At 37.6% G+C, this 288,358-nt stretch overlaps 6 protein-coding genes across 34 annotated transcripts; 2 read left to right on the forward strand and 4 right to left on the reverse strand.

The window, feature by feature from the left end:
• Nucleotides 1–5,435: 5,435 nt before the first annotated feature.
• On the forward strand, nt 5,436–28,330 carry COCH (cochlin). The gene is given in 12 exon segments (XM_069017735.1): nt 5,436–5,518; nt 5,520–5,968; nt 6,048–6,092; nt 11,776–11,932; nt 18,308–18,441; nt 19,631–19,696; nt 20,525–20,569; nt 20,655–20,802; nt 21,744–21,847; nt 23,236–23,462; nt 25,124–25,640; nt 26,312–28,330. Coding segments are annotated over 12 exon segments (2,151 nt in total). The 3' UTR covers nt 26,488–28,330.
• An 8,389-nt stretch (nt 28,331–36,719) lies between these two features.
• On the reverse strand, nt 36,720–99,258 carry STRN3 (striatin 3). 4 transcript variants are annotated; one of them, XM_069017747.1, is made up of 18 exons: nt 98,851–99,258; nt 79,554–79,657; nt 73,465–73,538; nt 72,743–72,821; nt 72,280–72,459; nt 71,684–71,816; nt 69,962–70,103; nt 64,568–64,678; nt 58,193–58,333; nt 53,144–53,277; nt 47,273–47,448; nt 47,098–47,145; nt 45,247–45,368; nt 44,443–44,610; nt 44,051–44,191; nt 42,019–42,126; nt 39,670–39,756; nt 36,720–39,555 (listed from the first exon to the last, which is right to left on the reverse strand). In XM_069017747.1, exons 1-18 carry the CDS (start codon nt 99,169–99,171, stop codon nt 39,386–39,388), a joined length of 2,439 nt encoding a protein of 812 aa, XP_068873848.1. In that variant the 5' UTR covers nt 99,172–99,258; the 3' UTR covers nt 36,720–39,385. The 4 variants fall into 4 exon arrangements, with proteins under 4 accessions (XP_068873848.1, XP_068873847.1, XP_068873849.1 ...); XM_069017746.1 differs by having other exon boundaries at nt 72,743–72,824; XM_069017748.1 differs by lacking the exon at nt 64,568–64,678 and having other exon boundaries at nt 72,743–72,824.
• Nucleotides 98,595–120,616, forward strand: AP4S1 (adaptor related protein complex 4 subunit sigma 1). 7 transcript variants are annotated; one of them, XM_069017756.1, is made up of 9 exons: nt 98,595–98,704; nt 104,623–104,771; nt 104,937–104,996; nt 105,308–105,333; nt 106,447–106,647; nt 108,057–108,143; nt 109,207–109,275; nt 112,350–112,361; nt 119,868–120,616. In XM_069017756.1, the coding sequence occupies exons 5-9, from the start codon at nt 106,510–106,512 to the stop codon at nt 119,994–119,996; spliced, it is 435 nt and encodes a 144-aa protein (XP_068873857.1). In that variant the 5' UTR covers nt 98,595–98,704; nt 104,623–104,771; nt 104,937–104,996; nt 105,308–105,333; nt 106,447–106,509; the 3' UTR covers nt 119,997–120,616. The 7 variants fall into 7 exon arrangements, with proteins under 7 accessions (XP_068873857.1, XP_068873852.1, XP_068873856.1 ...); XM_069017751.1 differs by lacking the exon at nt 104,937–104,996; XM_069017755.1 differs by lacking the exon at nt 104,937–104,996 and having other exon boundaries at nt 105,311–105,333.
• A 1,228-nt stretch (nt 120,617–121,844) lies between these two features.
• Nucleotides 121,845–184,933, reverse strand: HECTD1 (HECT domain E3 ubiquitin protein ligase 1). Of its 9 annotated transcripts, none has more exons than XM_069017742.1 (42): nt 184,799–184,933; nt 182,462–182,737; nt 167,210–167,444; nt 166,081–166,308; nt 162,544–162,825; nt 161,985–162,255; nt 161,581–161,657; nt 161,394–161,492; nt 160,961–161,075; nt 160,228–160,402; nt 158,710–158,848; nt 158,335–158,505; nt 157,045–157,267; nt 154,194–154,457; nt 154,002–154,078; nt 151,878–152,012; nt 151,505–151,651; nt 151,058–151,152; nt 150,555–150,660; nt 149,503–149,637; nt 149,278–149,417; nt 148,449–148,772; nt 147,866–148,032; nt 147,514–147,690; nt 143,958–144,653; nt 140,118–140,339; nt 138,296–138,429; nt 135,913–136,069; nt 134,859–135,081; nt 132,367–132,421; nt 131,952–132,134; nt 131,398–131,608; nt 131,230–131,315; nt 129,554–129,681; nt 127,607–127,808; nt 127,325–127,462; nt 126,468–127,075; nt 124,856–124,934; nt 124,651–124,744; nt 124,188–124,338; nt 123,189–123,333; nt 121,845–122,795 (listed from the first exon to the last, which is right to left on the reverse strand). In XM_069017742.1, the coding sequence occupies exons 2-42, from the start codon at nt 182,599–182,601 to the stop codon at nt 122,658–122,660; spliced, it is 7,572 nt and encodes a 2,523-aa protein (XP_068873843.1). In that variant the 5' UTR covers nt 182,602–182,737; nt 184,799–184,933; the 3' UTR covers nt 121,845–122,657. The 9 variants fall into 9 exon arrangements, with proteins under 9 accessions (XP_068873843.1, XP_068873840.1, XP_068873838.1 ...); XM_069017739.1 differs by having other exon boundaries at nt 143,958–144,794; XM_069017737.1 differs by having other exon boundaries at nt 143,958–144,794; nt 154,182–154,457.
• Nucleotides 184,934–202,448: 17,515 nt separating this feature from the next.
• On the reverse strand, nt 202,449–267,552 carry HEATR5A (HEAT repeat containing 5A). Of its 9 annotated transcripts, none has more exons than XM_069017760.1 (38): nt 267,503–267,552; nt 257,926–258,009; nt 256,189–256,436; nt 254,970–255,181; nt 252,075–252,183; nt 251,405–251,554; nt 250,970–251,141; nt 248,793–248,953; nt 246,058–246,313; nt 244,789–244,944; nt 243,845–244,095; nt 241,356–241,467; nt 240,362–240,514; nt 238,971–239,070; nt 238,168–238,277; nt 233,782–233,945; nt 233,488–233,663; nt 232,011–232,116; nt 229,450–229,640; nt 228,856–229,015; nt 227,569–227,758; nt 226,790–226,959; nt 223,635–223,661; nt 221,658–221,796; nt 220,616–220,798; nt 219,550–219,789; nt 218,649–218,830; nt 217,461–217,529; nt 216,864–217,043; nt 214,682–214,916; nt 214,047–214,295; nt 212,288–212,415; nt 211,227–211,374; nt 210,276–210,548; nt 207,653–207,877; nt 206,011–206,165; nt 204,402–204,615; nt 202,449–204,124 (listed from the first exon to the last, which is right to left on the reverse strand). In XM_069017760.1, the coding sequence occupies exons 3-38, from the start codon at nt 256,312–256,314 to the stop codon at nt 203,823–203,825; spliced, it is 6,174 nt and encodes a 2,057-aa protein (XP_068873861.1). In that variant the 5' UTR covers nt 256,315–256,436; nt 257,926–258,009; nt 267,503–267,552; the 3' UTR covers nt 202,449–203,822. The 9 variants fall into 9 exon arrangements, with proteins under 9 accessions (XP_068873861.1, XP_068873864.1, XP_068873862.1 ...); XM_069017763.1 differs by lacking the exon at nt 267,503–267,552 and adding an exon at nt 267,047–267,161 and having other exon boundaries at nt 226,805–226,959; XM_069017761.1 differs by lacking the exon at nt 267,503–267,552 and adding an exon at nt 267,047–267,161 and having other exon boundaries at nt 220,616–220,795.
• Nucleotides 267,553–275,968: 8,416 nt separating this feature from the next.
• DTD2 (D-aminoacyl-tRNA deacylase 2) lies at nt 275,969–284,240 on the reverse strand. 4 transcript variants are annotated; one of them, XM_069017769.1, is made up of 5 exons: nt 284,136–284,232; nt 283,789–283,868; nt 283,552–283,633; nt 278,579–278,648; nt 275,969–276,319 (listed from the first exon to the last, which is right to left on the reverse strand). In XM_069017769.1, exons 1-5 carry the CDS (start codon nt 284,190–284,192, stop codon nt 275,994–275,996), a joined length of 615 nt encoding a protein of 204 aa, XP_068873870.1. In that variant the 5' UTR covers nt 284,193–284,232; the 3' UTR covers nt 275,969–275,993. The 4 variants fall into 4 exon arrangements, with proteins under 4 accessions (XP_068873870.1, XP_068873869.1, XP_068873872.1 ...); XM_069017768.1 differs by having other exon boundaries at nt 284,094–284,232; XM_069017771.1 differs by lacking the exons at nt 283,552–283,633; nt 283,789–283,868 and having other exon boundaries at nt 284,136–284,240.
• Between the last annotated feature and the right edge of the window lie 4,118 nt (nt 284,241–288,358).

The raw sequence follows: 288,358 nt of genomic DNA on the forward strand, positions 1-288,358 counted from the left end.
CTTGTCAAAATGGCCAAGTGCTGGCTAGTTTTGGCAATATGTACTTTTCTGGACTAGCAGTAAAAGCACGTTACAGAGGGTCTTTACGTGTTATGCACATTTACAAATATTTGTCAATTATCTCTTTTTCCTGGATGTTTCACAGCAATCAAGAGAGAAGGTACCAATTCAAATTCCAACCCACAGATACTGCTTGTCCCATTCTACTCCAATTATTAAGGGGTTAAAGTGGGTAAGCTGAATTCACCGTATCTTCACTTTATAAGGTTAGTCAGAGAATGTCTTTTTCGTTTATGATGATTTGCAAACACTGTGTGCAAATGTAAGTGTGCATGAAGGAAAGACAAAAAATTTGTGATTTTAAGAATGGCTACAGTGTGTGTGTGGTGCCCTGGATTACCCTCAAAATGTGCAGATGACTGTTACTGAAGGAAGTGGAAGGAACAGCATGTTCACCAACTACAGAGCCAGGAATAACAGAAGCCACACATTCAACAACAGCCATATGACTACAGGCAGGCTCTGATCGGGCACTTCCATTCAGGATTAACATAATGTTTATATGAAGCAGAAAAATGCACCTTCCTTACAGAAAGAGACCTATTTCTCCAAGAAATGTGTGCCCATGAAACAGGAAGCAGCCTGTTTGACTGAACAGGTGGATGAACCCTCAGACTACAGGTGCTGGCTACAGAAACAGGAACTGAAATTATGTTTCCAGAAAGCACACACCTTGGCTTTCACCACAGAGATCAGTGTCCCCAGTTCTCAGTGTACAAAAGAGATTTTCTGACTAGCAGTTTACTCCTGCACATGATGGCATTGCTGCACCAAGTAAAACAGAAGAGTGAATGGGCAGCAGATGAAAGCAGGGCCCCATCCTTGTATTTCTTAATTATTTAAGAGTCCTCAATGTTTTAACACAAAAAAATTTCAAAATGTTAATAAAAATACAGCTCCAGGCTAAAAAAGCTCTTCATAATATCCCAAGCTAAGTATCCAAGGATGAATCCAGTGCCATTAACTACTTTTGAAATAATCATTACAATTTTACTTGTGTTTTTAAAATTCATATGTGAAGTAAATTTAATCTGTTTACCCTTACCTATGTTATTTTGTCCCCAGGCTTCATTTTTATCTTCATGGCAGTGAAACGTATAAGATAATTATTTGAATTAATACAGTAATTGAACCTACAGAATCAAACATAGTTAAATTTTTATCTTGAAAAAGAAAATTTTTTCAGACATCATGGTAAGAACCAACCTTCATGTTACTCTGGAGAGTACACAACAGGACAGGACAGAGGTGAGATCACTACTGATCATGGGTGAGAGATGGGCCGTATTCTCCCTTTTCATGGGGAAAGCCCTGATAGGAGAGGAGGCAGATTCACACCTAGTCCCTCCTAACAGAGCTCTGCAGTTACTGTATAAAATAAATTGCTAATTTAAAAGGTATAAACTGCAGGTAGATGAGGGTTTGCTGCCCATCAGGAACTTTTTGCTAGCAGTGATGCTTGAACTCTTGAAAGGGGAGGCCTGCATGCAGCCACCTGTCCTCCTCAGTGCTCAGGCTGCCAGGCCGGTGCATTGGAGGGTGGTTCCACACTGCTCCTGGCCATGGTGAAGAGCCCACCCCAGAAGAGCCATCCTGGAGAGGACTCCAGGCTGTGCAATGCCAGGCATGGTGTAGCCCCTGCTGAGGTGCCCCCATGGGCCTTGGCCACCTGCCATGGCCTGGTGCCTGTCTGTGCATGTGAGCACTCTCTGCCTCCAAAAGAAGGAGGCAACGTTAGATTCCTGGAGGGAGTAACCCCTGTGCTGGGAGCCCAGAGGGTGCCGGGGGACAAAGGCTGCCAAGGAGCATTTCAGCAGTGGGACAGGAAGAGTGTCAGAGCTCCAAAGCTCCAGCCTCCGCCCTGGTGCTGCTTAATACTAAATATCTGCATGCATGCACTTATATTTACATAAACTAGAGCTTCCCCTGCCACCCAGCACAGAGGGTATCAAAAAATCCCGTGTTACAGTCTTTGCTTTAAGTGCTTCTTCCACAGTCATTTGCTTCCTTCTTCTGACTTGAATGTTTATATTTATTCAATGTGTTTTTCCTAAGTGGATATGATTCTGTTTGTTTTACTATCAAGACAGTTATTTGGGAACAAAACAAAACTAATGTTTCATAAAGGAGCCTAACTAAGGTGATGGTGTGAATTAACAAATTGAGCCCCATAATGTCAGGAAAAGGGCTGTGTCCACAGGCAGTGTAACATCTGCATGCACCCCTTTGAAGTCCCTTCAAATCACCAGTCTATAAGGCATCAAATAGCCTTGCTACAGATGGATGCCCAGCAGCAGGCACATGTGTGTGCTCCATCAGCCTGGCATCAGTTTGCCTGTCTCATGCCAGCATTCCTAGCAATTCCTTAATGCCCTTCCCAGGACAGCATGGTTTCAAACCAAAAAATTCAAGCACAGCTCAGAACCTCTTGAACATAAAATTGAATGTGACATGTACAAGTCAATGCCAAACAGTTTGGAGGATACTGTAAGCAGCTTTTGGGAAGAAGGTGTCAAGGAAAGCACTGTAGGTCTGAAAGGAATGCAGGGACAAGCCAGAAACACAATCCCCCAGAAAACGAAAGGAATTAGAGGAAAGAAAATGTAGAAAGGAGGTAACGGAGGGCTGCAATGAGGATGAGTGAATGTATTTTCCCAGCAAGTGAACTGCAAGGCACAGGAAGGGTCCTTCCTACCCAAGTGGAATATAGGGCTTAAAATTTAATTAGTGCTTTCTTCTGTACTTTTTGATCTTTGCACAAAGCCTTTCTTCACACAAAGGACAGAGAGGTTTCTGTGGGGCTGTGTGGCAGGGCAGCCAATCTCCCTCGGTTCAGGCATTTCCCGTATTTCCCGGCATAAATGGGATGTCTCTCCCTGTTCTTCCTGCCTGTCCCTCGACCTCCGGAGGAAGGTATTCCCGGGACATTTCACTGTGGCAAACACCCCAGCGAATCAGGGGGAGGAGGGGGAAGCAGAGGTTAAATGATTTGCTAAGAAGCTGTTTGTTAAAAACAATGCATGCAGCTTGCTCAACACTCATTGTGCCTACCAAAGCAGAGTGAGAAGATATAAGACTATTGATAAAGGGAAGGAATCTTGACCAAAGATCCTGGTTTTGAACTTAAAACTAACTTAAACCAGCCTTGAAGTTTGGACTTGGGCCAGGGACATAAAGAACATGTGCAGGGAAGCAAAGCGAAAAGTTCAGAATGAGGAAGACTCTTTACTTCATCTGAGGAGGACTCTTACTTCATCCCGGAGACCCCTGCCCATGACCACCAGACGACACTGCGCAAGCGCAACGTGGATGTAAATGATTTGGGGCTCATTATAATACGAGGCGGGGCTGGGCGGGGCTAGGTAATGAATATGTATAGCCGTACTGGGAAACTTAATGACTATGGAACTTGTAACCCGATATATACCGCTGAATGCAACTGTCGGCACCCATGACTTTGGAGGAATTACCCCCATGCATCCCAGCGCTGGAATAAACATACCTACTTCATTGCTTATTCCAGTAGTGGAGTCTTTTCCGCATATCATCAGCCCGTGTGACAAAACTTTTTGTGAAGCAATTTGCTCTCTCCACCGGAGAAGTTGAAACATTAGCCCAGGACCAGCCAACACAGTCTCTCCCACCCCGGCGGGGCTTGAGCTTCGCTTTTGTGCCGCCTCCGTGAGCCCGGCTGGAGCGGGGCTGGCGGCGGAGCCGGCGGCGGGAGCTGCGGGGTGGGCGCGGGCACCGGGAAGGGAGCGGGGATTGTCCCGTTGGCTTGCAGGGAGGCGGGACGCCAGCGCTGCCAGCCCCACGGCTGCCACAGCCCCCTGCGCGCCCTTCGCCTGCCCAGACTTTTTCTTTAAAAATAAAAATTGAGCAAATGTCCCTTCTCTCTTAAATACCTCAGCTCTAAGGAAATGGGACCGAGGGTTGTCACAAAAATTGTGCCGAGTAGACTGCACCTGCGGGAGACCCCGCACGGGAGGAAAGCTCAGCGACACACCTTTTGGCGGTCATTGTCACGAAGCGGAAGATGACCGACCCACTCGAGGGCACCTCTAGCTGAGGAGGCATCTTGCTGACGAGCAGGAATTTCTTTACAAGATCTCTGGATCCCGAAAAGCTGAATGAAATGTCAGCAGAAGTTCCTGACATCTGCATCATCCGGCTTGCATAATTTTGCATTTGAGATGCTCCCGTAGGAGAAGACCATATCATGAGGAGAGCACCGCCACATTTATCCTGCGTGGGAAGCATAAAAATGTGCTTCTGGGACGATCAAAGCTGTCGGGGAAAGGGGTATCGTGTTCTCACCAGTTCTGTGCTTTGCTTGAATTAAACTCCGGAAAAAGCAATCAATTACGAATAACTTACCCGGTCACGCTTCCTATTTTGCTTTTACGGGCAACATATTCCTGAACGGATCGCAGAGTTCTCAAATATATTTCTTTTCAATCATATGAAGAGATATTTCACAAAGGGCATTTTTATGCCACCTTAAAAAAAACAAAACAAAACAAAACAAAAACAACAACAACAACAAACCCACACAACTAAAGCGAGTTGCCCTGAGCAGCTGTCTCCTAAAGCCGGTCTCTCTCAGGGCTGGCTGCAACACCCGCCCGCACTTAATTTTCTGCCCCGGCAAATCCTAATTCCTATGAAGTCTGAAAGCTTATTTATATTTAAAAGTTCATTTCGGGAACAGCTGTCTCAGCAGAAGTCGAACAGCGTACGCTGATGGCCATCATAGAACGCGATTTTAAGGCATTCGTTAAAATACACGCACCTCTGCCCACGATTCCCAAATGACATGTCCAGCCGGTCAGCGCCAGCCGGTCCTTGTGCGTGCACTGAGTTGCGGAAACGGATTAGGCTGTGGAGGGTTTGATTTGGTTAGTTTGGTTTGGCTTTCGTTTGGTTGGTTGGTTTTTAGGGGGTGGTCGTTTTGGTTTTGCTGCATTTTTTTCTTTAATTTAATTTAAGCAAAGTTTTACTTAAATGAAAGGTAGGCACCTGTAATATTTGCGCTAACATTTTAGACCAGACAGAAACGATACCCGAAACGTCGGTTCGGGTATTTCCATCTCTTCGAATGATTCAGTTAGGCTTTAATCCCCCGCTTCTCCCCGCTGCAGCGCCCAGCGGGACCAGGTAAGGCTCCCGCCCGGCGGCGGCTGCGGCCGGCGGGCCCGGGCGGGCGGGGCGAGCTCGGCAGCCCCTCGCGGCGGCTCGCGGTGCTCATGACAGCTTTGTCCCTCCGCTCAGCTTAGAGGAAGGGGTAGATGTTGCGGGGAAGTAGCTAACACCTCGCTCGCATTTCCCTGCGAGAGACACCTGACATGAGCCGTGGGCGGGGGGGATATCGAGGGATGCGCGGGCAGGGCCGGGAAGGCAAACCGCAAAGGCGCTTCGCCGGGCAAGGGAACGTCCTCGCACCTCCACTGCCCGTCCGGCAGTGGAGTTAGCGGGCAGGGAGGAGAATTGCTGCACCCGAATGCTCAGGGAAGAGTTGGGCCGCCGGTCCCGGCGGAAGAAGCCGGCGGGGGGCGCGGCGGGGGAGGGACGGCAGCACCTGCCGGGCCAGCGGCGGGGCTGCCCAGCCCCGTGCCCGCGCCCTCCTTCGCTCCCGCCCGCCCCAGTGCTCATGCGCCCGCCGGAGGTTTAAAGCGGGAGCGGCGGCTGCCGGCGGCCGTAGCGCTCGGCGGAGGTGCGGGCAGCGCGCAGGGACGGTGCAGTGACCCGGCCGGCACGCCGCTCTCCGCCGCTCTCCGCCGCTCTCCGCCGCTCTCCGCCGCTCTCCGCCGCTCTCCGCCGCTCTCCGCCGCTCTCCCGGGCTCAGCTCTGCGCTGCCCCGCGGTGCGGCCGCGCCCCGCCGCCATGTGGCTCTCGGCCCTGCTCCTCGGTGGGTACCGCGGGGAGCGGCGGGGGCCGGCGGGGCGGGCGCGGAGCAGCGCCCCGACCCGCTCCCTCTTTGTTCGCAGGCGCCTTCCTGCTCTCCGGCCCGGTGCGCGGCAGCGACGGCTCGGGTGAGTTGGCCGCTGTCCCCCCTTCACACCCCGTGGGGGTTTCCCCCTCGGAGCGTCTCTGCCCGGCCTGTCCCGCCCCGCCGGGAGGTGGCGGCGCCCGGGGGGCGCTTGGCCGCGGATACCGGCTCGGCCCTTCCCGGTGCGCCCGGCTGCGGCCGCCTCTCGCCGGGATGCGCGGGGAGCCCCCGCCGAGCCCCGCCGGGGAGGGTTGCGCGAAGCCGGCCGGTGGGAAGCTGCACAGGGGCACGGAGGATGTCTGGGAACGCTTCCAGCCGGGGGTGAAAACTCCTTCCTGGCACAGGCTGAAGCAGCGCCGTGGTGACAAGTGTCCCCATCGAGGGGTGTGCCGGTAGCAGCAGTGAGTGGGGTTGTGTTTGTGTGTGTTATAAAGGCAGTCGTACAGTGCTTGGCAATTTGAGGATCTCTGGCATATTTTAGACCATGGAATGAAAACATTTCAAACTTGCCCTGCCATTGTTTTGACCTGGAAACTAAAAGAATATACTTAGGATACCTAGCAGGGTATGGCAGGGGCTGCCTGTTGTACCATCCTTTGTTGGACTGCATCCTTGCTGCTGGAGAGCAGGCTCTCCTGGAACCAGAATAAATCCATGGGAAGCAGTTGGAGAAGTACTGTGACAGGAGGACGCAAGCCGTTTGTCTGCCCCTTTCAGTGGAACCTTTCTCCAAGGGAAGATAGGAGCCTCTAGAAGAACATGCTTCCAGATGCAGGCCTGGCCTGCAGAAGGTGAGTGACCCCAAGCTTTTCTGAATGGTTGGTTGTTAACGATTTCACAGTTATTAGGAAGCAGAATTTGCTGCTCACTTTGTGTTGAATCAAAGATTTGGAAAATTCTTTTGTGCTAAACTGATAAAAGCTATCTGTGACAGGAGTGCTATGGTTAAAAAAGGAAAAAATGCGCAGAAATAGAAAAGCTACTCTAACCCCAGTTCTTTTCCCTTTTTTATTTTACAGGTGCATTGTAGATGAAATGACGGCAGTCTGGCAGGAAACAAATGAAAAGTTTTCTGGGATGCTTCCTTCAGGGCTGGAGAAGCCGCTGTAACCTGAAGGTATCTGGAACCAGCTCAAATAGCATTAATGTGAACAGTTTCTGTAAGATATTGCCTCTTACCTTTAGTCTGAGCCTAAATTCAGCAGCATTCGGTTATTGAACTAGAAACTTGCAGGAGCATTTATAAAAACACCTAAATTCTGTTGTTGAAAAGTAATCAAAGAACATTAATTTCCTCAAAAATCTACTGTATTTAGGCTCAGAATGTTTGGGAAGATCTCAGAGGATCTTAAAACTTTCTTTATACTCCCACTGGAATGGACACAAGTGCTGCCAAGCTCAACAGTTCTGGTTGCCAGACACGAGGGTGTGCAGGCGGGTGAACGCTGCCATGTGATGGCAAGTGGCCTTAAGTTGATGAGAAAAGGGCAAGTCTCAGACTGAAATGAACGACATAGCCCTGACCAGATTTCTTTAAATCCCGTTGCCCCTTTCCAGATTGGGATATGTACTAAAGATTTACATGAATTAGTATGCAATCTGTGAACATGTTTTCCAAAATATGAATAAGTGTAGGTTTACTAGTATGTCTTTTTTTTTTTTAACTGGATATTTTTTTTATGGATAAGGTACATGGGAGCATTCCTTGCATGAGATAGAAAAAGCAGGCTTGTTTGAAGCCTCAAGATAAAAAAGGACCTAAAATGTTTCTATTTTGAAAAAAAAAATAAATACTAATAGGAAGCATAATCGGGATATACTTCTCTATGTTACAACCCATAAAGTTATCTTTCTTTAAAAAAATAAATTTAAAAAAATTTAAAATTCTTTAAAACAAAATAGGAACCCTTTTTTTTTTTTTGCCATGATGTACATAGGATTTTTTTTCCTTTGTATAAACAAACTGTTTTCCCAAAGCAACATATGGAAACTTCAAGATTAGAAAATATCAGATTTTGCATACGGATTTTATTTCCCTAGAATAACTTAAAGCAGTGGCTCTTGCTAAAAATTGTGTGAACTTTTATAGATTGATATAAGAGGCAACTGTTCACAGCAAAATCAGAGTACATGGGAAGAGGTACCAAAAAGATGGAAATTGATGGAATGATTGAAAACATGGTTGTTTTAAGAGAGAAGTGAGTCTTTGCTTTTCTTTTTTTTTTAGGTCAACAATGATGGAAGACATTCATCCCTACCCTTTAAATGTGGCTTAAATCAGGAAGAATTACAGTTTATTTTCTTTGTACTTTGTTTTGTAGGATACTCTGATGTAGTGTGTTTCTGTGAAGCTTGAAGGGTGTGTGTCTTGACAGGACAGGATGATAGTCATTTTATTGTGGTTCTAAAGGTCTGATTTAATGTAACAAAACACAGCTCTCATGCCTTCGGAAGAGTCCAGAATGGGTAGGAGTCTAGAACTCAATCCTTCCCTGTAAATTGTAAGCTTATATTTATTTCTTCCAAAAATACTTGGATTTAGAATATTGCATCACATAAGTATTGAAAGAAATGCCTCCACTGCTACTGTTCTTGCATTCTTCAGTTACAGTGATTAAAACATATGGGTTTTATCCCAGTTACTTTATACATAGATATAGCTCTTCGGCACTTTTTGCCATGTTGAAGTATCATGGATAGACTAACAAAAACAAGCACTTCTTCAATTTCAATAGTAACATCATATGTAAAATTTGTCAGAATGATGAGTGTGTAAGCTGTCGAAGAACAATTTTATATATTCTAGTATTCAGACCTCATTAGTACATTTTCATGTTTGCAATGAAATGGTTGAAGTTTTATGGGTTGGATGGCCAATGATGCGTTAACAAATAGGGAAGAACAAAAAACACTGCAGAGCTGATATTGTAAGCCTTAATTTTGGTAGTCAGCAAAAAAACTGGCTTTCATTTTTATACTTCACCAAATATTTCTGATTTTAGTCTCTGTTTTAGAGTTATGGCTTAGAGAAAACTTTGTCTACCTACATAGAAAACGAAAACGAAATTGTTGCTTTTAATTAACAGCATCATTTACTTCAAAGTGTGTGTTTCTACCTCAGTGCTGATCCAGTTGAGGTATAAACTGCTAAATCCCCTAGCTACAGCATGTCAGCTCTTCAGTTCATGCAGCAGCAATGTGCACCCTTCACTTGGAAGCCTGCCTCTTGTGTAGAAAAGGATCATGACAGTCTTTAGGCTGCCAGTACAGAAAAATCTTGCAGCTGGGCTACAATGGATTTCTGTGTTTTCATTGCCAGGGAAAACACAGATTATTTTTCCCCCCATCTTCTGTGCTATGCAAAAGCCTGCCACATGACAGTAATTAGTAGGTACTTGGTGATGAGGGAAATGCAGATCTCCAAGCGATACAGGATTTGTTAACTAGACATGTCTAATTACTGTCTTTCTATGCACAGCCGGCCAAGGAATTCAGTCAAGTACATTACATTAGAGATGACAGGAATTAAAACTTCCTGTGGTGTCTTGCAGTTTTAGAGGCTTGAAAAATGTTGCAGGGTGAGAGGCACAAGCAGTGCTGTGAGAGCAGGGATTACCAGTGGTGCTTATTGCAGTGACTCCTCCAAGGATTTCCAGCCTTCCAGCTGCTGTTTGATTTTGATGGTCTTGCTAGGTGTCATTTGTTGGATACTACTTGATCAGGGTCCAGTAATTAGCAAACACACTTGTAGAACTTCCATGAAAAGATTAGGGGACTCAAACAGCAAAGCAAATTGACTTATTTTAGCGCACCAATAATAAAACACTTTTAACAATGAAAATATGGAGCTTCTAGGTATAAGCATTGGTAATTCTGCTTGATTTCTCTTTTGTTTTTAAGACAATTAAATAAGACTAAGCATGGAGAGGATGTGAGTAGGTAAGACTAAGTCCTAAAAGGAACTTCTTTATTTCTCAGAATACTTGAGAATTAGATTAAATCACTTTACAGTGTCTTGCAAGGTAGATAACTTCTATTATCTTGAGAAGGGAAAAATAAAGAAATGCTTACTGCTTTCTTTTGTTCTTACTCAGGACTATATAGATTTAGCATATACAAGTCCCATATTTGTGCTAACAAATAGCAACAAAGATTTTTCAGAAAGATGTGATTAGGTAGTTTAACATAGTATCAGCATAGCATTAATGACTGTTGTATATAATTGAAACTACATGCATAGTTGATGAATATGCATGTTCAATTTATGCAGTCAGAACAAACAGACATGCTTTCCTCTGCATCTCTGTCTGCAACTGTTCTGCTTTCCAGCTCTAAAGGCAGTGAGATTAGCTGGAGGTATCATCTTTTCCATCCCCTGATGAAGAACAGCATATACTCCCAGTGCTTTCATTTATAAGCAGCATATTTTGGGGTCAGGAAACACCCCAGGGTAAGAATTAAAAGAGCGGGCAGAAAAGCAGGAGAGAGACAGATCACTGCTCCCTGAAACATACAGTTCTTGGCATATAATGCTGTGATGTATGCACTGATACCTTGGCTAGCCTCTGCCAGCTTTCATCTTAATACTGTGCAAAGGTAGTGTTCTAAGTGCATTTAGAAAAAGTTCTTGCACCTTCTAGGTGTAAGGGTAATATGTGCCTTAAGAAATTCAGAATAAAGAGCCAGGCATGGGTTGGATTTAGGCTGCTGAATTGATAGTGATCTAAGCCAAATCTCTAATTTGCTGTGCAACAGACTAGCTGATTGTCCTATCTTGTGTAGCAGAAGGATGGTGGTTACCATGCAAGATAAAGACCTCTATGTTTTCAAAAGAAAAAACATCAGTTTGCCAAGCAAAATTGTGTATTGATGTTAATCTGAGTCTGCATACCTTCGTTGCACACAGACAAGCACAATGAAAGCTTAATGATGATAACTTGAGGAGCAACTTTTGAAAAAAGGCAGAATTCTATGAAAAAAATGCATGTGCCTCAGCTGAATAAATAACTTTTGTACCACTGTGTCAATCTGACAGTCCTCTGCACAATGATAGTGATGTAAACTTCACTGTAATGAATTGATACCAGTGTTTGAGATGTTACTGTATTACTGGAGCAAGGAGATGGGTATTCCCTTCTTTTTATTTTTTCTTTTTTTTTTTAATTACACTGGCCTCAGTAGGATTTAGTGCAGAGGCTAAGGGAAATGCTGCTGCCAACCTGCTTCATGAATGCCACTGGAGAGAAGTTTTAAAATTTCCCAAGTGACTCATAGCTATCTTATGGCTGGAGATTACTGTGGGGATGTCAGAGTGATTTAATTTCTTCCTTGGAAAGTGCCACCTGCATCTGTGGTCTGTCAGCCCTCAAAGGTCTTCCCCTTGCCCTTCTGCCTCTGCTGTAAACTTACAGATGTGAATTGCTTTTCCTTGTATAATGTTCCTTGGATATTATTTTAATATTGTGTGTTTATGTTTTTGGGGTTTTTTTTACCTTTTCACCTTTTTCTGCAACTTTTTCCCCATAAGTAATTTTGAAGTATGTGTTTCCTTGTCATAACTGTACATTTGTAAGCTCCAAAGACATCTTTGTAGTCATTGTACCTAATTTCAAATTCAGATATTGCTTTAAACTTGGAAACTGTATAGACTTAAAAAAAAAACAAACAACCAAACCATCAACAAACCCTTAAGATTTTCAGGTCAAAAGTTCTTCTTTTCTCTTTAGCTTCTACTGCTATCACATGCTTTACAAGAGGACTTGACCTTAGAAAGGGGACGGAAGATGTCCTTTGCCCAGCAAACTGTCCTCTGTGGCAATTTTATGTCTTTGGGGATGGAGTTTATGCCTCTCTTTCAAGTGTCTGTGGAGCTGCCATACACAGGTAAGTCAGATGATTGTTAATCCATGTGCTAAGCGAGTTTATATAGTCTTTGCCACACTTACAAATCTTAGCCTTTTGATGCCATTGTAGTAAAAATGTGTCTGGACTTTGTATCCTATTAACTCAATAGGAATGTCATTGGGAGAAGAGAAAACAAGGAAAAAAAGAATGCAGCTCTGTGCAGCTCACAAGTTATCTGAGTTGTGTTTAAGTGTTCCTGAAAACCACTTTAACTTTCTCTGAAATGGCCCAGCATTGTCCACAGATGCACTTTCGCTGTAAAATCACTTGTGTCACTAGTAGATATGGAAGGATACAGTATAAATAGCAACTAATTGAAGAATAAAAGCAGATTCTCTTTCTGACTTTCTTAAAAGCCTGAGTCAAGCAAACTGTTTAAAAGAAATGGAGGAGTGGTTTCCATTTTTTTTAACATCAAGCAACAGAAGAAAGCTCTTTCAGAATATATTGATGTGATGCTGCAGCTATCAGAGTATTTTTTATGTTAAAATACCCACAACTATAAAATTAAAATTTTACAGAAATATAAATGGCTGGAAGATAAATGAGGAAAATAAAACTTTCTTGAGTTAGTTTTCATTGCTTGACACTTTAAATGCCATAAATGACCATGCTAAGTAAGCATTTTAAATAATATTTAGGGGGCTGTCATTACTGGCTACAATCTTATTTAAAGTGTCAATTACAATTCTATACATTTTAACAAGACTTCCAAAATATGTGCTACTTGTATAGTATTTAAACTCCTCAGTAAACTAAAATGAACTTTTTTTAAAAAAAAAAATTACTTAAGGAGGAGTTTTGAGTAGAAACTGTGGAATTTCTCAAATGCTGTAAAAGAATCTAAGGGCTAAGGTACTATAGGAGGAATTAGAAGGAGCTTGGGAGGTATTATGGGGTCTGTTTCTATTTGTTTTTAAAGCTGAAGATTTCGTCTCATATTTACATGTGTCCATGTGTATTTTATTGTTCGACAGATTTCCTTCTGATGCTTCTGTAAAAAGAATTAAAGTCTCCACTTAGTCTCCATTTAGTGTGTTTTAAGTGTCTTCACAAGTGTTTAAAAAAAAAACTACACTCTGGTTCTTCACTCTTCCTAGTTAAGGTATATAAAAAAAGTTTGTCAAAGAATGCCTAGATCAAATGCAGGTATTTCATGCTTTGAATTTGCTTTTTTTATTGTTTTTTCTTTTTTGGTCTGAGGAATACTGAGATTTCTTTCCATTGTCATTTTTTTTTCCTGAGACAATGTTTGTATTTAGTGACATCTGTGATTAGTGATTTAGTGATCTGTGACATTAGTGATGTAGCCATGTATTTTAACATTGCATTTATTTTAACATTCCATTTCTTGCCAAGGATATCTTTAAAGAGGAAAAAGCTTTTGCTGTCAAGACCTCTTTCTAAAGAGATTAAAGACTTGAACATTTTGAAAAGACACAGAAGTTCCTAACCAGTTTAACTAGGCAGAGTTCTTGAACCTCCTGTGCCAGGGCTGTCTGTGACTGACTGTTAGGAAAGTCCCACCATGAAGGCTTAGTTCTGTCACAGCTGGGAAATACTTCTACAAAAGAAAGAGGTGCAAGAAGTGGCAGATGCGTATTTCTTTCCATTATTTGCGTAGTCTTCCCCTAGATAATAAAGCACAAGCTTTATTTTCTTATATATCACTTAGCTCTTCAGTGAAGTCTGTACCTTATAAACTACTTGTACTATTGTTCTCCAGCCCAGAAGCGTGAGAGTATAGAAAAATCCATACTTTTCCATGGTAAGAGTCAATATAAATTGTACTACTTGTGAAATATGCAGCCCTTTTTGTAAAACCTGCATCTAACAATCCCTCTCCACAGACGTTGTAAGAATAATGAGGGCTCTATTAGCAACAAAGGGATTAAAATGTACTCACCTTTCTAATCTGTGTCTTCCAGAATGGATGTAAGTTAATCTTGTTCAAGTCTTCTGAGTATGGTAGACTGTAGTAAGGTGTTTGAAAAAGCAGACTAAAGGTGAAAAATTATCTGTTTAGGAGAACTGCTGTTTTTGAAGACTGCCTTTAAGCTGGGGGCTATTAGATCTGTTGGCCTCTCAAATTCAAACTACATTTTGCTACATGAGATCATTTTGGTGGCTTTGCTGCAACTGTTAACAGCCATAACTAGTGTTGGCAAAAAAGGATTGATGTATGGAGGAGGGGCAATAGCTGTCTAGTTCTCAGCTAGTTGCAGGTCAGGCTGCAAAATCCAACAAAAACATAGCAAATACTTGCTCCTTCTTGCTCTGTGTTGCAATGTCTAAACTCCATATTGGCATGAAAGAAACTTCAAGAAGGTATTCCCAGCGGGTGATCGGAGTTTGCCATTATTGTGACACAAGTAGATTTCTGCTTTGAAAATTCTGTTCATTTCTTCCAAATAACCACACTAACCACTAGTTTCAAACTAGGTGTACCCTCCATTTCACTGCCTGGTGAGTGCAGATAGCTCTTTGTGTACCTTTGGCACTGTTGGGTACTGGCCCTGTGTCACCTGCTGTGGCTGCTGCTGTTATCTCACAGAAAGCAGTCAGACACCTACCCAGCATTTCAGGAAACATCAGTCATGGGAGCAGGGCTTGTTTAGTTTTTTAAACTGAAAATGGTTGTGTGAGCATGGGTCTTTCTCCCTTCCACATATGCTCAGTCTGCATGCTGGGTCTATATTGAGGCTGGATTCCTTAATTTTTTGTAAATCAAATAATGCTTAGTCCTATGAATAGTTCCATTACTGTGAGGCAGTAATGCAAGAAAATACTATGTAATACATGGAAATAATTTAGCAGAATTCAGCTACAACTAATTCTGTGTACTACAGATGAATAAGCTTTCTGCCTCTTTTAGCTTGTTATATTTGGCTTTTTCTCTTATTTTATGTGTAATTACTCTCAGGAAACAAAATATTTATTTAATATCATGCTTTTTCTGGGCAGAAGAATAAAAGATTTATTTGTTGAGGGAAGAATGGAGAACCTCCTACCAGGCTGACACTATGTAGGCATGAAGAACTGTGTTAAATCTACCACTAAGTGATTGATTGGATTAATAATCAGAAGGTCAAATGAAGGACTAGGTTCTCAGCTTGTGCAGTTCTGTTCTAGTGCCAATTGCACTAAATGGAGACCTAGCCCAATGTGGTAGTATTTAGATGTTAAATAGGCTTGCAAATTTTTTCATAACCTTCCTCACTAGTCACAGGGTGAAACCATTCCTTATTAAGCATTGGAGTCCCAGAACACAAGTCTAACAAAAGCATATCATGGTATTACCAAGCTGGCCACAAAGTGCCCATAAACACAAAAGGCACCTGAGCTGCCCTAATGTTTACTAGAAGAATATTGACAAAAAGGTTGTCTGGCCAAAGGGATTTCTGAGGAGCTGTAGATCCCTGGGAAATTTTGGTATCGTGCCTGCTTCTGCTGCTGAACTTCTTTCCTGCCAAAAGCAGTAGGGGTGCAGAGAAGACAGAAAGAAAGGAAGAACACAGCTTAGGGGTTCAGAGGATACTGGCATGAAATCCTGAGCAGCTCCATATCTGTGATTGATGACAATCAGGCAGCAGCAGAAGTCCAGTTTGGAGATGAGGAGGATACTTCTTGGAGTGATGGAGAAAGGCTGACTATTTGGGTGGGGTTTGCAGATGGTGATAGTAGGAAGGAAAGATGGGAATTCAGATAATTCAGCTGTCTTAAGTCCCTGAGTGTAAACTGACTGCAGTTACATCTGTAAGGCTCATCTCCCATGGCCAGAAGACTTACTTTGTGGTCTAGGCATCAGTTTTGATGTGTAGACTCCTTGAAAAATTAGTTCAAAATTCAGCAACACCCTGTATCTTTCTCCAAGAGTGCAAATAAATTGTTCTTGCACACTGAGGAAGTGCACGGGGATCTTAAGTTTCCATTTAATCTTGTGGTTTATCTCAATTCAGTTCAGATTTTTAAGTATGTTTTAACTGAAATTCCTGTATTTTATAAGACCTTTCTGCTACCCTTGGCTGGTATACTTTCTTTCATGAGCTGTTGTGCAGTGAGGTACTGGATTACTGCCTTGTGTATCTGATTTTCTGTTTGTGTCCATTTTTGAGTGAAAAATACAATTTAGATATAAATTTCAGGTTGTTATTAACAAGCTAGACAAGAGAATGGACTGACAGCTTTTGCATAAAGTCCTTGTCAAGGAGCACTGGCAGCAGCATGTAACATAATAAGTAGGGAAATGAAAGCTGTTCCTGGAAAATCTGCTGAGTTCCAGTTTAATCAAAACAGCCCTGGCATGCAAGTCAGTCACACAGGAGCAAAACACAGCAGCGAAAATCAGAGCAGATTGCAGTGACATAAGTCATTCTGAGGAATGCACAGGCACTTCTTCACTCTTTAAAAACCATTGCAGACCCACACAGGATGAATCTTGCTTTAAAAGTAAATCATAAATGATTGCAGAAAGGAATTTGCCAATCTGGTTCAGAAAACAAAGGTAGACTGGCAATGTATGGTTTGTTCCACATTAGCATCTATAAACATGCACTCTGACTAGACTTGCTTGAGGAAATATCCCAGGTAAAACTGATGAGATTGTAAAAGATGGCCTTGAACTGTTAACTCACCTACAGAACAAAAGGGCAAGAAAGAAGGAATAACTTCCATCAGGCTGCAGGTCATGTTACATTCACATCTAATATCAGCCCCCACTTGCACTAAAAATAGCAGAGCTGTTGTATGGATAGCGGTGTTCAAATACAGAATCAAATGTTTTCAACAAATAGATAAGGAGTAAATAAGTCTAATCCAGCTTCACTGTAAAGCTTCCAAATTCAGTGGAGACTGGGTAGATTATTATTTTTCCTCTAAAATTATTAATTAAATTAATTATTATTGTTGCAATTAAAATGTCAAGACTGATGGACAAAATGGAACTACATAGACAACACTGATCACAGTGTGCCTAAAATAAGATGAAATAATTTTTTCCAGGCATACTTCTTAGGCTGAGCTTTTAATCTGAATGTTTTCTTGAGCTCAATTCAACCAGCCCTCAAAGTTGTGAGTCCACAACCAAGAAAGTGGGAAAAGATACTGAGCTCTTCTTAGGAGCTAACTTGGGCATGGATCAGGTTTGCTGATGTAGCCCAAAGTAGCTTCACTAAAATTACAAGTACAAACTTAAAATAGAAACTGTTCCAATTAAACACATTCTATTTGACACATTTCCTTATCCATTAAGACTGAGACATTAGTGAAGGCTTGAATGCCTGAGACAACCAGGTACTGGAGAAGAAATTTATATTCAAAGTAAACTGAAATACTCTAAGTGCATTTATGTGGCATTTTTCTCAAAGATAATTTTGACTTACTGGATTTTTCCTGTCATTTAAAACTAACCAGTTAATGGCTCAGGCTGGATTTTTCTCTCACTGTTTTAAAGAACTATGAAGTGCTGTTAGTATTTGCCAACTTTATAATCTGATTTTAAAGTCATTCAGGGTAACCTTACTAAAACTCCTTTGTTTATATACACCATAAAGTATTCCTATATGAGAATATATCTGTATATTTTGAAACTGTTACCATGATTTTCCAAGCTACAAGTATTAAATGTATATAATCACAGTTCACTTTAGAAATACAAATTACATCCATGAAGAATGAATGTCTTTTAACAGCAATCCACATAGAATTTTATGTGGAAGTTGCCTTTGCCACAGATATCCAGCTCTCATATTATCAGAAACATATGCAAAGTTTTCTGTACTGTGGTCTTGATTATTCCACTTCCACAATGTTTTAAATCAGATTAGGCCAGGACATCTTTTCACACAGGAAGCTAAACAGAATCAAAAAGCAAACACAAAGGCACACATTGCTGTGTTTAAATAGTCTTGAAATGATTGCTTGTCTCCCACAGAACTGTACCCGCCTATGCACTACAAAGCATCAAGATTTTGCTCCCTCTTAGAGAAGTCCAACTTTGACTTTTGGTCTCTAAAAGTTCCTTCAGTAGCACACAAAGAGAGATCTGACAGTTCTGATGCTTCTTATTGTCACTTAGGAATTGCATACGGCCTGAAGCATCACTGTTCTGCATTAGCCTAAACACTGCCAGCATTTTAGGCTTTTCTGACTTTTTTTTTTTTTTTAATAAATCTCTGTGATGCTCTGTGGAATAATTTCTTCTAAGGTCTTTTCAGCAGCTTACAGTTTGTTCTAGGCTGAACACAACTGCCTGCCTATATTGCATCTTTTTGAGAAGGCTGATGACAGAATACCTGTATTGCATTTTCTTGTTGCTAAAACGTCTGATTTATACCAACTCTTTTTGAATCTTAGCGGCGTGATTACCAATGCAGGAGGAGCTGTAAGGGTACAGACTCTCCCAGGACAGGAAAACTACCCTGCTGTAAATGCCAATGGGATCCAGTCTCAGGTGCTCTCAAGATGGGCGTCATCTTTCTCAGTGGCTGGTAGGTCGATCACATTTAGTTTTGCAAACTGTATTTCAAGCACTGACAGAACTGTGGGACACTTCCTCAGTGCTTCTATATGCATAAAGTAATTGTTATCTGATGTGTAGCAACAGAAGTTTTCACTTCTAATTCATTATTTTAACTTCATTTTTCCTCAATTATCTAAACAAAAACTATTCTAGCTAGAGTAGCTAGTCCATAACAGAAGCTGATACATAAAAATGGATCAGTTATTTAGAATATAATGACATGATAGCAGGCCGTTGACAGTTCCATGACAGTTTAAGCTGATTGAAGTCAGTGCTTTGATCCTGCCATTTCAGTCCAGTCCTCCTGCCACTTCCAGCCACTTAGTTCTATCCCTTCTCTCCCTCTACCTGCATTTGTGCAGGCAACAGCACTTTGTCAGGCCCTTCAAATACCTTGTGCTGCATTCCATGCAGAGAGAACACTGACCCTCCAAAAATAGCAATAGCGTCAACTTGTGTGATGTGGTCATTAAGCTAAGGTGCAATGTGGTGGTTTTGTCTAGAAGTTTTTGTCCCCATCATTGAGGTAGTTGTTAATTTTTTGTTGCCTAATTGCAACCAGTTGGCATGCCTTGCCACTTGGGTGAGGTTAAACCACCCTCATGAAATCATATGCAGAAGCATATTGGTTGAATACGTTGTTGTGGCTTCAAAAATATTGAAGTGTGTGTGTTTGCTGGTAGAGAAAGTTTGTGAAATAGAACTCTCTGATGTGTTCTTACTGTTTACACAGCTAAAATTTAGCCTACTGTCTCTAAGATACTGGTGTTCCTTGTGTAGTGCCCATTGCAAGTTGCTAGCTAAGAACTTGGAATTACAGGTGCTTTTGGTGAGTGTGAAGGTGAAATCCAATTCTCCAGATCAAGCCCTCACTTCATCTGCTAGAAATAATGGCTACTACAGCTCAAAACCTCTTATCAGATAAATATGGTGTAATTACTCATCAGCTGCTGTTGTTTCAAATGTAGAAATCAATTACCTGTAAAACAAGGACTGCAATATTGGATTACACCAAAGGTTTGTCTAGGCTCGTATCCTACTCCCAGAGTAGCTAATGGCAGGTGACAAAGAAAGGTTATTGGAAATACAGTAATTCTTCTAGCACTTGTAACTTCATCTAAATACACTAAAATCCAGTGCAAGTGTTCTTATTTTAGCAGGTACCAAGAACACAGCACTTGAATCTGTTGGACGATCAGTGTCAACAGCACGTCCTTCTACAGGTACGCGATCTCCGCAGCAAGGGAAGCCTCGTGAGATGTGATGCACTGCAGTGTGCGAGTCCCTGGCTAAAAGAATATGTTTCATATGATTCATTTATTTTTGAAGAAGAAAACATATGCAGTAGCTGGTTTTGCAGTGTATCTTTCACCAGAAAAAAAGAGGAATCATATGTGATCTTGGAGATTGATTCTGATCTCACTAATGTTCATGCAAATTAAAATAAATTTGAATGATTTTGGAAAAGTAATATAGATAAGACAAAGGAAGGTACGGGTTCATGAGCTCATGAGATATTAATTCTTTTTAAGTGATCGAGAAGACAAGAGTTTATTCATTCCTTCTTACGGAACTACTGAATAGCTGGTTGCTGTCAGGACATGAATAGCAGAAATTTAGTTGTTATGTGAATTTCACCACAGGAAATGCTGCATTAAACCCTTTTTATGAAGGTTAGTGCTCTATAAATACTGGACTTGGATGTTGTTCCTGAACAGACCACTTGGTTTACAGTTTAAGTCATGGTTTGCTTCCAAACTATTAAAATTGCCTTGCACAGCAGTGTTGCTAACTGAGAAACAGTAGGGAAGGTGAGGTACAGAAATCCACCTGGCTTTGTACGACTCAGTAATCAGTCAGACAGGTGTAGAAAGGAAAAAGACCGTTCTCCAAGGAGCAAAGCAGTAGTAGCAAAAGTTTAATTATTAAACTGATTGACAGTTCCTACTGCAGATAGATTGCACTGTAATTTTTGGAGTCAGAGCTTTTTCTTGTCGTGAGCCATTCATTGTCTTGTTCTTAAGTGATCCATGCTGTTTTCTTCACTGAAGGTAAAAGACCTAAGAAGACTCTTGATAAAAAGGCTGGAAACAAAGGTAAGAACACTCAGATTTAACTTATGCAAAGCAGAATCCTAACATTTATTTGGTGTTAATAAGTAATTATTTTGGATGTTCACAGACTGTAAAGCTGATATTGCATTTCTCATTGATGGAAGCTACAACATTGGCCAACGCAGGTTTAACTTGCAGAAAAACTTTGTTGGAAAAGTAGCTGTAATGCTGGGAATTGGAACAGAAGGGCCTCATGTTGGAGTTGTACAGGCCAGGTAAGAACAGATCTACACAAAATATAATGGAGTAATTGATAAGAGAAATCAATTAATATATCACTTTTCATTTTGCAGAACGGTATCACTCAATTATGGCTGATGAATTGCAAGGGAAAGCAAACCCTTCAGCTGTAGCACTGTTTGCTCTGTGCTATACTGAGAGGTGCACGTGAGAGGACAAGGCAAATGTGAACATCTTTTGTCTCTGATATTTGATATTTAGATAGGGAGCAGCTGGACTTTTCACAGCCCCTCTGCTGCTGACAGCTTTGCATCTCATCTTAGTAGAACAGCAGGAAACACTCTGTGAGGGAGAGATGCCAGTTTCTAAAAATTGTAGCGAGAGAATAGTCCCTAATGGCTATGTACATGTACAAAACAAAAACCTCCTCTTACCAACTGATAAAATATTACAGCTGATATTTTTCAAATTGGAACTGGTCACTTCTTTTTGCTTTCTACTGTAAATTAAAAGTGAAATCTGGACACAGCATACTTGAAGTCTTTAATTTCTTAGTCAGTAGCTAACATACCTTGAACTTCTCAAATCAAAAGCTCAAACTGAATTTTGCAGAAGTTTTTAATAAGGAAGGTCTTTCTCATACAAATAGTAGAAAACCTGCCAATCTTTAACTACACAGATACATTTAGTTTAACATTTGGCATGTTCATTTTTTTTCCTTTATGTATTTTCAACCTAATGTTTTCAGCTGTTTGATAAACATGAGAGTCAGGCTGTCTTTAATTTACCCATTCAGATAGATAATTCCTCTTGCTAAGGATTGTGAGACTTACTAAATGAGGAGCAAACTTCTATTTTAATATTAAAATCCAGAGAAGAATATGTATTATCAAGAGCAAAATTATTCCAAGTGTGTTTTAGCTTGCTAATGCCGGTGTGAAATTGAACCTTATTACTTTGTTTCATTTTTCCACAGTGAACATCCAAAAATTGAATTCTATCTGAAAAACTTTACTGCTGCAAAAGAAGTTTTGTTTGCCATAAAGGAGTTAGGGTTCAGAGGAGGCAATTCTAATACAGGTGAGTTCATACTCCCCCTAAAATAGAAATTACTTCTTTGTATATTTTTTTATATATATGTATATGTGTAAATATAGGGGGGGGTGTAAATGTTGAAGTTCTTATAATTCACATAGGTAAGAAAGTGTTTCAGATGTCACACTTACCTTAACCAGGTTCAGTGTTTTTCCACGAGAACATTGCCACATCTTACATTTAATTTCTAGAAGGTAGGGGTGCTTATTACACATTTTGTTAGAGTACAAGTATTTATACTTGTATAAATGCTTCCTGCATTTCAACAGTAATTGACTTTTCACTAGTAATAGAATGATATCTTGAGACAAATTCATAAAAGGCTTAGTGTTTCTTTCTTGTTGTGTGGCTAATCAAAGCGTTAGACGAGGAGTAAGTAGTAAGTGCTTGTGAAAAGATATTTACCTGTCATGGTTTAGCCCCAGCCAGCAACCAAGCCCCATACAGCTGCTGGCTCACTTTCCCCTAGCGGGATGGGGGGAGAATTGGGAAGAGGAGAATGAGAAAATTTGTAGATTGAGATAAAGACAATTTATTAGGGAAAGCAAAAGCTTCTCAGACAAGCAAACAAAACAAGGAATTCATTCACCATGTCCCATGGATAGGTAGGTGTTCAGCCATCCCCAGGAAAGCAGGGCTCCAGCTCACATAACAGTTCATGCCATCACTCCAAATGTCCCCTCACCCTCATTCTTCTTCCCACAGCTTTATATGCTGACCATGACACCATATGGTGTGGAATATGCCTGTGGTCAGTTGGGGTCAGCTGTCCTGGCTGTGTCCCTCTGTGCACCCCCAGTCTTCTCACTGGTAGGGTGACACAAGAAGCAGAAAAGACCTTGGCACTATGCAAGAGCTGCTCAGCAGTAGCAAAAGCTTCCCTCTATTATCAATGCATTTTTCCACACAAATCCAAAACACAGTCCCATACTAGCTACTCTGAAGAAAATTAATTATCATAGACAAAACCAGCCAAACCAAGCATCTAGTGATGTTGCATTTCACAAGCTAAATTTAGGTAGCTCCTGAACTTTCTTCCTTTCAATCCATTTGGCAGGTACTAATGTATTTGCTTCCTAGTAGAAAACTAGACCCATGAGCAAAAATAAAATTATCAGGGAATTCTCCCTCAGCTTTATCTGTGGGGTTTTTTTTGGTGGGGAGGGGTGTTGTTTGGGGTGGTTGGTTTTTAACTTAGAGGTTGCCCAAGCTTCATTATTATCAAATTTCCTGGGGCACCAATTCAATGCTACACTGGCTTAGTCCTGTAGTCATAACAGAAATCCTGCACAATTTCAGATGGGAGACTGATCCCAGAATGTACCATCATTGTATGCATTATTTCTTCATATTCTTTTTCTGCTCAAAACAAGGGAAAGCTTTGAAGCACACAGCTCAGAAATTCTTCTCTTTGGAAAATGGAGCACGGAAAGGAATTCCCAAGATCATTGTAGTGTTTCTGGATGGCTGGCCCTCAGATGATCTAGAAGAAGCCGGCATAGTAGCCAGAGAATTTGGAGTCAACGTGTTCATTGTGTCTGTAGCAAAACCCACAACAGAGGAGCTGGGAATGGTACAAGACATTGGTTTTGTTGACAAAGTAAGGAAGAATGCCATTATTTGGTTTTCAGTCATGAATATCATTCTGGAGAATTTACTTTACAGTAAAATTCTAATGAACTAATATATGTATGTATAATAACTCATATAGATGTAGAGATATAAAAATACTCTCTCAAACCAGCTGATTAAATTATCCCGGCTCATAAGTGATTTAAAAAACTAGCAGAAGGAAGGTTAAAGAAACACTGGAGATTTTTCCCTGCTAAAGGGGCCACACAAAGGTACCATTGTCCTTCCAGTTCAGAAGCTTGGCCAAGTTGTAACTCCTGGAATTTGTAATTGCATGAAGACTCAGTGCAGGAAATTCCCCTATCTCCGGTATGGTTGAATGTGCCAAAGCAATGAAATGCTGATACAATGTATTTTCTCTCCCCAAAGGGCAGACAGGGAGGAGCTTCTTTCTTACCTGCTCTGTGGATAATTATTTACGTACTTTCACTACAGAGAGGACAGAAAATATGGAAAAACATATCCTAGCAAGTTTGGGTACAAGACTTTGATCTTGTATGCAGAGTTTTGGATCTTGTTCCTTTAGAGCAGAATTAGAGCAGGAATTCAAACACCAATCACCTACCCTCACATGAGCTTTACTGAGTCTTTACTTACTCTGCAGTGAGAAAACCACTCATTTTCCACAGGGAGGTTGTAGATGTCTAATTTCAGCAGAACTGGCAGGAACAGAATGAAGCTCTGCTTCTTCTAGGGATAAGATACCTAGCTGCCACTAGAGACCTAGCCGCCACTTCCAGAAGCGCCATAGAGTGGTTGGGGTTGGAAAGGATCTTAAAGGTCATCTGGGCAGGGATGCTGCCCAATAGACCAGGTAGCTCAGGCTTGGTCTTGAATGCTCTTGGGGATGGGGCATCCACAGCTACTCTGAGTAAACTGTTCCAGTGCCTCACAATCCTCACAGTAAAGGATTTCCTCCTAATATCTAATCTAGATCTCTCCTACTTTAAAACTCTTCCCCCTTGTACTATCACTGTCTGTCCCTGTAGAGGCACAGAAAAACATGACCTTAAGTGGTTGAGGCCTGTCCTCCCCTTCTGCATTTTGATCTTAGCCAGATTACTCATCACATCTTGGAGAGCTGATTTTAAATTTAACCTCTTTCTCAGTTGCCTTGTACTTTACGTGCATCTGATGGAAGCTAGGGGAAAAGAAATTTTACTTATATTTCTACCCAATACTGTCTGTTTTTATGACATATAGATTAAAAAAAAAAGGTCTTATCAAGTTCAAAGGGAAAACACAGGCTAATTTTCAGTGTATAAGCAAAAACACAGAACTTTCAATCCTTTGGCTATTTAGTTCATGACAGTTCACATACACAAAACACAATTGCAATTTTCAGTTGTTGCACTTCTTGTGAATAAAGCTAAATTATTTGAAAACTTTCAGAGCCTGGCGGGCAGGTTTGGCTTTATTACTGGATAAAATAAGCTATATTACAGCTTTCACTGACTTCAAGTGCAGATGTTTCAATTTCTTTAAAGACAAGTACACTGAACCCACCCTGAGCTCCCACCATGAGGCTTCATTTCTAACCTGCCTTTGAAAGAAAAATCATAGGGGTCTGAGTATTATCCATTCAACTGCTCTGACAGCATGCACCCATTTGTTTTTGTTTTCAAACAGGCTGTCTGTCGAAACAATGGTTTCTTCTCTTACCAAATGCCCACCTGGTTTGGTACTACCAAATATGTAAAACCTCTTGTCCAAAAACTGTGTTCACACGAGCAGATGTTGTGTAGCAAGACTTGCTACAACTCCGTCAACATTGGTTTCCTGATAGACGGTTCCAGCAGCGTTGGAGAGAGCAACTTCCGCCTCATACTTGAATTTGTGAGCAACGTGGCAAAGGCTTTTGAGATCTCTGACATCGGCTCCAAGGTGGCAGCCGTGCAGTTCACCTATGACCAGAGAACCGAGTTCAGCTTCACAGACCACGTCACTAAAGAAAAGGTCCTCTCGGCCATCCGCAACATCCGCTACATGAGCGGCGGCACTGCTACCGGCGATGCCATTTCCTTCACAACCAGGAATGTGTTTGGGCCAGTGAAAGATGGACCTAACAAGAATTTCCTCATTGTTCTGACTGATGGTCAATCTTATGATGATGTTAGAGGACCTGCTGCAGCTGCACAAAAAGCAGGTAAATTACATATTTTGAAAAGCAGTGGAAGTCGATCCATCCTATTTCTGCTGCACTGCAAACATTAAGATTTTAAAGTCTGCAAAGTATCATACTTGCTTTGAATTCAGCAAAATGTAAGCCCCTAGGAACTGTTTCCCATTAGGATGAAAAAACCCCAGCAACCAGTATTAAAGAGCCAGGTATGACTAGACTCACTTATGGCAGCTTAAGGATCAACCCACACAGAGTCTCATTTCCCTAAACAGTAGAGTAAAGTATGCTCCATCATCATCTAGGAAGGGAATAAGCAGTTCTGGCCAAAAAGCCCATTGGGCTGATAATGCTTGAAGTATATAAGGCACTACGTATACACAAAGGAACCAAACTTACTTTCAAAATCATTTTACACAGCGTTACTTGTGTTTTAAGACTGACATTGTAACTGCTACCATCCTCTGTGTCACTACAAGAACAACTCAGACATTAGCTCTTATGATACCTCATATTTCCTTCAGGATTTTTCCTGAGACAAATCTAATGCCTGGTATTTAGTGGCAAAATCTAATTATCTTTGACAGACTGTGGGTGTTGAAACATGCTTTTCAAATCACCATTAATTCATTAATGTCGAAATGGATGGTTTTCTTGTATCCAGGCAAAATGGTCTCTTTTTTATTTCCTTTTTGTAGGAATAACAGTCTTCTCCGTTGGTGTTGCCTGGGCACCTCTGGATGATCTGAAAGACATGGCTTCCGAACCAAGAGAATCTCATACTTTCTTCACCAGGGAGTTCACAGGATTGGAGCAGATGGTTCCTGATATAATTAGAGGCATCTGTAAAGATTTTTTGGACTCTAAACAATAAAGCAAAAAAATCTGCTGTTCACTATTACTATTTGAAACTAAAAATCATGGAATTGAAATGGTCCATCTAAAGTACAGATGTTTTATTCTTATATATGCTATCATAATACAGAGGAAGAAGAAGGGCTACTTTTTGTTTCTGTAATCAAAGATTCTTTTGAGCTTGTTAGAAGTTGTACTTGGTACTGAAGTGCAGAATTTGGCCAACAGTTAATATTTTCAACAAGCATAGAGCATCCCAAAGTTAAAAGCTTTGCACATTGTGCACTTAAGAATAGCAGATACTCAGAGGAAATAATACAGCGAAGACATTTTTTCTGCCATTTGCTAGATACCTTCTTATGAGTTAAAAAAATTATAACTTCAAATACAAGGTACTATGTTCTATAAGCTTTCTGTAGTTTACAATTCTGTATCTTTTCAAAGAGTTCTGCTGCTAACATGAAGTACTTTCAGCGCTCCTGTTGTGCAACATCCACTATTGCCAGGCAGCTTAAGAAAAGTTATGACAGATTATAGCTGAAAGAGTCTACTTTTACTAGTTGGTGTTTTGCTATTGTGAAGGATATTGCCATCTGGTTGGCAAATTTTACATCAAAAGTCATTTAACTTCTACCCACAGATTTCTGTGGATCTTTTTGGTTGGTTCTTTTGGCACAGACTTTGAAATGTATTTAAGGCACAGTAGTTCTTTGAGGATATGGATCCTAACATATTAGCTACTACTACTGCTTTCTGCACCACTAAGTCAACAGTGATATTCCAAATATAACTGACAACCGGATATTTCCTGTCTGCTGCCTTGTACTGTCTTGATTTGACAAAGTTGTTATTGGCCAGACAGTTGGAGACAGGAATCTTGGGCCAAGAGATTAAATTAGACCACACACGGGGAACTGAAACATTCAAATTCAAGTCCAGAGGTATCTCAAACCTTGAAACCTAACTGATCTATATCAGATTACATGGTTAGAAAAGAAGAGACTAGGCAGACACATTAAGTGGGATTTAGTAGTTCACAGAATAACAACTTCATAATGGTAGTAAAAACATCTTTATAGATGTGTGAGGTTTTCTGAAGATGAAACAATCGTTTTCTTGAAAAAGGCTTTTATTTGATTACATACCTAGTAATGTTGATATATTTATATGCACACACGTGGTTAAAATGACATGATATTCACCAAGTTATTCCAGAGTCCTGGTGTGAATAACATACTCCAAATATTGTTTAGAAAATAAAGGGGGTTTTCAAGTAAAATGTATAGTAGAAAACAAAATGGCATTTTCCCTATCAATCTGGGGTTTCCCTTTTTTCCTCTCCCACACTATTGATTGTAAAATTTCTAGTAGTTATGGAGTGGCACAGAAGGGATTGTATTCACTGGGCTTTTGCTGTGCACTTTTTAATAACTTATAACTGGCTATATATTACTCTAAACATAAATGGCAAAGATGCCTTGTATTTTTCTAGTAATTGTTATTCTTAATTTTGTGTTTTATCTACAGATAAGAGTATTAAGCTTTTGCTGTATAAATTCATATGCTGTATCAAATTTGTGCAAAAATTTAGTTTGTAAACTTTTTATAGAAATACATATTGCAAGAAAACTGGGATTGCTGCTGTCTGTTTTAATATCTCATAATATAGAGAGTCTTTTTATGATGAACCTCATGTAGTATAGCTTGAGTAAGTTGTATGTGATGCTTCCTAACTGTATTATCTTAAATCCCAAATCATCCGCAAATAAGAAGGGTATTATTTTTACAAATACTTTAATTTGAATGAGTGAATATCAAAGTTTTAGTCATTGTTCATATTGGGTATGATGCTAGTTAAATCTTCTGAGTATAAATTGTGTGCTGGCTGATAGAATCAGATTTTGGCTCCTACTTTGTTTTTAGTATTACAAAGAAATAGGCAGCTTTAACTCATGTCATTCATTCATCAGACAAAAAGCAGACTTGCATCCCCAGGACACTGAAAGTTGCAGAGCTAAGTGTCTACATATTTCCATTTCAGAGGAATGGTGATGCCATGTTACCAGCACCCTTCATACATTCCTATTACACTCAGGGAGTACAGAAAACACTTATTTAAAGATACAATGTTTATGTGCCAGCAAGCATTTGTGAGCACAGTTTAAATCTGGGAAAAGCATCAGTGGGATAAGGATAGAAGGACTGAGACCTGGTGAGACAGAGAGGCAGGGTGGAAAGGATGTGGACTGTGCTGTAAGTAGAAGGGATATTTGGAGGAGGAACAGCATGGTGAAGAGTAGCAGACATGGTTTGAAGCTCTGGTTTGTTTAACTCGGTAAGTAAAGCCACAGACAAGGATTCAGTTTTACGCTGCTGGACCAAGCAGTACCAAGAACGTGAAGAGAGCTGCAGCTACCATCAGTTGTGCAAACTACAGTGGGAAAAACTGCTGCAGATTTAGGGCTCTCAGTCAAAAATATGGTCTTCAGGGGATCAATTCTGTTCTCTTGTGAGAGTGATGAAAACCATTGTAAAGGGGCTGGACTACGTGATTTTTTAAAAGGTCCCTTCCAACTGAAACCACTTTGTGATTTTCAATGTCCCATTTCCCTGAACAGTACTCAGACTCAAGGGGCCTCAGATTTGCAATCCCAGTCCTGATGACATATCACATCAACACAAAAAAAAACCAAACCAAACAATTAAGATTTTTTCATTTAGAAAAGAGTAGAAAATTCTGAGGTTAGGGATTTAGGTACTTAACTCTAACTCCCATTCAGCTGTTTCGAATTTTACATGAAATAGTAGTTAACACAGTTTAAAACTCATCCTTCCCACTTAGAGCAACCTAAATTTACAAAGTTTTAATAATTTGCTGTCCTAAATAAATTGAAATCCCTTTTTGTACCATGATTAACTCCCAGGAAGACCTACAACCCACAGCCATGCCTTGGTTAGGACATATGCCTGACCACTGGAAGCATTCCCTGCCACAAGATCTTTCCTGGGTAAATTCTCCACTCACAGGCTATTTTATAACAGAAAGGGGCATGACTTCCTTTGTCAGTGGGAGTATGTCTTTCTCAGTCTTAGAAAGAAACTCAGTCCAGTGTCTCTTGATTCTGATTACAAATATTCTGCACCTCCAATTTGCACCTTGCACAAATCTTAGGCATTTAGGTCCTCTGTTTACCATGAATCACTTTGTATATACATCTCATGATAGCATGGCTATTTCTAGCTCAGACAAATGTAGTATATATGAAAAGCAGATATACAGCCTAGGCCTGAAGGTCAGAGAAATCTTGATACAGCCAGACCTGCAACCTGGTAGCAAAAGTCTTCTAGATTATATCCTCACGCAGAATGCAAAACGGGTCTCAGAAGTTGACCAACCTTTATTATCACTGTGAAACTATTAACACTGAATCAGCAAGGAACAAGACCAAAAAGAAAGACCATCCTGAAATTCTTAAGAGAAAACAGTCACTTTAAATTTACTTTGCTTTTAAAATCAATGCCAATACAGAGCTATGCAGAAACAAGCCAAAATCATTTTCATCAAAAGCCAACAATTATAATTCTCTACAACTTATAAAGCAATTTTGAAGTGGGAAGGAAAAAAGAAAGAAGAACAGGGTTGGGGTTTTGGCACATTAGTACAGTCTCATCAGAACAGTAGATCCTCCCATAAATATTTTAATTACTTCCATTTGCATTTCATATTAATGTTGTCACGTAAGCTTTCCCTCCTATGAGGCATGGCCCCATAAATTACAGATATTTTCACCTTCCCTGTTCTGAAGAAGAAAATTAGGGACAGCTTCTTATGTCTTGCTTAGTCTTTTTTCTTATGGGACAACTCTCAGCCTAGCTCCACCAATTTTGTCCGCACTTTCCCTCCTTTCATTAGGCTGAAGGATAAGTCAGCTCCAGAAAGCATCAAAGCCACAAAGATGACAGAAAATTTCTCTGTTCCATGCAAGTGTCACACAAGGCCTGAGCACACCATCAAGGACAATCAACTTTATTCTTAAACAAACTGCCTGGAAACTGAGGACTTAAATCCCCAGTCTAATAAAATTAATGCTTTTGGCTTGGTCCTGGGACAGTAAATGTAAGTGGTACTCTTGAGAAGTGGAAGCAGAACTTGGCCGAATATCTTGTGATCACCTATCATCCAAACAGAGACACCAAACACAAGGAAACTTCCAGTGAACAGTTTAGGACTGAAGTATGAGCAACTTTTCAGTTATATATGTCAACCAACTGGAGCACGCATTCTTTTCCCCTCATTGGCTTCAAGAATTTTGCTTCTAGCTCCAGCTGAAGAAAGAATACGTCCTGAAAATTTGCTGTCTATGACTAAATCCCAGGTCTTAATCTCTGCTTTGAAGCAAATGACCACTTTAAATTTAATCTCATTAGGATCAAAATTTCCTTTCCTTTCAAACAATCAAGTCTGGTTAGTGAAGTGTCCTTGATCATAAGCCGCTTTCATGAAATGAAGGGTATTTATTGTTTTATTACTCTGTAATTTGTTTACATTCATCTGCATGTATATATGATCAAATACTGTGTCCTATTTGTCTCTGCATTCCACACCCAGAGCAGTTGGCTGTAAACAGCAGCAGGGTCAGCTGATCCTTAGCCAGCCCAGGACGATGAAGGGAAGGAGCCTGCTCTGGCTCTTTGTTTGCCGCAGCCAGAAGGAGCAGGTAGCATCGCTCCCTGCTGCCAAGAAGCCAAGGCTCACGCTGAGGGCACTCTCCCGGGAGCCCGGCGCTGTCAGCTTGAATAGACCCTCAGCCTTGGGGTAGAACTGAACCTACAGCTGAACTTCATACTGGACCAGTTCCTAAGACACCAGCATGGGAATCCTGCACTGCTGTTTTTGTTAGCAAATGTTAACTAAACTTTTCCAACCTTTGCTGAAGTCAGATACGGCCTTTACTACTTAACGGCAATTGGAGTATGGCAGAACATAAGCAAAGGGATATAAAACTGTTTTTCTGCCCTGGTGGATGTGATCAGATTACAAGTATGATAAACAATTATCTGCCAAAGAATACAAGCTAGAGACAACAAGAAGTCAAAAGATTGAGAAAAAGACTGGCAAGATTTAGGAAAATACTTTAAATTAGATGGGAAAATCACAAAAATTACTAACTTAGCACTACTTTCAAATTTTGGTAAGTTCCAAGTCAAACAAACGATATAATTAAAATAGTCATTTTTTCAAATGAAAAGCAAACTCACAATTATGTAGTTTCTGACATTCTCTTGACACCCTTGGGTACTTTAAGAATATACTACTTGTTCAGAAAAGGCAGATGGGAAAACAGCTTTCTCTCATCTAAACATTCTAAATTAGGTGAGGTACACAAATTTTTTGAACTAATTCTGGTGAGGACTAGGAGCCAGTTTAGAAAAAAAACCCCAGACCTGTCTGGCACAGCATGTTGGTAGCAAATATATCAACAAGGAATTTACTCCCCAATAGTCAGATTTGCTCAAATCTAAACAGAGACTAGACTGACACAAACAATTAGGAGAAAGTGACCATGATCAGTTGCTTCTGTTAAGCCCAAGTATCTGCCAAAAAAAGGTGTCTGACAGAATACAATGCATGTGCACCATGGAAACTGCTGGGTGTTAAATCAGTCAAACTGGGGGAAATATTTCTAGCCTCTAAGAAATTGTGTACAGCATCTGTCAGCTAAATCTTAACAGAAAACCATGTTTACTAAGATTAGCAGAGTCACCTGGGTTATCTCAAGCAAGGGAGTCACATCAGTAATTAAGGAAACCAACACACAGCTCCTGTTTTTGCAAACATCTACCCTAGAAATGAGGATGCAAGACTTGCTGTCATTAAGGTGCAATAGTATTTCTAAGTAACACCATAAAACTCCAGCAGAGGGAATCCAGGGAAAACCTCTGGCTACGAGACAGTCCACCCAAAAGCACCAGGCATGTAAGAGCCATGATTCAGACTCCAACACTGCACCAGTGCATGCAGAGCAGCTGCAGGCCACTCCAAGAGCTTCTGCTTCTGAGCTCCTGCTCCCAGCTGCCCACTGCCCTTCACCCAGAGGCCTGATACTTCCTAACAGCTGAGCTGCAGTAGCCTGCTCTGCACACCCAGCACCCTCCTCCCTGCCTGCTGCACACAGATTATTTCCCCAACAGAGCTATAGGGTCTGATTGTTTTCCTCCCAGCCATTGCTGAGATTTCCCAGAAGGAAGATATTACTTCTGCATGAAGCAAGAGCTCTTTATTCCCACTGCATTGTAAGTCTCACAAGAGCTTAGATGCAAGATGCCCCATATCAAATAAGCAGCTCTTTCTCTAGAAAAAAAAAGCCCCATATATTAATTAGGATAAAATAAAAAAACCAGATATCCACCCATTTCAAGGTTCAAAAGAGCAACTGGAAAGATACTGAAACAATAGAAAAAAAGGTGCTTAAAAAAGCCAACAAGGCCAGTCACCACAAAGTCACCCAAGAATACCATCACCTTAGGCAGCCCTCCTTTCACTAAGGAAAACCACCTCCCCATGGCCAGCTGCTGTGCTCGAGCAAAACCCCAGCAGCCATCAGGCATGGTCTGAGAAGTGCCCAGATGAAACCAGTCACTCCAGGTTCACCAGGATCAATGACAGCTTCCCAACAGCCATATGGCAAGCCATGGTGAGGTGGAGACAAGTCTCAGGAAACACCTCAAGGATATGTGACCCAACAATGGACAACACGAACAGCTCTCCCTCTCCACCAACACCACGATGTCTGAAGGCACGGAGGACAAAACCTCTCCTGCGTCCTCACAGCTTGTGGGACTCCTGCAGCCCTGCTCCATTCCAGGCCAGAAGTGGCCATTACAGCCCAGCCAGCCCCAGCAGCTCCCTCCACTCACAGTGGGTGGGCCAAAAGACTGCACAGAGCTTATGAAGTCATCCTCTCAACTCGAGTTCAAATGGATGTTCTGTAGATCACACAGAGATTCCCAACCTAACATTTATACAAGCCACTCTTTCCTCCCCTTGGAGCCTCTGAAGCTTTCAAGAAAAGCTGAAAGACAAAAGCAGATGGAAGAAGGAAGCTGGCAAGTCAGCTGGCACTAACGAATGCTTAAGACTGAACAGAGTTATGAATCTTTCTAGTATTATAACAAATGTTCAACTCCAAAATGCTCCTCTTGTGAAAATTGCTTTTCAAAAATGATCACACAGCCTATTCCATTTGTCAGAAAGGAAGCTGAGGATAGAGCCGCAAATCATTGTCTTATGGTGGTGTTCTTCCTTCAGGTTAAAGGGTCTCCAATACATCCAAGTCAAAGATATCCCAAAAGCAAATACTCCGTGATCACCAAGTGAAATACTTAACTCTAAGGTAACTCTCTGATGCAGAACTGAGCATTTCATCTATAGAGGTTATAAAACTCAAACCTATCTTTTGTAATAGCAATAAACGATTCTACAAGCCACGTTAACAATTAAGCTACCATTATCTTCATTTTTATTTGAAAGACCATATCTTTTCATAGAATTAATGCCATTTGTAAAGAATGGGTCAATATGAATACTTTATAACTTTGCTAAGACAAATACAGCTCCCCATAACACTCTATTTTGAAGAGGCAGCCTTTAATCCACACAACTAGTACAAGATCACTTGTATTAAAATCCTACCTGTAGGCTTAGTTTTATAAATATATACATAAATTCACAGCACAATTCTTTAGGAAGACTTTAATTTGAATCAATTTTAAATGAGAGTATGAAAAGCTTTCCAGCACGGGTAAGATTTAAGTAACACAACACTACAGGTATTCTCCATGTAACTGAAGACAACTGTTACAATATTCACAAATTAAGCTATTAAATGGGTAAGCTGCTATTTGTTAGCAGTCAATAGCTAACAACCAGCAACAGCTTAGCCTAAGAGAATGTAAAGCAAATTTAAAAAAAGGCAAAACATAATGTGATGTAAAGCAAATCAAAGCAAAATTTTTGCTACTACCAAGTTAAACACCCCAGCACTGCTCCCAGACACACTCAGGGCACTAGGAGGGCTGAGGGATGGCCAATGCCTGGCTTCCCCAGTGACTTTGCTCCACGAAAACCAGACCGAGTCAGCTGGAACATGACATGACCTTTCAGGAGGAAGAGCTAAAAGGGAGAACTAAAAAGAAAGCATGTTTTACATTATCAACTTGAAGTTTGTTTCTATATTAAAAATTAGAAAACAAACCAATACATTTTAATGGCATTTCAAAGTTTGTGTCGCTTGAACTATTTCTTAAAAAAAAATCTGTTAATAATTCAATCTGCGTATAACTCAAGGGTGTACATTCTCAAAGTATCAACAGAGCAAGTATGAAAACGGAACTTAAAACATTCCTTGCTCATCTCAGAAGTAGCATTTCAAAACAATTCTGAAGCCTTCTGGTTTTTTTTTAAAAAAGTTCTTAAAGGCATAACATAAATATATGCATGTATATATAATACACACACACACACTGTAGTGATAAGCTGAGTGGTGTGGTTGACACAACTGAAGGATGGGATGCAATCCAGGGGGACCTGGACAAGCTCCAGGAGCAGGTCCATGGGAATCTCCTGAGGTTTAACAAGACAAAGTGCAAGGTGCTGCAGGATCCTACAGCCCCAGGTACCAACACAGGCTGGGGATGAACAGATGGAGAGCAGCCCTGCCCAGAAGGACTTGGGGGTGCTGCTGGGTGAGAGGCTGGACATGACCCAGCCATGGGCACTCCCAGCCCAGAGAGCCAAGCGTGTCCTGGGCTGCATCCAGAGCAGCATGGGCAGCAGGGAGAGGGAGGGGATTCTGCTCTGCTCTGGTGAGACCCCACCTGCAGTGCTGCATCCAGCTCTGGGGTCCCAGCACAGGAAGGACATGGACCTGCTGCAGTGAGTCCAGAAGAGAGACCACCAAGATGATCAGAGGGATGGAGCACCTCTCCTGTGGGGAAAGGCTCAGAGTGTTGGGGCTGGCCAACCTGAAGAAGAGAAGGCTTTGGGATGACCTAATTATGGCCTTCCAGTAGCTGAAGGGAGCCTGTAAGAAAGCTGAAGAGGGACTTTTTACACAATCATGTGGTGACAGAACAAGGGGAAATGGCTTCAAACTGAAAGAGAACAGGTTAAATTCAATACTAGGAAAAAATTCTGTACTGTGAGGATGGTGAGTGACTGGCATACAGGTTGCCCAGAGAAGCTGTGGATGCCCCACCCCTGGAAGTGCTGAAGGTCAGGTTGGATGGGGCAATAACCTATTTAGTGGAAGCTGCCCCTGTCCATGGTGAGGGTACAGGCTTGGAATTAGGTGATCTTTAATGTCCCTTCCATCCCAGGCCTTCATATGAGTCTACGAAACCAAACAAACAAAAATGCAAGCAGTCAGCACTGTGTGACCAAGGGGCTTTCCACTGATGTGAGATGGGAAGCACTAGAGCAGAGTGCTATCAGTTTTTAAAGTAACTTAAAGCACATAATAATAAGAGCATGCCTGGACAGAGTGTGCTATCAGTTTCAAAATAAATTAGCATACAATATGCAAAATGGCCTCTGATATCAATTTTCTCCTGGCAAATAAATTCTCTTTAGTATTTCTAAATTGGGGAAGGTTCTTAACCAAGGCTTGTTACACTCTTTTTGATGTGTATTTACTATTTATGTGGACTGCATACCACTATTTATGCTATAGTGGACTATAGTCACCACTGACCTGCTTAAAACAGCAGTTCCTACAACAAAAAGCAAGATGGAGACTAAGTCTGTTTAACATCAATCACACCCTAAATGCTAAATGTATTATTAAACACATTCAGATATCTTTCCATTCAGGTTCTGAGCACTGGTCCTTTGGGTCTCACAAAAGAGAAGTAAGTAAGTCCTTTCAAAAGTTGAGGTGTTTTTCTAAAAACCATTTCATTAGGCACTATCATTTTCCCCATCACCAGTACTATAGCTCTTCTGTTCTAAAAAAGTCAAAACCAACAAATAAAGGTTTTAGCATGTTATACCCCACAGAAAATAAACTAAGACTCTATTAGAAATTTTTGGTAATATTCAATAAATGATTCCTCACTACAGCATTTGATCCACTATGCATTAGTGAACTAAGATGACCATTAATATTTCAATTAAGGAAAATAAGCAAATATTTTTGGTTTTATCATTTCAATTTTAATACAATTAAAAAAAAAGGTAAATGTTATGCACGGTAATGTTTATTAAACAATCACATTTTATTTAAGCATTAAAATGCAGCAGTCTGGAAAAGCTGCCAGAAACAATGTTTGGCTTCAGAAAAGGCAATTATGAAATTACTTCCAATAAAATTCAAATACTCTCTTGTCTGTTGATTAGATGAATGCTTTAGACTGGAAAGAACAAAAAGTGCAAATCAGCTGAATGTCACTTTCAAAAGTAAAGTCTTAGTGTCCTACAAGCAATTACTGAAAGGCCTCACCTCAATCTTCATGATAAAGGACAAAATTCTCCAATTCCTACACAATTATAATTTACTGTAACATTTCAAGCAATGCAACATTATTACTAAAACAAAATTAATTCCAAAATATAACTGCAGTATTCTGCCTACCATGAGTACCTCTTTCCTTTTTTTTTTTTTTTTTTTAATTCTAATTTGCTTGACATGAGATGGCATGAAATACAATCTTACTGGAAAACTGGAAACTTACATGGAACAATGCAGTTAAACCACTTATAGGAACATGTTCTAGCTTTAGTTAACTTATACCTAAACATACTACTTTACATGAAAGTATTCATATTGCGGTATTCTGTTTCTGCTGATACACTTTGAGCAAAGTGACTCGTCACAGAATAGGTAAATGTTGACCTTCAGTTTAGGTTTTTGTGCATCTTTATGGGAGGTCTTGGGAAGAAATGGACAAAAGTAAGATAGATGGGCAAATTTAGGCATTTAGAAATTTTACTTTTTTTTAAATTCAACATAACAATTCAGTGGCAGTTTGAAATAAAAACAGAGTACCTTTCTGGCTCCTAAATCACTTCAGAATCGCGTCACATGCAAAGATAATGAAAAACCCTGTGATTATCATCTTATAAGGGCTGTAAGAATACACTAGCAATTTTCAATTTGTTCTCGTAAAAATCTTTTAAAACACTGTGGAAACATGTTCTTATATGTGGGTACTGCTGCTTGAAACTGAACAGTTGGTCAACATCCAGACAACTATTAACAATCTTGCAAAAGCAAAGCAGCTTATAAGCGTAATAAACAAATGGTCATTTTGCTAAAATTGAGACCTAATTTCGTAATTTGTAGAATGACTCTTTCAAACTGTGCAACACAAAATAATGTAGCCAACAGTAACATACAGGTACACCATTTAATATTTATTATATGCATTTTATATACATTATTTTTCAACAGCTGTACTTTTGCTATGTGGTACAATCTTAAAAATTTGCTGATTCATAGTTTGTAAAACAGAAACCTTACAAAACTCATCAAAACTCGCAAACTGATCAGAAAAGTTTTGTGGAAGACTAGAAAAAATACTTTTTTGTATTAATCATGCATTACACAAACAAAATTTTTTGTTACATCATAAACTGAAGCACATCTGAAAAATAAAATAAAAGCAGGGAATAACTAGTCAAAACACAGCAGATTTATGAATCTTGAATTAACTACTTTTGTATTCTATTTGAAATGCAAATAAAAATAATTTTCACTCCAAAGGTTTTGAAACAAGATTGTTTTTTTGGAATCAACTCCACTCCAGGTACTTAACCAGAGGAAAAAGAATTTCTTGGTTTGCAACTTTAGAATTATCAAATGTCCCATTTTCTCATCTATTTTAGACTGTTCAAAGAGTGCCATAACAGATATACAGGGCCCTTTAACACACTACATAAAAGGATATAAAGACCAACAAAAAGTGAAATAAATAACAATAGGCCATTAGCAAGATGGGTAATCCTTGATAAATAAACTCGTAAATACAGTAAGATGTACAAAATATCACATAGTGATAGGATGCCAAGATTAATTTTTTTTTAAGAGTTCATTCAGGGGTGTTAACCCCTCTGTGTTTCATTAGAACACATTTTACAGTCCTTTATTTATGAAGACAGTTATGCGATGATGATGAATTAGCATCCTTAAGCAAGGACTTAGCTGAGCTGTATTAGGCAAAAGAAGGGAAGATTGTGGTTACACGGCAGCGGGTCAGTGAGATCTCTGTGTTTTAGGGTTCTATAATGCAGAAAAACATTATCAATACAATCTTGAGCACTGTTGTGACAGGCTAAATATATAAAAAGACTTATAAAAACTAGAATTTTATCCAAACATTTTGTGCAACTAATGCTAAAATATTTTAAGTTAAATTTCCTTTTCTTTAAAGCAAAATAAAAGTTTAAAAGGGGAATCTGTGGCATTCAACTGATAAACAGAAGATTACTAAGAGATGAAAAGAAAGCTACTCTTGGAGCTCACTTCCCCCCACAAGAGCACCACATTCCTAACCCTAAGGCAGCACACAGAGTCCAAAATAAAAGTCTTTTGTAAGATCAGACTCCACGTTTGCTTAAAGACACCTAAAGAACAGACATACGCTCAGTTCATATCCAGTCAAGGCTACAAATACTGGTTTTCTTTTTTGTATTTGTCCCCACCCCCCCAAATACAGTAATTACAGTTAAATGAATGAGCCTGACATTGTTCAGGATGTGGTGACTTTTCACCAACTTATACTTGCCCCAATTAAGAGCCTTCACCCAGGCAGATCAGATGTAGTGTCTTATTGGTAACCTTACAATTGATGGCAGTGACGCATTCCCTCTTTTTTGTCCAAACAGACCTGCTGTTATGATGCAGGTTTGTTCTGCTGTGTCACACAAATACTTTGGCAAGGGCATCAGCTCCTGCACTGGCAATATATGCTTTTGAAGGATGAAATGCTACATCATAAATTGATTCATCCAGCTTTTTCCTATGAGCTGTTATTTCTTGCACACAGGTCTTGCTGTCCAAATTCCACAACCTAATGGAACAATCATGGCCTGTTTAGGAAAGAAAGGAAAAAGACAAAAGATAAGGTTATATTTGTCAGAAATTCGGTGCATCATAAATGCAAAATTTATACAGAACATACAGAATATGAAAAAACCCCTTACTTCCAGACATTAAATAGATTCCATTAGGATCTACAGCTAGACTTGTGACAGCATCCAAGTGAGCAACCATAGAATGGATCATTTTACCTAAAAGAAAAATAAACAGTAAATTTCCTGTGAAGTATTGCTTATTTGAAAAAAAACAACCCATTCCTATTAAATGCAATATAAGATAACATGCTTATTTAGATTCCAGTAATATTTGAATGGTCCTTTTCCATTAGAAATTACGAAGTTTCAACTGCAGACTCTTATAAAACATAAGGGTAAACGACATACAACTCTCAAAAAAGTGTTCTCATTGTAAGCAATCTTTTTATCCACTTGGCATCTTTATTGGCGAAAACAACAATGAAGATCTAAAATGACTGGGTGAGAACCTCAATTTTTAGTCCCTTAAATGTTCTAATAACTGCCCCAGTAGGAGAGAGCGTTGATGAAGCTTTATGAAACAAGACTTAGCCATATCAATGGTCCATCTCTCTCTGTCACTTCTAGGAGAGAAAAACAAGGCAACTATAGGCGATACTTGCCCAAAATACTCTCCAGCTTCTAACAATTAACTGGTTATGCCACAAACCAGAAGGGTTAACTCTGCATTCAACTACTCTTAATGCATTTCTTTTCGCGGACCTCTGTTTCTGGACACTTAATAACATCTTTTAGCACCTCATTATGCTTTTTGGAAGGCATTCTAGAATGTTTAACTGCACAGAAGAACCACCACCTCCTTTCTGAGTCTATCACCTCTTGGGCATTAGCAACTGAACCTCAGTTCATGTGTTGAAAAAGAGAGCAAATAAATCCCTGTAAGACCATGACCAACATGAAGAAAGTATATCAGCTTTGTTCAGTTGTTCGTCTTCCTGAAGAATCTCAGTCTATTTAGTTTCTAAGATTCTTCCTGAAGAAGCTCAAAGCTACTGAAGATCTTCAATCACCTTTTAAACCGTTGTCTGAAACATATTAATTTGGCTATATCCCTTTTGAGACAAGGAAGACTTCATACAAAGTATTCATACAAAGGTATTAAAAAGGTTCCCTTTTGCTTTTGATTCCTTTCCCTCCTTCTAATATGCATTTTGCTGTTGTGACTGCTAAGCAACAAACCGGTATTTTTATCCAACCTCTTATTATAACTCCAAAGTTCTACTTTGAATAAGAACAGTCAGCTCAGTGATTATTATTTTTTATTACAATGTTTATTTTTCCTTGCATGTATCATCTCACATTTATCCCATGGAATTTAATTTGCCTGCTTTTATGTCTATTAAGATCTCCAGTTCTTCCTTGTCAGCCTTCATGTTTAATAACCTAAATTAATGAATGTCAGTTAACTGCCAATATACTGTTCTCTGTTCAGATGACTCATTACGTTGAACTACTGCTGATCTCTCCAGACCCACTGATATTTTATTCCACAAAAAGACCATTTACTTCTACCCTCTGTTTCCTGTCTTTGACCCAATTATTTTTTCATGCAGATTTTTTCCTTATTGTTTCTTTGAAGTAATAAATATTAATTTCAGCAACATCAACACAATGCATTTAATGACCACAATTCAAATACATATGTTCATGGCAGGTGCAAAGAGGAAAAAACGTCCAGCTTTTTGCTTTCAAAAACAAAAACCCCAGGAACACCATCCCCTACTGGGCCCCAGTCAAACATACTTTAAATGGGGGTTTTGCACGTGCTTACTTTAAGTGAGCCTGCTTTTTTTTTTTCTTCCAACTTTGATAGGATAACATATAGGAAGTGACAGGTAATTTCACAAACAGGAAGTTTAATTTTGCTCTTACAATTATTCCAACATTTTTGTCATGACAGACAGTGCAGTTTTCCCCTACAGCCTTCTTTACCCTCATTTTTCCAGATCCTTTTCTGTTTTATAAACTTAACAACTTAAGTTAAGTATAACACAGGATTTCATTACCACAATGAATTCTGGGTTATTTCTTGCCCTAACAGGTACTAAGCCATCTTTTTTACTACTTTCAACTACCAGCTGAAAAACATAACTGACACATGCTTAAGAGTTAAAAGCTTAGAAATGATGAAAAAAGGAACAAAACAGACGTACTCTACAATTAAAGACCATTCTCTTGTCCCTCACAACTATCTCTGCCTGTTTTGAGAGTGTTGTCTGACTTCTGAAGTCACAATTGCAACAGATATCACTATTTCACAGAGAAGGTACTGAAAAGGTTTAATCTTAGAAATACCAGAAGTTCTGTTTTGTGTAAGACTACATGACTAGTAAGTTTTCTACAAATGGATTCCCCCCATCTCATCTAGATTTCTTTAAACATATTCATATGTACAAATTAGGTTCTCTTTATCCTTACCCGTTTTGTTGTCAAAAAATTTGATGTGTCTATCCTCATGTGCTGTGATAGTTACAGGAAGTGTGGGATGACTTACTACCTTGTTAATATGATTATTTGATTGTACACCTGAAAATAAAATTAAAGAATATTCATTTGCCTTAAAGAAAATGTTAAACTTAAAATGACGGTATTTTAGCATTACACTTTACCATGTTAACTAATATTAGGTAAACAACATTTTAGGACCAACGGATCTCCTAAGAAATAAAGCTTCTTGCTTTACAGGATGAGGCAAAGTGAGGCAGACTCTAGCCAAAGTACTGTAAGGTTAAAGCTTACAAGTAGTTTACACCCATGAAAGACTCTTGAGAGATAAAACCAAGCCAGTACGGCACGGCAGCACTAGCCAAGTAGAAACAAACTGTAGCATGTGTAATATATGTTCAGCACACAGCTCTTACACCTCCACATCAAAAAATATTTAGCTGGGGGGGAGAAAAAAAGACAGAGTCACAGAATGGTCTGGGTTGGAAAGGACACCTTCTACTAGACCAGAGAATCCAAATAACCGAAGTCAACCTAACCTCTTAGATTCTATCAGATATATGTGTGTCTTCAATTTCAACTTAAACAATGAATGGTTTAAAATCTCTTTAGTAGTCTACAGGATACCCTTTTAAAAAAAACTTTCTCATCTTGGTATCCCAATTGCTGCGCCTAATTTTACTTGATTCCATTTAAAAGTTTCTCTTCAGACTAGAAAAGGTATTTCTCCAAATTGTGATGCTCCTTCTCACTTCAATGTCAGGCTTTGCACGAGGTATCTGTAAGACAGCTTTTACACAGTTTTGCAACCTGTGGGGAAGTCTGTAAGTTCAATTATTAAGTAAACTAGACTAATTAGAGGGGAGAAGCAAATTCTCCCATTGCACTGTTCTTTTAGATCACATTTTATAGAAAGGAATGAGCAGGAACTGGAGGTTTTCCTTAAAAAACACTTTAGGAGGTTCACAAAAAGAAGTCTCATCTATCTAGAGTTTCATCAGACACATGCAATTAATTCTTAATGAGCTACCTCTCTGTAACACTTTATTCGCAGCAACAAGATTTCTAAAGAGCTCCACAAGAAAGTGTGCTTAATCCCAACATGCGCAGAATTCTACCCTGAACTAAATATTCTGTTTAATACACCTATTATTCACCTATTTGTCTTAATATCCTCCATGTCAAGGCTATATGATGAAAAATGTGGTTTAATGAACAAATCAGATAACTGAATCTTAAAAAATCTTAGAGAACAGTAACTGTCACTTTCACTATCTCTTAACTACTTTCAAATCCTGTTAATAGTCATAAAATGGCTTGGGTGGAAGGGATCTTAAATATCATCTAGTTCCAATCTCCTCTGCAACAGGGCACCATCCACTAAACCAGATTGTTTAAAGCCACATTCAACCTGGCCTAGAACACTTCCCAGGGACGGAGCATCCACAATTTCTCTGAGCAACCTCTGCCAGTGCCTCACCACTCTCACAGTAAAGAACTTGTTCCTAACAACTAATCTAAACCTACTCTCTTTCAGTTTGAAGCCATTCCCCCTTGTCTTGTCACCATATGCCCTTGTATCAACAAGTTCCTCTCCAAGTTTCTTGTAGGCTCCTTTAGGTACTGGAAGATCACAATAATGTCTCCCAAGAACCTTCTCCAGACTGAACAACCCCAACCCTTTCAGCCTGTCTTCACAGGAGAGGTGTTCCAGCTCCGGAATCACCCTCACGGCCTTGCTCTGGACTCAGTCCCTAACAGCTGGGACCCCAGAGATGGACACAGCACTCCAGGCAGGGTCTCACAAGACCAGAATAGAGAGGCTGAAACACCTTTCCACAGTGTTTGTTCCAAGCATCTTTAAGCATCTAACCATCTTTCAAACTGAATGATGCAGAAGAAGAGTAAAATTTTTTTTATTTACTACACAATACAATGAGGTACCATATAATATAACAGGTACCTCATCCAAGATGGCTACTTATTATGGAAGAGCTCTACTTACCAGATTCTCCTTGTGATGAAAACATTACCACTGACTGGGATGTTTCTAAATCATAGATAACTGTGCTGCCAGTGTTAAAAGATGCCACCATGTGAGCAGGGTCACAACCTATGAAGTCGACTGATGTGGGTATTCCATGCTCTAGAAAGAGCAAAAAATATCTTTAGAAAGATCAAAACACTTTAAAATTTCCTGACAGTTTAAACATTTAATCTCATACTTCAAAGAAGAAATTTGCTCCTTTCTTTAAAGTAATGCTACAGCACCATGATTATTTTATTACAAGTTCCTCCTTTAGCTCTGTTACCTAGTTTGGATAAATGGAGATAATGAGCCTGGATGCATCATCAGCTACCTCATAACAGATTTTCAAGACCATTGCAAAAAGTTACCTTTCTCTCCGTTGTAAGTGCAAATACAGGGAATTTTTTCCGGTGGGTTCCATAACCTAATAGTGCCATCTGCTGAACAAGAGAGTAAGTGATTCTTTACACCACTGTAAGCAAGACCCCAGACTGCATCTGTGTGAGCAATTAATGTGCCAGCTAGAACGTTTGGCTCTGGAAAAAAAAGTTCAGAAATGAAACCTTTTTAGTGAAGAAACATTAAGTATTTCTTGTACCTCAACAAAAATTAAATTCCACATAAAACAGCTGTATGTCGCCCCTGCCCCTCCTGTCTAAGCAACAGCTAGAATACTACACAAGTCATTTTGCACAACCACTGTCATCTTTCTCAAAAAAACCAACCAACCAGGAAAACAAACAAACAAAAACTCAAACAAAAAAAAAACCCTACCAAACCAAACCAGCCAACAAAAAAACCCCACAAACAACTGAAACACTTATCTTAGTTTTCTGGTAAACTTCTGTCAGAAGAAATAAATAACCATTAAGAAGTTGTAATGCTGGTTCAAAATTTTTTGCTTCTCAAAAATATAAGTTATGATTAATTTTTTCTTTACTGCATAAATCTCAGGAATTCCTAAGTCTCCCTATTACAGTTCTACACAAAGTATATCACCAGTGCAAGTGGGAATAAATAACTAATATTTGCCACACATAAGTAGTTGAAAACACACAGTGTAGCTGATAAATGGCAGTAATATTTCAAAAAAGCTCTAATAAACATATTAACGTCAAGTGGAAAAATAATGTTCAAGACAATAAGTTGTTTATCTTTTAAAAGGTACTTACCATAGGTATCATATGGATCCACATTAGGGCTAGGCATGTTCCACCACTGGATGGTTGCATCAATACCACCACTGAAACACTGTTCTCCATTGGAACTAATTGCCAATGACAATACAGGTCCACTATTCAGAGACAGAGAAAAAAGCTGATTGGTAATTGCCTATGGGAGAGAAGTGAAAATCTGGCTATCTGCTTTCAAAAAAACATCTGGATTGGCTTAAGCAGTTACAAACCTCTTCATAGAAACAATTCTATTAAAACATTTTTTAAGTCTCAACAAGTGATATCAACATCTATTAAAATAATTATATGTAATTAACTAAAACTATGCAAATTGAAGCAATTCAAAGAACACCACCTGATCTCTCAGTGTACCTACACTACAAATGGTGAGTTTCTACAGCGTGTCTATGCCAATCTAATAGCTAGCTGTGCAGAAAGAGGTGGCTGTAGCCCCCCTCCTCCCTGGCAACGATCTTCTTATCCTACTTTAAGGAACAGATAATAACCTATGCTCCAGGAAACTGGTTCAGAAAAACAAACCTAGAAATTGTACCTTTTGGCCAAATTTAGACTCCTAAATTTAGACTGGTTTGACTTCTTCAACCTGCTTGCTGTGATACCACACAAGCACAGGTTGTAGCCCAGGGAGAAACAGGTATACTACTTTGGACACACTACTACCACAAGTTTAACCATACTGTAAAACCACATCCCCAAACTAGGTGTCTGGGTCATTTGACAGCCTTGCTCATGATAAAAATGAGTGCAGATAAACAAACTAGAATTAGATATTTGAAGATGTTGAAAAGGAAGACTACTGGCTGAATCCACCTATATATTTGGTAAAGTGAAGAATGAACATGGGCAGAAAAGCAATGTTGCTCAATAATTGCCTGAGGGGAAAAATAGTAAAATTACTTTGCTATATCACACTAGAAGTCATAGGGTGGGGATTAGTTCTGTATCAGATCTTTCCCAAACCTTACTTTGGATATTCACTAACAAATACACAAGTAACAGCTTAAATTTAGACAGAGATCTGGAGAATTCAATTGGTCAGTGACCCCCTGTACTACTTACAAGAACTTATATTTCAACATGAGGACAAATTGGTAACCCAGTCCTGGGGAAGAGTGTTTTATGCTTTCGTTAGTAAGTGCAGAAGTAAGACATCATGTTCTATCATGTGGCGTAAGGGAAGGGGGAGCACGTGTAATTTCCTAATACAAACTATGAATTCATTTTCTTTTTTGTTGTTTTTGAGGCCAGCACAAGAAGTGCCATCCACTTCCATGCTTATCAAAGAACTCTCTTGAAGCTTACCTGCTAACTGGGTCGGAGAGTGGATCTTTACTTATATAAGCAAAGTACTACTCTGGCTATCAACTGTGTGTTTTTATCTTGCCCTCTTATTGAAAGAAAGCAGAATTCAAAATTAGCAAGTGAAACTCAGGCAGTAATAAAGTAGTTAACACAAGCTGAAAAATCACCAAGACTCAGACCTGTATCTGAAGATAGTAGCCAAGACTAGCCTCTACCTTACTCATCTTTTCCACATATTACATATAAAATCCACAGTCCGAGGCATGTCTTAGGTGATTACATTATCATCATCTATAATCTCTCCTTTCCACTGCAGCTAAACAAATTTGCCACTTTCTTCTTCTTGTGTTATCATTGACTCTGCAATTCATGACAGGAGCTTGGTATTAAGCTGCTTTACAAAGTATAATGGGCCTTGTCTAAACAATGTAAAAATAGTATCATTTGTGGCTTTTACACTGAAGTTTTTTATGAATACATGAGATAACAACAATATATTTATCAGCCATGAATAATGTCACTTACATGTGGGCCCTAAATGTGTAGATGGGTTCTACATCTAAAGAGGCACTCCTGAAAGAGAAAGAAGAGTTATTACACTACATGAAATCTTTACTGAAAAACTCTGAAAACATAAGTTTAATCAATTTCAAAGGCATGTAAAACACCAGTGATGTTTTATAAAAACCCATATACTTGCTTTTTGGCAGGAACTGTTTTCTGCAAATTCCAAAGTTTTAGAGTATGGTCCTCAGAGGCTGTAACCAGCACAGGCTCTACAGGATGAAAAGCTAATGCTCGCACTCCATCAAAATGACTGCGTAGCGTATACTTAGGGTTCCATGTCTTTCGGAAGGCATCTTTATTAGCTGGCAACTTAAAAGAAGAAAAGCAAAGGTGTAATTTTATCTTGGATTTTAAAATACATCTTTTATATATATATCCCCCCATTTTTTTGGAAAACAGCCTATGCTTGATTCAGCTAATATATATTCAATCTGAAGTTTGCATTTCTCTACTGATTTGTCTATATATATCTATAACCCCGTCTGGCCAGCTAGGCAGTCTGCAACAGTTTCCTTTGACCCAGGCTGGAACGGTATATAATGTTAAATACACAGAAGAGAAGACTTGAATTTCAAAACTCATTTTAATCCTTTTGTGCAATGACACTAATTCTTCTTCCTTGAAGAAAGAGAAATGTGTCATTGCATATCATGTTGTCTGCACCCCAGGAAGAGTTTATAGCTATCAAAAGCTCATTCATCACCTTAACACAATAAAAAATCAACTTGAGGTGCTTAGTGAGTGATCTTCCTCAGATGAGTAACTTGACTGAGATTGAAAAGAAACATACATAATTCCTGAATACTTCTACAGGTGAAGGTATGTACACAGAAATAGCTAATCGAAATTTCAATACACATTTGTCATGGTTTTAAACATAACATTACACAAATATTTTTTAAGTCTTTAATGAATTTTAAATATATTTGTGAGACAATAACCTAGCTGCTTTGTGAAGCAATATATGCGAACTATATATTTATATACTGGGAACATCCAATTCATACTCTTAACCTATAGACTGTTAGGCTAAAATACAATAACTACAGCTGTTTAGTATTAATTAGAACTTAGAAGAGTTACTGTTACCATAAAACTTCAAGCCCTTCTAGATTGCAAGAGACTAATTTACATCTTTTAATACAATTTATGTAGCAAGCAGACTCTTAGAAGACTACATCCCGTCCTAAGCCTCCATCATAAAGAGGCAACATGTCCAGGTACTTCTCTCTTTCTATAAAGGCAGTTTAGAAAACTGACTTAAATTAGATGAACAAAATAAGCAAACTAAGAATGAATGGCAACTAATTGTATCTTTCTCTTTACACATTATCTATTCAGCATGTAATTGTCAAAGTATGTTTCTCGACTGTAGGCCACAATATCTTGACATCTCAAGCTAATTTCAGCAACACTAATAAGAAATTAAATCTCCCGTAGCTAATAAAATCTTACTACCTTATTATCTGTCAGGACTGAAAATAATCAAATAGTGTAACAAGTACTGTAGTAAGTATTCTTGGACCAAATCTATAACCTGGATTGAATTATCACTACTCACTCAAACCAAATTCAATTCTATCCAACAAAACAAACAGGCTCAGTTAATAAAATTTAATGTTCTGAGTTACAGATGGGCAGACATTTGCTTTTCCATTATATTACTGTAAATTTCAGTCCTAAGTGCAAACTTTGCCTAATTCTGATCAAGTCACAGAAACTTGTTATACCAGACATGTAACCTGAATTTTAGGGTTTTTTTAATACCAACCAAGAAATACATATAAGAACAAAGCATTTTGTTTACAATCTTCCTACTTCAGAGTGCATTGAATACTGCAATACTTTTACCAAGATTTAAGTTATTTAGCACTACACTGCATATTATATACAAGCTTTTTAAAAAGAATAATCTTCTGTTTCAGGAAGCAGAGCAGAGTGGAATTCTGGAGTTCTGCATTAAACATAACAGATCTTGGACCAAACTGTTGATTTATTTGCCTCCCCAAATAGATAAGAGAAGGGGAGGGGAAAAAGAAAAAAAAAGAAAGAAAGAAAAAAAAAGGGGTATTTTCCTAGAAAACAGAGTTCCTTGATATTTTAAGTCCTCATTATGTAACGTATTCACCCATCTAGCTAACTTATGCTGCCTCATGTACTTGTGGTGATCCGGGGCTTAGAGAAATCAAAGCCAAATTTTGAAATACCAATCCTTAATTTTAGCACATGATACATCCCAGATTATGCAGAAAACTTTCAATTTTTTGGGTGCAATATGCATCCACATGACAATAATTTCTATTACAGTTGTGATGAAAAGTCATTCAAGAAAATCGAAACTGGATACAGTGATCCTTATTTTTCAAAATATGAAAAGGGTTAATTATATCTTTTTTGGTTTCTTTCTTAAAAGGGTTGCTGCAAGGGTAATTTTGTTTTCAGCAGTACAGAGAAATCTGCTAATATGCAAGGTACAGAATTTACACAAGTTATGAAAAGTAAGGTATATTTCTTATTTTAAGTATAGCTTTGAAGCCTTAATTTTTTTAAAACAGACTGGAGCATCTTGGTTTTTTTAAGAAGACACCACATAGACTTTATTAGAAATCTAGCTATATATAAACCAATTCTTAAAAATTCTTTTCCTTATCCATGTTTCTAATGGATCCTGATATCCTTACTGCAAAAGTAGGAGAACAACTGATACATCTTTAAAGAGGTCCTTGCAATCTCTAAGAAAAACAGCTAACCAGTAATGTAGTTCCAAAACACTAAATAAAAAACTCAACCCCACCTCAGAAAAACACAGTCAAAGACTTGGAAAAGGGATTTGATGATTACAAAGGATAAATGGGAGATTATTCCACAAAATGGGCCAGAGGAATAATGGAAAAGTAGTAAAATGCGACAGTGTATATCAATGTTCTAAAGTGTGACATCTCAAAAGCCTCTCAAAACATAAGGCACAGATGGACACACTGCCCCCCTGAGTCTTGATGTTCTACTGTGTGTATATATATATATACACACACATACATATACATACACACAGTCAACATAATCAAAGTCATGACAAGACAGACTATGGAACCATACAACTTCACTAGCTGGTCCTCCCTTTTTCCATGAGCTTTAGTGGATTTTACTATAGACCAAGAAGGATCAGCTGAATCCTTGATCCTCATTCTCTGTTGACAAACACAGAAAACAGTACATTCTACAAAAAAAAAAAAAAAGTAGTTGTCCCCCTGCCCAAATCCACCCAACACTCAAACAAAAACTCTGCCTAGGTCAGGAGACACAAAACACCTTACAATGTCCTAAAAACCTTTACTGCAAAATCCCCTTAAGCTTGGATCAAAATGAAAAAAAACTATACAAACCATACACCACAAGAAATTGCTAAACAGATCCAATCAGAATTGGAAATGCCTGCTTCATTATTCTTGCTCAATCTAACCTAATAAAAATCTCTTTTTGTCTTTGTATTTTTTGTCTGTATAGGATCACAAACAACCCATTCATTCTGCCTTGTAAAGCACAGGCAAACCAGACTGAAACTACACCTTAGCTAAACAAACACAAACAAAAAACAGCTCCTTCCCACCAAAAAAAAGGCACCAGGGAATGAAGATCTTCCCTGCCCCTGCTGTCAACAGAATCCTAACACGTAGTAAGGAGACATGCATTTCCCTGTCTCAAACAAGTACTCCCCAACAGCAAACAGAAATTTTAGAAAACAATAATTAATAACTGCAGTCAGTGTCTTTTTATGTTTTAATGTTACTTTTTCTTCATAATGTTGTAACTTATTGGAGTTTTCCAAGTTTACATGCTCTGATAAAGGAAAGCTTTCCATTTTTCAGTCAGTCCTACTGCAGAAAAACACCATTCTCTGCTGCTATGGAATCCAAAAATATACAAATGGAAGCATTTGATTTAGCAACATTATTCCCTCAACATAAAAACAAGTACATGCACTGAGGTCAATGTAAATAACCAGATAATGAGAAAGACATGACTTGAGATGACTGTACAGTTTAACAGATGACCAGTCTTGGAGACAACCTGTGCATTTAATCAAACATACAGAAATCTTTTGAGCTACAGTTGAAATTCCTAAGATTTATAATTAACCCCCATCCTGTACTCATATCCTCTCCTTTTCAAAATACAACACTCATCAAGGAGTGATACATAAAAGCTAGTGGAAGCCTGTTGTGACTTTATTTATTCATGCATTCTAATGGCTCACAAAAGCTATTTGAAGAACATGAACCTATTGGGAGCAAATGCATTAAGTGTTCTGGTTTGAGGGTTTTTTGTTGTTGCTGCTTTACTTACACATTAACTTAGTGTAACACCTCCTTGTCTGAAGATATACTGGAAAAGGAGGTGACTTCAGCTAAGCTTAAAAAGGCATTAGACTAAGATGCCCTACAACTACAGGATTACAGGTACAGGGTAAGACATGGTCTTATTGTGCTGCAAATCCATAGCTATGAGGAAACAACTTCAGAAATTAAGAACTATCAAGGAATTTTTAACCTGAACAAATACTGTGATGAAGAATTAATAGCACCTGAATTTCAGTCTCTTCAGATTCATGACAGGACAGTGTCTTCTTAAATATAAAAAAATTCTTGCCACCTGTGTTATTTTTGTTTTTTCTGACACATGAAGTCAGAAGCCACCGTGCATTTTTCAGCTATGCTTTAAAAGGAAGAAAATATCCTAAGAGTACTGGGAAAGGAGGACTGGACAAGAAGCAGGGAAACCAAGTGACAATTGTGGTCAATCACATCTCATATGCGGTGAATGGTCCAGTAAGAAAACAAAACCCTACTTCTATCTTTTGTCTTCTGTATATACCATATATAAGAGCAATGAAATAGCCTCTTCCCACTCACCTCCCAAACCAAGCTGAAATTAAAGAACTTCTAATTAAGTGAGAAAACTTTGAAAATTCAACTACATTGAAAATGTACAATCAACTTCACCCACAGGATAACTAACACCTTCCAGCCTTCAACAAATGTGCGAAGTACTGCCTTCTATTGCAAAATTCTTTTTAGCTCAGGCAGCACTTCATATTTGCGTATTTATCAGTTACTCTCTAAGTTTCCCAACAGCAAAGGTTAACTTCTACTCTGCATCACTCTTCACACCACAGAAACTGTTTTGTCAGGTTTGTCACAAGTAGCACAGAGTCTCATGTAACAGTTTGATCAGCTGGTATAAATAATATTCATTGCAATGCTTTCTGAGTTTAGTCCTGGCTCACCTGTAAATATCTCTCCATCTCGGAATAAGCAAAATGGCTACACACTGTTTTATAAAGAAGTTATACCTCACAAAAGACAGGAATACACTGCAAAGTTGCAATCCGCAGTCAAGCCAATACTACAAGACATTTTAAATACAATACTGCATGCAAAACTTACCTGAACACTTCCCTAACCAGCCATCCAATGTTAACAGCCAATGAAAAAGTCATTTAACACTACTGATAGAAGCTTAATGCATATGGTCAAAGGAATATCAGAACACTCTAGATTATAATAAAAAATACCCCCTAAAAGCTTACATCTGAAATACACTACTATATGTAGTCTATGCTGTTAACACTACTTACTCACCAAAAGGACAGCAAATAAATAAGTTAATATCAATATTTGTGTTCCATGCCATGTCTACTCAATACTCCATTTCCGTGTGTAACTGTCATTTTTGTCATGGTAAGACATTAATATGTATTTTATGTCACAACACATTCCCCCCCCAGTGACAAAATCTGAATTAAATTATTAACATAGAAAAACCCCAAGTCATCTCACTTAATTCTGGTTACCCAAATTACTTAGCTCATTCACAAGGTGCTCTCTCCTTTCAAGTAACAGCTTTTACTAATGAAGTGCATCAGTAATATTCAGGGTGGAGGAGAGGGGACCCAACTATTATTGGTTAAGCTGTGTAAAGAATTTTAAAATAAAATTGCACTTACATCATAACTATAGTCTGCATCATTTGTAACTGTCAAGTCTGCAAGGTCTCCAAGGCCCAGAACACTTAACAACACATCATCAGAACCCATAATAAATGACTTGCCTCCTCCAGGTGGAAACGTTATTGGCTCAGCTACAAAGAACAAAACAGTTTCTTTAAGTCTCAATATAATAATTCAAACTGATGAAAAGCTGCATTATTCATCACTTAACAGCAAAGCAGAGCTTAGAACTGAACTTATATGTACTACATACAGCCCCAACTAAAAAAAAAAGTATGAAGACACGCACACATGTGCAAACACACACACATTATACATACAATTCTTGCATCATGCTTTGTCATTTGATTTCAACTTACTTTACAGAGGTGTTAATACTGACAAGTGACTTGACTGACATTAATTTACACTGCAATATCAAATGTACATCCCAGGTCCCCAGATTCTCAGCTGAGTTTTTCATTCACTGCACCATGCTTCCTGCCTTCTATCCACTTGCAAATAAGTCTTTGTGTTTTATACTAGTCAAATATTTCTACTTGCATACTGAAGTATTTTTCCATCGCTCAAGCAAAAGACTCCTGCAAAACATCTCTTCTACTCTGAGATTTTTCAGACAACTGAAAAAACTATCTATTATTTATTTCCTCTGTTAGTTTCTCAGCATGATTTTGGATTCTAATTTTAAAGTATACTCAACTGATACTCACATTGTCTAGCTATGCCTTCCTCAAATTAAAACGTAACATTTCTGTTAATTATCATTTAGAATGAAAAGAAGTTATATATAGCTATTCACTATGAATTCCCATCTGAATAATAAAGTTTAAAATATTCAACCATATTCTTTACACTCTTCAACAATTCTGTAAATCTCCCTCAACCCACAAATCAATTTAGCAGTAAGGAACAGCAACGAAGGCTTAAACATTGTAATGCTTTAGCACATTTTAGAAGCTACTTTTACTTCTCAGTTTTCTACTTATAAATAGCAATGCTTGTTAAGTAGCGTATGTAAAATAAAGGTATGTGTGAACTTTAACTAAGTATAATCATCTGCAAAATATGTTAAATGATATTTGACATCTTGAAAAATTAAACTTGCTTGACTTTTGAATTTCACTGATTTGGCAGAGAGAGTTATGGCCTCAGTTTAATGCCACTCCTAATTTCTGATCCTCCTAGAAAACCCTTCAATCTCTGAGAATATAGTTCCCAGTTTCTTGGGATTTTGTCTCATAAAAGAAGTTCCAAACAGGAGCACTAATAATTAACTCATTCCTGTTTAGAACACACATCTCCATTATTCCATATTGCCACTATCTGAATGGTAACCTAGGTCTGTTCCACTCCTGCTGGAAGTGACTGAAACCAGGTGTAAATTTATAGATGTCTGGCAATGCTGCTAGGGCTATGCAAAGAGGAGCCAGTCCAGCTAAATCAAAATACATCACTTCTCAAGAATAAAACAGGTTCTAATGCTTCAGAACTATTGTACTATTAAGAAATGTAACCTCATTAGCACAGTCTACATAACCATTTGTGAGAATCTAAGAATATAATCTATATAAGAATACAGACTGCTGTTCCTATAATTGCATAAAAAGAGCAAACAATATTTTAACTATACACAACCACCTGTTTTAAAAATATTCACAATCCATACAGAGGTTTAACTTGTAAGAATGCAACATTACATTAACAGCCCAAAATGGCTTACCATGCCCTTATATGAATAAGCTTCTCATTTCCATTAGTAATTTACTAAAACTCTACATTTGACAGTCTACTACAAACCATTTATAATTCATAAAAAGCCATATTCCTACAAAACACCTATTTACTTTCCTGTTACTCCTATTTGATCTTTAGGACAGGCCCATAAGGTTTACATAAGCCCCGTAACTTGTGATACTAATTCTTTGTGAAATTAATGTCACCTGACCTTAACAGAGCAACTTTCCTGTGCTTTATACTAAAAATTAAGGACTATCACATTAGGAACTTATACTACAAATTCATCAAGCTTTGTTTGCATGGGTGACTATCTCTTTACTTAAAGCTTCAAAATTAATGCTACTCGAAATTCAGAAGACTATTTCTCAATACTAAAGTTGCCAGTATGTGCATACAGTGTGTTCTACAGTTCATTTGCATATTTTATATTTTAAAGTGAGGCATATTTGAGAAGTTTAAAAAATGGTTGCAAACTGCTTTTGTAAAAAGGAAAAGGCAGAATAGTAACACAATGAAAAATACATGATGTTACAGCTACTAAAAATAAAGACCCACATCTTCACATATCAAAAACAATGCATCAATTGATATATGCAAATGGTAGTTAAATATATGACTTTTTAATGCTTTTCATCTAGAAAAAAAAACCAAGTATGCTAACACACAGTACAATATTATTCTCATAGCATAATATAAATGTTTAACTGAGTTTGCAATCAATAAAGTAAAAATGTGGTAGTACAAGTTCCTTTGTAGGTGAAACTAGGTGAAATAAATACTGAAATACAAAATCGTATTATTGAATATTTGCTTAGCCAATCCTAACCAGCACTTCTTACCTTCAAGCTCTTAACATCATACATAATTAAGTCAAAATCAAGCTGTAATATTTGTACAAACTTTAATCTCTGATCAGATATGTATGTTCATATAGGCTGTTGTTGTCTACTGTACGACAGGACATCTTAACCTTGTTTTCCACAAAATTAATATGTGGTACACCAAAAGCAGCTATTCATACCCAAGCAATTATCTATTACTGCTTTTTTCTGTCAATCGGTAGATTGACACCTCTGCAATCTGTAGATATTAAAACTGAAAAACAACCAGTGAAGAAAGTAATTCTCTGTACACTGGATGGAAAATCATGTTGATACCATTTCTGAAAGTCATACAATATGTTGAAATGGAAACTCCAATTTCTCATGGCCAAAATTATCAAGTCAGATTATGGCATAACATCGTATTTACCCAGGCAGTTGAGAGTGAAAAGAAAACCCAACAAAAACCTAACTCTCACACCTTTAGAGGTATGGAAGATGTATTCCAAGCCAGTTAGAGCCAGTTCCTCCCTGAACTCCCCTTCAAGAAAAAATTATCAACCACTGCCTCAGAACTGTAACATTTCAAATTGTAACATAAAACTTCCATCCAGTCACAAGAAAATCATGGTTTGATAAAATCCATCAGCATAGGCTAGTGTGTCCCAGGAAGAAAGCCTAAAATTATCTGCAAAATCTTAGCTTTTAAAATACATCTGAATAAATAATTGAGTAAAACTTGTATTTGTACCACATGGTGCAAAATCTACATTTTATGATAATGAAGTATTTGGCCTTTTAACACACACATAAGGAATTCAAATACAACACTGCCTGTTTGTTTGCAGCTTTGCACCTTATGGTACAGACAAAAACTCAAAAAGCCATCTAGCATTCAGGATAGAAATAGCAGAATTTACACTCCAATAATCAAGTTTAAAAACAATGCAGAAACCACAATGAGCAGGTAAGATGATAGACATTAATATTACTACTCTTAATGAATAAAGCCCATACTACACCAACAAGTTAAAAACATATGGACACATTACACAGCATGAAAATATAAACATTAAAGCAGTTTATTTGAACAGCGTGAACAATCTTTACTTGAAGGGTAACACAGTGTTTCTGCTACAAGAATGAGGCACTGAAAGTCAGTCCCTATCAAATTCAAATTTAGCATCTATTTCTTCAAAAAGATTGTTTTGTCCAATATTATTTTAGATGTAAAGCCTCTACCTGAGACAACGGCCCTGTCCATAACAAGGTCTGTGTCTGTGTTCCCTTGCACAACATGTATGGCCTATGAAAAACAGCCAAAGACAGACCTAGAAAATTGTAACTGTAGGATCCCATGGCCTTAATACCTAAACATGGCTAAAAAGGCAACCTAAAGCCTGTAAACACTAAACCTAAATACAACCTAATTGTATATCTACAAGTTTTAGCAAGCGTATTTTCAGTTGCATTCCACAAGTAAATTTAATACTGGTTCATCTTGAAGTTGGAAATAAAAACAAAGATGAAAAGGAAGGCAGTAAAAAAGATGACTTTAGTAAAATGACAGTTTGGGAGAGCAGCAAAAAAACCTCCTTGAACCATGGTTTCGTTTTTTTTCTGCTTGCCTGGTGATGGGCATTTGTGAGGCCAAGGGTGAAGAAGAACAGGTGAACCAACAGATTACTGGAATTAGTAGTAATGCAAATTCCATTTCTCCTATAGCTGATACCATGCCAGCCAGGTCTTATGGGTCGAAGATCATCCTCAAAGAGCCAAATCTGAATACATCTGAGTATTTTGAATGAATATGTTCTATGTAGAGGACAATTTAGAAATTAGAATGGTATTCTAATTTCAAAGCTAATACAGGAAAATCATTCCTTTAAAACAAAAAACTTACAAGCCAAATACAAGGTTTTTGACTTTAGATATAATAGCTTGCCACTCATTTCCACTGTCAAAGATAAACCTGAAACTGAAACAAATACTTTATAAAGAAATAAATAGTGTCTTTGTAAATTTGTGTATGTAGATCAAGGCAATTTTATAAAAGAGAACATTAAATTTGAGGAAAAGAGACCTAATTAGTCCCATAACTTAAATCACCACTTTTCATTTTAAAATCCAAACTGTGCATCAAATGTTAATACTCACCTTTTTTCCCCTCAAAAAATAACAACCTATTTGTGAAAGGTTTTGCTAATGGGAGAGGGAGGGTCTGCAAACAGGGATTTAATAGTGAATAGTGTCAGAACACACTGCTGTACATTAAGTTATTTAAAAATACTTACGAAAGAATGGTGAGTTATGATAAGCCACAAAAACTCAAGCCATATTCTCACAAAACCATTTGAGAAGAATTGCAAATAAAATAACGTGGCAATCTGCAATTGCATTAAGCTCTATAGAGGGGAAAATAAAATGACAGCGTGTGCTCTCTAAAAGAAATCTCCTGAAATATAGTAAGTAGCTGAATTTTTTGTACCTTCCTCTGCTCTTGCACCTTCATGATCAGTCATTCTAGAAGAGGGTGACCTAGATTGATTAATGATTCCTGAAGGGATGTGGGGTATCTCATCATCGCCCAGATCAGCTATCATGTCGTGAAGTTTTGTCCTGTTGACTCCTGTAAATTAATGTCAGCAGCAAAAATTCATTTGATTGCTACCGCTTGACTTGACTGAAGTCTAAAAATCCATTAAATAAGAATAATTACTGATGGGACCTCCTTAAAATAAATAGTGCTTTGCTTTTGTTTAGTAATATTTTGGAAATCAAAAGCAGGAGTTAATACATCAAATCTGAAAACTACATGCAAACATTTTTAATTCACAAAGAATAACTCCTCTGTTTTCTGCAGAACTATTCTACAATTTCCTGTAGGAAAGAGAAAAAAAATCATCTTACAGCCCTACTGAAAAGTCAAGCCAAATATTAAAAGAACATTCACTATTAAACAAAAAACGTATTAAACATTTTCTAATAATATTACACAACTTTACTAAACAATTTAACATTAAAAAACAGAGTGCAAATTAAAAATAAGCTTAAAAATGAGAGCAAAACTACAGACAACTCATAATGGGGGTGCAACGAACAATTAACTTTCCCTGCTTTGAATGGTATTTAAATTGTATGAAGTGTTTGTTAAACACAAGAGCAAGAATGCTTCCACCACTGTATGAAACTGTAGATGTGTATTATATTACAATTATAAAAGCATGCCTCTAGAAGCAAAGCATTCTGAATTATATGTGCATTTAATTATGTAGACATTAGCAAACAAAAATAGTATAATTTGAAATATTTTTAAAATACTAAATCCATTCCTGCTTTCACCTTTATAGCTTCCATGTCAAAAAGTCAAGCTTCAATCGAAGTGTATTTCAGTGAGAGAACCTCTTTAAAGAAAACAATCCACAATGATGAAAGACATAACCAAATTTTAACCAATAAAACAGCCCTTCCTGGGACTGCAAGCAGAGATAATGTAGACCATTTAGTAAAGGAAGCATTGGTGAACAAGTTCTTATACTGAGGTGGCGTGTATCACATTTATTAAAAAGGAACATGAAACTAAACCAAAGCCTTTATTGTCAAAAAAGTAAAATGTAAACACTATGATTACAGGTGACTTGTCAAAATCAGAACTGTTCATTCAAACAGTTAAACACCAAAATACACTCTTTAAAAAGTATCTGATCATTTCAGATCTTATTGGTTTAAATTAATGTGTTCAAAAATAAGTATCCATGAATAACAGAATTCTCTAAAGATAATGGAGAATTCCCTGCAGAGAGGGATGACAACAAAAATATTTTCGAAGCAGAATTATAGCAAGTATACCTCACGTACCCCTAGAAGGATGCTATATAACTATTCTCATTAATATTTGCAAAACATTCTCATTTTGCCAAGTAGTAAGACTCCCTACATTTATATACTTTCTGCTTTTGGTATTTTTTTTCTTTCTTTCTTTTATGGAACACTTAGTATTCTAGTTAAATATACAAAGACTGCTACCCAGAAGCAACTGAGAATAAAACTGGCTTCCAAAAGTTTTCTTCACACAACAGGTCACTTGAGCAGTTAAGTTTCGTTTTACTCTCATGTAGAAGTATGTCTAGAAACCTGTGATCTCAGCTAAAGAAGTGAGTGTAAAATAATAATGAGAAATCTCTTTTGAATCAACATTCTTTCTTTCTAACAGGCACTATACTGAAAGGATTTAATTTCGAAAGTATAATACTTAATATTGCAGTTAGCAGGTGAGATCTCATATAAGAAAAGTCACTCTTAAAATGGCCAGATCACTACACCATACAGACTACAAAGCTTGTCTTTGTCTTTATTCCAGTTGGCCATCAGCCAGGCACCTACTGTGACCAGCAGCAGATATATTCTTGAAGATATTATAGAGAAATCAACAAAATGAGGATAAAAGTCATGACTGGGACCCTAAACTGTTTACTTTAACGAACCCTTTGCTTTTCAGAAGAAAACACCACTTGTCTTCTCCATGTTGATATGCATGAACTGTTCAACGCATTGATGGAAAATGCCAAAAATGGCTTATAAACTCTCACTCTATCCAAACTGAAAGCATCTTCTCAAGGTGCTCTCATGCCAAACATATGAGCATGAGAAGTTTGTCTCAAAGCATACTCAGAAGTAACTAGAAGTAGCCCCTCTGCTCTGCTACCTTTAAGCAGCCATTCATTACGTTTGTCACTAATTAGGGGACCTGACAGCCTTGCCTTTTAGTGTTTTTTAGTATGTTTGGGCACTTCTTTTCCTTCAGGCAGGCATAATCTCAGAACAGTCCTCAATCCATCATACAATATAGAGAGAAGTTTATAAAGGAGCAGCTGTTGTTCCAAACAACTTCTGACTATTTCATGCTGAAAAATATGCCAATATTCAAGACTGTGCCAACACTATAGAAGACTGCACAAGTTTCTGCTTTCAAGTAAGTGCAAGTGTAGCTTCATATAACTGTTCAAGTATTGTAAATGCTACAAAGAGATTTTTTAAAGAATGTGCTGTCCCTGCATAAGCAACTATGTTCAAGGCACGAATGGGACGACTGACCCTTTACCCTCAAAAAAAGCCAATGACAAACAAAACCTGATAGACCTGGTATGAACAGAAGCAAAAGTTACAGTACCATCTCAGTGTACTGTCCTTCAGAGATCAAAAGTGAAAAAGATTACTGAATATTCAGTGATGAAAAGTTTTAGTCTGAGAAGCCTTAAGCAGAGTTCCATTAGGTGCAAGATGTATTAGCCCAAGCCCAAATACAACAGAGATCCTTATATGTCAAGAACAGGTGACAGTAATGAAGATAGTAAAATTCAGATCTGTTTTCACTCCTATCAACTATTACACTATTTGCAGAAATCAAGGCTAGGAAAATGAACGGGATGGGTACTGTTTTGTAAGTACAGAACAATTACACTGAAGGAAAAGTGCAGGAAAGTAAAAAGTACAAAAAGCTTCAAGTAAATTAAGGAAAAACAGTAAAAGTATCTTCATTTCAACAGTGATATACAGATATATATACAAGATGTGAAAACCATTTTTCAAATTGCTGAGAACACATTACTCTAACCTGAGAGTATGAAATGAGATATACAAGACCTCCACTATTACATCCTCCAAAGGTGACAGACTATATCTGAAAAACAGCCATCCCCTGACTTACCTGCCAAAATTGATCTTATCAAAGTTGGGCAAGAAACAGGCCTTAAATCCAGCATATTACTGAAAAGGAAAGCCTGTTTTTGGAGAAATCAAACCTAATTCCTTATCTATGTATCCCGGTAAGTCCAGTATGGGTGTGGTTTGTTTCTCTGCTTCTGGGGTCTTTTAACACAAGAACTCTTCAATAAACAGATTTTGCATTATTTGACAGCTAACATTGTAAAGAAAATGAAAGCGTGGGTGGTGGATTTTTGTTGTTGTTTTGGTGGGGTATTTTTAAAGATCCTTTCATAAAGAGGTAGTATTTTCACATAACATGGTGACTACCTGGACAGACACCCTCTTTCTCCCTAGCAAACAAGAGTATTACCTAATGAAAACAAATGTGCTGACAGAAGATGACTTTAATTAAAGTGTTTTACCCAAAAGAAAATAGGAATACAGACTAGAGAAGTATCAACACAGAATCAGATCTACTTCTGTTCACTTATTTATGTCTACATGTGGAATGAAAGTTTCCATACCTGGGGCCAGGGCTGTGACTGCCTGATTATGTCACAGTGTAAATACAGATTGTGGCAGCTACCAGACACACATCCAACAAAAGAACCCATCAGAATGTCTGTCCTATTATGCTGCCTTCAAAGTATTGCAAGAGATGACAGTTAATGCACATTTGTTTAATATTTATGATGATATATACTACCATGCAGATAAGTTCTGATAGTGCTCGAAACAAATTTGGTAGAAGTCAAAACACTGAAGAGCAAAAGAAGCAAAAGATATGTGTTCAGAATGAAGCTCCCAAATGATCAGACATGAGCAGCAGGAATAAAGGTCTTCAACATTATTTTCAGTCTCAGAATGTTAAAAAGCTGAGGAAAAAAAGTCTACAAAATCAAATTTAAGTAAGTCTGCCCAACCTTGAATGCATACTTTTACTCTGTGTGTGGAGTTCTCTCATTCAATTAGCTCAGTAATTTAGAGTCCAATTTTTAATCAGAAACTATCATGATTGTGACCAGCAAAGAATCTCACAAACCACCTTGTGACACTATATGTTTTCAGGGTTTCCCAAAGGAGAATTTAAACTTAAAACTCAAAACGCTAAACAATGACTTATGTCACTTCTCAGCACCATGACATACAGTTAAATCCTAAATACTGTCTTCTGTGAACAAAATATTTCAAAATTACTTTAGATTAAGAAAACTTTCTGTTATTTTGCAGCCACTGTGGTTCAAAATATCTAAAATGTGAAGAATTTAGTAAGAAAATGTCAAATAAAAGAAGTCCACTTCGGTACTAAACATCAATTTCTAATCCTACCAAATACTTCATGCAAATTTGGTGTCAACTGCTGATTTACATGTTAAATGCTGATATGCATTAGCATGCAGATGACTACACTGTAGGCTCTCACTAAAGCAAAAACTAGGTGAAAATCTTTGCTTTGTCAAAGCTTTTACATGTGTGTACATGTCATGCAAAAATGCTGAAAAAACAACCAACATGCACTAACTGACCTCTAATTGTTGTTACAAATTAAATTCAAATCTTAATAATTACAGAATTCTTCACAAAGTGTTATATTTTAAATATCATGTAATTTAGTGTATACCAAATTTTTCAAATTGAGGAAAATATTTTTTCACTAGGCATCTCCAGAAAACTATTATAAAATACTTAAAATAAAAGCATGGCAATCATGGGAGCTGCTCTAAAGTGACATGGGATACCATCCAGAGGGACCTGGATAAGGAGTGGGTCCATAGCAATCTCATCAGTTGTAACACAGCCAAGTGCTGGTGCTGCACCTGGGTCAGGGCAACCCCAGGTACCAACACAGGCTGGGGATGAACAGATGGAGAGCAGCCCTGCCCAGAAGGACTTGGGGGTGCTGCTGGGTGAGAGGCTGGACATGACCCTGCCATGGGCACTCCCAGCCCAGAGAGCCAAGCGTGTCCTGGGCTGCATCCAGAGCAGCGTGGGCAGCAGGGAGAGGGAGGGGATTCTGCTCTGCTCTGGTGAGACCCCACCTGCAGTGCTGCATCCAGCTCTGGGGTCCCAGCACAGGAAGGACATGGACCTGCTGGAGCGAGTCCAGAAGTATGGAAAAGATTTAAACTAAAAGAGAGTAGGTTTAGGCTGGATATTAGGAAGAAATTCTTTACTGTAATTGTAGTGAGGCACTGGAACAGGAGTCCAGAGAAGCTGTGGGTGCTCCATCTCTGGAAGTGTTCAAGGACAGGTTGGATAGGGCTCTGAGCAACCTGGTCTGGTGGAAGGTGTCCCCACCCATGGCAGGGGAGTTGGAACTAGATGGTCTTTAATGTCCATTCCAACCCAAACCACTCGATGGTGACATAGATTTAATACCACTTTACGCACTAAGAACTTTGTATAGTTGAAAACATAATTTCCAAAAGCATTCTTACCAGGTAGTTCAACACTGAAGTTTGGTTTAAATTACATAGTTAAAATAGGTCAACTGGTCAGAAAACTCAGTAAAGGAATATCAAATAAAATGTTGGTAAATGCACAGAAAAGTGAAGGGCACCATGAGATAAAGATTATCTCCTGAACAAAGCTACCAAAAAGTTCATATTTACATTACAGGCATTTTCTAATTCTCTATGCCTGGGCCTGTAAAAATAATTACAAGCCCATAAATAGCAATTACAGCTTGATTCAAACTCACATTAAAAAAAAAACAACCCAAAAACCACAAAAAAAACCCCCTCACCACCCCTGAAAAAAGCTGCAACTGCCACTCCCAGAACAGTATCACAATATTATACTTAAGAAAGCAGATAAAGTTTAAACCTTTCAGAAAACTTCTCAGATTAATAATATCCTCAAAATGCAAGTTGTTCATTATTTTTACACTAACATTTCTAAGCATTTAGTTTGCTTAACCTCTTTAATCTTGAATTTTAGTCTTTTCAACATTTCTCATTTATGAAATGGCTGTCAAAGATTTTGACATATTCACATTCAACAGGTAGAAAGTTAAAGTTGGTTGCCCCCATTACAGAAAATGATGTTTAATGAAAAAAAAAAAAAACAAACCAACAAACAGAACTCGTGAAAAAAATGTCATCTATATAGATAGGCAAAAAAGTGTTGCATTACAAGATTCAGAATCTGCACTTACTCTTTACCCCTTTCTTCCCCTTTTGTTCCTTCTTGTACTGTTCCTTCAGTTTACTTATTAGTCCCTGGTCTACATCCCAAACCTCAGCAGTTGGGGACAGGTCATCTTTGTCTACATGCAGCATATTATTAAAAGAAAAAAAATCAGCAATTGGCAATGCAAGCTGTTGGTGATTCACTGTCATAGCTGTATAAGAGTATTAATAAAAGTTATTAATAAATCTTTATTTTAAAGGTGCAGTCTCAGTTTTAAGTTTATAAAAGACAAAGTCTCATTTCATACAGTTTTCCAAGGCACTGTATATTATCAGTTACATATTTGAAAATTGTATGTTAATTTGTTACTACGGAGCAAACAAATTAAGCTTCATAAGTAACTGTTTATGTTAGATACTTCAAAATACACAAAAGATCATTGGTGTTCAGAAACAATTACTGCATCTTTAGAAAGACAGCATTAAGAAATTATTCAGCCAGTGTTGAATAAGCAAATAAAAGAATTCATGCTATATCTCTCATGAAAATGCAAGCTAAGTCAGTGCCAGTTTATTCATGAAGACCACCATGCATCCTTTCGCATTCATTCTACATGCACAAGAAAGAAACCTTGGTCCTATATGTAATCAGAGACACAAGTCTATAAATACAGTGTTTCACATAGAGATGAAGAAAAGTAATTTGCACGGGTGGACATCCCACTGCATTCCAGAAATTAAATCATAACTAGCAGAAATACAACATTCCACAGTAGTTTCAGAAGACCTATCTTTTTCTGCTTGACAAATATTGCAGAGTTAATTATTCTTTATGAAAAGTTAGATCTCCACTTCTCTGAACTATCCATCTCAATCATTTCTGGAAACTTAGAATTAGTAAAAAGATAAACCTGTTTCTAAGACAAGGCAAACATCATTTTCAGAAGCACTTTTGCTAGTAGACAACCAGGCAGCAACCAAACTTGGTTTGTGTGCCAGTTCAGCTTTATGCTCACAAATTCTTTAGGCACAGAATCACAAGACTTAGTTCCTCAGTTCCCAACTTCCAATCATACTTACAATATGATTGTACCCATTTTTGAACTTATACTATATATTATAACCATAGAAGTGCATAAGAGGAGTCATACACAGCAGAAACAAAGCAACATGCATTTAGGATAAAAACAATAGGAGTTACTCCAAGTACATGTTTCATGACGAAACATGACAACGAATGAGCAGACAGATATCCTAGGATACTGATGCATCTACCCATCATTCAATGACAATCTTCATCTAAGAGATAGAATACAGAAATGGCAAGGGCAGTGAAACACGAAACGGGCAGCACAATAGCAGAGTACCCTGAGCTATGCACAAAGAACTCTGGCGACAAGAAGGGAACAATGACATCCTACACCAAACTACAGCTACATCTACCAAACTGCAAACACAAAGACCTCAATCTTCATGATCACTGGGCCTAAACTGACAGAGAGGAATAGTGATTACCCAGGAAACATAAGAGGCACAGAAAGATAAGTCAGAGGATATGCCCAATCAAAAGAAATATAAATAAAACCCCCTAAAACTCAATTAAAAGAAAATTCAGTTAAAAACTAATTAAAACTAATAAAAAGAATTCCAAAGCACCATTAATAAAATGAAAATAATCAGCTAGGTTACAGTATTACAAAGAAGGATTAGGGAATTAAACTGAACCAGAAGATGACCACATGTAACATCAATGTAATGCTGTTCTAAGAAAAGTCATTTTGGTACATTTTAGAAGGTGCAGTGCATTAAACCAGGACAGCGCAGGTGACGACAAAATTTAAGTAACATGTTCGGCCTGTGTTCTACATTGGAAGTTTAGAAAATGTCTGTAGAGTGCAAAACAAATAGGGCATTAAATATCGAGACAAAGAATTTGAAGGAACTGGGCTCATTCAGTCAACAGAAAACAGGAAAAGTGCAAGCCTGCAAACATAAATATTCAAAACCAACACTGTCGGCTGCAGAAATGTAGGTTAGAAATAGAAAACTAGATAAAATACAAACTTGCATTGTCTGGGTAGGCTGTGAAATGAATTTCAAACAAGATTTTTAGGAAAACCCAGCAGTGTTTCTCTCCAGCATGCCTAAATAAATTAGGCTATTTCAGAACAGAGTCATGTAGCTACAAGATCTCTGCAATTCCCCCAACAGTGATCTTCCCTGCACTAAACTATACCAGGACAGCACAGAGGACCCAGGATGTCCACTGACCAGTATAACTGGGTGGAGAAAGGCTGGCTTTAAATTTTTCTATTTTTTAAAAGCGTTTTGAAGATGACATAGAGACTGAATTTCAGTCACACTCTGCCACCCAGAATTCTGGGCACAGTCAGTCATTCTCTAAATCATGGTCCATCTATAAACAGAACTTTTGTGTTTCATGGACAAGAGAAACCCAGTGATGAACACACAGTTAGTCACTGAAACCATACGCAGAAAAAGAGACTATGTAATATGTTAAATCTGTGATATGCAGCACAATATATAACAATATGTATATATTCCTGTTTGCTTAAACAAACTAAAGTTACATATGCATTTTTTCTTGATACTAAATGACCACAAGGAATTTACTTTTTTTTAATCTAAACCTGTATATTTTTTTTTTAGTATGTCACATATTTTAACTCTTCATTTAACACTGCTTGAACTTGCTCATCTTTCACTATTTTGAAGATAAGCTGTTCCTAAGTAAAACATGTTGCATGACAGGACACTTTAAATCACAATGTTTGGAATTAATTTAACATTCAATGTTAACTGAGGCACTTATAAAAAAAGAATGTGTTCATACAAAGCCATAATATATAAGATAAGAAAAGGAATCCAAACTTCACAACACTCAGTGGCTGGTTCGAAGGAGCCTCCAACAGCAAAAATGTAACTATCAAATTTGGCGCTGAAATATTTTAGGATATTGGAAGCTGGACCTACAGATAATACTTTGCAGTTAAATATTGTAAATATTAATAAAGCAAGAGTAGGCAATATGTTTAGAGCCTAATCATCAGATGTTTGTTTTCCAGATACTAAATAAAAGCATTATAACTAATTAGAGATGTAAATATTTACATATTTTTCAGAATGCTTAAATGTTTGCAAGAGTAAGAAGTGATAGAAGGACGCTAATGACAGGAAAACTAAAACAGGAAGAAGGAAAAAACTACGAAAGCAGAACAGAGCAACTACCACATTATGAAGAAAAAAATTTGAGTTTTAACTGAAATATTTAAGTTCATGGTGATGCCATTGTTTAGGAAGTAATGGTATGTATTAATTTAAGTTTTCCCTCAAAATAAATAACTAAGTGGATGGACCTGGATATTTGAAGTAGCAACAGTTTCACGGAGTTCAAAATAACATGACAGGCTGAAATAAATTGGTTGAGGTAGTGTATTATTTTATTTTAGAAAGCATTTAAGTGGGACAGTATTTAAAATGTTACTTGTGATAGTTAACAAAGAAACCTTGTCATATTTACACTGATCTTTAAAAAAGTAACACAACCCCGAGATCTGATGGACTGTATCCTTAAATGCCCATTTAAGGAAAGAACATCTGTACTAAAATCAGTGACATACTGTGAAAAAAATACTGCTACTACAGTTATGAGCATCTTTGACTGATTTAAGTTACAAAACATACAAAATATACAAAAAACTTATGAAAGTTGTCTTCATATGGCAAAACTCAGAACATACTTTGAAAGATGAAACTAGGATTATGTTTTATTTCGTCCTTCCCACTTCCTCATCTGAGACATGAGTTTTCTGGTAGCAATGGGATTGCTGCAGTTAAACCAGCTGTCACAAGTGTGTACAAACTCCTAAAATGCTCTGCCTCACTTTGCTATGGGTTCATTTAAACTGCAATAAAAAACATTCAAACTGCTCTATGAAAAGTGTGGTGGGTCAATTTGATTTTTAAAATAGACCTTAAAATTGGGTAACTACTTGAGAAAGTGCTAGAGATAGAACACCCGGGAAAGTAATCTTTGGAAACAATGACTTGGAATTTCAATGGAAAAGCCAGTTCAATGCAGTAGGTTTCAGTAGTCTGCCATGGGTAAATCTTTGACTGCATGAATTACAGTATCAAACTATCTTGCCTTTTATATACAATAGTAAGACTGATACTAGAACCAGAACTTTCTATATCACTATGTATTTGAACGGATGTTGCAAACGAAGTCAAAAACTCTGCTTCAGGTTCTATGAGACATCTTACACCAAGAGATCTGCCTGTGTGCCTAAATGAAAAGATGATCAAGAAACTGATCAAATAACAACAACTTCAAAGGGGAACAACACCAAGCAACTAAAATGGTACTAAAAATAGACAGTTATTACAAAAAATAAAAGTAACAGCTTGTTCGGCTTCAACTTCCAACGAGAAATAAGACTGAGTTTTAAAAATAAAGGTGACTAATCCTTTGATATTAGTTTTTAGGAAATAATGCTTTCTAATCCTTGGTACCTTCAAAATCAAGACTGGAGGATTATTTTCCTGGAAGATGTACCATTACTTTAATTTCCGTAGATCTTTATATGCTCTTTGCTCACGAAGATGTTTACTGAAGTATGACTTCATTGTCACAATGACATAAAATGCTCAAAAAACATGATCTAATGGCAGTTTGGGGCTTACAATTTAAGACTTACAGTATGTAACTACAAAATTGCCCTTATCACAGTTCAGAAATTAAGACAGTCAATTTCCCATTTAAAGGCAGATATTGATTACTTGAGTCACTATTCTTTCTCCTCTAAAAATTTTATCCTTCTTTCAATCTCCTCTTTCGAAACATGTGGGTTGCAGAAGTTTCTGACTTAATATATTTTGTTTCACATCAAATTACTAACAAGAAGTTGGGCTATTAGAAAATATTTCAGGGGGTTTTTTTATTTTACTAATCCAAACCATATTAGCAACAACATCTAAAAATCTCAGTCAGAAAAATAAAAGTACTAATTGTCCATTTTTCAAGTACACTGAAGAAACTAATTTAACTTAGGTACAAAAAGTTTGAAGGTCTTAATAAGAAACAAATAGGAAAAAAAGAATCTGTATTTGAAAGCAGATTTAATCCAGGTATAGAAACACTCAGAATCCTAGCCTTTCTAATCTAAGAAAGAAAATATTCTCCTCTTAGTTTTGAAATCAAAAACAAAACCTGAAACAAATATAACTACAATTGTACTTGAAAGCTTCACCATACAATAGATCATTTTCTAAGCATCAATGTTTGATCATCACATTCATCCACACATCCACACCATTTTAGTAGGTATTACAAAACTCTTAGGTACTATAATGAGCAAGTATTCCCTTATTTCTAAATGCTTTTTTTAGTGTCTTACCCCACTCTGTTCCATCTCCTGAACTTCGAGCTTCTCCAGCTCCCTCACCATCTTCAGCTGTTACTAAAAAGTCAAATTCTTTCAAAGCTTCTTCAGTATCAGGGTCATCTGTAAGGTCAGCAGCTAAACCTTCATTACCAATCTGCAAGAAGATAAATATTTTCCTGCATTTGAATCATAAACAGATTTTATAGTTATTCAGGTTAGAAAATATATATGCTAGTCTCACTGAGTAATTTGTTGCAAGGGAAAAACATTTTTCAATTTAAAATGCAGAAAAAGAAACTTAGAGCTTATCAAAACAAAAAAGAGAGCAGGGCAGGCTAGTGAACACTAGGAAATAAGAAGAACATTGACACTAGCTTTAGCAACAAAAATCCCATCCACTCTAGACTTCACTATTTTAACATATAACAATTAGAAAACTTTGTTGATTTTCTTGCGCTATTGATAGCTCTGGAGAGAAGGCTTACAAATTATGCTTTCTACTGGTCCAGAAGCCTTTCTTTCTTTTTGCTTTCCAGTTCTACTTCAGTGTCAAGCATAAATTTGGAACATAGAGCATTTTAGGAAAACTGTCTTTTTCTAACCACACCTTCACTTTAAACAAAGCAAAAAAACCCACTAGCAAGACATCGGTGAAATTATTTCATTCTTCAGGTGAAGAAAATTTCCACATGAGGTTATTTGCACAATGTTCTTAGTTTTGCAGAAAGATACAATTTTTATAAAGATAACTATAAATGATGCTTTTGCTTCCTATAAAAAAAAAACCAAGCTTTGTCAAAAGACAAAAAATGAGTGTAAGATCTTCATATATGCTTACAGATTTACTTGATAATCGTTTTATCAGACTATCTGATGCCTTAGAAAAAAAGGATTCAACTCAGTGCTTGACTAATCTGTTTACCAGAAGTCCAAGGTATGGTGGAAACCCCTTCCTGACAAATTAGTTTGGGAGATTTAACACTTGCATCAAGCCAAGCTAATGCCGTCAGCTAGTCAAGAAAATCCAATGCAACCAGAGGGTCATCATGCAATAGAATATTGTTCTGAGCAGAAAGTAACAAAACTCTTAGTACAATATTCATAAATCAGTATCTCTAAATAAAGAAACCCCAAATATGAGGATTCAGTACCGGAGAAAGAACTAAAATGGGACAGGTAAACACTGTCTATCCTACCTAGGAAGCTGCCCACAGAATGGAACACTAAAAGACACAAACAGAACACAACTTAATAGAGCCTTAAACAAAAGGTTATTTGAGACAAGTCTCTGCTACGTTCTTAATATATTTAGTAATAAACTGCCCAAAAGGAAGAATTAAACATGTATTTGATACAGAAGCAATTTTTTTTTCACATTACGTAACTTCATTTCCCCTAAGGAATTGCTCCTACCTTATTCAAAATTCAGAAAGGATGCACGTTGTACTGTGCTAAATTTGCCTAGGACTCAAAGTATGCAGAGAAGATGAGATGGCCAATTTATCAATTAATCCAAATTTGTAAACAGCTTGGTTGGTTGTTTTCAAGTTTGCAATGTAATGTATTAAGTATACCACCAAATTTATAAGTAACGCATCTGTTTATTATCCATTCAGATAACAAAAGTGCAACAAACACTTTAACATTACAAATTTATATCGTCTCCAGAGAAAAAATTCCCTTTTTAAAGGGAATTTTAGATCTATTAAAAAAAAAATTTTAAAGATCTTTTACCTTGTGTTTCTTATTTATCCGATGCTTTTCTTTTCCTTCTGCAATATCTTCTATCATGTCATTCTCCTCTTCTTCATCACTATCATCTGCATTTTCTAAGAAATTGAATGTTTCAAGAACATCACCAGAATTCCTACATAGATAAAAACATTAAGAGAGAATCCATTTTACTTTCTGAAGGTTTAGAAGATTAACCAGATTAAACAAAAATTGCTAGCTGACAGCTTAAGAGCTTTAAAACTAGCAAAACAAGAAATCACTGAATGAGAAGTTTCTACATGTAAGTCCTTATTAGAAAAGCACCACACAACAGACTCTTTCCTAAAAATAACAACTCCAAAGTGATTATATTACATAATTCAACATTAACACACCATTTTCCTGTATATAATGTTAGTATAACATACATATATGTATGCAATAGGTGCATACATTCTTAATGCAAAATCAATTTCTGTTAAGTTCATAATCATTTGTTGTCAGCTACATTCACAGGTGTTCAGACACACTCCAGCTGGAAGTTTAATTTGAACTGAGCAGTACATACCAATGACTAAGCAAAAGAAACCTTATGCATTTCTTATCTCTTCACTTACCTTTTGATTTCCTGTCCCTTTTGTTTTGATGAAGGAGATTCACCCCCATTCAGGATCTGTTCTAAGTTCTTTGTCTCTACTGAACCGTTTGGTTCTGAATTGGAGAGCCCAAGCAAAGACCTTACCCGCTGGGAGCGTACATCCAATATTGTATCTGTATAACCTACTTCCTGAAGATACCTGGATGTGTTAAGAGAAGAAAGAAAGAGGAAAGGATACTTGATGAAAAAGGAAACTTAGTATTCACTGTTAAAAATTAATGCCACTGTTGTATCACTTATGGAAAAATAAGCTTTGCTATCCATCTCATATGGAAAACCTTATTCTACACTGCTTAAAGCTCAGGACTACAAAGTCCTGAAAAACAAATCGCTATTTGCCCACCTCAGTGACTCTGTTTCATAGAGCTCCTCAAACTGCAGGGAAAAGTATGAATACACCAATATCCAACAATGCCACTTACTGTCGCAGTAACTGTCTGCCTTGCTTCCAGGTCAATTGGCTATTCTGAGGTACTGCAGGAACCTCTGTATCTTTGGTATCTTCTGAAAGACATGGTGTCATAGTTAACATCTAACTTATACTGCTTTTAGACACAAACAGAAATTCCCATCAAGTCAGAAATATGCATCATGATCGCTAGTTTCAACTGGGTATAAATGTACCCAAAATGTGGTACTTGTAACACAGAAGGTGGGGAAAAAAAGGGAGGGGGTGGCATATGTATCTGTAGACCACAATTTTAAGGCACATTATACAAATACAGGCTCAAAGACTTCCCAAATACCAACATTTCAAAAGAAGCCAAATGCAATTCTTCTTATTAAAGAGCACAGCATTGTTAGGACAAATGCTTTCTTTTATCTGCAATACTTTGAAGAGCAAAACTGGTATTATCAACTTGATATTTACGACAGCAAAATCAGATGCACTCCAGAAAAGCAGTAAGGATAGCCTATTTTTTACTTCCTTGGAGTTTTTCCCATGATTTAAGACAAAAACATTCAGAGCTCCTTCAAAAAAAAAAAAACCAAGTCAATTAATTTTGATTTTCAGATTTAAAAATATTTACCCCATGCCAAAACTTTCCTACATATATTCCCTACAACACACCTAAGAGAGGGGTGGGGAGAAGATGGAAAGCTGCAATGAATTTAACAGACAAAAATCTATTGCAAAAGTTACCTGATTCAAAAGTTGGCATTTTCAAGTCACCTTGGTTCAGTTCTGTGCCATATTTTAATTTATGATATTTTGCCCTGAAAAAGTATGCAGATGTTTATCAAATTAGCATACCAGACTTCAATAAACTCAAAATATTTAACTATTCCCATTTAAAGCAACCATGCCAACGTAGTACAATTAATCCATCTAAAACTGTTGTGATAATTATTGCATCAAACAATTATTTCTAGTCTTTCAAGAACAGTTTTGAGACAGTATTTTGACAATTATCCACAATTAACAAGTAACTTACAGACAAGAGTTTAGTATGTTCTCCAAGAATGTGGGTTTTTTCCTGTGTATCAGCTAGTAAGAGAACCTTTCAAAAACTAGCAGGTTCAAGAATTTAGCAGAAATAATTTTTCCGGTTGTACCACTACCATAGGTAGCCAATCACACTACAACAAATGAACCTCTTATTTGGGGTTCCTGCCTATCTGCCACTTTCGATTTCCACTTTGATTTGTCTCCTGCTCTGTTTTTGCTTATGACACGTATCCCTCTGAAGAACCACGTGAGAGTGGTAGTTTCTCTCATCAGCTGTATTCTCTTACAGATTTTCTCCTCCTCATTGACTGGAGGCTTAGCTTCCAATTTCTACTTAGTCCACCTGTGCAAATGCGCCTCAGTCCTTCCCATCTTTTGACCTCTGATACCCTAACTCTAATCTCTCCTTCTCCCTCTGATATCCTAAGGCCTGAACAGCAGGCCTAAGCCTGAGCTGACTTACAAGATGAACCTTGAGCATGATGCAATTAATACCATCAAGGTTCTTTATTTAAAAATAGATGATCAAAATACTTATATCAGTTGTTCTTAATGCCAAACTGGCTGTTGTAGAGATGTTTGTATAATCTTGTGTAATGTATATTAAGAGATTCTCCCAACTAATATCCCTAAAGGCTTGTTAGTAAGAGAACTCCTCCCAACCCTTATCTCTAGAGACTTGTTAGTGGAATATTTTAGGCAAAAACCCTCCCAGCCATGGCCTGTGCTCTGGCCCTGGCCGGATGGGAAGTGCGCCATGAGAACCAGACGTTTTCTGCACAAAAAGTTAACAAGTCATTTGGACCTGTTGATTTGGCCCTTTAAAAGCTGGACCCCTTTCTGAGTGAAGCTGAGACCTCACCTATGAGTGGACGCACCGGGTAGGATTTTCCCAGTTACCAGGAAGGGTTCTCCAGGTCCTCGCTGCGAAACAAGAGCTCCCCAGCGCTTGTGGACTCTGGATGATGGTGAAGTATTTAAGCAATTCGTGATGTATCTTTCTCAATCACTATTCTTTCTCTCATTTAGTAATGATTAGATGTATTCCCTTGCTTGTTTTTGTTTGTTGCTAAAGTCGAATGAGTAATAATATCAAATGTATGCTCTTCCTTCTGTGTTGCCTCAGTATCAATAGTAAAACAAGATCATTCTTTCCTTTGGTGTCTGTGTCCATTCTATCATCCCCATTGATTGTCAAAACATCATCACTTTCTAAAATATCCATCTTGTTGTTACTATTTCCATGGAAGTATGCATGAGCCCTCAAAATCTTATTCTTTATCCAAGTTGGCTATCAAAATACCTTCAGCTTCCATAACAACCAGGAACCTCATCTGAAGTACCTATTAACTAGGTCCTGGAGTTCTAAAATTTTATCATTGATCTTTCAGAGTTTGACTATTGCCCCATAGATCCTTTACAAAAAAATACTCGAAACCTCAAGGTAAAGAACTCTAGGTGTTCTGCAGTAGAGCCAAGGTGAAAAAATCTGTAAAAACATTACCAGCCGTATTTTAAAGAAGCCTCTAAGAAATACAGTTGTCTATTTTTGTAAATGAAACATTTGACCGAAGGTTTAAGAATAACTGAACAACACCTAGCTCCCATCAATGGTAAAGACTGTTCCTGAATATGAAACTTCTCAAGTAAAGACACATAATGGAACATGTGCTGGTCAAAATCAAGGATTTAAAAAAAAACCTTCTCAAATGCCTGAGCCACTATTGCAAGTGTTTTCAAACTGAAAGTACAGGTACATCTCAAATAGTGCCTTATATATTTGATGGCAAGGATTTTCTTCTAGATTACACACATTTCTGCTAAAATTGCAATTAAGACGTCTCATTAACAAACTGTCAGTAGATGGCGCTATTGACCCTTTTTAGTAAGACAAAATCCCTCATTTCATGGCAATCATATTGCAACTGAAAAATTATAAAGCTCCTGTCGACTTTTGTGTGACCTGAATCTGACTGCCAACTAAACAGAATCATATTTTTTAACTATTTATGAATTATGTTCATAGCTCATCCATGCACTAGTAAGCCTGTCTACCTCAGGTGCTCTCTTTAAACTGAGAGACGAGGCTCCGTGCCACATTAATAGGGCAGTGCTCCACCAAGCTTTCCAGATATGAAAAGTACAGTGAGAGACTGGAGAAAATTATTATTGGCTCAAGACAACTGAAGTGTGTCTGGTTAACTTGAAGTTGGACATGTTTGAGTTTGCTAAGTCAATGCCTTGTGAAATGCTTTGATTGAATGTTTGGTTTAAAATTTGTCCTTACTTTCTAAATTTTGCCAGTAAAAGTTTGTTGTTTAATCTCCTGAGAACATCATCCCGTTTTCCCATGGACCTGCCTCAGGGTATAAATAAACCTAAACCCCTTTAAGAAACTTGTCAAGCTAGTGTGGGGCTGGAAGTACATACTACAATTTACATGCCCTATAAAGTACTGTCCATTTGGGGGGATAAAAAACCCCAACCAAACCTAAACAACCAAAATGAAAATAATTCAAGTTAAACAAAGTTGACAAAATATTTTTTGCTCAATTCGTAAGTGAAGCCAATAGAGCACTACAATTGAAAAGCCAACCTAAATTTGTTCAATTTAGAGCTGTGACACTATTTAGGAGCAGTTGTTCCACTTTGGAGTTACAATTTCAAAACATTTAATTAAAATTCTGCTTTAATTGTTCATTAGAGCAGATAATGATGTATCTGATCTAGAATTATACCAATGACTAGCCACTATAAATAAGCCAAAATATTGCTGCATGCAATGAGACCAGTTGTCTTTCACATCACAACTTCAATTTCACAGCAAAAATTAATCTTACTAAATTCCAATCAACTACATATTCGCACATCTATTTCTTTCCCTGTTGGGGTAATTACTATATATCTTAAAAAACACTAACAAGCTACAGTGTTGTTGACAAGTCAGTGACAATACTCCTCCACACCACAGAGTAATTGAATTCTACAAGGGGCAACTTTTCAATCCTTGGAGTATTGACTTATCTAAGGCTAGGTTTCTGAGAGTGAAAAAGAGTAGAAGCAACAACACCCTAACTTGATTTAGCTTCTTCCTGCTTTTTAACCAATGAATGCCACCGCTCAGTTGCAACGGTGTAAGTTAGCTCCAGTCCAAAGCCCATGAAGCTAAAATAGAGCCACAGCTTCATGATTTCAGCAAGTCTCATTAATTTAAGCCCAACGCTATAGTAATGAAGCTTGGAGTAGAGTGGCTCAGAGTACACAACCGACAGCATCTGGCTGGGTCTGCAAAGCACCATAAAAGAATACACACTAGATACAAAGAAACCCCGTGCATATAACTGCATAGGACCTAATCTTATTACTGAAAAAAGTATCCAGAAATATCAAAGCATTTAAGGACACTAAAATAATAACATTTTACTTGTCTAAAACATTATTACATATACTTAGAGATAAATACTATAAATATTAAACTACTTTGTAACAACTACTGCATTTTATTTAATCTTACATGCTGATGTTCTGCTTCATAACCTTCTTCTGAGAAATCACAACAGTTGTTGTCTGAGTGAGTTTGTTCCTGACTCCTTCTAATCGGTATTGCACTACATGAAACTTTTTGATGGCACAAGGGAGTTAGCAACATGAAAAGGAGAAAGAGGGTGGGGGGAATCAGATGCAACACTGAAATTTGCAGTCAACAATCTTCAGGTCTGATATTCTCAGAATTCATTTTGCTTTGGAGCTGGTGTATTTTCTTTAGTTGTGATTCTTCACTCAGGGGAACAATGACAAAAAAATAACAACATGCATTACCCTGAACACTGAGTGCAACAAGCAAGAAACCAACATAGTATCATTCTTGGATGATTTACTGGCAAGTCAGTACCTGCTTGCTTTCAATTACTCAATCCATCATACTTTCACAGTTAGATCCCCTCAAACTACTGGGTATTCGTAGCTTCCTTGTTGCCTCCCACACATTCACCAGTCAACTCAAGTTTCAGTTCCCACTTCTAGTAATCTTAATGAGAATTGTGACTGGAACTTAAGCCAGGATCTTTGTCTTGAAAACTATGCAGTGTTGGATTGTACCCACTAGCCGTAAGAACTAATGCAAACGGTATGTTCCTCCTGTTATTCTTCTGGTGTACGTGTCTACAAGTTTCTTGCCCATCAGATGAATTTTAGAATTTCATAGGGAGACTATAAACGCAGGTTCATTTTGTGAAAGGAATGAGGTTTCACCAAAGCCATTCAACTTCAAACATCCTGTTATAGGATGGCTTCACACTCCAGCTGAAATTAAGTGCCTCTGATTTATCTCAATAAGCAGGGAATTCTCATTGCCTTATGGTGTACATTTGCAAAAAGTCCCCGTGCAGCACACAGTTCATTACTGCCAAAATAAGCAAAATCTTTTCCTCCAGAAAGTTACTTACATGCAAGACACCTGCATCTGCCATAATAGCATATAATTTCTTTGATATGCTCAATGTTCTTTACACCCCAAGACCCTGCATACATTTCATCTGCCTTGAACCCACAGTGACTTGCACATTACCTCTAGGATATGACAATGAAACTTAGTCTTACACTGTCTGGAAAACTTGAGTTACTTTCCATTAAAAGGGCTCAATGAAGCAATAGATCCTTTCTGCCTATTATTTCACCAGAAAATATATGATGTGCTGATATGGTTTTCTGTATGAATATACACTGTTTTCTGAAGCACCTCTGTACTGGACACTTCACACAGAAGAACGAAGTCATCTTACCAAAACATTAGGTTTTAATATGAAAACAACTGAAATGTATTTCTGTAGTCCCTTATTCATAAGACTGATTCATAGTGTAAAATATATTTAGACATGCCTGGACAACTAACTTAAAAATATCCAAGTGAAACCTCACTACATTTTGCTACAAAATTTTAAGTTTACTCTGGCAGGAATGGTCCCCCAAAATCAAAATAAACAAAGACTACATATTTTGTTGCCTGATTGTCAAAATGTTTTACCATTGGACTCAGCTACCTTTTAAGAGCAAGATAAAATTAAAAATAAGAACTGAGAGCACTGAAAGTAGAGGGACATGACAAGGTAATTTCCCAAGTGATTTTACAAAATTAACTACCAGTTTTGGTTAAATGGAATAACCAGGCAACAAAAGAACACGTAGGTTTGAAGGGCATTAGTCTGTACAGACTGAATAGAATTTTAATTTTTTTATGCAGTAAATTAATGCTACAGAAAACGTACCTAGTGAGGCTAAATATGCAAGCATCTGCCACATGAAAAAAAAACCAAACAACTTCAAAATGCAAAAACAATTCTTAAAGGATTTTGTTCTGTCACAAAACATAGTTTTCATCATGCAACACATACAAAATAGTTGAAAGGGATCAAGAGAGCAGAATTTTTCATCCTTTCAAGTTTAATACAACCGAAGCACAGATAAAGGTATAGCAATAAGGTAAGAACCCTTTGGGTATGTTCATTCTTACTCAGCATACCATAACTCGAACTCAGAAAAGGTAAACAGTCCCATTTGTCCATTTAAGACAAAAGTCCAAACATTTTGAGAATTATGCAACATTTTATTATAGAAAACACTAAGGTTTGTCAGAAAACACAAGGTGAAGAGGACCAACCTTAATGACACTTTACACAAAATAACACAATCATCTAATAAGGACAGTTCACTTAATGTGAGTGAATTCATCTTAGTCTGTTAAGTTTTCCAGGTCAGAAAAAAAACGAAACAATTTGTATACCTACCTTTCTTGTTTTAATGCATATTCTAACATTTTTATTCTTCTCACTAAATCTTTCTTCAAATTTTCTTGGCCCTTTCTTTCACCTTGTAAAAACGCTATCCGAGCCTGAAAACACACACAAAAAAAAAGCAAAAACATATTTTATTCCATTCTGTACCCAAAACAAAGCAAAAAAGTATGTCTCAGAAGGAAAAAAATAAAAAAGAAGAAAGAAAATGAAAATGAAAAAAACCTGTTTTGCATTAATTATTTCAGCGAGTCATTAACAACAAAAGTATTCCTGCCCTAGACAGAGTATTATTTTCTGTTCAAGATGAACAGGTATTAAAGTCTGTATAGTAACTCTACAAGAAGGCACAAACAGCAATCATATGAAACATTTTCATATATGCACACAATTTTGTCTTTACAGCGTTGTTAGCATAAGGTCTATTATACATTTTCTTCCAAACCCAAAGCCATATTAAATTAGGTACACTGCAATCAGCAATTCAGCGTCTAATGCCACCATACTGAACAGAAATGATTGCATAAATTCAAACACAGAATTCACAAATCCATTATACAGGAAGCAACTATTTCATGGCTTCACATTTTACTTACTACTGAAAACAGCAGAATGTTAGAATATCAAGGGACAATTGGGTTTAGCATGCTGTTCAATATGGAGAAAAATAATGCTATTTTTTTAAAGCACCAGTCATACTACCTTAACTTAGAAAGAAGCAAGGAAGATTGCCTGCTAACCTAGTAGGTGATAATAAATTCAGCAGAACATATAAGCCATCTCAACTAGCACAAGAAATTTATAGTTGAAAAATAAAGGTAGTAAGTTTGTTGAGGAAAAACGTAGTCTCTTCACTACAAAGTGAAAGGACTTGTGTTTTGACTTTTGCAAGCTGAAATTCTAGGAAAGACAAGGGAATCTGCAGATGTGAATAGAAAATTTAAACAATTAATGACATTAGTGGACTGGCCATCATTACAGGAACATCAGTATACAAACTCATTTGTCCTCTCTATGACTTTAAATTGACTGAAATAATTGAATAGCTAATGCAGTACTAGGTTCAATATAAAATTTCTTGGAAAAGGAATTAAGAAAAATAGAATAAGGAAAGTAATGTAGAGACCACATTGCTCTACTGAGCTCAAGAGCAACACCACCATTTCAGTACTAAAGGACGAGGCATGGGGGGGAGGGAGGGAGGAAGTGCTATACTCAGCACCTAATCTATCCTAGAAGATTTTTGTAAAGGGTGTGGTCGAACATTCTCATTGCTAAGTGGTTACAGCCTGAAACAGTCTAACCACGGTGATAACATTCTTGCATCGGTCCTTTCTTGAGTCCAAGTGGTATCACAGTGTAAAGACTTCACACATCAGCCCTGATTTTAGCCACTCTGGCCTTGTGCTCAATGGTGAACCAAATTAAATTATGTTCCTTTACCTTGCATAAGCTAACTACTGATTCAATTAAAATCCTACTGAGAACAAGGCAGTTATGAGTACTTCAGTTAAAAGTCTGTCATGAAAGCACAGTCAACTAACCACTGTCACTTGGTGAGAAACAGTAAGGAACCAAAGTGCATGATAAGAAAGGAGGGTCTGGTGGGTGGGGAGGAAACACCACCAACTCGGCACCAAAAAAACCCAAACATACCCAAACAGAGTCTGTACTGATTGCACAGATATGTCAAAATAAAAGGTAGAGAACAAGAACCAGAATCAGCAAACCCAACAACACCAACCATACTCAACTGCACTTCTGCTAGATTCTAAAAAACACTCCAAAACTGACTAATCAAATAGAAAGTTAACAGCCTTCTGCCGAAAACTACAATTGCACGCAATTTCCACTCCTCTGGTACCTAGGGCAGCAACTGATCAATTTCACAAGACTAACATGCTATCCCAGCTTTCACTAGTCAGTGCACAGTTGTTCCACAGTACACATAAATACCACAGTACACATGAAATAGTTACAAATGTAGGTTTTTAAAAAATATATTACCTGCACATATGCCCAACAGCATACTGCAAACATTTGGAAGTTACCGGCTGCCCACAGAGTCTATTTACAAAAATAAACTCAGAACTACTTTGGTAGTTATCTAATGAACGTCAGGAAAGCTCCAATGCCCTTTGAACTGAAGGCAGTTCTCAACTCTTACCAAAACAAGGTCTTCTGCAAGCGATGGTCTCCCCTTTACTTTTTTTCCACTGGCCAGCAACCTTTCATAACTATTTGACAAATCTTAGCTGCAACTGTTGAGCTTTATTTCAACCTCAGAGAGGAAAACAATGTAATTGTAACCTACACAGAGCAAGGCATCTGCTTACTAAATGCCCACAGCCAAACTTTTCACTTATGGAAATGCTTCTGGAGTACTTGACCAAGCAGAATCAACTCTCCATACTTATAAGGTATTGCCTGGCTCTCTTACTTTTCAACCAGACAATTTAATGAGCTATGTAATCTTGAGAATCAATATACTACAGAAATAATGGTATAAAAAAACAAACAAACAAAAAACCCCAACAAAATAAAACCCCAAGAATTTGCTTTACAAAAAGAGCTTAAAAAACCCCTTTTACATACAATAGTATTTATAACAATCTTTACAGGATCCAATAGGTTGAACAGAAGGGTTAGCACACAAGAACACACTTTGTAGTTGAGGCTCTGGCATTTTTGTCAATATTAGCAGACTTATTTTAGAATTGCTTTCTGTAATTGCTTTATACATGTTTGATTTATTACTTTTTTCTCATTGTAACCATCACATGGCTAAAACATAACAGAAGTTAGCTATGCAGAAGTTAAGAGCTCAATCTTTAGAAACACAGAAAATCAATTTAGATTTGAGGAATACTTAGTCATCAAGACTTTCAATACAAAACCAAGACTCAGATCACCAAAAATCTGCTCTATATATTAATCAGCTTGCTTCCTTCAGTCAAAATGATCTCATAACCTGCACATCCTGAGCTTCCTTCAGTCAAAAATATCCTCTGATGTACTGCATGACCATGAGCCCTATGAATTAACACACCTCCTTTTTTGAAAAGCAGAAAATCTCAGAGTCAATAAAAACAAAGTAAACAGATAGCCCTCAGGGGTGCTGAACTTGGGTTCCATACACAAAGACAATACAACTTCCACAATTATTACATATTCATTTCCTTTGATCTCAGGAGAGATAGATTTGATATGACTTGTAAATATACTGATGATTTAAGACTGTCTAGCACAAAAACTGGGAAACAAAATGGCACACAATTTTGTAATCACCTTTCAACCCCACACTCCATCCTCCCCAGTTACAACAGAATTCTTTCCACTGTCTTAAACCAATTTCTAAGTCCCCAGGCTGATACTAAGAGGACCAACCCTCCTCCTCCTATTTCTGTTCCTTCTACTGTGCTGACTTAGCTGCTTGTGTTGACACACATCAAGTCTACCAAGGAAACCATTCTATTTATTTTTTACTCGGTTCTGAATTACATTAGTTTCCTGATCCTGCTCTGTCTGTATAGCCACGGGAGTAATTCAGGCTGGCACAAGGGATGCAAACAGGATACTGAAGTAACAGCCCCTTTCAGTAACAACATGGTCTTAGATCAGCCTAAACTGACCATGATATCATAACCTGCACATCCAGAGCTCAAGGGTTTCAGACACATGAGCAGAGAGACTAAGAAAGTCAAATGAAGTATAAGTCTTAACTCTCCTGAACTGAAAATTCAATCAAAATGTATTTTTAAAAATGTATTAGCAAGAACATTTCTTAAGGGGGAGAAAAACACATTCTTTTACAAAACATGTAGCAGTTCTGTAAGTAAAAATATGGCCACTCATGTATTAAAAAATCCAGCTGAATTTAGCTGTGCACAGATTCTGTCAGATTTTTCAAAACGGGTAGGGACGAATTATTTCGAATTATTCAAAGCCTAAACAAGGCTTTCATTTTCAGTGCAGGTTCCTTCTCTTCTACCAGCCTGTAAATTTTCGTATTTTCACTATTTTCACAAATCCCTGAGATCCATGTGTTTCTACAAAATTGACATTTAAATAACTCTGGGGTCTCTCTACACCTTGGCCCTCAGCTGCAAGTAAGAGTACCACCACACCAACTTGCTCAGCTTTATTATGAAAGTGAATTCAGGAAGCACTGAGAAGTAGTTAGAGCGACAGATACTTTGTATTTGTGCAAGGATGCATTAAATAATGCCTGAAACTAGGCAAGATGGAATTCAAGGATAAAAAGAATTACTGAATAGCTACTTGAACAGTATGGATCCCAGGACAAAGAATGGTCTGGGGTTAAAAAACTACAGAATGCATGTAAAGAAAGGAACAAATAAAAATTCTAACATGTAATATTCTAGACTTTGTAAACTTAGTATTGTTTTAATAGCATGTTGCATTCCAGACATACATACAATTTGTAGTTGAAAGGGGTTTTATCTTTTAAATAGGAAGTCTGACCATACTCAAAACAGTCAACAGTCCTTCATCGAAACAGTAAGACCTCAAACAAGAAACTGAACTTTCCCTTAAATTATACGAATAATTAAAATCACTTATTACACTGATACTCCACATCCCTAGTATACAATTATACTGTTTGATGAAGTGTAACAGAAGACTTAGTTTACTAAATTACCTGCACATAACTTTAAATTATTAAAAATACTGTATTTCACATATAAACTCATATATCACAGTTTAAAGAAAAAGTTTCCTGGGAAGAAAATGAGGATTTTTTCCACCCCACTTATTTTGAAAGAAACTCCTAAAACTTCAGAATTATTACCTACATTTCATACAGCACCACCCATAGCAGCATTCACATTAAAACTGCACTTTATTGCTTTAAGTGCCCAGAAAAGTCTGACAATCTTCACGCCAATCAAACATATTTCTCTTAGCCATTGAGGAAAAAGAAGGGAAATTATTACAGCTTTTTGGCCAGGTAAAATTGCATGTGTAAACTAAAGGTTATATAATAATTAGGCTATCCATATAGGATTTGACAGTCTTATCTTATTAATAACTCCTGAAATGCAGTATTTTAAATACTTGTTCAGCATCTCAAACATAGTGAAACATATTAAAGGAAAAAAGAGGCATGAAAGAAACCTGGATGGTAAAGCACAGAAGACTGATTTAAAGCCTTCTCTTCCACTGTTGAAACACTAACACTTTCCTGTACAATTCAAACAATCAAATTCTAATGAGTTTACCAATACAGGACCACACTCAGAAAATACTTTCTTTCCATTGCAGTTCTAAACATTGTTAACTCTTAGTCTCTAGAAGATTATTTTGAAAAAATTCTACTACATGTAAAGTAATGCCAGCTATGCACTGCTTGTATTTTGTTTTCCTAAAGTTTATTCAGACTTCTAGAAGGAAGGCAAGAAAGGCCTCCAGTAATTTTGAAAGAAGTGCAATACACTGAAACTACTCAGTGCACACATTAAGCATATGCTTATCCTAGTAGGACACGTCACAGAACTCAAAACAACAGGAACATTTTATCACACAATAATATCAATCTAATCTTGACTTTTAGATGTTTATTATGCTGAAGGTGAAGTAGAACTGTTTTGGAAAACTAAAAAATACTGGGGAGGTGGAAGATTTGACTCCTAACAGTCATTTAAGAGTGAACACACCTGTGCAGCTATTAATGTTCCAGTTCCCATTCACAAAAGGGAAACTCAACATAAGAGAAGCCTTCACCCTCAGTTTTCAACAAATACAGTCTGAAACCTCATCTCCTTCAGAACAACTAAAAGCTGACTATTAGTGCACTCTTATAGATCTGATTATGTTTATGTGTTTATTGTGATTGCAATTAATCCCTAAACTGTCAACTGAGGACTAAAAGAAGAGGCTTTGACTACTATAAATAAAAATAAATCTTTATTTTGTAAATTAAAGTCTCGAGATTCTCTAGCAAGTTGTGCAGTACAATAGATGTCACTGGCAACATCAGGATCATACGTGTTTCAAAGATATATTAGAGACCCTGTAGAACAAAAGGCAATTGGAAGACAAAAAAAAATATAGAAACAGCACGTCATACATTAACAGAAAATCTTTATTTCATAAAATAATCTCAGGTTAAAGATGTGGGGGAAAAAAAATTTAACAACTAGTTAATACCAGTGTACATTTGAACAACATTTGCAAATAAAGAAGGTAATTTTCTGCACAACCTTATGAACAGGCAGTTAACTACGGGGATAGTTAACTTGAACACTTAGAGTAGCAAAGCTACTCTGATGTTTCCCAAAGGTTACATTTTTACAGATATTTTCCATTTGCGCTGATGATCATTTCTTGCTCCCCAATTTATACTTTTTTCAAAGACTCAAGTGATTGCTTTCTGATAGCTTGTTAAAGCAAATCCTAAGCACTAGAAAAGTGACATACTTGAGCAACTGTTGGACAGAGTAGCAGAAACAAGAAACCCAGCTAGCTCTAAGGAGGTTAATGACACAACTGACATATAAGAGGATTTACTCATCCGTAAGTCCCATCAGTCCTGCAGTGGGTATGGGAAAGACCAGGCTTGTAAAACTTTCTCCTTTCCTTAATCTGTCCTTCCTCTTTCCAACTCTCACCACATCACTCACATTCAAAGGTTTCCCTCTTCACTACAGGGCCAAGTACTGTCAAGTTTAATCAGCTTCTTTGACCAACTTACAGAAAATCCAGCCTTCAGTTACATCCTCTTCTGTGCTACAGGGTCAAACTTCTAAGTTACAACTTAAATCCAGCATACAACTGCCTTCATTCTGTCACTCCTCCTTAGAAGTTTTTCATGGAGTAATTTTTTTTCTAGGATTTTTACAGCCACTCTCTTAACCAATGTATTTAGAACAGTACAGTAACAAAACTCATACAATTCATAATTGTGTTTTTAAAGTCTAACAACCCTCTAAACATCATGGATTGTAAACAAAGTAAACCAACTGTCTGTCCATAAACTTGATATCCAGTACAGAGAAGCTAGTGGAAGTGGGGGGGGGGGGGGGGGGGGGAACGGCGGGAAAGACAGACTACATGTCCAGACATAGATGAAGGCACTAAAAACAATGGATTCTCCTCAAGGACTAAAATGTACAAGTCTAAAAATTGGAAACTATAAAACCTTCTTTTGTTAATAATAAATGCAAGTGCCTTAGGAGTTTAACGTTCATTGACCACTCTTGTAGCAAAGTGTTCTTCATGCAAGAACAGACTTCTAAAATTTTGTTTCAGTTAAAAATTTACCAAACACTGAGCACAGTTTAATTTATAAATCAGTTTTCCTTTTCAATTTCAGTCCCAGAGACACTTCTTCAGAAAAGTAAGTTTCTGCCTAGGAATGTGTAAAAGAACTTTCATTTTCCTGAAAGAGCATTCTATTCTGTAACACTCAAATATAATATTAACTTCAGGAAAAATGAAATTAATCTGGTCACTATCATCAACTGACGGTAAAAGAACTACCATACTGCTCCATCACAATGTCAAAATATCAGTCACTGTTTCTATATACCAGCTCTCCTTCTCCCCACAATCAGACATCAGACCCAAGATCCAGCAAATTTTATCTGAAGGCCATTGAACAGGCATTATTTCTTTATTCAACTGACAGTTAACAGGAATGCTTGGAGCCACTACATTACCTAACTAGACACAAATGCTCATTTTGACTTCAAAAAATGCTCACTCATTTTTATCTCCAAGTTATTTTCTTCACCAGTATCAATATAATTCTACTGAGGAATTACAATCTTTCCATTCAAATATCAAATGCCATCACTCAAGATAATCAGACAAGTAAAACATATGCAGCAAAAGTTAATTCTTACTAATTGTAAACACTTACTAGTCTATGAAGTGTCTGAACACTGTATTTCAACCGCCTTTCTTAAGCAGGTTGAATAATCCATGAAACATGTCTGAAAACAAGCTCCAAAGACTTTAAGGCAGTCATGCTCTTAACAATAATTTAAGAGAGCTCTGAAAACAAACATAAATTAAACTAATTCTCTTTACAATTCAGACTGACAATATAATTATCTTTCCTCAAAGAACTTTCTGAAGATCGAGTTACGAAGTAAAACTAATAATCCTAAATCTATTTCCTTAACAGACTTTCTATGGAATTTTTATTTGTTTCACATCAATTTTTCCAATTAAAAAATAACAATATAAGTGTTCATATGCCTTTTACAGAAAAAAGTTCACACAAGATGTTAGGTGATCACCCATCCCATGATGTGCTTATCCAGCTGGTGCGGGACATTTTGTCCAGAAGGATCTTGTGAGAGACAGTATCAAAAACTTAACTGAAATCCAGAAAGATTACATCAACCGGCTGCCCTTGATCAACAAGGTGGGTTACCCAGTCATAAAAGGAAATCAGGTGTGACAAGCAGGACTTTCCTCTCATGAAGCCATGGTGGCTGTGACCAGTGACTGTGTTGTCTTTCAGTTATTTTTCAATGGCTCCCAGGATAATCTCCATGATTTTACAGTCACTGAAGAGAGACTGACAGGCCTGTTGTGACCAGGGTCATCCTTCTTGAAAACTGGAATGTTAGCCAGCTTCCAGTCAACTGGCATCTCTCCAAATGTCAGCCAAAAATCAGTATTTTTTTCACATATGGAAAGAAATTTTTATTGGACTATCAATTGGTGAGAAATTACTGCAGTTTTGCACTTCTAAAATCCGTTAAGTCGTGGTATTTTCCAAATGTCTTTGCTGGAAAAAACTCACAACACAGCTTCAACACCAGTGACAAAAGCTGATTCTTGCCAAAAATATCAGCTATCAACACTAAGTATTCCCTCCATCAATTAACAAGACTGTACACAGCATTTCCTATACAAATTTTCTATTTTGAAACATTTTGTACATCATTCCAGAACTGCTTGAGAGATTCAAAGCTTGTGAGCAATACCTTCTCTGCAGAACAGCTAATGAAAGTAGACACAGACAAGCTTGAGGACAAGTATGACTCAAGCCACCAGGTGTGACAGCCAACAGCAAAATACCCTGTAACCACAGATTAGATAGTGTTTCAAACACTTGAGAACTTCTCTTGGCCATCACAGGCTATGACACTAAAGGGCAGCATGTATTCTGAAAACACTTAGTATCACCACCAATGTCATTTATTAATGAAATGTTCTACATAAAGTAATGCTAAAATAATGCCTAAAGAAATTTCACTTGACTTTGAAGTCTCCAAAGTAGTTGTCTGTCCAGACCCAAACTCTCATATTTAACCATGCCACAATAACCATATTGAATATGCTTTTATCTTCTCTCTTTATTACTGAAATACAGATAATAAGGGTACCCAAGATAGGTCTGCAATTTTCACGTAATGCTACGGAATGGTCCCAACTTACAGCACAGACTGATTGCAAAACACAGACTGAAGTGCAGTGGAACCAGAACAACTGTAAGGGAAATTCTTCAAGAAAGGTCAGGATTACTTTGCAACTGTTGAGTCTCATAATTTACACTGCAAGGGTTCTTGTACATTTTCTTCTGACTTTAATTTTTCAAGAACAGCTTCCAGCCCTGGACAGGCATATTCAACAACCCACCAACAAACTATCAAACTACTTGTACTTCGATACCTACTATCAATAACCTGCTTAGTGGTCTGCCTCAGTTATTAAACAAAAGGGTCATTGCCTTTCTTAGTAGACACTAGCTATGTTGACTACATTCTACCTTTTACAGTAGAGATAGCACTGGCTTCCTTCTCATTTAACACAGCCATTCTTAAGAATCCCTTACTAAGAACCAAGAAATCCCTTAGTTCCCTCAGTTTCAAGGGTCCAGTTCTTCATTTAAGTTCGATGCCTTAAGAAAAACCATGGGAAGAACATACAAACTTAATAGCAGCAGATTAGACTACAGAGTAATAGATAGCTTCTTGTGAATCCATTTCTATTTTCTCTGTGCCTCCATGTAGAAAAGATTCATAAATTTTTATTTTATAAAAATTATTTCAGTATGTTTTACACTTATTGCCTGATTATTTCTTTAGCTGTTGTACCAAAAGAAAAAACAAAAACTCCAAAAAACAAATCACAAAAACACCCCAAAAAATATCCACACAAAGAAAACAAGAAACAACAAAAAGCATTTACCCAACTTCACACATATATCTATCACACTATTTACACACCTCACTGGGACTTTTTTTTTTAAGGTGAAGTTCCAATCTGCTGTGTCATACCCCTTAAAGAAAACTTTTTTTTGCTGCAAATTAAAAAACCTGAATAAGTCTGAAACCCAGTGAGGCACCTAATAAGGCTACCTCACAGATTGCTTTTTCGTTTAGCAAGACTGAATTCTAAATGGATCAGTCCTCAAGATGTTATTTCCAGACCTCAAACTGGTTTTATGTCAAATGTTCAGCATTCTTTTCAAAACTGTTACTAAACAATGGGACATTGTATTGCAATGTTGATTCTGCCAGTTCTGCACAGATCATAAGACAGAAATCACTTCCCAATTTCTGTATTTATAGCTCCCTTACAGCACTTAAAAAGCTAAGGATCATTCAGGGGTTTTATTCATTTCTTTTAGCAGGAAATTCACAGAAGTCATGGAAGAAAACAACTCAGCATGACCATTTCAGCAAAAGTTTACCCTGAGTTGCAGTTGCTCATTCTATCATTATCATCTCTATTTTCTGCATTCCTCCTAAATGCATGAATCTTGCAAGTAACGTCTTTGAAATAAAACCCAAAAGTAGTTACACACCTTGGACCATTTCTATCTAAAACTATTCACACACAGTCTTTTAAACTGCTTGACATTTTTGAGAATAAATTTTGCTTGTAAAAGAAATTTCTTTCCAATAAAGTCACTACTACAACCAGTAAGACTAACTATATATACATACCAAAAGACAGTACTTGAATTTAGTAGAGATGAAAACACCTTTACTGTCAGCACCACTGTATTAGCACATTATTCCATTAACATGAAGCTACTTTCAACAAAGTGAAAGCTTTGTTAGATATTTAACACTAAACACAGAACAGAATATTAAGCTCATTCTCTTTACTATTACTAGTATTTGTAGTACAAGAGCACATAAATAAGAGTGAAGTTGTATACTTTGTAGTGGGGCAGGTTTTTACAACCACTATCGAGTTGGAAAGGGAAGGGAGGAATTGCAGTGTGGCAAACATCCTCAAGAATGTTCACTTCCTTTCCAAAACCAGGAATACCTATTTATTATTTAGGGATAAAGAGGAAAGTATAATCCACAGCAGACTGTGAACACAGTGATCTGAACTGACCTACGCTGTTCTAATGATGAACACTCATGTCAGTGCTCATCAGCTGTAGGTCAGTAGCACACAGTCCTAAGGGACCATAGAAAGCAAGACCTAAAAGTGTTTGAATATAGGAAGCCATACATATAAAAATATATATACACATACACGTATATAAAGTAATACAATCTTACACAGTGTAGAGAGCTTCGCATTAAGGTAATGGCAACACTAACAGCAACAAAATTTAATCAAGTTCATGGAATTAAAAGCGATGGAAGAGTAGGACAGCTAAAATGAAAGTGTATAATGCACTGTTTGCAGTGAGGCATCACAGAAAGTTGACGAAGAGCTGGTATTTTGCACCTCCTAAATGTTAATCTGGCTTCCTGGCACAGAACATCGCCAGCACTGCCTAATTCACACCACTTCACCAGGGAGTTCACAGCCAGTGGTCCTGCCTTCTACCAACTGTACTAATCTTGCTTAAGATATGACACAGAATAGGTATTATGAAATTTGTAAACACATTTAAATGCTCTTCTTGAACTTTCTTCTGAGAGTTCTGTTTGCCAAAGCAGGATCTTTTCTTTTCCCAGGGTCTCAAGGTGCATTGCAGTATTCTGTTCCTGCACCCTGGGGTCTCTTCCTCAAAGAATGCAAATCACCAGTTTCAAGTTAAATACTAGAGTCAAGCATTCTCCAGCTTCTTATAGTGGTCACTGGCATAAAGTCAAGGGACTCTCTTTGGATTCTGTCTTCTAGGAGGAGTATTATAGCATCACCACCCTCAAATTTGGTAGCAGTTAAGAAGTAACCATATCTTGGGTGAAAAGAAAACAAGGTGAGCAAACATAAAAAAATTTAGAGCAATCAACCCATTTTATATATATATATATATATATATATACATAAAATCAGAAAGACCTTCAGGTATATGGACTTACTGAAGTTCATTCTCTATTTCAGGATCATTTCAATCAGCATTCAGAGAAGCACACTTTTTTTCAGAATGTTACAGCCAACACATGTAGGATTTTTCCATGCACAATAACTTCAAATTAACCCAGGAATGTACTTCATCTCATTAAGTGGAATTTTTTCTGGAATCATAAAAATGTATTTTTACCTTTAATTGCCAACAGCAGACTACCCCTAATCAGACAGTTTTATAAAGATACTATAGTGGATACTGTAGAAGATACAGTAGAAAAACGTACAGACTGCTTAAATTCATGCTGTACCTTCAAGACTGGTCCTGAAGAACAGCCAACTTCATAATTGGCTCTTAATACCTGTTGGAGTTGCACTGATGAAGGCAGAAGATATTAAACTAAGTATCCCGCTGAGCATGGCTTAGCATAATTCAAGAACAGTCTGAGTGACAAAAAATAACCATCGGATAGGCAAACAAAGCTCTTGCAAGTTATGCATTTGTCCTGAAGATACATCACATCACTGGAAGACCCAACTTCCCTAGCCACTCTCTTCATCAGTTAGGAAATATAAATCCATCATCACTTTCTCTTAACTTCTTAAATGACAAGAAGGATCAAGAACACTCACCACTACCTCAAAACCTACTTTCAGCATGAAATAAATAATTACACCAACAGATACTTAAACCCTCACAAAAAATTCTCCAAGTGAGATTTCCTAAAGAGCTATTAAATATGCATAGGTATAATTGCAATGAAACTAAGAAATAAAATGCACGCCCAGTGTTCAAAAAAAGAAGTAATTCTTCAGGAAGTGTTACATAACGCATCTGCCACACACTTCTACACTGTGCCTAAAAGAAAACCTTACCAGAGTAACTGTTGTAACAGTTCTGTGCACTGATTCTAAGTAAGAGCATTACTATTGCAAATAATCATTTATGAAAAGGCAATTATTACACAGTAAAAAACACTTTTATACCAAGTGTTGCTAGAAGGGAATTATTCAGAAACAATATTCCAGATAAAGTTACACAACTACGACACTGACCCAGTATTCCATACATAAACTTCACAGCTATCCAGGTATTTCCTGTTCCTGTTTTTACATGGAGCTTAATGTCACTCCATGTCCTAAACTCTTTTATTGTTTTGCCTTTATGAGGTGAATACTGCAAGAAAATTTTACAGAAATGTTAAAGACCTAAATCAATTGTTTCAAAAATAAAATTGGAAGAATGAGGTCATCCATATACATAAAGGAAGCATCTCTGCACATTTTAATTTAGAAGTCTTGTCAAGAAGCCTATGAAGAAAGATTTACCCAGACACATAGAACAGACTTCTAACCTTCAGTAAACAAGCACCTGAAGTTCTACCAGAGGTGGTGTGCCTGTTAATGCAGTTGACTAAACAGCTATGGAAGCCACAGTAAGGAAACCCTTGATTACATCTAATTGCCCTCTACCCAAAATACAAAGAACTCTCAATTCAGTGCTTTAAACTTAAAAGGGACTTAACGCTACAAAATAAGTAGCTGTTTTCATCATTACCTTAGAAAAATGATTAACGAACAGAAATTTCTGTGTTTTAACTTCTTATACATATGCTATTTTATACAGAAAAAAGTTTCACTATAAAAAAAAGATACTAAATATTCAAGTATTTTTATTATGTGAATAAACATTAGTTATTTGGACCACAAAGTACTCCTGCATGCCCACGACAGCAAGCACCTTAACAGTTTGCACAAAGAGAAGTTAGCCAGTTCAGATGAGTGTATTACCCACACACCTCGTGGCATTTACATGTACCACAAACAAGAATGCTGTTCAACTTTTTACAACCTACTTCATTTTATTTTCAGTCAGTGTTGATCAAGTATCCCTTGGGGTTTTTTAAGGATTGATTTAGATTTAGTTAAGCTAATTTCATAATAAATACAGAGATTCACCTGTAAGATCCAATGAAATAGCAGTTTATCAGTTAATCGTATTTCCAACTTCAACTATCTAGAATGCAATTGATAAACAATCATGTGGTTAAAATACACTGTGCATTTCACAACAGCAGCATCTGAATTTCCTGCCTTAACCTTGCATATTATATCCAATTAATGCCCCTGATATCAATCAGGGTTTATTTTTTAAGAAAAAACAGTATTGAAACAGCATCAAAACAGCACTAAATGTATCGTCAAACAATCACATTAAAGCATTTTCCTGCCCATGGCAGAGAAGTTAGAACTAGATGATCTTTAAGGTTCTTTCAAGCTCAAACTGTTATGTGACTTCATTTCAATCATTCATTGGCCATGAGAATATAAGAACAGCTTGCCTGGTCAGACCAATAGACCACCAGCCTCAGTACACCACTCCTAACCACGGGCTAACAGGAAGTTCCACAGGACTAGCATAAAAACAAAAGAATAAACCTCAAAAAACATTTCAAATCTCGGAAAACTTACAAATCAAAAAGACTGTATCTTTGAATTTAGACACCCACACGAAATTTTCTTCCATTAACTTATCCAAACACTTTCTGACTCAAGAAAATGTTAAAAAAAAAGCATTTACAATAGTCCCCTGCACAAAATGCCACTAATTCCTGAAAAGTCAGGGGTTTTTTAAGTACTTATTTTTACTGTATGCTCCCTAGCTGCTGAGACACAGATTGTTTCGAACAATCTAATGACCATTCTACAACCCTCATAACCACTTCCACTTGCAATCTATCATGAAAACAAATTATTTGCATGCCAAAAGCAAAGTCTGTTATGAAAATAATTAATTGCTCCTTCAAGTTTAAGAGAGAAACATTCCCAACATAATCCCCACCCCCCCTTCAAACCTGCAACAAAGTAAAACAAGAAACATACAGGTAAGTATCTCAGCAATTGATTCTTGCTACACTTTGGAAATGCTGAAAGGCAGCATGACTGTATATACACTCTGAACATAATCTCATGTTGTTCATGAGATCAACACTTTCACATATGTTATCTAAAGATACATTTCTTTTTTAAAGAATGTCCTGTATAAAATTCCTTCAATAAGTCTGCTCCGCCATCCCCAGTGGAAAGGGAAGCGAGGAGGCATGCAAGTAAAATCTGAAATCTATGAGTTTTGGTGGTTTGGACTTTTTAAATGCCTAAATAAAGAATATTAGAAAATGTTAGAAAACATGCTTCCATAACGTCTCCAAATATTTGGGAAAAAAGAGTATTTGTAAAATAAGATAAACTAGGAACTTTAGTTGTGTGCCATCAAAGATGTCATTTTACAGGACAGAAAATGTATTAACAATCATAGTAATCTTTACGCACACTTAAGTTACTTAAGAGGCTGTATAATGCTTAAACCAAAATGGCATATATTTTGTTCTGAATGTTTATGCTTATTAATTATCCTTCCTATTCATTAAAGCATTTGGAAGTAGCATCTACTGGTAATTTTCTCCCAATATATCCTTGTGAAATATCAGAAAATACTCAATCTGGTTTTTATCTAGTTCAGAAAACCTGAATAAACTGCACAATTTAGAATTTTATTCCAGACAAGCATTATCAGCCTGCAAACCCTGTAAGAAAGTGGATCTCTCGATTTTCCCTGCAAAGTTGCAAGCTTTCCTATGATACTCCTTTCTGACACAACTTTATCTTCCTTAAGTTTCTGTAGCGCACCTCTACAGTGTTTTCCCATCCAAGTTTCTTTTTCTTTCAGGATACCATGGAGCCACTTACCACCTTGAACAGTTATTTCTAACAAATACCTAATATTCAATATGAACTCGCTGTAATTCCTCTAAAGTGCATAAACGTCTTAGAAAGACCATTCATCTCAGAATAACAGCTGGTCATTATTGACCAACATCAAGGCCATTAGACTGGCAGATCAAAGTTACATTGCTACAGTGAAAATCTTTCAGTTCACTAAATAGTGAAGAGATCATGTCCATTACTTGAAGTGAACAAGACACTATGTAAGGCCAGACAGCTTATTTTCAACACAGCAACCAGTGAACGCTTAAGAAGTCACTGCAGCAGCCAGTGTTACAAGTGAAAGGAAAGACGTGTACTATGTTTCAAGTACTGCACTCCTGATATTTGACATTTCTGTACTTGATACTGGTTTGCACACACAGATTTGTCCAATGATTATGCTGCTTCCCTTCTCCACACAAGCAGAACAGCATGCACCTGAGGAGGTAGAAAGACAGCATAAAATTATTAACATTTTAGATTTGAAGTCTGATGTAAATGTAGTCTTAAATCTACCAGTACAAGACTTCAGATCCAAAAGGCTTGAGACCCTCTGTCAGTCATTACAGCCATGGCAAAACCCTCTACACAATGAAATAATATGTACTTTAATTTATTTATAAAAGTCTGTCCCATGGGTAGAACAGGAAAAAAAAGTCATTACAAGATCCCAGAAAGAATAAACTGTTACTGCAGATCCTTTCCCCCTTTACCATCACCCTCTACACAAAGAGCATTCCTACTAGGGGTGCCAATTCTCTCGTCTCTTGAACCACACAGTTAAAAGAAAGGAGTTGGGTGAATAAACCACACAGGAATCCCATTGATTCATACCATGGATAAGTATCTTCTTTGGAATAATAAATTCTTCGATTCAGAACACATAAATAAAATCACACATATTGCTAAGTCATTTGGTTTTCCACATACTTTTTATAAAGCATTGTTAGCAAAGTCATAAAGAACTTGCAATTGCCAGGACTGAGAAGCAACGTTTACAGAGTTTACTGTCATCTTGAAAGAATGAAGACGTAAGAAGAATGACATTACCTGCACCAGGAGAGTTGCAGCTAAATCATCTAACACCCCCTTCCATATAAATTACCTACTGTCATGCTATGGAATTTTCCTTTCAGCCCAGGAGGCCTCAATCATCAGAATACTCACACCTGTACCTAGCATCACATAGATGATTAACACTCTCACTAGTTTCAGTGGACAAAATTGTTGTTTGGGGTCCAAACTATTACCGTTTTATTAGCCACAAAATATGCTGTGACTTCACAACTTAAGTTGCGGAACCAACAAAAAAACCCCACAGGCCTGGTAAACGTCTATCTTCAAAAATATTCTCAACACATTCCTGTATCACTCTTCACCATTGTATAGGCTAAGACCTAAAATCCAAAGGTAATGTCCTCCCCCGCTTCTATCCTGGGCTTCCAAAGTTATAAAATAACCAAACCAAAACACCCTCACGCACAGGCACTGTGCAGTAAGTCTGCTATCTCAGTCCTATGACATATGCAGACCTATGTGAATCAACACATACATAATCAGGGGCACAACTGCTACCATACCTCCACAGACACGCAACTGCAATGGTATGGCCATGGACAACGAACAGCAACCACAAACAAAAAGCAGCAGAGTTGGCTAGAGTGCATCAGTGTCTAGAGGCCACGAGAGTTCAGAGAAGCACTTTATCAGTCAGACACAACTTTCCAAGTCTCTGAACTGCTCTTCATGTTAGGGTACAGCAGTACCTCGTTTTAAAGTAACAAGCTCATACCTAAAACCACTATATCAATATGGTTTTGTTTGGTAATGAATAGCATTAAACGACATATTTATAAACATAATGCTAGCTCACTAAGACACTAGAGAAAACAGGAGAAACAGTCAATTGCTCTCTGCTAAAAACACCCATCCATGTCCACCACAGATCTTAAATCCAGCCATTCCACAAGGTTTAAAATGGGAAGACTGGCAATAAGTGAAACAGTGAAACCTCTTCATTTGTTTCCCTTTTTTTAAAATTCTTTCTTAATTATAGTTGTAACCAAAATAGTGCAAATTACATGCTTATTATAGAGCCAGAAGTTGCCCAGGCTCAGGTATACTTCTTGGTTCTGAAATCTGAAAGCAAATGCCTTCCAAACATCGGCTGCTGTTGCAGTGCAATTTGATGGAATGCTACAAGACCATAAGCATTCACTCAGTACAAGAAACCACCAAAAAATTCTTTGGAAGCAATAAAGTCTGCTCACATTTTTTTACATTGCTATTATATACATTTCTGTCCTATAAAAAGATAATGGATCCTATGTGGATACCTCACGTTCAGTGGATTTTGTAATCTGTTCATAAACTTGTAATACTCTACGCATGATTTTATTTTTACTTGCAAAAATAATTAGTAAAATTATCCTATTACTAAAAGCAAACATTAGTGGCAGGAAATGCATATTGCAACTCCAACACTTGCTCTCTGTCCTGAGAAGTTATTCAATTTCCGTTCCCGAGACGAAGCTGGTATTTTTTTGTATACTGAAATGACCACGCTGCACACTTATTGATTCCTCACTCTTCTCCGATGTGAAACCTCCAAAGAAGCGAGTCCGAAAGAGAGAACACATCCGACCTCCCTCAAATTGCATGCCTGGCTAAGTTCTTTACTTAAGATTTACCTGAATTCTTTTTCCTCGTCCGGCCCTTGCTCGGGAGGCAGGCACTCCTGCCTACTCCTAACTCCCTCTTTTCCCTCCAAAGCCAGAGCTCGCTGAGCTTCAGGGAGGCGCCAGTCCTCCCTCCCAGGCCCGGAGGCTCTTGCTGTCGGTAACCCGCACGGGGCCGAGGAGCCCCGGAGTCATTGTGCTGCGGGAGCCGAGCACAGCTGTCAAGGCGCAGCGCAGCTCGCCCCTCCGGCAGGGAGGAGGGGAGGAGGGTCACAGCCCCGCGCCGCGGCAGCACCCGCCCGCCCTTCCCCGGCCGCGCTCCGGGCGAGCGGCCTGCGGGGCCGGGGCCGCTCCGGAGCCGGGCGGGCGCCATGCTACAAACCAAAATGGCTGCCCCGGGAGGGAGCCCGGCTTGGGCCTCCGCCGGTACCGCCGCTCCGTCCGCCGGACCTCGCCCAGGTACCGTCCCCGGGCCACGGCGACCGGCTCGACCTCGGGGGCCCCGCGGACCCCGCTCGCCCGGGCAGCGCTGCCCCCGCACTCCGCGCGCGGCCCGGCCCCCGGAGCCAGCCGGGCCAGTCCCAGATCGCCCTTGCCCCCCGTACCTGGAGCTCGGCCCGCTCCACCTCCCAGTGCGCCCTCTCCATCTCGAAGCGAGCCCACTCGTGCTGGATGTAGTGCAGGATCCCCGGGATGGTGTAGTGCTGGGGCCGGGACAGCTCGGCGGGGCCCGCCGCCTCCTGACCGGCCGGGGCCGCGGGGCCCTGGGGCTGCGGCTGTTGCCCTCCTCCTCCACCGGCTCCAGTCCCCACGCAGCCCCCACCCGACTGCAGGTTCATGTTCCCACCCGCCTGCGGCGGCGGCTGCTGCGGTCTTGGGGCGGCCGCCATCCCACCGCCTCCTCCGGCTCCAGGGTGCTCGTCCATTGTCTGCGGGGAGCCCTCCTCCTCGTCCCGCGGCGGGGGCCGGGAGCAGGGGCCGGGGAGGGGGCGAGCGGCGCTGGCTGGGGCGGGGAGGAGGGGGCGGGCCGGGCGGGGGGGCTGCGCCGAGCGGGTCCGGGTGTCAGCGCAGCGCGGAGCCGCCGCCAGCCGCCATTACAGCCCCGCGGCCCTCCCACCCTCCCACCCGCCCGGGCGGGGAGCGAGCGGCGCCTGCCGGGAAACCGCGGCCTGGCCTCCGCCGCCGCCTGCGGCCCGACGCGCCTGCGCGGGAGGGAGGTGAGCGCCGCGCCCGGGGGGAGCGGGACGGCCCTGGGATGGCGGTCGGTTCTCGCGGCGGGGCGGCCTCGCCCCCGCCTGGGCCGGCCCCGGGTCGGTCGGTGGGTGATGGGGCTGGCGGCCTGGGGCTCGGCCGAGCGGCTCCCGTCTGCTCCGGGTGGCAGTCGGAAGTGGCGGCGAGGCTCGGTTCGCCCCGCGCCTCGGGAGTGCCGAGCGCCCTGGGAAGAGTCGGCGGGAGTGCGGCCAGGCCGGGGCCTGTGACCTACAGCGGCGCGCAGCGCGCGTCAAACACTTCAGTTTTGGAGACTCTGCGCAGTTCAATGGTGCGCTGAGTTTGCCCTACAAGGAGGTGGTTTAGAATAGATGTATTAAATTTATGGTATGTTTCTGGAAGCTGGCTAATCTCTGGTCATTTTCATGGTATCTCGGTTGTGATGTGTGTAATGTATTCCCCGCTTGATGAGCTTTGGAAGAAATTACTGGTCGATTTTATCTGGCTCGGTTTTATCAGTGATAGCAATGCAGCGTTTGATGCTGTAGTTTGAATATGCTGCAATTACCTCGGTTGCAAAATACTGCTTTAAAATGTAATACTTAAAAATTATCGTCACATCCTATTTCAAATGATCTGTAGGTCACCCATTTTAAGTAAGGTAGGTTTTGGTTTTGCCTCTCTTCAAAGTTTTTGCATGCTGTAAAAATTCACTACATGGATAGTTTCCTAAAAAAGGTCCATTCTTGACAGACCTAGAATTCTGTTAATTACTGGGAAAAAATACTGTTTGTCTTAATACTGGTGTTTCCTTTCTTTCCTAATATTTCCTTAGGTGTGTATTGATGCTTCAGTTAGTTCATCCAGTCCTTCCTTTCTTCTCCATTAAATCATTTCCTACTAAAATGTCATTGTACATTCTTCCTGATTCCATACCCATTAGGCAATCTAAATCCAACTCCTTTCCACCTCAGCTGATTTGTTTTCATTCTCTACTGACAGTACTTAATCATTATTAAAAACTGAGACTTAGCTCATAACCAGTTTAATCTTTTGTTTAGCTCCAATTGTCCAGGACTTTCCTCATTCCTGAGTATATGGGAGTTATTGCAGGTTAATTCCGTTACTATATTCAGGCAGCATTTTGTCAACAGCAAAGGAAAACTTTTTTATTCTTTCCTTCCTCCCTTGACTTCCCTAGATAATTAAGGCTGCTTTTTTAAAAAAATCCCTGTCCTGAAACTGAACACAGTGTTTTATTTTGAAGCCACACAGACGTACTTGTTTCATCTTTTTGATGAATTGTTATGGGCACAGTATTTAACCAGAATGCAAAAATGACTTTCACTGATAAATTTAAAATTGTATGTGGCTTTATTAAAGCCTTGTTCACAGTCAGAACAAAAGTAGCAAGACCAGGGTTCTGATTATGTGTGTGGTCTTCATTTGTTAAATGGTTTTGGGCAATAAATATAGGAAGCTCAATAAACAACAATTTAAAAATACTTGTTCCTGTGCTACACCTGCCTGTGCTTCATGCCTTTATCATTTAGCCATTTAAACATTTTCATTACTGTTTTAATTCCAGTTTAACCCATTTTGTTCTAGATATGGTGAAGGGCCTAGAGGAGAAGCCATGTGGGGAGGAGCTGAGGTCACTTGGTCTGTTCAGCCTGGAGGAGGCTGAGGGGAGACCTCATCACAGTGAACAATTTCCTCTTGAGGGGAAGAGGAGGGGCAGGCACTGATCTCTTCCCTGTGGGGACCAGTGACAGGACCCGAGGGAATGGCCTGAAGCTGTGCCAGGGGAGGCTTAGGTGGGATATCAGGAAAAGGCTCTTCACCCAGAGGGTGGTTGGGCACTGGAACAGCTCCCCAGGGAAGCGATCACAGCACTAAGCTGAGTGAGTGACAGAGTTCAAGAAGCGTTTGGACAACACTTTTGGGCACAGGGTGTGACTCTTGGGGTTTTCTGTGCAGGCCAGGAGTTGGACTCAATGGGTCCCTTCTTTGTGGGTCCTTTCTAACTCAGAATATTCTATGGTTCTACATTTCATGCACACATAAAGTGCTGTTAGAACTCTGCATCCAGAAAATCAACTTGGTTAGAGTTGGACAGTATGGTATGTTATTCACCTATAGTCCTATCTAACACTTATTTTTAATTCTTGGTGAAGCAGTTCTGTAAATATGCAGTCATGCCATTTCTTCTTTGAGAGATTTTAGCTCTTACTTACATTCTAGCTGAGAGCCCTAGAATGTTGCAAACCTTTCTTAGAGTGCAATAACTAAAATACTTCTAAATCTGTAGACATTGACTGGAGTGGTTTTAGTTTGAGAGACACGTGTCTGAATTACAGCTGTACAGCAAGTACAATTCAAACTTAGGTTGGGTTTCTTTTTTTATAATTTATGTCCTAGAGTATCTATAAATATTAGTGAAATCTGTGACAAACTAAATTTGGTGCTTGTATCTATACCAGAGAAGTAATTAAAATTAGGCGTAAAATATGCTTTATATTACTGCGTGTAGAATCAGCTGGATTAGCCTCACTGGAGACTTAAGATCTTTTTATCTCCAGAACAGGTACTGCAGGCTTTGCCTCTCTGTGAGGTCTCAGCTGTTATCTGAAAAGGAGTGTCACTCAAACAGGGACAAGTTACTTTGAGGGTGTCTCATGTGGTTATGCAGCCTGCAGAGCTGACATGTCCTGGAAGCAGCTCCTGAACCATCAGCCTGGCAGTGTGAGTCACACAGACCAATCACGATATGAGTTTTCTCTCATAGATATTTATCTGTGAGAGATATTTTAATGAGGGTGAGATCTAACACACTGGAAAAGCTCATATTTAAATCACAGCAGATAAACTGTATGTTATCTGTATGCATGCCAAATTATCCTTACAGAAGAAGTATTTTGTAAGGGAAGGAGAGTGCTACTTAGTCACTCCAGAGGGTAATTTCTTTTGAAGGAAAGTTTGCAATTTCCAGACTTTTTACATCTTCCCCAAGTGATACATTCTGAGGTTTTTGTCTATAAGGAGTCTTCATTCAGTGATAGAGTTTCATAGGTGTTTTGTAGATTGGGTATGCAGGACATGCAGGAAGCATATACCATAGGCTGCTCTGGACAAAATTTCTAATGCATGGTTGACTGGGATGGAGAGAGTAGGACTTGATAGTCCATGAGGATCTCGATAGTCTCTTCCAGTCTTTGGTTCCCAAGCATATTTGTGATACAGATAGTTGTCCAGTGACCTGGAATGAGACAGCCTATTCATTTCTGACAAACAGCCTTCAGATAGTAATGTCTTTTCATTACTAAAATGAGCAAAATAATGGCAGAGATATGAAAGGCTTGCATCTTGTCACCAATTCCTTTGAACCATTTGATTCTGCATGCATAAAAGCATCATAATCCGTGTGTATGTGCATGGATACACGCAGGCATGTGCATGAGAATGCTCAGAAAAGCATGTAAGAGTTGTATCAGAAGAAGCGTAGCTGACTTTGTAAGTAGAGTACTGATTATTGATCATAAATGGTAGCTTCTCAAATACAAAGAACTTGAAGGAATGAGGTTTCTTTACCCATCAACATGCACAGATATGCTTTTTGTTTGTTTATTATACTTCACGGGTTTCTTTACATCCTACATAGGCAAAACTCATTTTAACATGTTTTCTATATCTGAAAGCCAAGATGAAAAGAGAATAAATAAATTTTGTTTGTTAGAAACAAAACTCAGTCATTTCCCTTTTTTGCCTAAATTGTGCAAGCAAATGCTTTTACTACTACAAGTGATTTTTTTCAGAATTAGTTCTAAAGGAAATAAAGAAACCTCTTAAGATATTTTTAACACTAGCATTATTCTCAAAGTCAGCTATGCTTGCATACTTTTTGTAAATTTTTACAAAATTATTATTTGAATTTGTTAATTTATTCCAGTTTTTCTGCACAAGACTGTGTGCTTGTGCTGCTATTTATATGAACAAAATTTCTGGTTAAAATTTTGAAAGCTATCTTTGGGGTTGGTGGGAAAATACAGAAATGGCTACAGAAAGAGTGGACTTCTTTCCTACAGACTGATTACCTGTTGATTATGTTTTCCATTCCTATGAGTAATAATTGTCTCATAAATTACAGATAACATACATCTTTGAGTGCTATTGTGGTTCTACCTCTGTTACCACATTTTTTATTTTTTTTTATCTATTCTGGATAAGAGCATTTGTGCAGATTAAAAAAACAATCTGGTCTAAATATTTTCATCTGTAAAACAATCCAGGCTATTCATAAGGATAAATGCAGTTAAAATAGTCATAAGATCAGAAAGGGATAAAAGGATTAACCGTGTACAAAGATTTGGTTAATAAAGGAATAATTAGGATTAGGGACCAATCCTGCAGTAGGATCATATGTATCAATTTGTCGTATGTTTTGCTGTTATCTATTGCTTAACAGTAACTCAAAGTACAACAGTTCTGTCAGTGCTCCTGGGGTAGTTGTATTGTCCTCCCTGTCCTCCTGTTCTCAAGCCCTTGGTACCATTTGTGACAAAATTATTAAAATAGCTTGGATCAAAACAGAGAACCATTAATTGTTGTTTCAGCAGTGCCAAACACAAAGATGAAGCGTAAAACTCAGATGAAAAAAGAAAAGCTGTCTATGCTGCTGTTATTATCTGTTACACAGTTGGTCTCCTGTGTCTGAGCTTGCTTAAAACAATGGGCACCATTTCTTAGATTGTTTCTCTTTCATGCCACAGCTCCTTCTTAAGTAGCTTTAAAGCTTCAGGTTCCTTCTGTTGTGAGGTTGGCCCTTGCTAGGGGTCCTCATTCTGAGCTGGAAAGAGTCGTTCATTCTTGTCCTTCTTGGAAGGTTTGTATCAAAATCTGACTATGTCATCTCACTGTTTCAACTTTATGCTTAAAAATATTAAGACATCTTATTACAACTCTTACTTCCAGCAGCAATTCAAAGTAGAATGGGGGGGTGGGGGGGGGGAGGAAAGAGTCACATACTAAACACAGCAAAGATCCTATAGATGGTAGTATCCCATTTAGTTATCAATGTCAGCCTACTTGCCATCCAACAGTGAAGATCCCATCACACATTTCTATCTGGGCCCTTTTTTATCTTAATGACCTGGTTCATTCTTTCTCAGAGACGAACTTGTGCTGATGCAGAAGCCGTGGGTGCAGTTCACAAGCTGCATGCACACCACAGCAGCAGCACTGCCCAGATCCACGACTCTTCTGTCAGAGTGACACAACAGAAGTGCATTCCTGAAGAGGTTTCATATGCCTGGAGGAGGTGAGAAAGCTCTGAGACTGTCATGATGCCAAACAGATTCTGTTGTCCTGAGGATTGATCCTGAACTAACTGTGTGTCACTTAACTAAGAATGAATTCTCAGGATCAAGTCAAATTAGTAAAACTACATTTGAAATTACATACAGAAATCTAAACTTCTTTGTAGATGGAGTAAACCACAGTACGCTGAGAAAAAGAGGGTCACTTTCTTGAGATCCAAGTGGTGGTAAAAGAGGTGACTTTTCTTTTAGAAAAAAGTGACCACTATGAATCAGAAGTAAGCAATAATTAGTGTCAGCACAATATAGGGGACTTTTTGCATCACTGTGATGAAAGATTTGTATGTTATCACCCATGGATGGTATATAACCAGCTTATTCAAGTTGCTAATCATATGATGCAGTACCCATGCAGCTTGCCTTTTATTTTGTCCCCTTTTGCTTTTCTGCTTTAAGATACACTGTTTTTACACAAAGTGCTACACTGTATTGTTTTGTGGATTGCTGATACATTTTTTCTATTTACACTTCCTCACAGAAGCTGTGAGACCTTAGGTGCACCAGGTAAGGACCAACTCTTCAGAACTGGAATAGAAGGAATAACTTTTGCAGTAGTTGCTGTATTTTCAGTGCACAAACCTCAAGAGTATTTGGGCCAGTAAGTCTGGGATCCAAATAGAGAGTCAGATGGAAAACATTACAGTGATTGTTCTCAGGCATTAAAGAAAATAACCCAGAACTTCTATTTCAAAAAATTACATCTGCTTCTTACCCTATTTTCATGCTTTTCAAAACATCAGAGATGTCAATTGTTTAGCAAGCAGATTCTGGTGTGTGCTGTGCTCTTTTTAATGCCCTCTTTCACTGTATTTTGCATGCGGTATATTTATATTCTACAGGTATGTTTCAGTGGTGTTGGGTGGATTAATACTTATTTAGATTGAGGTAAAGCTCTCTTGAGTAATTAATGTGAACAGATTTCTCTTTAGCTGTTGAAGACCCACACTTAGTTTTCATTGAGTGCAGAATTTACCTTTTGCATAAGTGTGGGAAATCAGACAGGAGAGGACGGATTTGAGTAGCTCCTGGTCCAGCTCAAGATGTGTGTTGATACTGCAAATACCCAAATATTTAGGAATCTCTCATTCTGCATTAAGAAATGATCATGTGTTGTGGCCCATGCATTTTCCTTTGTCATCTCTCCATTCAATTTGATACAACAATGGTATGAATGTAATTGTTAAATACAAGTCAGGGAAAAAAAGTGCTTATAGGCAAATTTTACTCTTAGGAGCTGTATTAGTGTGGCTTGGTATCAGGCAAATTTCTGATAATGTTCTCAAACCAGCTAGCATGCAGGAAGAAAATGAGGAATAGATTTATGAACAAGTAATTGTTGACTCCTCCAATTTCCCAAATCCTATAAAGAAATTAGTTTGATTGAAATGTGAAAATTTCAAATGTGAAAGCTGTTATTTATTAGATAGTTTGTGATTAGTTGTGTGGGGGGAAAAAGGTAGTTTTTCCATGGGATGTGTGCAAAAGATTCAAGTTTTTTTTCAATGTTCTATGTTTTGGCAATAAACTTAGTTATAAATATATGCATACCTGGGCTGGCTAGCTTTTAGGAAGTCTTTACTCCTATGCATTACCACTCTTTTTTTTCCCCCCTCCCAGAAATACTCTTCTTCATTCCTGCACCCAAAATTGAAATCTACCACTGAAAACAACAAAAAAGAAATGATAAAATTTTTTCTTATGGTTAACAAACAAGGTCAAACAAGATTGTCCAGGTATTATGAGCATTTAGAAATTAATAAACGGACAATGCTGGAAGCTGAAGTAATCAAAAACTGTCTCTCCCGTTCAAAGGATGAGGTAAGTTTTGTAGTTTTTATCTCACACCTTTCCTATTGATAATTCTGAAACCTATCAGTGTCCATTGCAGGTCATTATTTCATTTGTACCCATGATAAAAAAGATTGAGTTTCTAGATTATGGGTTCAGCTGGTTGATCTGTTATTCTGTATTGGATAAATATGTTTTTCTCAGGCTTACAGAGATTTTGGAGTAGTGTGTATCACTGTCATGAAGATTCCTCTGGTTGGTTTGAAGAAGCTCAGAAGTCCAGGAAAAACTAATTTTATCCTTGTATTTCTTGTCTGGTAGAGACGGATGGAGAGATATTACTGTTGTTTTGCCAGCAGGTAGATGGCAGAGTACTGACAGCTCCAAATTTAAACAAAGAACTCAGGATAGAGGATTCCAAATTTTGAAAACATTATCTAAAACACAGGGGGGTTTGGAAACACAAATTTTTAGGCCTCTGTATTAGAGACCTAAAATTATTTTTTATTCAAAAAAAAGCGTTCATGTGTTCCACAAGAAAGTCAGAAAACCCAGAAGTTGGAAAATTTCTTGGATGAAGGTCGAGATTTTCAGGACTCACTTAATTGAACCATTGGTTCTTCAAGAAAAGCACCAAACTTTTGCACATTTACTTGAATTAGAGGAGAAAGATGTGACTTGGACAGTGAACAAAGTGTTTTGGTTTGTATTCTGAAGTCAGCTTCTTTAATTTTCATTAATGATGTGTGTTCTTGCACAGCACTCCTCACATACTTCATTCTAGGAAACCTCAATAAAAATAGCAGTTCTTATAAAGTCCCTTCGTTCGCAGCCTTGACAGTGGCTAGAGAAATGAACCTCTTCGTGCAGCTCTGCGAGGGCATTTCCGAGCGCAAGCTCCAGCGCAGGCGCTGCCGCTGCCATTTCGGGCACCGAGCAAAATGACAGCGAGAAAAGGCGGCGGCATCTCCTCTAGCGCCGTGTAACTGCGCCACCTCCTGGCTGCCTCCTGTTGGGAAAGATGTACATTCCCCTCTGGGTCTGGAAGTCTAATATTCTTAATTTTTACATTAAAATAGTCATATTTTTTTTAAATAGGAAAATTACCTTTAGGTCTCTTTTTGAAAGGGCTTGCAAGTGAAAATTATGGGGAAGTATTGGGTGCCTTTATAACACCAAACAAGTCACTTCAGTTCTGCATGTTTCAGTTTTTCCATTTAAAAAATGGTGGCATATTTTCTGCCAGCAGATGAAAAGCATGGTGTAACAGTTACCGTACTAAATTTCTTTCAAGTCAAAATTGATGAATCTTGGGAAATCCATTGTTCTCGGTGGGTCTTACGAACGTGAAAGCTCTGGCTCTTTGAGCAATGTGCTTTATATACTGTTGTATGCTTAAAGGGCAGCTGCTATATTTGGCTCATTTTTCTTCTGCTTAGTGCTCTTTCATTGAGTATAAGGATTTCAAGCTGGTGTACCGACAGTATGCAGCCCTTTTCATCGTTGTTGGCATTGACCAGACAGAGGTGAGAAATTATATACCCTCTTGCAATGAACATTTATAGTGATTATCACAGACTAGAGCTCAAGTTTTCATCCAGTATGGAATTATTCAATAGCAATTAGAGAATTTCAAGGAGTCATTGTAAAAAAATTTTTAAAACCCCCAAGCCAAACAAACACACCCCACACCCCCCCAGTTTTTATTTCTGTGAAGTAAGAGAGGTATAAAAACAAGTGTGCTATGTTTGACTTCGGTCTTTAGCAGCAGAATGAACTGTTACCATGAGGTAGTCTTCCTGAGCCTTGTACTGATTCTGCACAAGTTTATGTGGGGTGGGGTTTCTCAACAAATGTTAGCATTACAGCCAGATCAGCTGTCTCATCTGTGGTGACTTCTTGCTGTTTTTAATGTCCTTGGCCAAAGAAAAAATTCCTATACTGTCAGCTACAAAGATGCCATTTTATTTTGCTTTTCAAAAAGGGGAAAAAGGTATCTGAAAGTTGACAAGTACTGTTATTTCATTTGTTCAGGTTGCACCTGGGAGGCCTTAGTGTTTGCATTGGTTCCTGGTTCTCAGAAATTAATTCAGCACTTACTACTGGAGACCTTAACAGGGTGGTGTGGAAGGTAGTTGCTGCCTACCACAGTGTCTTCAAGTCAGGGTTATCATGGCAGGCAATTTGGGACAAATTATTTTAGCTTTGCTACAGAAATCGCCCAGCAGAGGCTGGCTCTGTGCTACAGCTGGCTGGTGTGACTGCAGCATGGGTAAGCTTAACCTAGTTAGCTGTGTCTGTCCACAGAGCTGAGCTGGGGGGCTGGAACAAAGGATGCAGTGGGATGGCAGCAGCCCGGGTGAGAGGAATCCATTGGCTGTTGCAGAGCTGCTCTGTGTGGCCGGCCTGGAGCTGCTGCCCTGAGCACTGCCCAGCTCTCAGCACCTCTGCTGGGTAACCACACACCTGAGCAGTGTATGCTTACTCCATTGTCTAGTGGCTTTCCACTCACCACAAACTGAATTAACACAAAGAATACTATTACATTTTTTAGCTATTGATTTAATATTCACTTGGTTTTCATTTCAGAATGAGATGGCAGTGTATGAATTAATTCATAATTTTGTGGAAGTTTTGGACAAATACTTCAGCAGAGTGGTGAGTGAGACATTGAATCTGTTATGAAACATTTTTTCTTTCAAAACTTTGATGAAACTGTCGTTTCAGAGAATAAGTCAAAAGAGAAAAATATTTAATATTTTAGAACTTTGATAAATATTATCACTGTGGGGAAAAGCAGTATGAGTTGATTTTTCAGAGAAGTGAAAGTATACATGGGCTGTAAATCATCAGACAAGGAATACCAGAAATATTTCTGTTAGAAAAGCATGGTTTTATATGCTATAGGATTTCTTTGGGTCATGTACTCTTAAATTAGTCATGGGAATTTTATATGTTTTAAAGAAATAAAGAGGTTTTACTTTGCAGTTCTTATGACGTTTTTAGCATTACATTCCCCAAATGAACTTCATTCATTATTAAGATGGTGTAAGCATGAAGCAGGGAACTGACATCACTCTCACTGAACAAGATCAGAGGGATGGAGCAAAAGAAACCTCAAAAACCAGTCTGTACTTGTACTCCCCATATTGTTGTCAGGCAGCAGTGGATATCTGATAAAATAGCTATTATAGAGATAGTAATTTTGTTAAGGATTCAACATCAGACATGGCTCCACTTAAAATGACACTGTTCCTTTTGGTGGGCGATTTTTTTGCTTGCTTGTTTTTACAAAGTTTGAAAATGCAGCATTGTAATTCTGGTTAGAACATTTGCCATTTAATATAGGGTTTGTAATAATCTTGTTACAAAAAAAAAAAAGACTGAAATCATACTTTGATGTGTGCAGTTTTAGTTAACCTTTGCTGAAACGTGTTGGATCCCTCTCAGAAAAGAGGACTAGATAGTTTCCTCTGTAGTCCATGTACTTGAGGGTATTAGATTGGTAACTGTACATACAAGGTATCAGTATGCAGGGTCTGTGACTGCTTTCCCAGTTCTAGTACCATAGCAGGCATGGCAGAGAATTCATGCTTGAAAAAGTCATCTGCACCCTTCACTGTTTAGATGCCTGGCAAATCTTTTAGGCTGTTATCTCAAGTGACATTGCCCCAGCCCATTGAAACTGCTGGTACTAAGTATATCACTTTCTGACTGTACTGAGTTCAGAATTTGTCTCTTAAAATTGCTGATTGTAGTCCCAACCTAAGCAGTGATAACCAGGAATGGAATTAGATCTTGGCAGCACAGGAGTGCACAATAAAATTTAGTCACATCTTATTTTTCTGATTGAGCTAATAGTTGCCAACCATGTCTCAAGTTTTATTCAATTAAAGCAGAGCAAAAATAGATGTAGTTTTTATAAATGTAGTTTATATATTATTCTTTGACCACACATATAAACCAACCACTGATAGCTGTTAGAAATTTGCTGAGTTCATCATACCAGAGGGGTTTTTTTTATTTTCCATAGCATTTAAGGTTTGAGACTAGAGGAACCTAAAAGGGGGTGGTAAAGGAAATCTCATGCCATTCAGTGGTTCTGGTTTTAATATCATATAACACGATAAATGGCAGAGCACTAAGACAAGAGCTGTAATTCTAGCTGAGGTTTCTGACAGTAACCACAGAGCAAGAAAGTAAAAATCTCTACTTTTACAGATTAGTGTTTAGGATTTGCAGAATTTTAGAAGAATCCCAAATTATGATGATGGCAATGGAGACAGAACACTGGGAAAGGAGAGACCATCCGCCCCACTCTAGAAGGACTTTTTGTCATCTATTATTTTTAGACTTGAGAGCTTTAAACATTCTCATGTACTCTATTTTTATCTAATGGAGTTTATAGAGCTTGAATTCAGATATGAGAACAAACATTAATGGAATTAGGGGGAAAGCTTTCAAAGTTGCTTGTGAGATGTAATCCTGAGTCCCCTTCACTTTTATACAGCTACCCAGAGAAAATTCTGCATACTGTTCAGAATTCCAATTCAAAACTCGAACTACTTTTTAATGCTGAGAAAACGTAAACTGATCAGGCCCTTAAAATGCAATTTTTGTGATGCATTAAAAACTTCTAATTGAAGAATGGCAGAGTCACTCAGCAGAGGCCTGTAGACTAAAACTAGTCCAGTTTAGATCATCTTTAGACCACAGAAGTTGTAGCAATTTTACCAGTAAAACCTTACCAGCTTTACTCTGTCTTAAAACCAGGTTTAGATCATGAATGAACACCACATTATCAAGCTAAATTCTCTAGGTAGCAGATGAAGATTCCCTCTTTTAGTAGAGACTGGGGAATCTCTACCCAACTGTGCAAGATCTTAAGTGCTAAGGCTGTTATTAATTGTTTCTAAGTTTAGATATTTAACTGAGGCACCTAAGTTAGAAATTTGGTCATCCTAAGCTCCCATTACTGGCAGTGGAGACCAATGAATATCTCGAGAGAGTGAGTCATGCCTCAGGTGTGCCGAGTCAACTGGTGAAGATTCCCATCTCTTCTGCTGACTGCAGAGAGACCACAAGGGCTTCTAACTCAGACATTTTGGTTAAGTGAGTAATACTGCTTGGGGTAAATACAAAAATAGAAGTGAAATGATGACTATATGAAGAATTGTGTTGCTGGGGCTGGAGAATATTTAGAAGTGCTAAGGGTCCAAGGCTCGGAATTGCCTTACCTTTCCTAATATATGCAGCCACTACCACAGCCATGGGTATATACAGTGTCCAGATTTTGCTGTTGAAATGATCTGCAGCAACAACTTTAACTGTGTAAACTTGGCATTAACATCCTGGTTTTGCAGAAGGAGGAAGAGAGAATATAGGGCTGGAACTGCCATGATTAGAGCTGCTGGTTTTCCACCCACTCACTCAGATGGCACTGCCTATATTCAGATTGTTACTTGTGGGTGACCTCACTGTTTTTTTCTAAGTAAAGCAATAGCTTTGATTACAGAGACAGGTAACACATGTAAAGCAAAGCAGTGTTGCAGAAAAGAGCATGTAATTGTCCAGTCCAGAACAGAAATCTGAATCTAAAATTTTCTCTTGTTATTTTGAAGACTTTCTTTATCATTTGAAGGAATGTGTAATGTTTAATGATAATTAGATGAGATCATCTGAGATAAGAGATCAAACTGTAACTAATGGCTGTCTATCTCTTTTCCTTGCAGAGTGAATTAGATGTATCCTTTTCAGTATCAGAAATCCATTTGTTATCACTTTTTGGTGTATGTTCCAGTTCATACTGTCTTCATAGCACTGACTGTCAGTCAAGTCAATGCAGAGGTTCACCAGTTTTGCAGCTGGAGTAAGTAGCACCCTTTTGGCACCTTTCTGAAAGCATAGCTGATGTTCACATGGGTCACCTATTTAAATCCCCCATCATTAAGATAAGCCTGGTTCCATTTGAAGTAAGACACAGAGAACTCGCTTTGAGAGAACTAAGTACATGAAAAGTTAAATTCATGGGGGAACTTTCAGGCTTAACTAATTACTACTTTAAGGTTTCGCTTTGAGTTTACAATGAAATAGATATTGAAATTACTGTCATAACAACTGAATGTTACAGCTGTGTCTTGAGCCAAATCAGCACCATTTTTAAGATTATTTGCAGTTTGATCTTCTTTCATGAAAGCAAGAAGTGAGTTTTACTTTCTGTATCCTTGGAAAGAGGGAAAAACCTGAGAGGAGAATATTTACGAAAACAGGTGTTAACTTTTTTTCCCATTCCTCCCCTTACACTACTGTATTTTCATGTGTATGTTTTGCAGGATATTAATTAATATATGATTTAAAACTTCACCCAAATACAAATACTAAAATACAGTCCTGAACAATTACACACAAATAGCAAATAAATAAAACACAATACTGGAAAAATTAAACCAGGAGAATGTAGCACAGTCTTCCTTCTCAGTTCTCCCAATTCCACTGCATGTTCACTCTACTCCAGCAATTCTTATGCTTATATTTGTTGTTGGTTAAATGCAGATCTGCTGGTACAAAGAGTTTCAGTTATACACCTGAAATACAGTTGCCATCTTGCAATTAAGTCCTGTCAAGTAATTTATTTACTTTAAGAATTACCACTTATGAAGTACATAGGAAAAGTCTGTAATTTTTCTTGTTCTTACCTCTTTACTGAAAAAGGAAAAAACAAAACAACAGGAAATAATTAATTTCACTTTTGAAAATATTTTACAACTTGTTACATGCTGATATTCTGTCTTATTTGCTGACTACACACACACAGAGTCTGTGTTTTCTTCCTGAAATTTAGAAAATGCTGTGGTGTTGGTAAAACACCTTAATTCACTGATACTATGAAAGAGCAATAATGACATTGCAGTGTGCAGGGACTCTTAAGGTGTGTGAGTGATTATAGTAATACTTTTTTTGTATTCAGTTAGTTCTAATCCTTAACTATGTGCTCATGTATATGAGCTTTGCTGAAATAGAGACTAACCTGACCTATTCAGTAATTACACATGAAAAGAATCGCCCGTGTTTCCATATAGTGTACTTTGAGCATGCAGTTGCCTGATTATCTGAGTCATTTGGTATACTGATGATTCTAAATTCTGCTGCCTCTGCTCAGCAATTTCCTACCAAGAGCTCTACACCTTGAGCTACTTCAATAGCCCATTTAATAGCTGAGAAAGGCTGCTGCATATCACAGAATGGTTTGGTTCAGGAACAATTTTACAATAAAACATTTTACTTCTATATATGTACAAAATAATTCTCCCATTTAGGAAGAAGACCTTAATTCTTAAGTTTGAAAGACTACCTAAAATAGTCAAAATGAAGTGAGATACCCTCCCTATTAAATGTAAAGCAGAGGTGTAACTATGAGGATGTGGGTTGTTCAGGACTCTATTTATTTTTGACAACAGCTTGAATAGCTGACCCAGAAGAACAATCTGGACAAGTGCCTTAGCTATTATTGCAGGGCAAGAAATAAACCATCAACCCGCCTTTCATAATGTGTAAGAAAATATCATCCCCTGACATTAAACCACTGCCTTTGCCAAACGGTCTCATGCTAACTCTTGTGCTCACTACAGTTAGCTTGGATGCAAAGTATCTGCTGGAGAAGGTGTTGTCTGAGGGTCTGCAACAGTGAACACCAAGTAGTATTTACACAATCTTTGTTTACAGAGTATCTTGCAGGAGACTCTCATAATTTCCTGACTCTCTGCTATTATTTTTGTGTACAAATCCATAGGAAGTTTATTTTAAATGTGATAGTGGCTATTCTATATAGCCAGTAGTGTTTACTAACATGAAAAAAATAGCAGGAAATTACATGAAATCAAAACTGATTTAAAATAGACCATAATTACTAAGGCTATTCAGCTATGCACAGTGCAAATCCAGTTAAATCCAAAGGCTGAGACCATCACACAATGGAGATGTCCCTGGAGCCCACACCAAGCCTGAAGCACATGCACTGGTTCTTGCAGCTCCCAAGCATAGTGCATTACCCCAGTATTCCTGGCAATGCAGCTCCAGCTGAGACAGAACTCCAGCTTTCACTCAGCTCCACAGCCGAATCCATCCAGGGCATCCACACTGTAGCTCATGTCATGGTCTGTCTGGAGTCAGATGTCGAGAAGGGTGCCTTGGGCACAAGGCAGGGACTGTGTCCAATCTGAATCCTTCCCAAGAGAATTTATACATCATGTTGGTGTGTGACATAGGCATGTATGACACTAAACAATGCATGAACAATTGCACAGTTTTCTCATGTATACTGCAAAAATGAACACGGATTAGCTGTTGGCTAAGTACTTGAGAATAGCCAGCTTTTTATAGAAGCTTTCATGTGTGAATTGTGAACCACTTAGCCATGATATGATGTCCACTTTCATTTTGAAAGTCAGTTGCACACTTAAGAATACCTATGCTGGAATGACATAACATTCCTAAAGTTGTTTGGATTGTTTTTAAAATATCAGTAAGTAGTGTTGTTGGGCCAGCTGAATGAACAAGGACTGAAATTGTCCTCAGGGTGTTGTACCCTAATGTGTTCATAACACTGAATAAGCCTCACTTTGCCTATAAAATAAGTGGGCAGGGTTTTCTGTAGAACTAAAACTCCAGCTTGGGTGGTGTAGGAACTACTTTCTTGCTATGATGAGGACAAAAGAGACTATGAAAACACAAGTGTTAGGACAGCAGGTTTATAGGGAACAAAATGCTGGTGAGTGTGACAGTTTCTAAAATTACTAAAGGTAACTTTTCTATTGCTTGAACTGGTGAAGCAAAGCTCACTTGAAGACACATTATTAACTTCCAGAAGAAACAGATACTTATGCTCCCCTTGTGGGAAGGGAGGGGGTGACAGAGTGCTCTAGGACTAAGCATCTGAAGAATGTTGTCTTGATCCAAAAAAGCCACTACATTCCATTGCAACTAGCTGCTGCTGCTCCTCCTAGGATAGATAAGAAGCTTTGATACAGGGAATACTTCATGTGAATCAACTGTATTCTTCAGTCCCCAGTGGGATAACACTGAGAATACAGTGCATTTAAGGAGTGAGAAAATTGAATGATGAATTTATTCTGAGAATCCGTAAGGATACACTTCAGTTTGCACTGTAACATAAGTGGAAGAAATGGAAACTTATAAGGACTAGCTTAAAAGTAGCTTAGTTGTTCTAGAGTTTCACAGAACTTGAAGGCACCTTTGTCTCCTATTTAATGTCAGCATAGTCATTTGAGGAAGAAAGGGTCAGAAAGCATTTCATGGGTTTCAGTGCCTTAAACGTGCCTGCCATTAGATAGGCTAAAAGTTATGGGAAGTGAATATTATCAAAGATGAGGCAGAATGTGTGAGTCTAGACTACATAAAGAAGCAACTCCAACTCATCTCTAGTTGAAGATGAATGTACAGGATAGAAATTAAGGGTTTGTAGTGCTGTATATTCAGTAGCAAACCATCTGCCCCCTATGTACCTGCACTGTAATCTACAAAGCCTTTTTTTGTGCTCCTGGGTGCGTTCTGTGATCACAGTGTGCACTTCGTCATCTCTTAAGCCTGGATACATCCTTGAATTACTTGCCTGGAAAACCCTGAGATGTCTTAAAATGCCTCCATATGAAGAAGTTATTTATTACATACAAATCCTAACTGTGCCTTTTCCTCTTCTTTCCTTTCCCTCTCCCCTGCTCAACTGTCTATATAATGTTTTGGGAAAGGAGACACAATACGTGTGTCACATTAACCTTCTCTTAGTATGCATGTGCCATAAAAACTCTGGGAAAGTAGAAAGTACCATTGATGTCCTTAAGAACGGGAGCTCTTAAAGTTACCAAAAGCCAGCATAACATTTAAAATGCCAATTGTGTAGGTACCATTTACTTCTGCTGCTTGGTATGCAGCTGCTGCAGGATTGCCAGAAATTGGGAAGCCAAAGCCGGGGGGGCTCACCTTTGCCCAGGCTGGCATGCAGAGATTAACACATCTGCTTCTGCATACTTGTTTAAAAAGTCCTGTTAGCCTCTGCATGGATCTAGTGAAAGTCCCTTGATCTTCTTTGTGGGCAGCCAGGATTCTTACTGGAAGCAAGACCTTAAATGACAGCTCTGGGTGGAGCACATGGCAGTGCAAACACCAAATACAGCTTTTTCCTGTTGCCAGCTGCTCAGACTGGTTTGCTTTGCTGCTTTCAGTTGGGTGTGGATCTATGACTTCAGGGCTTTAAACCCTGAAATTTGGGGTTACTTGCCAAACAAGTAGTAACAGGTGGGGAGGATGAGCCTTGCTAAGGATCAAATACTTATCCTTCCCTGGGCAGGGCATTCAGACATAATGGCTGTGTTGGCAGGATGCAATAGAGCATAGGTGAAACTTACAGGAAGGGGAAAAGAGCCAGGGTTGCTCCCTGTACAACCCAATTGTTTGCCAAGAACAGTGTGAAGGAAGGTAGGATGGTAGGTTGAGGGTAGAGATTAAAGAATGCTTTGGGACCTTCCAAAATCAAGTTGATAGATCTTTCCAGAATGGTAGTATCCCCACTCAAACTGCAGATGAAATTACTGTTTCTGGAATGATGACTGTGAGGTTACCACATCAGAGATGGACAGAAATCATACCACTTCTCTGCAATGGAGTAGGCCTGTTTGGAAATAACCTGGAACGGCCTGCAGGGGAATTTACATCTCATTGAACCACACTGGGTCCGAGTGGAACAGCCCCAAGATTCTTACTGGTGTGGGTGCAGTTTTCCCTTGACATGGTATTGGCTCTTCTGGAAATACATCAGGGGAAAAACAGTGCTAGATGTGATTTAAATGTCTTCTTAAACAGGATGATGCAGAAAAATAAGATGGGAGTGTCAGGTTGCTGCATCGTCACTGATCCTAGCTGAGTAAGTCATCTGGGTTTTAGATTCTTGGAACTTAAAGGAAGAGGAAGGTCTGGACTCTGCCATGGGAACTGGAGCAGTGTGAATCAGTGGTAGAATGTAAAAATTAAAAGCCAGGAGGGGTTAGCTTTCCCACTTGTTGAAACCTGAATGGAATGTTATCTAATTCCCTTACTAGATCCTGTAGCCCAGTGCAGAGCAGCGCCAGAGATGAACTAAGCAGCAAAACCACTGTCTTTCTAAAAATTCTCACATTACTGGAATAAAGAAATCCTAACTTCTCAGATTAAAATATTTCTGTAAAGGCTGCTTTACTCAGTAAGTTTATCACTTACTTACTTATCACAAAGAAATTTGTCTTCAATCTTTCAACTGCCAAGCCAAGTAAAGCTACCACCTTGTCTCTGGCACCACAGAAATGGTGACTTTGCAGTTTTAAGGACAGCACTGCTCCTCAGTATTAAAAGGCATGAGTCTGAGTTTTAGAAACAATGCAGGCCTATGGTCAGATCCAGGAAGAAGTCCAGTATTTGAAATATAATTTAGAATTAAATTAGGTGGTTAAATTTAGGTCACCAAATTAGAAGCCATCTGATGAACCATGGGCATCCCCCAAGACCCTGTTGACAGCTAGTTTCTCACCTAGCAGTAACATGTAGAAAAGTTATCTGGGTACCCGAACTGTGCTACTACACATCCCTAGACATGCTTTGCTCTTGGTCAAGCAGAACACTTCTGCTGGAGCAGTGATACAATTGCTTCCCCTTCTGCACAAATACACAGTAGCACCGAGTTCAGCCCAGAGCATTCAGAGCAAGGAGGAACAAACATACACAGATATGTGGCTCCTGAGCTGTTGTCATTTGCAGTTCAGTACTCACACTGCTCCTGCTCTTTGGCAGAGCAGTACAGCTGACTGCCTAAGTCAGATTCACTGGCACTCAGGAGTCAGAGCAGTCTTCTTCAATGCCTGAGTCATGTGCAAAAAATAAGACTGATAATTATCACACTGAGCAGAGGAAAAAACCTGATTCTTGCGACTCCACTGATTAGCAGGGAAGTCCACTAACATAAATACAAGGACTAGAGCAAAACCAGGCTGTCTTCCTGAGTTCAATCCATAGTGTCAATAAATAGCATAATGGGCAGAGAAGGCACTCAAGAGACTCATATCAAAGTGGGGGGAAATGTATTGAGAGATGTATTTAGAAGTTACTGTACAAAGTCTTGCTAGCTCCACTGCAGTAGTCCTCAAAACATGGGCAAGATTTAGAAGGTACAAAATGCAGGCAATGCAGATCTGTTGTGCTCAGCATAGAACATGTAAAGAGCAGCAACAGGTGGAGAGTAGGGCAGATAAAGGGTTATTCATGCTCTGTATATGTATGTCACTGAGGCATAACAGATGCATCCAGCAGGCTGCTTTGCTGTGCCCATTTCCATTTCAGGTTCTGGTGATAAATGACAACATCCGACTCTTTTCACAGCATAACCCTTGGCAGTTGTTCAGGGATGCACTGGACACTCATGTCTGCATGCATGCACTTGTGTAATGAATGCCAGCCACATCATACCCCAGTAAGGCCTGTCATCGGGTTTTTTTGAGACAGATGCTGTTAGATAACGTTGAAGAAAGATCGGTTATGGACAAATTTTATATATCACAACTACCAACTTGTATTGCTCCAGATTATCTTCCTATAGGTGAATATTAGAGATTATAAATACATTATAGAAAGTATTTAAAATATGACCATTTATTTACTTTGCTCCTTTGTGAGACTTACTGCTAGATCAATGACTCAACTTTATGTATCAGCACACTCCTCTTAAGCTATTTCCAAGCAGATCAAATACCGTTAGTAATTTACAGCAAGGAAATTTTGAGAATCTAGTGTTTAAGAACTTGGTAATTACTTTTCTTGGAAGAATGCAGAATTTTTGTATCTTCACATTCAAGGTTGTTAGCCCTTGATAACATTTTATATACAAACAGTACGTGGTACTCATGCAGAGTAAAATTAACCACCTACCTCTAAGTTTAAGTTTACCTGGCTTTTGCCACTATGTCCTACTACTATATTCCAGGACAGGATACTGTTGGGGCTTCAACATCTCTACTTTTGACCACTCTGTGATCAGAAAAAAAGTGTCAGTCAAACCATTTCCCTAGCTTTATTAAAATAATGGCAAATAAACTAGAATAAATTAAGAAATACCTATTTCTGTAATTTTTTGTTAAAGACTTAAGTGTCTAAGATTTTTTCTGAATTATCCTCACATTGTTCAAAATACACTTAACTTGAAATGTTTCTAGATCATGTTCAATTTGGACAGAGTGCACATCATTTTGGATGAAATGGTGCTAAATGGTTGCATCGTGGAAACGAACCGGAACAGAATTCTTGCCCCTCTGTTTGTGCTTGACAAAATGGCAGAAGGCTAGGAAGATGGAAGAGTGACTAAGGCATTTTACAAAAGATGGCAAAAGCATCAAGAATGTGCCTATAGCAGTTTTCTGATGTTGCGAGACTGACTCATGCAACATTCAAATTAGTTAGAAAATATTTTCCATTTCTCTTATACTCTGTGTACCCAATGGGAAAGATACAGCTAAACATGTGGATGCATTCAGATGCAGCTTTAGTGACCCAGCAGAAATCTTCCTAGAATGGCCAATAATTTTAAAACATTTTGAGGATGAAGAAATGGAAACTTACCATGACTGACTAGATATCACTTTGAATTATGTAGTATCATGCCAGACCTAGAAGACAAAAACCATGGAAATATAAATTCAAACTGAGTTTCAGTCCTTCCCTTAAGCACCAACTTGATTTATTTTCATACAAATTTACTGTTAGTAATAGTTGTGTGACTTTTATGGCCACTATTCATCCTTCATCAAAAAGCTGTTTTCCCTCCTTTTGCCATGCAAGTCATGGACACAAAAAGAAAAGTACATATGTATTAAGTATTTCTGCATATTTTTCAAGTTGTAACTGGAATTATTTAGCTCTTAAATATTATAATATTAATAAAAGATAATTAAAATCGGAAGTTTAATACTCTTTTGTCATGTTTGCTTCATGAATTACACAAAACCTTTTCCATTTTGGCACACCAGAGTGATCTTGCATGTGCTATCCATGCACCAAGATTAAAACTGTTGCAGAACATGAGGAATAAAAGATACCCAAGTTCTCAGTACCAGGTAGGTACCAAATGAAGTCTCCCTTCTTGAGCAGGAAGCCGTAGCTACACTACGTTGCATCCCAGGCATCCAGCATGCTGATTCACACCTGCACACTGCTCTCTAAGCCAGGGGACAGTTAGCTATCTCAGCTTACTTCCAACTTACCTTTCTAGAACTCTTATCTGGCTCCTTCTTAACCTCCAGCCCAACCCTAGATATAACCTGGTACTGAACAAGCATATTCTGCGTCAAAGCACGTACTGGTCACATAAATACCACTGAGAAAGCAGGGTCTAAGGAGCAAAGAGTGTTGTGTGTGACAATAATCCATGGGGCTTTCACACAGTAACATGTTTATCAAAACAAGATGACGTTGGGTCTGGAGCAGAGTTCCACAAACCTGGACACAGGTGTTTGTCTGAAGCACGACAGGCACAGGAGTGGGCGGGATGATGGATGTTCCCCTCCAATTTTGCATAGGGGGAATCTAAAAAACAATGCTGTAAAGTCCTACAAATAATGCCATGAAAATAAATCTGTCATCAACCTGATCTGTATGTGCAAGGCAGTCTTTTGGCAAGCCCCTCTAAGCAGTGGCTTGAGAAAAGGTTGTTAACAAAGAGAACTGGCACGAAGCAAAACTTACTACATAGATTCAACTACAATAGCCTTTTTTTTTTTCTGGTATCAACTACTTAAATATGCTTAAAACCATAGTGTCATCTTGCTTTATCTTACTGTAATTCACTTTTTTTCCAACAAATAACACATGTAAAACCAAGATAGCCACTCCATCTCAAGTAAAGCTGAATCAGCTGTAGCATCTGACCCAGATTTTATTCCAGTGTAATGAAGTACTATAGTCTCAAGACACATGGGCTCACTGAAGAGCACCAAAACCTGCCACATGCAGGTTAATACTGCTGGACTTGTTCTTAAGAAGTTGCACTTATTCTGAAAAGACTTGAACACAGAGATGAATTTGTGAGATCAGTAGTTCTTTTATGTAGTTCTTTTAAACCTTTAAAAAAGCATGGCACATTGTTCAGAACATGTACAGAGATTTAATAAGTACTAATGAAGTATTCAGAAGAGACATTTTTATATGTTGCAAACATTTTAATGATTACTTTTTGAGCTTACACATTGGGTGCTTTTTTTTTTAAACTTCAAACTGCAACAAGTTAAATAAATGTTTATAATATACAAAGAAAATACAACCAAAAGTAAAACTTGCTTTAAGTGTGCCTTGCACTAGGAACCAGTGTTTTTTAATAGCTTTATTGTTGAGCTGCACAAACACACTTAAGGATTTGATCTTTATAGCAGGGCATTTGAGAAATCAAAATATATTCCCACTTGAAAGAAGAAAAAAAAAATGGTTGTGCATGATTATACGCAAAAACCCACTAAAATACTCCAATAGTGCAGGCACCATTAAAAAAGAAAAGGCTGGAGATGCCCATTAAGTCTAAATTTTAAAGGAAGCAAGTTTCTGACCATTTAGCTTAAAGCCAGCAAAACAGGGATCAGTGATGGCAACTGTAGTGTACAGGGTATTAAAAGACAAACTTTACACAATACACTGTTAGAAATTTGTATCAGTGAACACTGAAAATCTGATGATCTGTTCTTTGGAACAGTCAAACAGAAACACCTTAATTTCCAGTTGTGCAAGCCCTTGAAGCATCACACAGTGTTCTGTGCCAATTTCTTGCTGGCTGTGTAGTTACAAGGATTTGTTTTGTCATTAGCAGCTAACAAACATTCCACATTTTCCTAAAGCCTCACAGGTGAAAAAAAGGCAAGTCTCGTCAGAGCACAGCGTGGAGATCGTATTTTTGCACACAAACACAAGAGGCTTCGCTAGTATCAAAAAACACTTCCATGTCCCAGGCTGCGGTCAGTGGCTCAGTTGAGATGGAAGCCTTTCTCCATGGTAGCAGCTAGCAGACGCTCCCTCATAATCTCCTCAGAAGAATACTCAGGCAACTTTAAGTAATGCACACATGTATTCACAGATGGATAACTTGCATCTGTAGCATCAACCTGAGGAAAAAACATGTTTACTGCAGTTGTTCACAGCATTCAGTATGGAAGTTAAAAGTTGTAAAGTCCTGTAATTCATGGCACTTGCTGCATACCTAACACCAGTTGTCAGAAACAGTAGCATCAGCAAAGCTACAGGCAAATTTATAAATATACTTGCTTTATATGTACATTAATACTTTGATATTTAAATATATGAATTGCATATGAAAATACATGAGATACATATGTATGATATCAGAGAACAGACCTGAAACAAGAGGTTAGTACCGAAACCTCAGCATAGTGCCATAAATGAAATAACTAAAATAAAAATCATCATTGCTATCGTAGAAAGTCTCGCATTGCAAAGCCAAAGCAGCTGGCTTAAAGAGTGACCGGGAGAGGCGGTACCTTGCGCACAACAGTGAGCCGGGGATGGAGGTTTGCCAGCCCTCCTGGTGGGAGTGTTGAACAACCAGTGGTGAACTGGAGAAAAGCCTTCCTCTCATCCGAAGACATACCACACAAGACTCTCACAAATCGAAGGAATCCAGGGCTTAAAATAAAGGAGAATAATTAGTTCTGATAACACTACATGAGAGTGTGGAGGTTTTTTTAATTTCTCTTAACTTAGCACAGCAGAATTACAATCTCTAGTCATGTTTATGCGAACATTGTAAGATTCGAGGGCCTGTTGAGTATTCAGAACAAAACATCTTAAAATCCAGAAAAATAGTGTTTAATCTCTTTGCAAAGTATCACACAAAAAAATGTAGGTACATACATATCTTGGGGTGTTATTTGGGTATCTTGCATTTGAATGCATATGACTAGGTAGAGAAGTGAGCTCAAACATTCCAGCAGGCTTATTCTAACACAGTTCCAGAAGTCATTTGTATGTTACTGCTACCAAGCATGACAAGCAGCAAAAACAAATCCCAAACCCAACAAACCCAAAAACATCAAGACCGCCTCCCGATAGCCACCGCCAGTAAGTAGATTTGTCCCCTGCATAGTACACTTTCTTTTTTAACTACACTTCAAGGGAAAGAAATAAGAAATACAGGCAAAGTAAGAACTGTACACAACCAGAAAAAAATTATAACTACTATCAAACATGAGAATAAAAACTCTAAAATCTATTTTTAGTAATCTGTATTAGCTGCCATTATATTTCACTAGTTGCTTGTATTTGAGTAATTTTTTTATCTTCTCTCATCACAAAACTACCAATTACCTTCTAATCTATCTGTTGTAACACATGGCTATTTCATGCAGTTTTAGACAATCACCTGCTCTTCAGAAACTACCAGTTTCATCGAATTTGGCATCTTCATCTAATAAACATTCTGGACATTCTGTCACTTTATCTTTTAGCTATTAGTTTAAAATCACTCAGAATAAAAGTACCTGTCTCTTGTATATCCCAGTTTGGGTTCGGTGTAATTGATGATATCCTCAGCTGCCCAAGAAGGTGACTGATTTCCACAAAGAATCATCTGAACCTCTTCATGGCTGAAGGAACTCAGCTTCTCCATTGGAAAGACTCTGTTGAAGCCATCTTTAATTTACACAAGATACAGTTATAAACATGAGTCCAAATAATGTTTATAAAGTAATGTCAGCATTTAAGTTGTATTTTAGTCAAACCAGAATCTATCAATAGCTTCTTAATTAAGGTAAATGAAACCTCTTCATGATTAAAAACAGCATAACTAATGCAAAGGTATTCTGAAATGAGTACCTTACCTATTGCATTCTCAATTAAAAGGTTTATTTTTGAAAGCCATTCTATGCCACCACTTTAAACCAGCACACCCTAAACATCGATTATTCCATCTAAGTTCATATATGTTGTTATATTTACAATTACCTCTGAAGGCCTCCATTTGTTTCTGTATACCAGTATGCATGCAGAAGTCAAACATGAGATCTACGTACTCCTCTGCATTATCCATTGTCACAGTCTGCAAAGACAGTAGATAAATACCATAAGAATTCACTGTTCATAAAAGTTATTGTTGAGACAATAAAAATTTAACTGCTGGTTAAATTGTAAAGGTAGGTTGTTTCCTTACCTCATCTTCACCACCTGGTTTGAGATCCACAGCTGTAAACCCATATACTTTGGATGAAGGGCAAAACTGAAAATTTAAACTTCAAAATACAAAGGTAGTTAATAATTGCAAAGTCTGCTACTGCTTTTGTAAATACACCAGATTTAGAACCTGTCACACCCAAAAGCACCTCACTGGATTTCAAACCATTGTGGATCACTTTGTACCACTGTTCATGTATATATAAAAGTACAGAACTACAAACAGTAATGGACTACACAGATAATTTGTGTTTCAAACACATGGCATGCAAATGCATATACTCACCCTCTATTTATGTGGATTTGATAAACATTGACAATTTCATAAATTTGGATATCTTTAAGCTATCAGCTTCAAAACTACTCAAACCATTTAATTTAGCTCACAAATTCAGAAAAATAATTTCCATTAATTTCCAGCAATAACAATTACAGAGCCACTTAACCTATTAGGCATTTAGACCCTTCAATAGTGTTACTTGCTTTCTCTCCATAACAAGCCAGGCTAAAGTCCACAAGCCCTTTAATCTATTACAGATCATTGATAGGAGGGCTCCAAAGATGGGGGAGGGTCTAGAGAGGAAGCCATACAAGTGGTTGAGGTCCCTTGGTCTGTTCAGTGTGGAGGAGACTGAGGGGAGACCTCATTGCAGTTACAAGTTCCTCGTGAGGGGAAGAAGAGGGGCAGGCATTGATCTCTTCTCTGTGGTAGCCAGTGACAGGCTCTGAGGCGATGGCCTCAACTTGTTGTCAGGGAAGGTCTAAATTGAGTACTAAAAAAAGGCTGTTCCCCCAGAGGGTGGTTGGGCACTGGAAGAGGCTCCCCAGGGAAGTGGTCACAGCACCAGCCTGACAAAGTTCAAGAAGCGTTTGGACAAAGCTCTCCAGCACATGGTGCGACTCTTGGGGATGGTGCTGTGCAGGTTGATCCTTGGGGGTTCCTTCCAGCTCAGGACAGTCTATGATTCCAAGGCCGTAAGAAATTACTGAACTCTGACACTAGTCAATTTTTGTGGCACAATATGATTATAATAAATAACCCATAATATTAATGGTAGAAAAACTGTTGTTTCAAAGGAAATATTTAAAACTAGGGAGGATGACATCCTGACATGGGTTTACACAGGTATGGGTACTTTGTCTTTAACATTTGCTAAAAGTCAACATATGCTCTGTTTAACATGGATTCAAACACTGCACTAGGAACACAATCTGAAATTTCAATCTGTCCTCTTTAAAAGCTCTCCAAAAATCTTGATAAATTTCAAGTTATCATAGCACAGAAATTACTGAATCACCCTTTTTTTAAAGGTGTGATTTTACAAGTATTTGTGTTTACAAGTATTTATGTTTCCAGAGTCATACATCGCTGCAGCGTAGCCACATTTAAGATTAGGAAACTGAGCAAGTTGGAAGAGAAAATCCCCAAACCAAGGAAAAAGAATATGGCTGCCTCTCTATGGATTCCCCCTTGCAATTATGCTATTTAAAAATAAAATATCTTCATTTTTAATTATGTGTTGACTTCTGTCTCTATCTCTTCTATCGCAAACACTGTTTGCACATTTATAAATAAATATGAAAACTCTTACCCCAAATCCTCTATGCTAAGAGGAGGCCCCGAACCTGATGGATTCTTCAGCATTAATTCCTGCAGTTTTGTGTTCTTTTCATCTTCTGATAGATTTTTGTTGCTTAAAATTTGACGTCTTTTAATTGCAAGGTCCTTAATTTCTTTTAGAAACCTAGCTCTATGTGGGTTTACTAATTCAAAGTCTTCCCATGTCAAAATTCCATTAAACCAGGCAGGAGGCTTAGGTTTTGGTGGATCAAGAATAAATTCTGATTTTGAGTCTTCTTCCAGACTTCCTACTGACAAGGAATCATGCCCTTCTTCTGTAGAAGCCTCTGACTGACTTTCAGTACAGTGCAAGTCTCTGTCACCCCGTGATTCATATATCAACTTACTCATGTTACTTTTAATGTCCCCCATACACATGAGTTTAAAAAAAGGCTTAGAAATGGGTAAATCCACAAGTCTATTGTCCTGAATGCATTTAGCCAAGAAAATTCCAAGGAAATGAAAGAGTTTGGTTATTCTTTCAAGTTCATCACTATCTTGTGGGAATGGTGCTGTAAACAGTCCACATGATCTCTGTACATAGTAGCCAGGCGGTTTCAATCCACCACCAATATCAACCTAAGTTAAGAGACAGACAAAAAAAGCAGACATGGTTAAAGGTGGATTTAAGTATATATTGGCACCGTCTAACTTATTATTATACTCTACTGCTCTGTTAAAAAGAGAACAATTAAAAAAACAAGCTATGGACCAGAGTGGTTATTCTTGAACATGATGACTAGATGCTCTATGAACATGGATGTCTAGCTCGTTTTTCTTTTTTTTTTTTACACAAGTACTCAGTTTAAAATGCAAATTAAAATGTACCTGACGAGACTCATCATCTGGAAAATCATCATCACAAAGCCAAGCTCCCAAATCTGTCCTCTGAAATTCTGCTGCCACCAATGCATAAAATTCCAAAGTAGGACCCAGGCCTGTTCCTTCCTCCCCTAAAAACTCAACCTAGAAAAACACAAGGGAAGTTAATAGTAAAAGAAAATCCTAGTGAAATGTTCAGCATTGGTTATGGAACAGGATATTCAATATCCTGTCCAGTACATTAGAAATAGCTATCTAACCTCGCTCTGCTAGGCAGATATGCTTTACCTCTAGAACAGATTTTCTGTCTGCATGAATCTGCATGACATTTTCTGCCCATTCCATCAAGGATTCACCTCGCGGAACTTTTACTCTTTCATGCTTGAGGCGTCCAACTCTGAATTCTCCTGGATCGTCACGTCGCACTGTGCTCGTGGTCCTTGTCCGTTCAACAGTGGCTTCACGTCTGTTCTGCAGCCATACAATTGCTCTGGGAAAAAACCAACCACCAGTTATTTAAAACTTCCATGTCTACCAGCACAAAAACTTGAAAGTAGTCACCAACAAGAAGTAACTTGTTGAGTACTAATTGCCTCCTAATTTTTTTTTTTTAGGTGTAAACCAAACTATTTATCAGCCTGAAATGCCCCAAAATATGGGCTGCTTCATATTTTGTGAAGTCAGAAAACTAAGTAATTTCTAATGTAAGTGCCAGCTTCTGATGATAGCACCAATGAAAATATACAATTCTTGATCTGAATTCCTATACTTTTCTCATTACAGTGGAAAGAGCAAAAGGTAGCATTTACTGTTGAACTTTTAATCACAGATGCTCAAAACTTTTTATAAAACAGACACAACATATTACACCTTTCATTATATACTGTAAGGCAGTTGCACATCACCCCATTGATACTGACCAAGTTTTGCAGATTTATTTACTTACACATTCCTTAGAGCAACACAGAACCAAAGGCAACACAGGGCAATCATAGACAAATAGACCCATATCAGTGAGGGAAGAACAGCTGCCTTTAATAGCAGTACTTATACAAAGTCAGATTTCCACATTTTTGTATGTATTATCATCTATGCAGCACTAAACTATCTACAAAGCTACCGTCTGCTGTTCTGCAAATACAGCCCAGTGTCACGACAGACAGAGAGTGTGTACACACCTACAGTTCATACAGAATAGATGAGTTCTAAGAACTACTACCAGTATTTTAAGAGCTTCAGAAAGCTCTTTACTTACAAAGTAAGTAACATGAAATGTTTCCTGCGGGATCTCTTTAAAATGCAGCTTTTCTAAAAAGTACGTTTTTCCAAAACAAAACAAAAAAGACACCAACATGTGGGCCATTTTTCTGTAAAAGTTATAATTTTTACACAATAAAAAAATTTAAATTGATGTCTTTCAAGATAATACCTTCTCTTCCTTTCTCCTTCTTTTTAAATGCCTCATTTTATACTCTTCATGAGGCATTTCTACTGCATATAAGACAAAACAGTAATTTCAGCAACACTCTCTACCCCTTTGGGTTGGAAAACAAAGTGTAGCAACAGCCAAGAAAACCCTCAAAAACAAATTCTTCTTTCTCATTACAAAAAGTATACCAACGAAAAGGTTTACACTGCCTATATACTCTCAAGGTAATGACTGCTGCAATCAAAATATTAACGATACCTAGGTAACAAAGCACTCTAGAGGGTACCCTTAGATGTTTTAAAGTCTGGTTCTGTTACAGTTTCATTATGCAGCTAATAGTAACTTTCAAAATAGTATATTATTTGTAGATTCTTTTCTGTTTTGTTAAAATATTAGTGAATTAAAAATAAACAAACCAAAACAATCCCAAAACAATTGCTGGACCATAAAAATGTATGTGATTAGGTGTATGTTTTCAAAAAACATTTAATTCATATGATTCTCCAAGTGTTTTTTGATTTTGCAATCCTTTATGCAATGAACTGTAACCCAGACAAATTGGCCAATGGGATAACCTAGCTCTAAGTACACAAGTAAATCTTCAGCTCAAGTTAAAAAATGAAATTTCTTGTCATTCTGAGCTTTTCCATCTTCTTCCTTCTATTAGCCAAAATTATTCAGATTTGGCAAGCAAAATTTGTCTCATTAGGATTAAGGTCCTCCTTCTGGAAATCAGCAATTTAAAAACTATTATATGTAAAAAAAGAAAAGGAAGCAGTCATGTTTCTTTTAATTTTTTTTTTTACCTTGATGCGCCAAATGCTGTACATGTGAAGTACAACTGTCTTGTTTCAAATGGAATTAAGAAAGGACACTTGCTTGTCAGTTGCTCACACCAGTCTGGCAAAGCTCCACTTGCTAGTGCCAAGGGTTCCTGTAGTTTAATGCAAGGGGAAAAAAGTAAGTGTTAATAATAATTTGACTTAGGTGGTTCCAACAAGTTTGTAACTAAGTACATACACAGCATATACACCCAAGTACAGAGCTTTTATCTGTGCTTGAGTAAGTTTCCTTCTTCTCAGCAACTGAGATTTTTTTCCTCTTTTAAATGCTATCAATATGGAAGCTGTATGAGGAGCAGCTGAGCTCACTTGGTCTGTTCAGCCTGGAGAAGACGAGACCGAGGAGAGACCTTATTGCAGCGTATTATCTCCTTGTGAGGAACAGTGTGCCGGTTTGGGCAAATGTGGAAATATATCCCCTTAGAGAAGGCAGAAGGCACCGATCTCTTCTCTGGGGTGACAGGACTCAAGGAAATGGCCTGAAGTTGTGCCAGGGGAGGTTTAGGGCAGGTATCAGGAAAAGATTGTTTACCCAGAGGGTGGGTAAACAGGTCACCAAGCCTGATAGGGTTCAAGAAGCATTTAGACAATGCTCTCAGGCACAGGGTGTGACTCTTGGGATGTTCTGCACAGATCCAGGAGTTGGATTCGATGATCCCGATGGATCCCTTCCAACTCAGCATATTCTGTGACTGTAAGTTCATAAACTTTCTAGGACTTCAGAGTGGACACAGAGCGCTTTGACACAGACGATAAAAGCTGTAGTAAATTGCTGGGATATACACTACTCAGAAGTACTGTGGGGAGCTCTAAGTACCCAATTACCTGGAGAGAATTAGTCGTGAGTTTTGCCCAAAAGAAATTAGATATAACCTTTTCACTATCAGAAGACATGAAAGAAACTTGGTGGTAGAAAAGTTATCCCCTTGAAATATTACTATAGTCTCTTCTGAAATACAATTATAATAAACTATACTACAGAAATTTTAACTAAAAGGATGTTCACGGTGCCGGAACAGTCTTCAAAAGAACACGAAAAACTGAAACTTTTTTTAAACAAATAAATAGGACAATGTGACTGTAAAAAAACCCCCTGAACCTCAAAAAGCACACAAGGGCTAATTAAGTTGAGAATCTTCTTTAATCTTTGTTGAAGAAAATGTAGTTCTACTGAAGAACTACATCTTAAAGTTTTCTTTTTAATGTATCTAACTAACATGGCACATTTAGATGCTTTCTAAATGCTATTTTTGAAAGATTTATGTAGAATGTATGAGTAATAAAATGTCTGTGAACACTAACACAATAAACTGCCTTTTTTACATTATCATCAGGCAGACAGACACACTACATTGTAACATTGATGTCTGGTACAGAAAAAAATTATTATTATTCATAATCAAAATATATCAAGTAAAAAAGCTTTGTATGCTTTGTACAAAAACAAACTGCATGTTTTTATTCAGACTAGTCTGTTCTTAGAGAATTTACTCATTCAAAATATAAGAAAGAAAATATGTATTAAGCAATTAAAAAATGGCAAAAAACTAATAATTTCAAACAGCCAAGGTAAGGAAGGGAATAACAGAGTCCTAAAACAATATTACATATATACACTATATAATGTATTAGTGTAATACCTCAATCTGTTGCAGAATCTTTGTAGTAATTTTTTTACTTGTGAATTCATCTGGTGGAAAGTTAAACTGAGGATGATCATCTCCTTCTGAAAATAATCAAGAGAAAAGTTTTCCTTTATTTTGTTTTCATTAAAATATTTCAGAAGCTCTGCAAAACAACTAAGTTACCTTCTTGAGAAGTCCGTGCTGTGTAAGGGTCACTGGCAACTATATACAAAATTCTAAGCAACTGCAGAACATCTTCTACTCCACAGGAGTTCTGTCCGCTGCCAGCTTTGGCCTGAGGTTGTTCCTTGGCCAAACTAAGGATATCAGAATTTTGAAGAGTAGAAATGGCCCCTTGACTCAATCCAGATTTTGATCCATGTTCACAAAAATCCTGTAAAAAAAATTGGTTAAGAATGAAAACTGCATTGGTGTCTTTAGGACTGCATTCCAAGTTGATGATTTGAAAAAATCAAAATGGTTACTGTGCTCAAATGGAACAATTAATCAAATTGCGCATGGTGCAAATCATTATTCAAATGCATTTTAACACAACTACACTTAACAGAAGACGTTAAAATAAAAAGGCAAGAGCAGCAAAACCTAAACTTGATATTGGCTTTTGAATATTCAACTTCCCTATAAATATCATGGCTCTCCCTCCACAAGGATCTTTAAAGCTGCAAAACCAAGCACACAGCCATTCATAATAAAAAAGTTTGGATGCAGACATATACCTTGTATGCAGCTATGAGCTGGGAACAATTTCTGTTTTTCCTAATACTTTTATTAGTGCCGGTTAATTTCCAGTGGCGCAGGAAAGCTGAGTCTGCATTCTTCTGCAGGTAGGTTATCAAGTCATTCTTTGGTAATTCATCAGTGCCAAGGTACTGCTCCACATGCTCTACTGACCAGCAACCCTACAACAGGAACCACCAAATGTTGGCTTTTCCTGATTGTAAAGTCTTTTAAGATTTCACATGCAATATATAATGTCTTTCTTAAAGGAGCATGCATTTACAAATACACTCACTAATGTTCTTTAAGTAGTTGAAAACTGTTAGTTTTTTTTAATGTAGCATTTCAAAAACTGCAATAAGATTTCCTTTGCTTTTATTAAAACAGACATAAAGGCACAGAAGTAGGCCTTACCATTTTTCCACTTTCTTTCTCTTTATCAGAATCCTTCATTTCTCTGTACATGATTCTAGACATCAAAACAATGAGTTAATATTTCATACTCATAGCACATCCTCTAAATTCTGAGGTTATACATTGACTTGTTAGATAATATGATGTAAAACAGCAACAGCAGCTGCTCTTTGCTGCACAAAACATCTGAGACACCCAGTGGCAGCAAAGTTCTTAAGCTCTATTTTCATGATGTTGGTATTTATCTTGCAAAGTATTTAATTTATGTTTCCTTAAGTGAAACTTGAGTAATCAAACAACCTTCACTGTGCCAATTTCCCAAGCCATCTTTAGATTCTTCACTACACATGCACCAACTCTTTAAAATTTTTAAGTCCTAGGGAAGCTTACTGTGCATTAACTTAGAAGATACACACATTTACAACTATTTCTCATGTTTTCTAACTAGAAAATAGTTTGTTACAGCATGCAATTTTTGACAGAAGGCAACTCAGACAATAGGTGCAACAAATAAGCGCTGATGAAATCTGAAATACAGTTAAAAATACTGCACCCCTCCTTATTGCAGTTGTCACTTTCATAGGCATTATTCTTCTAGTATGACAGAAGTTACACTGGGGTAGTAAATGAAAAACACCATCCTACAGTCTTACAATTTCTGTCTATTGCTGTAAAGCTAGTAAGGTCAAATTAACATCGAGAGAATAGCTGAGGTTGGAAGGGCCCTCAAACATCACGCTTAAATAGAATTTCCTGTATTTCAATTTGAGCCTTTTTTCTTCTTCTCTTTTCAAATGTCACAACAAAGAAAAGTCCATACTCTGCCTTCCCTATATCCTCCCATCAGGTATTCATACACATTGGTAAGAGCCCACAAGTCTTTTTTCCTCCAGGCTAGACAAATCCAGATCTCTCAGAATCTTTTTTGTATGACAGAGGCAATAAGCCTTTTAATCATCCTAGCAGCCCCTTGCTAGACTCACTCGTGTCCATGTCTCTCTGGTACTGAGGAGCCATAGCTGGGATATCTATAACTGGGATATAGCACTGCAGGTGTGTCTCACCAGTGCTGAGCAGATGGGGAAGATCACCTCACTCAACCTTCCTAATGCAGCCCAGGGTGCTGCTGATCTTTGCTCTTGGAGTCCAGAGCTGGCTCATGCCACCCAACTTTATGTCCACCTGGACCCTCAGGGCCTTTTTCAACAACGTCCTTTCCAGCCAGCTGACCCCCAGGCTGAACGAGCACAAGCAGATTTTTCCCCAGCTGATAGACTTTACATCTCCCTGTGTGAAATGTCACAAAGCTTGTCTCCCCATTTCTCCAGCATGATGAGGTCTCTTGGAATGGCAGCTCAACCATCTGCTCCAACAGGGACTCCTCCCCAATTTTGTTTTGCCTGCAAGCTGATGGTCTGCTCTGTCCCATCATACAGTCCACTAATGTAGATGTTTAAACTATCCTGGACCCAGTATCAACCCTTGGGGTACAACAAGGACCACAACCATCTGAGCCTGGCAGTTCAGGGGTTTTTCAGACACTATCTAGTCCATGCTTTCTAAGTTTGTCAGTGAGAAAGCATTGAAAGCCTTCCTAAAGTCGAGGAAAATAACATCTGCTGCTTTCTTCTCATCCACTGAGCCAGGCATACAGTAGAAGGCTATAATGCTGGTTAAGCATGATTTTCTCTTCATAAATCCATGCCACATACTTCCCATCACCTCCTTATCCTTCATTGTTTGAAAATGGTTTCCAGGACTATCTCCATCACCTTTCCAGGGATTAAAGAGTGACCAGTTTCTAGTTTCCTAGATCCTTCCTGCTTTTGTGGGAGGCAGGAATGAGACTTCCTTTTCTCCAGTCCTCAGAAGTATCTCCCAATCCTCATGACCTTCCAAAGATAATAAAGAGTGGCCAGCTCCTCTGGGTACATTCCATTGGGTCCCATGGACTTAAATGTCAAGTGAGTGTTCACTAATCTTTTGCCATTCACATCTCACCAGATTCAACTCCAGATGTGCTCTGGCTTTCCTAATGATCTACCTTCAAGCTGGGACAACTAAGATTCCTCCTAGATCACTTGACCCATCTTCCACTCCTTGCATGCTTCCCTTTCACGCTTTTTTGTTGATCCATGCATGCCTCCTACTGACTCTGCCTGACTTCCTACATATTGGGATGGACTGTTCTTGAGTCTGGAGAACATGATCCTTGAAAAAAAAAATCAATCAACACTCCTGGACTTCTCTTTTTGCTAGGACTATAACCCCATGGGATTTTTCCAAGCAGATCCCTGAAGGTTATGATTTTTTCTTTGGTTTTTCAGGCACAGCAATAGTTTGAAAACCAGTAATAACATCCTGACATAAACACAAAAAGAAAATTAATTCTAGCATTGCTTATTACAGAGTTAAAAATTAACATTGTTTCCCATCCATTTCCTAATCAGTCACAGTGTTCTCTACACAGAATAATGAACTGGTAAGCTTACGTGTATGTTGGCTCCCAAATACGTCTAAGTTTGTCAGATTTCACACTGCCATTACAGGAAAGCTGTAACAATTTTTGTACATAGTAAAAGATGGTAGATCGAAAGTTCGTTAGGGGCAGTTCTACTTCTCGAGTTGTTCCAAGACCTGAAACTTTCAAGGTAAGTGCTAAACGTGGCGAAGGCATGCACTCAACCTCTTCCAACAGTTCTGAATGAGGTGTACCTGCAAAAATTATTTGAGAACCCTTAATACAAAATATATAATGCATGACAAGGTGGCTTAAACACCAATAACATGGTTCAACAAGGAAGTGTAATGACTTACTGCACACATGCCAAAGAGATGAGACTGAGTTCTAACTATGAACTAAATTACGATTGAAGTATTCCTTTATGGGAGTAAAATTAACAGGAATTTCTGAAATGCCTATTGATCCCTACATCTTGGTAACATCTCCTTGGATATTACCACAGCACATGCATTCTTCTTTTCATACACAGTATCTTCCTTTCAGTTCTTCAAAATAAGCAGTGGCTTATTTGCACATATGCTAAAACCTGCTTATTCCTCTCTGTAATGAACATTGAGTATATCCATAGTGCTGAACAAGAATGATCTAAGGAGTCAAGGAGCAAGATCAGGTGCTGTGCTGCTGATCACTCACACTGCTTCATCACTGCATTACCCTTCCCCTGCCTTGGCTTTGCACTGTTTCAGCACGTCCTCTCCATCAAAGCTATTCTGTGTAGCTCTAACACAGTCAAGTCCCTGTAGTGGAACCAGACATATCAAGATATTTATCACATCTTTATCATATCAAGAGATTTTATCATTTATCATGCTTATTTTACACAGCATTTAATTTACTTTTCCCTCAGTAATGCTTAGACCTGCAGAGGTAGATGAAACTCTCATTTAAGCAAAGAAAAGCCACAGAGCCGCAAAAGCATGTTGTACTGGTTAGTAGTGATAGGATCCCCAGATGCAGTGGGCCCTTAACAGTGAATCTCCACCCTAAAGTCAGATTAAGCATCACATATCTTGTCAGCATACCTGGTGGAGGGATTTCTAGGTCAGTTGTCTGTTGCACATTAGTACGACCAGGCCTTGGGTCAAAAGCAGGAACCAATGCAGAAAACTGCCGTTTCAATACATAATCATCATCCCATGTTCTTCTACGGCCTCCTTTGGTTTCATACTCCTCTTCTTCCTAAAAAAACCAAAAAAACCCAAACAAAACAAAAAACCCAAAAACCCCAGTTGTTTTTTCGATTCTTCTAAAGAGAATAATTTTATTTAAAAATTTTAAGTTTATGAATACAGCAGTCACAAACTAAACTGCAACTCTACTCAGCTCTGGTAAGGCTGCATCTGGAGTGCTGTTTCCAGGTCTGGGCTCCTCAGTCAGGAGAGACATGGAGCTCCCGGAGAGGGCCTAGACAAAGCTACAAATATGACATAGGGACTGGAGCATCTCTCTTATGAGGAAAGCCTGGAGGAGATGGGCCTCTTCAGCCTCAAGAAGAGGCAACTGGGAGGGGACCTCATCACTGTCTGAAGACAGGGTGTCAGGAAGATGGATCCAGGCTCTTCCCAGTAGTGCCAAGCAATAGGACAAGAGACAGAAACCGATGCACAGGAAGTTCCACCTGAACATGAGTAAGAATTTTACTGTGTGAGTGATCACACACTGACACAGGTTGCCCAGAGAGGTTGTGGAGTCTCACTCACTGGAGATACTCAGGAAACATCTGGACACAATCCTGTGCCATGTGCTCTAGGACGACCCTGCTTGAGCAGGAAGGTTGGACCAGATGACCCACTGCGGTTCTTATCAACCTTACCCATTCTGTCATTTCATTATGTCTTCATTATGTTAATTTTCTCTATAAAATCAACGTAAAATAAATCAAAGCTGGCACATATAGTTCCACTTAACTGGTCAAGCAGGAATCAAAATTATCAAACCCACAGAAATTAACATAAATGGACTAACCCTAAAACAGGTGTATTTATAGTTTCTGGAAAGAATTAAAGTTTCCATGAAGCACCAGAACACAGGAAAATACAGAGTACTGAAGACCAGCAAAGTTGGTGTAGGTATTTTGTGTATTCCACAAACTTTGTAATACCAGAGGTTCAAATATACCCAGTGATGTCAAAACAAACAAATTAATTTTTTTGAAAACAAGAAGCACTTTTTTCCAAAGTGTATACATATATTGATACATAACGTATACACATTTTATCCAGAGATTAAATCAAATATCAAAATACTAGAACTATTTTGGTGGGGGAAAGTACCTAATGTTCAATAAGCTTTAACAAGTATTAATTGCTTATGAATTTTCTACAACAAGCTTTTAATCTGTTCAACTCCTCATTGAGAAGAATTACATGGTATATCAAAGGGAATAGTACTGGAACCCAAGAAAGAAAAATTTTCTTTTCCAGACCTGCTTCTTGCTGTGTAATCTCAAGCAAAGTCTACTTTAGCTACTTCTGCTGCTTCCCATGAACAACAATAGTAACTCCATTTAATATTTTTTTTAATTATTCAACATTGTACAAACTAAAGTTACTGCTTGTATTGTAGATCCACTTAAGTAGTACTGGCTTGGTTTTTTCCTAACTTTGTATCTTTGTGGAGAAGGTGAAAAAAGATGTTTAGTAATGTACTTGAGTTTCTCTTAAAAGCGTAATTACAGAAAGTTAAAATGCTAAATATTTTGATTCAAATGAAATAAATATTTACATATTAATTACAAGATGAAGTTTCTGTAATTCCATAAAACAATATTTATATTTATTCTGTAAAACATAAAATTAGCATTAGTGAAGCCTTATATTTTTCCTCTTAGATTTTGCAATATTCATGAAGGCCAAGCATTATTCATACCAATAAAGAACAACCAAATGAAAAGCCAGAACTCCTGACAGTGTAGGCAAGAACCATGTGAACTACCACGCTGGGTTTTGTCTTGCCCCCACCCCATTGTTTTTTTTGTTGGGGTTTTGGGGATTTTTTTGAGGAGAGATTTCCCCTGGCAAACTTTTGCTTCATACAGGCCTATAATTAAACACACGCCAGAACTGAATCATTACAAAATACAGCAGCGTATCCACAAAGTTATACCATTTCATCAGCCTGTGAACTATCAGTTCTACTGATCCATCATTTCTACTGTCTTGTCAACTTGTTCCCAGCCTGGTTTTAAAACATTAATTCTGACCCATAAGGTCTTGGGTATCCTGGCGTTTAAAAACACTTTTCTTGTGTTTTTGACTACATGCAAGAAACTAAGTAAATCTAAATAAATGTGCTTTAATTAATGGAGATATTCTAGCTAGGACTTCCTATTGCCAAAAAAAATCTGTGGATTTTTAATGCAGCTGTTAATCAATTAAGATACCATCTATGCTAACTATACCATACCATAACTTCTTCATATTCTTGATCTTCTTGGTTATCATCTTCATTTTCATCATCTTCTTCATCTGGTTCAGGTAGATCCTCATCATCATCTAACTCTGCCAACAGAGTACTAGCTCGGCAGCTATCAAGAAAATCTATAACACACACATATATATATATTTACATACAGAGCAAAAGCCAAGTATAACTTTTAAAGCAGAATTTTTAAAATTAAAGAACCAAAGCATTGGAAGGAGTGAAAGAGCAAATCTTACTTAAACCAGAAAGAGAAAACTAAAACATTGCTTATTGCGTAACAGGAATAAAAGCTGTGATAAAAGCATATACCTGTTAAAAAGTCCAGGGATCTAGTCAATAGCATAACTATAAAAGCACTTACTATTGGTAAAAGTGATCAGCAAGAGTGATCAGTTTCTCATTTGCTTGTAATATTTTATAATTACACTTATTTTTAATTACAAAAGATCACCAAAAAATGGTGTACAAATGCATATTATCTGTTTCTATGTCTCAATAATTTAAAAACAGGTGAGTGATGTAATTTCCACAAAAAATGTGTAGTTTAGACCTTAATTTACAATATAAAGGACATATAAGATAAACATTTAAGAGTGGTATTATAAAGATTCAATTGCTAATTAATTACTGTAACAAGAAGTTGAAGGCCAAGTTCCATTTTACTCACTTAGTACTAAGACTTAAAAAACAACCTCTCAAAACCAGAAAGGAAGTTCACAGCAATCCAAGTGGACTGGGATGAAGCTCTGAACTTTTACACTTTTCTATGCACATAGAAACTATCTATACCACCAAAACACCCTTTGTATTGTTGCTACCACCTCTATTGATACTTGAATGCACTCTATTTGCTCAGTTGTTGGTGATATAATTTAATACTTGTCACACAATCAAAACATCAAATTAGACTTAATTAAAAGAGAGAAGGGAAACAGTATATGCAGATGTATTAATCAACTGCCTCCAAGCAGCTCAATTCCAATACCCATTGAAATGACCAGAAATTTTTCAAGCTATTTCAATAGGCAACACAATAGAACACAATCTTAATCAAACAATATTTTAAATAAATCAAGTATCTTTTCTTTCAAGAATATCTCACAATTCAATAAACTTTACATTAGGAAGTATTTTCCCATATCCATCCCAAGTTTTTCTTGACTTCATTTTATCAGCTCGATTCCTGTGTATTACTGACCGAGTTATCTAAATCTTCTTTCACTGTATTCATATGCCTCAAGTAACTTCTGTCCTAAAGTCTATTTCTAGGGTATAGCATTCACAGAACTCTGGATCTGTTTGTAAATCATGTAATTTCATTCTTCCTGTCAATTTTTGTATTTTTTTCTATTTTTTTGCAATTACTATGATGGTATTGAGATACCTGGAAGCTATTTAAAGGGTACAATGTGCCTAATACAAGGTACATCAGCCTGTGCATGTAGCATGCCTATACAACACAACAAAAAATAACATTTTGACTGTAATTAGAAGTACATATGCAAACTACATTAGGAACTAAACTTGATGAGGGAAAATATTCAAGTGCCTAGATAAATTATACCATAAATAATAGTAATATAGGACAGAAACTGTTGAAAATAAAGATTTGAAAACAGAAGGAAATACTACGTTAACATTATTTTACTTACTGCCTTACAGAACTAGTAACACATGAACAGCTCAACTTTCAAATACTTTTCAGTCAGTAAACTACTATATGAGAAAATCATAACAATGGGATAAAAGGAAAAGTCATTAATGGGAAGTCTAATGCTTATGTTCATTTAAAAATGAAACTTACCATATAAAGAATATTCTGCCTCCTGCCCTGTATCGCTCTCACTAGATGTTGATGTTAGGCTAGTAGTTAGAGTATTACTAAGCGACTGACCAACAGATAAAACTGTAGTTGCTGTAGCTACATTGCTGCTGCTAGTAACACTGGATGTAGACATGGTCACTGTTGATGTGGTACCAGTTGTAGTCAGATTAGGAAAACTTTGGGCACCCATAAGAGGAGAAGCTATAGATAAAGATATGGTAAGATAAAATAAATGATTTGATGACTTGAAGAGTACAACTTACATGCATGACTCCTGTGTTGAAAAATATATTTGGGGTTGAAAAATTATCAGTGTGTTATTTTATAATAAAGAGCAACAGACTATAAAGGGGAAGGGTTTCCCAATGCAAAAGTGCATCTTACAACATAGATGCCCACTTCTGAGTTTATTCCCTTGCAAACATTTAAGATATATAATTTTATCAAATAAAGCCCCAAAATCCCACTATAAAACTGAAATTACTTAATTTCATTTTCAACATATGTAAAGAATTTCTGAAATCTGTTACTCCAACATTGTGATCTGTCTTTAATTCTAAAATGAAATTTAACATCTAAATTACAGTATTATATAGTGCAAACAAGTTAACTACATATATAAGTGAATTGGGAAGAGAACATATTAAAACAAATGTGAAACTTGCGATGAATGTGCACTTTTTTAAGGTTCTTAAATCAGCCTGACTTGTTATTTTTCACACAACTACTAAAATATATTTTCATCACAGTCAACAAGCCTGAATTGACAGCACTGTGAAACATATGACTTAAGCTGGATGATTTATAGAAATAATTTTCAGTAAGCAAGCAACAACTAAAAAGTTACCTTACTGTACATTCAAATAAAACAGTAAATGCATTTTAGTTAACAACTGAAATGAGACTGAATTCACTGTAGACTCAAGAGAAAGAACTTCAGTAGTGTACATAACTGAGTATAAGTTATACCTATGTGCAACTACACATTTAGATTCCAGTCTGCAAAACATGTTCTCACATGCTTATCTTTAAACAAGGAGATTAATCACAAGTTTGGAGAGAAAAATTTGAGGGGTCATCTATACTAAGAATTTAAGCCTCAGGTTTTTCAATCTACTTTTTCTAAATTTTATCAAATATAAGTTTTGCAGTTTTAAAAGAAACATTTTCATTATTGCCATTTATGTAAACTGAGACACTCCTTTCTTAAAAAAAAAAAAAACCAAACACCTCTGCATTTCATATTTGCAAAGGTTACTACTCTTGAAGAAGGATATAACAAAGCTTCTTCCCCTAACTGCATTTGGCAGCTTTTTGTGAAAAATAAATGTTACTGTTTCTGCTTTCCTTCTCTGTTACATACAGCTACTACATACATCCCAGCCCCTTAAGAACATACCTAACATTCTGCAAATAAAAATGTAACAATGCAGGGAGGGTATGAAATACTAGTGTAATAATGAGGGAAAGTGCAACTTTTAAACTTAGGGTTGTTAATAAGCTTATGTTCTTCTCTATGAAAGCACGAAAATGAAAAACCAAACAGTTTTTCTTTTGTTGTTCAAGAGCTTGAAAATACATTGTTCAGTATTCACATCTTTTACCCTCTGCTAATTAACAACAGCAAACTCTCTGCTGTTACAATACACAGAAAAAGCCATTAAGCATCAGCATTCCGTTTGCTCTGAATTCAAGAGCAAATTGAAACCAGCTACTCTAGATACCACTTAGCTTCTGGCAAATACTGATGTTTTCAATGCAACCAGTACAAGAAGTCCAGAAACACTTATATCACTAACAGTGATTTCAGTCTTGACTTTTGGGGTGTTGGGTTGCTGTGCATGGTTTGTTTGATTGTGGGGTTTTTTGTTTGGTTGGTCTTTTGGTTGGTTGGTTGGGTTTTTTTAACCTGAACAGGCTAAAACCCCCCAAAAATAAATAAAATTAAAAAAAAAAAAATCAAGCTTTTTACGATGCTCTAATTGAACTCTGGTGAGATTGCTCAAATTTAGTCTCTGATCTCTTTTAGCAACATGAGTTACCATTTACAGTTTCTATTCATATAAAAAGTATAAACCAAAATAATTCCTACATGAAAGATAATATAGTGTATGGCTATTTCTATCACAGAATTGAATTTTTAAGTTGCCCAGTTCTTATTTCTAACTTTTGCACTGTATGGTATCAAACATCCATGAAATCTTGTATATGCTGTTGAAATATTTTACCATGTTTTTCAAAGGTGGTCTCTTTTCTCTCCCCTCAATACAAAAGTACTTCAGAAGCAGAGCCACTATCTGTCTAAAAGGGGATCATTTACTGGCAAGCTTTCTTTGAGTATCTTATTTACATATTTATTGCAGGTTGTGAAAGACCTTCTGCCCCATCCCTAGTATCACAACATGAATGTAAAAAAAAAAAAAAATCAACAACATTAAAAAAAAAATCCCCCCCAACTAAAAAAGAGAACATTCAGTATTTAAAAACATTTAAAAATGCTAAAAGCGAACACCACATTTCTAAATAAGGAAGCACAGAATCACAGAATTGTTAAGGTTGGAAGAGACCTCTAAGACTGAGTCCAACTGTTAGCCCAGCACTGCCATGTTCACTGCTAAACCATATTCCCAGGTGCCACATCTACACAACTTCTGATCACTTTTAGGGATGGTGATTCCACCATTTCTTTGGGTCACCCATTCCAGCACCTGACCATGATTTCAGTGAAGAAATTTTTCCTAGTATCTAATCTAAACCTCCCCTGCCACTTCTTACCTGAGAAGACAGGCTGCCCCCCACCTCATTACAACTTCCCTTCAGGCAGTTGTAGAGAGCAATAATGCCTGAACCTCCTTTTCTCCAGGCTAAAAAACCCTCAGCTACTCCAACCCTTCACCAGCTTCACTAACAACCATGGCAAGCATGAAAGCTTAACAAGAAATTTATGTTTTTTCTAGCTTGGGAAATTTCACTTTTTCTAACTTGCCTACCTCATAAAATGCAGTTCTCTGGTTAAAATACTATCACCATCAGAGAACAAAATACCTGACAAGTAACAACTTTGATGGGAGCATGCTCAAAAAAGAGTGAGCTTGTAACAAGCAGGTTTACAACTTACCTTGCTAATACCTTGATCCTACATAAAATCTGAGAACATGCAAATGTTTAAACATGTACATGTCGTTTAAAACACTGTTAACTACAAACTTCTTTACATTTAATGTGCCTGAACAGTTCACTGAATCTAAGCCTTAATGACCATACCATCTCTAGAAAACACACAGTATTAGAGTACATTATATTATGTAGCTTGACAGAATCAGGAATCTGCTAACATTTCATTATACTGTAGTTCTCTTTCCTTTGTACTGTGTTCTTAGCTCCTATACTCAGACACTTCACAATAGGCATAAACTGCTCTTCCTCAGGAAAATGGAAAAATAGCAAAAATTGGCATGTACAAGGTGAATATGCAAAATCTACACAGATCAGAAAGCCTAAGTACCTGATGTTAGCTACTGTTGCTAGACTTCCAACTTCTTGGTCTAAACCATACCCTCTCCTTAAACATGTAACCGACATCAATTTCAAATTTCTTTCTATTTGATGGGTGCCACAGTGTAATCTGACATCACAGGGCAATGTAACACTTTTCAGCTGACAGGAACTCTGAGTCCTTCAAGAGTTCTACAGGTATACAAAAGGTCAAGGCTGCTCTAAGAACATTTCTCTGTTAGGCCAACACAATCCAAACATAAGTGTAACAAAAGCCAAAGAAACAATAAAATCCTCAACTAAAAATAAAAATTGCTTACTTACTTGCAGTACTCACAACATTTCTTCCCAAAGTATTAGTATTGTTATCACTGCTACTCCGGCTTAAATTCATGTTGTTTGTGGCATTGGTACGTGCTATGTTTGCCACTCTTCGTACAAAGGACTCCAGGCTAGAAGTTTCTCGAGATGATAAGTTCGGAACACTTGCACTGGAGCTCATGGGTGCCCCAGCAGCCAACAAAGAACTGACTGAGAGTCTATTACTCGCCGAAGAGCTTAGAGGTCGTTGGGAAGCTGCTTCTTTATTAGTCAGTTCGGAGACTGAACTCACGTCAGGAGAGCTTACGCTAACAATTCCCATGGATATAGCACTGGACTCCCCAGGAGTACGTATTGAGTTATCAGGACCTAACTTCCTCTCTGCATTTTCGTTTCCCATGTCCGCTGTTAAGGTGCTGGTGCTCGCACTGGAAGATGACCCTATATCAGCCTGAGGCACACTATCAGCGGAAGACAGAACAACAATTGGTTCATGGACGTCAGTGCCTGAAACTATATTTTGCTCCAATACACTTTCTGATCTCCGCTCCATTTTGGTCGAGCCCAAGCTGATGTCGCTGCTACTTGCCACGCTACACACAGAACTGCTGCTTCCTTTTCTACTTGAGGAGCCTGCAGCAGCAGTCGTCTTGTCTGGACAGTTGTTTTTCACCAAGCTGCTCCATGACTGCGTTGTGCCTGAAACAGTGGATGAAACAGGTTTGGGTGATGCCGCTGAATCAGGGTCGTACCCTGGCGCAAGCTTGAGGTCAAACTTTCCTTCTGCGCCCATACGGTAAGAGTTAGAGCCACCAGCATCCCAGGTGACATCAATCCAGCCTGGAAAGGGACAGGAGTTTGTGAGATCCAGCAGAAAGCAGACAGGAGGCGTGTCAGACAGTAGCTCCACAATGTGGGATCAGCTTCTCATTAGGGCTCTATGTCCGAATCAATGAAATCACTAAGTGACCCTTACTGCCAATTAAAAAATAAGTATTTAAATATAAACAATTTAGTATTTTGTAATGTTGTCAATTTAGAGGCTGCTCATTCTTGCCACCTTAATCTTCAGGGTCACAGAATCCAGCTGAAAATAAAGTTTTCTACAGGAAGGAACCTGACCTACTAGGATCTCTCAAAATTTTATTAGCATTTATCAAAACTGGATTCTCTAATAACAGAAATGTATATTAAAAGGTATTGTAACTTTGTTAGTATCTACCAAGAAGCTGTAATTATTACAAGGACATTCAGTAACATTTTTCTTTGTTGGATGCTTGTGGATAAGCATATTTACCCAACAGAAGACATGTTATTAAACTACTGAGTTTGAGATTTCTTATTCTTAAAGTGAAAGAATTAATTTATTGATACACAGCTTTTTAGTTCAGCAAGTTATACTGACTCAAACATTCCTTACTCATAAAAAAAGTCTTATGGCAGGCAGGTAAGGGCTACTTCAAGTAAAATTTCAGGGTTGCAAAGAGAATGTGTTTCATAGAAAAAAAACTAGCCTGGGACTAGAACAAAACTCCAAAGCAATGCTACTCTTCAGTTCCTTTATTAAATTATTATTTTGAGTAGCAGAATTTCTTAACAGTTAATATAATAAATCTGCAATAATGAGGGTAACATGCAAAATTTAGCTAACTAGGACAGAAATGGGGGCAAAATTTATTTTTACTTGTCTAAATATGTACCATGATCTAAGAGTCACCTAAAAAATCCCTTCTAATATTTCTCACTTAACTGCAACAAATGTTGATGTAACTATTTTAATTGATAGACATTTCCTTCAAGAATGAAATCCCTAAAGTTTAGTCTACTTCTGCAATCTCAGACAAAGTCAAAACAAATATCAGGTCCAGATACACACATACTTTTCTTTATTAAAACAGAAGAGAGCTAATATCAAGTAAAATAATCGTTTATTACTGTCAGGTGCACCTTCAGCTTTCAAATATCCGAAAGTCAATACTCCTAGACTGAAACAGATAACCACAGGCAATTTGCTATTTAGAAATATCATTCTGGAGAAAAAGTAGTTAAAAATGGATAAAGTTTTAAGATATGATAAGTAGACATCTCATCCCCAAATGAGCAGGTTTAGATCATGTTATTCTTGTATGATTTTGTTCCTTCTTCATGAGGTATAGCTGAGTAGCTTCATCTCACTAAACCTTTGAAGGATAAAATTGCGAGGCAAATCTGAATTTTTTTCTTCTACAATTTATTTGCCTTTTTTATCAAATACAAAAAACTGCTCCATACTGTAGCTCAACAGTATATTTTTTCCCCTTTATGAATATCTGAACCTGGTATTTTTTTCAAAGCATAACTAAATAACTGTTTTTGTTTTGTATTAAGTATTAATTACAAGCAGTTTTAAATCTGAACAAATTTTAAGTATGTATTATGTACTCAGAGTTGTACTGCTCCATCATTACAGGCCTAAAACAACATAAAATTTGTCTAAAATTGTGAACCAAAAAAGTAAATGAGATACTATTTTCAAGATTCTATATGAAAGAAAGCTGGGACATGAATGAGATGGTTTGGCATCACCATTTGATAAATGAACCTCAATTTCACCTATGGTTAAGTGGGAAAGTTTTACTGGAACATAGCAACAAAACCACTGATTTGGTAGAATACTACTCACCAATAACACCTATAATCTTCACAATTATAATGTAGCTATGGATATTGTTGCATCTGATAAAAATACATGGATGATTGAAGACTTCCCTGCAAGCTATACTGAACAGCTTAAATAAAGTTCAGTTTCAAATCATTTTAAGAGATTGTGTTTTGGACACTTCTCCATGTTTGAGAGCTGACACCTCAATAAACTACAAGAAACTTTCAAGTCTGACAAAGAATGAACCTAAGAGTGGCTGAAGGTGCTTCAGAAACAAGGCAAGTCTTATATACCTCAAAATAGGGGGAAGAGAAAGGAAAAGGTAGAAAGCATGTTCAGCTGACGAGATCATCACCTCCCCTGGAGCTTCTTCAATAACTTAACTTTTACTGAGTACTGACTTCCGTGGGTGTTGCAGGGTTTATTTTGCTCCTTAAGTTAATAAATTTTCATGCTTTAACTAAAAAAAAAAATTTGATCCCAAAGAAGCTTGCAAGGTAGGAAAGGTATAGGATATAACAAAAGTCAAGAAAAATATTGCAAATGCTCAGCTAGAAGAAATGAAGAAGGTAATCACAGATTTTGCAGGCCCAAAGCTTAATTTATCAGCTTGCATCACTCACCTTTATTTACTTTGTAACAGATGTCTAAGTAAGTTTTGTATTTTAATAGCAGTTTAGTGTTTTAATTAACCAAAGCTGCATAAAAGTTTCATTTACAGCAAGAATTTTTTTCATGCGTTCAAATGGAATTTCACAGATGGACCCCAACAACTGTAGTATTTTAAGCTTCTTCCCTCCAAAGTATTTAAACTTTTATCAACTTTATCAAGACATTACAAAAGAAATACTTTAATACTACCCATTCTGCATGATCTAATGCAACAGGCATTTATAAATTCAGGCAACTCATGCTCACCATTATGCAGTTCTCCTGTAACAGTGCCTTCACCCTGTGGGCTTCCATCCTGATCTCTCCATTTCCAATCAATTCCTCTGATTACACGAGCTCCTGGAACCATGTATTTTAACACCTGAGAACGGACTAGACGTCGCTGCCTTCTCAGATTTGCTTCAGCTTCTTTAGCAGCTTTTCCTACAAGAAATGTAAATTGAAAAGACTTGAACGTATTGAGTGGGCAATAATTTTGAGGTTATTTCTAAGCAAGTTCAACTGCATAAGTTAACCTCCTTTTTCACACTGATTTTTATGTTGTATGCTCATTAGCATTTTAAAGGAGCAAATAGGATATACATATTATTTTTCTTACCCAGCTGATCTTCACATACTCCATTCACAGTGCCATAAAGTTCAAATCCAGACAGGGAGAGGTAGTGTGTTTGCCCACTGGCATTCTTTCCCATCTGTTTTATTCTAACATGTCTCCAACCTTGTTTCTCATCTTTTGGAGGATCTAAAGGCCATGTTGCTGTAGACCTTTAAGTTTATTAGAAAGGGGTGTTGGCAGGTAGCAAGGAAAAAAGAAAAGGCAAAACCAAAAAACCTTAGTACCAAAGCCAAAAAACCCTCAGTGCTGATCATGTAAGCATATTACAAGATACATAAACCTAATAACACCAGGGTCAAACTTTGGATGAGTGTTGGTGTTACAATTTTGTCAAAAAATAAAATGCAAAATTTATAGTGATAGAAAAGCACAAATGCCATTATGTGAAACACACTGAGAACCTATGAATCACTTGTTCTCCAGCCCATCCTTGATAATTTGTCACCTACCCCTTCTTTAGACAGATACATTATTACAACCACAGTACAAATTAAATTAGCTTACAGTCAAGTATGTTTTTAACTGTGCTCAGTTTTATGAAAAGTGATAAAATACACTGACGTACCCTGGTTCATTGAGACTACAGTCATCAACATGAGTATACAAAGTAGTCCAGTTCTGTCCATCCTTAGATACCTGGAAAACCCAATTTCTGAGAGCAGATCGTCCATAACCTCGAGCATGACGTAACGTGTATGCTGATGGTATAACCCAAAGGCCAAGATCTATGGCAAACCAAGCATTCTTATCATCATTAGTGTGACAATTGAGAGCTGAACTGTCACGGCTCAGGATGTCTTCCAAACGACCGTAAGGCAGATTTCTTCCTTCTGAGGATGTAACCACTACTAATCCATAGGCTGCTGGATTTACCCACTCATATGCAGTTCTGTATCAAAAAAGAGAAATGTACTGTTCAATTATTACTCAAAAAAACTGGTTTCAGCAACATTTGACATTTACTGTAAATTGTGTATAAAGTTTATCACAAACCAAAATCATCAATATGATTTTAGGTAATTAGATAACTTTAGATATGTTCCAAACATCACTTTGTTTGTTTGGGTTTTTTAAAACACCGTAGCAAAGGGAAAAAAACAAACCCAAACCAACAAAATCACACAGAACCATGGCAAGCAAAAACAAAGACCCAACTTTCCCCACTCCTTCATCTTCTTAGGGAAGCATACAAACAAATTCTCAACACAAATGATTCATATTTTTCTATTATTTAAGCAGATCCAGAAGAAATGTAATGCTATGATTAAAAGATACCTCCCACTTCTAAGAAAAAACCAGATTTCATTTCATTATGAATTCTTTGTCCCCATTCTGCCTCATGGATTATAGTTTATTGTGTCTGACTTTAAAATATCTAGCTTTGGAAAACTCACTTTGCATTTGTTCCAATCCAGTAAATAATTCCATTCTCATCAAAATCATGTTGATGCCTGAACACAAATGTTTGACCTTCTCGTAGTTTACGTACAAAAACAAATGAAGCCCTGTCAAAGTCGTACCATTGCTTTGCTACCTACATATGAAAGAAAAGAAATCAAATATTAAAGAAGCAGAATATAACCATTCCTTGTGAACTCTGTGTGTGGTATGTAGCTCACCATTTTCAGGAGGTACTGTTCTAGAGATTCAACAGTTGCCAATGGCTCCATCTTTAGCATTCTACCAGTTCGATCTATTAAGGATGTCTCCCCCGAGGCACGTTCCAAACGAAACCTCAAGCGCCTTGTCAATATCTGAAAGAACAGCTAAACATTAATATAGGCTCTCCTGTTTAGGTTTTGGAATTTTAAGAAAACTGTATATCACTACAAATGTTTCAGTGGCCTATCAAGTATCTTTGTTGCACAACTTAAGCACTATATTCTAATGAAATGCTTTAGAAAGTAATTTCCTAGTACTACCTTTTTTTCAATTAACCAAACAATCCCTTACTATGACAGTCAATGTGTGAGTCAATTATACATTCAGCTAACAGCTTCTCACTTTTCCTATGTCTTCATAGCTTTTATTTGTTGACTAGCAAATACAATAATATTGAAACTGAAAATTATTTTCAAAAATACTGAACAGCAACAGTGGTTTTGCAACTTTTTCCTAGACATTTTACATGAAAACAGAACTATTTATACTTTTCTACCATGTTGCAAAATCCTGAAGTGTGCTTTCAAATAGAAAAAAATTAAGACTCCACACAAACTGGGAAAAAACAATTAATATTCTTAGCCAAACTGCCAAGATTCCTGCATAAGAAGCTGCTGACCCTGGAGGAATCTTGTATTACCAAATGAACATACAGCCCCAGATGGGACCCTTAAATGTTTAAAGCCCATTCCTCTGTTCTTACTAATAACTGTCTTGTAATTGTAGAGGGCATGTTCCTATATAAAGGCAACAATACCTGAAGACAAAAGAAAGAACAAACACATTATCGCTTCAATCAAAATTTACTTTTACCTCACAATGTTAAAGTGACAGTAGAGGAACACCCATGCATTTAAGTATTAGAGGAAATAGATGCCAGAATTTGGTTGTTCTTTACCTAATTCTATCCACTTCTACAAGAATATGATTCTCACAGACAAGGTGTGTAACATATAACCTTCAGTTGTGCACCACTCAGTGGGATATGTCGTTATCACTGTGCATTTACCTGAAGATTATACGTAGATCCTGGTGTATCATACAAGTGGAGAGGTAGACGTTCAATAGATTCTAATACTGCTATCAATTTCCGAATTAATGCAACTGCTGGACGACTGTGAAAGAGAACAGTTACTATGTTACCACAAAACAAAACAAAGAAAAAATTCTACAGTATCTCAGAAAACAGGATCCAGCTCAGACAACTATCTCAGCATGATATTTCTACCGATGGTATCTGTTCTAGTCACATGGTTACAGCACAGTAAGAAAGATACCAGTCTGCACAGGGATGAACAAGTCATCTTCATTTTGTCAATAGATGTTCTATAGATTGACTCTTAGAGATAAAAATTTTCAACTGCTACTTTGATATTGGATGCTGTCTTGTAAGATCAAGTTTTTATTCCATAGAAATGGAAAGAACAGGTACTTTGTCTCTAAATTATTTTAAACATACCATACTTCTTCACAATTTCAAAGGGGATTTTCTTGGTTTGGTATTATTTTTACCTTTCATCATCCTCATTTTCACTGAATGCTGTTTTGAATACGTTTATCCTCTCTACCAGTTGACTACAGTCTTGTTTCACATCTAAATCAACATTCTAAGAGGAAAAAAAAAAAAGCTACATTTAATACAAAGTAATCAATTTCATTTTTATACATGCAAAAACATCTATGTAGTCTCACTGAATTCCCTATTTAAAGTCTGTATGTGAAAAGCTAATCATCAGCCATTAGACCTGACCAGAGTTGACTTAAAGATTTTTCAAGGCTCATTCAAACTAAGGTCATCTATTGTGATAGCTTATCTTCTTCAATATGTAGACCAGTAACTGGAGCAAGTCTGCCCGGAAAAAGACACACTTATAATGTATCTTTTAAATTACAGCACATGCCTTCATTGCATCTTTTTTAAAAAAGTTTTTCTCTAAACACTTATGTCTACAAACTCACATTGTTTAAAACTGTCAGCAGCGATTGAACTAAGCCACTACTGCACATTTCATATGGAGAAATAGTATTCTCATCCTTCAACAGTACAATTAAGTTTTCCAGAGCAGTCTTCATTAAATCTCTCCAAGTGTTTTCTCCCTCAATGCACTGAAAGACAAAAAGATCATTATCGTGAAACAAGGTATGTCTGTCCACTTGCTTCAGTTGAAAAATAATGTCCTAGGAAAGTACCTAACTAGGTAATACATGCATTAGAACTCCCCACATTGCAGACAGACATACTACGACTCTCCTTTACATCATGACAGACTAGTCAGAACATCATGTGATTTCCACTGATGTCACACATTAAAAATAAAGGAGATACACTTACCTGTCTGTTTGCATGAAGTTCCCACGCAGACTCTAACTGTGTTGCTATGTTCCTCAGTGTTACAACTACTCCTCGAGGCATACTTTCAACTGCTTTAAAATGATCATCATATAAATCTCTTGCCATAGTGCGTACCTACAAATGGATTTTGATAATCAGAAGTCAGACCTTACTGTAATGAGACTGTTATTTTACTCCTAGATACTGCAACCTTGGTCATCGTTTTTTAAATAAGTCCACGACAGGCAGACAAATAGGGAAGAATAAAAAACCCATGTGCATAATAAAATGGCAAAGGCTGTGAAAGGAAAAAGGTACAGGAGAAATAAATGGAAATATACAGAATCTTACTGACAGAAATGAAATTTACCATCATGTATTAAAGCTCCAGCAGAAAAGGTAGGAGGAAAAGGTATGATTCTCAATCTGTCAATCTTTCTTTTAGAACTGTATCATGGATCAGGTAATCTTTTTAAATGTAAAATTAAGCAGGTTTAATATGGTTTCTGAATGCTCTATCAACATTCCTTAAACCAATTCACACAACGTCCCTATATGACCTCTTATAGTAAGAATTACTTTTTCTACAGAGTATGGTTCACATAAGATATGGATTAAATAAGCTCTTATTAAACAACATTTTTCTTTTGTAAGAAGTTTCCCCAAAAATCTTTCCTTTTCACTATCATTATATGTGCTACAATAATACATTACACAAGCTTCAGAACTACACAGTGCAATCCTAGGTATAAGAGAGCACTGCCTTTCTTTTATCATCCCACCTATTATCATTTACACACGGTATTTCAATTTTCAATTTAGTGTCACATTTCCTAAGACATGTGTCCTTAAATGCTGCAGATGTAAGGTACAGAATATATTGGCTGCACTGTTAGAAACTGCAAGACAGTTCAAGACTAAAGATTAGCCTGAGTCCTTGGCATAAGTGGATCACAGAACGTACTGTTATTTTGTGGGGTTTTTTTTGTAAAGAACTTAATACTTGATTTCTTAGTTCCTCCTTTTTCCCCCTCATTTTGAGGAGAAAGGAGAATTTTAAAGATATCTAAAATGAGGGTGTTCACTCATTTTGCTTCACTACCACAACTCTTTACAATGCAGACTGTTCACTTCCAGCGCCCTGTCACGATACCCAGTCTGAAATTAGTACCTAGATGAATAGAAGTATTATATGCCTCTGACACAACTGTAGTATCGACTGTAACTGCTTTTATTGTACCATAAATACAAAAAAACAAGCCACAAAACCTCCAGAATCATACAAATGCAAGTCAGGAAGATTGGATTTCCCTATGTTTTAAAAAAAAAAAATTGTTTTCCTCTAAAGGAGCACAGAGTTTACTAAGACTGTTGGATAAAAGCACCTGAAGAAGTACTTCGTTCTGATTGATGTTTTCCCCTTCAAGCCTCACATAAAACTGTGTCTAGTTGAAATCAGAGATTTTAATCCTCTAATATTACAGCTGGTGGTGGGGTCCGTGGCTCTAACCCAGGAAGAGGTGACAGGTCCGGAGAGATGGTCCCGAAAGGGATTGCCTTCCCGAGGCCCAGTGTCTTCCCTCAGCTGCTGGCAGAGGAGCCCCTGCAGAGGCTGTCAGCTCTTTAGTGATTATCAGCTCGTGATTCCAGCTCAGCTCTGCAGGGCATCCCCAGGCCAAACCAGACCAGAGAGAGACGAGAAGGCCCGTGTGGCTGGTTCCGCACAGAGGTAGCTTTATTGTTGGTCCCCTCCGGCGAAGGGGAAAGCCAGGGACGAGCTCTCCCCCCACAGAGCCAGGGGGCTTCCTTTTATAGGGATACAGGGGATCAGCAGGGGACCAATGGGTTACAGAGGGTCTGGGACAGACCAATGGGTTACAGAAAGATCTGCATAGTGTCTCTCAAAGGATTGTGGGTCCACTTTTCCTCGCCATGACCAAGAAGTGGCTGCCTTTTCAGGCAGTCCTGCTGGGCGATTGCGAAATCTCTTGTCTCAGCAGAGATCCCTCCAGGGCAAGGGCTGGGCATATCCCACACTCTAAGAAGAAACTACACCTCCATAATAATATTATAAGACAAACTCAATTAAATTCTAAATACAAAAATTTACAGATGCTCACCAACCTTTTGCTTTGTCTTCTCCAGTTTAGATTTCAGTTTTCTTCCTCTTTTGCCTGTCCAGCCAGTCACAAATTCTGACCCTGCAACATATATTTCAGAAAAATCACATTTTCTCATAGGTATGAAAAGCAACAAATAAAACTCTCTCACATACACTTGTTCCTACCTGCACCTAACACATACCTACATACTTACCCAAGGAAGTTTCAGCGGTAAACGAATGTTTTGTTCCTCTGTTGGATTCAAACACAAAGCCTGGCAGATCTTCTTTCAGTATTGTAGCTTGCTGACCATCAGAATTGTGAATAGCAATTTCTCCTTCTTTTAAACAGGTCAGTGACCAGTTTCCTACAGTAAGTTTAGTTGGCCCTGGTGTTGATAAAATTGGCTGGCTTGTGGTAGATGGTTTTACTTGGCTTCGAGCTCTCTGCAACTTCTCAAGGAACTCACTCCTACTTTCTATTTAAAAAGAAACAAATTTGGTTTTTTCCAACTGCTTTCATCATTATGTATCTTAGTTTTTCAAGAGCAAAACAACTCAGTACATTCAATGCAAAATTAAATTTAAAGTGTCCTAAATTTTGGTGTAGCGTATTTCTGTATTTCAACAGTGATCTATTCCACAATCGCATCAAAGCTGCAATGCAACAATGCAACTCTTTCTGAAAGATGAAATTCAGATGTATTAATTCATCATCACAATTATAATAGGAAGATCAAAGAAATGCATTATAAATTTTTAGTCTTCAAAAAATGGGAAAAAAAAATCTCAGTATGGCCACCATGAACTGTTCTCAAAAGGGAGCTTTCAGAAACAGGAAATTAAAAAAATTATTTTTAAAAAAGCACAGTTTTAATTAAATTATATATTTTAAAATCATTAAAAGGCTGAGTACATAATTTTTTTTAAAATTCCATTTAACGTAAAAATGGAAACACCTCATTAAAGATTATAGCTCAGCTTCAAAGTTAAGAAGTGTCTTTCAGCATACTGATTTGATAAATACAACTTTTGTAGTCTACACATTTGTAAAATTGGTGTTTTCCTTTTGCTGCAATGACAAGCTCTAGGCTTTTTAAATCTGCCCATTTTTGACAAAACAAAATTGCAAATTAATGCAAAAATAAATATGCACTCGAGGCACAATGTTCTTTATGCTTAAATTTCATAGCATACATCGAGAAGGCTTATAAAAATAATTTTGAGATTTGATATGCAAATGAAAATCCTGTTAATTAATTTCAAATTTCCATAATTACATTTTAATATATTTATTATATAGCATGTTCCACTGAAAGTATTCTATTTATACATGGTTGGAAATAATTTCAGGTTCCCTTGGACAGAATTTTGAGACTTTATTAAAGCTTCAGAATTACCATTAAATTTCAATTTTTGCATTGAATTTTTTTTTTCTAAAAATTCAAACAAAACAAGTATAGAGTTAATATGGAGAGGGGTGAGTACAGACCTTCCAAACTGTTCACAGTATATATACTTGCCCACCCACCCCAACTTTCATCATGCAATACACACTAACAGATTTCACTACTCAATCCTTTGTATTCTTGCCAGTTGTGAAGCTATTAAAAAGTTTACCATGAGATTAATCAGTAATGATTTAGGACAGCAGAACATATAGTACAGTTCAGGACTTAAAGATACTATTCTGTGTCTATACTGTACTGTAGTATTTTAGTTAACAAATATTAATTTCTTAAGTTAAAAAGGCTGCTGCACATGCTTAGAGCTCATGGTTAAAGTTCAGGCAAATGGCACTGCAACATCAGCAATCTTAGTAAATGTCTATTTGACTACATATTGCAAAAAGCCTCATTTAATCCTACATTTAGCTCCTTTCCCTCCATGACATCCAGACTAGGCATCTTGTTGAAAAACTTGGGATTTGTTCAATCTTTTTCAAAAGATTGATTTGAAATAACATCTTAAATGCACAATCTGACTTCTCTTTTAAGTTCCCTTCACTCCAAATTCATCTGAGCTATCCCCATTCCAGTCATCTTGTGCAGAAATAGTTTCATCCCCTTGCCCAGACCATAGGGAAGTAAAAAAAAAAAAAAAAAAAGTTGGCATCCAGGGGCTATGAGAATTAAAAAAATTATCTTCATGGATCTTCTCAAAATTGTATTATATGATAAACAAGTATCTCAACATAGGACTTGTTTACCTTTTAAGGCATTAACCTGATTAAAAAGAATGCAAAGATACATTTTCTGACCAAAAAATCAATAAATCTCTAAGTGGTTTCCAGCTGCATTATAATCAGAAACACTATATTGCATTTTGTCTTGTTGCCCCAAACTTGATGCATGAAGTCATTAATACTTCATTTCCATCCTGAATCATAATATGTTCTGTTATTTCACCCAATATTGAAAACATAATTGAAAACATAATCATATTGCAAAGCACTTTATGTCTGCAGGTTCATAAATGCATGAACTGCTGCAAAAAAAGATGGAACAATAAAAGGAGGGTTGTTTCTGCATCCAGAACCAGTTGTGTATTCTGTACAGAAAATCAGAACCAGCTGTGCATTGCCAGTGCATAAGGTCTGTTCCCTTATCCTCTCTCCAACAAACAATTAAGACACTGTAATTTGTTTCCCAATCTTGATGAGAAACTTTCCATTACTTTGTCTTCAAACACATGCAAATTCATTCTGCTAGCTAGAAGCAAACAACAAATCACCATTTCAACCTGCTTTTCCTGGGATGGACACTACAAAGTGCTTTTAATGACTGGGGTGAAAAAATTAAGTATGCATGGAGAAGAATCAAAACAAAAAGTTAATATACTTTTACTGGCAAGATGTTTACTTAACACAATTCACCAAGAAAGTCAAGTTATGGCCACATGCTATCTGATAAAATGCATCACAATTAACTGACCACCTTCCACCTGTTTACATCCTTTACTATTTAGTAAGCCAATTCCTGCAAAACAAAATAGCTCAAATCAAATTATATAAACAAATGTAGCAGTCTCAAAACTTAACCTGGACTTGAATTGTAAAAAATCTACCTGAACTATCGGATCCTCCTTCAGGGCTTCCACTGGAATACATTGTGGCCAGCTTTCCATCCAAGATAAATCTGAACCATCCATTACTACCATTAGATAGCTCCAGGGCTGCAGCATCACTCCAGATATACAGGCAGTCCCTTCCCCTAATGATTGACCAGTCTCTCCAGTGGTACGGTTTACCCTGCTGCAGTTCTTTAGCATCCTCCTGTGGTTCATCCTCCTGCAATAACATTGTATTAAGCAACAACAACATGAACCAAAAAAATCTCAAATCCATTTAAAAAAAAAAGGGAAAAATCCCCAAAGAACCAAAAAAACCCCAACACACAAAAACCAGACATTTTTAAAAGGAGGAGATTTCTCTCTCTTTAGGAGAGAAGAATTATTCAAAGCAAAAGTGTAGGAACTATACTACTCCTGCAAGACATATCCTTGAAAGTATTCTTTAATAGAATAATATACTTCTTAGAAGTTTCTTTTCACATATAGCTTTATCTACTCAACAATAACAACAGCCTACTGCCTGCAACATTCACCTCTGTTCAAAACTTGAATTGTGAGAAAAGAATCACACAATGACTGAGGTTGGAAGAAACCTCTGGAGGCCATCTAGTCCAAACCCCTGCTCAGTTATCTGACTGGTTATCTAGGACCATGTCCAGGTGATGTTTAATATCTAGCCACCAAAAAACAAAACCAGTGCCCCTCCCAAAAAAAACCCAGACAACCCAAACCCCACAGTAATAAAGTTTAACTATACACTTAATATTTAACTATAAATTTCATTGAATTGGTAACAGAAGAAGTCTGTTATCCATTCAGTTCGTCTGACTGGCAATAAGACTTGGAAATTGATAAATAACTTCAATATGTACTTATGGCTTTCATTAAGCAGAAAATTAGTTTCTTTTTTATATGTTTAATATATTTCATAACAACATTTAAAACATCTGGAATTATTTGATGCATGAACATCAAAAAAGATACACTTCTGACATGAATACTTCAGGAAGGATTCACTTTGTTTACTAGTCACTTTCCAAACACTAAAAATCAAGTGCCAAACAACTTGACCAGAAGGAAGCATGAATAGGAAAACTCAGCAGATAATAATATGCTAACAGAAAATGAAGGTAGAGAAGAAAACAATTAAAACACGCGGCATACAATAAGCATTAATTTAATATCCTACCTTGCCCTGGCCATTTTTGTAACAATGAACATTTTACTAGAAGTGTCAGTTTTACAGTAACAAATAAAGCAAATAAATAAATTCCATCCACTTACCTTCTCAGGTTTAGACTCCTCTTCATTTTCATCATCGGACGATGGTCCCGCCAAAGTTGACACTTTACTAATTACACCAAGTCTAGCCAGTTGGTCTAGAAAAAGATCACCACCTTTATCCACTAAATCCCTTATGATTTGCAAGGCTAACAAATGGCCATCATCATCATCCTGTAATACATTGGGATGAAAAGAAAATAACAAAGGAGATCTTGTTAATTAAATATATCTTTACATGCTGAACTTCACATGTGGTCACAGAGGGACACTATAAAAAGTTTTAGGGTTACTTATTAACAAAGTACATGGAAACACTGAGTATAACTCCCTTTTTTGTACTGGTTTCATAAAGGATAACATTTTCTTTCTTCCTACCTCTTGATCAAGTACTGTAGCTGTTATCTCAACCAGTATTGTGGGCAGGTTGTGGCCAGCATCAGAGTCACAAACCTCTTTCAGCAGCGCCTCAGAACAAAAATGTATCATTTTTCTAATGAGCGCAAGACTTGCTTTCCTTTAAAAGATTGTAGAAAAAAAAGGTTTTTACAATGATAAAGCAAGCAATAATTAAAGCAACAAAAAGGTTCAAGAAAAAACTCCTTTTGTAATCTATTTATGCATATTTTCGAAACACAAGAAATTTAATCTGTTTCAGTTCTTGTTATTGGTACCAAAATTAGTTATTGTTAGTAAGTCCTAGATTATCTCTAAGAATAAAGCAGCTCTGGTATTTTTAGATTCCACAGCGCTGTCCATCTAATATATACTTCTCTCCTCAACCCTTTCCTAGGTAAACCTGTTCCATGTCCTGTCTTTATCCACTTTTAGTGCTGGCAATTCACTTTTGCACACTTTGTCACCCTCAGAGGTATCCAGCCTTTCATTTTAGTCATGTATTTCCCATGTTTTGAGATCCCTATAATTTTTAACTCTGAAAGTACTGTTAGATCATGCAGCTTCCCACACTAAGAAGCATAATTAATTTGAGAAGAAATCACTCCTGTAGGGTTAAAGACGAATTTTTTTTGACTGACTTCTAAAAACATAATTTTTCTGATTCATAAAGATAACTTTCAAGGAGAGAGCCAACTACTTCTTTGCACAATCTGCAACAACAATTAATCATTATTAGACTGTTAACATAGTTTCTTATTTCCTTCATATAAAATGACCTAGTTTAAGCTTTCTATCATCAGCTCATGTGCAGTCTCTCTCCAATAGAGGCCTTTCTTATCTTGCATTTTCACCCAAAGTACCTGTAAACACTGGGAACATAAATAAGAGATTGGAATAAATGTCATATTTGCAGTATAAAAGGCTAAGAGGTTACGATCAGACGCAATTTATCACAACCATTATGCCATGCACAGTATTCCTCTATAAGTAACAAATTAGACTACATTTTTGCAATTCAACAGAATTACAAAGAGCATCTTCTCTGGTTGATAACCTCTTAGTAAGTCTTCTAAAACCTTCAAAAAGCTTTTTCTAGTCTTGATGATTTTCCAATGAATGTATCTTGGTATCATTTTATTCGTTTTCCTCTACTAAATTACAACTTTCATTACAGTGGCTACAAACAGCTGTAACCAAATCCTGTATGCACAGTGTATACAATATACTATATGAACATAGCATTCTTTCATCATGCTGCTACATTCAAGAGTACGCTCTGGTCTCCCATGACTAACCATGTTTTTTCCAACACACCGTTCCCTCAGAAAGGAAAAAAATGCTGCTTAAAATGATAAGTAAAAATCCCTCTTGCAACACTTTCCAAACAACCACTTTTATTCAAACAGAAATATGACTGTCACTAGCATTATTTAAACTTTTAGATTTACTTTGGCTCTTTTAAGTGTGTATTAAGAAATTGTCTATCATGATAATTACCTTATTGAAGGCAACATAGTTTGTTGAAATGTTTGTGCAAACACAGGCAATAGTCTTTTCAAGTATATGGGTGCCATTTCTGGATCTCCTTTGGGTTCATTACATTCTTCCTCATCCTTGTTTGCATCTTTCTTTTTCTTCTCATCCCCTTTGTTGACAGGACACATCCAATCCCCTGGAAAATTTTTTTCCCCCAATACATTCAATTGCAAAAATCAATAAACCAAACAAAAAACCTTTCAAGACATTGAAGTTTTCTTTACTAACATCCAAGCACCTGAACATGAACATACATTCCTAAAAACGTAGAATTTACACATGCATGACTTCCTGAATAAAGTATTTAATAGCAAGTATCACCTGTGGCACTAGAATTCTCAAGAACAGGGAAAGTACAGCTCCCATGTAGAAAAAAAGGATATCAGAGAAGCTACCAAGGCTGACACGCTCTGAATCCACAACAAAATCCTACTCTAGCCCGATTCCACAGCTCAAGAGCAGGACAACGGGCACTGTTCATGCCCACTTAATCATTTCTTTGGTAATTCCCCTCCCTTTACAACATTTTAAAATACTAAGGTTTTTATGCATATGTTATGGGTTAAGGAAGGTTGGTCACAATTTTTTTTTTTAATAACCTTAATATAGTAAAATTCCAATAACTGCATGACTGAACATGTATCATCAGCATTTCTATTATAGCAGGTGTTATGGAATTAAAAATTGCACTCACCTGGAGACTGGAGAATAGCTACTACTTCACTGTGCCCCCTTTCCCGAGCTTTGTCCAAAGGAGTTTTCCCATCTTCATCTCTCAAATCAGGATTTGCACCATGTCGTAAGAGAGTCTGAAAACAAATATTTTTATGTATGAAAAAAAATGATGATTTCTTCTTCCAAAGTAGCAAATGTGTTTTTCATACATCATTCCTACAGTCTTCTCATGCTTGTAAATATTCTGTGCTTTTTATATCTCTAGAGCTAATATAAAGCTACTTTTATTCATTACTGCCCTATTGTAATGAAAAATCTGTGTTTTGATAAACACTGCAAAGAGTATGCAAATATTTGACAGCACATGTGTCCAACATATTGCATTGAAGACATTTGGAACAGAATAAGATGAAAAGTCAGTAAGGCATCCTAAGGGTCAGTTTAAATCATACCTTTGCTACCTGAGGTCTTCCAAAACATGCTGCATAATGTAATGAGGATGACCTCTGACCTCTGTTAACATCAGCACCCCTTTCACAGAGGAATTCTACCTGTTACACAAGAAAAAGGAAAATAGGGTTTTTTATCTTTATTTACATAAATAATGTAACTTCTTAAGGGTCTATAAATCTAATTTACCATTTCCTGAGTTCCAAAAGCTGAGGCCCAGTTTAAAAGAGTTTGTCCTACATCATCCATAAAATTTACTTCAAAAGCTGAAAGATAAAATTAAATAAGATAGTTAAACTTCTCACAACTATAAACTAACTTAAGTTCAACAGTATTCTTTAAATAAAAAGCCGGTCCTACAAAAAATTAAGCGTTCTCAATAATTCTGGAGAAGCATCTATGCTCTTAATTGCAATAAAAAAATTGTGGCATAGGTATGATTACCAACAAGAGCTGTTGAGTATTTAACAAAATAAGTGAACTTGTATATAAAGATTTTCAAGGAATTACCTAAGCATTTGTTATGACAGAGATTATAAAAATCAAAGATAAAGCAAGCATCTCATTTTCTTTTTCAGAGTATTTTTGCTTACCTCCTGTATCAATAGCATCTATTAGTGCATCAGTATCCTTACTGCGGATGCAATCTATCAGTTGCCGATGAGAACGTTCCCCAGAACTATCCAGTCTTCGCAATCCTGGGATTCTGCCTGTAGATCCAGCACTAGATTTTGGCAGGGCTTTTCTCCCTTCGAACAGTAGCACCAAAAGCAGATCTACTAACCGCATGGTATCCAGTACACATCTCTCATCACCCTGCAACGCACTTTCTATAGAATCTGGAAGTTCAGATCTTAGAAGATCCTGGAAATAATTAAAAGTCTGAACAATAAAAAATATACAGGGCTTTAGAAAAAACTATCAGAATTGGGTTTAATTTCCAAATGAAATGCTTCCTTTTTTCCCCTCTTTAAAAATAACTTAGGTGTACATGTGTGTGCATACATGTGTGTGTGTATATATATATATATATATAATCTATAAATATTAATATCTACATATAAAATAGCAACATAAATCTTGCATATATTGGAGTACACAAAGGGAAAAGCCCCATGAAAACAAAAGCTGTAGCGTAAAATAATTTCTTACATGTGTTACTACTGGAGAGCCTCTACACAGGGTTGACAACAGGCTTACAATAGTTGACACCTGATTACTTAATTTAGAGTCTGCAGCTGTAGATGGTGCTCCAGTGCTACTCCGTCCAGGTTTGCAAGCTGAAGATGGTCCTGATGCTGTCCCACCAGCAGCTGCCATGCGAGATAACAACTCCTCAGTTAATCCATGTTTAGCTAATGGAGCTGGGTCAACTCCACGCCGCGTGAATCTATCAGCTAATGAAGCAAAGCATCTCAAAGCTCCATCTGAAACCTAAGAAAGATGTGCAAGAAAAACTGATGAAATATCTTTTACTTAAGATAAGAAGATGCTAAGAGGATATCCACGAGAATACAGGACATATACAAGAACTTGATTTTCCCATGTTCCCTTAGAAGTCAATGAAAGGAGGAGTCTGGCCAGAAACTCAGAGTTGGAACCCAACAAGTGCGCTGAACTGCTAACTAAAGGACTGTACTGTTGCTGTGTTTTTTCCCCTCCTTTCTCTCTGTTGATCATATATAAAAATAAAGGAAACTATTTCTGAGGATCAGCTTTATAAACATGTCCTTGCCTATATGAGCAAAACCCCAAACCAACCTAGAAAAGCACACTTTATGACAATATTGTTAAATTAATACATGTTGGAAGCCCTTTTTAAAGAATTTTTAGTTATAGATCTTCTTGTTACAGGAAATACAAATGCAGGATTTATAATTCCCACTAGCAATTGTCCATTCTCACAATAGTTTGAAAAAGAATCAAAACCAACCCACAGCTTGGTATTGAAATAGAGAGTATTTAACCTTCTGGTAGTTCCAGTGTTAGAAACTATTCAAGTAGCCTTCTACTAATAAAACAAACACACACCAGAAAACCCCCCCAAACAGCAAGAAATTGCACTATGAGGATTTGCTTCCTAGCTTTCACACATTTACTGAATTTCTAACTTGTGGCTCAAGGAACAATGAAGACAAAACTTTCTTTGCAGTTTTATCTTCTGTATTTATAGAATACCAAATATCCTAATACGTTATATTTTTACATATATAATTACTATTCTACTAATACTAAAATGTTATATCATTTTGGTGCTTTCTATTAAAATAAATGCTATCAAATGAGCCATTAAATGATGCACCAACTGAAAACTCACGAAGTGTTACACTGACAGTGAAGCATGATCATTCAAGTTATATTTAAAGGTCTACATATTTCTCTCAAGCACAAGAAAGTTTTCAATTGGACCAAGCCTAAAAATCGGACAAACTGGGAAAAGCAAATTTTACTCTTAGATAACTCAGATTATACACTGAGCACCTGACACAGGGACACACAAGAATTCTTGTGACAATAAAATACAAACTCCCAAATTTAGGTTTGTCACAATAGGGAGGAAAAAATCCAACCAACCAACCACACACAAAAAACCCCAGTGACACTGTGTAAACAAGGCTTACTGACGATCCTCTTAACAATCCAGCAAAAAATACTGCTGGCCAACTGCCCAGGAAAGGATCCAACATCTTTTCATGTCCGTGTTAAAAATAAAGGAAGGCTTTGCCTTTGACATCTCTCTACCTACATACTAAAAGTTTCGGTCTTTCCGATCAGGAGGTTTGCACAGGCCTATCGAGATAACTTGCTTCAGGCACATTTGCCTTTAAAGATGTGCAGTAGCAAACAAGACTGATGTCAAGAAATAGTAAAAAAAACACCCCATGATACCTACTCTCCAACCAAACTCTGAATCACTACAGACCAAGAACTCAGACAATTATTCATTAACACATAGAACAAGATTAGAGTATTAGCCAGATTTTATGAAGACAAAAATCTTAAATCTCCATTAAGTTTGCAGACTTCTGGTATGGTCTGTACATGCCAAATATTCTGAATTATCAGTACTATTTTGCAATGGATTTTTTTCTTTAATGTGTAATGGTCACTGTCCATGTCCTCTGGCATTTTGCTCCAGTTCTTTGACAATACAGATAAACAATTCTGCCAATCTTTATGTTATTTGCATATATATTATAGATATTTACCATAACAGCTGTCAAAAATACACAAGAAAGTTACTTGTTTAACACACTGCATTAGTGGCATCAGTTTACAAAGCAAAAGAGTATTTGCAAAGTATTTACATTTCTTCACCCAAATTGCAAGAGTAACACAAAGGTTAAAAAGCCAAAGTTACAGATAAGCTGTTCTTGGGGCCACATTCATCTGGTCCGAACTCATCACTCAAGTGGTGTGACTAACTGGCAGCCCACACAAAAAGCAACCAAACCCAAGAGTGCAAAAGGACAAGGTAGGGAGCCACAAAATTTGGAAAGGGACATTACTGGACAAATCCATAATACACATCCAACATCCACTGTAATCCTGAGGCTTGTTTCATGCATAACACAGTTCTCAAGGATACCAGTGCAGATTTATTTCCTATCATCTGGGTCCAATCTTAAACACACTTATCATTAAGCTTAACTGCTGAACAATTAGGTTAATTTGAACTCTCATTCACATCTCCAACAGCCCCAGCAACTGCTTTTCTCTAACAATTTATAAATTGGGAAACAGCTAAAATACTACAGACTTAATGGTCTGAATTTCAAGATTAGCTTGCCTCAGATGATTAGTGTACCAATAGAATTACTTAATGGCTAAAAAAAATGTTATCATGTTCTGAAATGGTTAGTGTATGACAGCCCCCTGCCAACTTTTCAGATCTAAAAATATATTTTTTAAAAATTACCTCACAGGCAAGAAGTTTAGTTTCCCAAATATGATGTACTTAGTAAACCAAACTGGAGGCTGGATGTGTGCATTTAGAGAAAGGAATGAGGACAGAGGTGGGAGTGAAATGGAGACTCAGTTCTGAGTATGGACAAGAAGCCTGGCCAGGCTACAGTAAGAATTTGGCTAAATGGCTATTCCAAAACATTCATATGACATAAACAAAAGGATTCTAATAGCAGAAAGATAATTCCTCTGGGATTAATTTTCTAGATTTTACAAGGACTACTCAAGTTAGCAAAACTTCAATAAAGAAATGGAGCAGCATCTCTACTAGTACCATTTAAGCTGGCTTCCAGTGTAATACTTTAGCATTGACTATGGATGTTTTTATTGCTTCTCTTAGTTTGGCAAAAGAAATACAAACCACATTCATTTTTGTCTCTTACTTATGCTCAATTTTATAGTGATTGAGGTACAGTCACAGAACAATAATTACTTCAGAAAGTGTCTCAAAATGCACCGAAAACTGTTACAGGATATTTTTCAGTACAGTTTTCAGAGGTTAAATAACACTATATTCAAACACCAGCACTCAGAGTCAAACACTAAGCAGTGTTTTTATTCTCTTATCATTACAACTATAAAGGAAACTATATTAGTACCCAAATACCCAAACCTTCTATGTAAACACACAGTCAGGGAGGTTATATAAAGTTACCTAGTCATTTCTTTATTAAACATAACAAAAGTTAAATTCACAGCACATTGAGCCAACTATTACATTACCTGATGGTCTTCATGTTTTAATAAACTAGACAGTGATTCCACACAGATCTCTAATGAAGAATCCTGAGGCTCCATTTTGCCACAGAGTCTGGATACTACAGCCATAGCTGAATGCAAAGTATCTTTATGAACAAGGTGTCCACTGTCACGAATGAATGTCAGAACACAATTCAACCCTCCAGCTTCAAACACAGCTCCTGACTCACGGGTACAGATTAATTCTAACACCTATGACAAAACAAAATTTAACTTGAATGAAGTACACACAAAAATCAGTTATTTATATCCACAGTCAAATATTTATATCCATCTACAGAACTGGTTAAGAAATGAAACAAGAGGAAAAAAGAAAAATCTCTCTCTTCCTCAACACCCAGAAGAGGTCAAAGCCTCCAGTACTCTGGTAGTTAGTAGTTACAGCTTTCTTCAAAAATATGGGAGCCAATACAAGAACATCTCCCAAAGGGGTGGTCGTAACAGGTGTTCATAAGACGGATAATAATCTCTCATCCTGGGAGAAACACACAACCAAGAGTTTTGAAACTTGAAAGAGCACCATTACCCTAGTGATGCACTTCCGAGTAGACTGGAACTAGTAAATAGGAAATGCATAAATTCTGATGTCACGGTAAGCAAGAATTCCAGCTATATGCTACCACAGGGCCATGACTGATGCTTTAAATAAGAGATTGTAAGGGTCTTCTAAATTTCTCTAAAAACTTCACAAGGGTGCAGGAGAGCTGTATCTATGCTACTGAAGAGACAGCAGACAAATTTTTTACACCAGGTAATTTATCTGTATCTGGAGCAATTCTTCATTTCTTTTGTAGCATAAAAATAGTCTTTGGCATTTTATTAGCATTCTAGTCATACAAGACAAAGAAGAAATTTAGTCTAATTTTTTTTGTTTCCTTTTCTATATATTTTTTTTAAAGGAAGTTAAGCTGTGAAGAGCACCAGACTGACAGTAAGGATAAGCAGCATTGTCAGCATGTACACTTCTGTCACAGTCCATGTTTCTGCATCACATTTTAATAAAATTAATAGGATTGGAACATGAGCAAGCTCTTTGGAAATAGCAAATTATCCAATTCCTTCTTAAAAACAAGAGGTTCTTAAGTATACTTACCTTCACACATTGCTCAGCCAAATCTCTGCTCGTTCTGTTGTTAAGTTCAACAACTACTAAACGATTACAAAGTGCCTTGATAGCTCCATCCACTCCCACAATCCTACGGGTGCATTCAGCTGATACATCCAGGTAATACGTTATGGCACGAGCTGTTACTTCCAGTACGTTGTCTGGAGCACTTTCATCAAGAAAAATTTTGCACAGTGCTGGCAAAAAGGTTCGAGGAGGACATCTGCAGGAAAAACACAACACATTACTATGTTGTGCAAACTTCTCTACATTGAACAATTTCATACACTTCCACATTTACACATTAATGCTTTCCACGCACACATCATTCGCTCAACTAATTTATAGTTGGTTCAGAACATTCATTTAGAACCCTTCATCTCATACACACATGAAAATTCAAATATATAATCTGAAAAGATGTTGCATTAAGAAGCCAGCAGAAAAAGATAACTATTGAAATTTTACAGTCATACAGGGGAAAAATTTATCTTGTTGGGATTTTTTTTCTAGGAATTAACCTCACATCACCAAACAGAATGCATGTTTTCTTAACAGCGCTTCAAGGTTCGTGATGATTAATAGCTACTTAATCATGAAATTTTATATACAAAGACTGAAGATTTTGGGTTTAATACAATTTGATTTTGAGTGGTCCTTCTTCCCTACATTATTTCCCTTGTCTTTTTATCCTATTTCAATCTCCTCCCCTACCCCCTGCCTTGTTTTTTTCCCTTAATCACACTGAGAACATACTTGATTAACATAGCTTGCATTCATTGCATTTTCTCTCCATATCCATGCCTCAGTAGCCTTTGGCTCTCCTCTTTATTGTTAGCCTCATTTCCATATGCAAGGATGGTGAAAAACATCCTCAAAACTCCAAAACAAAAAAAGCAAGCTGCAATGGTCCTCCTTCGATTCCTCTGACATTACAGAATATAAACTGAAATAATACTTTTCGTTATTAGGACAGCTGTGAATAAGACTGATTTGGATCAAAAGTTCTAACACGTGGAGCTATATTTTAAGTCAATTTATCTTCCAGTAGCATATTTACTTAGCTATAAATAACTTAGCATTATGATGGCTCATCACAGTGGTAAAAGGACTACCAAGGTGATGGTGGGGTATTAAGTGAAGGGGATATATGCAACAGTGTGTTTTTTAGTCTGAAGACAGGTGAAGTACTTGTTGATGAATCATTCTGAAGACTCAGAGGTCATTCAGTATCCCATCTAGTATGTAATGGCTCATACAAAGGCACCAAATCCTGGGGCAGCAAAATGCCAATAGTTTCCTTCAAGATCTTACCATGCCTTATGAAGAAATTAAAAATGCTGCCTGACAAATAAATACATTACCCAACAATCCTTAATGACAAATTAGTAAGTGAAGCTTCAATAAACCCCAATCACATGTGTAAAACTTTTACTGGCCTATCCAGTCTATTACTGTCTGTTGCTCTTAAGAAGAGTTTCTACAGTAACTTTGCATTTTAGACATCCACTGGTGGGAAAAAAAGTCTGAAATTTGTACTCATTATTAGATGACTACCATATGCTAACACAAGAAGCATTTCAGTACATGAAATTTAAAGTGGACAATGTATTCAATGGTTTTGGTGTAGGATCTTTTATATTGAATTTTATGCAACACCAGGCAGATCACTAAAACACTGCTATGAACAATGTTTTTCAAACTATATTGAGCGAAAAAAAATCCAATCAACACAAATCTTAAAAGTCCCAAACAAACCAAACCCGCACGTGTATTACCAAGTGGAGTTCCACTGTCTATTTTAGTATCAGCAAGAGTAGTAAACCATTTTTCTTAGATGGCCACACAGACGCAGAAAGTTGAAAGCCATACTTAGCAAATCTAAAACTTACATTTTTTTCTATGATTTAACAGCTTATAAAGAGACAACACAAAAGGAACTTGGTTGTATTTTTTTTTAAAAAGGAAATTAAAAAAGGACACTAAAAAAATTAAAATTCCTGTCCTTAAAACACCTATCCACCAGAGCCAATTACCCAACAGACACAGTAAAAATACTAAGTTACTAAGAGCATATAATTTGTGTTGACTTCTTTGTCAGCACACAAATGCACTGTATCAGCAATGCTGCCCTTATAAAAAACCAGCTCTCTAGCACAAACTTAAGGGTAGAGGGTTTTTTTAAATTACCTTTCTGCCAGAACCTTTACCTACATTAATCAGAGACCACATTTTTTCAATCAGCAGGTACAGAACAATCTCCACTTGTTGTCAGTACATTTGTTTTCTGACTTAGAGGAATGATTTCCAGTCTTCCCATAAGAAAACCAGGCTTTATCATAGGGTTTCAGGCAAAAACTCCAGTTAGCTACACAGGAACTCTTCAGAGATGCATACAAAATCATAGAATGGCCTGGGTTGAAAGAGACCTTAAAGATCATCGAGTTCCAAGCTTCCTGCCATGGGCGGGGACACCTTCCACTAGACCAGGCTGCTCAGAGCCCCACCCAGCCTTGCATTGAACACTTCCAAGGATGGGACATCCCCAGCTTCTCTGGGCAACTATATTGGGTTTGTGTGGCCAGGCTTTGGTAGCAGAGGGAGCTACAAGGGTGGCTTCTGTAAGAAGCAGCCAGAAGCTTCCCTCATGTCCTGCAGAGCCAGTGCCAGGTGGCTCCAGGATGGACCTGCTGCTCACCAAGGCTGAGTCAATCAGGAATGGTGGTAACACCTCTGTGATAAAACATTTAAGAAAAGTTATTGTGCAGATGTAATTGTGGCCAGAGAAGAGCAGGGTGAGAATATGTGGGAAGAAACTCTGGAGACACCAAGGTCAGTGGAGGAGGGGCTGGAGCCGAGATTCCCCCACAGCCCAGGGAGGTCCATGGGAATGCAGAGATCCACCTGCAGCCCATGGAAGAGACCCACACTGGAGCACATGGATGCCCAAGAGAAGGTTGCAAACCAAGGGGAAACCCATGCTGGAGCAGGCTGTGCCTGAAGGACTGCACCCCATGGAAGAGTGACCCACATTGCAGCACCCACTGGTGCCCATGGGATGGACTCATGTTGAAGAAGCTCCCAGAAGACTGTCACCTGTGAGAAGAACCCCACACTGGAGCAGGGGAAGGACTCCCTGAACAGAAGCAGGAACAATGAGTGATGAACTGACCATAATCCCCACTCCCCATCTCCCTGCAGTGCTCGTGGGGGAGAAAGTAGAGACTGGGAAGGAAGAAAGGGTAGGGGAGAAGGTGTTTTAAAGATTTATTTTACTTCGTATTATTTTGCTTTGATTTTGTTAGTAATAAATCCAGTTAATATCCCCAATTCAACTCTGGTTTGCCTATGACAGTATTTGATGAGTGATCTCTCTCCCAGACCTAACCTCAGCCATCAACCCTTCATTATATTCTCTCTCTCCTGTCCAGTTGTGGAGGGGAACAACAGAGTGGCTTTGGTGGGTGCCTGGCATCCAGCCAGGGTTAACCCACTACAGTAACCTCGTCCTGTCACTACATGCTCTTGTAAAAAAGTCCCTCTCCTGCTTTCTTGTAAGCTACTGGAAGGCCATAATTAGGACAGCCCAAAGCCTTCTCTTCTCCAGGCTGAACAATTCCAATTTTCTCAGTCTTTCCTCATAGGAGAGGTGCTCCATCCCTCTAATCTTCATGGTCATTCTCTGGACTCACTGCAGCAGGTCCATGTCCTTCCTGTGCTGGGACCCCAGAGCTGGATGCAGCACTGCAGGTGGGGTCTCACCAGAGCAGAGCAGAATCCCCTCCCTCTCCCTGCTGCCCACGCTGCTCTGGATGCAGCCCAGGACACGCTTGGCTCTCTGGGCTGGGAGTGCCCATGGCTGGGTCATGTCCAGCCTCTCACCCAGCAGCACCCCCAAGTCCTTCTGGGCAGGGCTGCTCTCCATCTGTTCATCCCCAGCCTGTGCTGATACCTGGGGTTGTCCTGACCCAGGTGCAGCACCAGCACTTGGTCATGTTAAAACTCATGAGAATCTCATGTGCCCACTTCCCATGCTTGTTCCTCCCCCTGGAGGGCATCCCACCCTTCAGTTCTGTCAACCACACCACTCAGCTTGGTGTCATCTGCAAACGTGCTGAGGGTGCACTCAATCCCTCTGTCTGTGTCACTGATGAAGATATTAAATAACACTTGTCCCAAAACAGATCCCTGAGGGACACCACTTGTCACTGATGTCCATCAGGACTCTGAGCCATTGAGCGCTACCCTCTGGATGTGACCATTCAACCAATTTCTAATCCATCTAACAGTCCACTCGTCGAATCCATCTCTCTCCAACTTAGAGAGAATGATGTTAGGAGGGAGCCTGTCAAAGGCTTTACAGAAGTGCAGATAAATGACATCTGTAGCCCTTCCCCTGCCCACTGACAGAGTCATTCCATCACACAGAAGGTCACAGGGTTGGTCAGGCAGGACTTGCCCTGGGTGAAGCTGTCCTGGCTGTCTAGAACCACCTCCCTGCCCTCCGTGTGCCTTAGCACAGCTTCTGGAGGATCTGTTCCATGACCTTCCCAGGCACAGAGGTGAGGCTGACAGGGTGGTAGTTTCCATGGTCCTCCTTTCTACCCTTTATAGATGCGTTCGATATTTCCTTTTCCAGTAACTTGGGACTGCAATGACTTTTCATGGAGTCATAGAGAGTGACTTGGCAATTACAAACAGAAAGGTAGTGGCGTGTTCTCTGGAGATAGACAGATTACACTCATAAGCACACACAGACCATACAGATAAATTCAGATTCTTTTGGCTTGCTGAAGTCCCCTCAGGCCTCAGCAGTGTGTAAAGTTCCTGAAAAAAAGAGACCAGAAAGTACCAGTTCTGTCATTCACACAGTCTAGATGAACGGTTCAGCTTGCAATAGCAGGCAAGAAGGGTATATGAACACATCCCTGGTGCTCCAGCCATGATCTTCTCAAACAGATGGCTAAACAATTACAGCATAAAATTGCCTAGCTGTCATTTTGAAGGACTTCAGTCTTTATGCTGTAGCTAACTTTTCTATCAATAACTGCATACAAACCAAAGGACACAGGTCAGCTTTACAGCGATCACCCTTTAATCCCCAAATCTGCACTAAGCGATGACATGGGGCTCCTGTGGTTGAAACTATGAGCATCAGCTCTACCTTGTCTCAGGGACAAGAACATGCCTATGTGAGTAGTGCCAGAGAGAGAACTAGCAGGGGTAGCTGGGAACACCAGCCCCACAATGAGCGATGGGGTGCAACACCATCAGAGCCATATAGCAAATGCCCAAAGTACACCTCTCCCTTATTTTCAGGCAGCTCCACTGGGGATTTCTCTGTGCTGGCATTTGATCAATAAAAAGAGAGGGAAAGTGTTGCCTTCATTCAGTGGATTGTCTTTATGCCTCAAAATTGTGAAAATGGGTTTTCAGAGTAGCCCTTGAGCCTTCACTCAATCCAATCCCAAGTAAAGGCACTAAAGCATAAGCAAGGAGGAAGTACAAGTAAGCCTAAGTAGAGGGAAGAGAAATCCACTGCTTACCTAGAAGCAATTCTAGCAAACAGAGCAAGCACAGCACCTTTTCAGGACCAGCCCCTCTTTTTAATGAAGCATTAAGTAAGCAAATACAGTCAACACCAGTAGGAACCAAAGAGTGAGTCAGACAAATCATGTTATGTATGCATCACTATTATACCATAATTCCAAGGTAAATCCTTACTGGTTTTGCAGGCCAAAATGGATCAAAAGGACCTAAAACTGCTTCAAATATTTGCTGTGGAAAATTAGGGCCCTTTATAATATAGACCTTATTGCTGTTCCAACTAAGATTATGCTCAGGACTAAAATGTATTTTGACAGATAGTAAAACAAAGCATTCCAGGAGCATCTATAACACAGACAAAGGCTGAACATTGGACTCAACTTTAGAAAACAGTCTACATGGGAAAAACAAGGCTGTCAAAACTTCCTGGGACAGAAGGGAGGCTGAGGTCAGAGCTACAGCACTGAATGAACTGATGCGACAGGATAGCAACAAATGGTCAGCTTAAGTACACTTCCATCTACTGACAGATGATGCTTTTGATTTCCAAGAGAAAAATATACAAATAAACCTTCCATTACGACAAGCATCAACACCTACCAAGGAGAAAAAAAGATAAGGGCATAATTTCTAACTCATCCCAGTATCAAAATCCTGTTCACATGTCTCTTTTATCCAGACCATATATTAACTTAAAGTAATGTATCTCAAAAAAAAAAGAAACTATGACAGAAAAATTCTTAAAGTTGTAGGCGAGGAATCACTGTTCACAATGACCTATTTGCAGTGGAACAAGCAAAAAGATAACAGTGAGTTTTTAATACAGAAAATACTGTTCTTTAATAGTTTTTTCTTTCAAATAAGAAAATAACTGCAAATCTCTGAAGTTCAGGTTTCTATTTAGGCCCTTCTTCTAATAAACACGAAAGCAAAATAAAAATCTTTTTAGATTTTCATTTCTAGGGAGCTGTATTAACATCACACTGGGCACTTCCTAAAGTACTTCAAATGCGTACTTTAGAAGAGTGATTAGGGACTACTTAGTGAATTAATGAGGTCATTCTGTGTTACTCCTTAGTGAAAGACGACTTCATGTTAATGAGGTTACTCTACAACCCACACCACACTACCGCTCTTGCTAATTACTTTAAGTCTTGCAGCTCTCAGTGTCCACCCAACTTCATTCCTGTACTCCCAGGAGAAGAGCTGCTGTTACTTACTATCTTCCAAGTTTTCCACCCACCATGTTTCAAAGATCTTGCTGAAAGACAGGTTTGTCCAAAATAGGTAATATTCTATATCTATATTTCCCATTTATATTCTGATCTATTAAGATTAGGGCACTAGAGCATTCTCTGTTCCCTGCACTGACATTAAGAAGTTAACCACATTTAAAAGTGCTGATTCTGTATAATTTACATTTAAATAAATATATTTATACTTTCAGTGTTAAAATGAGTTATTAGGTTGTAAACAGCATAATACATAAATTCTTTAATATTTGTTCTTTCTCTGCAAAAAATTTACCTCATCTAAAAACTTTTTCTAAATATCATAATCATCTTGATGTCAAGAAAGTCTAAGAAAATTTGTCAGTATAATTATATTACTACAGCATTTACAGCACTATAATCAGCATAACTCCATATGCTGACACACTTCTGAACCTTTACACATACACCCACCTCTCTGGGAACAGAAATATCCATACGGATACAAAATTCTTAAATAGCTACAGCAGTAAGCTCCTGCCAGTACTAATCCCTAAACTCTAATGAAGTGACTCAGCTGATTTTACAGCTTGCCAATGTAAAAAGATCCCAAGGAAGTAAAAATAGGCACTGTAAACTCAATTTTGTAACTACATTTCATATTTTAATGCACTTAAAATCTTTAGCTAAAACAAACAATAATGGTGAAGACTACACTACTGCTGTGCTTAAAAAAACCGGAAAGAAGGAAAAAAGACCAGTTCAGTTAATCCCCCAAACAGTTAACAACTACTGCTAGCATGAGGGTGTGTTACTCAATTCCAAAGTAACCGCTGGATTCAGCTGGATTCAGTTGATGGGGAGCCCCTGGCATGTGACAAAGCCTTCAGCACGCTGCCTTGTCCAAGACATGTGACTTGTGGCAGAAAACCAAGCTCAGCTGCCTGCCAGCAATAGCTGGATCTTTAACGCATTCCATCTGCTGAGACCAGTTAAAAGTGGGAAATAAGGAATTATATGTGTCTACACTACTTAATATATAATAATTTTAAATATAAACTAAAGTACTGAAGTTAAATCTCATTAGTAACAGTTTTTGAGGGAAAATATACCAGATAAACATTTACAACAACGTCACACAACTCAAACTTTTAAGAACATCCTGCACAACTGATTTTTCTTAAAGCAAAAGTAGTTTCAACTCATTTTTGATTAATGATTGTTTTCCCTTTCTGTAGTTCTTTCTACAGGAAGAGATCTCAGACTTTCCCTCATTGTTTCTTTTGCCAAAAGGTTGGTTTTTTTCCAGATATGAACCAAAACCAACACAGAGTAATCAAGACCACTCACAAAAGAACCCACACACCTGCACTGCCTGTATGTATTCTTCTGGATCCATTACCAGAACATATTTTGCACTGCTTTCATATAATACTGTTATAATACAAATGAAGTCTAGAAAACATCTACTCATGTATAAAACTTTTGACATACCATACTATATTTTAAAGGTACAAGGAAAAAGCAACTGAAAATAAACTGGCAATTTAGGAACTTTTACCAGAATTACAAAACATTAAAACTTGCACAATTCTGAATCTCTACTTTTGATTGCAATCAGAGCTCAGGACAATAAAATTAAGCTGGAGAATTAACAATTCCATCCTGTATCCATTCCAGGAGAAATTCCACTTTATTAGAAATTAAAAGAAATTAATTTAGAATTCAAATTTGACATTTAAAAACACTTTCAAACTTTTTTCTAGCTAAATAAATGACAGAGCTGAACCCTCTTCTGAGAGTTCATTATTAGGCAGGAAGACAATTAGTATTAGACATTTAGTATTCAACTACACATTCAATAAATATCAGTTGTGTAAAATGAAAAATAAGAAAAATCCATATGAGGAAACAGCTTCCACAGGATAGGTGTTTCTGTATTTCTAAATAAATTGTCATTTCGTTTATTCCTGAATTTATAAAGGATGTGCTAGGCTGCCTTTTGCATTTTTCAGCATCTTATAAAAGCTGTGCCATACCTCAGGGTAGTAATTCCACATGTTTTTCTCCAGTCTCCAGCATTTTGTAAATATTTTACAGAAACTTAGTCCACAATAGCTGAATAAATTAAAGAATGTGAAACTGCAGGTCATCCTGCCTATGATTTCCACTAGTAGTAACCTCAATTGTGCAAAAAAGGTAATGCTTTGAGTATGCATTACATCTGTCAACATTTCAGAAGGAAATTAACAATTAAAACAAGAAGTGTGCTTTTGTATGTGTGCCTAAACATGCACATCTCCCCACTAGCTTCTACTGGATTCCCAGGTGCCCAAAAAAAGAACTGACTTGCACAAGAAAACTTCCACTTCCCTATTAGCAATCTACTTAACATCTGTGCTATCTATATCTCTTCTTAAGAGGCCAGTATTAAAATCACTTGACCAGGAGTCATGCAAGACAGGAAGCCTGTGATGTGAAATTCCTGTAACATCTCTTTTATTGATCTCATCCAATCTATTAGGAGCTGACACTTTCAAAAGCCTGCTGCCTTAACATTCTACACCCAACTTTTGCATAGTACTTGCAAGAATCACTTCAGTTTTATCTCACACACAAAATTCTGAACAAAACAAAGGATACTTGATGATACTACTAGAAAAAAATTTTTTAAATGCCACACTACTAAATAGTGACAATGTGATGAGTTGTCTGGACTACCCAGAGGCATGGGCTCATTTAAACAAAATGTGTTTTAACACACACAGATGTCAAGTTACAGATCTTAGTCTAGGTAATACATCAAGCCATACCTAAGCAGCAAGCACTCACATCCTTGAAAGCAACTCTGAAGACAGATAACTAAAGCCACACTTACTGTACAAAGTTTTGGAAACATCTGACTACACTTGGCATGTTTAACTTTTAACAGTAAGTCAAAGGCACTAGTATAAACAGCATGGATGAAGGCAACACTGGAAAGTATTTCTGAAGAACTTGTAACCTGAAGAACTAGAGAAGGGGAGGAATATCAAGAGCTGATGAAATCTTTTGTGTGCAGGTACATTCACAGTAAGAACACTACTGGCTTTTAATCTAAATAGGAAAAGGCAAACTGACTGCTGTCTCCAGAATGCATAAGTCTGGCCAATTCATATGGAAAAGAGCAAGCAAATTTCAACAACAAAGACAGCTTAGGCAGCAGACTTAATAGCAAAAGAGAGGGTAAAACTAGGTAGGATGCCCTCTCAGAAGCATTAGCTACACATTATGCTTGTATCAAACAAGATGCTCAATCCAGTAATAACCACATAAAATATAAGGACCAGGACAGAAGAGAGGACATCAATTTAGACTTAATCTTCCTTTCTGGCCTTTGTAACCACTAAGATTCTCACAATAACTAGACAAGGTTAATTAATCTCCACAATACCAGTGATAGTGAGGCCATTAATTCCCATTTTACAAAGAGCAACCAGAAAGACACTAGTATTATAAAATTCATATAACTGAAAAAGAGAAAAAAACAAAACCAACAACAACAAAACAGCCTTAAAAATCAGGAATAATTCTAAATATTACGTTGTAACAAGACTGCTCCCTGAAAAATACAGAGCACACCCCTACTTACATCTCAGAAAACCGCTCTCTAGGATGCTGAAGATCCCACTATATTGGAGGCCACAGAGTAAATTACTCCAGTGCTGGTATTTCACTGGTGCCATACCCCTCTGCCTTCATTAAAGGAAAAAAAGCTTGGTAGGAATCACATGAGACTTGCCATTATAAAGGTTACAAGATTTCATTTGGGAGACATGGCTGCATTACTCCAAACACTAAGAACATATACTCTGCATGGTTTAAAATAATGAAAGCCTATTGTTGACACCAATACTTACTCTGATTTATTCACTGCTGCACTTCAGCACAAAAGCATAACAATGGTCTGGCTTTATTTTTTCCTTAAAATAACAAAATGAGCATATCTGTAGGACATAAAACGTGAAAACACCTTGGTACCAACAGAACTGCTCTCTCAGCCTGTTAGTTCTTCCACAGTTGTCAGACCTGATAACTGGCACTTTACTGTCTGAATTACAAAGATGCTTTACAGGCAGCCCAGATCGTAAGTATATTCCTGAAAACCAGCAGTTTGGATTCTTATATCTATCTCTAAAAGAAATATTGTTTTTCTCTATATATCTAACTTTGATTTTCTGGAGTTTTACAATCCTGATAAAGACAGGAGAATCTAGTTTTAAGCAATCGGGTGGAAGTAAAGCTAAACTGTTTCACATTAACAGTCTCACATCAACAGTCTTCGGTTCACTAGGATTTCCTCTCCTTAGCAAATACAAGATACTTTTTCCCTAGTGAATAGATACTTTGGAAAGAACAAGGTTTAGTGTGACTTAAAGTAAACATATTTGATTTAAAAAATAAACTGAAAGTATTTTTATTTTACACATTAGAACCCTAAAATATGATCCTTTGTATAATTTGCTTTTATTTGTCAAATGAGCTGATAACTCCCGATAATTTTTTGCTTACCAAATCTGCTAATGCTAAATTACAGAGGTGACTTACAGAGCAGCCAAAGAGGAAGATGTTTTCTCTTTCTGAGCATTAATAAGGCCTATTTCATCTGCGGTGTAAAAAATATTTTAATCAGGTCTTACTTTGTTATACTAGTGCCTTTTTCTACAACTTCTCATTGTAATTAATTGCTAAGTACTCTTACACTGACAGACAGCAACAGAAAGCCCAACCAGAAGAGTTCTAATTTTATTTCACCAAAAAAAGTGAGGTGAGAAAGTAGTAAATTGAAACACCTATGTAGAAAAGGGTTACATTAATAATGTGAGATTGTAACTAAGAGCCTCTACATACATTTAGACCATTACAGGTAATTTAAAAGACCAAAAAAAGTCCATCATTTCAATTCAGTTTATATTAAATGCATTCTTTAAACTTCTGTTCAAGTGGATTTAATAGCACACAGTGTAACGACAATTTGGGATTAACACTTATAATCACAACAGTTTTGCTGTTTTACTCCATCTCAACTACTTAACAGAAGCTACTGGCTTTTGCTGGTGGTAAAACGTCAGCCATTCTTCACGCAAAGTGACTAGCAGTGTCTGTGACTCATTATTACCAGAAGATAAATATGCCACTGATTTTTGTAATGTTAACATATGAGTAACTTCCAAAATAATTTAATTGGATGTAATATGTAAATCTGGGAAGACATAAAGAAACATCAATTATTTGGCAGCTTACAGATTACCTGTTAATCAGCTGCATACCCCAAAATCTGCTGTGATGCTGCTAGAACTCTGCAAGAACATTATGAAATACACCACCCTGCACATGTGCCTGCTTCTGGTTTTGAGCTGATCTGAAACACTAGTTTCAATATCCATTACTCTTGTACAAAGGTAAATTATTAGCTTTATCATTAGCTATATCATTTCCTTCAGAACATGTTTGCAAAGTAACCCTGTTTCTTTACTGAAAAAATGAAGTACAAGATTCTGAATCCAACATTTCAGTACTTTTTTTTTCCCCTCCAACTTTGTGCTTTCTTTGCTAAGACTGTATATTCCCCTTAACTCCTTAAGAAAGCAGTATGGAAACTGTGTTGTGGTTTTAGAGATGGTGCACAGCGCTCATGTCAATATTTTTAATGTGGTCTTGTTTCACAGCTTTGCCAGTCCTCACCATATGCAGCTTTTAATCATCAGACGTACTTCACTAAAATTATGAGCTTTTTCTTAGCTTACATCACAAAAGCAAATAATTTCTTATGTAAAAGTAGACTAATACTTAATATTTAAAGTCATTCTAACTAAGCTCTGAAGAAAACCCCTTTTAATTCTCCAAGAAACTGTTTTAAAAGTCCATATTGAGTTTCATAAATGAAAAATTTTCTTTAAAGCTTTGTCAACGTATAACAAATAGCAATAAACAACTACAAGACCTTCAAATAACATGTGCACAGCATCCAAAAACTTGGAAATGCTGTTCTTAGTAGAAGAAAAAAAAATTTGTAAAGTCTAGAGGCTGGTTTTCTTACCAACAGAAAAATACATCTATGATCTAGATCAGGCATGCACTGAAAATAGTTCCTGAAAAATGGGGGTTTAGCAGCCCTTCTGTCACGCAGTAGATCTCCTATTTCAGCAAACAATAATTCCATTAAAAAACAAGCTGAAAAGGAACTGTAAAATATTACCCACAATTACTTTAGTTACCCTCTCAGCACATGACCATTTTGACTATTTGAACAGCCATTTGCAAAGATTTTAAAAATACTTTTCAAGATATCATCTATTTCTCACAGAGTTCCAAAATAAATAAAGTCACCTTGAAATGCAGGCACCCATAAGCACCCAAGACAATCACTGAGAATTTCTCCACTGAAGACTGTATCCCTTTCTCTGTTTCTCCCACATTTCCAGTTATGCAGTTCCACCTCCAGTGCTCATCAGACACCTCTCTACTTGCTGTAACTCACTGTAACAGCAGAAAACTAACAAACTTCTTCAGCAGGTTTAAAGAGCAGCTTGCACTTCCAGGGAATTAGAGGAGTCCAGTAAGCCCTGACAGAGGCAGAACACAAGTATGGTTGGGAGCAGTAAAAACGGTGGGTGATAAATGGGAAGAAGGTAACGAGTGACCATGTCAGGTCACCAAATACCACAGTACCAGATCATACACTTCAGTATATTCGCAGTGCCAATAAAAAGTAGCAGTTTTAACATTATTGCAAAATCACTTCAACAGGCAGAGAACTTTGGTAACTTCTTCCCCTATTTACACTTCATTCTCTTCTATTTGAGGAAAACTTACAAGAGGAAAAGAAATAGAGAACTTAGACCAGTAAAATTAAACTATACCAAGATTCAAAAGAAAAATTAAAAGGCTAAATGGCATTTGAAATATTTTTTCTTTCAGACAAATAATTTTAAAACCCCAACAGTGAAGTAACAGAGCATTCACTATGTACACTTTAAGAAAAAAAAAAGGCACTTGGACTATTTAATTCATTTATATTGAAATAAAAGTCTGTTCTAAATAAGATGCCTAAAACCCACACCTGGTTTATATTTTTAAAAGCTGACATTTCATTCCTGACTCTCAAATACCCAGAAGATAGCAGAATATCCTGAAGCAGGGAGTTCACCTAGATTCATCAGAAAAATTCATTCTTAACTACCAGGTTTCTTTTCTACAATGGGGAATTCTGAGGCTCGCTCCACCAGTATCAGTAGCATGAGGACAGATAGGGAAGTCGGATGGATCTCCCTACAGTAAGGCTCTTCAAGTCAAAATTTTACCTGTAAGCTCACCACGGCAAAGAACAGGCAACTTCAAATTCTAAAGCACTGTACAAAATTGTGCTCAATGCTCTGAAACTACTACAAATCCAAATTTTAGAGATGTATTAATTTTACTTTTCCTGTAATAAATGCAGTCATGGGAACAGCTTCTAAGAGCTAAGTCTGAAAACTGTTTCCTTCAGAGCTACAAAACTAAAGTGTAACAGACCACTACCTTCTCAAATGCTTCCAAATCCACATTCCTAAAAAGCAGGATGTATCTGAAACACACTAGCCATATTTTATCACGAAAAGTGACAGCAATGAAAGAAACCATGGAAAGGAAGAGAGGCAAGAGCATGAAAATCAGAAGTGAAGAAACCAACGAAAAAAGTAGAAGTTGTGATTGTTTACACTTTTGCTACCTCTTCCAGACGACTGGTGGGCTCTCACAGAAAGTAGTGTAACAGAAGCAACACTCAAGTAACAGAAGTGATTACATCAGCATTTCGTGCAGTGAGAAATATGAAAAGGATTGAGTGCAGGGACTGTGCTATATGACATGTACAAATGCAGTTGAGAAGGAGGGTGGCATGAACAGCAACATGCTCCAAAGAAGGGGCAAAATATTTGTGTGAACAGTTTTTGTTTGTGATTTTTGCTTGGATTTACAGAACTCAAAAAACAAGCTATTATATCCCTTGATAAAAGTATTGTGAGAGTATGGATACTTAAATATATCTAGGTGATCATTATAATCCTAGCGCAAAAAAAGTTTTTCTCTACCAAAAAAAAGCCAAACCAAAACCAAACCATACACACAAAACCAAACAAAACCAAACCAGACAAAACAGCCCCCATCAACAAAACCCCCCTCCCCCAGATCCACACCATTTAATTTAAAGAAATGTATTAAGAGTTACAATCAGCTCCTGCGTCAGAACAGGCACTGTGTATCACCCAAACACCATCACACTTTTAATCAGACAAGGGTACTTCACGTGACATTAACAGAAACACTTGATTTCTGTGATCTAAACAGAAGTTCTGTTTGTAAAATGTTTTGGAGGCTGAAAGTTTCTAGGAATGTTAAATATTATAGTCAGCTACAGAAAGGGGAAAATAACATTCCATAAATGAAAGCCAAAACTACTTACGTTTCAAAACAACGATCCACATTGTCTGACATCAGAAGTAGCATGCAGAGCTGTTCCAGTGCTATTAGCTGCATATCCCTTTCATCCCCCTGCCCCATCTGCAGCCATTCCAACAACGTGTCTGGATCCACATCTGCCATGGTTTTTTATAAAAAAAAAAGCCACCTCCACTTCAATTAAAAAGTACCAAAAATATCCTTTAATTGTTGAAGCCAGACTAACTTCAGCACAATTAATTTCTCTCTTCAGTCAGCCTCACACTTTTGCAGTTTTCACCTGGCAAGAAAAAGTAAAAAAAGTAATCACCATCACAGTCTTGTCATTAAACTTTCTGTATTTGCTCCTCTCTAAAAAGTATAGAATATGTTTGGGCTGAAATTAGGGAAACTTTCACATATTTTATCAGCAAAGGAGCTTTTTTTCAAGCTTTATAAGCTAATGAGTTTGTTATGTTTTGAGGATAACTCAAAATAAAAGCTAGAAAAATTGTGCTTAACCCTTTTGTGTATTCTTAAAGCTAGGAGAAAGAAAGTGATGTCTTACCCATCCCCCTCCTTTAATATCACTTTATTATAAAGTGTTCAGCTTTATGAGAGATGGATTAACTCCTCATGAAAACATGCAAATATAGAAAGATAGTGAATTTCATATTTTAAATAGAAATCCATAAAACAAAAAACTGAGTTGTACAATTACAGACTTGCAGAATCTATGGAAACCTTTTATGAATCCTTCATCTTTTAAAATAGCATTCAAACATAAGGAAAATAGTTTTTTTATGTCAAAGGATAAAAAAGAGAACCTAAGATTCACTTCCATTTTCAAGAGTTAGGGGTTTGTTTCATTATTTGGGGATTTTTTGGAAAAAAAATATTTAATTCAAGGCTTTCCAAAAAAACTGATGAATAATTCAAATAATTCACATACATATAAGGAAAACAACATTATTTGCTGGCCCAATGCCATAGTTGGGCATGTTGAAGACCAAAAAAGTCCCTTTAAAATGTTATGATATTTTTGACATATGTGCTTTCTTTTTGCTTTGCCTTTAACAAACAGTCAAATTCACCTCCCTTGCCCAAGAACACAGCAAACATGACTATTTTCGTATAAAAACTAATGGGTTATAAACCAATCCCTCTAAATTAGACATACAAGAAAAAAACCACTCTTTAAAAATACAGTTTATGGAAGAAGAATTAGTTTACGAAACTCATAGGTAAATATAAAAATCTGGACAGTGTCCCCACAAACCGGGGGGAGGTGATGTGGGAGGGAGAAGCTTGATCTGGACAAAGTCTGCCTACTTGTTTACTTGCTGCTAATGAGTTAATAGTTAAAAAATAACTCCATCAAGGGCATGTCTATGAAAGGGAATCAGAAATTAGTATTATATGAAGGAACATACACCGAATCAGCAATGCTCTTTCAGAATAGCTTCGAATTCAAAGATGTGACAGAAGTACAACAGAGAGGATTTTTACATAATTTAGGATCCTAATATTACAGATCACTGAACTACTGCTTGCCAGTTATATATTTGATATTATCTTACTCTAAAAAGTAATTTAATATTAGTAAATTGATTTTCTGTGTTTTAAACAATGCCTATGATTCGCCAAACTGTTTACAGACTACATTTCCTGCTCTGATCCTAAATAAAAATACTTTCAGCGAGTAAAAGTGGGATCGTATTGTAAGTATTCTACCTCTCCTTAACACGACTAAATCGTTATTTCCGGGAGCGGGGAAACGGGTGATAGCGAGAGAAACAAGAAAATTAAGAGACAGTGAAAGTAGGGTAAGTTCGACACAGGCACCTGCTGCTCTCACACCCCAGACGGGCTGTACAGGAACCACCGCGCAGAACACGGAGCGTGGCGAGGGGCCGGAACTCCCGGGAGAGCCGCACCAGAGCAGGGGCCAGGCCGCAGCCCAACTCATCCCGCGCCGCCCGGGCCTGCTCGCACACAGCAGGCGGGCCCCGGGCCCGCGCGGCGCTTCGGGCCCCTTCCCCACACGGCGCCGCCCGGGGCACGGGAGGCACCGCCTCCCCCTCCTCGCCGCCCCCGCACGGGGCACCCGTTGGCGTGAGGGGCTCCCCGGCAGCGCCGCCCCTCTCTGCCCCCGGCCCCTCGCACAGACTTTCCGGCCTCCGCCGCCTCCCCCCCCGCCCACAGCTCCGGCCCGCTCCCTCCCGGCCCGACAGGCCCGGGCAGCGACGCTCGAGTTCCCGGCGAGCCGCAGGCCGCGCAGGGTGACCCGGCCTGGCTGCTCGGGAAAGGCGCCGTTTCCCAGCGCCGGCCTAAGAGGCCCCACGCCACCCCCGCCACTCACCTCAGCCTCCCGCAGCCTCCTCGCCGGAGCCGAGCTCTACTCAGCGCCGCGCCGACACCGGGACAGCGGCGCGGCGGCGGCAGCCCAAGCCCCGCGGCAGGCGGCGGCCAGCGGCATCCATGGCGCTCCGCCCGGTGCGGGGTGGGCGGGCGGGGCAGGAGACGCGCTCGGGGCGGAGCTGAGGCGGCCGAGCGGCCGCTGGGGGCACTGCGGGAGCCTCCGCGGAGAAGGTGCCGCTCCCGCGGGCTCGCTCCGCCCCGCGCCGCCGCTGCGGAACTGGGAGAGAGGTCCCGGGGAGCCGCGGTCGTGGCCTGCCCGGCGAAGGGCCCTCGTCGGCTTGGATGGCCTTTCCCTGGCTGCGTGGGGATTTTTTTTTTTTTTTTAATATGGTTTACAGGTCATTTTATTTCTTGCCGTATTCTGATTATTTACTTCAATATAATGTTCTTTACATTTACAGTGGGGCTTATACTTTTCAGGGACCACTCTTGAAAATAGTTTGATCCCTCTCTAGCACCTCCATTAAGGGGGATCTGGTGAGAGATTTAAATGTCGCAGTGCTGGGAGGAGGTTTTAGGTTGCTCTTACCGAGTAGTGAGTTTGAAGTGCTGCAACTACGCTGTGTAGCTTGAGACACCTTTTGCAGTAGAGTCGTCCACTGCCATACGTGCTGCAAAATGCTGTGCAATTACCTTGCAAATGATCAAAAGACAAAGGAAGCAAATTGCTAGAAATTTAAAATGAAGAATCTTCAAAATAATTTCCTTCTCTATAGGATGACATGTCTTGCAAAGGAATTTAAGCCTATTAATACAAGTACAGTAAATAAAATTATTGTACATTTGAATGTCACTCCTACCTACATCATAGACATTTCCTGTAATTAGGAGGCTAAAACTACACACTGAACCAAAAGGCAATTGCAGTCATGCTTGGTTAAAACTTGCCAAATGCCGACATTTTTATTGTTCAATATTATAATAACACCTCTAGAAAGTGTTGTCTTTCTTGGTGCAGGTTTTATTCAGAACACAGGAACAGTAGTTCTTTTGTCTCTGTGTCTGATTTCTAAGGCAGCTTAGCCTTCCTGTCTTACCGTATCACATCTCTGTTAACTGCAACTTGCTCCAACCCAGCCAAGATTTACATGTCCTTTGCCTGTGCTTGTCCTTCAGAGGTCAGGAAGGCTTCTGATATGCGTAAAGTTAAGGACACAAGGCAGCAGGAGGACTGAGTCTACAGTCTTTTCATTTAGAAACTTGGTCTTCTTTAACTTTTCACCAGTGCAGAAGCAGCAGAATTAGGCCAAACTTAGGACACCTGCATTTGCTAAGTGACCTCGCCGTTGTTGCATGATGCTAGAACATTTGCCTTTGCTTTTTTTGTGAAGAAAAAAACGCTTGAGCAGACCACACGTGTAAGTGACTGACAATGCCTTTGGAAATTAGGCCACATAGGGTCAACATAGATTGATCTTTGTAGAGTATTATATTGAGCAATGACTACCATTTTTGCTGAGTATTTACCTGAAAATTAAAAATTGGCTTTAAAAGAGAAAATGTCAGCACAATTCAGTTAAAGCAATATTATTAGCAATATTATTCTTCTGAAGACCAAAAATAAGCCCCAATTTTTGATTGTAAAGACCAAAAACTTTGAAATCAAACAAACATTTCGCTCTTTTCATAGAATGATGTTTCTGGTTCAGGTGTCTGGAAAGATACATAGTTACTTGTGGACAATATGAGGATATAAAATACAGATCAATTTAGGAACAAAATCAACACTTTAAATATTGTACTTGAAAAGAATATAAATCATGGATTTAAAGTACTATTGAGCAGTAATACAAAACTTAAATACTGGAAATAGCTTTCAGTGCTGTACATAGTTATTTCTAAATGGAGAAACATAAATACTTCTATGTCCTCTTGCTTTTATTGCCCAATTTCATATATCCAATTTTTTTTTACTCAAAGAAGTATACTGAGTAATGTATTACAGCTTCAGTCAGGAATCAGGATCTTTTTTCACTATGATACATTTGCAATGTTTAAGGGTTTGCTAGTGATTTTTGTTCCTCGTTATGCAAGTTCTTCTCACCAGAACAAATCTGAAAAATAATGCTGACTAGATAATTTCTGCTTTATTGATTATATACTTCTTACAATATATATGTTCATTAACTGATTCATACTTTGTGTGATGATGGGCATTCAAATTATTTTCAACACTCTCTTTTGTCAGAGTACTCCATTGAAGTACAACACAGCAAGTGAGACCCCTGAAGTTACTGTGTCAGACTCCCTCTGTGTACAGCACTGATACAGACTAGAACTGCCTCTTCAAAAGGGACTGCTCTTTAATGCTTACTAAGAAGGAAATCACTAGCAAGTAAGAGTGTACTTAGCAGATAAGGAAGACATCAGAATCGCATTCGTACAGAATTACTCAAATTCATTTGAATTTTCACATGAGTCAAGGTTTGTTCAGACCCCCAAATTTCCAGCCCATGTCTATCATTCTGTTAGTGCTGGGCCTAAGTCTTCTGAGGAAGAAGAGCTTTTGATTAGTGCAGCCAGACGGGGAAGGCAAGTGATGGCATAGACTGAAGTGACAAGAAAGGGAGCTTGGCTGTTGTAGTTGCTTTGAAGAAAACCACACTGACCATTGTGTGAAACTTGAAAAACAACTCCAGTTCCCCATATTTGTGCAAGGTATGTATTTTTCATTCAGTTAGAAAATTGCCTAAATGCTAACACTAGCTGGCACGCACTTCATGTATGACCTTGGCCTAATCCCTTAATCACTGCGTGTCTCTGTTTCCTCCTTTACAAAATAAGGAGATAGTAATGCTGGAGTCAGAAATGTCTTAGCATTTACAGAACTATGAGTTGCTGAGACATGTTACTATATTAAGTCTTAAATAATGCTATAAAACAGAATTCCTCTTTATGACTACGCTTGAGCAGACCACACGTGTAAGTGACTGACAATGCCTTTGGAAATTAGGCCACATAGGGTCAACATAGATTGATCTTTGTAGAGTGTTATATTGAGCAATGACTACCATTTTTGCTGAGTATTTACCTGAAAATTAAAAATTGGCTTTAAAAGAGAAAATGTCAGCACAATTAATAGAATGATGTCAGGGACACATGAACAACAGTGAAATATGCTACAAGGGTAGCAAGGATCAGGGACTGGGTTGCAGACACAGAGATATTCTGAGACATATTGTAAAGGACACCCCACTTGAGACAGTTTCTCAACAAGAAGACATTGCAGGTGTTCTCAAAAAGATTTAATTCTCTTTGAAAAGAAGTCACTTTTGGCTAGGATTCCACAAAATCTTCTCATGATGGGAAAAAACCCAAGTGTTTTTTCACTCATAGCTCAAAGAAGGATAACATTTAGTACTTCTTTTATATTATATTCATGTTGGTGTTTTCTATATGGTTTTAGCTGGTAGTAGAAGGAATGTCATGGGCATTCTTAACGTTGCAGTGTGATAGTAAGGATTGCAAGCTTCAGACTGAAATGATTGGGTTTTGTTACAGAAAATACAAAACTGACCAATAATCAAACTGAAATACACCTACAATTCAAACAAAACCAGAAGACTCAGATTCCTTCATATTTTTTAATTGATACAGCAAGTAGAACCCAGGATAACTGATGTTTTTGTTAGCTGACTGTCTACTTCTGTATACATGCCAAGTCGATGTTTCAAAAAGTATCTGTGTACACCCTCTGTAGTAAATAGATCAGAGGGTGATATAAGCAGAACCTGAACACCTCCATAAATTTAAGTGAGTAGTTTATGCTGAAGACCAGGGCTGTGCCCAGTCAAATAAAACTGTTAGGCTATTTATGGATTATTTATTCTTTGCTTTAACACTTTTTTTCTCTGCCACCCACACAATAATGTAGTTGAAAACACTGAAAGTACCTACTCCTCCAAATCCAAAAGATTACTAACTCCATGCATTTCATTTTTTTGGATTAATATTATACTTCTAAAGAAAAAGTTACTAAATGTTTACTACACATTTCAAAGCAATGAGGTCATTTATTACAGAAGCTTTCTTGCTGTATCAGGTAAGATTTAGTTTTATAGAATTTGGCTATTTAAGTATATTAAGATTTTCTTATGGAAAACTTTTATTTTTCATAAATAAAATGCAGTTGTGAAAAGCTTTTTTGATTTAAATCCTCCTAAGTTATCACAGTCTCTTCTTAGCCACTCCCCTGTTGCACAAGCCCGGGGAACACAAACATAGTGTCAGCGTCTTGGCTTTCCCAAAGTACGTGCCAGTCTTTGCAGCCCTGGCAGTCAGCAAACAGCCCTGTGCTGCTGCACAGCGAGCTGTGTTTACCTCGTGGGTCTGACGCGACCCTGCAGCGGCGCTGGGTGAGAGGTTTCCTCCTGGGGAGGCCAACTCTTGCAATTACGAGCCCGTGTGGTGAGAGCACGGCTGACGCTGACGTGATAAATATGCGAGTGACATGCCGGTGGCTGGTGTTTACTGAGGTACGGGGCTGAGTCATTGCTCAGCTTGCAGGACTCCTCCTCAGGAGAGGCTCAGCTTCCTGGAAGCTTCTTATCCTCAGAGCTGGCTACAGAGGAGCATGTCGAAAACTGCAAATACTCTGAAATTATTTTTTCTTCTTTCTGAAATTATTGATCAAAACCATATGCATTGCAGTGCTTTTTCCTAAGTAAACTCACTTGTGTGGGGGTTTTTGTTTGTGGGATGCTTTTTATTTTAAATTTAATTTTTTGCCGTTCCAGGCTGAAGAGTGAGAAGTGAATAAACTTTGTACCAATTAACTAATTTTTACCTCAGTTTAGCTTCAGCTATATCTCTACTTTGGACATAAAAGAGAAATTAAGCTGCCCTTACTCATGTCCTTTCTACCTCCAGTTGCCAAGGGGAAAGTGAGACAGAACTTAGGCAAGAGTTATCTATTTCAGGCTGCTAGCTCTACCCTGTCCACTAGTACCATAGGCAACAGCAATAAATCCCAAACCAAGCCAAGTGCAAGGAAAGATCAGTGACTCAGATCACAGGACTTCTTACTGTTTTAATGGCACAGACTACATTATAACTTTCTGAATCAGAAGGTTAATTAAGATTTGGTATTTGTTCCTCATAGTTCTACTCTGTTGTTACAGGAGTAAAACACATGTAATCCTACCAGGCATATGATGTGTCTCCCAAAACTTCAATGAAGTATTATGAATTAATTTGAATGATCTTTGCTGATGAGAAGACTTACAATAAGAAGAAAGTGTCTTTATCACAAAATTACTCTTCTACATTCTGGGATAAAAAAAAAATCCACCTTAGAGTTTTATTGAAAAGACTGTAATTTTTACATACTTAGAAAGCTTAATAATGCCTTTTAAAATTCTTATAATGAAATTATGCCCTATTCACCACCACTGAATATCTTGACATGCAAAAATAAGAAACAATCTCAAGTTTCTAAAACCTGAATTTCTGGATTAGCTGCTAACTGAAAAGAGCTCCGTCCTTCATTCAAACCAGGAAAAATAATCAGAAGAGTGTGGTAGAGCATGGCAAAATTCAATAATAGCACTGTCCTAGGGCACATGAGACAGGCAAGAAGAAAATTTTATCATTTACTACTGTAAACAGGAAAACTTCCTTGCCCCACTGGTGACATTTAGGGAAAATGGGAAAGTAGTATATTTCACTGATGGTTTGTTTGATCAGAAAGTTAACACCCTGCAATTTCAATTAAGCTTGGGTTGTTTGGTTTGTATGAAAGGTGCCATTCAAACAACTTAAATCCTTGTCAGAAGTGTGAAATGACTTTGTTTAGAATTTTTCTAGTGTTGTGAAACCATTTTCTGCAGATCCTCAAATCTATACTCCTGCAAGGAAAGAATGCATATTCCTTAAGGAGTATATTACAGGCCATAAACTGTGTACCAAATTTTCTCTTCATTAATTTTTATGAAAAAATGAAGATCACACTGCACATGTATTGGGATTTGCCCTCTACTGTGCCCTTTGAACATACTTCCAGGCTACAAACTATTAAATAAAACTGTCTGAAAATGGGAAACTGAGTTTGCAAAGAGAGATTAAGGACTTTTAATATCAACAGGATTGATTTTCGTTCTTTGCCCATTGCTAGTGAATGCAGTAAATGATGGTGTGGGGATTCCTTCTGTTTTCTTAGCTTTTGTTTTCCTTTTGTTGATCTACCTTTTTTTTAACTTCCTTAACACAAATATTTTTTAAAAGAGAAGAAATAACCCCTAAAGATCAAATCCCTGAAATTAATTCTGTAATGTTGAATGTGAGGAAAAGGATGAGAAACAAAACAAGGACATTAAAAACAAATAAACACATTCCTGTTTAGAAAAGATCTTAGAAGAAGCAGGTTGCAAAAGAGAAACTCATATGTCTCAAATGTCCTTATACTAGGCTCTACTGGATTAAACAGCACTTCTGACAGGAGAAAAGATGTGGATTTACAGTTATAAAGGTTCCAAACACTATCTTGGCTCACTACATTTCAAACTGTGACCCAGGCCAATTAAGGAGACCTTTTTGATCTGATAGTAGATAGCTTTGTGGCAGAGCTGCATTTTTGTAGGATAATAAGTGGCCATGGAAGAAAATTGGTATAATTATCAAATCATTTGTCTAAGAGCTTTTAGTTAACTATCTAACACAAACATAAGGAAAACTACAAGTCACTTATTTTTTAAGGCATGGTTATTAATGTATTTTTTAAGAGTTTGATCACCTGTGTTTTAATTCTGTAGGAGTTCAGAGATCCACCTGATTAGTAAGTGATAGCACAGGATAAATGATTCCTATCAATTTTTCTTTTTATACCCTATGTTTTTTACCCATTTTGCACCCATTGACTTATGCTGGTAAAATTGAATATCCATGAACAGGTCACAGATTACTTCCACTCGTGCAAAGGATTTTATATTTCATTTCCTGTGCCCTTGGTACCAATACCTTAAAAAATGAAGTCAACTGTAAAGTAGTTCCAGTCCAATCCCAGCCCAAGTTACTGCAGCTAAGTGTTTTAATGTCAGTGTTCTGTTTGCATTGACTCTTAGTTATACACGGTAAGACACAAGCATTATTTTCTTATCCAAGCATATTGCATGTGCTTTTCCTATCAGTTCTGTGTTATAAGGTTATATTTTGATGCTGTAAAACATAAGCTCTTTGGAGTTTTGCTGTCTGTAAAATTTCTGTGTAAGCACTGGTCTCAGTGGACAGTGGCAACTCACTAAAATGATTAAGTATTGTGTGTCAGTCTGCATCAAAGCAAGAATGTACTCTACCCATTTTTTTCATACAGTACCAGCCATTAGATCAGCAGGCCAAATCATCTTTGTAAAGAAATGCCATTCTACAGGTGACAGTAGGGCCTCACCAGATTGGGCCAGCATGCAATTGGGCTCAAATACTAGCGCTGATTATAGGAGTTTAGCTAAACTGAGTCTACAGAAATTTAAAGTTTTGTACAAGATTCTTAGCTGGCTTGACATTTTAAGGTGAAACCCAGGCCCAGATCTAGTGGCAGCTCTCTTCTGTTTAAGAAGCAGCAAGTTGCAGATCAAAAGAGTACAAAGACCTGATAGACTTTTTGCTTGTATTTCAGTGAGAAGCACCATTGAGATTCCCTCTTGCAAACTAATTTATAGGGGGCTTTGGACAGTTTTTTTTGATAGAGAAATGTTGTCTGCTTACAACTTGTTCTCAAAGTAAGTGGTGTGCTGCACTGACAACATCAGCAGTTGTTTTGGGGAGAAACTTTGTCTATGTCATTTTTGCAGTAACATTTCACATACAACAATTAGTCTATGTCCCAGTCCCTACTCTGACCCTGATGAGAGAAGGAATAGCCTGGGGCTGCTGAATCTTATGCTAGTGATTCCCAAGTATTTCACAGTGGAGGACCAGTGTCACTGATAGACATTTTAAATACTGAAAGGCCCCAATGAAAATTCAGGCCTCACTGTACATATGAGATAAAAGACATCTCCACCTCAGAGTTAACAGTAAAGAGAAAATTCAGACAAAGGCTACAAAGCAGATCAGAGAGTAACACAGTCCATGCTGATAAGCTGTTTAGTAGTTTGACTCCAAAGCCTACACATCAGTGGTCTCCCAGCTATATTGAGCTAACTCTTTTTGTTGTGCAAAGAAAGCCAAGAGGAAACCAGAAGCTCCTCTGCATTTACACTCTGTATGGATCATGGCTACAAGCTAGTCTGCACTTCCTGGCCCTGGGGTGACCCACAGACAAGGAAGATGAACCAAGAGGAAAGGATTCTGTCTCAGCACTGGAAAGAAAGGGAGCACAGCAAAGTATACTTTAGCAGAACTATGCTGCAGCAATAGAATATCCTGTTTTAAAGAATAAAGATCATAAAGATAATGAAAACTTCAAGATTGTAGCCCTATTTGCTTTTCTTCTGTACCTTGATACACAATTGTGGAAGATACGGATACCCCGATGTCTCCTAAAATGGTTAGACGATGCAACCATCAAACCATTCTCAGCTGTAAAATGATACTCAGTTTTGTCTCTTCTATATGCTAAATATCTCACTCCTTGCTGCCTTCCAGTATTAACCTGTACCAAACTGCACCTAAGGTGATGTTGTGCTCTGACACAGCAGTTTTATACACCCCACACCGCTGCTTTAGTTGTGCAGCAGAATTTGAACTGTAGAGAGAGTTTGTGTCATTATCAACTGTGTTCTGTAAATCATAGTTGACTAGGGACATAGTAGGGACATTCCAAAATATGAGGATTTGAAAACACCACCACCATTACCACACATCTGCATTCATTGCTTTTAATGAAAAGGTCGCTCATTAGAATTGTACCATGTGGTCTATTACATATTTACCTTAAAAAAAGAGAAACTGGCACCCTTGGTGAGTACGTCATTAATATGGCTGAATTCTGTATAAGGTGGTGCTGACTCTGTGTTAACTCCAGGTTTGTTTCCCTCCCCACCCTGCTTCTGTAGCTAAATTAATCAGCTTTTTGCACTGGTGGGAGCCAACACAGTGCTGCTGCATGCTGACACTTCCTGGCTTAGCTCAGAGATGCTTTATGCTGTCAGGAGTAAGCACAAATCACAGATGAGAACTAAAAGCAAACTTAATAATTAATACTAAAGGGCAGACCTGCCAGTACAAGTTGTGATTTATAAAAACATAGAATAGCAGAATAAAAAATCATGCAAAACTAATCTATCTTGTACTACTGATCTGAAATACGCAGTTGCATTAGAGGATTCTGTTTCTGATGGCCTTAGCTATGAATAAGACTGACAATTTAAATATTAGAATTAATTTGATTAGTATAAATTACGTAAATAGAAGCAATGCTTTCAGTATCACTTCACAGTGATGCTGCTGGGTTTCCTTTCAGGCAGCCTCTATTGGTAGAGCTATTTGGCACGGTCGACTGAAGACCAATCCTGACCGATAAAATAGGTGAATAGGCCATAATTTCATTATAAAAATTTTAAAAGGCAGTCTATCCAATCTTTTTTCCTCCCTTTCTCCCATTTTCACTCCAGACTAAGCTTTACATGCAAAATAACTTGAGATTCCAGGGAATCCTAGTATTTAAAATCAAGGTTTGGCTGTGGGAAGATGTTAGGATTTATTTAAATTGTGCTTAAGTGTCGCTTAAGTGTGGCTTTCAGCTTTCAGAGCCACAGAATCAGAATGGTCTTTGTAGGATAACCTTAAGCTCAGCCTTACATCAAAGTTCAGATCACACCAGAAGATGTCTGAAGAAAGCAGTAAATGCTGGACCTACAGGAAAAAAAAATGGCTACCACATTTTTGTGTGTTTCAATACTTAAACAGTTCCACAAACTCCAGCTTGAAAACCAAAAAATTAGTGACTGATCAGATACCAAAATATAAAAAGATGAGGTTAATCTTATTACCACCCTTTCATGAATATATCCCATCTGGTTTTTGAGTCTGATCTACTTTGAAGAAATGGAGTAATGTGATTTTAGACCACAAACAAGCCAGGGAAAAAAAGCTTCCCTACACACTTACCTTATATAAACATTTTACCGTGTAAACAGTCCATTTTATCAAGGTTACAAATAATATCCAACTATTACTACATTTTTGGAGGTTTCCAGGGATTATTTTATTTTCAGGATTCTGTCTTAATTGGTATGATGTTCACCTTGGTATAATGTTAATTACTGAGAATTTACTCAACAGTCTAGTTAGTAGAATAGGAGCCAACACAGTTCAGCTAACACACAGGATAATCTTGGATTTAGAAATGGGAAAAGTTTAAAACCTTGACCACTTCATAAACTTTATTTTGCAGTGGAACAACTCTGTTATCAATGTCAATTCATTGGCCTTGGTGTATCTGCAAAGAAATTCAGAAGCTCTGATTTCTAGACAGCGTTTGCTACCAGCTAATCTTAGGACGTCTTAACCAGATAACCTGTACAGCAAGAATCTTATTTGCATGACAGCAGTCCATGTGGCCTCAATGCACGTCTACCAAGGTTGATAAAGCTGGCACTTTGTGAGTAACTAGACCCTCTCTTGTGGGGTTGGGACAGGGAGGCACAAAAAAGGGCACAGCAATATTCACTCTTCACAGAATGTTTTCTCTGGCACCTTCATGATTTGTTTCCAGTACCTCTCCCTCCCCAAAAGAACAAGCACATTTATTTATTGCTTTAAAATCAGTTCCCATCTTAGGCCTACTTTGTGCAGACCGTGTTATCAGCAGCTTCCATTGCTTCTTAACTGGGGAGTAAGAACAAGCTATAATTAAAGGCTGAAGGTATTTATCCTCTCTTCCCTGCCCTGGAGGGACTGAGCTGTTGCCAGCAATTACAGGCAGTTGGTGGTTCCCTGGGATCACAGGAACCAGGAACCAGGAAGCACACTCTGGTCCCATCTACCTGCCCTAGAAAAACTCATCTGCCACTGAACAGTGACGCTTCCCAACTCGGCGCTTCCTTTGGCCTCTGAACACCCACCAAGGAGTGGTCCTCATTTTCAAGGACTACCCACCCATTTAGCTGAAAATCCTAATCTAAGAAGAGTGGTGAAAGTTTTGCCATTCAATTCACTCCTTATAAGTAATTTCAAAATCTGTTGATGAAAACATCCAAAGCGTGTACGCACGGGTGTTGTAACCAGTACTGAAAAGGCAATGGAAACCAGGGCGTGTGGCTGCTCTTGCACTTGATGAATTACATCATTGCAAACTTGTCTTCCTACTTTGCATAATATTCAAAATTTTCCTTTTGTGTGTGTGTGTGTAACAAATAGTGCTTTCTGAAGAAGTTTCCATCATTGTAGTGGCTGTTTTCATGGTTTATTTAGAGACTGTACAGAATGTGGTCCTGTTGCGGCAGCTTTGCATATTTTATTAACACGTAGAGATTCCCAGTATTGTACGCAAGTAACTGCATTACTTTTTATAGTAATGTTGTTAACTTGTCTCGTCCTGTGCTGCTACTACAAAGTGTTGTGCTTTGATTTATGTCAGTCTCTTCTTTTCCTAAATAATAGGCAGTACAAAATAGAACAAGTAAATCTCATGTAACAGAAAACTGTGTGGACTTTACAAATCAGAGCAGTTTAATTTGTAAAATATTTTTTAGGATTCCAGTCAACTATTAAGTCATGATATTTCACACAGGCTGTTTTGAAGCAATGAACCAACACGGTGACTGATATAATTATTATTTTCTCTTCCTTCTTTTACTACCCAGGCTTGTGTCTTTTGCTCTGCTTCCCTGTTCCTTCCTTTTTGTCCTGTCCTAATCCTTCAACATTTGTTTGATTTGAAAAATCTCCCTAGAATGTTGTTGCTGCCTCAGCAGCCTTTGTATTTGCTACTTTCCTGCTGCCTTTTTGTCTGACATGCCCCATCTCCACAGCCATCTCTCTTGATTCGCTGTCTGGAGCATATTGCCCTCTAGCACTTGTACCCAGCAGAAGTCACTCAGCAAGTCATGGCTGGGTGTTGGCTACCTGAACTTAAGGAAAACAAGCAGAAAAGATCTCTAACAGCAAGTTGCTGTTCTGGGAGATTAGCAAGAAGAGGAACTGGATTCTAGATACTTGCATGTCTGCCTAAGTACTTGCACTTACTAGAAATACACAAATACAAAAAAAAAAAAAAAAAAAAAGTGAAAAAAAGATTGTTGTTTTGGGGGAATTCTGTGTAGTCTAGGTAAAGCTTCACAAACCTAGAGGGTCAGGAGAGAACTCCGGACAGTTAATATATTCTTTACCTCCTGAAGAAGAAAAGTATGGCACTGAAAGCCATTCCTTTAGGTAAAGTCCAGAACAAGCTAGTGAAGAATATAGTTTCAAATCCTGACCACCAAATGTAAAGCTGATCCAGCCAAGATGTACCACAACCTGGGAAAGCCAGGTTCCAAAGCCAGTAGCTGCTTCTGTAGTCTCTCTGCTCTATAGCCAGTACATCCAACAGCCATTTCTCTTCTGTCTTGGCCAGGAAAATCTCCAGAAGTCTTTAGGAATGTCTGCTGCTTATCCTAAATCATAGTTCATGGTTCTGAATGTAGTTGCAAGTGCAGAGAATGAGCAGGACATTGTGTGGATAAATCCACATGTGTTGACAGCTTCAGCAACTGCTGCTCGGAAGGATCTCAAGGAGAGACGTGCCTGCATTAGGGCGCAGACCACTGTGCACAGCAGCTCGCTTCTATGTATCATTTCAATTTATCCACTAAGTCTGGCAGGCTTGACTAGCAACAGTCTCAGCACAGACTCAGGCCACAGCCAGCTGCTGAGCAACCCACACACAGGCACAACTCAGTGCTCAGAGCAGCGGTAGCTGCATGGACCAGTGGCATCCCAGAACAGGTGCCTGTGTGAGGAGCAGGTGGCTACAGAAACCTACTGGAAAGGCAGGAAACTGCCTGCTCAGAAAATAAGTTACTCACTCATGTCTTCCCCAGGTGCAGCTGCCCTCACACAGAGAAAACTACTTTCGTGGTTCATACCATGCCCCCTATCCTTCCACCCTGTACCTAGAGGGGGACACATCTCCAAAGTTATGTGGGAAAGTCAAGATAGAAGACTGCAAGTCTTTAAGCCCCAGGGGTCTGCATGTATCTACACTTACCAGATGGTTTAGAGGGTGCCTAGAACTAGGCTCCAACTGGTTGTGGCTCCAACTCAAGGCCACTGGTTCTTGAGACTCTCTCTCCATCCAGCTTAAGAATTCTCATTATACAGAAGTAAATTATACCCAGATTTGTTGTTCCCAAAAGGGAACTGGGATGAATGGACTAAAAATAAGCCCATCTACCCTCCCATCCTCCCCCTGGCCACATTACTGTGTGGCTTGACTCCCTGGCAGCTAAATACCAGCTTGCCTTGTGCCTCAGATTGGAGGGGAAAATACATTCACTTGTATTGCCTCTTTTATTTCCCCTCATCCCAACCTTGATTATTTAATAAATGCACTTGAAGAAGTACCTAACTTTTTCCTATAAGCAAATTAATTTATTCCCCTAGCTGAATTTCAGGTTAATTTGGTGGCAGCAGCTTGAACCAGTTGTCCTTGTGTTTTCCATAAAACATGCATACATCTGTGACAATTTTTTCTTGGTGTTTAACATGAATTTTACATGAGGGAAGATGAGGTTAAAAGCATTTGCCTTCATAATTATAGGTTGTATTTTCAAATTGCATAATATTTCTATTTTTAGATATAAATCAAAATTGTTTCCAGAATCCCTGAGGCCTGTACTTCTTACTTCCACAGAAGATGTGTCTCATACAAAACCTTCTTTTTTCATGGAAAAGGACACAGAGAACTAATGCACTGGGAAGAAAAAAAAAAGGCTTACAAAAATACCATAAACAAAATTGTCCCCAGAGAAGGTTATAATAAGAAAAAAATTCCCACTAGCAGCAACAGGGACTCACAGTAATTCTATAGGCAGTGAGATAGTTCACATCAATTTTAATACATGACTATTAACACTGGTTTAAAAAATCAATTTTTTTAGGCTACACAATTGCAAATTATAAGGCTGTAGCTTAGAATGGGATTTTATCAATCTTCATCATTACTAAATTTAGCTTCTTAGCAGCAGCATTTAGAAACAGATTTTCTTCATCTGCAAACCTGTTTACACACATAAGTTTTTCTGTGCAGTAACTAGGTAACCTGGCACAGGCACTAATATGCCCACAGCAGGCTCTGCTCTGGCTGCTCCTCATCCTCAAAGCTTGTTTCCTCCTGCATGTGCCACCATTAAGCAGCTGGAATGCAAGCACAGAAGAAGGGGAGTTGATGCCACATTCTTCCTTCTAGAGTCAGATTTTGCACTTCAGATAAGTGGGACTATGGAAGTGGCATAGGACCATAGAGCAAAACAGATAGTTGGCTGCAGAGTGAGTGAATTTGGGTTAATGTACCACAGGTTTTCAAAGCCTGCTTTTGCACTGACCTGTTTCTCAGACAGTACCTTCAGCCCTACTTTTGCTATATTTAGATGTAACTTCCCCTTTCATTGTTATATGGAATAAACCATTTATTCTCCAGAGAATCCAGAGAATATTTTAGGGAAAAAAAGCTTCAAAAATCCACAACTGTACATCAAAGTAAGAACCACACATTTTGGATAGGTTGGTGGCATAGCACTGACATCTCTAGGGTTTCCTCGTGCAGATAACACAATCAAATGCAGCTGGCTTATTTCATTTTGCATAATCAACTTTCAGTATTCATTACTTTAGATATAAAGGCAGGTAGAGCACGTCATGTGTGGCCAAATATGCTTTTTAATTTTCATGTCTTTGAATCTATAGCCCACTGCCATTAAACAGCTTGAACTGCTTGCTACATACTTCAGCTAATTGAATGGGAGTCCTCTGTGAGATGTCATCTACAGCAACAGCTCCAGGGTTGCTCCCGCTCGAGTGCAGTGGACAAATCTGAGCACTTCTTTTAACACTTGGCTGCAGAGAAGCACAGTTTATTAGCCAGTTTTTAGGATTAGAGGTTCTCATGAGCAAAAAGCAGTACCTGGGAACACCCACAGCATCAGGGCTGGCCAAGCAATGCTATTTTCAAGACACAGTGGAGCGACTCTTCCAGTGGTTTTTGACATCACAGTGCAGAGAAGTAGCCAAATAATCCACCTTGCTGTATGTTCCTCCTAAACAGTGATAGCTGTCTAAGATTTTTCCCCCTGGCTTTCTTGTCTAGTTTGAAGTATCATTGGCTAGGTTTTTCACTGTCAGAAGCACAAGTGGTTTATTAGTAGACCAGTACTAACATGTTTTTCTTGGAAACTGTTTCTGCCTTATTGTCTACTGATAAGAGAGCTACATTTCAGGAACCTGAAAACAAAACACGTATACCTGGTGTTGAGATTAGGGATGAAGCTTTAGAGGAGACTGTCACAGTGTTATTGTCACAGATACATGCAACTATTCAAATTAAAACTACATTGAAAGGCTGTTGAATTTTCCACCTGATTCCCTATTAAGCAGTATTACTGTTACTTCCTATAAACTAGCAAACTATCCTAGATCCCTCCATCACTCCTGCAATTGCAACAACTCACTTTGATACTGCTGTGGCAGTCTTGAGGGGAAAAATCCCTTTGGAAATTCCAATTAGTAACTGACGTTCATTAATAAAAAAATCTGCTATGCTTCCTATGCATTTGCTAATCCTATTTTATGGTGACATGTGCATCATTGGACTGATACCTCTCTCAGCCTGAAGGTGACTCCTGCACCTTGGAACACACCAGGTCTGTCTCAGACTTATTCTAGTCTAAGCAATACTAATAGAAAAGCTGCTTTTTCAGCTGCAGTGCTACAGACTTGTATCCAATTAGAACCCACCACATCCCAGCTGTGTGACACTTTTGCAGAGTTTTGACTAATTCTGGTTTGTTGCAGTCAACAGAAAGTTGTCTGCAAATAATTTTTGCATAATATTTAAATAGTACATTCCATGATGTACTCATATGTGTATATATGCACTTGAGGCTAGACATAGACAGGATCTTTTGTCACACAAACCCATTAAACTTCTTGTATAAACAGGGGAAACATACAAAGTAAACATGCATGCAGGCCACATGTTTCATTGCAAAGACAAGTTACTAGAAAAAAATTTACTGGTGCTTGCAGAGAAATGGCACAAAAAACAATCAGAAAGGAGGCAAGGGACACAGAAAGCAGGGGTGCCAAAAGTGGGGCTTTGGTTTATGGCTAAGCATATGTTTGGCTCTTTTTGCTTGGCTAAACATGAGAGCTTGCATGTCAAGCAATACCTGAAAAAGAAGAGTGGAATTAAAGCCAAAACTGCTCTGTGGTCTTACTAATTTCTTCAGGAAAAAAGAGAATTATCCAAGTTCCTTGTAAGACTGCATCAAAACCACCTGATATCTAAAGACCAAAATCTTTTTATAACTGAAAAATGATTATTTCTGTAAGATTCATTTATAAAATGTTAGTTAACTAAGTAGATTTATTCATATGATCCAACTCACTGTTTTATGTGTACATAAGAAAGCAGAACTCAGGGTACAGGTATTTTTATTATGTGGATAAATTAATTATCCAGATAAATAAAGCTCACACATTTGTCCTAATTTACAACTGACATTAAGAATTAGCAGCAGTTCTCTTTATTGGAATCATATTCCCTTCTCAATACACAGATACGTTGAAAATGGTACTTTTCCACATGTGGCCAACAAGACTTGATCAAGAAATGTCAAACCACATAATTAGGCACTTCTCAATGGCTCAGTTGTAAGCTACTGCAACAAGACCTAAGAAATCTAGGACTAAGCTGCACTGAAATTTAATTTTTGGCTTTTAACGGTTTTTCTTGGTGCTCTTGCAATTTAAGAATATGCTTCTTAGAAGTTTTTCAGCAAAGCATGGTTTCAACAGATCGTCTTATCAACATTAAAAAAATGTTGATACATGACATGACAGAAAATTTAAAAAGTAGCTACAAATACATTTTCTAGCAACTAATTTCCTCTGCAATATATTTGGCCATTTTGATCCCAAACATGACTTGAGTTTCATTTAAAAGTCTTAAAATTTCATAAGAATCTATGATTTTCCAGAAGCAGCCTTGGGAAAGAAAATGAAAGAAAAACCCCCACCAGTAAACTTGGAAGGGTAAAGCAACACCATAAAAAAATTACTAATGAGATAAAGATGAGTAACTGGCAAATCTAATGTAAGTCCCTTTTAACACAGCCAGCAACTACAGATTTGACTTCAATGAAGAGGCAGAACTCGGGACTTCTGGTTCTCCAGGGAAAGATGCAAGGCACCTCAACCATCTTCCCACAGTTGACACATTTCAGCATTTGGCACAACACAGGGATTTACACACAGAAAATCTCCCTGGTCCTACTTATTTACTCATTGTGCTACTCAGAACAGAGGAAGACCAGCAGTGTCAAGTCACAGACCTTGATGCATCCAACCCAAACATTTATTTTTATTTTCCTTGAGGCAGCACACAACAATATTTTTTCTGATACACAAGTCCTTAAGAGTTCCTCTGCTATTGGATAAAATAACTAAGACAAATATTAAGTGAAGAAAATTAGCTTTATTTATGTAAATTAGAAAAAAGAATTGTTAGAACTTTCATCAATTTGTTAATTCTGTACAATTTACAATTATATTTATATACAAAACTTCTAATAAAATACAGTACATCACACTCTTCCTGAGTCACAGTGTGTTTCTCAGTTCTGTAAATATTTTTTTCTTCTTCCTTTTAAAGCAATTAGATTCAAGAAGGAAATCATATCCTCAGTTTGACAGTGTTTGGTTTAGGTAATACTGGTATTAAGAAAGAAGTCAATGCATTGTACTTAGAAAATACTTTATAGCTATTGCAGTTTTGATAGTTATTTTTCTATATTAAAATATCCTTGATAAAAATGTTAATTACATACTTCTTATTATGAGTTTGTTGCACTTTATTTATAGCCACAAGACAAGGTGACTTCAAATGTATCCATCTGTCATTGCAGAGATACAGAAATTAAGTTACATATATATATATACATCAACGATCATTCAGGGATCAGGGAACATCCGTCCACATAGAGCAGAGGTCTGAACTGAGGCACAGTACGTTAAAATTGCTGTCCTATCCTGGACAGGATATGTAAGCTCCAATTGCCTGGCTCCCCTAATAAAAACTTATCAAAGTACACATCCTGAAAAGTGAGACTGTGTCAAGCAGCAAGGCACCAAGCCTGTCAATCCTTACATATGCATGACAGTCCCACTCTGGAAAGAACCACAGAGTCCCCAGAGAGGCATTGTAGAGCTGTATTTCACAGCATTTGTTACATCTTGGCCAGCTCAAGATGTTATTAGGATTAAAGCTATCCATATTACCTTTACTGAGTTGAATTTTCTGAGATCAGCAATAAACTATTGTAAGGCTTAAAAGGATATTTAATCTGTTTAAAGAATGATGCAGTGTATTGAATTAGTAATTAGCATAGATTACAACCTGTAAGTAAATTTATGTCCCTGTTAAATCCAAAAACCAAGTACAGTAACTTATTTTTGACAAATATTTACTTAATAAAAAAAAGTTAACTTTACATAATGGCTAAGTGTGGGATGCTCCTAAATATATCTATGGTAAAATTCACTATATTCTTTTTAATATAGGCATGTGCATGTCTGATATTTTAGTCCAAAATAATAAAAAAATACAGATTTGATGACCTCTGATTTATTCATAGTGTTTAGAGATATTTAAAAAGTCTTACACTAAGAGAAAGTTATCTAGAGACTTGCTTTCTCTTAAAAATTTTCTGTAATACTTCAGCACAAACTGAAATACATGAGATCAACTCCTGACAATCCTTTGTGATTAGAAATTAAAAGGGATTTTTTTGCTGTTGATACCAAAGTGCGTAAAATTACAACATGGGGCTTTAAAGAAAATTGGTCTTTAGCTGAATGCTTGAACTTTTCCCAGGATTTTTTGCATGTTTAGTAGTCTTAACTTTGATGCCTTCTTGATTGCCTTTAACAGCTGACTCAAGCCTGGCTTTCATAGTTGGAGAGGAGGCCATTAGTTTTTTAAAAACTGATGAGTACTGTGGACCAATCTGCATCAGAGTTTGCAAAGCAAACTCATGTAGACTTTTTGCCGAGATTGTAGCAGAAACCAGTGCATTTTCATCCAAAAGAAAGGAAATGAGGATGGGAAGAAAGCAGGCCACCAAGTGAGCACCTATAAACATTGAAAACAGAACTTAAATATATGATTTTTAAAAATAGTGTCAAATTCTAAATGGAAGTATTTCTCCAAATTAACATTTAATTCAAACTGTAAAGCTGCAAAGGTTAGCTGAACTGTAGGGTAAAAAACCCAACATTCCTGTGACCAATTTTGTTAGCAATTAGTGTTCAGGACTGAATTCCTAGTGGTCATTTTGGTTTTATTTTGTTATTTATGGCAACTTTGAGCATCTGTAATGCTTTGGGTACAAGAAATGGAAGTAACTTACGGTGCTGTTCCTCAGCAGCTGCTGTCAGAGCTGTAATCACCTTTATTCCCTCCTGAATGACTTGAAGTTCAGCAGCATTTTCAGGTTTTGCCTTTTCTGTTTCCTGCAGTTTCCCCACAATGGATGGTGCTAAAGAATGGATATAAGGGTATGACACAGTTTTGTTTGGATGCTGAAAGATGGAGTGCAGCAGCTGGTAGCACTTACACTGTACCTAAAGGGAAAACGAAATTTGCAGTTACAAAGTGGTACACTTAAAAATACATCTCTGGGTGTTCTAAATCTAACAGCTTGTCAGATAAAAATTTTGGGAGGGGGGAAAATGTGCCTCACAGCTTGAAAATTCATCAGGTTGTAGGCTGCTCATGTATAATACTTTATAGGAGCATCATAACTTGTAATCAATTATTAATAGAAACCAGATCATGCTTTCTGTTTCTTTCATCAAGTCTTACATCTTCTGTCATTTTTGAGTTAAGGAAAAAAACCTATTTTTGTTTGAATATTAGTATTATTTTGAAAATACTCTCTTCTTAGCAAAAGTGCAATAATACTGAAAAAGTGGTGCTTAAAATATAAGCAATATCCCAGTCAAACTGTAGGCACAATTTTAAAATGCCTTAAATGGTGCAGAAGCTTGCATCTTATTGGAAGTCAATAGGACTGAAACTGTGAAGTTCCTACCCAATTTCTGAATGGCTCTGATGCCTAACACTTGGATAAAGTTTGCAAATGCATGCTAATATTTCCTTGCAGTCATATTTGGCATTTCCAGTTTCCTAACAGTGAAAATCAAAGTTTACAATATTAGGAATGTACTGATATATAAAAAAGAATTGTCTTATATTTATTTCTCAAGTAAATTAAACTTTGTTTAATTTTTTATTACTACACAAATATATATAGAGGAGATGCAAGAAAAGCAGTTTACAGTGAATTCTAACAAATATGAAATCTAATGCATGTTATTTTCAGAACTTAACTTCGAAAGTGAGGTAGCCCCAACACCTAGAAAAGCCATTTGTATAAATACTTTTTTTCCCTGATACACTACTTTTTTAGGTGAAGGTCAGTTATATATGAACTGTGGCACTATAATCTAATGCCACTACATGAAAATATTTATGCTAGGTCAGAACAAAGCATTAATCTAGTTCAGTAAGCTGCACCCAGCAGTGGCCAGGAGCTGATGCTTATGGGATAGTAAGAGTTTTGTAGTGGTACTTGCTCCAGCTCCCAAAGAATCATAGCTGAGGGATTTCCTCTGTAAAAGATAGTATCTGTGTGTTGAAGATAAAATGAACAAATAAAATTCGACAGGTGCCTGAAACACTACACAACTTTATCATGTACTTAGCAATGTATAAAGCACTGAGTCTGATGCAATAAAAGAAATAAATTATAGGAGTCCAGAATTGCATACAGAACAATGATTAAATGCACTGCTGGACATGTTCTTGCTCACTTGTTCAAACTGTATTTTAAAATACAACAGATATAGTCAGGAGAGAATTAACTTCCATCAACACACAGGACTAACAGCACAACTAAAATAAGCCAAGGTTCATTCAGTATGTAGTGATATTCTTATAACTTCACCAGTACTTACAAGAGGATCTTTTGAATCAAGTGTTATTTTAAATTTCTCAATACAACGCTTCTGAAGGCACTCTACAGTAGTAACTTCTGGGCTGGTAGACATAACAAATACTGTAATAGCAGTGAGAAGGCTGACTTCATCGAATTCTTGGAGAAGGCCATCTACTATCAACAAAGTAGTTGTTAGATTTACATTAACCAAGGAGATTGTTAGATTTACATTAAAAATTCTGTGAGTTTAAGTGGTACAAAGAGGTGGAATAGAAATACCAATGTCTACGTTTCTTTAGGAACCTCTGTTTTTAAATACACAACATACCCTGATACAGTGGTATGGACTTTTACTGCAATAAAAGCCAAGGCCAAAATGGGAATTTAGGGGTGATCATATGCATACTTAAAATTACAGCATACTCCTATTCTACTGTTTCTTTGTATAAAGTACAATAAATATCTCTGAAGAGCGAGTATGACATATTAAAGTACAATCATTTTGAGAATAATATAAAACTTGCATTTAGAATATATTATTTTCTTGTAACTTAAACAGTTTTGTAAAGAAAAGTTCCAACAACAAATTACAACTTAAGAGATTAAACGTAAGGAACAATAAAAATACTACAAACTCAGGAAGTTGAAGCAGCAGCACACAGTAAACTGATTGAAGACAAAAAATTCTTTTCTTGCACTACTGCTTTAACACCCTTTGCTTCACTACAGACACTAACTCTTTGTGGAGAACCTGCACTCAGTGTACAGCTGTCTTTTACGCTCAGCTGTACACTGAAGCCCATTGCTCCTGTTTATGCCTTCGTACCATGGAACTACACTGTGGCACTACACAACACAAGAGTAAGCCCTCAAACCACTGTCCTGGTTTCAGCTGGGATAGAGCTAATTTCCTCTCAGTAGCTGTTGCAGTGCTGTGTTGTGGATTTGGAATGAGAATGGTGTTGATAATACACTGATGTTTTGGTTTTTGCTAAGCTGTGTTTATCCTAAGTCAAGGACTTTATCCCTTGCCTCATGTTCTGCCAGTGAGAAGATAGGCAAATGAAACTGGGAAGGAGCATAGCTGGGATGGGTAACCTGAACTGACCAAAGGGATATTCCACACGATAGAACATCATGCCCAGTGCATAAACTGGGGGGAGTTACCTGGAAGAGAGGATGATCTGGGTTTGGGAAGCGGGGTCTAGCATTGGTCAGAGGGTGATGAGCAACTGCACACTGCATCACTTGTTTTTCCCTTTTTCTTATCATTATTATTATCATAATTCACCATTATTACTTTACTTTACTTTAGTTTCAATTATTAAACTGTTCTTAACGTACAAGTTTTACTTTGATTCTCCTCCCCACTCCACTAGGGTGGGGGGAAGAGGGAGTGGAGGTTGAGCGAGTGGCTGCATGGCACTTAATTTCCAGCTGGGCTTAAATCATGGCACCCACGTTTATACTTTTATAGATGATGACTTCTCATATGCACTGCAGGGACAAGATCGCACGATAGTTTCAACAGTACTTGGTAAGCAGCTAATTCTCTTGTGACTAAGCAGTGACTAGTCTTTTTTCAGAGGTGCCTGAATTCAATTTAAATAAAACCAAGCAACATTTGTTTTTAAATTCATAAACCCAACATTTGTGCTTACCTTGATCCCAACAGTCAAGCACTGTGACCAAAGCACTACGTAGAAGATCAGTCCAAGCATTCTGACTCTTCTCTGCTCGAGCCATTGGAGAAGACAAGAGTCCTTTAAGAGCTTGTAGAGATGCAGCAACTGTCAGACGTAACTGGCCATCTTGCAATTTCACAGCAGTTTGTTTAAGTACTCCAATAATTAGGTACAAAATAGTAGGAAGAACTGAAACACTTCCTGTAAAACAATGCAAACTAATTTAACAGAAATCTAAAAAAAATGCAGGTACTTTTTAAATTTAATTTTTTTTTTAAATATTGAGGTAGTTTTCTTGGATTCTCTTTTTTATTAATAATTTATAATTTTTAAGCATATCTATGAATAGAAGCACTGGTAATTTGGAGAAAAGATTTGAAATATCATGTGGCCTGCTATAGCAAACAGGGAGTCAGACTGCATAAGTGAATTTAAACCTTTTCCCCTTTAAAATTAGCATTATATATCTTTTCCTCGATCACTTTACTACATGAAGTGTAGAATTATGTCATATTCAGAGAAAAGCAAGAACAGAAAAACAGAACCACTAAGGAGGTGGTTCTCATGGAAGAGAAGCCATGGAAGTATATATAGTAGCATATACAGTATATACTAGTATATATACTAGTATATATCTACTGTACATATATATACAGTATATGTATAGTATATATACTGATACATAGTAAATTCTTTGTATATACTACTACATAGAAGAAAACAAAGTATAAGCATCTAAGTATACTTTGCACATGAAGACAATACAGTGAAGGAAATTAATGGGGGTAATTTCAAAACTGGCAAGAGGAAACTTCTACTTAATGATGTGTGGTTAGCTAAAGATGCCACTGCTCTAGGAAATCACTGAAGTCAAGAGTTTAGTAAGAGTAATAAGGACTTCTGAATAAATATATGTATAAAACCCCCTAGAACTAAAATAGAAGCCTCTAAAAATATCTTGGAAAAGAGAAGACCTAAGGAGAGAAGGGGATTGTTCCTTAGGCTACTGAAGAGATTTTCATGTCTGAGAATCTGATAGTTGACCAGTTGTAATGACAGAGCACTAAAAATATTTTAAAATTCAGAGGAATAATGTGGCATAGCAGTGTCACTTATTTTTATGTCTTGGAATCTAACAGTAATCTAGAATTCTGCATATATTGGAAGCAATCTAGAAACCTGCGTACTTATGTGTTGCTCCTGTCCTAAGTTAGGACTCAGCAAAGCACAGAGTTAAGCATTTGGGTTAATATGCTTATCGCATTCCCTAATCAGCAAAACGCTTACGTTTTTAAGATTTTAATACACTGATGTTCATGAGAGGCCTGTTGAATAATGAGGGCCTCTGACTTATGCACAAGTATTTTTTGAAGCTGAGGACATGTATTTTTGAAGAGCTGAGAATTTACTGTTGGAATTCAGTAGGAAATTTAGGTCATGAACATAATTTACTTGCAAATTTTTTTATGCACACACATCATGACAGGTGCCTGAAGGAAGAGACATGGCAGTCACAGGACTGTAACTTCAGTTACCTACTAAAGGAGAAAAAATTATGCAATTCCACAGAGGAATTCTCATCTCTTTGATTATGTCAGCTGACTTTTGGAGCTGCTTCCTTATTCAACTGACTGTATAAGCAAGCTTCAGCTCCTCTTTTTAGTCACCTGAACCAAATGCTTAACTTCTCTAGTGTAAACATTCCCTGTGGTCTGATCCTGCAAGCTGTTTGCTAAAGACGAAAACAACTACAGTGAGAAAAAAATCACAGATTATTTTTCACACAAGATAGTTGTCCTCAGATTGAGTGGTGCGATGTGTATTTCCTCTCACTTTGAACTGATAAATTAACAGGCTGCAGATGGAAATGAGAAAGCAAATCATCACCTTACAAGGATTGCAAGGGCTTCCAGCTACTCCATTTGGAGTATCATATTCCCCAAAGAAGAATAATATAACAGAAAACAAATTTTAAAAAAAAGAAGAAATTTTCAGAGGTGGTAAATGCCAAGAATTTGTATAAGGTGTAACAAAAATACTTAAGGCGGGAACAGAGGAGTAGGACAGAAATGGTTTATATGTGTGGCTGTAACAGTACTGAAAGAGTATATGTATGAATATGACATTGAGGGTTGGTGGTGGGGCACCCTCTTAAAGTTTGGAGTGAATCCAAAATGAATCATTGGTAAAAGTCAACTAATCTGAGAATTCAACCGTAACTCCTTACAGCTGTTTCTTAATGTGAAGGTAACATCACACATTTCCCTTTTAAATTTATGTCTGCATTATAGACTCCAGAATAGACAATTCAAGTAGAATATAATCATGTAGCTGTTGTTTACTACCCAGTACAAAATGAATCTATTAATTGCACTGCTATAGGGTGGGAGGAAGAGAGAAACTACTCATTTAACTGCTTCAGTTTTGTAACTTGTTTTGCAATTTGACAGTCAAAAAAATAATCAGAAAAGGAAATTGTCACAAGCAAATCAACAAAACTTGCTGCCAGATTTAACCAGCTAAGAAATTAGGTAATAACAAGGAGACAGAAGGGCCTAATATTCTTTCATTAATCTTTTCTTGTGATGAAATAGCATACCTTCAGGAGAGCAGACTGCAGGAATATCAGAGAGAATAACTAATGCCGCTGCTACCAGTCTACTTCCATCTTCTGACAGTAACAGACGTTTTCCAGGTTGAACTGCAGGGCTACAAGTTAATTTAGGGTTGAGCTGGGGAAGCTGTCTGACAAGAATACAAACACACAGCTCCAGTGTTGCAAAGACTAATGATTTCCCAGGCACCAGTCCCCCTGTATCTTTGCCTTCTCCAAATTCTGGTAATGTTTCCTTTTCTGCAGCACCATCATCAACTGAAAGAAAAACAAGAAATATAGCAGAAGTCTGCAGGCTGTGACTTGTTTCCAAAAAGTTTATTTCTTAAGACTGTTTCAGTACCAAATTATAATCTCGACACATAATGTATGTGCACAGGTATGTATTCAAAATTCTACTAGCAAACATCCATCCTTCCAAATAAGCAAACTACGGAGTGAGTGTCAAAAGGCAAAAGGGTGTGCAACAGACTTCCACATACAACATCCTGAGGCACCGAGCCAATATGATGTCACCTGATACAAGCATTTTGATTCTTCTCCCAGTTTTTTCCTTTTAGAAAATGAATGTTAGGAAGTTACAATCAGAGTAACTACTGGAGCCTGGCTTGTAACAGCTGTGTGTGGCAAGTCTGTCCATTGCTCAATTGCAGCTGACCCCAGCTTTTCACTAGGACTCCTCCCTCCCTGATACCACCCAGCTGCAGTTTCTGCAGTTTTTCTCCTCACTTTCTACCCTCTGTTCAACACCTAAACTACCTGTTATCTATCATACTACCTGAATTTCTAATGTCAGGAATATGGACTGTCTTAAGTAAACTAGAATTAGAATCTAAATGTGAAAAACTTTAAGATGCATCTTGGAATCCAGTTTTCCAAGAAAGAATTGCTTTAACCCTGATAATAGGTACTCAAACATCTCATACAGCACTGTACCTTCTGCACTTCTCCGCTTTTCCTTCACATGTTCCTGAGCTGCAAAAAGAATCAAGCGAACCACTTCAAGGGCAGCAAGCTGAATATCAGGCGATTCTCTGGTCAGTATCAGTCGATGCAAAACATTCAGCAGCTCTACACCCAACTCCTACAGCAAGAAAAACATCTAATATACCTTAATTTTAATGCAAGAGTTTTAGGAACTTGTTAGTACTTGTTACAGCCAACAGTATTACTCTGATTGATCTCACTAAGGAACACAATGTAATTGACACAATCATAGGAGTTGGCATTTTCTTCAACATCCAGCTCCTAGCTCCCAATAACAGCAGTCCCAATCAAGTCTCCCAACAAAATACTTATCATAGTAATTTAAGACATAGGGTACTTAAAACAACTACAAAAACCCCAAGTAATCCTTATCTTATGGCTTCTTAACTCTTGAAGGTGGGGACACTACATTGTATCCCACCTACCCTATGTGCATTTGCTTGGACAGAACATCAACAATCAGCAGAACTTGGCCATGTCCACAGGCTTTATCACTTCTACTGTGTTAGACAATTGCATGGCACACAGGATGGTATAAACTGTAATTTAAAGGAAAAAAAATCAAATTTCAGATTACTGCTTCTTCTTAGGATCACCATTGTGTAGTGCTTTTTTTCATTTTGCCTTTTTTCTTTTTTTTAGTATCACTGCTTTTGTCCAGTCTTCTTTTATCAACTTTGATTTTTACAACAGAATTAATTCAACCATGCCTTGTCAGAGAGAGTAAGAGAACTCTCTTTTCCAGAATTTTGTCTTTACCTGGCTCTCATCCTACTCATCTAATTATGTCTTCCTGACGAAATGCCCTCAAATTCTCTGCCCCTCACCTTACAAATTCCACACTGTGCTCTTTTTTATGTTCTCCCTCTACAGCTCTGGATTTGGGTAAAGCATATAATTTACCTACTACTTTTACACTGAAGATTCCTGGAAATACAAGAGATTGTAGAGACTCTTCAGACTAAAACTATGCCTTAATTCTGGGGGGTCATTTGGTCATTATGCATTACCTGATCACCACCTATTTTAGACCTTGGCCATGGAACATCGAAGAGTGCCTGCAGGGCATGTAAGCAGGCAATAATGTTCTCCATTGCTGCATCTGATCGAGGAGAGCAGAGGAACTCCACACTAATTCCTGTAAGCATCAGAAGAAAAAACCCCATGTGTGCTTGAAATTTTAAGAAGTAATTTTTTCGACTACTAGGTAACGTCACAGAAGGTTGAGCAAACATAGAAGTAGCATTTTAAGTGAATTCATCTCCTATTGCTAATAACTCAGGGCAAGAACTCTATTTCCATCAAAACAATGAAAGAAACTTCACCTTCTAGACAGTATAAGACCCAATTATAACTGGCTACTAACATAAATAAAACCCCAGCAATTTCTGAATAAAACACTGAACATGAGGTCCAATGATCAGACAGGATAATTCATAATGAGTATATAGCAGAATATTTGCCTAATCACTCTGATTTATGTAATAGAAGGAAATGGTAAAAGTAATAGTAGTTCACAAACTCTAAGGCTGGGGCTTTATCGTCTCATTTTAAAAAAATGCTGAAGATGCCAACTACCACAACTACATAACCAGCAGTAAGTAAATTACATGAAGCCTAAGCTTGCAAACTGTAGAGCAGATAAGAGCTATCTTTTTTCTCAGCTTTCAGGACGCCTCAAAATATTGGAGATAACAGTCATATAAACTGCAATCCATAGTCCAGTTGTACAGGTGTAATTCCAAAATGTGTGATGACTTGGGAAACCAATCAATGTCCACTAAACAACAGCTGTGCAACAGAAAAGTGGTTTTAAATGCTTTCCATTTCTCTGTAGGAAGTTAAAATTAAAATGTTATTTTATTCAAAAGCAGAATAAACAAGCCAGATGCCCACGGTCAAGTAGGTGAAATTTGATGCACTAAGCAGTAGAGGAAGCAGGGAAAATGAGCAGCTTTTGTATCAGAGGTCCCACTTTTAACTGAGGGAGCAGTACATTTCAAAAGTGAGCTGGCTCTCTTGCAGAAAGACTGGGATTCAAAAGAAGACATATGCAATAAAGTCATACAAACTCATTCCAAAAAGGGATTACAAAAGAAGGATACAAAAGAGAGACCAAGAAAAACATATAATCAGAAATGCCTTATTTTGTAAATTTAGAGAACTGGGACTAATTCAACTACCTGATTAGCTTCTGCAGTAGCAGAGGCTTAACAGAGCTTTAGGTGAATGTAAGGAAACACTACTGTGTAGGTGACCAAGCACTGGCACAGGTTGACCAGAGAGGCTGAGTCTCCATCCACAGAGATATTCAAAAGCTGTCTAGACATGGTCCTGGGCAGCTGGCTTTATGTGACCCTGCTTGAGCAGGAGGTGAATAAGGTGACCTCCACAAGTCCCTTCCAACCTATACACTATTGTGTGATGTAAAACTGTACTTCAGTGAAACTAATCCATACACTCTGTAACTGTACTGGTACAAACACCATAAAATCCTCCCTTGACCTTGCATGTTTATGAGCAGAGCAATAGGCATTTGTTTAGGGTTTGTTTAGCCCACAGTGTTTTTTGTACCGTATTTGGGAAAATGACTTACAGTTTTCTCCTTACAACTTAAAATTCTTCTGACTATATGTTTTTTGCGAAAGATGTGATATTCAATGATGCAGTTAAATTTTAATAATTAAATATTTGCCTGCTGAAAGTTTTTTCTAGTAAGAATTATATTGAGTTACAGCATCTAGGCAGATTATGCACTCATTCACTAACCCAAGATAAGATGAAATCTGTCAGTATTCACATCCTCAGGAGATTTCACCAAGGGCCTGGTAGAAGAATCTTGACACATGGTAGTTGGGGTAACAGGTCTAGAGAGATTTGTAACTCCTTCATCTGGATCAACAACAATGAAACCTGTGCTAGTAAGCCATAATGCTGTAGCATAAAGTATCAGTGCCCAGGAGTTGTAGTAATGAGGTCTGGCATTTTCAATTGTCTCTGCTGTATAAAATGTACCACCTACAAGAAAAGAAATTAGTTTTAAGGCATTAATTTATTTTCAACTACTGTATTTTCTCATTCTTAAAACAGGATTGCGTTTTATGTATGACTTTTTTTGTAAATGTTTAGTATTAAAATTCAGGCCAATGAGGGTACTTCATTTAGATTTATTTGGACAGAATCCAATAGATTACCCATTTCTTCTTTCAACCATAAAATTAGCCAGCAAATAAGAATACCAAACCACTCTTCACATCCATGAAACCTCTGTTCTCAAAAGCAGTCCTGATCTTTAAATAGGTCCATAGGGTTATTATCTATACAATTTAATCTTACTATGATCTTAACACAAGTCGGTTTGCTTACAAGGGACTTATGAAAATAGAACTCATTTGCCTTTTTACCTTCAGCAGGTAGTTGTGATGCATATTCTGGAGGCAAAGTTAAGAGAGCAAAATCCTGAAGTGCAGCAAGCCAGAGCTTGCTCAGTGTTCCAAGATCTGCCTGTACCAAGTCCAGAAGTCCACTGGCTGAAAATGTTGTATCTCTGTAGCTCTCTTCTGAGGAGTTTGCAAGTTTTAAACAGTGCTTGTGTGTATCACTTTGATTTTTCTGCTTTTCAACTGCAACTATGTAAACCTGTTGATATATTTGGATAGAGAGTTACAAATATTAACACTTGGAAAACTACTGTGATCACTAGCATGACTGTTGAGCAGGCATGAGATTTCCTAGAATCTATTTCTGCTTCAAGTCCAGTAGGCATGGATGAACAAGCACTCTAAACATTCTGAATCCATTCCCCAGCTAATCATGATGCAAGAATCCCCAAAAAGGGAAAACTACTAAAATTCCTACCTGCAATTAAGTTCCCTGCTCTTAAAAATTAATATATTATTTGTCCAGTTTCTGCTTCCAACCATCAAACCCTGTTATAGCTACAAGGCTGAAGAATTATCAAATAATATACCTATAATAATGATTCGGAAACAACAGTTAACCCATTCCTAAATATTTTTTTAACTGAAATGCTATATGGCACTTGAAACTGACTTCTCAAAATTATGTGTTACTTCATGTTAGCAGTAAAGAATGAAAAGTACAGTCTTGCATACTTTGCAAACTTTGGGTGTTACCATCTATAGGTTAATTTCAATGCTAATTTCCCTAGATATCTCTCTGGTTATCAAAAATATAGAATTGAGAAAGTTTCAGACAAACAGCCCTCTATAGTATCTCCAAAATGCCCCTGGAGGGAAGCTCTCCTCAACTACAAAGGACACATTTAGATGCAACAAATCTCAAGTCAGCTTTGTTGAGTACTAGTCTCCTGCAATTATGATTTCTGTATCTTTTTCATGTTTGCTAGTTGTAGTGGGTTATCCCAGACCAGCAACTAAACACACACCAAGCCCTTTTCTCACACCTCCCTGCAGCAACAGGATGGGGGAATTCCTTCAACTTCTGTAAACAAGAAATAGGTAAGATTCTAACGGAGAAGGAACTGCCTAGGGCTTAAGTGAAATATTTGTAAATTACAGGTCACAAAAGCTTTTAGGAAGCTCTACAGAGTTTGCTTTGAAGAATTCTAGTGATCTTAATTATAGGCTGGAACAATCTACAGATCTTCGTTTCTGACAGTTGAGCCTCACGTCTAGTCTGAATTTTGTCCTGGCTTCTGACCAGTGAAAGGTTGTTATATGCTATAAAAAACCTGTTCTTTGTGTAATTATTTTAAATTGATCATAGTACTTTATCTTTTCCTGAACAGATTAAATAAACCAATCTACTTAAATCTCTCAATGTAAGTACGTTTTCAAGACGTTTATTCCCACCTGCTAGCTTGTCTCCAATGGCTTTCCTATTTTGTCAATATCCGTTCTCAAATATGCACACAAAACATTGGTATATTTTTCTACAAATGTTCACATAAAAACTATCTATTGCATACTTTCTCCTCCAAAGTACCTTCCTGGTTATACACTGAAATATCATCCACCTTCAGAGCATGCTCATATTTAGCTGGTTATCAACCATCAGCATCCAAGGCCATCATCACTACTTTCTAATACATATCTTTTGGAGGTGGTGTACATGGTCCACACTTTTGACTTTTAAATATTTAACCCTGCATTTACACATTTTAAAACAGGTATTCACATGAGCTGACTTTAATTTAACTAAAGCAGTACTGAACTGACAATATTAATTGAAAATATCTATTTCAAAGATACAAAATGCCAATAAACAATGAGAAAAATGACACCTATTTAAAATGGTACCTCGAGTGGACCATCATCATAACCACATATACATTTTTAAATGGACTATTAGAATATATTAAGGAATTCATATTTTTAAGTATGAGTCGTTATTCTTAACTTATAGTATAATATAACCAGTTTAATTAGCAGTGCTTTTGTCAAGTTTACAAAGTTCATGTACTTTTAGAGGTAGAAAAGCAAAACAATGGGTCAGCACCTTCTATTTAAAGAAGTATGTTAGAAATTCCTGAAAATTCTGTCTGAAAGGTTCTAACTCACCTACCAGATATCAAGACTAATACTGCAGAGCTGTTACACTAACCTCTGCCCAAGCCTTTAGGACAGCTAGTACTTCCATGGTTGAGGTGCTTTCATTATATTGATGATTTTGTGCTTCTTTTCCAGCCTGCACTTTGAGCAAAGAGGACACAAGCAACTGGTGAACCCTTCGAAGGTCATTAAGATCACTTACTACACCGCTTGCTATCCAGGCACTGCATACCTAGTGTTGCAAAACAGAAACAATGAGGAACAAGAAAAAACCACCTGTGGATACTCTTTTTTCCATCTGTAAAATTATGAAAACCAGATTTAATTTCTACCAAGATACAGTTACTCTCAGACAGTATCGAATGTTAAATGACATCACAGTTAATATACTTAAGTAGTGAAAACCAAAACATTAGTGGGGTGTCACAAACAACAGCCAAAACATAACTGCTACAAAGTCTCTCAAAAGACTTTAAAGTGACAAAAATCTTTGTGTTATCACAACATAGAGGTGACATTATTTTTTGTGCATGGAAGATTTGAAGTTAGAGGATTTATTTCCTTCTTCTTGTGTTGCATATCACGCAAGAAAAAAAAAAGTATTTCAGAGGGTCTATTACCTAAGAGACTTCTGACTTTCAACACTTGCCTGACATGCTTTTGCTGTGACATCAGGAGGAGTTTCGGGAGCAAAGGCAGGCCTAAGTGCTGCTCCAACCTAAAGAGAAGTTATACAACATTTAATACATAGTGAACAATCAACTAAATACCTACTTTTCATAACCAGACTTTGTTACAGTTTTCCTTTATAAAGCATAGTTCCTTAGTCATTTTTCACAGACTGTTTCAGTGAGATTAAAGAGCAAAGAAACACTTAAGACCCTCTAAAGCTGAGATTCTATTTATGGAACTTCTGAACAAGATTTTAGGAAGTCGTTACTTAAGCCCAGAAAATTTATATAACCTTTTTCTGGATTACTATGATATTTTTAAGGAAAAAAAATTGATTTTTAACAGTTTCACATCTCCTAAACTTATATGAAACAGCTGATGAGATCTGTGCACAGTATTAGCAGAAACACCTTAAAGGTACTGAAGCTTAAAAGGAAAATTATCAGCTTTACTTGTGACCTGCTTGATGGTTTTAGACAGCAAGGACAGATGGCTTATTTTTTTCCCTTGATAGCTTCAGACTAGACCATAGCACTTCTTTCCCACAAAGGAGTGCCAACAAAATAGAATTACAATGGCAAAAGCAAGATCAAAGTAGATTAGGATGTCTTCAGTGTCAGGATCTCTCCAATTCTATGAGAGAAAGTGATCTGACCTATTCAGTGCCTGCTAGAAATTGAAGCTGTATGAGGCTTAAAACAGCTGTCTGTCATATTTAACCCAAGTGTGGTCTGGAATGCAAAATGACTAGGACATGTTTTCTGTAAATCTAAACCAAGACTTAACTCAAACGAACCTTATGAGTACAATCCACATTTCTACTTATTTCTAAGCTGAGTTTAAAATTATAGTTATTCCTAATATTTCTTGTGATACTTTCACACCCTGAAACCAATGCTTTCCAAAAAAACCCCACCAATGATCTATTTTGGTTTTGTTGTGTTCAAGAGGGGAAAATGATGAAACTTGAAAAACTTTGGAGCTGAAAAATTATATGCCAACTGAAAAGATGATTTCTAAGGAAGTTAAGTCTGAAGACATTAACAATACTTCAGTAACAAAGTAACTGAAATCCAGCTCTGCACCTGCACACTGCAAATGCAAATTTCTTTTAGTAATTGACTGTAACTCTAAACTTTCCTAAGTTATTAGCAATGGTGCTTACATTGGCTTGATATTGCTCCAGGATTACATGACCTGGAAACTCTGGTTCTGGAACAGCTGCAAACTTCCGAACAACAGTTTGCAACGTTTGAAGCCCAGAAAGACGAAGTTGATCACTGTGATCTGTGGCAGCCATGAAAGCCATACGGACCAAGTCAGCTAAATGCAATACCAAAAAGTCATCTGAAAACAGAAATTAAAAAAGCAAAATAGTTTTATTAAATTTAAATTTAGACATAATGTGTTTTATAAGACTGTTCCAAATGTTTTCAAAATGTATATTTTACACTTTACCCTAACCCATATCAAGAATTCACTTCAGGCAGCTTACACATACATCAATTTTACTTGGCTACCTTATGTTAGCTGATCTAGTCTGTTTTCCATTTAAATATTAAAAAAAAGTACTTAGAAGAAAGTATAAATATCTTTATGTATGAGACAGATTTTCTAAAAAAGAGTGTTGAGGAAAACACCTCCAGATAAACAGAGAGGTACTGAAAAATGGCACTGTATTTCTACTGGTGATTATGCAAATTACAGAAAGAGAAAAAGTGGCATTTTTTTAAGTCATACTCCCAGATACCAAACTGTGATGTTGTAGGCTGGTGCCAGCTATCACTTGTGACTGCCAGTGCTTATTCAGAAACAATGCCTTCCTACACATATGCCATAGTACTATAACCAGGAAACTGAGTGTAAATGCTCAGTAAGATGACATTCTTTTAGCAAATAAAAATTCTCTACACTTTAATGAATATAGGCTTCCAATCAGAGTAATTAAAGGCTTTATTAATTACAAACAACAAATTTATGGTTAATTTCATTAAGATGCAAAGAGCTAATACTTATTGTAAACATACTTTGCATTCTATGAAATTCTTCCAGTGCTTAACACATACCTCTTGAATCACGTTGTTTTCTTTCCTGAGCCAAAGTTATGTCAAAATGTGCACTGCCTGCATTTTCACACTGGCTTATAATTTTACAAACACACTCTGCAGCAAAAACTCTGGTAGACCATCGTGGATTTCGGAAAGGATGGAATCTGTCATCATTGTCAGACGTTAATACAGATACATCATCCACTTTGGCAGTTTCCTCTTCTTGAGTGGTATCTATTGATGCTACTGTATTGAAATCTGTATTTAGGACACAGGGGAAAAAAACCCAAACATAATATTCTTCCTTACTGTAACTGAAAACTACAGAAAGAAATCTCTTCAAAGTCTATATCTAGCCTCAAATTCAGAGGGACTTCCTTCAATCTTGGTATCTTAAAGTAAATGTCAGAATTAAAATATAACAAAACTGTCTACATTTGGTTGATATTACTTGCTGGAAGACAAGATCAATACCACAAAAGTAAATTAAGAACTGCAGTGAAAGAAGCAATCCAAAAAAGCCCCTTTTAATATAAGTGTGATGCATTAGAAGCTATAACTATTCCAAATCAAAAAATCTAAATCCAAGAAGTTTTCCTCCTGCACTGCAGGTAAAAGAATTTCCTTTACCCCGTCAGTATTCAGCACAGTAATAATTCTGTCTGCTCAAGAGTTTCATTATGATATAATAGGTTTGCATCATTCCTATTACTAATAGAAGAACGGATCAGATTCTTTTGCAGGTAATTGCACAGGACTCACAAGCTCAAACGTTTCTGCATTTCCATTTCTGGTAGAGAAATAAAACATTAGGAGTATAAATCAACAAGAATATGAACAAGGCAACACATCCTAAGATGTTTACAAGAACTTGTTCAATGGGGAAAAGGCAATCAGAAGAGAGAAAGGCATATTTCTCTGAAGGAATTAAGTTAAAGGATCCAATCTTTCCATATGAATGACGATTATACACTTCATAAATGGCAAACATTCAAGAAACATGAACACTTTCCCTCAGTGACATAGAGTACTGCTGCAAGACTTACTCTGATTGTGTTCTCAACTACAGTGTATTATGACTTACCAGCAGAGGCAGCAAGAACATCTTTACAAAGCTTCAGCCAAAAAGAGAGCTTCTCAACTGCCATTGAAGTAAGCATATGAGTCAGAGTCTCTTTGATATCTTGGCACAATTTTGGATCCAATTCTTTGTCCAGCAAGCCCAGCAATGCCCCCTCCAGGCCTATTTCTCTGATGTTCACATCTGCTAAGAACAAAGTCTGTGAGCTGAGTACTCTACATCACAAAACTGCAGTAATGACAACAGAAAGCCCACTGAAGGTTGCACACAGGGTCTCTTTTGAACAAGTACTTACTAGCCCTAAAATATTTTTGAAACAATTATATTTTTCACTTTAACACTATAGCTAACTTACGAATAAAAAAGAAACTTTGAACTTTTACAGAAACATATTAACAACAGGAAGAAAGGTGACCCAGCAAAAAATAAGAAGAATCCTACTCCGAATGTCACAGCATTACCATCACCACAGCATCTAGCTCCTGAAAAAAATTATTTCACTTACCTTACTTAATAAGATAATTCTAAAAGAATATTTTAACTTGAAATGGAAGTTAAAGCTATTCTCCAAAAAAGCACAAAACCAGACAAATGGAAATAATTTGTTAAATTAATATGACCGATTTTATTGGACCAATATTACAAATTTTAAATATCAGCAGTTTTTAAAAATGGCTATAGTCTATCTTTTCTGAAAATTTCCAAATGAGCTTGAACTGAAAGCCAAAGTGAAGTAACTTTTTAACACCACTCACTCACAAAACAGCACATGAGGATGAACTAGTGATCACTCTCAGGCCTTTTAGCAAAAAGTTAATACAAGAGCTACTGGCTAGATAGGCTTAGATTTCTCTGGAACTCCCCTTGCATTTCCTCATTTTCTTCATTTTATCATAATTTGGTACTATTCAGACAACTGAGGTAGAAAATGTTTTGCGTTTAAGATGTCAAGAGTGTAGCAAAGTTTTCACACCCATGGCAAAGTGTGTTTAAAATTCACTGTCAATATGTCAAGCTCTTTGATCTCAAAACTTCAATACACTACCTGGAGTAAAATCTTCTTTGCTCTCTTTCACTAGCGCAACAGCATATTCTGATACTTCAGCAGCTTCTCTTTGCACAAGCTGACGTAAGCAAGCTACCACTGCACGTCTCAGTAATAAGTATGAGCTACAGAGATTCATCTGAAACATGCAAGAAGATATAGTAAGATGGCTAACAAACCTCTGTGGCAATACCTCAGTAAGGCTGGTATTTTCTGAACAACTGCAGCTATGGCAAATCTGTTAAGTCAGTAAACACATAATGCTCTTTTTGCTCAGCTTTTTTTTTTAACCCCCAAATGAAAGGTTCTGCGAGTCCTGTAATCAGTTTTACAAAACGTATCAGTACTTTTAGCATTTTCTCTCCAAAGGCAACTTACAATATTGGTTTGGGGCTGGATCTACCTCGCAACCAATATTGTACAAAGACCCCCATTAACTTCAATGCCAGGTGACTCATGGTCTCAATGAACAATTAATTCTTTGATTACTGGGTATATGCATACAATGAGCTTGAAAACTCAGCACAAGTCATCATCAGATGTAACTAGAGAAATGTCAGTGAAATCAAGGGTGAGAGAGTCAATCAGGCTTTAGTAGAAAAGAACTCCATGCATGAAAGGAACTTCATAAGAAAGGGCAAAGAGAACACTGCTGCAGTTTCATTGGAAAAAAAATAAAAACTATATACTCAGTTTACATTAAATTATGTTTTAGAGAAGGTGAGAGAAAGGATGAGAGTTACTGGTAAATGTATGACACTGAGACAGGTCAACTCTCCTGAGCAGTCTCTAGCAAAAAAGTTCATAGCATAGTTCATATTTTAACACCAACAGGCCAGTGTGTGGGTTATTTTACTGGGAAATACATGATCATAGATTCCCTATCACTGGAATAAGGAAAAACACTTAAAAAACCTAAGACATAGCCTCAAGGGTTTTTTGTTAGAGTGGAGCTTTCTGTTTTTTATTTGCTTCTTTCAATTTTAAGACAATCCTGAAAGGAATCCTAGAGATATGATAAACTAGCTGTGTGGTCAGGCAAGATGGCTACAACAATTTTTATGCATCTTCTTCTAAATTAATCTTAATTTATCATTAAAAAATTGTTTTCTACAACAAGCAGTTGGGTACCCTTAGCTGTTACCATCCTTAAAATAGAGCTGAATGTCTTCTGCAGGAAAACCTTGCATTAGGCTGTGCTCCTCATTTGTCAGCAAGAGGCCAATATATGTTAGTCAAAATGACTAATATATACTAGTTAACATATGCTTAAAGAAAGCAACTTAAGGACAAAAAGAATAAGCACTACAGAATTTCAGCTTTGTTAGATTAACAAAACTCAGCTTCCTCTTTGGAATTTCTATGCATGCACATGAATCTACAATACTCCGAGTTACATAATTAATACACAAAAAGATACACTTTCTGCATAATTCTTCTACAAGGAAAGAAACCTGACACAATAGGTATGTCTGCAAGGTACTTTAATTGCAACTTTAAAAACAAGTGAGACTTTTAATGCAACATTTATGCAAGCAGGCTACACATTCTACTTCAAGTTGGACATGCATAAATTCCGTGCTCATTTTTAAAAGGGAAAATCAGAGGGCCCAATTGAGGCTACCGAAATAATGCAAGATGCACATTTTTCATCTCTCTCATTCTCCCACATTCTAAGCAGGGGACAGGACTAAATAAAAGACACAAAATGCAAGCATCACATTAAAACTTAAATGTACAAACAGTTCCCTTTCTGTACTTAACACATTAAAAACAGAATTATCCCTCACCAAGCACATAAATGAAATGTATTCCTGCCATCTGCAGAAAGTTAGGAAGGCTCTGGTTAGGATGACAATAAAATATCACTTGACATGCTAAAAGAAATTACATTAAAATGGTTAAAAGGAAAGATAAAAGATGAAATAAAAACACCACTGCAAACTGCAAAAGGATTAACAAGGCACAGGGACCTACCAACACAGAATTATCCAACAAGATTTCCTGCACAAAAACAAACGACAACCAGTCATGACAAAACCAAAATAGATATCACAGTGATATCAACCACACATGGAGACTGTAACATGTAAATTCAGCATATAATAAAATTCAGAATCTTATCTCAAACATACCAAAAGCCTAATTTGTTTAGTTCATTTATCTTATTTTTCATGTTGAACACACAGAAATTCCAATCCAACTGCCCCTAAAATTAATACTAAAAAAGTACCAAGACAACAGGAGAGCATAGTTATTAACATTGTATACTTATTGTGTTTCAAAATATCTTTAATATCTTAGAGCTGAAAACCGGCATTCACTGTGTTGAGAAATACTACATCATAAGCTTACACAGATAAGCTCTTTAGAAGTCTGTGCTCATCTAAGTTAGTTTTAGAGCTAATTTTAGACATGATTAAAAGCACACAATTTGTTTTCTGCTGGAGCCAAGAATTCAAATAGCAGGATAAATATGCATTATTGTTAGAAGCCCCATGAAAGATCCAACTGACAAACAGGGAACACTCTCAAAAGCTGAAGAATGGAAGCTAGATAATGACAAGCACATGTACACAATATAAAAAAAACCAAACCACAAAACATGAGCCAGTGAAGCAATGTGTCCATTGCCTAAGTCATGTTTTACTAGTGCTAGCAAAGTTACAACCTGAACTGTTTAAATACACTGGAGACCTGAACCATCCCATGCTGTAGGGGCTGGGAAGACAAGTGGAGGAGGCAGCTTGCAGCTGCCTGCACAAGAAATTCTGTTAGCATGACTAATGAGGGAAAAACGATATTAAGATGGACAAGAGGGAGGAGAGAGAGGAGAGGGAGGGTTATGAGAGAGTGGAGGGAGGTAAGAGGTGCAGAGGAAAGTGGGGGGTAATGGCAGGGAAAATGAGAATTTTAAAAAGGCAAGTTTGAAGGCACAATTTTACATAATCCTTGGGGAAAGAGGGTGGAGAGAGGAGTTGGTTCAAATGCTACTAAAAGAAGTAAAAAAAAAATTGTTTGGACATTTGTTTTCAAGATTTTATGAGTGCAAATTCATGTTTCTATAGATGAAGGGGAAAAAGATCGCTCATCTGACCTCAGGTTCTTTTCCTCTCCTGTTTTTCTTCCCTAAATAAAGAATGCAATGGTGAATATTGCATGATCTAGGGCCTAGCTTTTGCATGCTACTTCCCCTTAAGACTTCAAAATACAATGCAAAGGAGGACCATCACACCTTGTTCTCCAAGTTGCAGACATTTAAACTCATGAAGAGTAACTAGCTGAGGGCTACCTTGCAAATAAACAGCACAATGAAGGGCAGACTTCAGATCCAATAACTTATTCTGCTTCCCTAATGAGATGGTGATTTAGTGGGTGGAAACTACACAGATGGATGTAGAGCTTTACAAATGCAGAATTCTGCTTGTGCAATTATCTTCTCACAGACCTGCAAAGCACAACTTGAACCTTGTTTATGACACTGTTCAGAGACATATTGACATTTACTGAATTGTCAGTGCCAGCAACATTGGAAATTTCATTAGAATGAGAAAAGGTCACCCATGTAAGGCCACTGACTCTGGTGGACTCCTCTCTCAGGAAGCCCACAATAGTTTCTGGGATAGAGGGGAACATGCACAGGTGCATGAACACACACAATCAAGCCATGACCCCTGCTTCTGAATTGACTAAATTAGTATTATGAAGTTCATAAACTGCTGCATGAAGTACTTTGAGACAACCTGCAGAAACAATAAAAGTTAGTAATATTATATAGACAAGACAACTCTGTCATTACATCCTCTTTATTAGTAGGTACTTAGTATTAGTTAGATAGAAGCAGACTGTACATGGGCTTAGAAATGCTCCCAAGTGCTACCACATCCTCCAAGCAAGAGATGGACTGACATGGTTTGTTGTCATTTTATCAATGCAAGAAGAACTATGTTTTACCCAGAGAAAATAATTGTTAGTGTATGTTAAAACAAAGAACACTTCAGATTAGTTCCAGCTCTTCTGAAACTAGCATACCCATGTGTATCACAGTGTGGGGCAGAAAAACCTTCCTCAGTTTTTCCTAGCTCCCACAGTCATGTTTCCAGTCCAACTAAATAAAGAAAATGTAAGGAATCTAAACCTTAAACAAAATTAATATATGTTTAGTATCAATATACAAGTGCTACCCAATGGAAGATGTGAGTAAGAACTGTGTGGAAATAGATGAGATTAAAACAAAATCCTACCACATCTTTCTGTCTGTGGATTTTTCTGTCTCTCTGACTGACAGTGAGACAAGACGGTCTTATTAAAAAAAAACCTCCAAAACCCTCCAACCAACCCCCCCCCTAGCTAACCCCCCCCAAATCCACCAAGGCTAATAGCCACCAGAAAATGACTTTTTTTTTTTTTTAATAGAAGTAAGTACTTCAGAACAGCAGCTATTCTGAGACAGAGAGATACTGTGTGAAAACAAACCCCCCAAAAAACTCCAAATCCCACCCAGCAAATAAACTCCCCCCTCTCTTTGTCAAACAGGCTGAAAAAGTCTTGTTTATTTTTTCCAAAGACCTGATTTGACTATTACTTATGTGTTAGAAATTTTTATACTGACTGCCAAGATGTCAGTACACTGAAGCATTAGTACCACAGAAATTACAAAACAGAGAAATCTACAATTTTTCAGCATCATGAAAAAACAAAATGAAACAAAACAATTCCCAGTAATTATACACAATTTTTTTTTAAATCAATCCTTCAACCAAGACACAAGAAGCAGCAGAGGGAAAAAATTTGCCAACATAAACCAGCTGGTAAAAATCCAGCAAAAAGTTGTATTGAATCGTATACCCTGCCAGACAACTGGTCTTAATAAGAACAGCAGATTGCACTTGCAAGCAGTTCAGAAGGCCAAGATTTCTACAGAATGTGCTCATCTTGTAAAGGGGAAGCAGGAACTGAGGAAAAAAATGAAGATATATAGAATACTTGCCTGTAGGAGAACAGGAAACACCTCACACCTACATAGTGATCAGTTTCTCTGCTTAAAGGAACATCTGCATTTTTTAAGTGTTTATGAAAAATATGAACAAATTTTAAAATACAAGGATATAAACTAGTAAATATATACTCACACAGAGGCAGCTTACAAGGTTAGACAAGTTGACATGTCGAGGAGCAAACATGTGGAGCTGCTGAAGGCAAGAGATGGCTTGAGCTTGAACAAGGCAGTCAGGATTATCCTGCATCACTGCACAGCCCAAAAGGCAGGAAGTTCTTAAGGCTGACACTGTTGTACTGCTGCCTATATTGAGAATAAAGAAGGTAGGGTGTTTTTTTTTGTTTGGTTTTAAAACATATCTATTTTTAATAAACCAGATAACCTGTCTTTTTCCCAAGCCAGCCATAATGTTCATCCTCCTAAAGGATGATCCTTGTACCTGTGCTATACTTTGATATCAATGAGTAGTGATCACATTGTTCTCTGGTGATTTAGATGCAAATTTTACATGTCTGTATCATAACTAAGACATAGACGGGTGCCTAACTCTTGAAATATTGAAAACTTAAAACTCTTGAAATATGAACACCTTCTGTTCTCATGCTAGAATTATAAGATGCAAGAATGTAAGAACTGTAAAATGTAAAATTCATGTAAGAAATTTCAGCCCAAGGCAAGGCTTGGAGAACCAGTTCAAACAAAGGAAATTATGTCAAGAGATGCTATTTTGGAAAGCTAGCAGTCATGTCATCTTGGTTGCATAAAGTCATGGCCTATGAAATACTGTCTTACAACTATGCAAAGAAACTTAGCATCTGCTTACTTGTTACAGTGCAATCACACACATTCAAACAATGTTTAGCAATTCAGTTGCTACAGCAAACAAAGTTGACACTTTTTTATGCTATATACCTTGCAACTCAGGGCCCAGAGTGGTAATAAGTGTATTTAAACAGCGACCAAGGCTTTGATGAACTTCAGCGTAAGCAGGAGGCACACTCAACAACAACATGAGAACAAGAGATAAGGTAGGTTCCACATGCACATGATACAAGGGCCCAGCCAAATCTACTATTAATGACAGAGAGTGTAGTGCCCATGCCTGTAAAATAAGAGAAGCAGTCATGTAATGTCCATATGATATACATAAAACCTTTTAAAAATTTGATAGTTAAAAGTGTAATTCAGTAATGAAGTGTAATAGAAGTTGCACTTCTAGGTTCCAAAGGAACAAATAGAGAGGTTATACACAGAAACTTTATGAATCTGATGTTGAATAAGCCATTTTGAATATTTTACAAGGAACTGTATGTTGTGCAATGAAACAACCAGTTTAAATTTGTCATTGTTAATAAACAAAAAATTGAATGTAATAGTAAATGAGTTTAACTGTGATTATTATTCCTTAATTATATTCTATTACTTAAAAATTTCTTACAGTTCCTTGTGCAAGAACAAAATTGTGAAAAAATACTAGAGTTGCTGAAACAACCTACTGTTGTAGTCACAGTTACGTTGCACCAATGTCAACAAACAGTTCTTCTTTGTGCAAAGATACTGTGGAAAAAGCTTTAAAAATTCTTTAACTGATATTTAGACAAAAACATTAAATACACTCAATGTCTCTCAAAGCTATTCTGACAGATAACAGTTTTAGCCACAGAGAAATAACATTAATTAGTCTTCAAAATTTCTTGCCTTACTCAAGGATGTATATCCACCAAGTTCTACAGCATTTAGGCTACAAATCCCTTTTATTTACTATATGACCCTTCAACAAAAAATGCTGAGGTAAACACTGTAAAAGAGACAAAAACTGATACAAAAAAAAAAATCCCTCATCAACAAAAACCCTAGGTACTATCTAATCAAAGTCAAGATATAGGTGAATGTGAAACTAATCAATCCCTAAAACATTAGGTACTGGTTTTGGTGAGCCTTATCAGTCTCGCAGATCACTGAATAAGAACCTCCCACATCTCATCATAGTTCTTGCTATGGAAGATGTTGAAGGTGGATTTTGAACAGGGACTGTCTTCTACATTGCCTTTGTTGCTCCAGCCATTACCTGTGAGGTATGCCTATGAGGCTGTGAAGTGTTATTCTTACAAGAAAAAGAACCTTAAACTCCAGAATATAATTCACTTAATTTGTAACATAACATTCGTAACATAACATTTTTATATAAGTGACAAGTACCTGTACATCAGGAGAAGTACTGTCCTGAGACAAAGTATAAAGGATTCCAACACATGCATTCAGGTGCTGAGTAGAACCTATTCCTCCTAGGTACCTATACAGACATCCCAGAGCCAAAGAATGACCTGTTCTTGATACCACATCCCTAGCAGATTTAAGCCTATTAATTGAAAGAAAACTGTTAGTTTAATCACCAAGACTCTTACTACGTAATAAGCACATCTACAAATGAAATTTCTGGTATATAATCAGCAAAAAATTTTATTAGATACTATTATATTTCCAAAATTCTAAGTTCATGCATTGTCTCTTATCTGAAGAAAGTACCAAAAATATTTTAGATACACTTAAATGATGTTGCTAGAACAGCAGCTGATTTAATTAATTTGAAAGTCTACATGCTTACTTAAGATAGTCTTACACTAAGAAATACATGCAGAACTCAGGCAGTGCTTTTTCCTGTTGATTTCTGAAGTGACATCAAATTCACGAAGGAAAACAGCTTTTAAAAATTATCATAATAGGTGTCAGGTAGATTTCTCCAACACTTTTATAAACTCAACCAGTATCTTTTCACGCTTATTTCGAACTTACTTGTCAAAACTGAGTTGCGCTAATCCAGCAGTGAAGGCACTGTCGGAAACCACCTGTGCCAACCTGGCCAAACACTCTGCAGCAGCACATCTTAGAAGTGGATTACTGCTTTCCAAGGCACCCACTACCAACATCAGGGCAGATCTTCTAACTTCTTCTGAACCTAAACTTCCCTTGCAGTTAGCCAAATGCTAAAAATAGACATTAAGTATATTAAACAGTTAGACAATAATCAGAGTGTGCTTTTCTGTCAGTCATGCAAAAAATACAAGACCTGTAGAAGGATTTTGATTTTCTTCCCCTTTGTCTGAGGAATTCCTCTCTTTTAATTTGGTGGTTTGAGAGTCAGATGTCCAAACCCACATAACCGTACATCACAGCACAACATTATAGTATCAACATTATGATTTTAGGAAATCCTGGATAGATTGCAGTAGAACCAGATAAACCAACACATTAGAAGAAGAAAACCACTGAGAACAGAATAACACAAAGAGAAATCTGAGTCCAAAATAAGAGCATGAGCAAAAGCTACCCCAGTTATCTGGATTGCACACTAAATATGCCCCAAATACAAATATTGTACAATAAAAGTTCTTGCCTATTCTGAAAACATTTTGCCTAAGAAGAGAAGAATGAAAACTGCACATGAACAGAGGAAAATACAAATAAAGCATCAGGGAAAATGAACAAATGGCAGATAATTATGACATCACTTTATTTTACCAATTGTTACTTTTTTATTTATACAGTAAGAAATATGAAAGACAGTGACAAAGACAGAAATGATACAAACAGATTTTTTCCATATCTCTCTTATTTGAATGACACTTGTATGGATGCTGGTACACTAGAGTGTACTAGAACAGGTTTCCCTAAAACTAATATTCAAAAAGGAGAAAACTTAAACAGTGATTCCTTTGCACTCAAGAAAGCTATGCCATCACAAAACAATGTATCACCATAGAAAACAGGACTGATCACCTTGATTGTTAATCAAAACAAAAACTTCTGTGTACTATCCTCGTTTGGACTGGGGTAGAGTTAATTTTCTTCACAGTAGCTAGCATGGTGCCATGTTTTGGATTTGTGCTGAACACAAGGTTGACAATACTGAGATGTTTTTGTTATTGCTGAGCAGTGCTTACACAGAACCAAGGCCTTTTCTGCTTCTTGTGCCACCCCCACCAGTGAGCGGAGTGGGGGTGCACAAGGAATTGGGAGGCAACACAGCTGGAACAGGTGACCCCAACAGACCAGACAGAGATTCCATACCACATGGCTGTCAAGAGATAGTTGTTTAGCATAAATAAGTTTTAAGTAGAATGAGTTACACAGAGGTAAAACACTCAGTAATTTAGGATGTTGCTTGCAAAACTTTACTGGCTGAGCATGAGTAGCTGGATTAGATGAAGCCATAGACCAATATCTCTGAACTTACACCTAGAGATGTTTTTGTTTGGAATGGAGTTAATTTTCTGAGTAATTTTCCTAGTAGCTGGTACAAAGCTGTGTTTTGTCTTTAGTACAAGAACATTGATAACACGCTGATGTTTTGATTGTTGCTAGGTAATGTTTATCCTAAGTCCAAGGCTTTTTAAATTTTCCATGCTCTGCCAGAGAGCAGATGCATCAGAAACGCAAACCAGAAGATCAGGAGACTACAGCTGGCAGCAGAAGCTGCAATTCCTCACGAACCACCTACCTGCACAGACACAGGGAAAGAACCCAGCAACATATTAGAAGACCCCTTACCAAAAGTCACCACTGGACCCAGAGACACATGCAAGGCACATAAAGAGCATATGAAGGGTAGGTGCATAAATCATAAGGGTATAATTGCCTAGGGATTTTTGTTCTGAGTACTTCAGAGACACCCAGCTTGAGCTGACCTGCTGCTGTATAACTCCATTAAATAACTTGGTTTTATAAATCTGACGCCTGACACTCTGCTCCGGGAAACCCGGAGTTAAGATGGAAGAAGGAGGAAGCACACCAGACAGTGAGTGTATGTGACAACAAGGAGATGAAGGGGACACCTGTCTGCTCACTGGGGCTGCCCACTGCAAAGGGTTTCCTGTCCCAGCACCTAAAGTCTCGGGTGGTCTGTGTGCAACTCCTTGAACAGTGTGAGAATGCCCCTGCAACAGCTCTTCCTTTAACATGGAATCATGCTCAGCATATAAAGTTGGGAGGAGGAAAGGGAATTTCTGGAGTGATGGTTTTTGTCTTCCCAAGTGACTGTTAGGCAAGATAGACCCCTGCTTTTCTAGCAACAGTTTAACACCTGCCTGCTGATGGGAAGCAGGAAATTAATTCCTTGTTCTGATTTGCTTGTGTGCATGGCTTTTGCTTTCCCTATTAAACGTCTTTATCTCAACCCAGGAGTTTTCTCACTCTTACTCTTGCGATTCTTTCCTCCATCCCACTGTGGGGGGAGTGAGCAAGTGGCTGCGTGGCTCGGTTTAAACCACAGCAATTGATGTATTTGAACCAAGAGATGCTATGGTTTAATAGAGAGAGAGAGAGAGAAACAAAGGGGAGAGAGAGAGCAGATTTACCTTTAAGGAAGAAGAAAAGGCTGACACAACATGCAGTTGTACTATTTGTTGTCGAGATCCTTTTGTTTGCTTTATGGAATTCAACAACTGTTCTAACACCTGGAGCCTTATACAAAAACAGAAGAGAAACCACAGAATTGAAAATTAAAGAAATAAATAAAGCTTTTAAATTTTATTTTAAAATCCATAATAAAACCTATTTATTATTGAAACAGAGGTAGAATAAATTAACTCCTGAGCATTTTCCTTCAACAGACATCCCCGTCTACTACAAAAAACCCTGCATATTCCATTTCAGAATATGAACTTCCCTATATGAACATGAAATTTTTTTATATTTGTTTCCTTATAAGTGATTATCTGTGAATACGTATATCTAAGTAAGATTAAACAGACATTATTAAAAGGAATATACGGGAATAATGCATTTTGACTTACGATTGAGAAAGGAGGGGGAAAAGGAAAAATAAAATGAAAATGTATTTATCTGCATCAATTAATTCAGGTCTTGAGAAACAGATGAAGAAAACCAACCAGCAAGCTGGTGACAGTTGGGGCAAAAAAAAAACCATAGAAAAAAAATCCAAAATAAAAGTAGTCAATGAAGACAGAATGAAGAAGTAAAGGCAGGTCAGAAGAACAAATATATCTTGTGGCAATTTTATTGGCAGGTATTCTCATATACAAGCAGCTGCCTGGAACTTACACTAGATACCAAGCATTCAAAGTTGTGAAGACATCAAGACTCAGGACTCATCAACACTAAACACTCATCCCACACAGGAAACTATAAAACCATCACCAGCGATAGTGATCATGATCTAACATTTGAGGTCTAACTACAGCTGGCTTTGAAAATATAAGGCTATTTGATTTTAAAATAACTCATCTGCTCTAAAGCTGCATACAAAATTATTACCAGCAGCACACAGAAGAAGAAACTGCATTCAAAAATCTTCAGGAATTTTATGCTTTAGCAATCAGTGTGCTTATAAATGTGAAACAAACCAAAATGCCATGTATGCGGCGAGAAAAAATACAGACAAAAACCCAAGAGAAGTTTTTGATGTCTTTTAAGCATTCTTGTACCTTGACAGAACTGTTAAGACATGCTCTCTTATTTCTTCCCATCCACTTTTTATAAAGAATGTATTATGCATTAAGCACCACAAAAATTGTGTAATAGCTCTCCAAATAGCTTCCATTTTGATCTGGCTATCAAAACAAAACATTTTTCTTGGTCCACAGAATTTGCTGTAACCTCCTGCTGGATGTGCTTTTTTGTTGTCAGTAACCTTAAAGAGAGAAGTCCAATAATGTGGTGGTCTGAATTATGCTGTTCAGATGGTCTACAGACTCCACTTATGCAAAAAATTATTTTTTTTCCAGAACTGTTTTCTTCTGTATTCAATGTCAAACACTGTAACCATCTTATAACACCTCCTAAATTCCCCAGCAGTTACAGATACTACTTTACCTGTGAGATTCTGTTATGTGGGAAAACATAACTCCAAAAAGTCGAGTTGCTGCACTGATAACAGATAATGCAGGAGGTAGTGGTTTAGGTACTGAATCCCCTTTCGCAAATTTCTCAAAAATTGAGTAAGGGTCATACTCCAAGCTGCCACCAGCTATGCTGTTACCTAAAAGGAGCTGTAAGAAGGAAAAAAGTGATAGCCATATTTTTGACCATGTCTAAATGAGTACTGACCCAAATAACTACAACTGTATGAAAATACAATAATACCTTTATAATAAAACCAAAAAGTACCTGCTCTTCAATAAATCGGTGGTCAGTCTCCTGCAGTAGGGGACCGAGTAAAAGGAGATCGTTCTCATGACAAAGGGGTGGAAGCAGGAATGTAGAGGCATCAATCTGGCTATCTGGGACAGTCAAGTCAGTCACTAACTCTTTTAGAACAGCACTGAAGTTTCCTTTAAATTAAAGAAAAAATATTCAAAACACTTCATTAGTTACTTGCCACAAGCAATTTTGGGAGCAATATATTGATCCTGAAATAGTAACATCCATCTAACATTTCTCTTTAGTCTTCAAACAGTTAATTAGAGAAGACTCTCTGTTAGAGGGGAAACCACAGAGCAGTACCCGACATAAGCAAGCTAAGAAGCTGAAAATCAGAGAGTTTTACCTTTACAGAAGGCATAATGCCATACAACTGATAATGCAATAAATTAGTTACATTTACAAATAAATTAAAAGGGAAACAAATAAATAAATAATAAATAAATAATAAATAAATTAAAGGAGAAAAGGCAGTTATGAACATAGCCATATTTTCTTCTATTTCCTGAAAATTAATGCCACAGAATGTATTACATAATCACAAAGGGATACTTGGACTTGGCAAGCAGAAGTAGTTTAAAACATCCATAGGTTTGATAACTAACCAAAAGCTGATTAATGCAGTGCCCTATTTTAGGAGTTTGCATGCAAAAACCAAAGCAGGAGGAGTTTACTGTAGGTTACATTATGATAAATTACACCGGTAGTTAAAACTTTCACATATTTTTGCACATAATACTGCTGACAAGGCTGTACATAATACTACAACACTGGGCACTTTGAGTCAGACTACTGAGGTTATTAAAACAGGCTTTGTTGTGAGAGAACATTTCCAGTGCTGAACCACATGTGATGAGAAAGGACTGGTTTGTAATTGTGGTGAAAAACACTGCAGAACTGATTTTAAAGAATGTACACAGTCTTTATACAAATATTACATAAGAATTTACCTCCAGAGCATTAAGACTGAAAAGTCAAGTCCTCATGAATTGGGAAATATCAGCACTAAGACGTGGAGAGGGGAGAAGGACAGGAACTTAACTCCACATATCCAATTCCTTGCATTCAGTTTTGTTGTTAGTTGATCACACAATTACATGTTGGCACTACAGTTGCTTAAAATTTTTCAACACATGGAAGTTCCAAAAAGTGGGACAACACAGTTATCAGCACCTCATGAGCATGAGCACAGTTATTAGTATAGTTGGAGATGGTAGCTGCAACCAGCTACTTAACCCTTCCTGAAAACAGAATCTGTTCTGAGAAGCTGACTTGCTCTCCCCCGACCTGTCAACCTCCTGGCCCTATCAGCATGTCTCCCCTGCAGGCATCTGTTGCTTTGCCTGCCTCCCTGACTAATTAAGCAAGTATATAATTTTCCCAAAGTGCTTTACTCAAATCTTAATGCAAAATGTTTGCACTATCACATATATTGCAAGGCGTACAGATAATGTGTGAGAGGAATAGAAATTGAGCCTTTAAAAAAACCATGACACTGAACAACTAGAAGCTGTTTTTTCATTATTAGTCATCACAACAAAATTTCTTTTAAAAAATCCCCTTCCTATGAAAAAAACCAGTTTTTGAAATAAGATTTCATGGAGATATCCAGCATTTTTTGACCAAATAAACATTTATTTTAGTCCCAGACAGTTGGCAATCCTCAACACTTCAAACAATATTACCCCAATGCAAAACAGCTCAAAATTTTAAGCCAGAATGCTGTTTCAGCATTCTAGCTATTCATCTCATCCTATTAAGAAAGAAAAGTGAATGCTTGTATTCAATTTTATGGTTTAAACAGTGGAACACAACAAGCACAAAAAGCCGAAGAATGGAAAGAACCTTAATGAGTTGTCTGACAAAACATATTCATTTCAGACAACACGAAACATCAAGAAACCTAATAGAATTCAAACTACTGAAATTATTTTTGTGAAATTTTCAATTTGGACAATATCAAACTTTTTATATTAACTCACAACGAATAAATGTTTAGCCTCAAAAACATGAGCACATTATAATCAAAAATTAATGACACATGAAAATGATCACAAATACGACTTGTCATCTTAGAAACACAACCAGCTTTCCCCAGCTTTAACAAGTTCATACTTTGGAGCAGATAAATTACAGGTCTTAACCATTCACACATGATGGAAGACAGCAACTAAAACATGTTAAATGTATTTCACTGATGTTCAAGTTTACCTAATATGTTCTTCTCATATCTGTTATTGCTGAAATAATGCAAAAAAAATCAGTTATGACTCGTGTACACTCATGGTAAAATTTTGCAAAATTCTGCTGGTTGAGCAGATATGATTTTGAGAGATGACAAAGCAATAAAAGGAACATCAAAGAGGCAGAAAGTGAGTAGGAAAGGACCAAACAGAGCCTAAACAAGTCATAGTATCTCAGGCCACACAAATCTAAAGGCATGAATTGACAGAGGAGCTTGGGTATATGAACAGTCTGTTTTCAACTGTTTATTTTCTTGGGTATTTTGTTTTGTTCCTCTTGTACTAAAGAAAACAAGCTTTGCACATTATTTGCAAATACTAAAAGCTTGTATTACAACTCCTGGTATATGTTTCTATCACCAATTTTCTTAAAAAGAAGTAACTTACAGTTTTCTATCGTCTGGCTAACTACCTGGATTGACGAAAATAAATACAAAAGAAATAAAACCATGAAGAGGTGAAAGCTTTTCAGTGTGTCACTCTGAGCCATGTAAAATGTGCCATGCTGTGCAACACAACAGTACTAATTATAATAACTAAATTTAGACATTGAAAAAAGCATTCTGAGTTTCATAGTGATATTGTTTCCCCAAACAATGTATTTTTAAAATTCCCAATATTTGCAAAGACATACAGCTTCTGCATGAAGCTATCATACTGGAAATATTATGGAAAGAATGGTATTTGTTTCAGTTTTACCTTAGAAACTTTTCATCGCATTTTTAAATGATGCACACTTATATGTTAAAATATATAAAAGTAAGTTCTGGCAATGTATGTACTTCCATTCCTTCCCCATTCTCATACTGCTGTACTACACATGGGTGGACACCTCTGAGACTATACCTGTCAAATTACTGTTTTGATTCTAAGGCTATTTTCAAAGCTTTCAGGGGGGTGTCAACTTATTTGTAACAAACTTATCAAGCTTTTTCTTTATTTGTTGGATCTAGAATGCAGCATCCTCAACTAGACTGGTCTCTCACGAGAGTTATATTTTGCAGGTCACACTGTGAAACACCGTATATTTTCAGTGAAGTTAGAACATATGCAAAAATCCCAAACACACCAAGAAACTGCCAAACCCAGCCATACCCAAATGTTTGTATTCTATGACATGTTGCTCCTGTATTCAAGAACAAAAGGAATAACTTGCTCTCAGGGACCGGGGTGCAATCTTCAGTCACAAGTGAGTATTGTACACTATGCTTCATTACATACAGACTCCTAATGTGACAACAGCTTTTAAGGCATAGGTCAGGGATTTGTCCCGATCCTCTTAGCAGTTACCACTAGATGGAGCAGATTATTTGAGTAAGGATTCCCTCCAAGATACAGAGGACACAGCTAACTTAGAGCGTGGTTGCTCCATATTGTCTCTGTCCTGAAGAATACCCTGTACTTCTCTTTACAGCTGTCAAAAACACTATGGTTCCTTGCTGCAGTCCATACACTACTGTATGGCAAATGATTTAAAGATAACAAAGATAATAAATATTTTAGCTGAAAAGTTAGACCCATCCAACTACATTGCATATTTAATGGATTAGAGGCCTAGATTCTTTTTGTTATGTTCTCCTCTAAAAAGTAAGTCAATCCCCAGATTTTGTTGAAACTGTTCCTTAAATACAAACCTTTTATCCACAATCTGCACAGGATCAGATTAATTTGTCTGTAATATATGCTTAGTTAAATCAATTAATTTGAATTCTTTCAGTGGTCTATATGCAATTAGTTTAAGCTAAGGTTACACCTTTGGGAAATTAGGATTCAAGGGAAAAGTAAAGCAGGCATCAAAGAAAAGAAATTTTTCAACTAGCTTGAAATTGAAACGATGTCTAACTTCAAGTTTCAACCAAAAATAGAGCAAAAGCATCTCTCTTAACAGAGGTCTGTATTTGTATTAGGAAAAGGGAAAAAAGATCATGAACACTAGCTTTTCAAAACCACAGTGACTTTGCTACAATTCATCAAACTTATATAGAGGGAATAAAATTTTTTTTTTAGAAAAGGTGGAACTAATCTTTGCTGGCTGAATGTGTGTTGGACAAAAACTTAAAAATGAGCCCATGGTATTTTAATGGATTTCTCTTTGTATGGAAATACGTACCTTCGTAGGCCTTTGGGGGCAATACTGCTAGTAATTCATAAAGTTTATGTCTGTAAACCGTTGATGGTGTTTTTAAGGAATTTCCATATGATTTGTATATTGAAGAAAGCCTTAAAATATAAAAAGCACATCAGAGATGGTAGGGACTTTAAGTTTTATGTAATACCTCAGTTTCATTTGTACTGCTCTACTGAATGCTTTTAAAATCTATATATATTAGAAGTACAGTTTTGATTTGCATAACTAATAGTAAAAGGAAACTGATTTATTTCACATATTCTGAAAAAATGGCTGTTGTCCATTTCCAAGCATTATTTTTATTTAATACTAGAGAAATAAACAAGCTTTCTATTTCCTTTGATTGTACCTATATTTATGACATTATTGTGGATATATTTCTCTAAGTTAGAGCTTAGAGCCCAAACGCATTAAATTGTTCTATATTCCAAAGGCAAAAGTTTAAAAATTATAAAACCCTTTCCAGCTTAGATCTGAAATTAAATACAGAAAATATCCATGTCTAAAAGATGTTTTTCCAAGCATATTATTGAAATTGGTTTCTTATTTTATAAAAAATAATGGTATATCAATGAAAATGTGCATGTTTAATTTAAAAAGCAGTATATAAAAACTGAAAAAACCCTTGCAAGAAAGTTTTCCTTAGATTTTTCACATGACACTGGAATCTGCAAACACATACTCTGATTTTTGTCCCTTGAAAAGAAAGTTCTTTAGAAAGTGCACTAATCAAATACAGAAGATTACTCTAGCTTTTCAAATAACACTTTTATATACACACTTACTGTGTCAATAAATCAACAGCACTTGGGAGAGGAGGAAGAAGTCTCTGGACAACTTCATCCGTAAGAAGACCAGCACAGTGGGAAACAAAGCTTTTAATAGCTAGAAAAGGAATTGGATTTCAATTTACTTAGTGTGAGATATATTAAAAAAAAAATCACATTAGCAAAGTAATTGCATTATTACATCACTAATAATGTATAAAAGTAGAAGAAAATAAACAAAAAAATACTTTGGCCAATAAATGAAAAAACTGATAAAAATCTCAAATGAAAAAAGTCAGATGCACCCTTTTGGTGTCTCAGCTTGGACATTCATACCCTGACTTTTAATTGCATACATAAATGCAATTATTTTTTGCCTTTTGTTATGAACTAAGTGATGGTATATAACTCAACTTCATGATAATTCTATAATAATAATAAAAAGAAAATAGGAGGATGATCAGGTGACCTACTGCTTACTTTGCTAGTTTTCCATTAAAATTTAGTTCAATTACTGTACTTTAGGAACCAATTAATATGTATATACCTATATAATTTACAGAAAACTAAATTTGAGTTTTATTTCCAAAAGCATCTAGAGAATATATTGTATTAAATACCTACTTTCTAAAGAAAAAAGATTTACAGGTTAATTGTTTAGGTAGTTCTAAAATGAAATTACTATTGAATTCTACACTTTGTGATACATCTTAATAGTGAGAGAGAGGGGTGATTACTTTATCAGGGTTTACTGGAAAGCAAAGTACCCTTTAGTACTCTAGAATACAAGACTGAAACACGTTAAGTATTTGAAGATCACTGGAGCAACTTCTTGGAAACCCAAATTCACAGTATTTCATGATTAAAAATTGCAATCTACCAGAGAGTAGCCACATTCAAAGCACTCTTTCCTGGCTGAGAATCCCAACTACCTGATCGTAATCTTTATCCAAATCCTTCCACTCTCACAAACATGTTTGAATGACTCACCAATTCTATTTTGCTTATAGTAAGTTACCTAGTAGGAAACAGAACCACTATTTGCCACATATAATAGACCGGATAAACAACAGAACATGACCCTACTTTGGGTCTTCAGTCATTATTGTGATTTGCTTGCTAAACAAGAGAAGCAACCTTCCTGATTATCATTTATTGTTGAAAAGCAACTGATTAGAAGGAGGAGAGGAAAAATTCTCTGGTTTGTTTGTTTGTTTTCTTTTTTTAGAAAAATGAAACATATATTTATATGTAAATATTGCTATGTAAGCATGTATGTTGGGGAACGAATATAGCCTTTACCAGCTAGTGAAAAAAAATCAGTATGAAATGTCCTTGTTCTTTCAGAAGGAAAATTAACTAAGAGACCAATTATAAATAGGCAGAGAAAGACAGTAAATCCTGCTTACCACTGAGAGCACCAGCACGACCTTCCAGCGTTACTTGCCAGGTAAATGAATCTCCTCGTGTCTTCTCTGTTTCTAGGTCTTTAGGAGACGACGGAAAGATGCACTTCCATAGTAACAGCATTCGTGGCAGATGATGTTGGACAACTGCAGGACCTGTAAATGTTGACAGTTGTCATGCCAATGCAAGGATTAATAAAACTAAACTTTCTTTCGTTCTTTTTTTTTTCTGTGTTCGTAAAATCTTTACAGCAGTAAACAAAACCTTATGCTACTTTCTCAGCCTTCTCATATGTAATTTCTCAAATGTTTACTGTTTTGGTACTTCATTTTCATATATTACTACCCACTGACATATTTACTAGTATGTTACCAAACCAACTACAATCTCTGTTTTACTAAGTATAGACCCTGTGGATCACCAGCATAGAAGAGATGTAATGATCAATAGTAATGTTCAGAAAAGTGAGCATAAGAAAAAAATGGGAGTTGTTGGGCAGAAATAATACCTGAAAACATGGCAAGTGCCTTAAAAATATTACCAAAGCCAATAAAATACATTCTTTATTAGTAATTTACTGATCACAGTCAATAATCTGACCATTAATATATATCAGAAAGTTCTGTAAGATTTCAAATGCCTGACAAGATGGAAATACAAATGATTAGCTCATTTTTTGCTGTGACAACTATTTAAAAATTCTTCATGATCACTAGGACATTTGGTTAGATTCACTTTGAAATTTATCATCTACATTTAATTAATAGCAGTCCCACTCCAATCACTAGTTCTCACACATTGCTCCCAATGAACTAAAAAGCAAATTTGACAGAAATAACAACATTTTGATCTCAGAAAGGTTTTCTAAAATATTTCAACATTTGGGTTTTTAAAACTTACTGTGCAGCAGTAAACTAGACAAAATCTCCAACTAAAAACCAGACAGAACACTGAACGCCTTAATGTAGATAAAGTAAAGTTGTAGAAAGCTACTACCTAATGTCATGAGAGCAGCTATCAAGAGCCATCCAGCCTGCATTCGCTGCAGTGAAATGCGACTGTTCTGAGATGCAGAACACAGCAAATCCTCTGCTACTGTCATGATTACCTTCAAAGTAAAAGAGAAAAACAGAGCATCACATTTTGGTAACTACCAAATTTTTTTTCAATACTGTTTGGTGTAATACTTAATCCTATTCTCTTGTGCCCAGATAGAATGTCATCTTCCTCTTACACTTTGGCAATAAATCAGGCTCATGAAGTTGCAATTCCTGACTTCAGTACTAGTCTGGGATGGCTTAAAACAATTCTGTGGGGTACTAGGTAAGCTACTTTGTTGCTTTGTACTCTCTCTTTTATCAGCAGTAAAATCACAACTGCTAATTCTCACAGGAATATGCATTGGAAGGATAGAAGTGTTCTGATATTCTATTTATGCCACAATGTATGCATGACATCTATGACTTACAGCTCAAAAGAAGGGATGAGAGTGGTAATGATCTTTCTATCCTTGTTTCAGAATAAAGCCTATCATTCTTTCTGACCATTTTTCAAATCAACAAATGGCATGACTGACAAATAAATTAAAATAGTATAGTTAGAATTAATCCTATTTTAGCTGTTCCAGAATAATTGCACGTGCACACTACGTGCTAAATGCAAGGTGACTCCACTTGTTACCAAAGCATAAGCTACCTAGAACTTACGTGGAGGAACACACCTTGCACTCATGCACAATTACCACAGTATGGCTACAAATGCTGTAAGTATTCTGCATATAGTTTGCTTCAATTATGTTTCACATATGTTAAACATATTTCTTATGACTTGCATTATGTCCAGTCTCCAAAACAAACTGCTCATAAATCAGTATTGCAAGTAAGAAGTGTCATTATCAAAAGTATCATTAAAAGCTTCAGTATAGAAAACATCCTTCTATAATTTTTTTTCACACTTAAAATGTCATGAAAGTTTGTTTCACCAATGTTTGAAATTTTTACACTTCCAAAACTTCATGTGAAGTCTTTTTTCCAATCTGAAAATATTAGTTTCCCCAATTCCATAATGCTACCAGGTGGTTGTAAAAGAAGAAATGTATTTGTATACATTCCAGATACAGTTAATACATTTGATTCTAAAATAAGCCAGTACCTTTTTAAAATTATACTACTAAAAAATCACTAACAACTTAGTATAGTTAAACTAGCGTTTACATGGTAGAAAGGACATAATTTAATGATTTCTGACAATTTTTCTCTCTGTATACTAAGAGGAATGCCTTGTATTTGAAGGATTTTTTAAAACTGAATTATAAGCAATAGCACTGAATGTTAAATACATATAAATTCACTAATTACTTTATTTTCTTTAGGTTCCACCTGCAACTCTAACTGCTCTCTCAAAGGAAAATCCATTAATATAAAACAGCTTCTCTAGAGATCATTATTATCTATGTTTGATACTTCCTTCTCAAAACTGCTCTATTTAACACTGGTCTCTTTCTGCTCCTCAGAAGAGGAGCTAGTCTGGGATCTGGCAGTGTTCCTAGGAGAGAGCAGAAAAGGGCTTTTGTCAACTGTTCTGTTCTTCCCCCTGCCAGCATAGTACAGAATACAGTGTTCCTCCCATATTTTTTTCTGTGCCCTCCCATACCTCCTCCCTAGTCCTATCTCATCCTATTATATTCTTCTAAAAGAAATCTTTGTTAAGAATTGTGTTTCTCTGTTAAACAGAAACGTCAGCTCTGCTTAGGTGTAGAGTATTTGAATGGCACTTCTTATCTATATAAGTGGGCAAACTACATTCATTTTGTTCTCCCCGCATGATCTCAGCAATCACAAGGGAAAGTTCATCAGTCAGGACTCTGAATGTCCAGAATGTTCTTAATGTTCATTGACTCTGAAACAGTCTTTTTCAGAAGAGAGAATGTAAGTTTCTACATTATGCAAAGAATTAACATGTACTGCTGACATTTGTAATGCACCACAATTTTCCAAATATGAATAACTCAATGGATAAAATTCTAACGAAGATGGAAACAGCTCCTTTTCCTGGTCTTTATTTGTATGGCTGCATATCTTTAAAACTTCAGAGCACAGCATATCCTACCTGCACTAGTGAGGAGGGTTGCATCTTAGACTGTGTTAATGCAATAAGTTGGTTTCTGTACAACAAAGCAGAAGTGTGTATCTGTTGGACTTAACCAAAGATTTTCAAGAGAGTACGTAATTGGAGTTATTGCTGTACACCCTGACTAACCTGTACACTTGAGAGTCATTTCCAAGAAATGAGAATTTCGTATCCTGATACATGTGAGAAAAACACATGCTTATTTGAGTTATGGTATGCTTCAAAGCCCTCTTCTTGAGGAACCAAAGTATCTCATCAGTAACATTGGGTATTGTGATTATATCACAAAGAAAACATGTAAATACTGCTGCAAAAAAATATAAGAATGGCCTATATGTAAAGTATTCAGACCATACCTTCCCTTTTCCATGTGGAATTCCTAAAGGACAATGTTTTACTGCACCCAGCAAAGCGGCAACAGCAAAACTATAGCCAGTTACTGCTTCTGGGCAGGATTTCAATGCACTAAGACGTTCAATGCAACGATCCAACAGCAGGGACGCATAGGAGGGCAATGCTACTGCGATACAGCGCAAACACCAAGCTGCTGTTAGTCTCACTGAAATACTGGGATGAAGAATGACAGAAATTACTGCTTCCAGAACTCCTGAAAAATAAAATGCATAAACACACTTAAGAAAGAGGCGGATTGTCAAACAAGTGAAAATGTATATACAGGACTGGCAAACATAACGCTATCCAATTTCTATACTTCTCTTGAAAAAGTACTATTGTTTTTTATTTTGAAGTAATTGTAACAAATTTAAATAATTACACTCTTTTTAGAAAAATTTATCCTGGATGAAAAGTAACATTATGGAGAAAACCTAACATATTACAGTTATCCCCCACTATACATAGAAAATATCTGTAAGCTTCTGTAAGGAAGCAGAAATCCATGCCATGGATGCAGCTAAATGAAAACAATAAAGGTACCCAGCTCAATCAAACTTTTTATTATAAGTGTTGGACTTTAAAAGCAACCCTTAATGGAGTTAAATTTGATAAAGATGATTTTTTTAAATTAACATTCTTGTACAGGTTAGGAAAGATACAGAACTCTTTGGGCAATGTCTGAAATTTTCCTACAGCAGTAAGGCAGCCAACTTTCCCTCCTTCCCCCTTTTTTTTTTTAAGTTTATTGGAAGAATACAGAAAATAACACAAGAACTATGGAGGATCCTGGTAAGGAGACTGAGCACCAGAAGAACAGCCATAAGAAATCAAAGAAGATCACACTGAACAAACAAATATAAATTTAATTTGTACTCTGGTTCACAAAATAATTCAGGGCTTGTACCTGTACTGGAGTCTTGCAGTAAGGGTGCTGCTGTAGTTCCTAAGCCATGAATGAGACTTCCAAGTTCCTGAAGTGCACACACAAGCACGTGCTGACTTACTGTTACATCTGTTGTATTAATTTTTGTTTCCAAGTTACCGTCACTCATTGCAGCATCTGATAACACAAGAAAATCACCATGAAATCATACCAAAAATCAAACAGATGGGAGAAAGGTTTTTGCCAACAGAGTTTGTTTATATTACTAAATGAGCTTCTACCATTAGCATTTTTGTTTCCATAAAGGATTACCTTCACTGAGACAAGTACATTTCTTTTACTAAAAAGATGGTGCAGTAACCTCTGTGAGCGCAAGAGTATAGATAAATGGAAACTAACAAATTGCTTATCTTTACGTGATGGGGAATAGTAGCAAGTAAGAAGTGTGTTATCATCTGCCCCATCAAAAGTAACTTGAAGAAGACATGCTTTGATATAACTTGCCAGATTTTACTGCATTGTAGGAAAGAAAAAAGGGAAGAAAAGAATGAAATCTTGCAAGAGCAAGCAAGTGAGAAGGCGGAAAGATGGAACAAAGAGGAAGGGAAAAATATGATGTTTTTTAAAAGTTTATCTTCTGAGACACAAATGTCTACGTCTGTTTAGACACAAAACATTCTGTTATTTAAATCAGATACAACATGCAGCTGTACACCAGAGGACAATTCGTTATGTCCAGGATTCTCCTTCTTCTCCTCCAGAAGGCCAATGGTGGAAGATCAGCAGCTTTTTCTGAAAGCAGTGTACAAGACCTTATCATGCAAGAGATCTGTTTTCTCTAGGAGAAATGCTCATTTGTCGATTAGGAACAAATGTTTCTTATTTGAACCTTCAACATGTCAACTGCTTTGAACAGGAAGGCAGGATCTGGCTAGACATGCATTATCTGCCAACCTAACTTACTTTACAATATTGTCTCTATATTATTACTGCAATTATTTTATTTGTTAATGGTTAAATTAAAATGGTAAATGGTACATTTACCATTTTAGAGCATTACAAAATCTGTATATACTTGTGTGGGTACACACATACAAAACCACAGACATACACAAGCAAATAACCTGCCCAAGCTAAAAACAAAGCAGTCCATCAAAAGCCCTCTACATTATCATGGTAATAAATCAGCACTATATACTCTATTTCTGCAGTCTCTGGATTAGGTAGTTGGACAATCACTTAAAAAAGGAAAAACAGAGGCCCAAATGGATAATCTTGTTAGACCCATACCCACAACTTTCTTCAGTTTCCAGATGGCCTGACAAATCTCCTTGGCAGCTGCAATCTGAGCCTTTTCCCCAAGCAGGCCTCCTACTGTAGCTCGAAGGATGAATGAAACACAGCGGCGACAGCCGATAGCATCCGCTGGACTCTGAATAGCCTTAGGGTGAGACTGAGACACGAGATCTAGAATATGCGACAGGAAGGCAGAGAAGTTCCTTTCAAGCCATTGTGCTCCTAATGTAGAGACAAATACTACATATGCCTGGAAGAGATTTGAAAAGAAACATATTTTAGGGCAAAATATCTGGAAAATCACTGCTAACTATCCTACATACTTTTTTTTTTTAAGTCTTCACATTGCCACAACTAGAACACGAAACTGAAATGATTTATACATTTATGCATCCATAAATCACATATATCCTCACTTTTAGGTATCTGCAATATTTTATATCTATATCTATATATTATTTTTAAAAATAATTTAAATTACTATCTAAACTGTTATGGGTCTCTTCCAACTCAGCACATTCTGTGATTCTGCACTAGTAATATCGCAGCCTGCTTTGACTGTAAGTTATTTCTAGTTGCTTGCCCATGTCATCTCATTCCAGAGTATGAGAAATGGCAGTTTACCCTGCACAGGCACTTGTTATGTAAAACACTGTGTTTGGTCTCACTGAATAAGAGCTTCCAGCTATTTAACATTCTGCACATGGAACCCAAATTTAATGTATGAATGCATTTTAAGAACTACTATGTTACAAAACTATAACCCATAACCCAGAGAAAATTTGGTTATTAAAGGGTCTGAATCAGGGAACACTTGCAGGCCCCAGACACTGTTCTTCAACCCAATGAATTTTAATTGTTTGCCTTGCAATGGAGGTACCATAAAAGATTATGTTTGTCACCACAAAGAGAAAGAATGCAGAATCACTTTACAAATCTAATTCCCACAAGACCATTTATTTTGCCACATAATAAGCTCCCCTACAATTGCCTTCCATGCGCATATGTTGGATTTTTTTTAATGAATAGATCAAGAAAATGGAATACAAAAAAAAAGAGAATATGCAAACAAACACACAAAATTCTTCATAAGAAAGTTCACAATTATTGCTTATATCCACCAATTTCTGTATTTGCCTCTTACATACTTTGCCTTGTGTCTAACATAAACAACAAAATTACTCATGTAGAAGAAAGGGAACTATTGTAGACAAAATAATTATAGATCCTGTTAGCAGCTTATTGTTCTTGACAAATACTACTTAGGCTTCATTACGCATCAGTACATTACTCTGGTTTTACAGATTTGAAAACTGAGGAATTTAACAGGATAGACTTGTGAAGAGTCTGCCACAGCTTCATTTTAAACTCTGTCTTCAACAAATATAAAACCTTCCATATGTAAGAAGCCATTTTCAGACACTTTCTTATTTTTAAATTCATAATAACCTGCAATCACTAATTAATACATTTTATAACTGCAAGTGTTTTCTACTCACACACACTGATAAATTCACTATTTTCCAAGCTTTTTGTACAGAAACATTGCACTATTTAAACTGTTCTGGTACAGTTTGAGTGTACCATCTAGCACAGGTACTATTGTGTTAACATAGAAATGTATGAAAAAGGAGACAACTTCCAAAAACCAGTACAAACAGTCAAAACATTGGACTGAGATACCTGATATATTCCTGGAAAACTAATAAAACTACCCTGTCTATAGAACACCCTAGGAATCTCTGGCATGCATTTTCTAGGCAAATAGCTGTCAACATATTATTGTTCCCCAGCTTTTCTGTTCTCTCTGCCAAAAGTTAATGCTTCCACTCAGCAAGACCTGAGCACAGAAGACAATTTGTGAGCACCTTCTAGCTGTTTCACTGCAAAATCTGGCAGCTTGTGTTAGTAATTCAAGCTAATTTAAAGATCCTTTGCACTGCAGAAGTTGAAATGTACTGACAAACTGCCTTACTGGCAAAGGTGGTTATCATATAGCTATGGGATTGTAACATACTAAAATGACCACAGCTGTTGAATACATAAATGTTCATCATGACCTTTAGTCTTGATTCACAGGTTTCACATTTGAATATCTACAATTTAGCATGTTTACATTTAAGATAATATTTAGAGGATGAAGCCAAGCTGATATTATGTGAAAATTCTATACTGTTTTTATGAGTGTGCACTATATGGCCTGACTTCAGTCCTGTTCAGTTAACAAGACTCTATGCTTTGAGCATCCTGGAACACAGCAAAACAGATGCTGGGTTTTTTTCCACTAAATTATGTTTTCCTTACTCTTCATGCACTTACTCAAAGCAGAACCATCCTTTCAGAACTAGACTTGGAATTCTCTATAGAGAAGGACTCAATCATTTCTTGTAACTTCTCTCTTTAATTTTCAGACATAAGGAAATAAGTTCTAAATTAAAAATTTGAGGAATTTATTTGTATCACTCATTTGAAATTCATATCATGTGAAGCTTTCACAAGTAGCACATATTTAGTTTTTAAAATTTCAAACTCTCGGGTAAACAATAAGCAACATCAGAAATCTCTTTTACTTTTCCTTCCAGCATGACTCAAGAAGTAAATCCTTATTTTCAAGTATATACATTTCATTACAGATACAAAAAAAGGATGAAAGAAGAGATATATACAGAGCAAAGCAATGATACAAATGTTTAGCAATCTCAGAAAATCATAACTGATGTAATCCAAACCTGGGTGACTCCAACTCTAACATCTCTGCTGACTGAACTGGTCCCTTTCAACATATCGCCACTGGCTCGTAGAAATCCACAACTTCCACGAAGAAATCCAGTTCCCAATAGCTCCATCACATCTTCCAAAGAGATTCTGCGGAAGTTATGCTTGGTGGATGCTAAGAATAGATGCAAATCTTTAGAGGAATAGCTCTAAAATCTTGCTACATTTAAAAGTACAGAGTTTCAACTCTCTTAATTTTCGTAAAAATAATTTGCACAAACTCAGTAGCACAATCAAATCTAAATACTGTTTGAGCATAACTTCACAACAGAAACTAAGACATTTTAGCACTCAGAGCTCCAGCAAAGCACAGTATCTCTCAAGTTTTCCTGCTTTAAGTACCTTTAAGTAGTTTAAGCCATTACTTAATAGGCATATTTTTTCCCACCCTCAGTATTTACCATCTATGCTCCCTCTGCAAAAAGGTCTGTAAGGTATACCCCTACCACCCACAGCTTCATGAAAGCCCTGGTTCTTACACATTCCAGCTTACCAGCAAAGACAACCTCTATTCCAAACTACAAACAGGGCAGATACCTCTCTTCTACACTTAGCCAGGTAAGGGCATAGCTACAGGTTCTCTTAGAAAAAAAATCAACTCACCTTAACTTTAAGATAGCTCTCTAAAAGAGTGAGAATAATAAAATATGCTTACAATTGTCTAGGAAAATTATTTATCCCCAATTCCTATTCCAATTTCAACACTTTATTTCTTGAAAGAAAGTTCTTTTAAAATACATGCTGGGACATATATGTGTAAACTTAGCATGATGAGATCACACTGTGCAAACAAAGTGACCTAAAATTTTCACTGCATTTTTCATTCTCTTTCAAGGACTGAAATGAGAAAAGGAATAAGACGATTTGAGATAAACATGTCCAGAAAAAAAAAATTAAACAAAACCCCCTCAATATCAGCAGGTTATCAGATACAATGCACAAATTTCAGGACTAAAATTTCTTCATGTACTGCTCCCTCCACCTCTCTGACAGCTCCTTCTAGTCCCCATCTAGCTTCTGCCCCACTTAGCTCTAACTTCTTTCTAACTAAAAATAACTAAAATAAGGACAAAACTCCTTGAAATACCCAACCAAATAATTTATAAGCTTCTTATTTTAGAGCTTTAGAAATAGCAAGTACATTGCTTACATAGATTAAAGAAAACTAATGAGTCTATAAAGAGGTCAGAATATTATTTTTTTATTTTATTGAGAAAAAGATAAATGCTGATTTTTTTTTCTGTAACACAGTAATTCTCTCCAAGAGATTCTTAGGGAAATACTTTGTAAACAAAGACTTCAGAGTCTACAATGCAAATACAGAGCCTCAAGTATTCTGAAAAACAGTAAGTTGGGCTTAAAGGCATGTCATTTTGTCATTTGCTGCTTACTGCACTGAAGGTCTTCTTTGTTGCCATTAAAGGCAGAACAAACAGTCTGAATCACACTTATCCTGCACCCTGTTAGATTTTGCTTAGATTACAGTTAGATTTAGCTTGGGGCTTCTAAGACTAAAACCACTCAGTCTGAATCACACAAAGTATTGGAGATGACAACTTTGTGCGAGGATGCTTGTCAGCTCGAGTACTGTCTGTCAGAAAAAACTGTTACATGGCTGTTGTTGTGAACAGAACTGCCTGCTAATTTCTGCTTCTGACCATATTTATACTGCTATCCACTGACAATCCAGATGTGGTATCGATTACTGCAGAAAAACAGCTTGAAGGTATCCTTAACTTTTTAGTTTGACAGAGAGACTGCTCAAATCTTAGCTGTTTCTACACTGCTCAAATTAATCTTGCTTTTAAATTCCTGAAGTTACTAATTTCTCACCATACAGTAACAATCTCATAGTGGAGAAAAAGTTTAACCAAGTACTTTTCATTGTCAATTATTTTATAAATAGATAGATAGATAGATAGATAGATAGATAGATATAGACAGATAGACACAACCAAAAGCACAGCAGTTCACAAGAAAAAAGTTAGAAAAAAGACCAAACCAGAGACAAGAACAGTCAAAAGAAGCTTATAATGTGATTTTACTTCATGTTTCAAGAAAACTTAAGAGCTTCTTATCATCTCACAGATTTTTACAGATGAGGAATCAGCAAAGAAAGTATATACTTTACCTGTTGTCTGCTTAGATGTTAGAGCTCTAGCCAATACTGTGCCTAAAAGTTTTGAAACTGCTAATCGTACATCATAATTGGAACCTTCAAAGGATTTAAAACATAAGGTAACAACACTATCCAGGTCTGTACTCCACATAAATACTGCTTCATTCTGAAGTTCAAGAAGACACTAGACAAAAAAAGGGAAATAAAAAGTGTTCTGACACGGAAAAGCACTCAGTAAAAATTTTTGTTTGCTCCATGATACACTGAGTTCTCCCTAACAAAATAAGCACTTTGCTTCATACTAAAATGACTTGAATTTTTTCTGCCAAGTTAGTATTAAAGAAACACAGATAAGCAAACCATGTATTTACTTCTGTGTTCATCAATCATTAGAACAGAATTTTATGTTCCACGGAGCTACTAAAAACAGCTCATGGAGCAGTTTACCTTTGCAGCAGCACAGCGGACAGCCATGGATCGATCTGTCAAACACGATCGGGCAGCTTTGTAAATATCTCTATGACAGGGGATAGCAGCAGCTCCTAAACCATTTAATATATTTTGCAAACTAAGCATGATTTCGTAACGACCTTGAGACTGAAAAATGAAAAACAGAAATGTTAAAGTTTTGTAACCCTGAGTTCTTCGGAACTACAAATTGCCAACTACTGAAACAGGTAAAAAATGGTTGAGTCTTTTAGAGATCTATTTATACCGAAATAAGTTAAAGCAGGTGACTTGCCCTAAAACCCTATAAGCAAATGAAAATAGGAATTCTATGTTCTATTGAAAAGTAGTAATTACAACTATAAAATTCAAAACATAAAGTATGAGCTATAGAAAAAATGTTCTCATTAATAATGCAATTAAATTTTCTAATTTATCAAGAAATTTCATGAAATCAGATTAAGAAAGCTGTGATCCATCCTTTTATAGTCATAATCAACTCTAGTACTTCTTTAGAATTTAGACACTGATTTTTATCTGAATTTTCACAATTTCACAATTTTTTTTTGTATTTTGGTATCATGCATTTTCTCTTATTCATTCGTCCAGCTACCAACAGTAAAAATCCTTCTATTTTTCCAATCATTTTTTAAACATGCTGTTCCAATACCTCTGCATTCTTCATTGCTTTAAGCACATTCCCAACGGTGTCAGTAAAACTGTTTCCCAAAATTCTTCCCAATTTTTTGTATAAATAGCCCAAGCATACCACCGCAGCACTAAAACAAAAGCAAATCCAAAGATGCGTGAAAATGGATGCAGTAAGAGATGAAAGGGATTAAGACGACTGAAGTAATCAATGGGCAAACAGCAAAATAACTAAACAGGATGTCCGAAAAATGTAAGTGGATCATCAAAAGGAAAAAAAAAATTGTCTGTATGTGGCACATAACCTCTAGAAGAAATGCAGATACGAGGGTTGCTAAAGTAACTTGGATAATACAAGAATTCAGGTAATACAATCTTCCAGTACATTTTGCAATAGGAATACAATTTTCATATCCACTTTTAAACCTTAATATTAATTTCATGCTCTGTGTCATGCTGCAGCAGATGCTGCCAGAAGTAGCCAGGGACAGGTTTACTTACAACTTGATGGTTGAGAGTAGACTGCAAATGGTCTAGTAATTCCAATTCTGTCATTATTATATAACAATACATAATAAGGGAATACCTTGAAGGAAATAAAACTATAAACCCATGTCCTTTTCACTGTAGACAGATGCTGAATTTAGCATCCATGTGAAATACCTGACAACTGAGTTCTGTGTACTCATTGGCCTCTCCTTTAGCAAAGGCAAAAAATGCTAATATTGAGAAAAAAAAAAAACCAAGAAATAATGAAATAGGTGCCTAACAAAAGAGCATTTTCATTTCAATAATTAGTTAGTGAAAACACTTGGGTTTTGTATTGACTGATCTGTAACTAAACCAATTGATTTCATGAATACAAGGAGAAAAAGAATTGTATGTTTTATCAACTTTCAGTTCTTTTCCAGACCTACTTAAATAAGCAGACATTGTTCAGCATCCCCTTCAACGAAACAAGATTTTGCTTATTCCCCACCTGAATTCAAGTTCCACATACATAATTTTAAGTTCTCATACTGCATATATTCTTAATTAAAAAAATACATTTAATATTTACAGTAATTCCCTACACGGTAAGAAAAACAAATCTAGTACCTTCTATCTCTTATCATACCAAAATACTACTTTCATTAAAAACCCATTTTTTTTATTGCTTTTATCCAACTCAGTACACACCAACAGTTTGGATTTAAATTTTGCTCATGGTGTGCCTGGGCATAAAATTAGTATTTTCCCATTTCACTTCTAAATTGAGTAACTGATGGTTACAGGTACTCTCCTTTATAAAGTAATAAGCTGCATTCATGCTGCATGACCTGTTTATCTGATTTGGTATAGCATTCACATCATGCTGAATTTTCGTAGCAAATGAGCACCTAACTAAGGTTGTGTTTAAAATGCTTGCCTAAAACATTTCCATATTCCACCTACAGGAAAGAAGAAAAGTGATAATTTATGAGATAAGAGACCAATTCACTGGAATCTGTATTTAAAGGAGTTCCCAGGTGTATCAACATATTGTGAACACTGATGGTGAAAGTGTTGCTATGAGACAGCATGGGCATGCATGCTAAATATGGACAGATGGCAAACAAAGACAACACTTTAATCAAGATCAAAACAACAACAACAAAAAAGCAGTTTTCTACACTGAACACCAAGTATTTCACGTATTTGCAGCCTAGGATGAAAGATTTTACTCTACTAATAAACAGATCTGTAGTTCCAATTATTTTCTGTAGCCTGTTGTTTCCATGTCAATTCTATCAGATATCCCTTTACCAAAACTTTATTGAAGAAAATCGTATTTTACAGTTATCTTTTTCTCCATCTCTTTTTTCCTTTCCTCACTACTGCTTGCATACCCAGGAACATTCAGAACATGGCCACATCTCTCTCTCTCTCCCCCAGCTACTACTCTGCATTCTGGCTTTGATTATCTCCCATTTCTGCTTCACTGCCAATGGCCTCCCCCACCCCTCCTTGCTGCGCTGATGTCACCCCACTTCCTCCAGTGTGGCATACTTCAGCTGAAGCAGGAAGGCCTGCAGAGCTCTGTCCCACACGACAACTCACCTATAATGTTAATGCAAATCACTGGTAAGAATATAGCATAGCAGTAATTTGCTTTGCAAGACTAAGACCCTTTATAACAAACTTACTCTTAACTCAAAAGACTGCACAAGAGGTCAATTGGAACAAGAAGGAAACAAAAAAAAAAGGTATTAGAAAGTACAACTGACTCCTTGCAAAATCTGTTTTCAGGAATATTTACCTGTGTTGTCAGAAACAGGTTTAGCACACGAAGTAAACGATGAAGAGAGATTCTACTCTGCTGTCAATACCGTATCATTAATGCACAAGGATGTTTTACTATCTCTTCTTTAATTTGCTTCACTATAGTGAGAGATGTGCATAATTCAGGAATGAAGGTCATTCATAACATTTCTGTGCATAAAGATTTGGCTTCACATTCTGAAGTAACAGTGCATGTTTCTCTGCTCTGTTGGTTAGGCTTTAGGTATTTAGTAACAAACATCGCAGGTGTTTCTAACTATATCCAGTTTCCCAGCTGGATTAAGAAATGTACTCAGTAACAACTGTCTTTTGTACCTGGGGTAGTACTTGTGTGTTTTAGTGCTCTTCTCAGTATTATTATTACCTTCTCCTTGTTTTTTAAGCACCTGCCCTCTCATAACTCTGTTCTCCACTGTTGGTATTTCTCCCTGGCCTGATTTTCAATTGTCTGTCTGGAGACCACCAGGTACCTTCCTGATGCACACATACAACACGGACTACCAGCACAATCTTTGTTTTATTATGTATTTTATGGCAGTGAACTCAGATGCATTTCACCACTTAAATCTGTCTCGTTATTACTGGACTTGAAGCTTGAGGGTAAAAAAGCACTTACAGTTTTGTAGGCAGATAACTTGGTGAGTCATCTTTACTCCGAATGAGTTCATTGCATTTGTCAATTGTTTGGTAAACAGAAAAAGTGTCTCCAGTGCTATAAAGTACAGCTAAATTCTTGGCAAGAAGCCGTCTGGTAGGAGGTCCTGGTGAATTGTTTAATAAAGAAGTCAATTGTTCAACCAGCTTCTTCTGGTTTTCCCTTATGTCAGCCTGGAAATACAATCAGTAACCAGTTAAAGTCCAGTTAAATTTAAAAGTGAGTTACAGATGATTAATGTAAATTATCTTTACTTTTCATTACTACCATTCTGATAATGACATGCTGAACTACAAATTAACATTTTATTACATTTTTATACTTAAAGAAAATTTCAAGCAAGTGACTATTTTAGTCTTCTTAAAAAACCAACACTTTTTTTCAGAGCATGATTATTTCTAGTAGCATTTCAAGAGTATTTTTCTTTTGGCACTTCTATACTTAAAGCTTTCTCAAACAAAGTTGCCTTTTCTTACTTTTTTAAAGTCTGCTTTAAAATAAAAGAATTCACAGATATATAGTAAGTTTAATAGCAAAGAACTTTAAAGAAGAAGCTAAGTTTCAAGAACTTGAGCATTAGAAAAGAAAGAACTTCCCTTAAAACAATCATCCAGTCTTGTATAAATTTTTTTAATACTCTTAAAAAAAAAAAGGTACCTGGCACTGTTTTTCATTTACATATTTTCATCACCAATAACAACTCTTAAATAGCATTATTTTGGTTGGTTTACTCTTACATGTCTACATAACCTATTTAATATCCTCTAAACAGTGAATCAAACAATTGGAGAGTTGGCTGGAAACAGATCTCTTACCATTTGACTAGGAAAAATTTAAAAAAAACAACGAAGAGAAAGATGTTACTTTCCTGCTTGCTAGAGAAGCATGAAATAATTGTGCAACACTAGGTCGGAAGCCTTAGTGACATTATCCATAATGGGGCTGCAAAATCTTGGAGTAATAATGAGTTAAAAAATAATTAAAATTCTTTTCATTGGACAACTGGCTCTGTCACTAGAAGGGCTGTGACCAAGAACTTAGAACATGTAGAAAGCTGCTGCTAACACTTTCACTCCTTGTACATGCAAGACATGAGGCAAATAACATTGCATATTGCTCTTTGATTTTAAACAAAATAACAAAAGGATAGGCTCTTCTTCTCAAGTCTCATTACACTTACTCTGCTAGTCACTGGTAAAAGTTTTTCCAAAAACTGTAACCATGCAAAAATAAACTCTGCTTTTTGAAATTCTCCAAGCTGGTTATACGTTTCTTCATTAAGTAGTAAACTGTGAGCTAACTCCATTCCTTGAAATTTTCCTCAAATCTCCCAACACCACAGAATGAAAAAAAATCCAACAAACTACCAGAACTTCATTAATCAGTTTTCTTCCTTGTTAATATCTGGCAAATTGGAAGTTTGAACACCTAAAGAGAAAAACCAAAAAGTTAACAGAAAGTCAACAATCATATAATATGTAATACTCATGCTTGACTAAAATGAAAATTTCAAAGGAAAGCCTAATATAAAAAGTAAGTCATAGCAGTTTTATTTAGATGTCTTTAGTAATACCAAATGTTTTTAAAAATGAGATAATGGTATTGATGTAGTATGCCAGTAGAAGTTAAATATACTTCAGAATATATCAGAGGGGTTCCCACTGAACAACTGATTTTCCTTCACCTTGTTTTGCATGAAGTGAGATTTTCTAGCCCTTGATCATATACTTGAAAGTAATGACCAACTGACCTCAAACATAATGACTTTGTTATCAAGAACAAAGTGCAGCAAAAGCTGCAACTAACAATTAACAAACTCCTGTTAATTATATTCACAAATATAAATGCTGACATATTATTGAAACACTTTAGATCTTCTCAATGCCAAGCAAGGAATAAAAAGCCTCCAGAATTTCATTGCTGAGAAAACCTCTAATAATCTCTTTTGGAAAAAAAACCCCAAACCCAAACTTGAAAAAAGACTGCTTCAAAACTCAAAGTTCAAAAGAAGTTATGTTTCACTTATATCTCTCTGACTATTTTGGGAATTTCCACATTACTGATAAGTAAACCAAGATGAAAAATACTTCTAATGATATCTTCCCCTTCCCCCCCCCCAATATCTAAATGCCATATAGCCTCAAAATACAAAATAGAATATCCTGTAGGCTTCACAAATAAAAACAGCCAGGGAGACAGGGAGATTCTGGTAAAACGTCAACCATATTCTAAACTCCCAAGCAAGTTATCCTTTTCAGAGGTCACTAAGACTGCTGAACACGGTTTTTCCTATGCAGTAACAATATTATAGTGTAAAATGATCCGTCAAATAGTAGACAGGCAATATAAAGCATTGATAAATAATTCAGTACTCAAGTTGTCATCAAACACAGAGCAGAAGGTTACCTTTACCACTTTCTACACTTTTTAATGTAAAATGTACTCACAAAAAAAAATTAGTCACATTTCATTTATTATAATGAATTGTCACTTCAAATCTACCTGAAATACCAAGCAGCTTGACAAGACACCACATTATAAAATGGCAAGCAGATCTAAATATACATAGCACATTATACCTATACATATTTTGTCTGCCTAGGTACGTAAAAGTTCCCAATTTACCAGTTATCTCACTCCTAGAACACTCACAGAATTTAGCTCTATCCTCACATTTTTTGAAACACAGCAAAAAGAAGTAGGATTAAGTGTAGAGTTTCATCACTGCCCAGCATGAGGTCACAAATGGTCCTTTTTTCCCTCACCCAAGGCCTGTTCTAACGTCTACCATCTCTAAACCACCTACTAAACCACAGCAGCTTATCCAATTTACATATCCATCTCAGGATTACAACTCATAGCTGTTTTCCCTAACTGAAAAGATCAGTTTGTTGCCAGACACTGGCACATAACTTACCTAGCAGATAATTTCTCTTCATTGTAAAAACTGTCTTTCTGCTGCTCCAGGCTTTTGGATCAAGGATGTTAAGAACTCGATTTTCTAAGAAAATAATTAATACAAAGAACAATGTTAGGAAAGACAGCACATAAGATACAAGTGTCATTTGTATACAAAACAAGAATTTCAAAGTCTTGCAATACCAACAATGTTTATTAAGTAACAGCTCACCAAAAAAGACTGGAGCTCCATGAATATTATCAGCTCTTTATGTGTTACATTTAAATTTGGCAGACCCACCACATATGCCATACAACTGGGATCATTTAACTACTGAAATCACCTTTCTTATTTCTGTTTCATTAAGTCAGTTTAATTCTAAACCAGTAAAAAGGAAGTTCAAACAGCATAATAACCATAATAATTTTCTAGAAAGATTATCCAACAATCAGCAGAACTCGCAAAGGTGATTCAACTGTTCTGAAAAATTCATGTACAATACTATCAATACAAGACATGAGGATTATAAATCCATTCTCCTAGCCTCCAGATATAGTTTTAATATTGGAATTCATGGGCAAAAACATTTCCTTTCAAAACTCATTCAACGTGAACTTATTCTGGCAGGACATGAAATACAGGTTGCATGCTACTTTAAAAGCATTCACTTTTCAATCACTCCTCAAAAGATTGATGCTGCAAACAAATAAAAAGTACATGCAGACATCAGAGTAATCCAAATTTCTTTTTGCCTGGTGAACCAGTGTTCAGCCTGCTGAAGAAAAGGTTCAAGATGATATAACAGCCTTCAAAAGGGAAAGTTACCAAGAACATGAAGAGAGTGTCATTACTTCATAATTAAAACAAGTGAGCTTCCCTCTTGACAAAAAAAAAATATTTCCACTGTAAGGATTATCAGCCACTGGGACTTGTGTTGAGAAACTGCAGAACCTGCACCCTCAGGGGTTTCTACCACTTGACTGGACAAAGCCCTAAGCAATATCATCTCAAGTTATTATTGTAACTTGTTTCTAAATGAAACACTTCAATTGTATAAGCACACATTTGCAAAACAAATTTAAATTTATTTATTTATTTTTAGCCTAAATTAAAGACAGAAAAAATGTTCTGGTGTAGTTGCTGATCTTTATAATGAACACCTGCTAACATGGCCAGAAACACTAGCATTTCTCAAAGAAAAGACTATTAGGGCTGAATTACAAAGGCTGACTGCTTATTATGCAAGAATTAGTTTTGTAGAAACAGAACTATCCCTACAGAAAAAAAAAAAATCCCAGACCTGATCTTTCCACTGCTGGTCAACAAGTACACCTTGATTCCGTGAACCTGTACAGAAAGCAGTATACTCTCTACCCTATGCAAAAAACTTATTCCAAACACTTATTGAGGCTCCCTTCAATAAGCTGAAAGCCTGCACACCAGGGATAATTATGAAGCTTCAAAAGTAATGACAAAAGAAGGGCACATGCATACAAACTTGGGAGAAGAAAGGCAAGAATGCAGGGCATTAAGTTCTACTGCAGCATATTGGTTTTGTAGAGAACACAGCAAAAGGCACAGTGCTCACAAGGCTACACAAAGCTAAACATGGGGATGAGCTGCATTCGATTAATAACAAATATGTCCTTGTTATGTATACAAGATATTTCCAGGCGATTTCTAAGTGAAGAAGAAAACATCCAACCCAAAGCCACACTGTCCAGACACAGGCGGGACTCTGCTCTAACTGAAGGCGTGGCACAGCCACGCTCTGGGCTGGTCATGCACCAGGAAAGACTGAATGCTCTGTCAGCCACTGGAGCTGCTTGGCCAGCATCACGCACCAGTAAATTGATGCAAGTACAACCTAAGCATGTAAAGATGCACCTCTATTTACATGAAACCCATGTTTAGAAATGCTAAAATATTTGATAGTGCTTTTTCCCTGGTGTTATAATTTTGATGCTTCTCAATATGAAAAAGAAGTCTGGGGGGAAAAAATGTAAAATTTAATTAAATGAGATGTATACTATGCCATCAACCAAAATAAAAAGGCATATGTGCCTGATGCAATATTCATTTGCTAACCAGCATGATGCACCATCCTTTTGGTTTTGTTGTTAGGTAACTGAAGTAATTACAAGAATTACTTTCCCATCAATACTACAAGAACAGATCAATCAAAGATCCCTCCTTTTTTTTTCCTGTGAGCTAAGTTTATTTTACATTTATACTATGCTACAAAACAGGCACACAGATTTGTTGGCCAAGGCAGAAGTTGTTCCTACTTATTACTAACAAAAAGTTTTTCATTTATCAACTGCCAATTTTACAAGCAGGATTGTTCAAGACTGGTCAGAAAAGAGCTCAGAAAAGCTCTTGGAGCAAGCACTAGATGGAATGCCACCCTGTAAATTGAAAGGAATAAAGGGTGAATCAAGCATTAAAAGGCAACAGCAAATGAATTTTTGAAGTTTCTGACAAACCACAATGAGAAAAAAGGGACCTGCAATCTTCTTTAAATAAAAGGTGAGTCATCCAGGGTAAGACTGATCTTAAGTAGCTGCCTTTAGCAATTGTCTTTCAAATATGATTACCAACAGACCACCCATGACAAAGCTATAACAGTAAAAAACCCAAATAGATCTGTTATGTGTATCAAGTTCATTCTGAGCTAGGTAATCTCCTCAGGCTTTAAAAGATGAGGGAAGCAGACCACAGACTGCTGTATATCTTTCACATGGAGTCTTAAGTCAAAAATTGTAACATTACCAATGAAAAAGCTATGAGCAGTAATGGCAACTTAATGAATTTCACTCTTCCTTCCAACTAGTGGCATATTTTGCTTATGCACAAAAAAATAAGCAGTACCCAAAAAAAGTAATCTGCAATAAAGCAGACTCCTAACTGATCTCTCACTAAAAGATCAGCCTTTAAATTATGACTCATTATTTTAATGAAGATTGACACAAGTAATGGAAACTACCACACAAATCAATTTTGTACTTAAAAATTCATTTATTTTAAAATTTTTCAAATTTGATCTCTGTTCCAGCAGTTTGCTTCTCTTTGCTGGGAACAAGTGCTGCTCAAACAGAAATCTCATCAACCCCAGTTCTCTAAGAATGATGCTCAGGTGAGGATCAAATGCACAATCTAGATGAGGGTCTAAGTACTTTACACCTACTTTGTAGTGAAGAAAATAAAGTGCCATTTACCTTACCTTAATAATAATTATTTATATTTTTCTAATTTCAAAAGTATTAACATAATTATGCACTAAATCCGATATAAGATAATAAACCTGTGGATTCAATTTTGTACCAATGACTAATCTAGCAGAGACACAAGTACATATTAGCCCTCTAAGAAACTACTGTTGTTACTCATTGATAGTAATGAGTAACAGTAAAAAAAGAATAATAGTAATGATTAAAATGAAAAACGACCAGTAATAGTAACAACCAGTGTTTTCATAACAGCTGCCATTGGGCAGACTACACAATCAATGCCATAACCATCCCACTGCTGAAAACCTGGGCTGAAGCACATTTGTTAGTTTCAAGTTGACCCTTGTTGCACTGCAGTGGTATTTTAACTGACTTCAAATCCACATTATTTTAAAATTATTAATTAATAATAGATCTTATTTATTAATGATACATATTTATATAATAATAAATAAGATTTATTTTCATCTGCCTAACAAGTGAACCAATGAGTTTAAGAGAAAGCCTTCCAGCCTGACACATTTAATTCTAGCCATTAACAGTTGAGATCAGTGTTACTCCTGCAGCACTGTTTAAAAGTTTAATGGGATGATCATTAGCAGTGCATCGGAGCTGACTGCATGGAGAGACATCGATGCTCAAACCTTTGTTACACCCTTGCACGTACCTGTCCAGTGTCTCCCAAACATAAACAAAACTCCTGCCCAGCTCCCTTGGACTTACTTCTGACAAGAGAAACTGAGTGTGATGGTCTTTGCCAGCTGGGCAGAAAAACCTTAAAAGCACCAGCGAAATGCAACTATTACTGAATGAAACATAGACCAAAACCCAATAGTTACAGTGTACTCTTTATGCTAGTAGGCAAAAATAAAGAGGCCCCCAGGTCTGGAGAAGGCCAAAAGTGCAGGATCAAACTCCAGCAACTTCAAATGGGAGGTATGATTGCCCAGGAAACGAAGAATTTAGTCAGCTTTAGTTGTAATCTGGCTAAAATTTATAGCACACACAGAAAGAATCTAATTTAAATAAACAACAATTACAGAATCTCAGTAATTTCATAAGGAATGAAAAAGAACTAAAATTTCACCTTAAATGAGTTTGGAGTTTAGATACTTGAAATACATTGGAGTGCGAATATTCAAGAGATAAAGACATTTATAATTACGGGAAAGACAGAGCAGCCTTTGTTTACTTACTCACTTCTACAAACTATTACCAACTAACTCACAGAAGCAAAGTCTGCCTCAACATCTTCAGTTAGAGAAGGCAAAGCTAAATAAAAGCATCAGTGTAAGTGAATCAGTACTTCCACATCCTTTGTGTGGCAGGACCTCCATCATTCAGCCAACTCGAACCTTTCTTCTACATACACAAACCTTAAATTTTTGCTCCACAGAGCTACATGAAGCAACAGCAGGTAACTGCTGGTCCCAACATAGCAGTGACCCCGCTGTACATACTTTATGTTCAGTAGTGCTAATCACTCTAGGCCTTTCATTCAACCAAAAAAATCCCCAAAAACCTGGGAATTTCAGGTGCCCTTTTACTGCTTTCTTGTATGTATTTTCAAAGAAACATACAAGGAAATGTAGGAAATTTCAGCACCAGGTCAAGAAGAAGAGAGAGGAGGGAGAGACAAAGAGCTAACGTTAATTCCCCTGGAGACTTTCCTTAGCAGAAACACTGGTTTCTGCTGATATGTTTCACTGATTAAATACTTCATGAAGAGGATTAAGAAGAACTCATGAAACCAGAGCCCAGTCTTTCAATGCATACACACACATACTTGAATTTGTCACTGCTTGGTCTCACAAATTTAAACCAAATTACCCTTGGCATCAAAACTGACAAGTGGTTTTCATCCAAAATTAATATACAGCCATAAAAAAGCCAAGTATTTTACAGTGTTATGTTACATTGGTCAGCACTAGGGAAATTTGAAGCCAAGCACAGAGAAGATGGGACCAAAAGTGATGTTTGGCAGCAGTTTGCAAGAACAAGCCACAGGAGAAAGTCATCACAAGACCACAGCTCGGAGCACATGGAAAATAATACCAGGCCAGAGAGGAGAAGGTCCAAAATTTTAAGGCCTTTAAATCAAGCAGAACTGTAACTCTTAACACCAAATTTTATCATGTGAAAAACACAGCAAATAAATCTCACGGTTGAGTACTCATATGCTTTATTGTATATTCTATGGTATAAAGGGATTCAGTTTCCCTCATAGATCTTCCTTTTTAAATAAAAATATGTACATATTTGTATCACATGCTTATCCCAAACAGCAAAAAGCAATGAAAAATCTGACTATGAGCAACAAAAAATAACAGATGATTGAAGAACCATCCACTTCCTCTAGTTATTGCTGAAGATTTCAGACTAGGACAACTTTCACTTACATCATATTTTTGTATGCAGTTATTCTGCTTAGAAACATGATTCTGAAATCATAGATGTCAAAACAAGACACTTTTCTTTCAGTCTTTCCTCTTAATAGTGCTCTGGATGAAGAAATTTGCCATAGGAAAGGTATGTGTCTATTCTCTCACTGAAAATTTGGTAGCATTTATGCAGGTACTCGTTAAAGATGCAATCCAAGTGCATCTCCACATATTGCATGCTCCACATATGTAGGTCGTGCAGTGTTCTCACAGTGTTTCAGGCTGTACTAAAGAACAAATATCATACAGCTCAAACAGCTACTTCCATTTGTGTTGCAAAACAAAGGGGTTGTATTTTGATGTTTTGTGAACAATGATGCTCAAACAAAGTACTTGTTTACTCCCACAGGAACAGTTCCAAATGACTGGATTTCCTACCAGAATGCGTATCAAATATTATTGATTTCCAAGTTTTGGAGGAATTACCAGGTATCTGAAAGAGCAATAAAGCTTAAAGGCAACAAAGACCTAAGCGAAATCTATCAGAATCCTTGCTCTGGGCTTCCTGGGTTTAAAAATATTCACTCAAAGAATGCGACCACCCACAATCCTCATACATAACAGTGACAATGATAAGAACTACAACACAATATACATTTGCTGAAGTGTGAAGGAAATGACAAGACAATGTCTTCTAAGAATGCTGAATGATTTCTGTGAAGTTTTGAGGACAAAGCTTGACATAATTAGAGAAAAATACCCTAAACAAAGTGCCTGAAAATCCAATAGCTGTTTTAGCAATGTAAAATGTTAAAGACATTTTAAAAAAACTTGGGAAGACATTCCTTCATTGTGTTAAAAAGTACATACACTTTGTTTTCATGTTTCTTATCATCACTTTAATTTTTATCTCCACATGAGAAGAATTATTCCAGGAAACCAAGAAACAGCAATATTAATTTACTGAGAAATATTAACAGCCATTTCCTGAGCTCCACAGCGGGCAGTACTGGCACACTCTGACCCCTCTGGCCCTCACAACTCTTGAATATTATTTAGGTTCATTTCTGAAAGCTTCAGTCAAAAGATAAACTTGTCTCCATTATAGGGACCTCAGAACATCATTTTGTTTACAGTCAACCTGGCAAACTGAATATAAATAATTAACCAATGCTTCTAATAGTTGGAAAAACAGTACTATATCAGTTAGTGACAAATTGAGTTTAAAACATTATCTTTTTCCCCAAAACTGGACTAAGTAAACTTCAAAAAGCAATAACTATATTCAGTCTGAATAAAAATGCAGAGAATGCTTCGGGTTTATTTCTTTGCAGATTTGAAACCTGGTGTGATAGCAAGGCAAGTGCATGAAAACCACAGAAGTATAAACATCCACCTATAGCAATAATTTCAATATATGTCTGAACATAGCTTTAGTCCTGAGAATGTTGTCGATTATATTGTTTATCTAATATAGACAAAATATACTAAATACAAACTAAATATGATGACATGGTGGGGTTTGTTTGTTTGGGGTTTTTTTGTCACAATGCCAGAAGTTTCAGGAAATCAAATTATTTGGTAAAATGTTAAATTGACTTACACTAGGTGATATATATGCATATGGATTATCCAAAGTGCAGGTTGATTTTAGCTACCAATTCTCTGTTAAGGTGAATGCTGAATCCAGCCTAGCTCAGCATTAAATTAAGCCACCAGGAATTTTTGTTGAACATGTACTGTAATCCCAGAAAAGTATACATATTTTTCCTGAAAATCACTATAGCTTTTATTATAATTAGACTTCAACTGCACTGAAACACTGACACGGAAATTTAGCAGCAGCAGCAGCAGAAGCCCTCACAGATGCAAACTCTGCAGGAGACTTGTTTGGCAGATCAGAGATCGCTATCCGGGCACAAATCACTGACATACCTCACTGCAACGGTTCTTTCTCTAGGTATTTTACATGGCTGCTCCCCAAAGAAAACTCCAAAGCAGCTCCAAAAATGCAACTGCCTAGAGGTTTCAAGCCTTTTTGGTCTGCACTGTAGATACAGATATACTGTGTGTCTTTTTAAAGATTCTGCTAGCTGAACCCAGTAAAAACCATAAAGGTAAAAGCTGAATGAAACAAACATCCCACAACCTGAAAATGTTTTTGTTAGAAGGTGTTTTTAATCTCCTGCCTCATTAGGATGTTCTGAATCTTAAAACAGATCATCCTGCATTAATAACGTTTTTGATGTGTTGGCATACAACATCATGAACTAGTCAGTAAGTCAGCTACTTTACTGACTACAAAAAAATCCTATGTTCAATAATCAAGCACAAGTTTCCGATGTATGGCTAGACTTAGTGTAACATTAAACTGGCTTCTTCTCCCCACTGCCTTTTCATTGTGTCAAACCATGAGGAAAAGAAATCCAAGCTCCATTCAGCAGACAACCAGAAGTAATCTAACTTCTGGGTCTCAATTGTTATTTCATACATGAATTGAGAATATTACACATCATGTAGCAAAACACTAAAGCATACAATATAGCTTGACTGTTTCTGAAGACAGGGAAAATATTTCCGGCATTTGATACCAAAATAAATGTACAGTTCATGGTCACAACTGCAAACACCTACTCTTACTAAATCAAACCCCAAACTCAAAGAAACACTACAAATAATGAATCCAAAATTCAAAATGTATCAAATTTCACTTACAGAAGCACGAAGTACAGAGCTGGACTCACCTTAACTTTTATCTGCCTTCCTCATCTCCTATCATCCTTCTACCCATATCTCAATAAATTTTACTCTTAACTAAACTTACAACACCTATTACTCTTTCCCGCATTCAAAAATGTCAACGCTAATATAACTTTACAGGTCTTGCACCCCTGTGCAAGGTTTTGCCAGTTATATGGTGTAAACTTAATCATTATCCTACCCAGACAACCAATAATTCAAACTGCGAAAGCTTACAGTAACATTTCCAGATATCAGAATGACCAATATTGCCACCCCTCCCCAAATATTCTTAAGTACCAAAATTTATAAGAAAATATAAAATCAGACCCCAAAATCATGGAACCTCGGTAAAAGTGAATGCCAAACCCTTGCCTGCAGCCTCAGAATCCGTATCGCCCGCACCAGGCAAACACGCTCGCCCACCCCGAGCCCGGCGGCACGGCCGCTCCGCCGCCGCTCCCCGTGACACCCGGGCGGCGCCCGGCTTGCGGCCCCCCCTTCCCTCCCTCACGGGGCTGAGACCTGCCCCGCAGCCCCGGGGAACGGGATGCGACGGCACGGGCTGGGCTGGGCTGAGGGAGCCCGGGAGCCGCCCGGCCGCCAGCTTTAGAGCCGGCTGTGTGTCTGTGTCACCCACCGACCCACCCGGCAGCTGCGGGGGTGATCCAGCACTTTCCGGGCGCAGGCCTCGGGCAGGCACAGCCCCGCACGACTCCCGGCTCCGCTCGGCCCTGCTGCCCCTTCACACACCCCCTGCTGTCCCTGGCCTCCCTCAGCCCGCGGTACCTGCCAGCCGCAGCGCTCCCGCGCCGCTCTACGGGCTCGGCCCCGTCCGCCCGCCCTCCTCCGGCGCGGGGGGGCGGCGGGTCCTGCACCCGAGCTGCCGCCACTGCCGCCGCCCGCCGGCGGGGAGGGGGCAGGAAAAGGAGGAGGGCGACTCCGGTGCTCAGGACTGTGCAATCGGGCCCGGAGCCATCGAGCGCCCGCGGCGGCCGGGAGGAGGGCGGGAGCGGCCCGGGGAGCGCGGAGCCCGGGGCGAGGTGTCCCGGTGCCGGAGGGGACAGAGTCACCGCCCCGGGGCGCTCCGAGGCTCCGTGGCCGCCGGGGCGATGAGCGGCTCTGCGCTAGGGGGGCACAGCCGGGGGCTCGCGCTCAGCGCTCTCTCACCAAAACCAGCAACAAAAGATCCCCCTCGGTGATGCTTTGTGAAGGTAGCTCAGCTGGCACTGCTGGGATTTGTACCTGGCTGTGATCAGAGTCTGCCATGGCTTCTGGTTTCCACTCCACCCCTCAGGCATCCACGTCCGTACTTCCCTGGGAGGGCCCCTGGGCACTGCACAGGACAGTAAGAGGAACACGCCCTTTATATTAAGCGTTCGTCAAACCCAACGTTTGCAAAAGTTGTTACTCTTGGGTTTCATCAGTGTAAGCTGTGATCCCAAATCGATATGGGATCCCAAGTCAAGGAGTAATTCTGTGTCTTACAGACAAGGTTAACTGAAGCTCCAGGAATTTCACCTCGTTCCTCCTGCTGCATAGGTGGTCCAGCTGTAAGTGGTTGCTTTGTCACTGGGAATTACTTCCACCCTTCCAAATTTGCACTAGCGAACTCACTGGTCATCAGAAAATACCCACTGGAGGGATTTTCTTTAATGTATTCTGTGATCAGTTTAAGTTCTATCTTAATGAGAGGAAAGTATATGTCTCTCAATCATTCTTTAGTTTTAAAATAAACAAATAATAATCTTATTGTAGTTTTCCAGCTGATGCCCAGCCATGTTTGGAATCCAGGACCCAGATTTCTCTCCACAAGCTGTGTTTTCTGGGAGTATCTTCTTTTAACTGGTGCAAACAGAATCTCAGAATCGTTAAGATTGGAAAAGACCTCTAAGATTGAGTCCAACCTTTGACTGATCACCACAATGTCAACTGGACCACAGCACTAAGTACCATGTCCAGTCATTTCTTGAACACCTCCAGTGATGGTGACTCCACCTCCTCCCTGAGCAGCCCATTCCAATGTTTAATGACCCTTTCCATAAAGAGATTCTTCCTGGTGTCCAGCCTGAACCCCCCATGGCACAGCTTGAGGCTATGTCCTCTTGTGCTATCACTGGTGGTGCTACCACTGGTATGCCTGGGAGAAGAGCCCAACCCCCACCTGGCTCCAACCTTCCTGCAGGTAGCTGTACAGAGGGAACCATTGTGGTGAGGAAATAATGCCTGGGACACATAAACATAGGAGCCAAAATTGTTTCTAAACCTTGCATAAGCTTGTACATTCAACTTCACGTAGGTTCAGTATGTAAAGTTTACATGCAGGGGATCCTCTGTGAACATCTGTACTCAGTCATGCAGATGATGCTGCTGAGAAGTATTTCAAAGAGTACATGCAAGGCTGCCTGATTAGATTGTGCTGTAGATGCCATGAGCACCAGGCTGCGTTACCATATATGGACACTGCTTTCATTTTTACTAAACTGACTGTGATAAAAAACATGAGCACTGATGCAATGACCTTTTAAAAGAAATTCTGGCAATGGATGTGGTAGTGAAGAATATGCCTCACACCTGAAGCAGGAAATTATTTACATTTTATATTTCACAGAAATCAACTTTACAAACTTGTACTGATGTAAAAGTGTCAACCTGTTTTCAAAAATGACATACATTCCCAGGAAAGAGTTATTTGCTAAGTTAACCTCATCTTGATCAGGGGCTGAGTTGCTGCTACTAAGACAGTGATTTGCAATTCACTTGTGAGAAAGGTCAGCTGAACAATTTCTATTCAAAGACTGTTGATGTTACGACTTTTTCCATAAGGAACTCCAGAAAAACAAGGGCTCTCTGACAGTCCGGAGGTACCAGAAACACCTGGAAATATTTGTGAAGGATTGATCATGTTTAACTCAGAAACAAATAAACAACCCCAAATTTAGAATAATTTTTGGAAGATTATTGCTGCTATTATCATTATTATACCTATTATTCACTCTGTTATGGTAGCAGGCAGAGACCCACTCAAAATTAGTATCTCATAATGCTGAGTGTTACATGAACACAGGGCAAGACAAAACATCATCCATTAAGAAGTAAAGACTTGCTCAGTTTTTCCCAAGAATTATCTTGTTCAGCCCCCCAGGACACATGATATCAGATCTAAGTCATGCTTTGTTAATGCTAAACCGATATGAATCAACTGGAATAACAAGGTATATTGATGCAGGATGCTCCTTCCATCTCTGGGTACATCAGCTTTAGGGTTGCTTTGTGCCAGCAGTGCTTACATAAGGGCAAGAGTCTGTCTTCACTGGATTTATAGCTAACCTTGATTTTTACTATTATTTTTCCCTAAATTGGTCAACAAACTGTTAACCATGCACTGATTCAAATTAGTGTCTACTTTAGCAGTTATGCATGCCATTCTTTTATTTTTCCCCTTTCAGTCTGAAATAAAAAAAGAAATTGTTGTGCAAATTTATAGTGATTTGTTCTAAACCAGAAAACAATAGGACAGTTAGATGCGTTCACCATGTATTAATTCAATTTTCCCTTTCCCCATTAGTCCTGACTGTACTTCAATAACAAATTACTTAATAAAATAAGCAACTAGCAAATAATTGAAATGCACAAACCTACTGATCAGTCTTCTCATTAGTCTATTTTGGTAAAGTGGGTTGACTGATTTAGAGCATGAGTCGGTTCTGCCATAAAAATTCCAGACATAGTAGAATATCTATACAGTCACATATGCCTCTGAGCTAAACATTTTCATTCTTTCAGCTTTATAATCCTCAGTGACTCCAGAGGAAGAAAAAAGAATGTATGCCTTTGAATTCAGTGGGACTGTCCACGCATGAGTAAGAATCACAGGACTAGGGGCCTAATTTGAATCAAATGTTACATCACCAAATAATTACATAGCAAACAAAACCAAATTCCATTATATTTTATAATCACTAGGAAGGGATGTCTTTAGATTAAATACAAGATTAACCATTTCATTTTACTCTTTGGAGGCATGTAGAACCCAATACATTTTGGTCTGTCCTAGCTTTTGCAAAGCTATAGGTACCAATCTTTCTTTTTTTACACATTGAGTATCAAATAATGTATAGTTTTATGCTACAATACTGCTAGGCTTCTTCTTATTCCCAACACAGTTCCTTTTTGTGCTATCACAAAATGCAAGGCCTGAATTCCTGCCAAGCAATTACACAGTCCTGCTGTTATTTTAAATCCTAAAACACAAATAAAAGTATTATGCAGGCCTAGATAATGTTAGATACAACTACCAACATGGAAGCAGGAAATAAGAAAGTTACATCTAGGGAAGGATTGCCAGCTAAATACTAAGGCCTCCCAAAAACCTTTTACATTCACTGTTAATCCAAAACTTTCATTGCCAGTCTCTTTTCTAATGGAGCACATATGAATAGCATTAAGCTCCTTTCTTGCACATTTTTAACACATACTGATGTAATAGGGCATCTATTGTGGCACTTACACCAGTAAATACAATTAAAGTGAATGGAAAACAATTTTAAATTCAGAGTAATGAGATACATATGAACAAGAACAGTAAGACAGGAATGCCATTTATTTGCTTTCCCATGCTGTCTGGATCACTCCTACTTTAGAAATACGATGAGGTGTTATTTGTACCGATACCACACTGTGCATTGAGGTACTCAAAGTGCTCTGTGAACATTATTAGTTCAAGTCACATTTTGAGGCAGAGGCTAAAGTAGGAGGTAGAGAAAGGCAACTTCCTGTAGCTCCAACAAAGGTGAAGATAGGCGAAAGTTTTCTGATGGAAAAAGAGGATCAGAGGTGATTTTTTGCTTTTAGTGAAAGGGGAAAACCCCAGTGGTTTTAAACCTCTTTTCCCCCCGTTTTCACACTTTCTTTGTATCACAGATGGAAAAAGTGGAGCAGAAAATTGCTTTGCCCAAAGCCACACACTGGCAGTAATTGAACTAGAAGACAGCATTGGTTTAAATAGAAAATACGCAATACATTGGTGGTTATTTGGGCTATTCTAACTGTTGGTTCTTTCTCTTGTTCACATACACCATTTACTTTTCAACTGTATTTGCACAGCACTTCTGGTAACAGAACCTTGGGGGGATTCCCAAACTGTGAGTTGCTTTCAAGGAGCTTCAAGAAAATAAGAAGGAATAAATAGGAAGTATCAAATTCACCAAATTCTTGAGAGGGTGTCTCAAATTTTGGGTGCTGTTTTCCCAAGATTAAGAAGGAAGCTCTGCTTTCTGTTCTTGTCCAGCAATTGTGACTCTGATGTCTAGAATAAAGCAGCTGGTGGATCTCCCAGACAATCCAGTTGTGTCCCACTGTGCTGTGCAAAACATTAAACAGAGTGACAGTCATTGTTTTGTTCAATGTATGGTCTTAAGGACCAAGACACTGAAAACAAAAATAGATAGCCATTTATTAGATGAGACTTAAGATGCAAAGAAGTTAAGAAATAAAGTCAGTCACAACAGACGTTGGTGGCAGACCTCAGGTAATGCCTGTGCATTTGTGGAGACCATTCTAGCCCTCTGTGGCATTCTGGTACTCCAGCTTCAAAAAAAACCCCCAATGTGTTTGAAGGAATCCATATAGAAGACAGTAATAGAAACTAAAAGCAAAAAATAATGGAAGCTTAAAAGATTCATCCCTCCTTCTCCAAAAAAGCTGTTTTTATACCAGAGGTGAGATTGAGGTTGAGCAGATCATACTTTTAAATCCAAGCAGATGTGGAATTTTGCTCTCAAAGAGGAGCTAAAGAGCAGTCGTTGCATTGAGTCACAATGAAGAACTTTTGTGGAGCTTTTGTGGTAAATGAGATCAGACACCACAGATGCATTAAAAGATCTGGTGAAAAGCACCACAAAGGCTGGCTAATATCCAGCAGCCCATCAAATGGCTGCCATTTCAACATGGGGGAGCAACTGTCTGCAGAAACTGTTATGTGCAAAATCTTGTTATGGGCAAAAAAAAATCCACTCGATGTTTAGAGTCACGCCAAATTTATTTTAATTGCAACCTTAGCAATTTAATCAAAGAATTATTATCAGTCCAAATCTAATTATTACAGATTAAACAAATGAAAGAGAAATAAAGAAATTGTATAGAAAGTCTCAATAATACTACAGTAAAAATTGTTACGCAAGCACTATTTAGCACCTACCCTTACCCCATTTCCTGGTGTTGTGCTTGCCCTTTCACTTCCTTGTGGCTTCCACCTGGTAGAGGGAGCACAGTGGATCATCAGCAGTCCTGTGCCTGCAGGAGTATGATGTTAGTGTTTATGATTTCTTCTTCTTTCTCTCCTTTTTTTGGAAATAGCTCTCAACTGGGGCTCTTTTGTACATTTTCTAATAAAGTTCTACTCTTTGCTTTTTCTTCACCGGCTTGCAACTATGTATTTTTCTTTTTGTTCATCTTAAGTGTTTTGCTTTTTGTTTATATCATATACTCATTCTTTCTTCTCTTTTTTATCCCTAAGAATAGTTTTGCCCAGCTCCAGGTTTGTATTTCTTTAACTGACCATTGGCAAGTTGTTTATAGCCTTGGGAGTCTCCAGTGCCAGCACGTGCCCCATCTCTTACTATCCCATGCCTCTGCTTTACACTACAGTGTCTTCACTTCTCAAGGTTGCTACTGTTTCAATAGGCCTGTATTTCTGTACCCTGTAACACTGGGTTCGTCCTAAATATATCATTCTACACAGAATAACTACTAATTATTAATATCTACATAACAACTGTGGTTACACATAGAAGTAAAACAAATTTGCCATAGTCTCCTATCCTTAGAAAAAAATTTGTTACAGCCAAATCAAATAAAACTGAAGCTCTGGGGAAAGTTCCTGTGATAAGCCTCCATGCTGCGGCTCTTGTAACACTTGGGACAATGCCTGGGGACTGTCACTAGCAGTAGCAATACAGTTGCAAGTATTACTGGGCTACATTCTGTTTATTAACTTCCAGTTCTGGATTAATATTTGTATGTTGTAAATTCGTATGTTGCATACTCTATGTAGCAGCAGAGGTAAAAATTTCCAGAAAGGGCATGGGAAGGAAGCAGTAATTCTGCTGACTAGAAAAGAGGCTATTGCACCTGAACTCATTAGAGAGTGTTTATGAGCCCAGTTCATAGTCCACATACGCTCAGCTTCAACACACTGGGTGTGTACGCTGCAAAAAAGGTCGCAAAAACCTGATTTTGCAATTCCTGTGGGGCAGTTGAATTGGAGACATAATAGCATAAGTACGACTCCTGACTTCATAGGTTATTTCAAGGAAGTGAGGAATATTAAGCATCTTCTAATAGATATTCTCTAAGTATAGAACAGGACAATTATTTGAGTTTTTGTCTAGTCATAGAACAGAAACTATTTAAAGCAGAGTCAGGTCATCTGTTTAAAGCACATATTCATGGTCGAAGGGAATAAGCATTTGGCTTTGAAAAAGTAATTTTAATCAATTTTTTTACCAGTATGGTCCAGCATGTTATTCAGAAATGGCTTCCTTCAGTAAATGGATTGTGAATCAATAGTAGATATAAATAAAGTAGTACAAAGGGCACAGCATTCAACAAGCTGCCAACCCCTGGAGCAGAAGATGGCAGTATCAAGATGGATACGCAAATAAATCAGAAGTGGGCAGATAATACACAAATATCCACCTTTTTGCAGAAATTTCAGAGTTCCGTCTGGTCCTAAGAACCACTGAAATGTATATTAGATTTTATGTGATTTATATGACAGACCACTGTGAGATGGTGTTTGGTTTGAAGTCTGTTTTTCACTAAACATTTTCAAGCCTATCCCTCTTAGAAATCACAGAGTTCTTTCAATACAGAGAATGAATTGCCAGGCTGCCAAAGATCTTTCTGGAGACAGGAAATAAATTAAAAACCGCAGACTTTGTATTATACCTCAAAGGATCAATTCTTGAGATATACTAAATACCCACAATTCCTGTAAGGTCTGTGAAAAGTGGGATTATTCGGCACTTTTTAGGATTTGACCTCCAACAAGAAAGAGGAATTAAAATGTTTTTTCAAGCACACAGATCATAATGAATTTGTATTAGTCATTTGCATCAGGACAATATTATTTAAATGTCTCTAGTAGGAACTTTGAACATGACTCATATTGTGTCTATCATAACTGTTAATTATTAATGAATAAATATGTCATTTGGGTCCTAATAGCTAGTATTTCCAGGCGTGTGTAAATGGTTGTTTTCAACTGTGAGAATATCAGTTGCCAGGAATTCAATATCCTTATTTCTTTCCTAATTATTAACCATATATTATGCTAACCTGAAAAAAATCTCATTACTCTCTTGTCGAAACTGTAAGCTTCGTATCTGTTTAAAAAAAAAGGGATTCTCATGGCATAGTTTGAGCCTGAAGATTACACATTCAATGTTTTTTACAAAATAAAGATAAGGACAGAGTATTTGTAACTACTGGCCTACAATTTAGGATTGTGCAAGATGCCATCCTCACTAACTGTAGGGCTTTACATATCATCCAGAATAATTTCTTATTCAAATGGCAAATCTGGATAACTGCTGCAAACCATATAAATGTCTGATTTCACTTTGAACCCTTCTAAACCATAATGCTGCATTAAAAAGAGAAACTTGATTCACAGGATGAATACATTTGAATCAGTTTTGAATTTGCCACATTTTAATATAGCTGTTCTGTTCTTACTGCCTTTCAAGACAGAATTTCCCATTATATCTTCTTAACACCGTTAATAATGTTTATAACAGAACTGCATAGGGGGTCAGCTAGGAAGGGGGCCCCAAATGTACCAATACTGTCTATAAAAGGAAAGCTAGTCTCTGCCTAGAAGCTTCAATGGACAAAAAGCTGGAAAGAAGCAATAGGGGCAGAGGGAACAATGAGATGGCAGCATACATTGTACCATCTTTATTTTTGTTTTCATTTGAATGTTTCTGTTCTTTTCCTGAGGCTCTGTTATGAAAGAATTGAGTAGACAGCAAGACCACAGTAACAAGGACATAGACCAAGCTATAGCAGGCAGCCTATCAAAACACATCAGAGATTTCAGAATGCAAATTTCAAGCAAGCAATTCAGTGATACTGCTGGTTTCTAGATATGCCTCACTTATTCTTCCCTGCACAGCCCATGATCAATCCTGTACTACCTTATGTCTCCCACCCTTACACACTCTGATTGAGGGGGATGGACTTTCTTATTTATTACCTACTCTCTAACAGGCTAAAATTTCAGTGAATTTATTTCCAATATATTAGTTAGTTATAAAGCATTCTCATTTTATAGATAGAAAACATAAAGGCAAAAATTGACATAAGTACATTAAAGTAGTCTTTTTTATCTATAAACCACTTTTTCAAGCTATACATGCAATACTTCTTTCATTATTTTTTAGTAAAAAATGATTGCATTATCCCATATTTGTTGATAAACATTTTGAATTCTTGGATCAATATTAACAATTATTTTGAGCACACTTCAGATGCATATGAACAAAAAGCACATACTCATTATAGCAAGGCAGTCTCTGGAATCCTTCTATTCACCGGGACTGGCAAAACCAGCACAGATGAGTGAAAGCCTTTTTCAAACTATCTCCCAAGGCAATCAAGCACTTTAATACTTAGGAGAAGAAAAAACCAAACAAAAGACACCAGTACTGTGTTCAGGATACAATTTATTTTTTCAAAAGTCAATCAGATGAGTGTAAGGTCCATTTGTATCCAGTTTTAACACCTGCCTGTTTCCATATGTGCCATGCTTGACAAGAACACCGGCTTCCACACATTTGGCATTGGCAGCCAGTTCTTTTTCACACAAAGTCACAAACTGAGAGTAAAGTTCCAACCCTTTTTCTTTTTCAATGTTTGCATGGTACTGCATCCTTCTTCCCTTTGGTTTACCACCTAGGGTAGCTTGTGGTACGATGAGTACGTCTCCTGGTAAATCAAGAACAGAAACAAACTCGCCGTTTTCATTTTCACTTAATTTAACATTCAACAGTGTATTGACTGCAAAAAAAAAATAAAATAAGAGTTAGTATAACTGAAGTTATACAGTTATCAGGACATCATAAACAAGATCCAACAAATATTTTGGTATGTGACAAACTACTGAGTAAAATAAACTGTTTACTGTTAAACTGAAACATGGACAATCAATAACTACTTAACCAACTAATATGTCTGAGTATTGTGAAGAATGTGAAGGATATTAATACCATATGTCTAAAGTTCTATTTTTAGGGGAAGTGATTGGTTATCTAAAATCGATTCTAGTTGGATACCCCCAGAAGAAACCAGGATGCAATTAGTGAGCCTTCCTTGATTGTTTGGTACTCAAATAGGCAGCATTTACCCAACACTCCACATTGTGGGATGCACCATCCTCAGTGCACTTTGGAGAGCGTTTTGCCCTTTTTGTTCTGCTTGCAGTAGTTTGCAGCAGGACCCAGCACTGATGTGAGCTGAAGGCACAGCTCCACAGTTTGGTCTCAAGTAGAGTAAGTGTCCTTCAGTGCTCCACTTCGAGACATGCAGCTACCAGTTTGTCACTTGAGACAGGAGGTGGGCAGGAAAGTCAGATGCAATTTGGCTTATAAGCCAGAACATATAAACTTGCAAATGAAATCAATGCATTTACTAACATTAGATTTTCTAATGTTTCTATAAGAAATCAAATCATTACCCCAACTCCGTAAAAGCTGGGAGGATACTAGTCATGCCTCCAAACCCATAAATGTTTAATGTTGTTAGAAGTAAAAAGAGCTGAGCTGTGATTCAGGAACCAAAACCACACACTTAAACAGATCCAAAATATATTTAGGAAACAATATTCTCTAAGGCACTCAAGGAGGATGGTCCTAGAGGAATCTCCTCATAGGAAACAGATCTTTCTTTTTCTGGCCTGTTTTAGCTGCCACATGACTGAAAATGTAATTATTCTCAAGTAACATTCTCATGAAACTCTCACAAGCACAAAATAAATTTTCATATCATAGATTTAAATATTTAGCATCACAGAAGGACTGTGCCCTCCAAGACCAAGAGAGAACCCCCCTGTTGCAGTGGGGATACTGCAACACGCCTATATCAAACCAGGAGTCCCGTGGAAAAGAAATATAATATACGGACGGATTCTTGCTAGATGTTTCAGAGATGTTTATTTCCCCAGCCGCATGGCCGGGCTCTGCTGAGGGACTCTGCTGCAGTCACAGGACCCGAGCTGCTTTGCCCGCGCAGGGGAACACAAACCAACCCATGGGGAAGGAGGCTGAGCAGGGGCAGGGAAACCCCGTGCCTCCCCCCCAGGGCCCCTCTCCCAGGGCTACATGGCAGGGGGAGGAGACCCCAACATCCCCCAGGAGCTGCTCTCAGCTTTTTCAATAGCACCTGTACTTGTGCACTGCTGGTCCCAGCCAGTAGCCTGAAATAGACTTGTTACACAACATTTAGCCAAATCACTACTATCAGCCAGCCACAGAAAAGGGACACTTTTATCTGGAATATGTGGCATCACAGAATTTCCCAGGGGATCCAGTGCTACTGATGGAGGAAAGGAGGGAGAAGAAATGACATAAAAGTAAAAAAAAAAACCAAAACAGAACAAAACAACAACAACAAAAAAACCCCACCAAAAAAAAAAAAATCAAGCCAAAACAGCACTGGATGAAGACAGAAATCGCTGCTATTTGACCTTATCCACAGCATCTTTTCTGCTTCAATATAAATGTTAAAGTGCACGTGGAGAAGAAGACAAGAATTGCAGACGTTGCTGTTACCGCTTCTGAACCAGAAAACTGCACGTGCTAACAGCGTATGTAAGTACCAATGGAGTGAGATGGGAAGGACACAGTTTCATTATCCACACAACTCCCTCTACTGGCTATAATTTTAAATATCCTGCACAGACAGTGAGATCAGTGATAAAATACTTACCAAATCAAGCCATAAACTATTTGAAATTCATTTCTGTCCTGGACTGAACCTGTTGCCCAACACATGTAATATGTTAAACAGCAGGTTCAGCATTTTCTCCTTTGCTAGAATGTTGTCAGGGGATTTGGTTTTCTAGGTTGGTCATGAACAGACAGAGAAAGAGGCATGGACAACTGTCAAAAGAAACAAGACAGACCAAACTGTTCTTTCAGCCAGGTGATTGATTTAGAATGATGCCATCTCATGGCTTTCCAAATGATTACTACCTTCTGTGCCGCAACTGCTTTTCTTCCTTTTCAAACAATACAATAATTTAGATGGATTATATCATACCAATTTTTGGGACAAGATCCTCATCTGCATCTTTGAAGAAGCATATGTAGATAACAAGCCCTCTCTGGATCTACAAAAGATTACAGAAAACGATGTCAATGTTTCTCATTATCTACTATGCATGCTTATCATTAAAACTGGTATTAAAAATGACAAAACCCATAACAGACAAAGGTTCAAAGAGTAGTTTTAATTACTTAGTATAGCTTCAGACATTAAGTTTACACACCACAATGTGGAAGCTTATAAGATATATACTGATTATCTGCACAATGCTTCTATGCACAATTAGACAATTTATTAGCTCCATGTGAAGCCAAATTTAGTCGGAATGTAGAGCGTACGGTACTAACATAGACAAGGTGACGAGATGAAATTAGTATACTTAAATCCAGCATAAAAAACAATTTAAGCTTTTTTCCTATCAAATGTACAGCTAAAATATTTTTCAATGTGAATTATATTTCCAGTTATGAAACATGACAAACACCATAGGACTTGTCAAAGAACTGAATTTTGACATTGAAAGTAATCTAGTACAATTTAATTCTGAAAAAAACAGAGAGTCTCTTAATTAAACATTTAAATATGATGACCAGCAGCTGTGAAATTGTTCAGAATATTATAAAGTTGTTCAAAATACTATTTATCAGCTTGGGTAAAATCTAACTGGCAAAATGGAACTTTTCACCTGATTGGTATAGACTAAAGGATATGCCACTTCTTTAGCATTCAAAGAGACTACCTGTAAGAAATATGCATTTGAGGGAAGAACTAGGCCTATACTGAGGGGAAAGCACAAGAAAACTTTTGTGTAGCTTTTCTGCTCACTTGGTTAGTCCATGAGGAGTGCATGTGCAACAACCAACCATGCTTTACTAAGCCAAACTGATAGGCTCTGCAGCCAGCAGCAACTATGTCTCATGCACAAGTATACCTGAGTGGCTTAACGTCTTTGGGAAAAACCCCAGAGTATCCACAGGCAGACAGTACATAAAGAAACCTCCCTGCTGCTTTGCCAAGAAAAAGTACCTTTTTAATTTTGTTGGAGGAAACAAACGTCAACTTGTGAAATACCACTGAAGAGATGTTAAATAGATTGGGACAGGCAGGAGTTATTAATATCAATGTTATCAAAGCAAAAGGATAAAAAATGTGAATAGTTTCTAAAAACTATACTAAAAATTCTTTTCCTCTATTTTTTCCCCTTTTCTTTAAATGATAAAGGGTTTTGGTGAAGAAATCTTAGCTATACACATGAGATTTTGTCACTTTGTTATTGCAGAGATTATACAAAATGCTCAAGGCTGAGAAAAGCTATGCCTTCTCAACTGTTTTTCTAGTGACTAACTTCTGAAAAAAGAGAATGCTCTTTGTAGCCAAAATGTCACATGCTGAGATCTTTCAAAAGCTTTAAATGGCTCCTTTCAAAACTCATTTTGGCCAGTGCAGAATATTATACAGATTCCCAAATGACTACCATATTTCATAAACATTGTAAGAAATTTGATGGCCAGAACCTCAAATGACATTTCAAATAATCTGTTCAAAAAGGGAGAGAAATGCAGACTGCCAAACATTAGATACCCTTACATGTTTAGGTAAATATTCATTCCAGAAACAGACTGGTGTCAGGATATTAATAGGTAACAACAATGCATAAAGAACTACTAATAAAAATATTTTATCAAAATAGGCCAGATGCATTTGGTCTAGCTATTGGTCTAACCCCAGCATTAGAAATAAGTGACTCTGTGGTACAGCACACATAACAGAAAATAATTTTAATTCTGAGACTTGTGACAGTCTTTTTTTTGCACAGTCTCACAGTAGTAACGATATTCTGCTAGCAGCTCATTTAAAGACACAAAAAAATAAATAAAGTGACCCTTGCAAGTTGTAAGGTCAGACAGATAAAGTAAAATAATTCATGATTTTTCCAGCCTCTGTCCTTATTTGATGTCTGTTTTTGAATAAAATATTTATCACAAGATGAGACGTGCATATTGAAGAAAATTAGAGCAACAGAAGGTTAAATGAGAAAACAATTAATTCAGAGACATGTTAAAGCTGATAGAGGATGCTTCTATTTCTACTGCATGTTTATGGTCTTCTAGGACACTACAACCATGATGTAGTTGAAAACTATGCAACTATTTTTAAGCTGAAACTTATGGTTTCAACTATGACTGAAAAGTATGGTCCAATACGTGCAGCCATGTTTCAACTCCTTGTTAAGTCTTACTTTATTCTTTAGCTTTCTTAATTGAAGATGTAAAATTGAATGCAATTACAAGACCAAATTTAATAATAACATGTCAATCTGACCTTACATCAGTGTTCCAGGTGTCCTAAGGCTTGTGCTCATTGTCAATGTAGTGTGTAAACCTTTTGAACCAAACCAAAACCATTGCCATTGCTGCAGGTCCTCTGTAACCTATCAAAGTCTAGTTGACTACTCCTCAGATCTGTATTTAATGCACAAAAATTACAGCAAAATAACACAAATAAGAAGATCATAAATTCAACATGCTGATGTGCAAACAGCCACTGTAAGGAACCTACACAGTGAGAGGCAGGCAGTTGGACAGGAAAGCTGTGCTCTATGTGGATCTACTGTTAGCAGTAAAATGCCTACATAAATAAACCAGCAAAGCAAGATACTGTGCAACACTGGCATTTATTATACAACTGTCCCAAGTAATCATCAGATCAGGCAACCTGCATCATGAAGCCAGCCCTAAAGCCATGTAGACAGCCTTAGCAACAATGCCTCCAAATGCTGCTTTTTAGCTCTTCTGCAGGGAAAAATGAGTAACTGACTCCTTCCTCACCCTCCTTACTAAATACATTCATCTGTATTTTTTAGGATTTCATTAGCAAAACTGAAATATATTCTGCAATATATTATCTCAAGTCTACCTTTTCCTATTTTTTCCCCAGGAAATTGGAATGGATAACAAAAACAGAGATACTTTGTAATTCTTAGAAAGTCAGTGAAACTAACTTACATAAATTATTCTGTGACATTTCCATTTAAAGTTCAGATTTACTACCCTCTGGGAAGATTTCTTCATATTTTTATATTCAGTGCAGCAAAGAGAGATTACATCATCTGCCACAGGTCACAGAGCAGGTCTGTGCCTGGTACTTTGCACCTCTTTTTGCCATAGTAACCAGAAAACAAGTCAAGGGAAGTAAGATAAGGAAAAGACAGTTCTCCTTGCATAAAGTGTAGGCACTTACACTTTTTAGCTGAATATTCATTTTACATTTCTTTTCTCCACAGTTATGAAATACACCAAACCTCACCTTATTTCACCCCTACCTTTAGAAGAATAATTCCTTTTTATTTCTTCGTATTTTGCTGTATACATAAACCTTTTATGGAGGGTATATAATCAAAATTCTCCATAAACAAGACATCCTATGCCCAATAACCCTCAACAGGCCAAGCAACTCATTCATGACAACACAATGAAGGCAGAGATTAATGTATAAAGCACACTCCTAAGCTTTTTGCAGATAAAGAACATCTGCTTTGAAGTTCCTGAAGTACCTACAGGAGTCTCTTACATCTCAGAAGCTATTCAAAGCCAGCTACATAATATGCCATTTACAGTATTCTAGAAATGTCTCAAGGTGAGGGCCTACTTTTAAGTGGTCATAAAACATCAGGAACACACTGGTTGATGTAAATAATAGTTGATGAAGTCTGTATTTTTTATTTTTGTGTTTCTGCGTTGACATGCCTATATAGGGAGTAAAATTACCCTACTAGAAAATGTCAGCAGCAAAATTTCCTTCCAATGACCTCTAAAGTAGTCACACTAGAGAAAATACGTACTTCCTGTAGGCTTTTTTTCCTGCATGGTGACTAGCTCTTGTTAAAACAGATTCCTCTTTAAAAGCCCCGGGTACCTGTGAAAGATTCCTAAGTACCCATGACAAATATTAGTAAGGTTCATGTCTGAAAAAATATCTGCTGGAGACCACCCAAATCTCTTTCAGATTCCTTTAGTGCTATCTATTACTTTCCTATTGATTTTGGTTAGTATGTTAAAAACAAATTAGAGAGAGAAACTGCATAACCTCCTTGTAGCAAAGTTATTCATATTTCTCAACCACAACATGTACCTTTGAAGATAGTTTAAGAGAAAGACAGCAAAATTACATTTTTGCTTTTCTTTACTAGATCTACAATTAATTCTGTGATTAGCAGGCTAGAAATAGGTTATTTCTCCTACAGTTAATGTATGCTGGGCTAAGCAGATTTTATTATAATTAACCTTATACTGAGAGGCTAATAATGCAATACACACAGACACACTACATCTGTGAAACACAGTATCTGTGAGATGGTATCTATTTCCTTCCAGTAAAACATTCTGGCTTCCCAGCCCATGCTGCTGAAACTAGATCTGCTGGATCCACCTGCCCCTTTTGAACAAGAAGAGAGATGTTTTAAGGATAATGTAAAAGGCAAATAGTGAACTCTCTTCAGATGTGTTGAATGAATGCATAAACCTTTTAAACATGCTAGAATTTTTACTTTTTAAAATTTATGCATGTGTATTAAGCTTCTTCTGTTGTAATAGTCTTTAAAAATGACAAAAGATAAAACCAAGAAAACCCATGGGGTAAATAGTTGATAACAGCAGAAATGACTTAGTCTAGTGTAGATAACTCACAAGCAGTGACAGCTATGGCAGGGCAGTGCATTCCAAAGGGCAGCCTTCATGCTTTGGTAAAGAGCCCTGGTAAAGAGCCCTGGGCTGGATGCACAGCACATCGACCAAAGAGTCTGCAGACCTACCTACCTCTCCCAGCAGAAGACTGTGGGAGGAAAGGGGGGAAAATACAATGTTTTCCTCAAGCTATGTGGTGGTCTACACGCTAAATTTCATTTTTAGTTACTGTTCTGTAAAAAAAACAACCAAACAACTACTGCTGCCATAGTCCCATTGCCCTACCTGGCCTTTCCTCTCCGAGTTAACACTATCACACAATAAACAAAGCCGACAGCTGAGCCCACCAGCCAAGGTTGTAGTGTCTCTGTGAAAGCGTGTTTAAGAAAAGAAGGAACAACACAATTAGAAGGGAAGTGTTTAGTCGTGTAGCAGCCATGCTCCTGAAGCAACTACTGCCTGTGGAGGACTCTGTGGAGCACAGGGAGGGAGAGCAGCCGAGCGAAAACGCTGTGCGCCGACCTCGGCCTCCTGCTGCTTGTCCTACTGCCGAAGTGACTGACAGTAACCTTTGGTGATAACCAGGGGGCGAGGAGAAGGCTCTGGAGTGGAAACGAGAGACGAAGTCGGAAACGCGCCGGAAGTACAGCTCAGCCGGAAAAGGAGGAGAGGGTGTTCCCCTCAAACGCCGAAATGCCCACCCTCCCCCCCCGGCGCACGCGCGCAGAGGACAGAGCGCTTTCCCGCCGCCCGCCCCGAGCGGCCCCGCTCCGCGGGGGGAGAACGGGCGATGCCGAGGGCGGGGGGCGGCCCGCGGCCCACGTTACCTCCACCCACTGGGCCTCGGAGCCGCGCTCGGGAGGCCGCACCTGCAGCCGGGCGGAGAAACTCTGCTGCAGCACGGCCCGGGCCCGCGTCGCCGCCATGGCGGGCCCGCAGCGCTGAGGGCGGGGCCGGGTCACGCCTTTCCGGCACCGGCACCGGCTGGAGCCCGCGGGTCACGGGCGGCGGGGAGCGTGACGGGGGGAACCTTGTGCACGTGTTAAAACAGCGCTTCTGATCTGTCCTCGCTGTGGAGGGGGCTGAATACAAACTTTGGAACAGAATTAAACAAAGTATTTCTACAGCTCTATTTACCGACGCCCTGATAGCTAGCAGGAAGCGGGCTTTGGTTTCTTATTTTGATGGGAGATGAATGCTCTTTTTGTCTTCTGGTGGGGAAATGTTACATGTTTGTGATAAGAGCAATATGCTGTATAGTTTATGCACGAAAAAGAAAATCCGAATATAGCTTGTTATTTCTTTTGTTCATTACTTAGTTTGTGTTTCAGGTTGCTGAGGTCAGTCTTATCAAGTTGGAGCGTTTCTCTTCAGTGATACTGCATTGGAGCAGAGGGAACACAAAACACAGTTAAAAGGGATCTGGATAGCTAGTGATCCAAATCATTTGGGAAAAAGAAGTGCATAGTTTCGAAATGAGATCCCACTGCTAATGGGAAAAGTTAAAAGTATTGCAAGGGGTTCTTTTATTATCTTCCAGGTTTTTGGCTACATACCCTGATACTCCTTGAACAGTTCCAAAACTGGAAGAGTTGTGTCTTTCTCCCATATGTGAATTCTAACAGAAAAGTTTTGAACAATACTGCCTTCACTGAAGTCAGGATAGAATGATGCAGAATTCAGTATCTCTCTCCAAATTCATTTTATGTCCAAAGATTTTATTTTTACAATTGTATTTAAAAATAAAAAAATTAATATATAGCAGTGTGAGTAAGAAGCTGAATTTTAGTACCTGGACTCAATAATAGAGTAAGATTACCAAAGATCCCCATTGAACAGCAAGGGCCAATATGCACTTCTGAATAGTCAATGTTACACATAGGGATATATTTGGGTTCTGTTTGTCATTTTAAAAGAAGATTCTTGCTGTGTGTTCGATAAGGTTACTCTTCCCAAAGCAAACCTTCATGGAAGAACAGGAAATTGCACTACGTGGTTAGTGTATGAAGTAGCTAATTTTTGCTAGCTGTAGGGTATTGTAAAATACAAGATGTTTTTATTTAAATTCAGCTAATTTTATTGAAAATACCTTCTGTTCATTTACTTGAAAGCTATATCCCCAGACTCATTGAGAAGAGTTTAATGAAGTAGAAATCCATTTAAAATGAGAGGGTTTTCCATATATATTTGTGATATAAATTGATTGTTAAGGAAAATGAATTTTGCTACAGTCTGAGCAAATTATAATAAGCACATTATAGAGGGATATTAATATATAAGGATATTGATTGTTACTTGGTACTGTGCCATTATTTATACCAGAATATGATGGAGAACATTTATTCATGCGCAAGTTTCAATACAAATGCCTGTGAAACACTGCATAGAAAAATTAATATGACATCATTGTTTATGGATTCTTGGTGGAATTATCTTGTATTTTCCTTAGGAAGCCAAATAATTCTGTTGCACCTTGAATTTCTTCAATCTTACTGGCCTATTGTTAGATTAAAGGCCTCTCTTTTTATGCCAAAGAATGATAGTAAATTTGTTGGATAAATTTTAGGTATGGATTTGGATTTGTCTGTGGGTTTTTTATAGAAAAAAATACCTCCTGACATCTAAAGAATATAACCATGCATAAAATATATTGGTATTTCTATCAAGTACTATATAAAGCCATTCTTGTGTATGTTTTGGATTTGACAGTTGTCCCAGAGTATTTCCTGTATCTCCTCTGCTTGTTGTCACTGGATCTGAAAGTAGGTAGACATTTCTGGTTATTTTCAGATAATTTCTCTTTCAGAGGGGCAGATGGCAGTCTCACAAATTGCAGCGGTGGGAATGGTCGTGTGTCTGAATTCAGGAAGTGTTTGGGCAACGCTCTCAGGTGCATGGTGTGATTCTTGAGATGTCCTGTGCAGGGCCAGGAGTTAGACTTGAAGATCCTGATGGGTCCCTTTCAACTTAGCGTATACTGCAGTTCTGTGAATCTATGCATATTTGGAACAAATCCTTTTGTCAAGAGGTGGGTGGATGCTGGAAGCTCTGCCTGTGCAGGGACTTGGCTTTCTCCTTGTCTTTCAGTACCAAAATGATCTCAAGTGGTTGAATTCTTCTAGGCCTAGGGATGGTTTTGGGGGGGGGGTTGTTGTTATTACTATTAAGTTTGGTGTTGCATACCATTTGGTAGGGGCAGGACTTGACTGGACCTTTGAAGGGACAAGATGTATCTGGGATGTATTTCCTTTGTCTATGGCATCTGAAACATGATCGGTGGTCTTTCATGCAGCTATCACATCGACAGAGTTGCCCTTACCTGTTTTGAAGAGAAACTATACAAAGCTTCAGTGGCACTTAGATAGCAAAGACACAAAGCAGGTTGTTGGCAAGGGTTATATCTTGGTAGAACTACCTCTTTTGGGACAGATGTACCTGAAAGGCGCTAGAGTGCCAAGCAAAGAATTAGATTTCAACACTTCACTTTCTCCATTGCCAAATTTGGACCTCTTCCCATGCATACAGATTTTAAAAAAACCAAAACAACCAAACCAAAAAAGTTCACTTAGAATCATTTAGTAAAGAATAATGGATGGGGGCCACAACTGGTGTGAAGGGTGAGACAGAACCAATGGATGTCTTTGTGCCAGCTGTTAGAGATTGCTGTAAAAGGACTCATCATCAGAGAATGGCCTGGAAAGTGGAATTTGCAACAATGAATTGCAAATTTACATCACAAGGTAAAGATATTTCCCCAAAATAATTTGTAAACTGGGATTGATGTTCAAGTAAAACACAATTTTAATTTGGCCATGTTGAAACAACAGGTCAATCCCTCAAAGAAATCAAAAAAGATATTGCATATCTTCGGTCCAAGATGTTCAACCTGTCACTGGACAACTCAGAATGTTAGTGGGATTTGTTTTTGAAGTGATGATCGTACATCTTGAACTGAGTCAAGCCCTTCGCTTTCTGTTGGAGGATGACCTCTTTTTCTTCTCTTTTTCTCCCAGTTTACTTATTTTGTTTCTCTTTTTAAGCTACTTGCCTTATCACAAATAGCACAAATTGGTTCTCTGGCTCTTATATTTGGTGATTATTTTTTGTAGCCTATTTCTCAGTCTAGTTCAAGACCCAGTTTAGTTTACTGCAGCCTCAGAAACGTTAGCTGAAATGCTGATTAACTGGAAGAGACAAGGTACTGCACAACAGTGGTGTGGGTGCAGAGAGGATTAGCTGGTGGTGGTAGAACAATTTTACAGTCTAAGACACGTTATGATGACTGTGTTTAGTACCCACTTATTCGAAGTACTGTCCAGAGGTCAGGAGTATGTCTGCCTCCCAACCATCATCCTCCTTCCTCCAGAGGTATTTAAATAAGAAAAGCAAAGAGGGCGTGAAGAATTTCCCTAGTAGAAGTTAGCAAAAATGAGCAGTCCTGTCAAAGACCACAATTATTGCACAATGCTTGTGCAGAGCTACCAGAAACACCTCTTCCAGAGAAGACATAGAGTGAAGACCATCATCCACTTTGCCTTCCAAACTGCCCCTCAGGTCTGTTTAGCATTTGAAAGAACTATTGCAGACTTCTGGGGTAAGATGATTGAGAGGAAGATGGTACTGTGGTTTTTATCTGTGTGCTTTGCACCATACCTCTGAGGTAGGTCATGGCTTCTTCAGCTCCACTTCTGTAGCAGAAGAGTTGGTCCACCTCTTTTGCTCTTCCAGCAGAGCCAATTTAGAGTCCCCACAAATGTCAGAATTTTTTGCAGTGAAGGCTGGTATTCCTGTTGTGGAAGTACAGTTCTGTGATTTGAGCAGTTGATTTTATCTGTGTTTAAAGAAAGCAACAAAAATTTAATACACTGTTAAAAATAGATTAGTGTTTTGTTTAGTCCTTCATACAAGTACAAAACAGACACTGAAATGTGTTATAGCAATCAAAAGTTAATTACATTTATGAAAAACCCCAGATTTAGTGTGAAAGCTGTGTCAGATACAATTACTGTTTTTTATTGTGAGAAGCAGAAATTTGGATCTATTCGAGGAAAAAAAAGTAGCCAGATAAAAGACACACAATCTGCTTGCTTAC

The sequence above is a fragment of the Aphelocoma coerulescens genome, chromosome 5, assembly GCF_041296385.1.
Source record: "Aphelocoma coerulescens isolate FSJ_1873_10779 chromosome 5, UR_Acoe_1.0, whole genome shotgun sequence".
NCBI classification, from domain to species: domain Eukaryota; kingdom Metazoa; phylum Chordata; class Aves; order Passeriformes; family Corvidae; genus Aphelocoma; species Aphelocoma coerulescens.

Bases quoted from the DNA above. Each gene is read 5' to 3' on its own strand.
- DTD2 (XM_069017768.1), bottom strand. From the start codon at position 284,192: ATGGCGGCGACGCGGGCCCGGGCCGTGCTGCAGCAGAGTTTCTCCGCC. The intron at 283,869-284,093 runs GTAACGTGGGCC...TTTCCACTCCAG, and splicing joins CCGAGGCCCAGTGGGTGGAG to AGCCTTCTCCTCGCCCCCTG. The intron at 278,649-283,551 runs GTAGGGCAATGG...AATCTTTTGTAG, and splicing joins ACTCGGAGAGGAAAGGCCAG to ATCCAGAGAGGGCTTGTTAT.
- HECTD1 (XM_069017736.1), bottom strand. From the start codon at position 182,601: ATGGCAGATGTGGATCCAGACACGTTGTTGGAATGGCTGCAGATGGGG. The intron at 161,076-161,393 runs GTATGATTTAAA...ATTTGTTTTCAG, and splicing joins GAAGACCTCAGGTAGCAAAG to ACTCTCTTACGACATGGTGC. The intron at 124,935-126,467 runs GTAAGAGTTTTC...TGTATTTTGAAG, and splicing joins CTTAGCATAGAGGATTTGGG to TTTAAATTTTCAGTTTTGCC.
- STRN3 (XM_069017746.1), bottom strand. From the start codon at position 99,171: ATGGACGAGCACCCTGGAGCCGGAGGAGGCGGTGGGATGGCGGCCGCC. The intron at 47,449-53,143 runs GTAAGTGCAATT...TCTTCTTTTAAG, and splicing joins ATGCAGACTATAGTTATGAT to TTGCCAGCTAATAAAGATGC. The intron at 42,127-44,050 runs GTAAGTAGAGCT...TTTTATTTTCAG, and splicing joins TTCATCACAAGGAGAATCTG to GTGTACAATCAAATAATCAT.
- HEATR5A (XM_069017760.1), bottom strand. From the start codon at position 256,314: ATGGAGTTAGCTCACAGTTTACTACTTAATGAAGAAACGTATAACCAG. The intron at 229,641-232,010 runs GTAAATCTGCTC...GTCTATTTTTAG, and splicing joins CCTTTTCTTCTTCCTTAAAG to CATTTGGCTAACTGCAAGGG. The intron at 204,616-206,010 runs GTAAGTACTGGT...TTTTCCCTTTAG, and splicing joins TTGATTCAAAAGATCCTCTT to GTACAGTGTAAGTGCTACCA.
- AP4S1 (XM_069017756.1), top strand. From the start codon at position 106,510: ATGATAAAATTTTTTCTTATGGTTAACAAACAAGGTCAAACAAGATTG. The intron at 106,648-108,056 runs GTAAGTTTTGTA...TCTTCTGCTTAG, and splicing joins TCTCCCGTTCAAAGGATGAG to TGCTCTTTCATTGAGTATAA. The intron at 108,144-109,206 runs GTGAGAAATTAT...TTTTCATTTCAG, and splicing joins TTGGCATTGACCAGACAGAG to AATGAGATGGCAGTGTATGA.